The sequence below is a fragment of the Haematobia irritans genome, chromosome 5 (genome assembly GCF_050003625.1).
Source record: "Haematobia irritans isolate KBUSLIRL chromosome 5, ASM5000362v1, whole genome shotgun sequence".
Classification (NCBI taxonomy): domain Eukaryota; kingdom Metazoa; phylum Arthropoda; class Insecta; order Diptera; family Muscidae; genus Haematobia; species Haematobia irritans.
In genome coordinates, this window is record NC_134401.1 from 85,794,764 (window position 1) to 86,036,215 (window position 241,452).

The window sequence follows — 241,452 nt, forward strand, 5'->3', positions numbered from 1 at the left end:
GGGCTATAAATGATTATGGACTGATATGGACCAATTTTTGCATGGTTGTTAGATACCATATACTACCACCACGTACCAAATTTCAACCAGATCGGATGAATTTTGCTTCTCCAAAAGGCACCGGGGGTCAAATCTGGCGATCGGTTTATATGGGAGCTATATATAATTATGAACTGATAGGAACCAATTCCTGCATGGTTGTTGGATACCATATACTAACATCACGTACCAAATTTCAACCGAATGGGAAGAATTTTGCTCTTCCAAGATGCTCCGGAGGTCAAATCTGGGGATCGGTTTATATGGGGCCTATATATAATTATGGACCGATATGGACCAATTTTTGCATGGGTGTTTGAGGCCATATATTAACATCACGTACCAAATTTCAACTGAATCAGATGAATTTTGGTCTTCCAAGAGGCTCCGGAGGTCAAATCTGGTGATCGGTTTATATGGGGGCTATATATAATTATGGACCGATATGGACCAATTTTTGCATGGTCATTAGATACCATATACTAACATCATGTACCAAATTTCAGCCGGATCGGATGAAATTTGTTTCTCTTAGAGGCTCTGCAAGCCAAATCGGGGGATCGGCTTATATGGGGGCTATATATAATTATGGACCGATGTGGACCAATTTTTGCATGGTTGTTAGAGACCATATACTAACATCATGTACCAAATTTCAGCCGGATCGGATGAAATTTGCTTCTCTTAGAGGCTCCACAAGCCAAATCGGGGGATCGGTTTATATGGGGGCTATATATAATTATGGACCAATGTGGTCCAATTCTTGCATGGTTGTTAGAGATCGTATACTAACACCATGTACCAAATTTAAGCCGGATCGGATGAAATTTGCTTCTCTTAGAGGCCTCGCAAGCCAAATTTGGGGGTCCGTTTATATGGGGGCTATACGTAAAAGTGGACCGATATGGCCCATTTGCAATACCATTCGATCTACATCAATAACAACTACTTGTTTCAAGTTTCAGGTCGATAGCTTGTTTCGTTCGGAAGTTAGCGTGATTTCAACAGACGGACGGACATGCTCAGATCGACTCAGAATTTCACCACGACCCAGAATATATATACTTTATGGGGTCTTAGATCAATATTTCGATGTGTTACAAACGGAATGACAAAGTTAATATACCCCCATCCTATGGTGGAGGGTATAATGAAGAAGGCAATCATTTAGAGGTAGAACCTCATCAAAAAGTGCACGGAAGAGAACATTTGAAATAAAGTTTTTCCCATCATTAATAATGATGATAATGGACTACTGATACTTAACACGCCTTAATTTACTTTTTTCCAATGCTCAATTGATTTGTGACTCCGCTAAGAAAGTATTCATTAAAGTCTCCCACTGCTACTTATTGCTCGAATTTGCATGCAATTGAACTGATCCCGAAGAAAAATTCCAAATGGTTAGTAGTGTATTTCCTTTTGAGTTTCTTTTTGTTGCTTCCATTGCGTTGGTTTCTTTCTAAACTAAGTGGAACAAACGTTATACAACTTGTAAAAACCACCAATTTTAAAATATCTTACTTTTGCCTCTAAACATTCAATGAAAAATTGGTTTTAAATACAAAATATTGCCGGTCTCACAACGCTTTTTTTGTGAGTAATCTTGACAACAGATTTGATATAGCCTAGATTTTAAGTTAATGTCCTTATTTTAAAGAAGCAGCATCTTTGGTTCGAAGTCAATAACGAAATCTTAAGGTCGAAATCTTTGGATCCAAGTAAACTTTTGTTGGGGGTATATTTAAAGTCAGATAGCTCCCTAAAAATTTGTTTGTCCAAATCTTTCAATTAAAATTAGGTCTTTTTAGTGTACTCGAATTATATCAAAAGTTTAAAAGCATCCCTGGTGGGAACGTTAAGGAATATCCTTTGTCCTCATGAAACGTTCCACCCTATTTCACAAACGTGTTTATTCCAGAAATTGTGTCGAAAGTAATTAGAAATGTGCCATAAATGTTAAACTGCGAAAAATATCAATTGCGTGAAGAATTTCATTTTTGTTTTTTTGTTTGGCACATAACTTCCAAAAGACTGCTAACTTTCACAGTGAAAAGATGTTTGTTTGTGGAGTAGGATTAACTCTCATTTTGGGACTTATTTACCTTCCTAAAGGAGACTTCATTGGTAACAAGAAAAAATTGATAATAAAAATGCATGTGAAACAATTCGCGTTATTTTCTATATTTCCTATAGTATTGGATGCGCCTTATCCTCCAATACCACCACTTTATGTCACCGATGACTATCGTGAATGTATTGAAGATGCTGGAGCAGCCTACTGTATGGTTTATGCAGAAATCCAACCAAACAACAGTTCAGAAGTGTGGCAACAAATACAACGTAGTCAAAATCCTACTCAATTCCGATATCGTCATGATATCTTGTATCGTGGAATATGTACCAAGAATATTGGAAAACAAGTATCTCCAATGAAAGAGTGTCCTCAAAGTTTAAATGTTGAAATGGGCCAAATGTATCGGAAATTTTCACAAAGTCAGAAGTCCATCGGTTTGTATGAACACCAATTGCACCGGCACATTAATGCTGATTTTCAAAGGACCTATAATTTAAGTGTGAAAACTTTTGTGAACTATTGTGATAATCCAATGGAACCTTTAGTGAAAGGTGAGTAAAATGCTGAACTGGCCAATGGTGTTGAAATTAGTGTATCAAAGGATTCTACCGTGTTGTATGTTAGACAGAGTTGGCGGTATTTTTCCGGGACTTTTGCCCAAATAGAGATACTTTTGTACTCAAAAATTCCCAATCTATCCATCACAAAAATATTCGTCATAAAGAAAATGAAAATTCTAATTTCAGACAAATCGGCTTATATATGCTTGAGAAATGAAAATGGGAAAATGGGAATCACAGTAATAATCTACGAGAGCGGTTCGGAAACTTCTTAGCCTATCAATGAAAGAGAGTAGTTAGTTTTTCAAGAATATTTTTATTTTTCAATATAATCTCCTGAAACTTCAATACACTTAGTCCAATGCTTTTCTAGCAATTCTATTCCTTGATAAAAATAGTTTTTCTCAAGGTCTTCAAAATAGTGATTTACAACTTCATTTGAGGTAAAACGCTTGCCAGCAAGGAATTTTTTTAGATTTGGGAACAAGTAAAGTCACTGGGAGCTATGTTATATCACGAGAATAAGGTGGGTGGTCAAGCAACTCGTACTTTAATTCGTTGATTTTAGCCATTGTTAAAACACTCTTGTGCGCTGGTGCGTTGTTTTGATGAATTTTTTTTTTGTGTTGTAAGCCAGGACGTTTTTCTCGAATTTGTACACTTAATTGATCCAAAAGGTTGCAATAGTACTCTGAATTTGTTGTTTTACCCTTTTGCAGATAGTCAATCAATAAAATACCTTTGAAGTCCCAAAAAAAACCGTTGCCATAACATTGTTTTTGCCTTCTTTGGGGCACTTCCTCCAGCTTCAGTCCATTGTTCGGATTGTTCTTTTGTCTCTGGAGTATAGTGGTGGACCCATGTCTCATAAAAAGTTATGAAACGACGCTTAAAATCCATTTTATTTCGCTTAAAACGATCCAAACAAGCTTGAGAAATATTCATTCTTATGCGTTTTTAATCGACTGTTAACAAATGCGGCACCCATCTTGCAGAAAGCTTTTTCATCTGTAGTTCTTCATGCAAAATTAAATGGACTCGATCATTTGTGATGCCCATGATATTAGCAATTTCACGCACTTTTATTCGTCGATCATTTAATACCACATCATGCACTTTGGTTACAATTTCTGTTGTTGTTGCTGTTTTTGGACGTCATCTTCAATGCTTTTACGATCACGTTTAAATTCAGCAACCCAATTTTTTACTGTTGCATATGAAGGAGCGCTTTCACCTAACACATTCACCATATCATTATGAATTTCTTGTTCCGATAAACGTTTTTTATGTAAAGATTTAATGACAGCACGCATTTCTAATTTTTCCATTGTAAGAAAATTGCGGATGCGTCTTTTTTGAACACCTGCTTCTATGCGAAGGAGTATAGAAAAAATGTTTTTACCAAATAGAGTCAAGTATGCATTTGCATTGGACCTGCGTAGTTTCTGGTGATATCCCGAATATCCTTCCAAGTTTCAAGCGCATATTTTTATACCCTCTACCATAGGATGGGGTGTCATTCCGTTTGTAACACATTGAAATATTGGTCCCAGACCACATAAATTGTATATATGTGGGGTCGTGGTGAAATTCTGAGTCGATCTAACGATGTCAGTCTGTCTGTTAAAATCACGTTAATTTCCGAACGAAAAAGCTGTCAACTTAAAACTTGGTACAATCAGTTGCTCTAGATGTAAGTCGGATTGCATTGACCACGGGCCATTTCGGACCACTTTTAGATGTAGTCCCCACATAAACCGACCACCGGATTTAACTTTCAAAACCTCTTAGAGGAGCAAATTTGTTTTCGATCCGATTGAAATTTGGTGGCAGATGTTAGTATAAGTCCTCTATAAACCATGTAAAATTGGTCGCTATCGATCCATATAGAAGTCTACTTTTCTTTGGGTGTAATTATATATAGTCCCCACATAAATCGACCCTCGATTTGACTTCCGGATTCGGTTAAAATTTGTTACGTTGTGTCAAGTGTATGCTTTCTATCAAGCCCCCATGTAAAACGATTTCCATATTTAACTTTTGGAACCTCTTGGATAGTTAGTATATGTTAGAGGCAAATTGGTGCATATCGACACCCCAATATTTGTCTTCTGAAGCCTCATTGAGGAACAAATTTCATCCGATCCGGTTTGGTCCGCTAATTACCATGCGAAAGTTATCGGTTCATAATTATTTATAGACTCCTGTATATAAACCGATCAAATCCTGTAAAGAAGAAGGGCGAGGAGATCCACGGTAGGCTGGTACTCGGGGAAAAAATTTGGGTTTTTTTATTTCTAATACAATTTTAACAGTCGTTTTCTTAATTGCCCTTACAAACGCATGTCTCCTCTGTGAGACTGCTAATCTAATCTAACCACAAGGAATATACACATGTGGCCAAAATAATAAGTACAGTAGAGTTTTTTTATGTTCCATGGTAAATTTAAGAAATATATTTATTGAAAAGCAAAATAAAGTCCATAATTCATATTAATGACATACATTTAACTTGAAAGTAAAGTAAATAATTTTCTGGAAAAGACAAGTGAAATGAAAAGCAAATCCAAACAAGGCAAAGTAAGATTCAAAAATTAATGGACAAAATAATAAGTACATTTTCCAAAATCGTGAAATATACAGGTCTACTTGAATTTTTTTGGTTTAAATTGAACATAATTTTGTTACATTATCATTAACCAGTGTATCCAACTTTATTTTGATAACATTTTATACACGCTTTGACATACTGCTTACAAGCTTCCGACTGGTTTCATCTAAGTTTTCGTTACCATGTAATCTTCACAAATTCCAAAGTTGTTGTTTATTTTTAAATATTTCATTCCCAATTCTGTGTTTTAACTCTCCCCAAAGGTTTTCAATGGGTTTAGGTTCTGGTTACTAAGTAGACCAATGTAGAAGGGTTATGTCATTGTCTTGGAACCAATTTTTAATAAAGCGAGAAGTGACTTTAGGATCGGTGTCTTGTTGAAACACCCACCTTAGAGGTATGTTTTCTTATGCGTATGGCAGCATTGTGTTCTCCAATATATTTCTATATTCGAACAGGGTCATTTTATAAGTAACGCGTTAACTTCGACCTAGGCCATACCAAAAACAGCCCCATACCACTATGTTCCCGCTCCCATGCTTGACCGTCATTTTTGTGAAGCGCATATGAAATTCTTTTCCTTGGGGTCGACGAACATTACGACTACTACCATTTCAGAATATTTTTTTTTAGTGTCATCGCTCCACAGGATATTGCGCCGTTTTCTCTCACCTACCGTTCCTCATCTTACGAATTTTTTTCCGTAGCATAGGAACTTTTCTGACTGTTCGGCCGGGTAATTTGGCATGCACTAATCGCTGCCAAATAGATCGTGCAGATTTCACAGCCTATTTCAGCAGAAACTTGTCTGGATGATTTGAAAGGGTCTTTTTTTGGAAGAGTGACAAAAAGATTATATGTTTTTCGAAGTGTCTTGCTTGGTTTTCCACGTGTTTTCGCAGAACTTCTTTTCTGTAGGGCTTTTTGAACACAAAGTAACGATCTCTTAAAATATTTGACGGTCGTCAAATTTGACGGTCGTCAATTCTTAGAGCTAAAATCTTTTCAACTACAATGACTTTTACGGTTTATCTAGTAACTAATTTTTATTATTATACCCTCCATCATAGGATGGGGGTATATTAACTTTGTCATTCCGTTTGTAACACATCGAAATATTGCTCTAAGACCCCATAAAGTATATATATTCTGGGTCGTGGTGAAATTCTGAGTCGATCTAAGCATGTCCGTCCGTCCGTCCGCCCGTCTGTTGAAATCACGCTAACTTCCGAACGAAACAAGCTATCGACTTGAAACTTGGCACAAGTAGTTGTCATCGATGTAGGTCGGATGGTATTGAAAATGGGCCATATCGGTCCACATTTACGTATAGCCCCCATATAAAGGGACCCTCAGATTTGGCTTGTGGAGCCTCTAACAGAAGCATATTTCATCCGATCCGGCTGAAATTTGGTACATGGTGTTGGTATACGGTCTCTAACAATCATGCGAAAATTGGTCCACATCGGTCCATAATTATATATAGCCCCCATATAAACCGATCCCCAGATTTGGCTTGCGGAGCCTAAAACAGAAACAAATTTCATCCGATCCGGCTGAAATTTGGTACATGGTGTTGCTATATGGTCTCTAACAACCATGCAAAAATTGGTCCACATCGGTCCATAATTATATATAGCCCCCATTTAAACCGATCCCCAGATTTGGCTTGCGGAGCCTAAAAGAGAAGCAAATTTCATCCGATCCGGCTGAAATTTAGTACATGGTGTTAGTATATGGTCTCTATCAACCATGCAAAAATTGGTCCACATCGGTCCATAATTATATATAGCCCCCATATAAACCGATCCCCAGATTTGGCTTCCGGAGCCTCTAAGAGAAGCATATTTCATCCGATCCGGCTGAAATTTGGTACATGATGTTGGTATATGGTCTCTAACAACCATGCAAAAATTGGTCCACATCGGTTCATAATTATATATAGCCCCCATATAAACCGATCCCCAGATTTGGCTTGCGAAGTCTCCAAGAGAAGCAAATTTCATCCAAGCCGGTTGTAATTTGGAACATGGTGTTAGTATATGATCTTTAACAACCGTGCCAGAATTGGTCCATATCGGTCCATAATTATATATAGCCCCCATATAAAACATTCTCCAGATTTGACCTCCGGAGCCTCTTGGAGGAGCAAAATTCATCCGATCCGGTTCAAATTAGGAACGTGGTGTTAGTATATGGTCGCTAACAACCATTCCAAAATTGGTCCAATCACACAAAAATTGGTCCATATCGGTTCATAATCATGGTTGCCACTAGAGCCAAAAATAATCTACCAAAATTTTATTTCTATAGAAAATTTTGTCAAAATTTTTATTTCTAGAGAAAATTTTGTTAAAATTTTATTCGGTTCATAATAAAATTTTCATCATTTTCAAAATTTTATTTCTATAGAAAATTTTGTCAAAATTTTATTTCTATAGAAAATTTTGTTCAAATTTTATTCGGTTCATAATCATGGTTGCCACTCGAGCCACAAATAATCTACCAAGATTTTATTTCTATAGAAAATTTTGTCAAAAGTTTATTTCTATAGAAAATTTTGTTAAAATTTTATTTCTGTAGAAAATTTTGTCAAAATTTTCTTTCTATAGAATATTTTGTCAAAATTTTTATTTCTATAGAAAATTTTGTGAAAATTTTATTTCTATAGAAAATTTTGTTAAAATTTTATTTCTGTAGAAAATTTTGTCAAAATTTTATGTCTACTTTGTCAAACTGAATTATATACGTATTGGATCGATCTTTTTTGATTTAATATATACCACGTATGGACTTACAAACAATTTAGAAGATGGTGTTAGGAGGTTTTAAGATACCTTGCCATCGGCAAGCGTTACCGCAACTTAAGTAAATCGATTGTGGATGGCAGTGTTTAGAAGAAGTTTCTACGCAATCCATGATGGAGGGTACATAAGCTTCGGCCTGGCCGAACTTACGGCCGTATACACTTGTTTATTATTTGCATTCAATTCATCACCTCTAAAACACAATAACAAACTTTTTGCAAAATTTAAACATTTTCATATAAAAACGCATAATGTACTTATTTTTATACCCTCCACCATAGGATGGGGGGTATATTAACTTTGTCATTCCGTTTGTAACACATCGAAATATTGCTCTAAGACCCCATAAAGTATATATATTCTGGGTCGTGGTGAAATTCTGAGTCGATCCGTTCCGGCTGAAATTTGGTACATGGTGTTAGTATATGGTCTCTAACAACCATGCAAAAATTGGTCCACTTTTACGTATAGCCCCCATATAAACGGACCCACAAATTTGGCTTGCGAATCCTCTAAGAGAAGCAAATTTCATCCGATCCGGCTGAAATTTGGTACATGGTGTTAGTATATGGTCTCTAACAACCATGAAAACATTGGTCCACATCGGTCAATAATTATATATAGCCCCCATATAAACCGATCACCAGATTTGAGCCTCTTAGAAGATCAAAATTCATCTGATTCAGTTGAAATTTGGTACGTGGTGTTAATATATAGCCTCAAACACCCATACAAAAAATGGTCGAAATCAGTCCATAATTATATATAGGCCCTATATAAACTGATCCCCAGATTTGACCTCCGGAGCCTCTTGGAAGAGCAAACTTCATCCGATTCGGTTGAAATTTGGTACCTGAAGTTAGTATATGGTATCCAACAACAAACCGATCCCGAGATTTGGTTTTGAAGCCTCTTGGAGGAGCAAATTTCATACGAGTCAGTTGAAATTTGATGTATTGTGCTATATGGCCGTTAACAACCATGCCTAACTAGGTCCATATCGGTCTATAGTTATATATAGCCATCAGATAAATCGATCCCCAATCACACAAAAATTGGTCCATATCAAGTTCATAATTGTATATAGCCCACATATAAGCGACCCCCATATTTCAATTCTGGCTCTCTACACTGAAAAAAAAGCATACTCGGTTCCAAAGATTTTGTCTTTACTTTAAAAAATTTGGTATTGATTCCGAGCCATACTTTGATTCCGAGGATACTTTTAAGACACAATTCTCTTTTAAATTTAGGTTTTGTGTACTTGCTTCTAGGAAGCAAAATTTAATTTTTCGCTTTCTCAGCTTTTTTCTTCATATGTTATCAAAGTCCTTTAAGAACGAGTTAACGGCAACTTTATTTTCCAAATTAGGACTCGACTTCCAGTAGAAATTATGCTATGTTTGAAGTAAAAAACTTCTTTAAAATAAAGTGTTGAAAAACATGTCCTATATTTGAACGATTTTTTGCTTTGTAGTCAAGATGCCAAAAGACAACAAATTTAAAGACAACTTCATTAAATTTAAAGAATTTTTCTGAATTATTAAAGTCAAGTTGACCTTAGCCTATAAATTTTTTCTTTCATGTTAAGATACCCATTTTTAAGTCAAATCACTTAATTATAAGGACAATTCGACTTCATTGAAAAGTTTATCGACTTTTGGACAAGGAAAATAACTTTATTTTAGAGAAATGCGTCTTCTATGCTAAGCAAAATTTGTATTCGTATTTTAAAGTCATGAAATCTTTGACCTCATGACAATATTTTTTTCAGTGTACATATTGTCTAATACATACCACGTACGGACTAACTCACAATTTAGAAAACGATGTTAAGAAGTTTTAAGATACCACAACCCAAGTAATTCGATTGTCGATGACAGTCTTTCGTAGAAGTTTCTACGCAATCCATGGTGGAGGGTACATAAGATTCGGCCTGGCCGAACTTACGGCCGTATATACTTGTTTTTGTTTTTACCAACCAAATAAAGCGCTTCATCACAAAGATAACACAGGAAACAAAAATAATGACATTTTTGCGTTTTTTTTTTCTTATTGAATCAGTGCTGCCAACCAATATTGACCTTTAGTTATATGACGTAGTTACAACACCAAATTAAAAAATATGTTAGAGTTAGGACAAAAAAGAAAAAATACCAACGTGTACTTATTATTTTGACCACATGTGTACATACGTTCATCCATCCATCATATAATCTAGAGTACACTCTATTTTCAGATTCATCGTATTATTATGCAATTTGGGCATTAATTATCGTAACAGTGCTGAATATTCTCTCAACCATTATCGACGCCTATCTAAAACCGCATCATTCAAAGGAGGCAAACAATTTCGAGTATTATGATAGTCCACACGAAAATACAGGTAAATTATATTCCAGCAAGATCTATCTGTTTCAAGAAGAATATGGGCGCTAAAATCTCAAATGTATACCAGTTTTCAAAATGTTGAAAAAAGTACTTTTGATTTTTGCAATAATTGAAAACTCGAATTTTAGTTCGCGACTTCCGATTGTTTAATGAATGATCATCATGCAAAAATCTACATAATATATCCCCTCATTGCAAGTAGACAACGATTTTTCATTGATAGTCGAGAGGGACTTTTAAAATTATTTCATTTTTAACTGACTGACAAAGTTGTTGTTCAATTGGGGAAGAAACATTTGGCGATTAAGACTTATTGGGAGCATAAATTAAAAATGCGGGGTTTTGTTTGAGAAAGATTTATTCCGAAAGATTTGTTAGAGACTGATCAATCGAAATATTGTCAATGTCAGCTATGCAGCAAAAAATACTCTTTTTATGAGAAAAATGAACATCCTCGTGCGAAATTAAACTAAATTGTGTTCCACTTTTTTGAGACTCTCGGATTGTTAAATAACAAGGACTTTTCACTTTTGTTTCAGAGGTATTTTTTTTTTTCTTCCAAAAGCAAATTTTTATCAACACGTGAAATTCCTCAAAATCGCGAATCCATGCTTCATGCGTAAGTTTTGAGTTGCTAAAGTATCACAATATATTCCAAGTGCCATCAGGCATTGTCAACTCATCTTATTCTATTTTGTTGATAACTGTAATTATGTATATTCTTCGCATTTTCCATTTCATTGTAGTTCAAAAATATTTGACATCATTTTCCTTGTATCGCAACTATCGACGTTTGATTCTACCAAACAATAGTGCCATGGGTAAAGATTTAAGATTTCTGGATGGTTTACGCAGCATATTGTCTTTTATAATTGTATTCGAGCATATAACCCTAATTCAATTCCTTCCTTTGGAAAATACCGATGCATTCGAAGCATCTAAAATGTCTTCAATATCGATGGCTATGGTCCACTTGTTGTCATGCATAGAGTTATTCTTCGTTATGAGTGGGCTGTTGTTATATCTAAAATGGGATAAATGTGGTTCAATCTCCGAACATTCCAGTTTCAAAGATTGTCTAAAAGTTTATGGGCGCATGATGGTATCGAGATATTTAAGGTAAATGGTTTTTTAACTGTATACTGTAATTAAATATATATTCTTATTGTGTTCTTCTTTAGATATATGCCCTCTGTGTTATTGCTGGTATTATTCTCCTCTAATATTTTATTGTATCTTGGACAAGGACCCATTTGGAGATATATTATGGAACCAAATGTAGTTATGTGCCAAACTAAATGGTGGTCAAATTTACTAATGACCTCGAATTTGGAATTCAATAATTATGTAAGTTTCAATAGAATGTTATATATCTATCCTGGAATATTATGGAATCGAATATTATATATCTCTCTATATCGTATAAGAGAAATCATTCTTAGTGTTGAAGCTGTACAACAAGAATTATGAGGACTCTAAGTTTTAGTCAGACTAGTCAAATAACACTGTGCAATAAATCGAGGGACTTTTTCTGGGGGGTGGGAAATTCCAAGTCAGGGTGATGGTGCTAGGTCAGTATAGTAAAACCCTCAAAGGGTTTGGTTTTTTAATTTTTTCCTTATCTTGATGTTTTTTCGCTTAGTTGTAAAATTTTGGCAAAAACTTAGTTTAACATAACTCGAGAACCACTTGTACGATTTTGATGAAACAAATTTAGAAAAATTTAGAATAACAATTTCTTTAATCCGTTCATATAACGTTTTACTTTATAATCGTACAAGTGGTTCTCGAGTTATGTTAAACTAAGTTTTTGCCAAAATTTTACAACTAAGCGAAAAAACATCAAGACGAGGAAAAAATTAAAAAGGTCATAAAAAAACTGACACATACGAACGCCAAACCCTTTGAGGGTTTTACTATACTGACCTAGTACCATCACCCTGACTTGGAATTTCTTATCCCCCAGATTGGCTGTTGTACTGTGTAATTGATTGAAAGTCATTTAACCAAAACGCCATACTATATCATACATAGTACCATTTTGTAGTCAAACTTTGGAAAACTTGCTAGCTCATCTTTTGTTGCGTTTGATAGCACTCACCAGTGCTGCCGCTACTACTTCAATCGAAGTATTTTGCTTCATTTTCACAAAATTTACTTCGTCACTCCTTCTTCCAAAAATCTGCTTCACTTTTTGTTCTGCTTCAAATTTTTAAATTTGTTCCCCATATTACCTAATTGTTTTTCCTATTCCTTTAATTACGATGAACATAGCGGTTTTAATCTTTGAATTATTAACCGATGTTTTGCATAGTTTTTAGAGAACATATACTTACACCATGTACCAAATTTCAGTATACCATTTATAAGAACTAATATATGGTTGTGTGTACTACCATTTAGTAGCATTGACATTTTGTTGGTTGTACAAACTATTAGATAAAATAAGAAATAGTCCACACAACTATAATCCGTCGCATCTATCTTTCTGGTATCCTGCTCGAATTCCGCTCAACCATTTTACTCGGTGCATACACAGAAAATAAATTAATAAAAATATTAAATTAAAATTAAATTACATAGATTAGCTAGGCGTTGATTACATTAATGTGACATCTTCACATACGACGCATAGAGGAGCTAAATAAAAATCAAAGGGGAAATTTTGAAGTGTTGGTACATTTAGCTGGAAAACACCAACGGGCATTAATCCAATTAAGCAGATCCATCCAGATATCAAACAGCAAGAATAAAGGACTTTGTCTAAAATTGCATGCACATCCCAGCATAAAAATTTGGAAGTTCTTCCAAAGGCACAACTTTAAAAGCACTTCCAGAAGATGCACTCCCAATGATGTTCTTCATTGTAACTACCCAGAAGTTCTTTAATTTAATTTTTTTTTAACTTGGCTTTTCCATACTATTAATGGGTAATTTTAACTTTTTTTCAAATAGGTTAAAAACGGAGTAAGAATTCATAAAATGTTACAAATCATTTAAATTTTATCGAAAAAATGCTAAATCCGACAAGCGTTAGAATCAATTAAAAATTATAAAAAATATACAAATTATTTATTTGACAAAATATTACAGAATTTTTTAATTTACATCCAAAACATTGAATTCGGATCACACTTAAAAAAGTGATGCAAATTCAGTGCAACGGCTGTTGAAATGGAGGACACTTCCGTCCTATGACAAGCCCATGTAAAATTCATCGCTTCTGCGTCAATTTTGCGCCACTTCCGGATCCCAAAAGAGCATTTTCATAACTTTTTTGGCGACGCTTTTTTTGCTGGGATATGGTACTATTAATGGCCCATCGAAATGGCCCTCTAATAAAATAAAAACCCCAAACAGAAAATGAAGGAATACTTGACTAATACTGTCATGACAAAATTAAATATCTCTGCACAGAAAAAAAAGTAAACTACATTATGGGAAAAATGAACTATCTCGTGTGAAAATTGTATTCAAAATTTTGAGATTCATTAAATTAACGAAAATTTTTGGATATTTAACTACCATTTATGAAGTGAAGAAAAAAATCTTAGGCGCCAAACCATTCCCATTTTAACCACGCTGTAGTTCATTCTTACTATTTTTGAGAAGTGTACGAAAAACTGTTTTAGTTAGAATTGACCTAATTTGTATGTCATTGAAATTTTACTGTCATTTAACAGGTTGGCTGATAAGACCCCGGTCTAACAAAGAAAAACACAGTTTTTTGTCAAAATTCGTTTTTATTATTCAACATAGTTCCCTTCAAGAGCGATACAACGATTATAACGACCTTCCAATTTTTTGATACCATTTTGGTAGTACTCCTTCGGTTTTGCCTCAAAATAGGCCTCAGTTTCGGCGATCACCTCTTCATTGCAGCCAAATTCTTTCCCTGCGAGCATCCTTTTGAGGTCTGAGAAGAAGAAAAAGTCGCTGGGGGCCAGATCTGGAGAACACGGTGGGTTGAGAAGCAATTCGAAGCTCAATTCATGAATTTTTGCCATCGTTCTCAATAACTTGTGGCACGGTGCGTTGTCTTGGTGGAACAACACTTTTTTCTTCTTCATATGGGGGCGTTTTGCCGCGATTTCGACCTTCAAACGCTCCAATAACGCCATATAATTGTCACTGTTGATGGTTTTTCCCTTCTCAAGATAATCGATAAAAATTATTCCATGCGCATCCCAAAAAACAGAGGCCACTACTTTGCCAACGGACTTTTGAGTCCTTCCACGCTTCGGAGACGGTTCACCGGTCGCTGTCCATTCAGCCGACTGTCGTTTGGACTCGGGAGTGTAGTGATGGAGCCATGTTTCATCCACTGTCACATATCGACGGAAAAACTCGGGTGTATTACGAATTAACAGCTGCAAACACCGCTCAGAATCATCAACACGTTGTTTTTGGTCAAACGTGAGCTCGCGCGGCACCCATTTTGCACAGAGCTTCCGCATATCCAAATATTGATGAATGATATGACCAACACGTTCCTTTGATATCTTTAAGGCCTCTGCTATCTCGATCAACTTCATTTTACGGTCATTCAAAATCATTTTGTGGATTTTTTTGATGTTTTCGTCGGTAACCACCTCTTTCTGGCGTCCACTGCGTTCACCGTCCTCCGTGCTCATTTCACCACGCTTGAATTTTGCATACCAATCAATTATTGTTGATTTCCCTGGGGCATAGTCCGGAAACTCATTATCAAGCCAAGTTTTTGTTTCCACCGTATTTTTTCCCTTCAGAAAAAATTCGAAATTCCTTTTTTCCATTTTTTTTTCACAATAACAAAAGTTGCTTCAAAAAAGACGCTCTATGTTATCTCACAAACTAATTGACTTACAGACGTCAAATTTTGACACGAATCATTTGAAGGTTGGTACTATATAAAAATAATATGCATTTAATACTAGCGGCGCCATCTATGTGTTAGACCGGGAACTTATCAGCCAACCTGTTATATGTGAGCTATATCTACATCTGCATCGATATCAGCCAAAAGTGGCATGCATGTCCTAACTATAACTATACTACACAAAGTTTCACGTAATTTGGAGTACAATTATGACCTCTGTGGTAAATCGGATCAAAGATACATATGGGAATTGCCATATAAGTGTAAACGGTGCGAAAAATATATATGGAAGCTATATCGAAATCTGAACCGATTGCAGCGAAATTTGGCACACTTTACGATACTATCAGTTGTACTCCTTGGTCAAAATTTAAAGCAAATAAGGGTATAAATCTGACTTCTGGAGCCATATAAGTACATATCAGACGAAAGATATATATGGAATATATACCTAAATATGAACTGATTTCTTTCAAAATCACGCAAAATAGATACTTTTACTAAATTTGAAGTTGGTTAGACCAAAACTGCGACCTAGACTTTTATTACAAAAATGTGTTCACAGACATGGGTAGGTCGACTAAGGGACCTTGCTTGAGCAATATTTCCAAAGATATCATGTGTCTGTCTCGTCTCCTTCAAGGTGTTGAAAACATATGCACTAACTTATAATACCGTGTTCCCCAGAGTGGTTCTGAAGAGATTATTTAACTATATACGTTCTTAATAGAAAGATATTTCAACCGCAATAAATTTAAACTTTCAGTGCTGGCTCCATACTTGGTACATAGCAGCAGACTTTCAATTATATGCCTTAATGCTAGCCATACTTATCATTTCAGCAAAGTGAGTTATAATCTCTCTCTCTCTTTATTTTGTATATAAAATTGCAATAATTTTTTTCTAATATTCCATAGATATCCCCAATGGAAGAAATCCATTTATATTGCAATTGGAATTCTGGGCATATCACTACCAAGTATTTTCAGTTACATCAACAAATTGAATTCGGTGCCAACCATGAGTTTTGAGTAAGTAAGTCGGAAATGCAAACTTCAAGCATTCACACCGTATTTTGTATTTTTGTTTATTTTTTTTTCAGAAATTACCGTCATATGTATGTGAAAAATGCTGACACAGGAAAACACATTTACGTTAGTCCTTACGCTAATCTTAATGCAGTATTTGTGGGAATTATGTGTGGGGAGTTATATACGAACTTCCTACGACATGACAAATATAAACAGTTTGTTGGTGGCTATTTGAAATTCTTACCTCCTTGGGGTTGGCTAAGCATAGCATACATCTGGTATTTGGGTTCAAAACTAGTTCCATTGGAGGCCTCAATTTGGACGGCATTATTTCCATTACTTTACAAACATGTTGCTGTGTATATTGTGACCACAATAGTGATTTTGAAAAACATGAGTCAGACTGGTGGTAAGTTAATAAACAGTCGCTTGAAAAAAGGCAAAAAATGGGGTATTTATTATTATCCCTTCACCCAGTGGCGGTATATAGTCTATATATCTCGTGAAGGCAGGGCTGTGTTACAAATAATTATGCTCACCACGCGCATAACATTTTTTGGGCTTTTTCTATTCGACGTAGATATTCGAATTTGTATAAAATAGTTATTGTTTTGATTTCAGCTTAAAACCATGCATTGACTAAACTACAAGAGTAGCTTAACTAATAGGAAAATTATTATTGTCAAATTGATTTGGGCAAATCCCTTTAGACTTCAAGACGTTCATCCATTTAGAAATTGTAATGTTTGTGTTAATTGATGAAGGCAAACTCGTATATCAAAGAAACCCTTTTTTCGGGGAGGTTCGAGAATAATTCTTTTCTTGTTTATTTATTTATTATTAATTCATTTATCTATACAAAATTCATATCAAAGCCTCAGCGCCTTATATACTTTTTAGGGGAATAAAAGGCAACTTCAATAATAACTACATTTAACTCTATTAATCATATTAACGGCCATTTTCATGTAGCTCCGTTAGGCTTTAACTGCCAGTTAACAGAAAGTAAATTGCAAGTATCTTCTCTCCAGTTAACTTTAACTGAAAAATTTTCGTCAGTTAAGTTCCTAACTGGCATATGGAATATATATGCAAGATGACAGCTTCGTCCATAATACGGGTTAAAAGTTGGTTAGTTAGCGGAACACTAACGGAGCTTTATGAAAATGGGGGTAAATCATATAAAATCAAATAATTACATTAAAAGTGTTTCAACATTTAGCAAAAGGCATTCTTTTATCTTCTTTTTAAACCTTGAAATCGAAGATAAGTTTTTCAAGTACACAGGTAATTTATTATATTCAGTGGGTCCCGAGTAGCCAACGCGTTGTTTTGTGAGTTCTAATCGGCATCTGGAAACAGATATATCGTTTGCATGTCTAGTAATTCTACCAGTTCGATCTATATTTCGATGGAATGTTACAGATCCAGCATCGCCCGAGTTCAAAGATTTAAACATATATATCAAGATATTTTGTTTATATAAACCACGAACCGGTAATATATCCTTTGCAAAATGTTTATATAATTCTACTGTTGAAAAACGTTGAGGCAGATTGAACACCAACTTTAAGGCCTTATTCTGTGCTATTTGTAGACTTCTAAGAGATGCATTTGACGCTGAACCATAAACTATTGGTAAGTACGTTAAATGTGAATGAATAAGCGACTGATACATCATAAGTTTCACTTTCGTACTTATTTTATTCCTGAATTTATACAAAAGCCCAATGGCAGAAGAAATCTTAGTTTTAATCTCAGCTATGTGACTATCCCATAACATGTTATGGCACATTCTAATTCCCAAGTACTTTACTGTATTAGATTCTCTTACCCGAGTCCCATAGACAATAATCGTAAACTCGTCATCCTCAATTCGCAAATGCCGCCTGAATCTAATAAATGTTGTCTTCCCAGCATTGACAACTAGTCCATTTAATCTAGCAAACTCTACCAACATTGACGCGTCATATTCTGCTTGTGCCTGTAGAAACCTTTCGTGGTTATAATTGTATAAAAGTCAAATATCATCCGCAAATAAGAATAATTTTCCATAAAAACCAATGTTGTGAAGATCATTTATATAGATCTTGAAAAGCAAAGGACCCAATACACTACCTTGAAATAGTCCATGAAGAACCGGCAATTTACCACTAGATTCTGAGCCAACTTGAACAAATTGTACCCTATTCTTCAAAAAGTCCTTAAAAACCGAAATTGAATCGTCCGCTATTCCTAGTTATATTCCTTAACCTTTCCAATAAAATATCATGTTGAACTAAGTAAAAGGCCTTCGAAAAATCGAAAAATACCACAGCAACGACCCGATTTGGAATTAAGCCATCAAAATCCGGACTTTTGTCGACTTTCATTGATCTAATTACATTCACAATTTCTTCAGATATAACGAATCGTAAATTAAAGACGGTATTCACACCATTCATTGTCCCAAAAAAATTCAAGTCATCATTAGGATAACGTGTAATATTATCCTTCATGCTATTGATAGACTCGTAAAAGAATCTATTGAAAGTACAGGCCTTCTCATCATCCTCAATAGCATTATGGCCATCCACCGATATAATCAAATTGAACCTTGGCTTACTTCTACCCAACACATCATTGAGAAATCTCCATACTTTTTCGTGTCACCAGAATATCGTTCCAAAATCAACATATAATAGTCCTCCATCAATTTCTTACTACATAGTTTAACAATCTTACTAATCCTTCTAATACGTTCAAGCAAGCAGTTACTTGATTTCCTTTTCCTGTCTCTCAAAAGCCTTTGTTTAAAACATATTAGCCCATATAGACCCTCAGTCATCCACGGTGAAACCTCATATCTAATATCATTAACCCTACACTGTTAGAAAAATATGTTTTTCATATGTTCCGATATAAACAAAATGTGTTTCAGGCACAATTTTTAAACACAATATATTTAAGTGCAAACATGTAATGTTCCTAAACTAACACTAAATGTTTGGGACACATATGTTAATATGTTAGAATATATTATGTTTGGGGCATGAATGTTTTATAAAAATAATATGTGTGAATGTAAACATATATAAATTTACAAATTTTGAGTAAACATATATATGTTGTGATATTTTATTCAGAGAGAGTATAGAGAAAGAAATAGAGATGGAAACCGGGAGGGTTGACGAAAGATATCAACATAACACAGCGAGAGAATGAAAAGAGAGCAATTTCTGTGAAACCGCTTGTATGTTGTTTCGGAAACTGCTTTATGATAAGGCCAAAAACTTGATATGCTTAAGTCTAAATATTATTTAATTTGAATATTAGAATGAGTATTCGGAGTAAAGAGAATAGACATTCGGAACCAAGAGAATAGACATTTGAAAAAAAAATCAGTATGTGTTTTCGCCTTGAGAGCAGCATTTTATGTATGTGTGGACATGTGTTTTGTTTATCATTTTGGCATTATGGACACCATTTTTTTTCTTGGTTCGTTAAAAGAAATCGGAACTTTATCTAACCACTGCTCCACCTGGCCAACAAATGTATGTTTCTGTTAAATAATGTTATGTTTACATGGGCTCGTGGGCGCTGCAAACTATGATATATAAATGTAACTTATAATGATAATTGTCTATTGGTGACTATAACAGCTACGTAGCCCAGTGGTAGTGTGTTGACTTACAAATTGCATGGTTCCCGGTTCGATTCTCCATCCAGGCGAAAGGTAAAATTTAAAAAAAAAATATAAAATTGAATAATTTCTTCAACATTATTTGTATTACAGAAAAAGGTGCCAAGAACTAAAAATTTCGTGGAAGTGAAAATTATGTGAGGGAATGAACACAATCTTCTTGGTGAGAAAATTCTTCCAAGCATATAATATTTTGGGCTCAAAGTGCTTCCAAACATATAATATATTCACATAAAACAAACATAATAATGTTTCGGCAATATCCAATAATATATGTGCTTCCTGCACAATATGTTTGGAACATATGTTAGAGAAGCGATTTTTTTTGAGGGTGTAGTAGTATTCAACTGGCTCTGTGACTTCGCTGTAATCAGAGTCTCTATTAAACTAGCACATAAACGAGAAGGATTTGAGATACTGTCGAGTTGCGGCAGTGTTGAATCAAGGATACTTGTATATTTTACAAAGTCAATTTTCTCATTCCTTCTTATTACGGCCGGATTATAATTAATATCCAAATCAATGCAACAACTTATGGTGTTTTCTTTTCTGAAAAAAGGGCTTTGCCTTCATTTTGTCTGTACAGAATGCGCATTTTTAAAATGTTACCAGCAACCTAAAAAAATGGTATCATTTCAGCGGGCAGAAAAGAATTCAAAGAAGGAAACAGGGCAATCGCAGCACTCCCGTTTGTTGGCAATGCTGAAAATGCGCGTAATTTGCCTCTATGCGTGGCGTTATTTTCACAACAGAATTCGAAGCCTTTTCGCACCTTTGCCTGTTTTTTTTAGAAAAGAACCTAAAAAGTACATTTTCCGGGCAAAATGCAAAAAAGTGCGCATTTTTTACAAGAAAAGAAAACGCCATTAGAATATTGTGGTCAGATAACTCATTCTCTATAGCATAAACTGACAGCTTAGTGTGTAAATATAACCATAGCGATAGGCGGTACACGCTCACAAAAAATCGCTTCTGTAACATATACTCCCAAACATATTTTGCTTCAAGCATATACATTTTTGGGTATTGCCCAAACATTTATATGTTTGATCTCTTCCAATATATAATATGTTTGAAAGCATATTGGTCTAAACAATATATGTTTGGGTAGTTTAAGTTCCAAACATTTTGTATTTTTGCATCCAAATTCAATAATGTTGTCTTCCAAAAAACAATATGTTATTATGTGACCATATAATATGTTTGAAAGCATTTTGCACCCAAAAAAATTATATGCTTAAAAAAATTCTCCCAAACAATATTGTGCTCAAAATTTTATTTATTTATTTATATATTTACAATCATAATGAATTATGAAAATAAACAGGTAATATAGGTGTTAACAACATAGGTTTTCGACCTGAATGCTCAAAATTTATTTTCTGCCCAATTGTATATTCCCCCACTTCTTTCTCACTTCCACGAGATTTTTTAGTTCTTAGCACCTTTTTCTGTAATACAAACATTGTAGAAGAAATTATTCAATTTTTTTTTATTTTAATTTTACCTTTTGCCGGACGGGGATTCGAACAGCGGACCACACAGTTTGTAAGGATCAAAGAAGTAGCTGATCAATTGCCCAAGGAAAAATAAAATGTTAATTTTGTAATAACAAGCAACAACCAACAACTTAATTCAATATCGCTCCCTGTTAAATAGCGCTCCAAGCTACTAAACACATATATGTTTATAGGCTATTTCCAAATTAATATATGTTTGCATCCAAGCATATTATATTTACAAACATTTTATGTCCCAAACATAATATGTTCCAACATATTAACATATATGTCCCAAACATGTTATGCTAGTTTATGAACATTATATGCTTGCACTCAAAAATATTGTGTTTAAAAATTTGTGTTCCAAACATATAATGTTTATAGCCAAACATATGAAAAACAGTCTTTTTCATCCGTGTAGGCGAACACTTATTTACGTGTATTTCTTATTTGAAGCCCAAAATCCGCGACGGAATACCGCGACGGCTAGCGGCGTGTCGCTAAATTAAAACTTATTCTAACTCCTTGGCGAAAACTGGTATAGTGTTGCCATCGCTTATCAATTTTTTTTTAACTCACCACTAGGAATTGCTTTTGCCTGGACACGTGTAGATTATTTTTTCTTGAAATAACTCAACAAATAACAAGCCATTGTATGTTCTAATTCAACTTCATTGTTTAATATTGTCAAAGCATGCTGTATTGACAACAAAAACGCTAGGAAACGTGAAAAAGGGAATTATTCGCCGTCAAGCTTATTGTATTTGCCGTTGCGGCAAAAATGTTTCGCCTACCGCCTATCGCTATGGTTATATTTACACACTTATCCGTATCATTGCTACACAGATAAAAATAAGTTTGAGAACCAATAACTTTTGTTGGAAAACCAATAACAAAATTTGTTAATTTTCCTGCAACAAACTAATTTGTACTTTTAATAACCATTATTACAAAAAAGTTGTTAGCAATCGTTACCATCAGAAGGCAACAAATAATTTGTGTTCTCAATAACATAATTTGTAAGTAATTTGTTGAGCATCCAACAGTTCAAAATATTTGTTGTTGAACGTTACTTTTAATCCTCAACAAATATTTTTGAATTTGAACGAAAAAATTTGTATGTGGTTTGTTGCAGTCTATCAATGACCTGTAACAAATTTATTGGTGTATTGACAACGAATTAAATTGAAATTGACAGAATTATTGCACCAAAATTGCAAAATTGCCGGATCAATTTTGGAGATATTTTGTTAAGTACACACAGAGAATGAATATGACAAAATGCTATTTTTGGACGGGGAACATGTAACATTTTTGTGTCGAAAATCCTATACTCAGTTTTGTAAATGTATGACGATTTTAAATTTGAGTAGTCCAGGGTCTAGCAAGCATTTTGACATCTTTTTGCCCAGTGAAATATATTCTAGTTAATTAGAATTGTAATAACTCTAATCCCGATATTAATACGGTTTTATTAATTATCTCATACAACAAACACATTTAACTACCAAATTTAAAAAATATAAATTTTTTACAGGCATGCTTTTCTGTATTCTCTGATGAATGAGCTCGTTGCTTGCTATCATACACGTGCATGTGCTCATACTCATTTTGTTCTAACGGTATTCTTCGCATACTTCTTTTAGCTTTCGTACATGTTTTCAACGATGTGCGCGTAACCAGTCTTGTATTTTTGTTTTTGTTTTCATATCGATAGCAGTCAACTAATTTCGCAACAAAACAATTTGTTGAAAATTCAGAATGTTTCTATTATTTCCTCTTTCAAGCATCTACAAACACATTTCAACAACAAATGTCTCATATTCAATAGACAAATTTGTTGAGCATCAGCAGATTTTACATACAAATAAAGTTGTTAATATTTATTTGCAGTTATTTTTTTGTGTGTATTAATCCAATCAATACATTTCTAACTCAAAGGTCTGGTAACGTAAGCATGACATGAGTCAAAGACTTTGTAATTATAACAAGATGTCCAAATTGCCTCTTGTTCTTGAATAGATAAAAGTGCACGACTTTAGGTTCACACACGTTCGTTATCTATTTTGCTTGTTGGAAGGTTTCTTTGCAACATTTTCTCCAATTCCTCTTTAAAATTGTATTCGTAGCAATCATGTGTCTAAATAGCTGTGTTCGGGGGACCAATAATGTATAATAATTTGTGACTCTAAAATTTTTCGTTTAGACAAAAACTCGAACAAAAAGAGATAAAAATACATCAATTGACAAATAAAGAAGTTAAGAAGAAGAAAACATTTTGAATTGGCCGCTACTACGGGCGTGTTTCCAAAATTAAAACTGTAAAGTAAAAATTCCTATTTTCTCAGAAAAACTATAGAAAACTTAACGCAGAAAGAACACCAGGGAGCATAATAGACATCTCTTAATGATTTAATGACTTAAGTTCCAGTTTAGCCGTTAAAATTGCCATTTTTATCATCATATAATTATAAATAAACCATATTAATCATTATGTCTTGTATGGCAGTGTAATTTGTAAAGATACGGTACCAATAAAGACACAACAAAATAAAAATAAACACAGTTTACTTGAAGTAATTTCTTTTGGCATAAATTGAATGAAAAGAGAAAATGAAGAATTTTCAATTAAACAAATTGAAAATTCTTCATTTTCTTTTCTTTTTTAGATTCGTAACATCATACCCATATTTTTCCAACTCTCTCATAAATGTGTGGATCTAAACTCATGAGCCTATTGGAAAAAAAGAGGAAGCATATAGACATCTTGTTATTTCAGATAATCTTTGATTTCAACGCTATCTTCGCTATTTGTCAATATTACACGGTGTTTTAAATTTACGTTTACGTACACAGAGGTTCCTCCAAAACCATCTGATCTCTCACAATGAATACCATTAAAACCACCTATAGAATATAAACCAACGTTTTGGCTGCGGAACCATGTTTCCTGCATTGCTATAAGGTCAGGCAATTTCGTAAAATTACTAATTAAGTTTCTAAATCGATTAAATTTACTAATTGAAGATACACTCCTTATATTAACCGAAATTACATTTAAAAAGTTTAAATTATGATTATCAAAAAATGTATTATATGAATTGATTGTTTTAAAATATTTGGAATTCATAGAATATTAGGTAATTAATTTCTGCAAATATACAACAATCTAGTTCGTGGAATAAAAACCAGCATCATCATCATCATCGTCGTCATCATCATTCCCTCGTTCAACATTTACTTTTGAACCACTCCATCGACCATTTGAAATATTAGCAGAGGTTTTAAGTAAGTCGAGAATTCTCATCTTTCTTAGCATAGACATTAGAACCACGAGTATTTAAAACCAACAGTTTTCAACGACTTAGCGCACTTAAACAGCTGCATACATTCCTTTGTAACGTAATCATTAATATAAACGTTATTCAGCTCTGGAATATCTTTTAGTTTCTTTTTCCCATCCATAAAAGTAGATTTGCTTTTTTCTTTGAAAATTTGACAACAATTGACATCTTGTTTGTATTTTCCCTGCCATTCTTTATAATTCTCAAATAGCCGTATAACTCAAGAGAAGGGTGAAGGAGTTTTTACTCTACTCGATGTATGAATATATTAAAAAAACTCAATTTTTTACACGATGAGCACAAGCACGATAATTTGACGTTCGTTCGACCTTAGGGTTGCAAACTTTTTTCACATTGGAATTATCCGAATTTATTCTGATAATTGGTTGAGAGTTTCGCTGCAAGTAGAGTATGTTTATGAGGAATGTGGCTGTTCCGAATCGTTCGTCTTTTCCCAAATCAATTTGACAAACATAATTTTGGAAATTTGGAAGTTGTATTTTATCACGAATTAGTCTGCTTTTCGCTCAACGGCGAAATGAACAAAATAAATTTCTTTATAAAAAAAAAATTTTGTTTTCCGTATTTGGACGGAATTTTGGATTTTTTTAATATTAAAATTTAGATTTTTCAGGATTTGGATGGAAATTTGATTTTTTTAGGGGACGATCACGAAATTAGCTCCTCTTCCCTCTGCGGCAAAAAGCTTAGGAGATATGAGCAAAATAAGAATTTCATAGAAAGATTTCGGTTTTTCTCACGATTTGTATGGAATTTCCATTATTCTACGCACTTTCATCTTTCCAAATCAGTGACGTAAGCTTTTGCATAAGTCAAAAAAAGTTTTTTAGAACTATTAAAAAATTTGAACTTACCCAAAAAACACAATAAATTATTTGAAAATAACTTTAATCCAAAAACTCGAACTTCTATTATAATCCAATATTAAACAAATATATACGGCCGTAAGTTCGGCCAGGCCGAAACTTTGTACCCTACATCATGGATTGCGTAGAAACTTCATCTAAACACTGCCATCCACAATCGAATTACTTAAGTTGCGGTAACGCTTGCCGATGGCAAGGTATCTTAAAACCTCCTAACACCATCTTCTAAATTGTATGTAAGTCCATACGTGGTATATATTAAATCAAAAAAGATCGATCCAATACGTATATAGCTCAGTTTGACAAAGTAGACATAAAATTTTGACAAAATTTTCTACAGAAATAAAATTTTAACAAAAATTTCTATAGAAATAAAATTTTCACAAAATTTTCTATAGAAATAAAAATTTTGACAAAATTTTCTATAGAAAGAAAATTTTGACAAAAATTTCTACAGAAATAAAATTTTAACAAAATGTTCTATAGAAATAAACTTTTGACAAAATTTTCTATAGAAATAAAATCTTGGTAGATTATTTTTGGCTCGAGTGGCAACCATGATTATGAACCGAATAAAATTTGAACAAAATTTTCTATAGAAATAAAATTTTGACAATGATGAAAATTTTATTATGAACCGAATAAAATTTTAACACAATTTTCTCTAGAAATATAATTTTGATAAAATTTTATATAGAAATAAAATTTTGACAAAATTTTCTATAGAAATAAAATTTTGGTAGATTATTTTTGGCTCTAGTGGCAACCATGATTATGAACCGATATGGACCAATTTTTGTGTGATTGGACCAATTTTGGTATGGTTGTTAGCGATCATATACTAACACCACGTGCCTAATTTGAACCGGATCGGATGAATTTTGCTCCTCCAAGAGGCTCCGGAGGTCAAATCTGGAGAATGTTTTATATGGGGGCTATATATAATTATGGACCGATATGGACCAATTCTGGCACGGTTGTTAAAGATCATATACTAACACCATGTTCCAAATTACAACCGGATCGGATGCAATTTGGTCCCCTTTGAGGCTTCGCAAGCCAAATCTGGAGATCGATTTATATGGGGTCTATATATAATTATGGACCGATGTGGACCAATTTTTGCATGATTCTTAGAGACCATATACCAACATCATGTACCAAATTTCAGCCGGATCGGATGAAATTTGCTTCTCTTTGAGGCTCCGCAAGCCAAATCTGGGGATCGGTTTATATGGGGGCTATATATAATTATGGACCGATGTGGACAATTTTTGCATGATTGTTAGAGACCATATACCACCACCATGTACCAAATTTCAGCCGGATCGGATGAAATATGCTTCTCTTAGAGGCTCCACAAGCCAAATCTGGGGATCGGTTTATATGGGGGCTATATATAATTAAGGACCGATATGGACCAATTTTTGCATGGTTGTTAGAGACCATATACCAACATCATGTACCAAATTTCAGCCGGATCGGATGAAATTTTCTTCTCTTTGAGGCTCCGCAAGCCAAATCTGGGGATCGGTTTATATGGGGGCTATATATAATTATGGACCGATGTGAACCAATTTTTGCATGGTTGTTAGAGACCATATACCAACATCATGTAATATGCTTCTGTTAGAGGCTCCACAAGCCAAATCTGAGGGTCCCTTTATATGGGGGCTATACGTAAAAGTGGACCGATATGGTCCATTTTCAATACCATCCGACCTACATCGACAACAACTACTTCTGCCAAGTTTCAAGTCTATAGCTTGTTTCGCTCGGAAGTTACTTTGATTTCAACAGACGGACGGACATGCTTAGATCGACTCAGAATTTCACCACGACCCAGAATATATATACTTTATGGGGTCTTAGAGCAATATTTCGATGTGTTACAAACGGAATGACAAAGTTAATATACCCTCATCCTATGATGGAGGGTATAAAAACGTGATTTGGAGCCACTGTGCGATGGTCATTTTAACTTCACAGTGGACATTCGCATAGCTAAGAACTTAGGTTAGGTATAGTGGCAGCCCAATATTTCATACTCATTTAGTCTATTCAGTCCATTGTGATACCACAGTGATGCGATCTGAGAGCTATCTCTAGGGGTCCTAAGCCTCCCAATCAATGAGTTTTTCAACTCAGAATTTTTAAGGGAACAAATTGTTTTTTTTTGAGGTGACTATGCCCTCCCTCTAGAGGCCTTCCTACGCTTATGATTGCAACCTTAATACTCATTGTCACATATGCGTAGTCTGGATTTATTAAGACTCATTAATAAATGTGCAATGTACCTTTACCGATTAATATTTTGTGGGGAGGGGGTGCTATTTGTATCTGGAGGGGGGCTCTGCCCCACCAGGACCCTACAGCTGCGCTAATAACTGAAGGGGACATTTTTTGCTAGTAAGATTTTTAACTATTTTATAAATGACTCAGTACGAATCTTACGAAAATTACCTACTACCTTAGTGATTTTTACTGTCATTGATTTTAAAATCTACATTTAGTTCATAAAATTTTTAAGAGACATACTTCCAATGGGAAATATTGCAATGCAACATATCGACAAAAAAAATAATAAAACTAAACTAAAACAAATGCATTTTGCCAAAAAAATTTAATTTTGCATAAGTTTAACATTGAGCTTTTTCTCTGTAGGATTTCTAACTTGGCCTATATTTCGTTTGGTCTCACGGATTTCATATCAAATTTATCTTTGGCATGTGCTGATACTCCACATTATATTAGGAATCATTGTAGAACCATTGAACGTAACGCTGGCATTTACGGCAAGTATCAAATGGTATCAAAGTAAAACTGTCAATTTTTATTCAAATATATTTCTCATAACAGAGTAAAGTATTCATCACCACCTACATCGTCTCAGTAATGGTAGCATTTATTCCAGCTTTAATGATCGAGTATCCTTTCGCTGAAATTTTTAGTTTTATCGAATTGACAAGTAAGTTATACATTCATAATATTTACAACTTGGTTTAATACATTTGTTTTTGTTTTTTTTTTTTTTTTAGAAAAGTTAAAGTCTGCAAAAGAATCTAAGCCAGCACTCAAAAAATAGTAAACCCTCCAAAAAGGAAAATTTAGATTAATTTTCGAAAATTTTATCTAAATTGTATTTCAAACGGTGATATCAACCCAATCATAAAAATAAGAAAATATTTTATGAAAAATTTATTAGACATAATTATTTTGTTTCACTTCTTAAAGAAAATTTCGTAGTTTGAAGGAAAAAATTGGAGTTCAAAATTATAAAAATGTCTATAGGGCCACATGAAGCTCAAGATGGGACATTTTAATTAGAATTTACGAAATTCTTCCTTCTCATTAAGGCAACGAGAAACTTAAGGTAACCCTACAACAATAACCAAAACTTGTTACAATTTCAAGCCGATAGGTTGTTTCGTTCGGAAGTTAGCGTTATTTCAACCGACGGACGGACATGGGGGTCTGAGACCAATATTTCGATGTTTTCCAAACGGACTGGCAAAGTTAGTATTCCCCATCCTATGGTGGAGGGTATAAAAAATCATTGGTGTCAAATCATCACCATATTAACCACGCTGGCTCACTATTTTTTTACGAAAACAGCCAAAAGCGCCACATTATGGTCGTTTTAACTACAATATAGGAAACAAATTTCTTTTATAAAATTAAACTGATCGGAATGAAATAACAAAAATTTGTTCCAAGTTTCATGCCGATTGCTTGTTTCGTTCAGAAATTAGCGTGATTTCATCAGTCGGACGGACATGGATTAAACGACTCCGAATTTCTTCACGACCCACAATTATGTACATATTTTAATATTTTCATATGGAATGACAAAGTTAGTATTTCCCCCATCCTATGGTGGAGGGTATAAAAAATCGTTGGCGTCAAATCATCACCATATTAACCACGCCACCGTGGTGCAATAGTTAGCATGCCCGCCTTGCATACACAAGGTCGTGGGTTCGATTCCTGCTTCGACCGAACACCAAAAAGTTTTTCAGCGGTGGATTATCCCACCACAGTAATGCTGGTGACATTTCTGAGAGTTTCAAAGCTTCTCTAAGTGGTTTCACTGCAATGTGGAACGTCGTTCGGACTCGGCTATAAAAAGGAGGTCCCTTGTCATTGAGCTTAACATGGAATCGGGCCGCACTCAGTGATAAGAGAGAAGTTCACCAATGTGGTATCACAATGCACTGAATAGTCTAAGGGCGTTTTCGTTTCGCAAAAAATATGTTGCCCTGGCGTTACACTACTTTTTCCCTCATTGTATTTTCGCTCAAATAATAGTGTCATTCCAAAGTTATTGTTAATTCATAATATTGTGAGGGATACAGGATCCAAAATCTATGACAGTGTCCTTTATATTTGGCAATCAATTTCGAGAATGTTGCACCTTTTTTCCCAATCGAAATCGCCATAAGTGCGCCTGATACATCGGGCTGCCACCTAACCTAATCTAACCACGCTGTAGTTCTACGAAAACTGTAAAAAAGGACATGTGCACGCAGATACATGATTGTCACAATCATATTCGAAGAGCAAAATAATACGATAGGAGCTATTTTTGCGGCGACCATGTAACATTTCCATCTGCAACCAGTGAACATGGTTCTAAGAAAAATAAAATTGTCCTCATCTAAAATGTTATTATATTGATAAAAAGAAACAAGTAAGGAAAGTCTAAAGTCGGGCGGGGCCGACTATATTATACCCTGCACCACTTTGTAGATCTAAATTTTCGATACCATATCACATCCGTCAAATGTGTTGGGTGCTCTATATAAAGGTTTGTCCCAAATACATACATTTAAATATCACTCGATTTGGACAGAATTTGATAGACTTTTACAAAATCTATAGACTCAAAATTTAAGTTGGCTAATGCACTAGGGTGGAACACAATTTTAGTAAAAAAAATATGGGAAATATTTACATCTGAAGCAATTTTAAGGAAACTTCGCAAAAGTTTATTTATGATTTATCGCTCGATATATATGTATTAGAAGTTTAGGAAAATTAGAGTCATTTTTACAACTTTCCGACTAAGCAGTGGCGATTGTACAAGGAAAATGTTGGTATTTTGACCATTTTTGTCGAAATCACAAAAACATATATATGGGAGCTATATCTAAATCTGAACCGATTTCAACACAATTTGGCACGCATAGTTACAATGCTAATTCTACTCCCTATGCAAAATTTCAACTAAATCGGAGCAAAAAATTGGCCTCTGTGGGCAAATGAGTGTAAATCGGGCGAAAGCTATATATGGGAGCTATATCTAAATCTGAACCGATTTCAACCAAATTTTGCACGCATAGCTACAATGCTAATTCTACTCCCTGTGCAAAATTTTAACAAAATCGGAGCAAAAAATTTGCCTCTGTGGTTATATGAGTGTAAATCGGGCGAAAGCTATATATGGGAGATATATCTAAATCTGAACCGATTTGGCTGATATTTTGCTAGTTTTTCGAGAATCATAAAATACACAGATCGGTGAAAAATATATATGGCAGCTATATCTAAATCTGAACCGATTTTTTCCAAAATCAATAGGGATTGTCTTTGAGCCGAAACAGGACCCTATACCAAATTGTAGGACAATCGGACTAAAACTGCGAGCTGTACTTTGCACACAAAAATACATCAACTGAATTAGTAAACATAAGCATTTGTGTGGTAACATTGATATAGTTATGGGAGATTAACCGCAGTTGCATATTTAAGAAAATTAAGGGGTACATGTTTATGGGTGCTTTGTATCAATCTGACTATAGCTCATAGTCAGTGTTGCCAGGGAAAATGTTCGGTTTACCCTACAAGGACAAAATAAAGTTCTCTACTTTCCCATACATTCCCAAACAATTTTCGTTAAATTTAAACAAATTTTACAAAACAAAAATGGTTCTAAATACTTTATTATCTTAACACATGAATATGCAACGTATATAACTTAGAATAATTTGTATTACCATCACGGTTGCCACAGTTGGTAGAATTCTACCCAAAATAGTAATCTTTTTGTTAAATCTCTATAAAAATAAAATTTTGGAAAAAGTTTCTATAAACAAATTTTTGTGAGAAATTTTTCTATAGAAATAAAATTTTGACAATAAATTCTATAGAAATGAAATTTTGAGAAAAAATTCCATTTCCATTTTGAGAAAATTTTGTATAGAAATAATATTTTGAAAAAAAATTCTATAGAAATACAATTTTGACAAAATTTTCTATAGAAATAAAATGTTGACAAAATTTTCTACAGGAATAAAGTTTTGACAAAAATTTCTTCAGAAATATTTGTTCGGTAGATTTGTGGTAATTTGTGGTAATCTTCAAATTTTGTTAGATTTTTTTTTTTTGGCACGAGTGGTAACTGTTGTTACCACACGTTGTTAAAGATCATGCCTTGCCGGCTTCTAATTTCCTCCTCTAGAGGAGGAAATTATTACAAATTGTAAAAATTATTACAAATTGTGTTGAGTGAAAATGTCCCTACATTGTGGCCTACGTCCCTATAAGACGCTAAATATTAGAAAAACCCTACATATAGGGAATTTCCCTTACTTCTAGCAACACTGGCTGTGTTGATATAGCACCTACGGAGTTATTATACCACTAATATTGAGCCCATTATTAAAAAAGAGAAAATCGTTCAATTAGTGTGGGTAATAAATCCAAATTTGTAAAAATCGAGCAATATTCTTATGTAAGAGCTACAAGTACGTATAAATACGATCGGCTAGTACACCAAAATTTGAAATTTGAGTAACATTGGTTAATAAATAAGAGTATTATGACCAAATTTGGGAAAATCGAGCGATGCATATGGAAGCTATATCTAAATCTGAACCAATTTGCATAATATTTGCCGGGGTTGATTAATACCACAAAAGGTTACCTTGTGCAAAATTTGAGCAAGATCAGTTAAGAAATTGGACCTCTCTGGTCAAAAATAAGGTTATTAGGGGCGAATTTTTCAAAATCGGGCGATACATATATGGGAGCTATATCTACATCTGAGCCGATTTCGATGAAATTTTGCACATACCGTTAGTACTATAGAGGACTGGATCTAACCAACTTTAAGTAAGATCGGCTAATAAATAAGGGTTCTATGGCCAAATTAGGGAAAATCGGGCTACACATATATATAAGAGCTATATCTAAATCTGAACCGATTTCGATGATTTTTTGCACATATAGTAAGTGCTATAGAAGATTACATTTAGCCAACTTTAAGTAAGATCGGCTAATAAAAAAGGGTTCAATGCCCAAATTTGGGAAAATCGGGCTACACATATATATGGGAGCTATATCTAAATCTGAACCGATTTCGGTGATTTTTTGCACATATAGTAAGTGCTATACATTTAGCCAACTTTGAGTAAGATCGGTTGATAAATAAGGGTTTTATGGCCAAATTTAGAAAAATCGGGCGGTACATATATATGGGAGCTATAGCTAAATCTGAACCGATTTCGATGATTTTTTGCACATATAGTTAGTGCTATAGAAGATTACATTTAGCCCACATGGAGTAAGATCGGTTGATAAATTAGGGCTTTGTGGCCAAATTTGGGAAAATCGGGCGATACATATATATGAGAGCTATATCTAAATCTGAACCGATTTGGATGAAATTTTGCAGACTTGAAGGGCGGTGAAAAAGATTACCTTTTGCCAAATTTGGTGACGATACGTTTGAAAAAAAAGCGCAACGTGACCCCATTTGCCGAAATCGGGCGATACATATATATGGGAGCTATATCTAAATTTGATCCGATTTCTTCCAAATTCAATAGCGTTCATCCTTGTGCCTAAAACACTCCCTGTACCAAATTTCATCAAAATCGGTTAATAATTGAGACCGGAATCCTGTGAACAACAAATACATGGACAGACACCAAGTGCTAAATCGACTCAGGAGGTGATTCTGAGTCCTACCGGTATATATTTTACGGGGTCTAAATTCAATATTTCTGGTAGGCACATTTTTTTGGCAGATCAAACTTATTATACCCTGACCACTATGTGGTTTAGGGTATAATAAATTATATCATATATCAAATTGCAGAGCAAAAACCAGGTACATTTTTATACCCTCCATCATAGGATGGGGGTATATTAACTTTGTCATTCCGTTTGCAACACATCGAAATATTGCTCTAAGACCCCATAAAGTATATATATTCTGGTTCGTGGTGAAATTCTAAGTCGATCTAAGCATGTCCGTCCGTCCGTCCGTCTGTTGAAATCACGCTAACTTCCGAACGAAACAAGCTATCGACTTGAAACTTGACACAAGTAGTTGTTATCGATATAGGTCGGATGGTATTGAAAATGGGCCATATCGGTCCACTTTTACGTATAGCCCCCATATAAAGGGACCCTCAGATTTGGCTTGTGGAACCTCTAACAGAAGCATATTTCATCCGATCCGGCTGAAATTTGGTATATGGGGATTGGTATATGGTCTCTAACAACCATAATTATATATAGCCCCCATATAAACCAATCCCCAGATTTGGCTTGCGGAGCCTCAAAGAGAAGCAAATTGCATCCGATCCGGCTAAAATTTGGTACATGGTATTGGTATATGGTCTCTAACAACCGTGCAAAAATTGGTTCATAATTATATATAGCGCCCATATAAACCGATCCCCAGATTTGGGTTGCGGAGCCTCAAAGAGAAGCATATTTCATCCGATCCGCCTGAAATTTGGTACATGATATTGGTATATGGTCTCTAACAACCGTGCAAAAATTGGTTCATAATTATATATAGCTCCCATAAACCGATACCCAGATTTGGCTTGCGAAGTCTCCAAGAGAAGCAAATTTCATCCAATCCGGTTGTAATTTGGAACATGGTGTTAGTATATGATCTTTAACAACCGTGCAAAAATTTGTCCATATCGGTCCATAATTATATATAGCCCCCATATAAAACGTTCTCCAGATTTGACCTCCGGAGCCTCTTGGAAGAGCAAAATTCATTCGATCCGGTTCAAATTAGGAACGTGGTGTTAGTATATGGTCGCTAACAACCATACCAAAATTGGTCCAATCACACAAAAATTGGTCCATATCGGATCATAATCATGGTTGCCACTAGAGCCAAAAATAATCTACCAAAATTTTATTTCTATAGAAAATTTTGTCAAAATTTAATTTCTATAGAAAGTTTTGTCAAAATTTTATTTCTATAGAAAATTTTGTCAAAATTTTATTTCTATGGAAAATTTTGTCAAAATTGTATTTCTAGAGAAAATTTTGTTAAAATTTTATTCGGTTCATAATAAAATTTTCATCATTGTCAAAACTTTATTTCTATAGAAAATTTTGTCAAAATTTTATTTCTATAGAAAATTTTGTTCAAATTTTATTCGGTTCATAATCATGGTTGCCACTCGAGCCAAAAATAATCTACCAAGATTTTATTTCTATAGAAAATTTTGTCAAAAGTTTATTTCTATAGAAAATTTTGTTAAAATTTAATTTCTATAGAAAGTTTTGTCAAAATTTTCTTTCTATAGAAAATTTTGTCAAAATTTTTATTTCTATAGAAAATTTTGTGAAAATTTTATTCCTATAGAAAATTTTGTTAAAATTTTATTTCTGTAGAAAATGTTGTCAAAATTTTATGTCTACTTTGTCAAACTGAATTATATACGTATTGGAGCGATCTTTTTTGATTTAATATATACCACGTATGGACTTACATACAATTTAGAAGATGGTGTTAGGAGGTTTTAAGATACCTTGCCATCGGCAAGCGTTACCGCAACTTAAGTAATTCGATTGTGGATGGCAGTGTTTAGAAGAAGTTTCTACGCAATCCATGATGGAGGGTACATAAGCTTCGGCCTGGCCGAACTTACGGCCGTATATACTTGTTTTCAATTACACTTTCCTTTTTTGTGTTCACATACAACCACATGCCACTTCTGAATAAATAAATTAACACAAAACACAGTAATTCCGTATTCTCCGTCCATTCCAAGAAACAATCAACACACGAATGACGCACAAAATGAAAATCGTGTGTACCTGCTCAATGTTTTTATAAAATTCTTTATGGCCATGTAATGGTTCTAGACAGGTCTATACGTAATCTATAAAAATACTTTTTTTTCTGCAAAAAAGTAAAAAAATTGAATGGTCCGGTACAAGATTTTCACGACCATGTAATGGTCTCAAATTCTATCATTTAAATAATAGAACATGTTTGCGGCTTATTGCCAATATATATTTTTCTCCGCTCGAAAATTATTTTTAGAAAGACAAAATACATGCTTTTCGCGATAATTACCTACTCTAGATAAGCATTAAATGGATGCGGCAACCATGTCAAACATGTTTTTTCTGTGCGTGAAATATTGAAAAAGACAAACATTTCGGACACAAACCACGCACATTCCAAAAGGTCACGCGTCAACCAAGAATGTCTTAAAAGGCTTATGTTTGGGCTGGCGAATTGAATATCCCAGCAAAAAAGCGTCGCCGAAAAAGTAGCGCAATTTGTTCTTTTTTAATTCCGAAGTTGTGCAGAATTGGCACAGAAGCGATGAATTTAACATGGGCTTTGTCATAGGACCGATGCCCACCATTTAAACAGCCATTGCACTGAATTTGTACCACTTCTGAAAGTATGACTCGAATTCAGTGTTTTGGATGTGAATTAAAAAAATTTATGATATTTTGGCAAAAAAAAAATATTTTTAATATTTTTTATAACAAATTTCCTATTTTTGAACGCTTCTTAGTTTTGTAGCCACGATGCAAAAATTCAACAAGCAAATACGATTTCAATTATGTTGAAGAATTTTTCAGATGTATTAAAGTCATGTTGACCTTAGTCAAACAAAATATTCTTTCATGTTAAGATACCCAGTTTAAGTCGAATTACTTAACTATAAGGACAAAACGACTTCATTGAAAAGTTCATCGACTTTTGGACCAGGAAACAAAACGTTATATCAGAGAAATGCATCTTCTATGCTAAGAAAAATTCGCATTCACATTTTAAAGGCATAAAATCTTTGGTCTCATGTTGTTTTCAGTGTACGGCCTATTGCCATACCATTATGACAAGAAAGTTGCAGTTCAAAATTACAAAAATGTCTTAAGCGCCAAACAAAGTTCAAGATGGAATCATTTATGCTAAAATTTACGAATTTCAAGAAATCCTAAACTATTTTGTAGGAAACTCGAATTTAGTACATCTTTATGCTTCTTTTGTGTATAATTTTTCCCCTTTTTTAACCCTTTCACTACCGATGTCCACTTAGAAGGACATTCGAAAAAGACACCAAATTCTATTTTCGCACTTGGTGTCGATTTATTTCTCGGTGTTATTTTAAAGTAGAGTCTTTAATCTAAATAAGCTATAAATATTTTCATATTAGTGAACACTAAAATATATTTTTATAAACTTTTTTTAACAATAAACGAAAAATACAAAAATTTGAGACAATTTTTCTTTTGTATGTTTCTAGTAAATGGACATTTATACAAAAACTATAGCTGATACTTTTACGGTTTCTTTTTTGTATTTTTTTCACACTGTGAAAGATATTATAGGCCAGATAGGACTTACTTTCGTTAGGTCATTTGGTCACAATTCAAGAATCAAGTTTTCAGAAAAAGCCCATATAGCTCTTGAAGTAATTGAGGTAGGTTCTCAAAATGACAATTTTTGTTCTACATGCTGTTAGTACAAGTAAAAACAGAAGAAAAATTAAAGTTTTTAATATTAGGTTTATTTCGGTAGTGAAAGGGTTAATTCCCTTAGTATTAAAATCTACGAAATTTCTCAAAACATAATAATTCCAAAAAATCAAATAAAGTTAAATGGGCTTTAGTGCCCTGAAAGTTTCAATTTTTTTTAGTGTAATCATAGTTTTCTATTGCGTTTTCAATTTCAATCAACTTTTTAATTGGAAAATTTTGGTGATGTGTTTCCGTGTAATTCTGTATTTTGGAGTGTACCTGTTATTTTTATTTTTTGAGTAAACCTCTTGAAATTGATAATATTATTTCTTATCTCAAGTACTATTATATATATGATATAGTTATTAAATTGCAATTCTAATGTAACTGCGGTTTTAGTTTCATGCGAAATATTAGAGAAAAAACACAAATACTGATATCGGACATTCGAAGATATATTTGAAGAAAAAAGGGCATGGACAATAATGGAATGGAACAAGAAGTATTCTCCTCAAACGCTGGTCCTAGACCAACAGTCATCACTGTCAGTCCCAATCACGCCACCGCATTTATAACTCAACCTGTGGGACCCAAATCGGTTGAAATGACTTGCCCTTACTGTCGTGCCCACATTCATACTCGTGTTTCTCATGCGGCCACAACCAAAACTCACATAGTTGCATTGCTTCTATGTTGGACAGTGTAAGTTTAGCCATATATATGGAAAAGATTAATCGTTTGAATGAAGTCGAACAAACTAATTTTTTGTAACATATATTTTAATAGTCAAATTTTATATATTGCTCAAAAACGTCGAACAAATCTAATTAAGAGATAATGGTGTAAGAGAATGTGAACCCTTCAGAAAAGAAAAAGTACACGTAAAAAAAACAGTAAACTCACCTTTTTTAATTAACCCTTTCACTACCTAAATAAACCTAATGTTAAAAACTTTAATTGTTCTTCTGTTTTTACTAGTTAGTACTAACATCATGTAAAACAAAAATTGTCATATTGAGATCCTACCTCAATTACTTCAAGAGCTATATGAGCTTGTTCTGAAAACTTGATTCTTGAATTGTGACCAAATGGCCTTACGAAAAGAAGCGCTATTTGGCCTATAATATCTTTCAAAGTGTTAGAAAAATTTAATCTGTGTTTCTTATTATACCCACCACCATAGAATGGTGACGGGGGTATAATAAGTTTGTCATTCCGTTTGTAACACATCGAAATATCGATTTCCGACTATATAAAGTATATATATTCTTGATCAGGGAGAAATTCTAAGACGATATAACGATGTCCGTCTGTCTGTCTGTCTGTCTGTCTGTCTGTTGTAATCACGCTACAGTCTTCAATAATGAAGCAATCGTGCTGAAATTTTGCACAAACTCGTCTTTTGTCTGCAGGCAGGTAAAGTTCGAAGATGGGCTATATCGGTCCAGGTTTTGATATAGTCCCCATATAAACCGACCTCCTGATTTGAGGTCTTGGGCTTATAGAAATCGTAGTTTTTATCCAATTTGCCTAAAATTTGAAATATAGAGGTAGAGGTTATGACCATAAAGAGGTGTGCCAAAAATAGTGAGTATCGGTCCATGTTTTGGTATAGCCCCCATATAGACCGATCTCCCGATTTTTCTTCTTGGGCTTATAGAAACCGCAGTTTTTATTCAATTTACCTGAAATTGGAAATCTAGAGGTATTGTAGGACCACAAATACGTGTGGCAAAAATTGTGAGTATCGGTCCATGTTTTGGTATGGTCCCCATATAAAACGACCTCCCGATTTGGGGTTTGGGCTTATAGAAACCGTAGTTTTTATCCAATTTGTCTGAAATTGGAAATCTAGAGGTATTTTAGGACCATAAAGAGGTGTGCCGAAAATAGTGAGTATCGGTCCATATTTTGGTATAGCCCCCATATAGACCGATTTCCCGATTTTACTTCTTGGGCTTCTAGAATCCGAAGTTTTTATCCTATTTGCCTGAAATTGGAAATCTAGAGGTATTGTAGGACCACAATTATGTGTGCCAAAAATTGTGAGTATCGGTCCATATTTTGGTATAGCCCCCATATAGACCGATCTCCCGATTTTACTCTTGGGCTTATAGAAACCGCAGTTTTTATTCAATTTACCTGAAATTGGAAATCAAGAGGTATTGTAGGACCACAAATACGTGCGCCAAAAATTGTGAGTATCGGTCCATGTTTTGGTATGGTCCCCATATAAAACGACCTCCCGATTTGGGGTCTTGGGTTTATAGAAACCGTAGTTTTTATCCAATTTGTCTGAAATTGGAAATCTAGAGGTATTTTAGGACCATAAAGAGGTGTGCCGAAAATGGTGAGTATCGGTCCATATTTTCGTATAGCCTCCATATAGACCGATTTCCCGATTTTACTTCTTGGGCTTCTAGAATCCGAAGTTTTTATCCTATTTGCCTGAAATTGGAAATCTAGAGGTATTTTCGGGTCATAAAGAGGTATGCCGAAAACGGTGAGTATCGGTCCATATTTTAGTATAGCCCCCATAAGAACGATCTCCCGATTTAACTCCTTGGGTTTCTAGAAACCGTAGTTTTTATCTGATTTGCCTTAAATTGTAAATATTCTGGTATTTTAGGCTCACAAAAACGTGTATCGGATTAAGTTTTGTTCGGTCCATTTGGTAATGCCTCCATATAGACCGACTTCACTTCTTGAGGGTGTAGAAAGCGCACTTATCATGAAAATTGCTTGAAACTCAATGTAAAATTTCCAGATTTTACTTCTACAGATTTAAGATTTCAAATCAAAACGTTATTTTATAATTTTCTTGCACACTTACAAGAGATGTTAATGATTCCTCTAAAACTCAAACAAAAATGGTTCTTATAAATCCAGAATCTGATATAGTCCTCATAGGTGAAATCTTTAAATTTATCTTCGGGAAGTGTCCTCAAGTCCTCAAGCCCTCCTGAAATTTCAAAGGAACCCCTAATATTTGGTTCATGGTGGTGGGTATTTAAGATTCGGCCCGGCCGAACTTACTGCTGTATATACTTGTTTTTAACTCATATGGACTAACTTACAATTTAGAAGACAATGTTAAGAAGCTTAAAGATACCTTGCCATCGGCAAGTGTTACCACAACCCAAGTAATTCGATTGTGGATTACAGCCTTCAGTAAAAGTTCATGTAATGTTTGTATTTCGTGGAATAGTACTTTCTGTATTCACGGAGATATTGGTATGAGAAGAAAAGTTATTGTGTGTACTTTCATGTGGTTCTAAGCCTAAATCCGTCAGCGTCTGGCTTACGATGAAAAATTCAAAATATTAGAAAAATTCAGTGCTTTTAAAAATAAACAATTTTCAACTCGTAATATTTTAACTACAATAAGATCGGAATCCCTTTGATAGCGTAAACTAGATAAGTTCTAAATTTTCGGCAAATGTGAAGTAAGTTTGTATGGCATCGATATTTAAGAAAACTTGTAATATGTATTTGCGCTCAAGTCAATCAAAAATGGAAGAAACACAAATAGCAGATACGTCATATGTACTCATTGGATGTTTGCGGGAAATGAGATTAAAATTGTAATAAAAACCGACTTGATCTTACAAAGAAGAACTCGAGGATGTATACTATAACGGATGTTTTCAATAGAGCCACCTTTGTGCACAAATTAAGCAAATCAAAGGGAATCTCTGGCCTATCAGGTGAAAGATATATATATATATATATATATATATATATATATATATATATATATATATATATATATATATATATATATATATATATATATATATATATATATATATATATATATATATATATATATATATATATATATATATATATATATATATATATATATATATATATATATATCAAAGGAACGTGTTGGTCATATCATTCATCAATATTTGGATATGCTCTGTGCAAAATGGGTGCCGCGCGAGCTCGCATTTGACCAAAAACAACAACGTGTTGATGATTCTAAGCGGTGTTTGCAGCTGTTAACTCGTAATACACCCGAGTTTTTCCGTCGATATGTGACAATGGATGAAACATGGCTCCATCACTACACTCCTGAGTCCAATCGACAGTCGGCTGAGTGGACAGCGACCGGTGAACCGTCGCCGAAGCGTGGAAAGACTCAAAAGTCCGCTGGCAAAGTAATGGCCTCTGTTTTTTGGGATGCGCATGGAATAATTTTTATCGATTTTCTTGAGAAGGGAAAAACCATCAACAGTGACTATTATGTGGCGTTATTGGAGCGTTTGAAGGTCGAAATCGCGGCAAAACGGCCCCATATGAAGAAGAAAAAAGTGTTGTTCCACCAAGACAACGCACCGTGCCACAAGTCATTGAGAACGATGGCAAAAGTTCATGAATTGGGATTTCAATTGCTTTCCCCACCCACCGTATTCTCCAGATCTGGCCCCCAGCGACTTTTTCTTGTTCACAGACCTCAAAAGGATGCTTGCAGGGGAAACATTTGGTTGCAATGAAGAGGTGATCGCCGAAACAGAGGCCTATTTTGAGGCAAAACCGAAGGAGTACTACCAAAATGGTATCAAAAAATTGGAAGGTCGTTATAATCGTTGTATCGCTATTGAATGTTGAATAATAAAAACGAATTTTGACAAAAAAATGTGTTTTTCTTTGTTAGACCGGGGACTTATCAGCCAACCTGTTATGAACGGTTACAGTGGGCGGATCGATCTGAAAATGCCTATGAGCTCTTCTGACGTTATATACAGCATGTGTTCCACATTTGAAACCTATAAGAGCAGTTTTGTAATTGTTGCCTCTGAAACCGGTAATTTGCCCCATGTGCATTGTATGGCATTTTAACTACTTCATGACATGTTTTACAAATGTAAAAACATTCTGAACTATTTGGTAGGAAGTTCAAATTTAGTAAAGTTTTATGCTTCATTTGTGTAACTAAAGTAAGAACAAATTATTAAAATTAAGGAAATCTATGAACTAAAAAAATTTTAAATTACTTTATTATCCCCCTTTTTGATGTATGTCATGCCAAAAATTGCATTCATATTTTAATTTTAAGGACATTAAATCTTTGGGCTTTTGACAATATTTTTTTAAGTGCATATATTTTCCATATTATATCACATTCACCTGCGCAAGACCCAATTAGTTATATTAAAAGCCAATCACAAACCAATTTGCATAATATTTTATAAGTGCTATTGGTGCCATCTATGGTCCAACTTGAATACTACAACAAATCTCAATTACAATTTTCTCTTTGATCGACATTTATCCAAACTGGACTTTATATTCGTTCTGTGTTTGTTCAACCAAATTGGCATTGGGTTCATGTTGTGCTCAATTCCTTGTATATATTCAGTTGCAAAGTAATTATCGCTTAGTAAACACGTGTGCCTCTTGTTTTGCATATCAGTGTTAAAAAATGAGTCAAAAAACAAATAATCCTTATCGCGAAGTGTCCACAAATTTAAATCAACTAAACAGTGAGCACGGAAATGAGCCACTTAAAAATTATACAACTACTTCCATTGCCGGAGAAACACCAATACCGTCGGTAGTAACGGTAAACACCACTCAGGCATTTCCACCAGGCATGCCAATTATACCACAACCAGTGGGCCCAAAATCTACAACACTTACATGTCCCCATTGTCGTTGTCGCATAAGGACTCGGGTTGACCATCGTTCCACATCCAAAACTCACATTGCTTGTTTGTTGCTCAGTTGGACTTTGTAAGTAGACATCTATCACTTCTAAATTCAGAAACACACAGAAAAAAATATCACCACAATTTGATTAAAGCATAGACCAAGGAAGGTATAGACATCTCATGTGAATTCACAATGGTTTTGTTTATTTAGAGTGCGCAGTCATTCCACTCAATTGCGCAGTCAAGTGACTCAATTACTTTTTGGAAAAAGAGAATAACCGTACAAATCAGTCAATTTACATTACAAAAAAGGTGTGGATGGATAGAATTTTATAAGCTTTTACAATATTTGGTGTTTCAACAAGAGAACAAGGGAAAGAAGACAAATTAAAGCCAAATTAAAAAATGACTCAATTGCAGACGAAAAAGAGCCCTCTACGGTGTGCAGACAAACTACAGCGCTGCGAATTCAATTGAGATGTCTTATATTTAATTGGTCTATGATTAAAGTTGATAACATAGACCAAGGAAGGTATAGACATCTCATGTGAATTCACAATGGTTTTGTTTATTTAGAGTGCGCAGTCATTCCACTCAATTGCGCAGTCAAGTGACTCAATTACTTTTTGGAAAAAGAGAATAACCGTACAAATCAGTCAATTTACATTACAAAAAAGGTGTGGATGGATAGAATTTTATAAGCTTTTACAATATTTGGTGTTTCAACAAGAGAACACGGGAAAGAAGACAAATTAAAGCCAAATTAAAAAATGACTCAATTGCAGACGAAAAAGAGCCCTCTACGGTGTGCAGACAAACTACAGCGCTGCGAATTCAATTGAGATGTCTTATATTTAATTGGTCTATGTTGATAACATACGATTTTTTTATGTGAAGCTATCAAAATGGAGTGAAATGTTTAAGTAAGACAAAAAAGAAATACTCTGAAAAAAGTTAATCGGTCCCAAAGTTTTTGTCCTTACACTAATGATTTTGACATAGATTCCGAGCCAAAGAACAAAGAATTGCACTAAGTATGCATTAAAGACGCAGTTCTCTTTTATATTTGAGTTTTTATACTTGAGTTATGTTTTTCTGATTCAATCACGGAATTAATTGATCCAATTAAAAAATTAATAATAACCCTCTAATGTCCAATCCCTCCTTTAGGCGGGCTTCATTAAATCGGCAAGCTTTTAGTAAAACACACCTTAAGACAACAAAAATTGATAAAATAAAAAGAAAACTTAGTTAAAACTATTCAAGAGGCTTTACAGCATGTACTGAATTTTACCGTATAATTTTTATACCTTCCACCATAGAATGGGGAGTATATTAACTTTGTCATTCCGTTTGTAACACATCGAAATATTGCTCTCAGACCCCATAAAGTATATATATTCTGGGTCGTGGTGAAATTCTGAGTCGATCTAAGCACGTCCGTCCGTCTGTTGAAATCACGCTAACTTCCGAACGAAACAAGCTATCGACTTGAAACTTGGTAGTTGTTATTGATGTAGGTCGGATGGTATTACAAATGGGCTATATCGGTCCACTTTTACGTATAGCGACCATATAAATCGATCCCTAGATTTGGCTTGCGGAGCCTCTAAGAGAAACAAATTTCATCCGTTCCGGCTGAAATTTGGAACATGGTGTTGGTATATAGTCTCTAACAACATGCAAAAATTGGTCCACATCGGTTCATAATTATATATAGCCCCCATATAAACGGATCCCCATATTTGGCTTGCGGAGCCTCTAATAGAAGCAACTTTCATCCGTCTCTAACAGCCATGGAAAAATTGATCCACATCGGTCCATAATTATATATAGCCCCCATATATATCGATCCACAAATTTGGCTTGCGGAGCCTCTAAGACAAACAAATTTCATCCATTCCGGCTGAAATTTGGAACATGGTGGTGGTATATAGTAGAGGTCTGCATCGAATAACTTTTCACTACATGTATGCAATTCGCTGTCGGATATAGTACATACACTGTCTTTCTCTCAGAGCGCAAGTAGTGAAGTGAAGAGAACACTTGCTTGTCAAATACCACCAAGTACTTATCCGATAAAATATGTGTTCCGAAAAAAAGGAACAATAAAAATGCAAATACTTGAGAAAAAGTACAACATGGATTCTCTTCACTTCATGTGGTACACAAGTATTTCTCAGTTATGTGGGAAGCAAAACTTTCCATTATTATTAATCATAGATATGTATGTATGTCACATATTTCATATATTTATGTATGTCACACACCTGAACGTTTGCAGTTCTTTATAACAAACCAAAACATATATTATGGAGAGTAACTGTTTTTTGTATTTCTGAAACTGCACGTGGTACATGGAGTACTCTATGAAGTTTTGTTCTCGCAACATACTCGACGTGATCACTCTGAGTACACTTCAATAAGAGAGAACGAGGAATATGTGTTTGTTGGTAGTGAAGACATCAGAGTAGCAACAAGAAGTTACTCGTGGCTTTTGGTGTTCATCAAAATGTGTACCAATTATTTTGCGATTCTCTCAAATAGATGTACTCATGTAGCAAGTACACGTGTACTCTTCATTTACAAATGGAATTGTGCAGACCTCTAGTATATAGTATCTAACAACATGCAAAAATTGATCCACATCGGTTCATAATTATATATAGCCCCCATATAAACCGATCCCCAGATTTGGCTTGCGGCTTATTGCCATAGAAAATTTTGTTAAAATCTTATATTTCTATAGAAAAATTTGTCAAAATTTTAATTCTATTTTGCCAACATTTTATGTCTTTAGGAAATTTTTGTCAAAATATAATTTCTATACTAAATTTTGTCAAAAATTTTTTTCTATAGAAAAAATTTTCAGAATTTTATTTCTGTAGAAACTTTTGTAAAAATGAAAAAAATAGAAAATTTATGAAGCATTTCATAGTTGAAGAGGAATATTTTGCAAAATCTTCCAAAACATCAAGAATTCTGCCATTTTTGGGTAGACTCGTGTTCATAATTGTATATAGCCCCCATATGAAGCGACCCCCATATTTCAATTCTGTCTCTATAATTACCTTTCTTTTGTCTACTAAATATCCCGCATGGAGAAAATGATGTTAAGAAGACTTAAGATGCCTTGCCATCGGCCGCAACCCAAGTAATTTAATTGTGGATGACTGTCTTTAGTAGAAGTTTCTACGCAATCCATGGTAGAGGGTACATAAGATTCGGCCTGGCCGAACTTACGGCCGTAAATACTTGTTTCTTGTTTAGTTTTCTTCTTTTTGTGTCTTTAGCATTGAATATTTAATTCGCTGGCAAAAACATTGGGGTATTAGAGTTGAATCAATTAAATTTTTAATTGAATATTTTTTAAAACTCAATTAAGATTTTAAATGGAAAAATTTTCGTGAATTTTTTTTTTCTCTGTAAATTAAATTTCCAAATTCAGACTCGACTTTACGTATAAATTATGTCTTGTTTCAAGTAAAAAGCGTCTTTAAAATAAAGTATTAAAAGACACCTCCCAGTTTTATATACATTTGAATATAAAGCTATATTCAAGTCAATGTTGCCAGTATTTTTCTGGTTCTTGTCTCCAAATTGGGTGCTTTCTTCCCCAAAATTCCTCAATTTATATTAAAATTCCTCATAAAGTACTTAACAAATTTTTAAGAGAAAAAATATAAAGAAATAATAGCCTCTGCTGTAGAAAATAAGTAAAAATTAAAAAATATATATAAAATAAGATCAAGATTTCGCAAAACACAAAACGAGGAACCCGGAGTACGTCTTCCAAATGCTCGAAAAATTAAAATGGGAATTCGATCACCACACAGAAAAAAATATCACCAAAATATTTCCAATTAAAAAGTTAATTGAAGTTGAAATTTTTTTCAATTAATAAATTAATTGATACAATTAACTTTTTAATCATGATAGAAACATTAAGTTAATTAAGTCAATGATTGAAATTTTTAAAATGTTTAATTAAAAAATTAATTGATACAATTAACTTTTTAATCAAATTCGGAAGACTAATTCATTTAAAAAAAGTGCTGATTTTTTTTTACTTTTTTAATTAAAAATGTATTTCAAACAATCATTTGTTAATCCAAATAAAAACTCTAAGCCAATCTAACTAAGTAATTAAAAATAGTTACCTTTTTTAATTAATAAATTAATTACGTTTTGCAATCAACATCAATTAAATTTTTAATTGAATCAATTAAAAAATTAATTGAATTTTGCTGACAAAATCAATTAATTTTTTAATCAAGAATTTTTTCTATGCCCAATTAAAACTGTGATTGATACTATAATTTTCGTGATTGAAGACATTTCAATTAAAAAATTAATTGGATCAATTAATTTGGTGATTGAATCAGAGAAAAAATTTTTTGTGTGCATATATTTATGAACGAAAATGTAATTTTTAATATTCACGTAATAAAATTGAGTGGTAGATCAATACGAAGGTGAACCATCTTCACCATTTCTACACTGAAAAAATATTTATGTCATATTAAAGATTACGCAACCTAAATTTTAGGATGCGCACTTTACAAAATATATAACCTTTGCTTCAATTTTTTTTTATTAAAATTGGGACACAAATCTTGCGTCCCTCCGTTAAAGTCGTATGCCTTTGAATTAAGGCAAAATTTCCTTACAGTATAGAAAAGCATTTCTGATGTAAAGAAATCGTCTTTAAATTAACTGAAAAATTTAATCTTTAGGTTTAAAATAAAAACGCTTCAAATTTACACTGAAAAAAATATTGACCTAAAATGGAAGATTATGCAACTTAAATTTTAGGACTCAAAATTTACGCAATGCTAAGGACAAAATTCTTTAAAGTTTATAATCCTTGCTTCAACATTTTTTTTCATTTTTTTCAACTAAAATATTGAATTTTTGAATTTAAGATAAAAACGCTTCAAATATAGGCTAAGACTTATTTTATGGATTTGCGTCTTTGGTTTAAAGTTTTTTTTAGCATTAAGAAAACTGTTTTTACTTTGAAGTACCTGGCACAATTTGGATTTTGAAATTGGAATTTTTTTGTACATAAATACCTTTATTAATATATCGCAAAAAGAAAATAAAAACTCGATGAATGAGATCTATATCCAATTTTAATTTTATTGATCATAGATTTAAAGCCAGGGAGGTCCGTAAAAATGTCTTTATTTTAAAGAAGCCGAATCTTTGGCTCCGAATCAAGGCCAAAATCATTTGTTTTACGCGAGTAGGTTTACTAATATACTGCGGAAGGAGAATGAAAATTCGATAAATGAAATTTCTATCCTAATCCTAGATTTAAAGCCACATATGTCGCTAAAACATGTCTTTATTTTAAGGAAACCGGATCTGTGGCTCGGAATGAGTACTAAAATCTTTAAGGGAAGCTCAAAATCTTTGGATCCAAGTCAACTTTTTTTAAGTGTATATTAATGGGCTAGGTTTGGTTAAAGTGGCAGCCCGATTAAGTTTCAGGCTCACTTAGACTATTCAGTCCATTGTGATACCACATTAACTAAAAGTACCTATTATTACATATGGTTACTTCTAGTTTTAACCGATGAACCTTTTTCTTTTTTTTCGATTATTTTCTTCTGTTGAACCAACCAGATTGTTCCAAAAACATTAGCAGACTTCTTAAGTTAAAGTTTTCCAGGTCCGCCAGTAATCTAAAGCTATGAGCCCCTAAAATTTGTTTACGCCTTACACAAAATGCAGGACACTCGCACAAGAGGTGTTTAATTGATTCCTTTTCCTCAGCATAATGACAGCTCATACAGTAGTCATTATACTTCGCGCCAATAGTTTTTGCAAAATCGCCTATCAGGCAGCGACCCGTGATATGTGATGTCTTGAGAACACTAGCATATCTAGTATGCGGTTTAAGTTTAAATGGGGCCATATTTGCTTGGTGTCGTTACGACCCTTGCAATTCTTCCATCGAACATTTGCCATCATAAAAGCCTTTTGACGCAGTAAGAGCTTGCAGGTAGCCAGAGGTATACCAACAGATTCTAATTCCCCTGGATAAAGTGTGATACGGTCAAAATTTGGTTAATATAAACTTGGCGTATTTTTTTCAATTTTGCATTTAAAAAACCTGAACATCCCTCATTTTGAAGGTGTGTGTATGCAGAATGTTGATCCTATTTTGATTTTGGAATTCACTCTTCAGTTGTCAAAATGCCGTCCAGGCAAGAAGAGCAGAGTATCAAAATTTTGCTCGCGCATCGCGAAAATCCGAGCTACTCGCACGCAAAGCTGGCAAAATCGCTAAAAGTTGCCAAATCAACCGTTACAAATGTAATTAAAGTGTTTGGGGAACGTTTGTCGACAGCCAGGAAGTCTGGATCGGGGGGAAATCGAAAACCGGAAGCCGCTGAGACGACAAAGAGAGTTGCCGGTAGTTTCAAGCGAAACCCTAACCTCTCTCTCCGAGATGCCGCTGGGTGTATCGTCTACAACCGTGCATCGAGCCAAAAAACGAGCCGGACTATCGACTTGCAAGAAGGTAGTGACTCCAAATCGCGATGATAAACAAAATACGACGGCCAAAGCGCGATCCAGGAGGCTGTACACGACGATGCTGACGAAGTTTGACTGCGTGGTAATGGACGACGAAACCTACGTTAAAGCCGACTACAAGCAGCTTCCGGGACAGGAGTTTTATACGGCAAAAGGAAGGGGAAAGGTAGCAGATATTTTCAAGCACATAAAACTGTCAAAGTTCGCAAAGAAATATCTGGTTTGGCAAGCCATCTGTACCTGTGGCTTGAAAAGCAGCATTTTCATAGCTTCCGGGACTGTCAACTAAGAAATTTACGTGAAAGAGTGTTTGAATAATCGTCTGCTGCCTTTCGTGAAGAAACGCGGTTGTTCCGTACTGTTTTGGCCGGATTTGGCATCTTGCCATTACGGTAAAAAGGCCATGGAGTGGTACGCCGCCAACAACGTGCAGGTGGTTCCAAAGGACAAGAACCCTCCCAACACGCCAGAGCTCCGCCCAATTGAGAAATACTGGGCTATTGTCAAGCGGAACCTAAAGAAGACCAAAAAACTGCTAAGGACGAGCAGCAGTTCAAGGCTTTCTGCGGCGAAGAAGGTGGACAAGGTGACTGTACAAAATCTGATGGCAGGTGTCAAGCGTGAGGCCCGGCAATTCGGATTTGGAAAAGCGAAAGCCTAACTGAATATTTATCCTGAATTTTATACTAATTTAACTTGAAAAAGAAATTTAATTTTTTAAATAAACGATTTCACCGATTTACACGCGTTTTCCCTTGACCAAATTTTGACCGTATCACCCTTTATGTAAGGTAGTTGCTAGCTTTACTAAGTCATCCGCTTCGCAGTTCCCCGTTATGTTCCTAGGGCCAGGTACCCACATTAGGTGAATATTGTACTGCTTGAGAGATTTGCGGCAGTTGATGACCGTTTTCGAGTTAAGGAACACAGAGCCAAGGTCGACTGTCTGAATATATATTAATGCTAACATTTTTTGGAACATTACTTCTCAGCCAATTCGTCACCTCTCTTATTGCTAATATTTCAGCCTGAAAAACACTACAGTGATTCGGCAATCTTTTCGCTATTCGAAGTTCCAGATCTTTAGAATATACTCCGAAGCCCATTTGTATATTAATGGGATATATTGTCCAAATCAGTGAGGAACACTGATGATGGTGCAACATTTAAGCCCGAGTCCTCATGAAATTATTTCACAACTCCCCCAAAATAAAATCCTGTGTCCGCTTCTAGCCCAAATGATCGATTTGCACCCTATAGTATGCTGTGGCATAAAACGGAGTAAAGTTTTTTTTTTTAAATTTCGACGATTTATTGGAATTTTTTCAATACTGCCGAAATAAAAAGAATTTCATGTAAACACAATTTATTATACTGAACCGATTTTGAAAAAATTTCATTCCCATTCATGAAAAAATATCCCCAATTTGGGGGAAAATTCCCAATACTGGCAACATTGAATCAAGTTACAAAAAATAATAGAATTGCAGAATGATGTCATTATTGACTTTTGGCCAATAAACCAAAAATGAATCCAACATGAAATGAAGGAAAATGTGGGTTTATTTTAAAAAATGTTTAATTAAAATATTTTTCTAAATATCGGGCTGCCACTATACCTAGGTTAGGTTAGGTATAGTGGCAGCCCGATATTTCAGGCTCACTTAGACTATTCAGTCCATTGTGATACCACAGTGGTGAACTTCTCTCTTATCACTGAGTGCTGCCCGATTCTATGTTAAGCTCAATGACAATGGACCTCCTTTTTATAGCCGAGTCCGAACGACATTCCACATTGTAGGGAAACCACTTAGAGAAGCTTTGAAACCCTCAGAAATGTCACCAGCATTACTGAGGTGGGATAATCCACCGCTGAAAAACTTTTTGGTGTTTGGTCGAAACTGGGGTTGAACCCACGACCCTGTGTATGCAAGGCGGGCCTGCTAACCATTGCACCACGGTGGCTCCCATGCAACATGATGGAAATAAGTTAACATTTTTTTAATTCCAGAAACTTTTTTAGTAATAATTTATTTAAATTTCATTAGCGCAATACGAAGTTCAAGGTTGATACAATTTAAGTAAAATTTACACATTTTAGAAAAATATAAACATTTTTGTGCAAATTTCGAATTTAGAACACAAAACAAGTCCGTTGTTAAAATGAACTTACGTTTAGTTAATTTTTAAAATTAAACAAAACAAGTAAGGAAAGTCTAAAGTCGGGCGGGGCCGACTATATTATACCCTGCACCATTTTGTAGATCTAAATTTTCGAAACCATATCACATCCGTCAAATGTGTTGAGGGCTATATATAACGGTTTGTCCCAAATACATTCATTTAAATATCACTCGATCTGGACAGAATTTGATAGACTTCTACAAAATCTATAGACTTAAAATTTAAGTCGGCTAATGCACTAGGGTGGAACACAATTTTAGTAAAAAACAAGTAAGGAAAGTCTAAAGTCGGGCTGGGCCGACTATATTATACCCTGCACCACTTTGTAGATATAAATTTTCGATACCATATCACATCCGTCAAATGTGTTGGGTGCTATATATAAAGGTTTTTCCCAAATACATACATTTTAATATCACTCGAACTGGACAGAATTTGATAGACTTCTACAAAATCTATAGACTCAAAATTTAAGTCGGCTAATGCACTAGGGTGAAACACAATGTTAGTAAAAAAATATGGGAAACATTTAAATCTGAAGCAATTTTAAGGAAACTTCGCAAAAATTTATTTATGATTTATCGCTCGATAAACATGTATTAAAAGTTTAGGAAAATTAGAGTCATTTTTACAACTTTTCGACTAAGCAGTGGCGACTTTACAAGGAAAATGTTGGTATTTTGACCATTTTTGTCGAAATTAGAAACACATATATATGGGAGCTATATCTAAATTTGAACCGATTTCAACCAAATTTGGCACGCATAGCTACAATGCTAATTCTACTCCCTGTGCAAAATTTCAACTAAATCGAAGTAAAAGATTGGCCACTGTGGTCATATGAGTGTAAATCGGGCGAAAGATATATATCGGAGCTATATCTAAATCTGAACCGATTTCAACCAAATTTGGCACGCATAGCTACAATGCTAATTCGACTCCCTGTGCAAAATTTCAACTAAATCGGAGCAAAAAATTGGCGTCTGTGGTCATATGAGTGCAAATCGGGCGAAAGCTATAAGGGAGCTATATCTAAATCTGAACCGATTTCAACCAAATTTGGCACGCATAGCTACAATGCTAATTCTACTCCCTGTGCAAAATTTCGACTAAATCGAAGTAAAAGATTGGCCACTGTGGTCATATGAGTGTAAATCGGGCGAAAGATATATATCGGAGCTATATCTAAATCTGAACCGATTTCAAACAAATTTGGCACGCATAGCTACAATGCTAATTCGACTCTCTGTGCAACATTTCAACTAAATCGGAGTTAAAAAATTGGCCTCTGTGGTCATATGAGTGTAAATCGGGCGAAAGCTATATATGGGAGATATATCCAAATCTGAACCGATTTCAACCAAATTTGGCACGCATAGTTACAATGTTAATTCTACCCCATATGCAAAATTTCAACTAGATCGGAGCAAAAAATTTGCCTCTGTGGGCAAATGAGTATAAATCGGGCGAAAGCTATATATGGGAGCTATATCTAAATTTGAACCGATTTGGCTGATATTTTGCAAGTTTTTCGAGACTCATAAAATATTCGAATGTACGGAATTTGAAGATCGGTTGATATACACGCCAGTTATGACCAGATCGGTGAAAAATATATATGGCTATATCTAAATCTGAACCGATTTTTTCCAAAATCAATAGGAATCGTCTTTGAGCCGAAACAGGACCCTATACCAAATTTTAGGACAATCGGACAAAAACTGCGAGCTGTACTTTGCACACAAAAATACATCAACAGACAGACAGACGGACATCGCTAAATCGACTCAGAATTTAATTCTAAGCCGATCCGTATACTAAAAGGTTGGTCTATGATAACTCCTTCTTGGCGTTACATACAAATGCACAAACTTATTATACCCTGTACCACAGTAGTGGTGAAGGGTATAAATATATGGGAAACATTTAAATCTGAAGCAATTTTAAGGAAACTTCGCAAAAGTTTATTTATGATTTATCGCTCGATATATATGTATTGGAAGTTTAGGAGAATTAGAGTCATTTTTACAACTTTTCGACTTCGATTTTACAAGGAAAATGTTGGTATTTTGACAATTTTTGTCGAAATCGGAAAAACATATATATGGGAGCTATATCTATATCTGAACCGATTTCAACCAAATTTGGCGCGCATAGCAACAATGCTAATTCTACTCCCTGCGCAAAATTTCAACTAAATCGGAGTTAAAAATTGGCCTCTGTGGTCATATGAGTGTAAATCGGGCGAAAGCTATTTATGGGAGATATATCTAAATCTGAACCGATTTCAACCAAATTTTCTACAATGCTAATTCTACTCGCTGTGCAAAATTTCAACTAAATCGGAGCAAAAAATTGGCCTCTGTGGTCATATATGTGTAAATCGGCCGAAAGCTATATATGGGAGCTATATATAAATCTGAACCGATTTCAACCAAATTTGGCACGCATAGCTACAATGCTAATTCTACTCCCTGTGCAAAATTTCAATCAAATCGGAGTAAAAGATTGGCCACTGTGGTCATATGAGTGTAAATCGGGCAAACGATATATATGGGAGCTATATCTAAATCTGAACCGATTTCGATAAAATTTGGCACACATGACTACACTACTAATTGTACTCCTAGTGCAAAATTTCAACCATATTGAGGTAAAACTCTGGGTTCTGGGACCGTATTAGTCCATATCGGGCGAAAGATATATATGGGAGCTATATCTAAATCTGACGCAGGGTATAAAAATTATTTGTTTGAAATAAATTTTTAAATAAAAATTGAAGGAATTTCTATCACTTTTTTAACTGACTTACTGCCTGCTCGTGGAATTTTCATTCGCTTCGAGACGAACGATTCGTCAAAATCACATATTGATATCTCGAAGACCAGAGTCGGTGAAATCCCAATTGTTTCGGTGTTCGATAGTAAATCATAAATAATGAGTTAATGATTTCAGGATTTTCTAGAACTTATATCTAAAGTTATTTTTCTTCCAATCTGGACGAACAATTCGTTTCGAGTCGATTTTGTGTTTCATGAACTGGCAGTTAGTCTTCCGTGTTGGATTAAAATGTTAATTGTATCAATTAATTTTTAATTAAAATTTTAAAAATGTTGAATCAATGACTTTATTAATGTTTCTATCTTCATTAAAAAGTTAATTGTATCAACTAATTTATTAATTGAAAAACTGCAATCAACTTTTTAATTGGAAATATGTTGGTGATAGTTTTTGTGTGCATATTATGGCATAACAGCAAATGATTGTTTATCTTATTTTGAAGCTTTAAACCAAAATTTTTTTTCTGAGTGGTGCATAAATAATCAACTCTCATTCTTCCATTGGCTTTAAATTCCAATTCAAAACACACATAAAAGATTAACAGATTTTTTGCAATATAATTCCTTTTGCGTTAGACTGTTTTCTAAAACCCCTTTACTTTAATTAAATTCATGATCGTTAAAATTTTAAATAATTTTCTTTTGTTTATTTTAATTTTTAGATGCTGTTGTTGTTTACCATATTGCATGGATTCGTGCCGCAACGCCAATCACTTTTGTCCAATGTGTGGTGCCTTCATTGGAACTTATGCCTCATAAGCTGAGCTTATCAGGTTTTTTCCTATGCGATCCGTTTTTACGATTACTCCGTGTTGCTTCAAAACACATGCTTATTTTTCTTATCAAATTTCATATGAACTGAAATACCATAAAACGTTTAAAAAGAAAAATGTATGTAACCGAATACATAAATAAAAAATCTAAATAAACACATTTTTAATGTATGTTACCACTTTGATGAATATGCACTTCAACGAAGGTTTGTAAATATTTGCAAAAGTACACCCTCAAAGAAAAATCTATTCTCTAACGTATGTTCCAAACATACTTTGCAGAAGCACATATATTTTTGGATATTGCCGCAATATTACGATGTTTGTTTTATGTGAATATTTAATATGCGTGAAAGCACTTTGACCCAAAAAAAGTACTATATATTTGCGAGCATTATCTTCCAAACAAGATACTACACTCAAAAAAAGTTTACTTGGATCCAAAGATTTTGACATTCTCTTAAGGGTTTCGGTTGATTGATGCGGCTAAAAATAAAAATAATAGCTTTAAATCTCTTTTCGCGGTATTTTAATAATGATATTCACTTACATACAAATGTCAGTTTAAAAATTCAAATTATAACAGATACTTCAAAGCAAAAACTGTTTTCTTAATTCCAAAAAAAAAAATCGAAACCAATGATGCTAAATCCTCAAAATAAGACTTAGCCTATATTCTAAGCAGGTTTATCTTAAATCTAAAGAACCAATATTTCAGTTAATTTAAGGACGATTTCTTTAAATCCAAAATGTGTCTCTTTGCTTTAAGGAAAATTTGCCTTAGTTCACAAGCATACACCTTTAAGGGAGGGACGCAAATTTCCAAAATTTGTGTCCTAAATTTAATGAAAACATTTTTAAAGCAAATATCATAAACTTTATTTTAATTAAAATGTCATTATTATACCCTCCACCATAGGATGGGGGTATATTAACTTTGTCTAAGACCCCATAAAGTATATAAAGGGTGATTCTTTTGGGGTTAGGATTTTCATGCATTAGTATTTGACAATTCACGTGGGATTTCAGACATGGTGTCAAAGAGAAAGATGCTCAGTATGCTTTGACATTTCATCATGAATAGACTTACGATCTGCCACAACGTCGAATTTTCAGTGAATGGGCCCTAGAAAAGTTGGCAGAAAATCCGCTTTTTTATCGACAAATTTTGTTCAGCGATGAGGCTCATTTCTGGTTGAATGGCTACGTAAATAAGCAAAATTGCCGCATTTGGAGTGAAGAGCAACCAGAAGCCGTTCAAGAACTGCCCATGCATCCCGAAAAATGCACTGTTTGGTGTGGTTTGTACGCTGGTGGAATCATTGGACCGTATTTTTTCAAAGATGCTGTTGGACGCAACGTTACGGTGAATGGCGATCGCTATCGTTCGATGCTAACAAACTTTTTGTTGCCAAAAATGGAAGAACTGAACTTGGTTGACATGTGGTTTCAACAAGATGGCGCTACATGCCACACAGCTCGCGATTCTATGGCCATTTTGAGGGAAAACTTCGGAGAACAATTCATCTCAAGAAATGGACCGGTAAGTTGGCCACCAAGATCATGCGATTTGACGCCTTTAGACTATTTTTTGTGGGGCTACGTCAAGTCTAAAGTCTACAGAAATAAGCCAGCAACTATTCCAGCTTTGGAAGACAACATTTCCGAAGAAATTCGGGCTATTCCGGCCGAAATGCTCGAAAAAGTTGCCCAAAATTGGACTTTCCGAATGGACCACCTAAGACGCAGCCGCGGTCAACATTTAAATGAAATTATCTTCAAAAAGTAAATGTCATGGACCAATCTAACGTTTCAAATAAAGAACCGATGAGATTTTGCAAATTTTATGCGTTTTTTTTTTTAAAAAAAGTTATCAAGCTCTTAACAAATCACCCTTTATATTCTGGGTCGTGGTGAAATTCTGAGTCGATCTGAGCATGTCCGTCCGTCCGTCTGTTGAAATCACGCTAACTTCCGAACGAAACAAGCTATCGACTTGAAACTTGGCACAAGTAGTTATTATTGATGTAGGTCGGATGGTATTGAAAATGGGCCATATCGGTCCACTTTTACGTATAGCCCCAATATAAACGGACCCCCAAATTTGGCTTGCGATTGCTCTAAGAGAAGCAAATTTCATCCGATCCGGCTTAAATTTGGTACATGGTGTTAGTATATGGTCTCTAACAACCATGCAAAAATTGGTCCATATCGGTCCATAATTACATATAGCCCCCATATAAACCGATCCTCCGATTTGGCTTGCGGAGCCTCTAAGAGAACCAAATTTCATCAGATCCGGTTGAAATAGGGTACGTGGTGTTAGTATATGGTATCTAACAACCATGCAAGAATTGGTCCATATCGGTCCATAATTATATATAGCCCCCATATAAATTGATCCCCAGATTTGTCCTCCGGAGCCTCTTGGAGGAGCAAAATTCATCCGATCCGGTTGAAATTTGGAACGTGGTGTTAGAATGTGGTCTCCAACAAACACGCAAGAATTGATCCATATCGGTCCATAATTACATATAGCCCCCATATAAACTGTTCCCCAGATTTGATCTCCGGAGCCTCTTAGAGGAGCAAAATTCATCCGATCCGGTTGAAATTTGCAACATAGTGTTAGTATAAGGCCGCTAATAACCATGCCAAAATTGGTCCATATCGGTCTATAGTTATATATACACTCAAAAAAAAAGTGAACTCTCTATTTCACCAAAGCCAATATAACTTTATTTTAATTCTCGGAATTATTATGTTTGGAGAAAGTTTCGTTTACTTTAATACTTTTTGGATTACGTTAGTTAAATTAACTTAAACTGAGGAAAAATATATACACAAATGAAGCATAAAGATTAACTAAATTCATGTCTTCCAGAAAATAGTTCAGTATTTCTTCAAATTTGCAAATTTTACAACAAATGCGTTCATCGTGAACTTCGCATGTCACTAAAGACATTCTTGCAATTTTGAACTCCAATTTTTTCTTTGAAACTACAAATTTTTCTTTAACAAGTGAAAAAAACTTAATTATGTCCAATAAATTTACTTGAATTTGTCGAAAAATGTTTACTTATTTTAATGACATCGGCGGGTTACCAGCGTTTGTAATACTGTTTAGTTAAAATTTTCTAAAAATGTTCAAAATTTTCTAAAATAAACCGAATGTTTTCTTCCTGGTGAGTTCACTGTTTTTTCAGTGTAGGCGATCCCCAATCACACAAAAATTGGTCCTTATCGGTTCATAATCATAGTTGCCACTGGAGCCAAAAATAATCTACAAAAATTATATTTTTATAGAAAACATTGTCAAAATGTTATTTCTATAGAAAAATTTGTCAAAATTTTATTTCTATAAAAAATTTATTTCTATAGAAAATTTTGTCAAAATTTTATTTCTATAGAAAATTTTGTCAGAATTTTATTTCTATAGAAGTTACCGCAACCCAAGTAATTCGATTGTGGATGACAGTCTTCAGTAGAAGCTTCTACGCAATACATGGTGGAGAGTACATAAGCTTCGGCATGGCCGAACTTACGGCCGTATATACTTGTTATAAATAAATTTGTCCTTAATATTTTGTACATTGGGCATACCAAAATTAAGATTGCATAATCTTTAATATCACGTAAATATTTTAGGGTATAAACATTAATATTTTGCCATCAAATCCAATAGTTAAGTAACTTAACCAACAGAGGAAAAGTGTGTTTATCATGTTTTTTGGAATAAAAAACATTGTTTACTTTGAAGTATCTATAATAATTTGGATTTTTTATTTGTTTGTGAACATTGTTAATATATCACAATGAGAGAATGAACATTTGGTATATGAAATCTGTATTCTAATTCTAATTTTAATTTTTTTTTTTTTAATCTACACTGAAAAAACAGTGAACCCACCAGGCAGAAAACTTTTGATTCATTTTAGAAAATTTTGAATATTTTTAGAAATTTTTAACTAAACAGTATTACAAGCGCTGGCATCGCGCCGATATCACAAAAATAAGTAAATATTTTTCGACAAATTCAAGAAAATTTATTAGGCATAAATAATTTTTTTCACTTTTTAAAGAAAATTTTGTAGTTTGAAGGAAAAAATTGGAGTTCAAAATTGCAAGAATGTCTTTAGTGATATACGAAGTTCACAATGGACGCTTTTGTAGTAAAATTTACAAATTTGAGGAAATAATGAACTATTTTATGACAAATACGAATTTAGTAAATCTCTGTCCTTAACTTGTGTATAACTTTTTCCCCTCTTTTAGTTCATTTAACTAAAGTACGCAAAAAATTATTAGAGTAAATGAAATTTTCACCAAATATAATAAGTTCATGAACTAAAATAAAGTTAATTTGGCTTTAGTGAAATAGTGAGTTCACTTTTTTTTTGAGTGTAGATTTAAATCTAGATGTTCCCTAAAACTGTCTTTATTACAAAACAAGTATATACGGCCGTAAGTTCGTCCAGACCGAATCTTAAATACCCACCACCATGAATCAAATATTAGGGTTTCCTTTGAAATTTCAGGAGGGCTTGAGTATTTGAGGACACTTCCAGAAGATAAATTTAAAGATTTCACCTATGACGACTATATCAGATTCTGGATTTATAAGAACCATTTTTGTTTGAGTTTTACAGGAATCATTAACATCTCTTGTAAGTGTGCACAAAAATTATAAAATAACGTCTTGATTTGAAATATTAAATCTGTAGATTTTCACCCAGAAGTAAAATCTGGAAATTTTACATTGAGTTTCAAGCAATTGAAGTCGGTCTATATGGAGGCATTACCAAATGGACCGATAAAAACTTAATCCGATACACGTTTTTGTGAGCCTAAAATACCAGAATATTTACAATTTCAGGCAAATCGGATAAAAACTACGGTTTCTAGAAACCCAAGGAGTTAAATCGGGAGATCGTTCTTATGAGGGCTATACTAAAATATGGACCGATACTCACCGTTTTCGGCACACCTCTTTATAGCCCGAAAATACCTCTAGATTTCCAATTTCAGGAAAATTGGATAAAAACTTCGGATTCTAGAAGCCCAAGAAGTAAAATCGGGATATCGGTCTATATGGGGACTATACCAAAACATGGACCGATACTCACCATTTGTGGCATACCTCTTTATGGTCCTAAAATAACCATAAATTTCCAATTTCAGGCAAATTGTATATAAACTACGGATTCTATAAACCCAAGATATAAAATCGGGAAATCGGTCTATATGGGGGCTATACCAAAATATGGACCGATACTCACCATTTTCGGCACACCTCTTTATGGTACTAAAATACCTCTAGATTTCCAATTTCAGACAAATTGGATAAAAACTACGGTTTCTATAAGCCCAAGACCCCAAATCGGGAGGTCGTTTTATATGGGGACCATACCAAAACGTGGATCGATATGGATTTTGGCACACGTATTTGTGGTCCTACAATACCTCTAGATTTCCAATTTAAGGTAAATTGAATAAAAACTCCGGTTTCTATAAGCCCAAGAAGTAAAATCGGGAGATCGGTCTATATGGGGGCTATACCAAAATATGGATCGATACTCACAATTTTTGGCACACGTATTTGTGGTCCTACAATACATCTAGATTTCCAATTTCAGGTAAATTCAATAAACACTCCGGTTTCTATAAGCCCAAGAAGTAAAATCGGGAGATCTGTCTATATGGGGGCTATACCAAAATATGGACCGATACTCACAATTTTTGGCACACGTATTTGTGGTCCTACAATTCCTCTAGATTTCCCATTTTAGGTAAATTGAATAGAAATTGCGGTTTCTATAAGCCCAAGAAGTAAAATTGGGGGATCGGTCTATATGGGGGCTATACCAAAACATGGACCGATACTCACCATTTTTGGCACACCTCTTTATGGTCATAAAATACCTCTAGATTTCAAATTTCAGACAAATTGGATAAAACCTACGATTTCTATAAGCCCAAGACCCCAAATCGGGAGGTCGGTTTATATGGGGACTATATCAAAACCTGGACCGATATAGCCCATCTTCGAACTTGACCTGCCTGCAGACAAAATACGAGTTTGTGCAAAATTTCAGCACGATTGCTTCATTATTGAAGACTGTAGCGTGATTACAGACAGACAGACAGACGGACACACGGACATCGTTATATCGTCTTAGAATTTCTTCCTGATCAAGAATATATATACTTTATATAGTCGGAAATCGATATTTCGATGTGTTACAAACGGTATGACAAACTTATTATACCCCCGTCACCATTCTATGGTGGTGGGTATAAAAATAACATTTTTGGCTTTGGAAATCAATACCAAAATCCTTAAGGGAAGGTTAAAATCTTTGAATTCAAGTAATTTTTTTTAATGTGCCTACTCTGAATTTTGGTTTTAAACCCCATAAAATACTTAGAGACCAATCCAGAATCTTCTATCGTATATGTATGTTGGCAACCAAAGCCACTAAATATAAAAAATGTGATGTCCCAAACATAATAGGTTATAAAATAACATACATGTCACGAACATTTTATACCAGTTTATGAACATTGTATGCTTGCACATAATGTGCTAAAAACTTAATTCAAAATATATAATTTTTACACCGAAAAACTAAAATGACACATATCAACTTTATGTCACAAATATGACAAATTTTACGAATTTGTAGTAAAAATTTTATATAGTACCGGCCTGACAAAAGTCATATCTAATAATAACCGGTTGCTTCTTCCTCAACTGCGGCCGTGCTTAGGGAATAGGGAAGGTGATCTTGTCCATCTTGAGAATTTTATCAGAAAAATGCGTCTTCTATGGTAAGCTAACATAGCATTCGTTCTTTAAGAACACGAAATCTTAGGCCTCACGAAAATGTTTTTTTTTTTTCGGTGTATCAACCACTCTGTATATTGAATTCTATAAAGGTTTCGATATCATTTCAATAGATTTTAAAAATTCCATTTGGTGCTTACATAAGAAAGAGTAGATAAGAAAGCAGCTGAGTATATTAAAAGTTGTGTACATTAAGAGTTGAGTATAATAATTTAATTACTGATGAAAAGCCGACGCTTAATCAGAAAAAATAAACGTTGCTATGACTTATCGACTTTTAAAATCAAAATTTTTCCTTAAGCCAATTTTAGATAATTGTGGCTGGATGATGTTATAGACAAAATATAACGTGCTATAATTCCCTCTTATTAGCAAGTACTGAAACCTTTTGCCAACCAAATTACTCCTTTTTAAAGCCAAATAAACCCTTCAGCACTTCAAATGGACCTTTTTCGAAATTTGACACCCAATTTTTTCATTTGTTATTTTTTTAAGGTGGGTACTATAACATACATTGGCGGAGCTATGAAATTTCTCCCAACTACAAGAACAATTAGTAAAATTTTTAGGTTTTAAAAGGATTTTCAAGAAACAAAAATTGCGTTTGGTATTTTTCATCCCTCTAATACAATATTCTAATAAGCTCTGAAATGCTTTCAGCAAACATTAAGTTTGCTGTAATGCTAAAATTAAAATTTGTGATGTAACATATTTTTCATATATTTTCGTTATTGTGTAAATACTACACAGACGGAAAATACTGTTTTTCACATGTTTAGGTGAGTCCTATGTCTGGGGTTTTCACCAAAACACTAAATTAAAAGTGCAAATATATTCATGAAGATGATTATATTTTGATCAAGTCTTGCCAAATAGTGGATGGAAAAGATCCATTAAATTGATTGCAAATAATTCTATATATCTAAATTAATTAATTAAAAAAGTAACCGTGAAAACAAGCTGGTTTTCAGCTTGAAAACTGAACATATTACTCAGCTTTTGGGTGTAAAAATTATGCGTTTGGAACTCAAATTTTGTAACACAATATTTTTAAGTGCAAGCATATAATGTTCATAAACTAGCATAACATGATTGGGACATATATGTTAATATGTTAGAACATATTATGTTTGGGACATAAAAGGTTTGTAAATATAATATGCTTGGATGCAAACATATATTAATTTAGAAATAGCCTATAAACATATATGTGTTGAGAGACCTACAGAGTATGCTGCAAGTAAAAGAATGGAAGTAACCAATTGGCGCCTTCAAAATATATATACACAAAGAAAATTTAATTAAAATTTGTTCTACCAGTGCATGCCTAATGTGAAACATAATATGTTTGAACGATACAAACAATATTTTGTTTCGACCAATCTTGAAAATATATATGATTGAAGCAAAATGTGTTTGGGGCATATGTTACAGAAGCGATTTTTTAGGGTGTAGGAACTATACTTACACAATAACAACATAGGTATCCTAACTTTGTCATTCCTTTTGTAACGCATCGAAATATATGTCTCAAGCCTCATAAAGTACATCCAGCGCTGTTCAAAACATTTGCAACCACATTTCTTGTTGAAAATAAACCCTAATTATAAATGTTGAATTACACACGATTACGTTTCTTTAATAATCCATTTTAAGGAATACAGAGTTTGTGAAAATTTGCTTTGGGCAATTGCCCATCAAGTTATAATAAAATTGGCCTTGCATACACAAGGCCGTGGGTTCGATTCCTGCTTCGACCGAACACCAAAAAGTTTTTCAGCGGTAGATTATCCCACCTCAGTAATGCTGGTGACATTTCTGAGGGTTTCAAAGCTTCTCTAAGTGGTTTCACTGCAATGTGGAACGCCATTCGGACTCGGCTATAAAAAGGAGGTCCCTTATCATTGAGCTTAACATAGAATCGGGCAGCACTCAGTGATAAGAGAGAAGTTCACCAATGTGGTATCACAATGGACTGAATAGTCTAAGTGAGCCTGATACTTCGGGCTGCCACCTAACCTATAATAAAATCCCCAAAAATATGTATAATTTTATGCCTTTTTTACTGATTTAGTTTTCACTTCAGTGAAAAAAAATTACGATTTTAGCGGCTAAACTCAACGCAATGGTTTTAAAGCTGAGATCAAAACAACAAAAAATAAAGATCTAAACAATCGTGTTTTATTTGACCACAATATTTTACAACTATCTTAAAGTGCACTTTTTCTAATAGTTTGAAGGGGCTCTTATTGGCGTCGTATTAAATGTATCTAAAAAGGCACCTAATAATTGTACTCATGCGTATCGTATACGACTGTTTTCGACGTGGTGGGGATTCTCAGAAGCTCCGTAAAATCAAAAAATGTTGGCAGGGAAGCGATCAATTTACTGAACAATAATAAAAACTAGCTCGAGGTCGGAGTGTACAAAAAGAAAAGAAAATATATACACAAACCATTGAAATACGTACAAATTTGATATTGCCCACTATTGAGTAGAACCTAACGACTCGGAGTCTGCTGTCTGTAATGTTTACGCTCAAACGCACTTGAAAAACGCTTATTCTGTGTTTATTAGGAATTGGAAAATTTTGTTCAGTATGATTTCAACAATTTTGTAGAAAAATGTTTGTATACAATCCACAAACGGTTGTTCAAATAATCTTGTAATATAAACAGCGCATATGTCAATATTCGCCCATCGACAGTCGCAACTTATGTGTCCAATCTAAATAATCGTTTTTAAAATAAATTGTTATCGATATCGACTAAAGGGCACCTTATACGGTCGGATAAACCCTGCGACACAACACGTTTCGGCGACAAATCCGATTGTATAAGGTCGTGTTTGGCTGTCGCGGGGACGTGTTGGCATAAAATCAAAACAACTTTAATTTTTTCTGGTTGGGTGGTACAAATCATTGAGTGTAAGGGGATGTTCGACAAACATTATCAAAGACAAATTTATTTTTACATTAAAAACAGGCATTTCTGCAATGAAATTAATGATGGATCGCCAATTCTGGTTGAAAATTAAAGATATATATAAATCTAAACCAGTATTGTGGCAAAAACGTGGAAAATATCCACTTCCAATCAATGGGAAACCAGGCGACAAGTATTTTAAATTCATCAAGTAATTTGTAATATATTAAATGTGGATTACTTCAGGAATCATTGTTTTGACACATATACCAGGATTTTTTTTATTATTTTCTTCCATTTTTTCAGTAAAAAATGGTTTCACCCATAAATCTTCGTACAACTTCATTGTTTGTTTATGCTTCTTCTTATTTTTTCATGTTGTCATCACATTTGTTCGTGCAGTGTAAGGGCAAAACTTGAACGAACACACAACAAATAGACGAACCTCTGTCGGAGTGTTTATCCGACCGTCTAAGGTCCGCTTAAAACTAAATTTGTCCATAAAGGCCGGTATGCACCACTAGCGAAAAATTTCATTCCCATAAGAAATGCATTGCTATTTATGCTAACGAAATTTTCGGTAACGTTCAATTTCGTAAGTTGGTACACAGCTCTAATGATAATAACAGGGTTGTCAAAAGCATATTTTGGCAGCAAACATTTAATTTATTACAATCATTGTGTGCGTAAAAGTTTTAAAAGGTCTGTAAATAATAAACAATTTATTTGAGGAATATTTGGAACATATATTAAAAATTTTTAAAAGCGATTAGCTGGTTTAAAATTTGTGTACACAGCCCTGTTTTTTTGTTGTACACTTAAATAAATTTTTGCTACCGAAAATTTCGCTAGAGGTGCATACCGGCCTTAATAATTCAAGAAGCGAAGCCCTGTAGTGTTGTACATTTTGATTACTTTTGACTACTCGTTACTACTCTATGCTTTTGAATTGAGTACTCGTTACTTTAATAAAAAATTCAATAAAAGACATTTTGTGTAATTTTTAATAATATTTTCTTCTTTAAAGGTAGGTATTAAGTTGGAGTTTAGCCACTAAAATAAAACGATTACTTTTCTTTAATAATCCATTTTAATGTTTTTGAAAAAAAAAAATATCTGTTTTGATTACTTACATGTATTATGTATGTGTATTTATTTTATATGTATGAGTAAAATAAATCCTATTGCTGAAATTTTATTCTATCTCAGAGTATTTATTTCAAATTGCCTGCATATTAATGGACAATTTTAATTTTGTGATCAAAATGTCTTAAATATAAATATCAAATTAAAAATATCTGCCGTGGAACAACTTTTCAGAGCGGAAAGAACATCATTGAATTGAACATCATCAATTTGGTCTTCACGTCTTCCATGTTTTTAAAGCGAATTTTTAAACCTTCCCCTGATTCAATTCTTTAGCCTTCGATTAATTTTGGTTCTTCATTGTGGAATTCATTGGCAGGAATTTATTTTCTTAGAAACTACGGGTAAGTTGTCGTTTATATGAATGAAAAGAAATTGTTTCTAAGTGTTACATTTATTATAGGAAGCCTATAATCCCCGCGGTAAAGAAATCGCTCTCGTCTGGAATCCAAATGTCTTTGAAATTAAATGAAGTCAGTGGTTGTTGTCTAACACCGGACCACAAAAGAATACAGGCAAAAACGAGAATCTTGTAGAGAAGATTTCAAATTTATACTGAAAGATTTCTATTTGCCTTTGGGTACGGTAGAAGCTCTAGGAAAGGCCAATGAAAAGAAAACTTTGGAAACATCAAAAGGAAAAACTTCACAAAAATATTTTACAAAAATAGAAGCGATTAAAAAGTAAATATGTACAAAGGATATCAAATCGCCTTGTGAAGTCGAAAATGTTTGGAAACTATTGGAAATTATATTAATTGGTAAGTGAAAATGAAATGAAAAATTTAAAGAAACCACTAAACGCATATTTATTTGCAGAAAACTAATATCTTTGGATGACACATTTTTGGAAGCATTCAGAAGCTGATCGATGAAAAAATATGGTGTCTTAAGGTGAGTATTAAGTTCGAGTTTAGCCGCTAATTTTCACTAAAGTGAAAACTAAAGGTGAGTACTATGTTCGGTTTTTTCACCAAAACACAAAATTAAAAGTACAAATATATTTATGAAGACGATTATATTTTGATCGAATCTTGCCAAATAATGGATGGAAAAGATCCAAGGAATTGATTGCAAATAATTTTATATTTCTAAATTAGTTAATTAAAAAAAGTAACCGTGAAAACAAGCTGGTTTTCAGTTTGAAAAGTGAACATAGTACTCAGCTTAAATCAGTACAAAAGTCATAAAATTATACATATTTGTTGCATATTTCATTATAACTTGATGAGGAATATCCCAAAGCAAATTTTCACAAAGTTTGTATTCTTTAAAATGGATTATTAAAAAATGACGATTTTACCGGCTAAACTCGAACTTAATACCCACCTTTATCGACAAGTGAAATTTTCCACAAATCTTTCAAAGTGCAACCAATGGATACCCTACCCTGTCAGAATTTCAAAGCTCCATTTCATCCTCATCGCTACCACAGGCTCGTAAGTGACACTGCAACAATCGCCAACTATGATGGGGGGAAGCGCATGAAAAAGTATGAAATGTACATGAAAGTATTTTGCCATCACTATTGTTACGAGAGGCATTTTATATTTTGTGAAACATCAAGCGCAACTAGCTTCTTATAATTTATTTAAATAAAATCCATAATGAAGTGCTGAAAACATAGTTATTTCACTTAAAATTGTAAAAGGTATATTGGTGAACAATTTTTGACTTTCCAAACGGAATAAAATGATTGTTTTTCAGATATTTTACTGACACGCTGCCTCCATCGAGAATAAAAACACTAGCTGATAGACACTGCAACATGTAACTTGCCACTTGTAAATCTACATCACTCTATTATTAATGAAAAAATTATATGGCTGTTTTCTTTTAGCACTGGATACCCTAAGCCGTGAAGGACTAAAAGAAAACAGAGTACTCGTTTATCCAGGACATCTCCAAATATATGCAACACTGTCATCAGCTGTTTAAAAACAATCACAGAAAAGAAGTGAAATCTTGCATTTTTAATGCTCCAATTAGTAATAAATATTTACTGCTGCGATTATTTATGACACTATACAACTTTGAATTACATGTTTTTCCATAAATTAGTCACAATAAAGTGCTATTGTGAATCGATGAAGCGTCACTTTATCAAAACACAATCTGGCAAGATCGGCGCGACTTGCACTGATGAGATGTTCTGGATAGAACACCAGTGCAACGATGTTCTGGATAGCCCATACAAATGTTGTATCCAGTGCAAAAAGAAAACAGCCCTTATGTTAAATGTGTTGTGATAGTGGTATAAATGGTGGGATCACAATTGAACTGACGTTAAATCCATAGTTACCCTGCCAACATTTTTTTGAATTTGACGCTTCTGAGAATCCCCACCACGTCGAAAACAATCATATACGACATCCAAAACTCGTCGGAAAAGCCCCGTCACTATTGAGAAGTTGTACCACGCCAAAAAATTATCGCATGAGTCCAATTATTAGGTATCATTTTCAATAAATAAGAGCCCCTTCAAACAATCAGATAAAGTTCATTTTAAGATAATTGTAAAAGAATCATTGTGGTGAAGTAAAACACGATTGTTTGGATGTTTATTAATTTGATTAAACATATATAAATTCTTATATATATAACATTTATACCACTTTCACAACACATTTAACATAATTTTTTCATTAATAATAGAATGATGTTAATTTAGAAATGGAAAGTTACATGTTGCAGCGTCTATCAGCCAGTGTTTTTATTCTCGATGGAGGCAGCGTATCTGTAAAATATCTGAAAAACGACCACTTTATTCCATTTGGAAAGCCAAAAATTGTTCACCAATATACCTTTTACAATTTTAAGCGAAATAATTATGTTTTCTTCAATATCGATTTTATTTAAAAAAATTATAAGGAGCTAGTTCCCTGCCAGCATTTCAAAGTTCCATTTCATCCTCATCGCTACCACCGACTCGTAAGTGACACTGCAACAATCGCCAACTGTGATAGTATTTTGCCATCACTATTCGCATGAAAGTATTTTGCCATCACTAATGTTACAAGAGCCATTTTATATTTTGTGAAACACCAAGCACAACTACACGCAAAAAAATTATTCTTTCCTCCCAAACGAAATTTTAGACAAACAAAGTTCGTTTCTCATTTGCTTTTCGTTGAAAGGAAGTGTATTTGGAAGAAAAGTATATATTTTTTGTGATAAACGTTTATTCTTTTCCAGGATAAAAAAACAATTTCATAAAGACTAACTCAAAAAAAAATTTTCTAGCTAATTGCATTTTCCCTCACATCTTTCTCACTTCCACGAAGTTTTTTAGTTCTTAAGGCCGGTATGCACCTCTAGCGAAAAATTTCATTCCCATAAGAAATGCATTGCTATTTATGCTAACGAAATTTTTGGTAGCGTTCAATTTCGTAAGCTGGTACGCACCTCTAATGAAAATAACAGGGTTGTCAAAAGCATATTTTGGCAGCAAACATTTAATTTATTACAATCATTGTGTGCGTAAAAGTTTTAAAAGGTCTGTAAATAATAAACAATTTATTTGAGGAATATTTGGAACATATATTAACAATTTTCAAAAGCGATTAGCTGGTTTAAAATTTGTGTACACAGGCCTGCTTTTTTGTTGTAGACTTAAATAAATTTTTGCTTCCGAAAATTTCGCTAGAGGTGCATACCGGCCTTTAGCACCTTTTTCTGTAACACATACAATGTAGAAGAAATTATACGATTTTATAAATTTTTAATTTTTTTTCCTTTCGCCTGGACGGAGAATCGAACCGCGGACCATCCAATTTGTAAGCCAACACACTATCCACTGAGCCATGTAGCCGTTATTGTCATCAATTGACAATTACCCATATAAGTTATATTAGGGCTGTTTTCTTTTTGCACTGATAACCAGTGCTAAAATAAAACGCAAAAAAAATTTCAGTTCAAATTTCGATTTTGATTGGCAACACTTGGTCGTCAAATGTCAAAATCAAAGTTATTGTTTACAAATAAAAATAGGGGGTATACATTTAATAATCAATTTATAGAAATAAGTGTACCAAAAACGAAAGAGTGATTATTAATTTTAAAGGATTTGCTGCTTGCCTTTCAAAAACAAATGACTGCTGGCAACAGCTACGTGCGTGGAAACAGATTCAGTGCGTCATGTTTATCAACCAAACGCGTGGAAATATGGGAATTTGCTCAAGTGATGGATTTACAAGTGGCTAATACCACAAGCATGTGTGGTATAGAAATGGATATGCCAATTGCATCAAAATCACAAAAGCCTAGTTAACGTAGAATTACAGACATCGGCCAGCCATCACAAGAGGGAGAGAATATACAGGAAATATAATTCAACTTAATACCACAAATTATTTAATTAAACACCATGTCATCGCAAAATGTAAAATAATTTACCCACGCCGAAGTTGCCAAAAATATTACAAAAGAAAAGAATTGGTTCATAATCCACAACAACGTGTATGACGTGACCCCTTTTCTCAATGAGCATCCTGGTGGTGAAGAAGTCTTGATCGAACAAGCTGGTAAAGATGCTACAGAAAATTTCGAAGAAGTTGGTCACAGTTCATATGCCCGTGAAATGATGCAACAATAAAAAATCGGTTAACTAGTTGCCGAAGAGCGTACAAATGTTCCAGAAAAATCCGAACCCACATGGAATACTGAGCAAAAGAACGAGTTATCGTAATGAAGTCATGGCTGATGCCTTTTGTCTTGGGTTTAATAGCCACCTTGGTTTATGAGTTTTTCTTTGGAACGAAATACCAATAATTGTAGGCAGAGAAAAACATCACCACCACCAGCCACAAACAAATATCGCAAGTTTATTTGTATATTTAGTTGAGAAAGGGATTTCTTGCTGTTTTAAACCATAAAACAAGTCATACAAAAAACAAAAACAAAACATATACAGTGACTCACAAAAATATTCATTTTAATATCTTGAAATCGCAAACCGCTTAACATTTATATGAAAAAGTTTTATTAAAATGTTTCCATGGATATACATAACAGCAAAACGTAAACAAAAATCGTGAAATTAATTTTATTGTATTATTTTTAATCATTAAATCAAAAAACTACAAAAAAAAGCTCACAAAAGTATTCGTCGTATCAGTAATCACATTGTATGAGAAATTATTTTGGTCCACTTAGTATTTGGAATAGTACCCTTTGTTAGCGCAAATGGCTTCCAGTCGTCTTGGCATCGACACGTTTCTTGAGAGATTTTGCCCCATTCTTCTTGTAACACTTCTTTTAAGGGCTGTCCAAGATGAAATTTGGTTTTGTCCGATCCACGGTTCCAAATGAGATCCTAGTTTTCAATGGGGTTGCTACCTGGGCTTTGTGGTTGCGTTTTGAGATATTTAGTGTTGTGAAGGAGCCATATTTTCACATCCCAGGCCGTGTGTTTGAGGTGTTTGCTTGTTGGAACAAGGAGTCTTTATCACGAAATCCCATTTTAGAGGCGCTGGAGTGAAGATTTTCTTTCAAAATTTTTAAATATGTTAAAAAACATTTAGGCGTTCATGGTTCCATCAATAAAAACTAAGTTTCATTACACTTGTTTTTACATTTTTTATTTTCAAGGTTTCCCTAAGCTTTCGCCGTGAAAATAAAAAATGTCGAAAAGTGTAAGACAAAAGTTTTTATTATTTTAAAATTTATTAAGAAAATGTAACCATTAAAAAAATTAGGTTTATTTTAGTTATCGGAATTATTATTTCTTCAGCAAATTAACTTAACTTTATTCATTTTTGGATTATGTTTGTATAATTAACCCTCTAATGCCCCAATTTTTTGGCCATCTGAATAAATATTTAATGTTAACGACACAAAAGCAAGAAAACTAAACAAGAAAATTTTATAGGTAAAATTCAGTATATGCTGCAAAGCCTCTTGAACAGTTCCAACTGTTTTCTTTTTATTTTACCCATTTTTATTGTGTTAAGGTGTGTTTTACTAAAAGCTTCCTTATTTATTGAAGCCCGCCTAAAGGCGGGATTGGGCATTAGAGGGTTAACTAAAGAATAGAAAAATTATACACAAATGAAGCGTAAATATCTAAAAAATTCATGAAAATTTTAAATTTTACCGCAAAATCCAAACCAAAATCATACTGTCTTGGTGAATATTTTCTAAATAATGATGAAGAAGGCAATTTTATTATTATATACTATTCCAAATGCTATTTTTATACCCTCCACCATAAGATGGTGGTTTTTTAAGTTTGTCATTCCGTTTGTAACAGATCGAAAAATTGCTCTAAGACCCCATAAAGAATAGGGTGGTTAAATTTTCAAGGGCCGATGTTGATTTTGAATAAAACACAAACTATTTAGGACATTATTGTAATTTTATTTTATTATGATATATTCGTATTACTCAATTATGTATGGAACAAACTATAGGCCAAATAGACGCCGCGACCTCGGTGGCACACCTCCATCCGATGGTCCAAATTTTCGATGACGCTGGGGCATAATTGAGGTTCTATGCCGAATTATCTCGTCCTTTAGCTATTGAATTGTTGCTGGCTTATCGACGTACACCTTTTCTTTCAAATAACCACAAAGAAAAAAGTCCAACGGTGTCAAATCACATGATCTTGGCGGTCAATTAACATTGCCATTACGTGAGATAACACGGACATTAAATTTGTTGCGCAAAAGAGCCATTGTTTCGTTAGCTGTGGGGCAAATTCGGGCCATACAAAGTTCGTTATCATCTTACGATAGCGAACACCATTCACAGTAACTGCCTGACCGGCCTCATTTTGGAAAAAATACGACCCGATGGTGGTCGGTCCGTCTGTTGAAATCACGCCAACTTCCGTTCGAAACAAGCTATCGACTTGAAACTTGGCACAAGAAGTTGTTATTGATATAGGTCGTATCTTATTGGAAAAGGGCAATATCGCATTACTTTACGTATAGCCCCCATATAAACCGATCCCCAGATTTGACCTTCGGAGACTCTTGGAGGGGCAAAATTCATCCGATCCGGTTGAAATTTGGTACGTGGTGTTAGTATGTGGTTTCTAACAACCATACAAAAATTGGTCCATATCGGTATTGGGCGGGGCCGACTATATCATACCCTAAACCACCCCATGCGAATTAGTAAACATAAGCAAGGGTATCATTGGTATAGGTTTGGGAGATGAACCGAATTTCCTTATTTATGAAAATTATGCAGTATACACTCAAAAAAAGGCATGTCCTGTTACAAAGATTTTGTCTTTACTTTAAAAATTTACTTTTTCCCTTTCCTTTTTTTCCTTTTTTTTTTAAAATCCGAGCCAAAGAAGCGGAGAATACTAGTAAGGATATTTTTAAGACACATTTTTTTTTAAATTTCGGTTTTGTGTACTTCTTTCTAGGAAGCGAATTTTAAGTTTTCATTTTTTCAGCTTTTGTTCTCTATATGCTATTAAAATCCTTTAAAACGAGTTAACAACTTTATTTTCCAAATTCAGACTCGACTTCCAGTATACTCATAGAAAAGGTCTGCTAAAAACAGCAGTAGATGTCTGCTGTTATATTTTTGTACTTCACGGCCTAATGAACAATAATTTATAAAATTTTTATACCCTGCGCCACACTGTTGAACAGGGTATTATAAGTTAGTGCATATGTTTGCAACACCCAGAAGGAGACGAAATAGACACATGGTGTCTTTGGCAAAAATGCTTAGGGTGGGCTCCTGAGTCGATATAGCCATGTCCGTCTGTCCGTGAACACATTTTTGTAATCAAAGTCTAGGTCGCAATTTAAGCCAATCGACTTCAAATTTGGCACAAGTATGTGTTTTGGGTCAGAATAGAACCCTATTGATTTTGAAAGAAATCGGTTCAGATTTAATATAGCTCCCATATATATCTTTCGTCCACTTATACGGCCCTAGAAGCCAGATTTTAACCCAAATTTGGTAGAAATTTTGCACTAGGAGTACAATTGGTAGTATAGTCAAATGTGCCAAATTTTATTGAAATCGGTTCAGATTTAGATATAGCTTCCATATATATCTTTCGTCCGATATGCACTTATATGGATTCAGCCTGAGTTTTACCCTGATTTGGTTGAAATTTTGCTCAAACATAACGCTTGGCCATATAGTCACGTGTGCAAAATTTGATTGAAATCGGCTCAAATTTAGATATAGCACCGATATATATCTTTCGTCCGATTTAGACTCATATGACAACAGAGGCCAAAGTTTACTACCGATTTTCGTGAAGTTTTGCACAGAGAGTAGAATTAACATTCTAGCAATGCTTGGTAAATTTGATTGAAATCGATTCAGATTTAGGTGTCGTTATGTGTGTTGAATTTGGTTAAAATCTTTAATATTTTAAGTGTGTTAAGTTTGATCTGATTTGGTTCAGATTTAGATAAAACCCCCATATATTCGTGTTTCCAGTTATTACAAATATGACCAAAATTCCCACACTTTAGACAAAACTCTGTGATGATTTCCTCATATCTTAGTCATATCCTGTAGTGCCAGAATTTCCACAGAACAGTTGATTTTTAAATAAGGCTCCAAGTCGCTCGACATGACCAAATAATATGTTACAACCCACACTTGACCACATATCTTGGCGAGATCTACCAATATCCTTTTAAAATCGCCACTGGTGAGTAGCAAAAATTGCAAATATTACTAAAATGTTCCTATATTTGGTATACATATGTATCGCCTGATAAATCATAAATGTCCTTTTGTACACTTGCATTAAAATTTCTCTCGCTTCATATTTCCCATATTTTTTACTAACATTGTGTTTCATCCCATGGTGATAGCCGATTTTAATTCTAGTGTTTTTGTACAAATATTCTCTTCATTATAAGTATTTGTATCTGGAAATGCAAACCTTTGCATAGCTCCCAGCAAATTTGAAGTAGTTAAGGTGGTAACACAAATGTTGGTATACATAGTGGTGAAGGGTATAATATAGTCGGCCCAGCCCGACTTTAGACTTTACTTACTTGTTTTTTACTAACATTGTGTTCCACCCCAGGGCATTAGCCGACATAAATTTTAAGTCAATAGAATTTTGGTCTTAAATATATTGTCGGTTCAGATTTAAATGCATGTATATGGGAACATAAATCTTTATATATACCACTCAAAAAATTTGACAAAGTGGTGCAGGGTATAATATAGTCGGCCCTGTCCGACTATAGACTTTCCTTACTTGTTTTTCTATAAAAAAATTTGTCAAAATTTTATTTCTATAGAAAATTTTCTCAAAATTTAGCATATTTATTGAAAATGTATTTCTATAGTAAATTTTCATATAATGTTATTTCGTGCTGATGGTCACTGATTCTTAAAAAACCTCTAATATAAATCTTTCGACCGATTATAAATTCAATTTTGCGAAATTGCCTAAAAATGTATACCCTGCGTCGCACTCTTTATAGAAGTATTACAATATACATTGTCCAAATCGAGTGAGGTAAATAGCAACATAAACCTTTATACAAAGCACTCAACAAAATTGAAGGATTGAGATTTTATCAAAATGTGGATCTAAATACAAAGTTGTGTATATTATAGTCTGCACCGCCAGACTTCAGATTTTCTTATTATTATTATTTTTTTTTTTTTTGACTAAAATTATGTTTCGTCCCATAAAGTTAGATTCAAATATTAAGTACATAGATTTTGTTGAAGTGTATACAATTTTGTCTAAATCGGTGCAGATTCAAATTCATGCATATGGGAATATCAACCTTTATATAGCTCGCAATAAACTTGAGATGGTATCAATGAATTTGGTCCACAATGAAGGGTATAATACATTATTTTTTTATTAAACATAGGAACGACATTGGCCTAAATTCGAAACATAGAGTACAAGTACACACACTTTTTCATTAGAAATAAGTTGTTTTAGCACACTATACGAGTGCTGGAGATCATGATCGCACTGAATAATCCATGTAGACGGTATTTCCCGTGATTGTTATGGTAATAGTACATGGGACAAACTGTTTTTGAAGATTTCCAAAAGCATAGTGCCCTCTATACTCTATAAATCGGAGCCATAACATGTCCAAAAAACGACCCCCAGACCATAATATTACCCCCACCATTATTGAAGGAACTGTTTTTATTTCTTGGATTAAGACTTTTCTTTGGACCTTCGTACTAAACTTCCACCACCCGAGCCATGCAATTTAAACTTTGATTTGTAGGAAAATAAAACACTCTCATGCCATTTAAGGTGTTTTTGTAAAAATTTAAGGCGCGGTTAAATTTTTTCGAACTCCATAATTATTGTGAGTCTCACGAAATACAGAGAAGGCCTTTGACGAAATGTCCAAATGAAATCGTCACTTCCGTGAGAGTTCCTTTATTGGAAGTTGTTAGAGACGCTACATTTAAAGTTGGGCCACTAGATATTTCTACATAATTCGATACATATTCCTGTTTTTGTTGCAGTGAAACAATATTTAAACAAATACTTCTGTTTTGTTTATTTACATTTGCTTTTGTTTCTTCTTCTTTTCAGTATGTGACATTCACTTGAGATGTGTTCCTCCCCAGTATTTTAGTTAGTTGCCAATTCATATTTTGACATCTACAAAATTCGCATATAATGGTGACTCTGGTGCGACTTGCACTGATAGTTGCACTGGATAGAACACCAGTGCAACGATTGCCATACAAAAGTTCTATCCAGTGCAAAAAGAAAACAGCCCTATTTATATAGCATAGCTGGCGGCGCCCACGAGCCGATTAAACAAAGTTTATTTAACAGAAAAATACATTTAGTTGGGCACCTTGGAGCAGTGGTTGCAACGTCCGACTTGCATGCCAAGGGTCGTGGGTTCGATCCCTGCTTCGACCACAGTTTTTTTTTTTTTTTTACATATATTCCAGATATGGTCGGAAGATTCCGAAAAAATGTTCAACATTACATTCAACTATATTAACTATTTACTATGAACTGTAAAATGTGTCTTATTAAAGACCTAAATTTAGAAAAGAACAGTGTTTAATATAAACGAAATGGACTGTGTTGTTGGTTCAAAAATAGTCTACGTATAGTAGTAAGATATATACTTGGTAATAAGGTGTAATAATGTCAAGTTTTTGCAGTCCTTGATTGTAGTCCTAATTATTTTTATAATTTGTTTTAAGTAAATTTAATGTAATTCTTTATTTTGAGTATTCCTGTAACCGTATATGGCCATTTCGGCTTGGTTGTAAAATGAGTTAAATAAATAAATAAAAAAAATAACTTTTTTTATGGAAAAAATAAATATTTTGTAACAAACGATTTTTTTGGTGATAAAAGTGTATACTTTTCGAAGCAATTCAAAAAACTCTAACAAAAGAAAAACGTTTTCGGTTCACGTTTTCCAAACGTTTTTTTTTTCTTTGCGTGTAGCTTCTTATAATTTATTTAAATAAAAACGATAATGAAGTGCTGAAAACATAGTTATTTCGCTTAAAATTGTGAAAGGTATATTGGTGAACAATTTTTTTACTTTCTATAGGTGAGTACTATGTTCGGTTTTTTCACCAAAACACAAAATTAAAAGTACAATTATATTTATGAAGACGATTATATTTTGATCAAGTCTTGCCAAATAATGGATGGAAAAGATCCAAGGAATTGATTGCAAATAATATTATATTTCTAAATTAATTAATTAAAAAAAGTAACCATGAAAACAAACTGGTTTTCAGCTTGAAAACTGAACATAGTACTCAGCTTATAGGTGAGTACTATGTTCGAGTTTTTCACCAAAACACTAAATTAAAAGTGCAAAAATATATATGAAGACGATAACATTTTTATCAAGTCTCTTCAAATTATGGATGGAAAAGATCCAATGTATTGATTGCGAACCATTTAATATTTCGAAATTAATTGATTAAAAAAAGTAACCGTGAAAATAAGCTGGATTTCAGCTTGAAAACTGAACATAGTACTCAGCTTAAAGGTGAGTATTAAGTTCGAGTTTAGCCGCTAAAATCGCTAAAGTGAAAACTAAATCAGTAAGAAAATGCATGAAATTATACATATTTGTTGTAAATTTTATTATAACTTGATGGGGAAAACCCCAAAGCAAATTTTCACAAAGTTTGTATTCCTTAAAATGGATTATAAAAGAAAAGTAATCGTGAAAAAATTACGTTTTTAGCAGCTAAACTCGAATTTAATACCCACCAGTGCTGCCGCTACTACTTCAATCGAAGTATTTTGCTTCATTTTCACAAAATTTACTTCGTCACTCCTTCTTTCAAAAATTTGCTTCACTTTTTGATCTGCTTCAATTTTTTAAATTTTTCCCCATATTACCTAATTGTTTTTCCTTTTCCTTTAATTACGATGAACATAGCGGTTTTAATCATTGAATTATTAACCGATGTGGACCAATTTTTGCATAGTTGTTAGAGACCATATACTTACACCATGTACCAAATTTCAGCCAGATCGGATGAAATTTGGTTTTCTTAGAGGCTCCGCAAGCCAAATCGGGGGATCAGTTAATATGGGGGCTATATATAATTATGGACCGATGTTGGCCAATTTTTGCATGGTTGTTAGAGATCATATGCTGAAGCCATGTACCAAATTTCAGCTGGATCGGATGAAATTTGCTTCTCTTAGAGTCCCCGCAAGCCAAATTTGGGGGTCCGTTTATATGTGGGCTATACGTAAAAGTGGACCGATATGACCCATTTGCAATACCATCCGACCTACATAAATAACAACTACTTGTGCCAATTTTCAAGTCGATAGCTTCTTTCGTTCGGAAGTTAACGTTTTTCAACAGACGGACGGACGGACATGCTCAGATCGACTCAGAATTTCACCACGACCCAGAATATATATACTTTATGGGGTCTTAGAGCAATATTTCGATGTGTTACAAACGGAATGGCAAAGTTAATATACCCCCCATCCTATGGTGGAGGGTATAATAAAATGAATTCTATTGTTTGTTTTCAAAAATGTATGCTACTTCAATTTTACTCAATCTACTCCACTTTTTTCCAAAATCTACTTCAATCAATTTGTCACTACCCTGCCAACATTTTTTGAATTTGGGGGCGCTTCTGAGAATCCCCAGTACGTTGAAAACAATCATATACGATATCAAAAACTCGTCGGAATAGCGCCGTCACTATTGAGAAGTTGTACCACGCCAAGTTACTACAAAAAGGTTTCGCATGAGTGCAATTATTAGGTGCCTTTATAGATCAATTTAGAACGACGCCAATAAGAGACCCTCCAAACAATCAGAAAAAGCACATTTTAAGATAGTGGTAAAAGAATCATTGTGGTCGAGTAAAACACGTTTGTTTAGATATTTAATAATTTGATTAATTATTTACAAATTCTTAAAAATATAACATTTATACCACTATCACATCACATTTAACATAATTTTTTGCATTAATGATGAGGTAGAGTTACAAGTAGCGAGTTACATGTTGCAGCGTCTATCAGCCAGTGTTTTTATTCGATGGAGGCAGCGTGTCTGTAAAATATTTGAAAAACAATCACTTTATTCCATTTGGAAAATCAAAAATTGTTCACCAATATACCTTTCACAATTTTAAGCGTAAAATCTATGTTTTCAGAACTTTATTTTCGTTTTTATTTAAATAAAATATAACAAGCTGTTTGCGCTTGGCGTTTCACAAAAAATAAAATGGCTTTTGTAAAAGTAGTGATGGCAAAATACATGTATGAAGTACATTTTGTACTTTATGATATGCTGCCCCCCATCACAGTAGGATGGTTGTAGTGACATTTACGAGTCTGTGGTAGCGATGAAGATGAAATGGAACTTTGAAATGCTGGCAGGGTAGCGGCAGCACTGATACCCACCTTAAATGGCGACGACAAAATAAACGGTTAATGTGTTATCGATCCCATAAACATGCAGCAGTATCGATTATGCCTTCGGACTTAACTTAAGCGGACCTTAGACGGTCGGATAAACCTACGACAGAGGTTCGTCTATTTGTTGTGTGTTCGTTCAAGATTTGCCCTTACACTGCTCGAACAAATATGATGACAACGTGGAAAAATAAGATGAAGCCAAAACAAAAACAATGAAGATGTATGAAAAGTTATGGATGAAGGCATTTTTTACTGAACAAATGAAAGAAAATAATAAAAATCCGAATATATATGACAAAACAATGATTCCGGAAGTATTCCACATTTCATAAATTACAAATTACTTGATGTGTTTCAAAATACTTCTCGCCTGGTTTTACACTGAATAGAAGTGGAATTTTTCTACGTTTTTGCCTCAATTCTTGTTTAGAATTACATATTTTTTAAATTTCCCGCCAGAATTGACGATCCCTCGTTAATTTCATTGCAGAAATGCCTGTTTTTATTGTGAAAATAAATATGTTTTTGATGTTTGGCGAACATCCCCTTACACCCAATGATTTGTGCCACCCAACCAGAAAAAATCAAAATTGTTTTGATTTTTTCCCGACACGTCCCCGAAACACGCGAACACGAGCACTGTCGTCCGGAATAACTGATAAAGGGCACCTTATACGGTCGGATAAACCCTGCGACACAACACGTTGCGGCGACAAATCCGATAGTATAAGGTCGTGTTCGGCTGTCGCGGGGACGTGTTGGCATAAAATCAAAACAACTTTTATACTCCATACAAAAAACGTTAGCGCGGAATAAATGCGAAATCTTTGTTTTGAGCATTTTCAAACACATATTTGTTTTGATAATTTTAAAGAACATATTCATACAACCCTGGATTTTTCGCACGAAAAATAGCCAGGTATATTATTTCGCATAAATAAGTTAACATATCTGTTTTGAGACCCTATATACGGAGATATATGAAGATATTCGTGTTTCGCATAAACGAACTTAGTACTAAGCAATAGATGAAGATATTCGTTTTTCGCAGAAACGAACTTAGTACTAAGAAATAGTCTGTAAAGCGCATTACGAGTCTATGGTAGCGATGAGGATGAAATGGAACTTTGGAATGCTGGCAGGGATATATGGACCTAGCGCCGTCAATGCAACATTGGGTATGCGCAAGTCAATTTCCCATCTTCTAAAGTTTATTGTCCAAAGACGATAGGAAAGGAAGATGTGAATTGGGCATATTGTTATTCTTTTTTCTCGAGAAACCAAAGATTAGTCCCATACATGTTCCATGAGAAGTTGCAACTTTCGGTTTCTCTTTTCATTTAGCATTTGTAACAAAACCTAATTCACTTACTTTAGCAATTTTTTTTTTAACTTTTAAGGGTAGGTACTATGTTCGGTTTTCGAGTTGAAAATCACTTTATTTTCGCGATTACTTTTCCTTAAATAACCAAAATTATAAATGAAAACAAACTTATTCCTGTAAAGTCTTGCCGAAATCTAGAGGAACAAGAAACTACGCATCAATTGAGTTAATTTGTCTGCTTTATATTGAACTGTTTTAATAAAGTAACCGAACATAGTACTTACCTTAAGGCCGGTATGCACCTCTAGCGAAATTTTCGGTAGCAAAAATTTATTTAAGTCTACAACAAAAAAACAGGGCTGTGTACACAAATTTTAAACCAGCTAATCGCTTTTAAAAATTGTATATATATGTTCCAAATATTCCTCAAATAAATTGTTTATTATTTACACACCTTTTAAAACTTTTACGCACACAATGATTGTAATAAATTAAATGTTTGCTGCCAAAATATGCTTTTGACAACCCTGTTATTTTCATTAGAGGTACGTACCAGCTTACGAAATTGAACGCTACCGAAAATTTCGTTAGCATAAATAGCAATGCATTTCTTATGGGAATGAAATTTTTCGCTAGAGGTGCATACCGGCCTTTAAAAGAACAAAAACACTTCTTGAAACATTTAATTAATAATATAGTGCAATCGACACAGAAATTTACGGGAACTTTTAAGAAAATAGCTAAATAAAAATTGTCTGCATCAAACCAGTAAGTTTGAAGCGCCTTTCCTACAAGTATGGGACTAATCTCTGGTTTCTGGTATTAACACTATCAAAGCCCAATTCACATCTTCTTTTTCTATGATCTTTGATATCAAAGACAATAAACTCTAGGAAGATAGGAAATTGGCTACTGAGGAGATCAAACCATTTACCGTGTTAGTTTCATACTCGAACCAAACGCGTATACAACAAGTATTGACATAGCATTAAAATGCAAATAAAAAGAAATTAAGTGCACGAAATAAATTTCCTTAAACGGGAAAATTTAATTTTTTTGTTGTCTAAAATTTAACATTGTTTCATTAAGAAAATTAAGTTTTTCATTTAAAGGCCGGTACTCTGTTCGGTTTTCGCGTTGAAACTCCATACAAAACCAAAAAATGCGAAAAACTAGCGAAATTTTTCCATTTGTGATACTTTGTTTTTTTGATGGCTAGTAGACGCTGCAATATGTAACTTGCTACTTAAAACTCAACATCATTATTTTATTAATGCAAAAATTATGTTAAATGTGATGAGATAAACCGAAAAATGTTATATTTATAAGAAATTATAAATGTTTAATCAAATCAATAAACATCCACACAATCGTGTTTTACTTGACCACAATGATTCTTCTACAATTATCTTAAAATTCACTTTTTCTGATAGTTTGCAGGGGTTCTTATTGGCGTCCTTCGAAATTGATCTAAATAGGCACCTAATAATTGGACTGATGAGAAACTTTTTCGTAGTAACTTGGCGTGGTACAACTTCTCAATAGTGACGGCGCTTTTCCGACGAGTTTTTGATGTCGTATATGATTGTTTTCGACGTAGTGGGGATTCTCAGAAGCGCCCCCAAATTCAAAAAATGTTGGCAGGGTATTTGGTGAATTATATTTTACAATCGTTTCATTTGTACTGGGCATCGGGATAATAAACACAAAACAAAATGTTAACAGAAGGAGCACAGCAATTGACTTCAACCAACCAAGCATTAGAACTTTAACCAACATGTATAGTACCGGGGTAGCAATGAATGGAATCACAAGAATTAATTGCTATGTTCCAAAAAATAAAATGCAGCATTGTAAAATTTGATTTTTTAAATCCAAAGTTATTTGTAAAATAACTTCTGCTTCTTCTTCGTTTTCAATTTAATTATTATGTATGCGTGTGTGTGTAAATCGAGCCACTACATGGATGAAAAAGACTGTTTTTGATATGTTTGGCTATAAACATTATATGTTTGGAACACAAATTTTTAAACACAATATTTTTGAGTGCAAGCATATAATGTTCATAAACTAGCATAACATGTTTGGGACATATAACACATACCCTGCCAACATTTTTTGAATTTGGGGACTCTTTTGAGAATCCCCACTACGTCGAAAACAATCATATACGACATCAAAAACTCGTCGGAAAAGCGCCGTAACTATTGAGAAGTTGTACCACGCCAAGTTACTACAAAAATGTTTCGCATGAGTGCAATTATTAGGTGCCTTTATAGATCAATTTAGAACGACGCCAATAAGGGACCCTCCAAACAATCAGAAAAAGTGCATTTTAAGATAGTTGTAAAAGAATCATTGTGGTCGAGTAAAACACGTTTGTTTAGATATTTATTAATTTGATTAAACATTTACAAATTCTTAAAAATATAACATTTATACCACTATCACATTACATTTAACATAATTTTTGGCATTAATGATGATGTTGAGTTACAAGTAGCGAGTTACATGTTGCTGCGTCTATCAACCAGTGTTTTTATTCCATGGAGGCAGCGTGTCTGTAAAATATCTGAAAAACAATCACTTTATTCCATTTGGAAAATCACCAAATTGTTCACCAATATACCTTTCACAATTTTAAGCGTATAATCTATGTTTTCAGAACTTTATTTTCGTTTTTATTTAATTAAAATATAACAAGCTGGTTGCGCTTGGCGTTTCACAAAAAAAACAAATGGCTTTTTTAACAGTAGGGATGGCAAATTACTTGCATGTACTTTTTGATGTACCTTTTCATAATGGTTGAAGTGACATTTACGAGTCTGTGGTAATGCGCTTTACAGACTATCAGTTATTCCGGACGACAGTGCTCGTGTCGCACATATCCCATATATTGTGCATATTATAAGTTAAGTCCGAAGGCATAATCGATACTCCTGCATGTTTATGGGATCGATAACACATTTACCGATTATTTAGTCATCGCCGACAAGTCGTATCGATCCGACACATTGTAAGATTCTTTACAAACACCGACATTCCGTCCGGAATAACTGATAGTCTGTAAAGCGCATAACGATGAGGTTGAAATGGAACTTTGAAATGCTGGCAGGGTATATATTAACATTTTATTTTTCCTTGGGCAATTGATCAGCTACTTCTTTGATCCTTACAAACTGTGTGGTCCGCTGTTCGAATCCCCGTCCGGTAAAAGGTAAAATTAAAATAAAAAAAATATAAAATTGAATAATTTCTTCTACAATGTTTGTATTACAGAAAAAGGTGCTAAGAACTAAAAAATCTCATGGAAGTGAGAAAGATGTGGGAGAATATACAATTAGTCAGAAACAAAATTTTGAGCATTCAGGTCGAAAACCTATGTTGTTAGCACCTATATTACCTGTTTATTTTCATAATTCATTATGATTGTATATATATAAATAAATAAATAAAATTTTGAGCACAATATTGTTTGGGAGAATTTTTTTTAAGCATATAATATTTTTGGGTGCAAAATGCTTCCAAACATATTATATGTTCACATAATAACATATTGTTTTTTGGAAGACAACATTATTGAATTTGGATGCAAAAATACAAAATGTTTGGAACTTAGACTACCCAAACATATATTGTTTAGACCATACATATTCTATATTGGTAGAGATCAAACATATAAATGTTTGGGCAATACGCAAAAATGTATATGCTTAAAGCAAAATATGTTTGGGAGTATATCCCTGCCAGCATTTCAAAGTTCCATTTCAACCTCATCGTTACCACAGACTCGTAAATGTCACTTCAACCATCATGAAAAGGTACATCAAAAAGTACATGCAAGTAATTTGCCATCCCTACTGTTAAAAAAGCCCTTTTTTGTGAAACGCCAAGCGCAACCAGCTTGTTATATTTTAATTAAATAAAAACGAAAATAAAGTTCTGAAAACATAGATTATACGCTTAAAAATGTGAAAGGTATATTGGTGAACAATTTGGTGATTTTCCAAATGGAATAAAGTGATTGTTTTTCAGATATTTTACAGACACTGCCTCCATGGAATAAAAACACTGGTTGATAGACGCAGCAACATGTAACTCAACATCATCATTAATGCCAAAAATTATGTTAAATGTAATGTGATAGTGGTATAAATGTTATATTTTTAAGAATTTGTAAATGTTTAATCAAATTAATAAATATCTAAACAAACGTGTTTTACTCGACCACAATGATTCTTTTACAACTATCTTAAAATGCACTTTTTCTGATTGTTTGGAGGGTCCCTTATTGGCGTCGTTCTAAATTGATCTATAAAGGCACCTAATAATTGCACTCATGCGAAACATTTTTGTAGTAACTTGGCGTGGTACAACTTCTCAATAGTGACGGTGCTTTTCCGACGAGTTTTTGATGTCGTATATGATTATTTTCGACGTAGTGGGGATTCTCAAAAGAGTCCCCAAATTAAAAAAATGTTGGCAGGGATGTTACAGAAGCGATTTTTTGTGAGGGTGTAGTTGCCTATGTATATGTAATCATTTCGTGACATTTTGCGATGTTGTTAATACATTTCGATGAAATAAACGCGAAAAAGTTCCAAAATGGCTGTTTTTTTCCTTCAAAAAATATTGTCAACACTATCATTTTTTCAACGCGAAACAATGATTGAGTGGAACTTTTTTCGCACCAACAAACAGAGTACCGGCCTTAACAAATAATGCTTAGTACTAAGTTCGTTTCTGCGAAAAACGAATATCTTCATATATCTCCGTAAATACCCTGCCAACATTTTTTGAATTTGGGGACTCTTTTGAGAATCCCCACTACGTCGAAAACAATCATATACGACATCAAAAACTCGTCGGAAAAGCGCCGTCACTATTGAGAAGTTGTACCACGCCAAGTTAGTACAAAAGTGTTTCGCATGAGTGCAATTATTAGGTGCCTTTATAGATCAATTTAGAACGACGCCAATAAGGGACCCTCCAAACAATCAGAAAAAGTGCATTTTAAGATAGTTGTAAAAGAATCATTGTGGTCGAGTAAAACACGTTTGTTTAGATATTTATTAATTTGATTAAACATTTACAAATTCTTAAAAATATAACATTTATACCACTATCACATTACATTTAACATAATTTTTGGCATTAATGATGATGTTGAGTTACAAGTAGCGAGTTACATGTTGCTGCGCCTATCAACCAGTGTTTTTATTCCATGGAGGCAGCGTGTCTGTAAAATATCTGAAAAACAATCACTTTATTCCATTTGGAAAATCACCAAATTGTTCACCAATATACCTTTCACAATTTTAAGCGTATAATCTATGTTTTCAGAACTTTATTTTCGTTTTTATTTAATTAAAATATAACAAGCTGGTTGCGCTTGGCTTTTTTAACAGTAGGGATGGCAAATTAATTGCATGTACTTTTTGATGTACCTTTTCATGATGGTTGAAGTGACATTTACGAGTCTGTGGTAACGATGAGGTTGAAATGGAACTTTGAAATGCTGGCAGGGTAGGGTCTCAATCCCAGGAATGTTAACTTATTTATGCGAAATAATATGCCTGCCTATTTTTTCGTGCGAAAAATCCAGGGTTGTATAAATATGTGTCTGAAAATGCTCAAAACAAAGATTTCGCAGTTATTCCGCGCTAACTTTTTTTATATGGAGTATAACAGTTTTTCGTGCGAAAACGTGATCTTAGTACTAGGCTTAAACACGAAAAACAAATAAAAAAGTTACCAACATGTATGGAAATAACGAGGTAAATGCAACATTTTGTATGACGCAAGCCAATTTCCTATCTTCCTCAAGTTTATTATCTTTGTTTGATATTGTTTTGGTGTAATGTCTGTTTTTGTTGTGAACGCGATTATCTTAACATAAATATTCCCTAATTGTTTGAAAACTCGTTGAATTTTAGCATTTTTCAAACGTTTGAGTTTATCGGGATTGTATTGAAGATATTGAGTACTCATTTAATTTTAACGAGTACTCAAAAAATTAGTCAATAACGAGTACTTGTAATCAAATACTCGTTACTTTCTCAACACTAAAGCCCTGTTGAGGGTGTCATATTTGAGTCCGTGGGAATATAAAATAATAAAAAAAAAATTACATTACGTTAATTAAAGTAGAAATACTCAAGATTATTGTTTATTTGTGAGTGGTTCAAATCCTGCAATTTGATTTTCCTGTGCACAATAATCATTAATATTGAATTGCACAATTCCATATCCATACTTGCAACTATTGGGTGGGTGTGCAAGAGTTGCAACATATATATTTTTGTGAAGGGAAAACATATAAAGGGGCATGAATGTGTTTCGCCAGCAGCGTTGTAGAATCGCATAAAAAGCTATTTATAGCGAACGCGAGTGGTGCCAGTGGTAGCAGCCCGCTATCCGAAGGGATTAAAGGGCCAAGGTCCGAAAAGCAAAGGAGTATTACTGCTGTTGGAGGAGGTGGAGTAAGTAACGTCAGCAGCAGCAGTTCAAAGAGCAACAAGATGTCACGCAACAAAACCCGTATACCAAATAAAGTGGAAGTGTGTGGCGATTGCGGGGCATCGGGTAAGAAGACATCTTTTAAGAGTGGATCATGCACATATACCATGTATAGAACTAGAAAAGCTTAATAATAGCCTGTGGTTACTTTTTATGAATTACAATGAGTAATTGATGATATACAAGATTACGATCTCTTAATTTCATACCGAAATAAATCGACAAGGAGTCATTATAGCCAAAATAAAAAAGAAAGAACGCAATCATCCTGGCGTCATTTTAAAGCTTGCTTAGTGTAGTTTGATTCACATAAAAATTAATGGGACAAAAATCAAAAAGTTATACCACAATCGAACGGCTTTTAACATATATTGCCCCCATATTCAGAAAAGTTAAAATGAAATTTAAGCCTACTTTTCCCACACGAACTCCTTCGATAAACTTTTGAATACATTATTTTGAATATGGGCATTATAGTTTGGAATAAAATCGAAGACTTTTCGATATACAACCAAAATATTTATGAACTAGGATAATTTAATTTTGCTATATCATCTAAACTTTATAAGATAATAATTTTCGGGACGAAAATCTTATCTTTTTATAATCAGCACACAAAGCTACACATAACGTACAAAATTCAAACAGTTCGGTGAGGGTTCCATAAACTATGCATTATATGTTCTTCTAGAATGCAAAAGTTACCCTCTCCAAAGTTTTTCTTTGCAATCAATCTACAGCATTTAGCACTATAGCTATCATAATGGAACGTCGCGCAGGTTCTCAACAATCATTTTTAATATAGCCCATGAGGCTGGTGTTTTTTAGATTTCAACAGATTTGTTTCGAAGATTTTTTGAATTGTAGTCGACTGCGTCTTCTTAACACTCTGGCTTACTATTGGAACCATGTAGTTTGGCGTTTCCCACCTAACTTCTAGAACTTTAAAGAGGCGAAATATTATATGGTTTTTCTAATATCTACCTTAAGTGGAATTTGTATTCTTTGGCCCACTTTGATTGATTGACCTCACATAAATGTGTACCCCGATTGTGCTTTCCAAATATGGAGAAAACGTATTATGATTTTGCTTCGATCCTCTAGCTTAATCCATCCAGAAGATATTATAAACATTTTAATCAGAAAACTAATTTAAGCGGCATTTATTGCGATAATTCGGGTTTTTTATTCTATTATTTTATTCTTGTTATTTGCGATTTAGCATATTATGGTTTAAGTATAACGACATGAGGTTAAATGGACTTTATGTACATCATAATGTAGCATCAATTAATTCAATTAGTTTATGGGTAACAAGACACAGTTATAGTTAGAAGGAGGGTATTCGTTTGTTTTATTAGTAGGTCATTTAAGAATACATTTGTTTTCAAAGGGGAACACATAGTTTTTCACTTTTTTGTATTTAGAAAACAATACTTGAGGTGACTTTCTTCCAAATAGAGGATCTAAAATCATTTTCTATCATATGAGATAGGGGAACAAGGCATTATTATTAGTACTACTATCAGATAACAAAATTTGATTTTTCTATTTTTTTTTTTTCATTTACAATGCAATTTGGTAGAAACCCACTTTTTACGATTTAGAAAATAAAGTTTTGAAAATAAAAATTGTACACAATTTTTATATTTTGGGAAATTCTACTTTCATCTTAGTAAAAGGTAAACATTTGAAAAACAATTTATTAGCAGTTTATTGCTGAAATTTATATGAGATAAAATTGATTTGTAACAACAATAAGTTTTTTATTCTAAAATTACCGATTTTTAATTCCCTGTTCAGTAGAACAATAAAATAATTTAGATACAATATTTTAAATGTAACTTTCATCATTTTTGAATGCTAACTCTTTCTATAGATTGCCTAGGTTAGTTTTGAATCCGAGCATAAATAATCTTTTGCAAACAAATTATAAATTTATTTTACAATCACATACGCATTTTTGCAGATCCATCTTGGGCTTCAATTAATCGTGGTATTCTCTTGTGTTCTGATTGCTGTTCAGTACATCGCAGTTTGGGTCGTCATATATCCATAGTGAAATCATTACGGCAAGGTAGCTGGGAACCTTCAGTATTGAATTTTGTCAATTCCCTTAATGCTCATGGTGCTAATTGTGTATGGGAGCATCATTTGCTGGACAGTACCACATCGGGTAATAAAGGCCAGCATCGCATACGTAAACCCTCACCTAAAGATCCTTTGCATCCAAATAAATCGGATTTTATCAAAGCTAAACATGTTCAATTAGCCTTTGTTCTAAAGCCCAATTTGCAAGATGTTGATGATGATATTACAGGTTCGACTGGTTTGGAGCATGAGTTGAGCAAGCAATTACATGCTAGTGTTCGTACCAGTAATCTAGAGACTTCATTGCGTCTCTTGGTACAAGGAGCAGATCCGAATTTCTTCCACGAAGAGAAACGCTCTACACCATTGCATGTGGCTGCGAAATTCGGACAAGCATCTCAAATTGAATTACTAATTGTCCATGGAGCTGAAATCAATGTTGTGGATGGAAATGGTCTAACACCCCTCGAAGTGGCAAAGGCCAATAATCACACTTTAATAGCAGATCGTTTATTGGATGCCATGTATGAAGTTAGCGATCGCATAATCATGTATTTGGGAGGAAAGAAACCTGATCACACGGTAATTGCATCATTTTTTATCTATGATAAATCTTTACATTATCGTTTACTAAATTACTTTCAGTCTGGACGCCATTTGATTATACCGGAAACGCATAGTAGTGAAATCAGCGAACAGTTGAAAATTGCTCGTGGACGTTTGCAATTAGTTCCCAATAAAATGTTTGAAGAATTGGTTATGGATCTTTACGACGAAGTTGACCGTAGGGAAAATGAAGCAAGTAAGTATTTAGATAGAAATATTTACTATTATTATTATTAGCTTTATTTGTAATTTGAAGCCTTAAAGGCCAATTGAGGTAAATTACAATAAATCTACTAAAGAATAACTCCTTGAAGCACAAAGTTTTACTGTAAAGAAAAAAATGTAAAACGATATAATCTTCAATAAAAAAAAGGTTATTATTTTCATTCGCAGCAAAATCGGTTTTCACGTTTCTATTATCGTTTATAATAGTACGCATGCAATTAAAAGTAAGAGTCGAAGTCGTGTTAATTTACTCGCAATCAAGTAAGTATTTAGGAAGAGCAGATAGTTATTTATGCAAAAACTACTAACCCCAAATATGTACCAATTATGGAAATGTAACTCAGAATTTCCAAATTCTGAGGAGATGTTTGATTGTTTAAAAGGGATAAATGGACCAATAACTTATACAGATTTTGTACTGAACATCTAGACTTCCGAAGATGTATTTTTTTACTTATGTTAGGAATGGAAAACTCTTCTTGACGGTATCAAAGAAACAGAAATTAAAATGTGTAGAATTTCCTCCTATTATACGCAGCCTCGAAATTATACAAAAGTTAGTTGAAGGCGTAAGACTATTTCGCCCCAAGATGCGTATGATGAAAGTTTTGGTTTCAAATTTTGTTTCCGTGAAATGTTGTTTCTAATTGCTGCCATAGGAATGCTCAAATACCAAGTATGTACTTTAGCAATATTTAGTTGCCAATATTATTAGGCTTCAGGTTATATCAGACATTATATACTTAGATGCCGATAAGACTATCTAGCTATCCTTTGTAAAAATAATAAGAACATTTATGGGATGTGGTATTTATAGAGGACGGCGAAGTTTGAGTTTTGCAGGTATCAAGCCAATAACTAAAGATGCAAAATTGTTCATAGTCGTCCTAACTTATCTGTTGTATATGTTAGTTCTCTTTGGTATGTCTATATGACCAATGACTCAACGGTTGTCCACATTAATATGCTGATTATCACAATTTATAGATAGATAATAAATATATACTATTTATTTGATCAATTTATATATTTATTTTTTTAATTTTTAATAAACGACAATATTTTTCTATCTTTATAGTTTGGTCTACATCTACACTTAATGCAGAAAATGTAGCAGCTGTGCCATTTTTACCGGCAAATCCATTTCTTAGTGCCACTCGTAATCAAGTAAGTTCACCCATATTTAACTATGTCACCTTCATTATCTACTATTTCGTTTGTTTAATTTTTCCGTTTCATATAATTAGGGTCGACAAAAACTAGCCCGTTTTAGTCGAGCTGAATTCAATGGCTTATTGACGGATGTTTTAATTGATGCACGTCGTCGTCAAAATATGGCAAATTTACGACCACTTGATGGCCCTCAACAACCACCTACAACGTCATCATCAGCTGGTGCATCGACATCGTCATCCATGCCCAATAATAATATGTCAAGTTTCTATGGCGGTTTCAATAATCAAAGCAACAACAATAACACTGGCATTGGCAATGATTATCATGATCCAAATCTGTCCGATGACGAACCGATTTATGATCCCGTTGCCGATGATGATTATGAGCCAATGCCTCCCATGGCCCAGCAGGTAAATCTAATGCGACAGAAAATTTTAAAGCTAAACAATAGTTTTGGCTAGTCATTTAGACTGCAAAGTGTTGCGTTAAATCTGTAGTTGGATTACAAACAATTACTAGAAATCCATTTAAAACAAAGTAACTTTAAAGTTTATCGGTAGAAATGAAAGTATTCGTATGGTGTCGTTTCGCATTAATTTGAAATGGCTTGTAGAAAATATCATTGGAAGAGAAAAACAGTTTGAGCACAACCGTTTGCACGAAAACACAAAAAGATGGAATATCAAAGTGATAATGGACAAAAATTTAACACTTACCATAAAAATAGAGGTAGTGATGGTGTTAATCAAAAATATAGAAGTCTAAAGAGAAATAGGAATCTGTTTAGCCAGTGATTTATAAATATATTCAAGTTTAGCTTTATAGTATTAAAATAAGCTTGGTTATGTAATAGGTTTAAGACCGTTTTGATTTTTTGTGGGGTTTCTTTCTGTTTGATTGGATTTACGATACGGTACAGTGGTTTATTATAAAAATAGGGATATTATAACGAAATGTTAAGCTGAGTCCTAAGTTCAAGCTGGAAACCAGCTTATATTCACGGTTACTTTTTTTAGTCAGTTAATTTCGAAATATTAAATGGTTCGCAATCAATACATTGGATCTTTTCCATCCATAATTTGGAGAGACTTAATAAAAATGTTATCGTCTTCATATATATTTTTGCACTTTTAATTTAGTGTTTTGGTGAAAAACTCGAACATAGTAATCACCTTTATATATAAATTGAATTTTCCATCGGTAATACAAAATAGCATAGCTTTGTATTATGAATGGGAAATGATGTTGATGTACTTTCGCCACAAATTTTCTTTAAATAGTGTGCCATATATTATTTGAATCTTTATTCGTATTACCAAAATTTGTTTATGGCAGTACCAACACGTAAATCAAACAACGTACCTTACAGGTTATGGACTAAGGACATTTTCCAGTGGTTCGTCTGGTCAAAACGCACGCACTTTAACATGGATTACTCATTCCAAAGTACAAGTCCAACAGTCCGATATCTTTAATGCCCAAATTTTTTAAGGCATTGTAAAAAATTGTACTACGCTTGGAAGCCAATAAATATTAAACCAACCTTATATTTGGCAAATAAGAGGATTTATAACGACCTATTCACCACTGTTCAATCAACGAAATCATAATAGTTTACCGCTAGTGTATTTCGAAAAGATATTTCGAATATAAAGATGATATAGAATCGTTTTGGTCAAATATTTACCCAATATTATCGTACATAGAATAATATCCATTGCATGATATATCGCGAAAAATTCAGAAATCTAGTAAACAATTAACTTGAATTGCTATAAAAAAATGGAATATGTTGACAAACGAAAGTAAATTATAAATTAATTGACTGGTCTAATAGAAAAAATCATACTTGTGTTTCATTAGTTTATCACTACCATAAATATATCTATTATGCTTTATAACGAGTAGTAATTATAGTCATAGCTAAGAAATTATTAATTATTTACAATTAAAATTTATATATATATATAATGTACTTCAGATCTTATCTCATTTCCATAACACTTGGTATCACTAGATTTAATGTACTTTGAAAAAGTCTGAAAAATAATAAACTTTTTATACATTAGTAAAATTAAAAAAAGAATAATTGCGGGTATTCTGACAAAAACTTTACAATACTCATTTTAAATTTATCTCCTGTGAACAATCATCAATTTTAATTACTGAGGGGACTAAATTCAAACATTTCCCCATATTTTTTATTTTATTTATTTTCATTTAGTTTTATTTCAAATATTTCATTGTGAAATGCATAGCTGTTGAAGTATACTTTTACTAAAAAGTCGATTATGTGAAAAATAGATCGTCTGTAACCTTAGACTAGGAATACAAAAATCGAAAACCCAGAGTCAACCAATCAACTTTTGTTGTTGAAGAAACGATAAATTAACTTTTTGCGAAAAATCGGCTTTAAAGTACAGAAGAAGATTTAAGCTCACGAAAAAGGGAAAATTGATGTCGCTCTTTTTATGGCGTGCGTTATATTTTATTAGCGGATTTTTATGAAATGATACATATATCACACACTCCTGCGTAAAATAGACTTTTCTCGCAATCTATGTTTATTATGCACCTCAGATTTTCTAAGCATTCTTCGGTTTTATTACATATTCAATGAGTACATTAGCAAAGTTGCACTCGATAGAGAAAATGTGAATTTCAAACAACAATTGTTTTAGAAACATTATTTGAGTATTATTTTAACTTTTTGGTAATTGCAAAAATCGATAGTCGACTTTTAAACAATTTGGAAACTTTTTTTATTAATTTATATTTAATATTTTTATATAATATTGTAATGTCCGTTAGAGAAGTACATTGTAATTCGTTAAATAGGCCCTACAAAGGCCCTGCAAAGGCCCTGCAAAGGCTTTGAATTGCTTAAATAAATGGAAATAAAATAAATAAATAAATAAAAATCAGGGAGCCACCGTGGTGCTATGGTTAGCATACCCGTATGCAAGACGGGTATGCTAACCAATTGAAGTTTCTACCAAAAACCAAAAGAGTGTTTCAAAGCTTCTGTCAGTGATTTTACCGCAATATGGAATGCTGCTCGGACTCGACTTTAAAAAGGACATCCCTTCTCTTTGAGCTAAACATAGAATCGGCCTGCACTCACAGCTAAGAGAAAAGTTGACCACTGTGGTATCAGAAAGAACTGAATAGTTTAAGTGAGCCTGAAATATAGGGCTGCCACCATACCTTTGTAATGTCAAAAGTCGACAAAATAATAAGATTTTCTAAAATTTTAAAAAGTGCACATATTGATTCTGATTATAATCTCCACATGAAGATAGCACTTTTCTAAAGATCTAGTATTGGGTATTTAAATTAAGCCACGTGCAGAAGAGGATTTCTAAAATCCATTTTTAACAGTTTTCAATTTATCCGAAAATCCAAATTTTTTGTAACCGGTTTTGGTTTGTTTTTATTTTGCCCAAAACCGGCAAAAGGTAAAAACAACATTTGAAAATGAACGGAGAAATAATACATACTGTACCTTTAGTGGGATTGTATTTTCTTGTAGTAGTTTTTGTATACCTAGTTGACCTTTTAGTATAATTATTTGTAGAATTTGTAAGGCTTGAGGTCATGTTGTAATAAAACAATTAAAATCGTAGATTTGACAATAAAACACTATAAAAACTACGATTTTATTTGGTTTATTACAACATGACCTCAAGCCTTAAAAACTCAACAAATGATTGTATTTTTATGATATGTTTTTTGCAAGCATAGCGTAAAACTTTAATACAGCTGAGTTGCTCTTTGCAAACGAGTTTTTGTTTATTTTTTATGCAATTTTACGCACATTTATTGATACGGGTTTTGACAAAGTTGGACTTTCGTCGAAAAATAGAAAGAAATTTCATTAAAGCAGAAACCCGGTTAACCGATGCTCAAAACCCTATTTTTGGATCATTAAAATGGCAATTTTTTAATATACGGTTTCGGCTTTAGTAACGGAATCCGGTTAATCGATTTCGGTTTTGGACATCCTTGTGCAGAATTTATATACCGGGTTTTAAGCCTCAAGTTGAGCTAAATACCTTTGAAGTGGTATCAGAATCAAAAAATCTTCTACACATACCCTCGGTGTCAGTACACAGAAAAATATCAACAAAATATTTCCAATTAAAAAGTTGATTAAAGTTGAAGATTTTTTCAATTAATAAATTAATTGATATAATTAACTTTTTAATCAAGATAGAAACATTAAGTTAATGCAATTAAGTGATTGCAATTTTTAAAAATTTTAATTATTGAATCAGAAAACATTTTTTGTGTATTTTTTTTTAAATCTAAATTATATATTTATTTATTTTATTTATTTATTTATTTTCATATGTAACTAAGCCTTACAAAGGCCTATACAGTTACTTAAAACAACATTTTAACACAACGCGACTAAGTTTCCTCTACGACTAAAAAAATTATTTTCACAGCTAATTCCGCGGATCTTTTCTGATGAAGTTTTTAGTTCAGCTTAAGAACTTTTTTAAATTTTTGAGAAATTACAATAATAAAATAAAATCGTGTTTGAAAATCAAAATAGTTTCACATCAAGTGAGAGTCCATATCTCGGCGAAATAATCGGCAGGAAATTTTATTTCTAAGGGATAAGACAGGCTACGTTTTAATGAGTATTTTCAGTTTTTGTTGGAATTTCAGCAAAGAGTTTTATTTGTCAACTTTGAATGATATATACTTATTTAGTTATATTTATTTTTTTATGTTTTTAATTTATTGTAGTATTTATAAACAATATACAATATTTTTATTTGCATTGTCGTTACATTTTTTTTTTATTATTTTCTTTTAATTTATTTGTTTTTCCTTTTGTTCAATTTCCATTTTCTTTTCATAACTCCTGATGTTTACTATGCCCTCCCAAGGCTGTTGTCCATCAGTCAGCCAAACCACCGGAAGAAATGAAAAATTACGAAATGTTACACTTGCGTAAACAAATCAACGAATATGTTAGCGAAATCAATCAACTAAGGAATGTGGTACAAAAATTATCCAATGAAAATTCGGAATTAAAGTCGAAATTTTCAAATGTCGATCAACAGCAGCATCAACATCAACAACAGTCTTCCACAGCCTCCAATAATAGCGTATACGATGAACCCTTGTGAGGATTATGTTCTTTTTTGTAGATATTTTGTGTTTGATTATTTTAATTTTGTGTGTTTTTCTTTATTTTTTTTTCTTTTCGTTTTACAATTACGATTTTTATTTTCATTACTAAATCATCATCATCGTAGACGCATTGACTTCAAAACTGATGATAATGATCATGAACCTCATTCTCTGCCTGAGGGTATAAATTCATCCTTGGCTCAATCGGCTTCGTTTACGGCCACAACACAAAATGCCAATGTTGGCTCCTCTTCGGCATCGACTTCAACTTCATCATCCACCACAAATTCCCAACAATCGACTATTAAACGACCTGCAAGTATGTATGAACGACGTTTGCAAAGCAATGTCAACAAAACTGCAGCCGATTCGCGGAATACGACTTCCATGTATCAGATGGCAGGAGGAGAGAATACTAAAAGTTTTACCGAGGAAGTAAATCAAAAGGCCGACATTGTTACACATCGTCTCAAAGAGTTGATACATTCAATGCAGGATCCCAATAATAAGGAGACTTTAATACCCTGCGCCGAACGTATACGGGCTGCCGTATTGGAATTGATAAATGTCTTTACAACACCGGTGAGTGAAATCTTATAGAAATATTTGGAATTAATAGGAAAATATATGTTCCCCATTTAGGCCAATTGCAATGAAACCATACGTGAGACGCTAATGCAATTAACACGCAATAACATTTTGATACAGCATAGCTGTGAGAATTTACGCAATTCCCTGGAGACAGATGATAAGACAGCTATAACCAAATATTATAAAGATGTGCGCGAATGTGCCTATTATATAGCCAGTGCCACAAAAACTTTAGTTTTACAATTGGATTAAATTTCGAAGAGGCTTGCAAACTGGCCTCTCTCACTCCCTCTCTCGACCCCACCAATGTCCCTTAGTTTTATTTATAAACGTGGAATATATATGCCAATTAGCATTTAAAAATATTATTCCCTTTTTATTATTGGTTATTAACAATATGATTTATCCCATCCCCAAAAAAAGAAAAGAACAAACAAGATATAGTAAATATTTTAACTAACACGTATTAACATGAACACCCAAATATTTTTTCCCCATACCCAGTACAAAACGATGTTGTTATTAAACAAGTTTTATCTTTTAAAGATATGGCGAACTATGTTCAGTTAAAGAATGTCCTTTTTATAGAAATATGTTAAATTTGTATCAAACCAATTTGAATCAGCAATTTGCCATATATTTTGTATGATGGTATTACGAAAGAAATTTTAGTATATACTAATGTTTTGTGGGCTATTATACATGGCCATATATATTTATTTTAAAATATGTTTTATTTATAGTGTGAAGAAGAAAAAAAAAAACAAAGAAACAGTAATAAATGAATATTAACATGTTCTTCCAGATGTAACCAATATATATATATGGAAATGCCTTAATATGATAACAATAAAAGTGAAATCGATAACATAGATTAAAATACAATTTTCATCGTATTTCAATTTGGGAAGGAGATATATTTGGAATAAAAATGTCAATGTTACCTAAATTTTAGATTTTAGGATGAGTATATCGTGAGTGAGTCTCATTATGAGTGGCAGCCCAATGAATCACTAACACATGATTCTATCTGGAGCATCTATTTGATCGAAATATTACATAATTTTTACAGCATTGTCAACAGCAAACAAGAAAATAGAAGCAAAAACATTAGCATAATTAAGTCAGAGCAACTAAAACAAATGTAAAGTGCAATTTTTAGCTACTATCTTTTTGACCACACTGGTTTAAGCAGCTGTCATACATCTTCAGTTTGGTATATACGGATATGTTCTGGATTACCCACAGATTTCACCTTTCACATCGCTTTCCCCCACAAATTTTTGGTTGTTTTTGGTTTCCCGTGAAACAAAATTTTTCGAATTCACCTGCCGAAAAAATTAAAATCGGCAAATCATATAGTTGGCAGAAAAAAAGCAAACAAGTTATTTATATTGGTGTCAGAACGGTGACGGGGGTACAATAAGTTTGTCATTCCGTTTGTAACACATCGAAATATCTATTTCCGACTATATAAAGTATATATATTCTTGATCAGGGAGAAATTCTAAGACGATTTAATCATGTCCGTCTGTCTGTTGTAATCACGCTACAGTCTTCAATAATGAAGCAATCGTGCTGAAATTTTGCACAAACTCGTCTTTTGTCTTTTGATATAGCCCCCATATAAACCGACCTCCCGATTTGGGGTTTTGGGCTTATAGAAACCGTAGTTTTTATCCAATTCGCCTGAAATTGGAAATCTAGAGGTATTATAAGACCATAAAGAGGTGTGCCAAAAATGGGGAGTATCGTTTTGGTATAGCACCCATATAGACCGATCTCCCGATTTTACTTCTTGGGCTTTTAGAAACTGTATTTACTATCCGATATGCCTGAAATTGGAAATCTACACTCATAGAAAAAAGTCTGCTAAAAACAGCAGTCGATGTCTGCTGTTTTATTTTTGTACTTCAGGGCCAAATGAACAATAATTTATAAAATTATATTATTTATAAAAAAAATATATATTTTAAGACCATAACGAGGTGTGCCAAAATTGGTGAGTATCGGTTCATGTTTTGGTATAGCCTCCATATAAACCGACCGAGTTTTTATCCAATTGCCTGAAATTGAAAATCTAGAGATACTTTAGAACCATAAAGAGGTGTTGCAAAAATGTTGAGTGTCGGTTAATGTTTTGGTATAGCACCCATATAGACCGATCTCCCGATTATACTTCTTGGGCTTCTAGAAACTGTATTTGCTATCCGATTTGGTTGAAATTGGAAATCTAGAGGTATTTTAAGACCATAAATAGGTATGCCAAAAATGGACCCATATAGACCGATCTCCCGATTATACTTCTTGGGCTTATAAAAATCATAGTTTTTATCCAATTTGCCTGAAATTGGAAATCTAGAGCTATCTTAGGACTACAAAGAGGTGTGTCAAAAATTATGAGTATCGGTCCATGTTTTGGTATAGCCCCCATATAGACCGATCTCTTGATTTTACTTCTTGGGCTTATAAAAATCGTAGTATTTTTTCCCAATTTGCTTCAAATTGAAAATCTAGAGGTATTTTAGGACCATAAGAAGGTGTGCCGAAAATTGTGAATATAGGTCCATGTTTTGATATAGCCATATAGACCGATCTCTAGATTTTACTTCTTGGGCTTATAGAAACCGTAGCTTTTATCCAATTTGCCTGAAATTGGAAATCTAGAGGTATTATTGGAAATCTAGAGGTATTAGATGCGCGCCGAAAGTTGTAAGTATCGGTCAAATTTTTAGTATAGCCCGATCTACCGATTTTACTTTTTGGGCTTATAGAAACCGTAGTTTTTATCTGATTTGCCTGAAATTGTAAATATACTGGAATTTTCGAATTTAAAAAACGTGTATCGGGGGGCTAATCACGGCATTCGATATCGAATTCATAATCGTATCGAAAAAATTGTCGATACGATTAAAAGTTTGGATCACGGGATTCGATCGAAATTTGATGCAATTTCTTAAGCGTTGCCAACAGCAAAAAACGAAGCAGAACAAAATGAAATAACAAAATTAAGTTAGCGTCACAAAATAGAATGTAGAAAAAAAAACATGTTTTTGGAGGTTTCAAAGTAAAAAGTAAATTGTATTGCATTATATCTTATGGACCCATATTTCTTTTTACATTCCTCCGAATTCCTTCCTAATTGGAGGATGAGATGAATATAAAATAATTCGGCGACAAATAAGGAATAAAAGTGCACATTGTTATTGGTGTAAGTACATGAGTTTGAAATGGTTTGCACTGTTAGAAAGTCACCTTTTGCAAGCTCAATGGACGATTTCGGCTGACGAAGGAGGCGTTCAAATGGAAAATAATTTTTGGTGCCATGTCAACGTCAATTCTATCACTTTACAATCGTCTGCCGTCTTAAAATTTTTGCGAGTGGATGCCTTCGTAATTCACTATTCTCACAAGGCGTTATGATGTAACGGAATGGTACGGTATTTGTTGATCACAATCTCTTGGTTATCGATCTAGCATGTCCACTTTATATATGGTTCTTTGCCAAGCGAGGATGCTCGCTCCCGAACTCGACTATGACCATTCTTTGTTTAACTTTTATTGGAGTTGCATTAGTCCTAAATATTCAAAATGTAATGTAATTTACTACAAATTAGCAACAATTCGAACTAAAATTAATATATTTACTATTCCTATATGGCGAAAACAATGTAAAAAACTAGTGAAAAATGTTTTACGATTGCAACTTACCAATCGAAAATATTGTCGATCAAAAAAACTCGATATCGACTCCCGTGATCCGAAATATTTAAATTTCGATCAAAAATTCTCGATATCGAATGCCGTGATTAGCCCCCTGGTTGAACTGCTCAGCTTGGGAGAATATCTCTCATCAAACCCCACTGAAATTTCAAAGGAAACTATAATATTTGATTCATGGTGGTGGGTATTTAAGATTCGGCCCGGCCGAACTTACTGCTGTACATACATGTTTAATGTAAGCGTAATCGTATTGTTACGTTTTTATATTTAGGCGTTTTTAATTACCCGACAATTAAAACACAGTTCTTTTAAATAACGACAATCTACAATTTATTTACTATGACTTCACACTTTACAATTCGTTCACACTGAAGTTATTCGTTTGACGCTTTAATTAAGACTGACCCGTTAGCAGCATGCGAGCGCTTTTATATATGACGGTGTGGCAATACGAGAACATTCTGGTAGCACTACAATATTCTGGCAACGCCAGAACATTCTTAGACAATGCTAGAAGGATCTACGACTATTAAGTAATTCGTCTGGTGGCTGCCAAACACATACACACTCACATAGATATATGCTCGCATTACTACAACAACAATGACAATAGACAATGAGATGAAATGAGAAAGCAAAATAACAAAGCAAAGGGGTTGTTATTCTATGAGAGAGTAAGAACTAACATTTCGGTAAGCAAACAAAAGAACATAAAAGAAATTCAGGAAAATACTAGAAAATGAGTAGATGATTCCAACAAGTGATAGCGAAATTTTATCGTTACAATTTTAAATTTTAAATTAACGGAAACTAATTTAAATAAACTTATATCTATAATTATCAAATTCGTAACACTGCCTCCCGCTTAAGCCTGTTCGTCCCGAACAGGCACAGAACCTGTTCCGTAAGGAGCCAATCGTTCCAGATGTACAACTTTCATCTTTGATCTAGGGCTGTCGTCCTTCTGAATCCGGTATACAACATCATTGATCTTCTTGATGACTTTGTATGGGCCTTCCCACTGTGTTTGCAGTTTAGGACACAATCCTTTCTTTCGTTGCGGGTTAAATAGCAGAACCAATTCTTCTTCTTGGAAGCCTTCAGTATTTACAGCACGATCGTATCTCGCCTTCATTCTGTTGCTGACCATTTTTATTTTGTTGCGCACTGATTCGTGAACTTCACCGAAAGTGTTTGGGATGTCGTTTCTGTTTTCTTCCATGGCGAGCTCATTAGGTTTAGCACCGAATATCAGATCACCAGGCAACTTCAACTCAGTTCCGAATAGAACATTGGCCGGTGTTCGAGAGGTGGAATCATGAATGGCAGATCTATACGACAGCAAAAACTTTGGTATATGCTCGTCCCAGTCCCTCTGGCCGTTGTCCACCACCTTTCGAAGATGTTCCTCCAGAGTGCGATTAAACCTTTCTACCATGCCATCGGATTGTGGATGTAATGGTGTAGTCCTCGTTTTCTTGATACCAAGGGATTCACACATCTCTTTGAATATGGCCGATTCAAAATTTCTTCCCTGGTCTGAGTGAATCTCGGACGGCACACCGTAGCGACATATCCAGTTTTTGTTGACAACATCCACAATCGTTTTTGCTTCTTGGTTTGGAATTGCATACACCTCCGGCCATTTGCTGAAGTAATCCATGACCACAAGGACATAACGGTTTCCAGAATCACTTACTGGGAAAGGGCCTGCCACGTCCATTGCTATTCTTTCAAACGGGGCTCCTGGTCTATATTCTTGCATAGGACCTCGACTTTTCCTTGTTGGACCTTTCGCCTTCATGCACTTCTCGCAATTGGCTACCCATTCAGCAATTGATTTCTGGCATCCAACCCAGTAGAATCGTTGCTTCACTTTCTCGACGGTTTTGGTTATTCCCAGATGACCTCCACTGGGACCATTATGGAACTCCGCCAAAACATCTCTTATTTTGGAATCTGGAACGATGATCAAATTTCGGCTGCTCTTGCCATCTTCGCTTTCCCATTTACGTTGCAGGGATCCATTAACTAGAACTAAACTATCCCATTGAGCCCAGTATGATTTCATAAGTGGACTTTCTGCTGCGATGTCTTTCTTACTGGGCTTCTTGTTCTCTTCCTTTGCCGAAATAATTTTGATCAAAATGGGATCTTTACGCTGTTCTGTTTGCCAGTCCACTCCAGATTCGACGTGTAACAGCCGAATATCAACAATCTCCTCCTTGTGTTCAGCTTTCGAGCAGTGCTTGCATTCTATACTGCAAGGTCGACGTGACAAGGCGTCAGCGTTACCGTGTTTTCCACCTTTTCTATGCTCGATACTGAAATCATAGCTTTGGAGCCTCTCGATCCAACGTGCCAGTTGAGCTTCCGGATTCTTGAATTGGAGCAACCATCGTAGAGCTGAGTGATCAGTCCTGAGCAAGAAGTGTTGTCCATACAAATATTTATGATAATGTTTTACACTCTCTATGACGGCTAGCAGCTCTCGTCGCGTTACACAGTAGTTCTTTTCGGGCTTGGACAACGTTCGGCTGAAATATCCGATGACCTTCTCCTTGCCGTCTATCTGTTGGGATAGCACACCTCCAATACCATGCGCGCTAGCATCTGTATCCAAAACAAATTTTTCGCCCGGAATAGGATACGCTAGAACAGGAGCTGAACATAAAAGTTCTTTTAAATGTTGGAATGAATCCTCCTGTTCGTCGCTCCACTGGAACTTCTGACCTTTTTGCGTCAATTTATGGAGACTAGCGGCGATGCTGGCGAAGTTTGGGACGAATCGTCGGTAATATGTACATAACCCAAGGAAACTTCTTAATTCGTGGAGATTTCGGGGTCGTGGCCAATCTCTGACAGCTTGGATTTTGTCTTCATCGGTGGATATGCCCTCTGCAGTCACATGATGACCCAGGTATTTAACTTCCCGCTGGAAAAGGGAGCATTTCTTTGCGTTAAGGCGTAGACCAGCGGCTGACAATTGCTGGATAACGTCTTTCAAGTTCTTAAGGTGCTCGTCAAATGTTTTGCCCATCACTATGATGTCGTCCAAGTATATCAAGCACGACTTCCAGTGCAACCCCTTCAGTACCCGCTCCATCAATCTTTCGAAGGTAGCCGGAGCGTTGCAGAGCCCGAACGGCATTACATTGAATTGCCAGAGACCGCCATTAACGCCAAAAGCCGTCTTTTCCTTGTCTTTCTCGGCGATCTCTACTTGCCAATATCCACTCTGCAAATCAAGCGTAGAAAACCATGTTGTTCCGGCTAGTGTGTCCAACGTGTCATCAATGCGTGGAAGCGGATAACTGTCCTTTTTGGTGACATCATTCAGTTTTCTGTAGTCCACGCAGAATCGGGTACTTCCATCTTTCTTTTTGACCAGCACAACTGGGGAACACCAAGGACTTGATGATGGCTCGATCACTCCACTCTCCGCCATTTCCTTTATGAGCTTTTGAACTTCGTCTCTTTTTGCCAGGGGAACACTTCGTGGTGCCTGTTTTATGGGCTTTTCTTCTGCGGTTTTAATTTCATGTTTCACTACAGATGTTCTTCCTTGATTTTCCTTTTCAGAAGCAAAAGCACAGGCGTTTTTCCACAACAATTGCTTGGCTTTATTTCTCTCTGACGGCGATAGATGACGTGTCCAAGCCTCGACATACGCTTCTAGATGTTTTCTCACTGCTCCATGTGTCTTTGATGAGTTGCCTTCCAAATTGACTATTGCCTCGGCTGGTGTACATTTGCCAATGTCAGAAAATTTTACAATTTGCTCGTGATTGTCAGACAAGTTCAAGACACGAACTGGTATTAGTCTCTCTTCGTTCGTTGTTACCAGGGCATTTGCTATCAAGATGTTGTTGCTTTTGTTTTCTGCTGGTTCAACAACCCACAATTGGCCGACTTCACAATCTCCATTCATAGGAACCCATATAATTGCTTCGGCATTCGGTGGTATAGACTCTGACTGGCTCGTTGTCAAACGTCTGACGGGTGTATTCTCACTATAGCCCACGTTTACCGTTATTTCGGCATCGCACCATGTCATTACACGACGCTTCATATCCAGATTGATACCAAAAGCAATCATGAAATCCGCTCCAATTATAACTTCGTCTATTATATCGGCCACAATGAAATCATAAGTAACGGATTTGTTAGCAATAGTTAATTTTACGGCTACCTTTCCATATACGGTTGCGGGTTCCCCTGTAGCCGTGCGTAGCTTGACTCCAATCAGTGGTGTAACTTTTCCTTTTACTAAATCAGATCTAATGATAGACTTTGATGCACCAGTATCCAACGTCAAAGTACGCTTGTCGCCATTAATAACACCCGCAATAGTTAAATTGTTATTTTTCTGTTGAACTATTGCTATGGAGATGGTGGGGCCATCGTCTGTGGGAGCCAGCTCTTGCCCCGCTGAACTAGCTCGATTTAGTTTAAAGGTGACTCACTTGACTGTGGGGTCACCTTCTTATGGTTATTGTTTAATGGAGATGGTGATGTGGATCTTGACCGTTTGCGTCGTGCTTTGCATTCTCGAGCTAGATGTCCCGTCTTATCACAGTTATAGCATTTGATTCGGGATTTAGTTGCATCCTGTTTCAATTCTTGCATTACCTGCTTCATTGCCTCTTTCATCGAGTCAATGATAGATTTCGATTCTTCACACTCGGTCTCTACTCTGCGTACTTTGTGAATTTGAGGCCGTGCCAGCAATCTCGCAGTTTCTTGCGCAAGTGCAAATGTTACTGTTTCTGCGAATGTAGCCTTTTGTGACGCATATGTTGCACATTTTATGTCTGGGTCTCGAATGCCATTCACAAAGGTCTCAATTTTGATGCGGTCCACAAGTGGGTGACTCTCTCCTGGGTATGTCAGTAGCACCAACCGCTCAACTTCTGTTGCAAAGTCTTGTAGAGTCTCGTTTGATTTCTGGACTCTACCTCTTAATTCCATTCTAAAGATGTCTTGCTTGTGCTCTCCACCATACTTGCGTTGAAGCGCCGCTATTACTTCATTATAGTTATTTCTAGAAGCAGCGGGAATGCTTTGTATCACATCAGCAGCATTGCCCTTTAATGCCAATAGAAGTTCAATTGCTTTATCATCGTCATTCCACAAATTTCTAGAAGCAACCATTTCGAATTGGAATTTGAAGACATCAAATGACGTTGAGCCATCGAAAACAGGAGTTTTGATTTTTGAGCCCTCAATGACGCGCACTGGACCACCTTTAATTTCCAGCTCTGACATTTTTTTCTCGATGTGCAGAAACTTCTCATCATGAACCATAATTTTCTCATCCACAGAAAGAACTTTCTTATCCAATTCCACAATTTGATTTTCTATATGGTCCACACGTTTTTCCATGCCTTCAGAAATTTGTTGTAGTTTTTCATTGAGAATTCTAGAATTTTCGTCGAATTTTTCTTCCAATTTTCTTGAACTTGCTTCCATTTGTAGGGCATTTTCTTTCTGCAATCTAGAATTTTCTTCCATTTTTCTAGAATTTTCGTCGAATTTTTCTTCCATTTTTCTAGAATTTGTTTCCATCATTTTGCTCAAAACATTGAGCATTGATGTGTAATCCACAACACTCGAAGCCACAGATGGAGTTTCTACACTGCTTGTATTGACGAGTATTGATTCATCAATGTCCTCCTTATAATCAAACTCATGCGTGGCAATGTCCATATTACGCCGTTCAAACTCTTCCAGTAGACGCTTTTGAAGCTGGGCCTTATTGCCTGTTGTCGGCAGCTCCAGTTTGCTCAATTCCTTTTTTAAGTCTTCCACACGAAGCTCATTAAACTTCATTGTAGATTTTTTTTTCGTTATTTCACTTCCGACACCAATTGTTACGTTTTTATATTTAGGCGTTTTTAATTACCCGACAATTAAAACACAGTTCTTTTAAATAACGACAATCTACAATTTATTTACTATGACTTCACACTTTACAATTCGTTCACACTGAAGTTATTCGTTTGACGCTTTAATTAAGACTGACCCGTTAGCAGCATGCGAGCGCTTTTATATATGACGGTGTGGCAATACGAGAACATTCTGGTAGCACTACAATATTCTGGCAACGCCAGAACATTCTTAGACAATGCTAGAAGGATCTACGACTATTAAGTAATTCGTCTGGTGGCTGCCAAACACATACACACTCACATAGATATATGCTCGCATTACTACAACAACAATGACAATAGACAATGAGATGAAATGAGAAAGCAAAATAACAAAGCAAAGGGGTTGTTATTCTATGAGAGAGTAAGAACTAACATTTCGGTAAGCAAACAAAAGAACATAAAAGAAATTCAGGAAAATACTAGAAAATGAGTAGATGATTCCAACAAGTGATAGCGAAATTTTATCGTTACAATTTTAAATTTTAAATTAACGGAAACTAATTTAAATAAACTTATATCTATAATTATCAAATTCGTAACAGTATTTACACAGAAGTCGTTGATAATTAGCAAACAATAACATAATTACCAAAGTTTCAATGCGCTTTCTCAAAATCTTGCAAAACTGCCGTTTCGAAATTACATAAAATCAACTGCTTTTAAACAACCCCCAATTTTTAGCAACAAGTGAAAGGGAAATTTTGCTGAATTTGTGATATATTTTTTAATCTTGTTTTTAGAGGGTTGGCATACTATTTTATCCCCCAATATTTATGAAGCATATATAGAAAACATATGGAAGATTGATAATAAAGGATTTACTTCGGTTTCAAATCTTTCTTTTTGCAAGTAAGAAAGATTCCACTAAAAAAAAAAATCGTGAAAAGTTTCATGTGACACCCAGAGCATATCCGGTAAGTAAACCATAAAACGTCTTACAAACGAGCAACGCTTGCAAATTATTAGGAGAGAGTATGCCAAAATTGGACTATCGATTCAAATAAGGATTCAATGCATTTTACTGATTTTTTTTTTAATTTTCATATAGCTCATAAAAATCACACATCTTTTAGGACATAAAAAGTGAATTGTATTACACGACTGCTTAAAATTATATTACAAGACCTAGCCTTAATATATTATTTCCTTTTTATACCCACCACCATAAAATGGTGACGGGGGTATAATAAGTTTGTCATTCCGTTTGTAATACATCGAAATATCAATTTCCGACTATATAAACTATATATATTCTTGATCAGGGAGAAATTCTAAGACGATATAAGCATGTCCGTCTGTCCGTCTGTCTGTTGTAATCACGCTACAGCCTTCAATATTGGTGCTATCGTCCCGAAATTTGGCAAAAATTAGTTTTTTGTTTGCAGGCAGGTCAAGTTCGAAGATGGGCTATATCGGTCCAAGTTTTGATATAGTCCCCATATAAACCGACCTCCCGATTTGGGGTCTTGGGCCTATAAAAACCGTAGTTTTTATCAGATTTGCCTGAAATTGGAAATCTAGAGGTATTTTGGGACCATAAAGAGGTGTGTCGAAAATGGTCCGTATCGGTCCATGTTTTAGTATAGCCCCCATATAGACCGATCTCCCGATTTTGCTTCTTAGGCGTCTAGAAACAGTATTTTCTATCCGATTTGTCTGAAATTGAAAATCTAGAGGTATTTTAGGACCATAAGCAGGTGTGTCGAAAATCGTTCGTATCGGTCCATATTTTGATATAGCCCCCATATAGACCGATCTCCCGATTTTGCTTCTTACGCGTCTAGAAACAGTATTTTCTATCCGATTTATATGAAATTGAAAATCTAAAAGTATTTTGGGACCATAAATAGGTGTGTCGAAAATGGTCCGCATCGGTCCATGTTTTGATATAGCCCCCATATAAACCAACCTCCCGATTTGGAGTCTTGGGCCTATAAAAACCGTAGTTTTTATCCAATTGGAAATATAGAGGTATTTGAGGACCATAAAAAGGTGTGCCGAAAATGGTGCTCATCGGTCCATGTTTTGATATAGCCCCCATAGAGACTGATTTCCCTATTTTGCTTCTTGGGCTTCTAGAAACCATATTTTCTATCCGATTTTACTGAAATTGAAAATCTAGAGTTCTTTTGAAAGTCAAAGTTCTAGATTTTACTCATCATATTTAAATAAATGCGGAAAATCCACAGATTGAAATCAAGGCGTAATTCCAACATATACACGATATGTTTATATTTTCTCTAAAACTCTAACAAAATTGGTTCTCATAAATCCAGAATCTTATCTGGTCTTCATAGGTAGAATCTTTAAAGTTTGTCTTCGGGAGCTGGCTCGTTAGGGAGAAGATTTGTCATCAAACTCCCTACAATTCTATATATTATCAAGTAACCCACTATACTTGTTTAATTTAACTTCTTTGCTTTTGTGTAATGGGTGTAAAAAAATAGCAGACAATGTGCCAATGCGCAACACATTCAAAAAGAGTCATGTGTCCGGCAACACTGCAAGAGTCAAATGTTCCAAAAAGCAACAATCAAGCGTACACAGAAAAAAATATCATCAAAATATTTCCAATTAAAAAGTTGAAAATTGTTCAATTAATAAATTAAAAGTAATCGCAGAAATTTCAACGCGAAAAGCGAACATAATACCGCCCTTAAATTGCAAACAAAATATGCAACAAAAAACATCTGCATCTACATCTAAAGGTCAATACTATGTTTCGCGTTGAAATTTTCGCGGTTACTTCATTAAATTAGTTCAATATTAAGCAGATAAATTAATTCAATTGATGAGCAGTTACTTGTTCCACCAGATTTCGGCAAGACTTTACAGGAATATGTTTGTTTTCATTTATAATTCGGATTATTTCAGGAAAAGTAATCGCGAAAATAAAGTGATTTTCAACTCGAAAACCGAACATAGTACCCACATTAATCAGCAACGCCTGCGTAACAAAGCCGGAAAAGGCCCTGTTATATATAATCGAATTTCTTGGGTTGTGGTAACAGTTGTTTGAGAACATATACTAACATCACGTGCAATATTTTAGCTGGATCGGATGAAATATAGGTTTCCAGGAGGCTCCAGAAGTAAAATCTGGGGATCGGTTATACGAAAAACTGTCCCATATATGGCCCATTCGCAATACCATCCGACCTACATCAATCATGACTGTTGTCGTTTAAATCACTCTTAAAGAGTAATCGCCGTGTCATTCTCTTATTTTGACGACGGGTTTCTTTTCATTTTTGTTTCGCAAAAAAAAAAAAAATAATAATATTAGGACATTCAACTTTTTAAATGTTATAAGTGACTTTGCTCAATAAAGTTTGCATATTTATTTGTGTTAAAAATACTTAAATTTGTATACGATAAACTGGGCATACGTGGAAACAATTTTCGGGTGCATTTCTCAGGTGTGTGACGGTGTAAAGTGTTGTCCTTAACACTTCTCAAGTGTGATACCTCACGAAAGCAATACATGCACACAGAGAAGGAATATGATCAGCTCCTAGAACAAAATGTAATTTTTTGACAGTTAAAATGTACCAACCATGTTATTTTCACAGACATTACACTTAACGTGTCACACTTAAGAGGTGTCCTGGACAACTCTACACTATCACAGACCTAAACAAGTATATACGGCCGTAAGTTCGGCCAGGCCGAATCTTATGTACCCTCCACCATGGATTGCCTAGAAACTTCTACGAAAGACTGTCATTCACAATCGAATTACTTGGGTTGTGGTATCTTAAAACTTCTTAACATCGTTTTCTAAATTGTGAGTTAGTTAGTCCATAAGTGGTATATATTAGACAAAAAAGTTATGTATAGTTAAGACTACAAATAATTACGAATCGATATGGACTTTTTGCACGGTACGTAGAGAGCTAGAATTGAAATACGGGGGTCGCTTATATGGGGGCTATATAGAATTATGCACTTGATATGGACCAATTTTTGTGTGATTGGGGATCGATTTATCTGAGGGCTATATATAATTATAGACCGATATGGACCTAGTTAGGCATGGTTGTTAACGGCCATATACTAGCACAATGTACCAAATTTCAACTCACTCGGATGAAATTTGCTCCTCCAAGAGGCTCCAAAACCAAATCTCGGGATCGGTTTATATGGGGGCTATATATGATTATGGACTGATATGGACCACTTTTGGCATGGTTGTTAAAAATCATATACTACCACCACGTACCAAATTTCAACCAGATCGGATGAATTTTGCTTCTCCAAAAGGCACCGGAGGACAAATCTGGGGATCGGTTTATATGGGGGCTATATATAATTATGGACTGATATGAACCAATTCCTGCATGGTTGTTGGATACCATATACTAACATCACGTACCAAATTTCTACCGAATCGGATGAAATTTGCTCTTCCAAGGGGCTCCGGAGGTCAAATCTGGGGATCGGTTTATATAGGGGCTATATATAATTATGGACCGATTTCGACCAATTTTTGCATGGATATTTGAGACCATATACTAACACCACGTGCCAAATTTCTACTGAATCAGATGAATTTTGGTCTCCAAGAGGCTCCGGAGGTCAAATCTGGTGATCGGTTTATATGGGGGCTATGTATAATTATGGACCGATGTGGCCCAATTTTTGCATAGTTATTAGAGACCATATACTAACACCATGTACCAAATTTCAGTCGGATCGGATGAAATTGCTTCTCTTAGAGTCTCCACAAGACAAATCGGGGGATCGGTTTATATGGGGGCTATATATAATTATGGACCGATGTGGACCAATTTTTGCATGGTTGTTAGAGACCATTTACTTGCACCATGTACCAAATTTCAGTCGGATCGGATGAAATTTGCTTCTCTTAGAGGCTCCGCAAGCCAAATCGGGGGATCGGTTTATATGAGGGCTATATATAATTAAGAACCGATGTCGACCAATTTTTGCATGATTGTTAGAGATCATATGCTGACACCATGTACCAAATTTCTGCCGGATCGGATGAAATTTGCTTCTCTTAGAGGCCTCGCAAGCCAAATTTGGGGGTCCGTTTATATGGGGGCTATACGTAAAAGTGGACCGATATGGCCCATTTGCAATACCATCCGACCTACATCAATAACAACTACTTGTGCCAAGTTTCAAGTCGATAGCTTGTTTAGTTCGGAAGTTAGCGTGATTTCAACAGACGGACGGACGGACATGCTCAGATCGACTCAGAATTTCACCACGACCCAGAATATATATACTTTGTGGGGTCTTAGAGCAATATTTCGATGTGTTACAAACGGAATGACAAAGTTAAAGGTGGAGGGTATAAAAATGTTCACGAATATGTTTTCCATGTGGTCCAAGTTTACAGTTATCGTAGGCCAAGTTAGAAGAATTGTAACGCACATAAACAAAAGATTCTGGAACTTTATATATTTGGGACATTTTGTTGAGAAATATTACTTGGACTTGGCACGAAATACGATTTAAAAAACATCTAAAATTTTAACAAAAAATTCTTCTGACTAGTGTATGTGTCTACACGCAGAAAAGGAATATGATCACCTCAAACATGTTTCAAGAGCAAAATGTTATTTTTGTATGGTGACCATGTAACATGTTTGTCGCAAAAATGTTGTTTTCTCGTCAAACATAGCCTGCTTGCCGAAATCAGATACATAATTTCCGAGAAAATAACATGTTGCGACCACCATGTTACATTGTCACCACCCAAAAATAACATTTTGCTCTTATAACATGTTTGAGGTGATCACATTCCTCCTCTGGGTGTAGGCGTTGTTTTTACATTTTACTCCACAGTATACTGTAATTTTATCTGGGAAATAGATTAAGTTTATAGTTTCTGTCCCAAAACGACGCATTTGCAGAATAAACCGGTTGTTTAACAGGTTGGCTGATAAGTCCCCGGTCTAACAAAGAAAAACACATTTTTTTTGTAAAAATCCGTTTTTATTATTCAACATAGTTCTCTTCAAGAGCGATACAACGATTATAACGACCTTCCAATTTTTATACCCTTCACCACTACTGTGGTACAGGGTATAATAAGTTTATGCATTTGTATGTAACGCCAAGAAGGAGTAATCATAGACCAACCTTTTAGTATACGGATCGGCTTAGGAATTCTGAGTCGATTTAGCGATGTCCGTCTGTCTGTATGTCTGTCTGTCTGTTGGTGTATTTTTGTGTGCAAAGTACAGCTCGCAGTTTTAGTCCGATTGTCCTAAAATTTGGTATAGGGTCCTGCTTCGGCTCAAAGACGATCCCTATTGATTTTGGGATCTTCAGATTTAGATATAGCTGCCATATATATTTTTCACCGATCTGGTAATAATTGGCGTGTATATCAACTGATCTTCCTCCGAACATCCGAATATTTTATGAGTCTCGAAAAACTTGCAAAATATCAGCCAAATCGGTTCAGATTTAGATATAGCTCCCATATATAGCTTTCGCCCGATTTACACTCATTTAACCCCAGATGCCAATTTTTTGCTCCGATTTAGTTGAAATTTTACACAGGGAGTAGAATTAGCATTGTAGCGTGCCAAATTTGCTTGAAATCGATTCAGATTTAGATATAGCTCCCATGAATGTTTTTCTGATTTCGACAAAAATTGTCAAAATACCAACATTTTCCTTGTAAAATCGGCACTGCTTTGTCGAAAAGTTGTAAAAATTACTCTAATTTTCCTAAACTTCTAATACATATATATCGAGCTATAAATCATAAATATACTTTTGCGAAGTTTCCTTAAAATAGCTTCAGATTTAAATGTTTCCCATATTTGTTTACGAACATTGTGTTCCACCCTAGTGCATTAGCCGACTTAAATTTTGAGTCTATAGATTTTGTAGAAGTCTATCAAATTCTGTTCAGATCGAGTGATATTGAAATGTACGTATTTGGGACAAACCTTTATATACAGCCCCCAACACATTTGACGGATATGATATGGTATCGAAAAATTAGATCTACAAAGTGGTGCAGGGTATAATAAAGTCGGCCCCGCACGACTTTAGACTTTCTTTACTTGTTTGATACCATTTTGGTATTACTCCTTCGGTTTTGCCTCAAAATAGGTCTCAGTTTCGGCGATCACCTTTTCATTGCAGCCAAATTTTTTCCTTGCGAGCATCCTTTTGAGGTCTGAGAATAAGAAAAAGTCGCTGGGGGCCAGATCTGGAGAATACGGTGGGTGGGGAAGCAATTCAAAGCCCAATTCATGAATTTTTGACATCGTTCTCAATGACTTGTGGCACGGTGCGTTGTCTTGGTGGAACAACACTTGTTTCGTCTTCACATGGGGCCGTTTTGCCGCTATTTCGACCTTCAAACGCTCCAATAATATAATAGTATATAATAGCATATAATAGTCACTGTTGATGGGTTTTCCCTTCTCAAGATAATCGATAAAAATTATTCCATATTCCATATCCCAAAAAACAGAGGCCATTACTTTGCCCGCGGACTTTTGAGTCTTTCCACGCTTCGGAGACGGTTCACCGGTCGCTGTCCACTCATCCGACTGTCGATTGGACTCAGGAGTGTAGTGATGGAGCCATGTTTCATCCATTGCCACATATCGACGGAAAAACTCGGGTGTATTACGAGTTAACAGCTGCAAACACCGCTCAGAATCATCAACACGTTGTTGTTTTTGGTCAAATGTGAGCTCGCGCGGCACCCATTTTGCACAGAGCTTCCGCATATCCAAATATTGATGAATGATATGACCAACACGTTCCTTTGATATCTTTAAGGCTCGATCAACTTCATTTTACGGTCATTCAAAATCATTTTGTGGATTTTTTTGATGTTTTCATCGGTAACCACCTCTTTCGGGCGTCCACTGCGTTCACCGTCCTCCGTGCTCATTGTTGATTTCCCTGGGGCAGAGTGCGGAAACTCATTATCAAGCCAAGTTTTTGCTTCCACCGTATTTTTCCCTTCAGAAAACAGTATTTTATCAAAACACGAAATTCCTTTTTTTCCATTTTTTTCACAATAACAAAAGTTGCTTCACAAAAGACGTTCTATCTCACAAACTAATTGACTTACAGACGTCAAATTTTGACACGAATCATTTGAAAGTTGGTACTATATAAAAATTATATGCATTTAATACTAGCGACGCCATCTATGTGTCAGACCGGGGACTTATCAGCCATCCTGTTAAATTTTTCGATTAGGAGCCCGAAAAAGTGTTCTCACGTGTGAGTCAGAACAACTAACTTTTTGAGAAACGTGTTGTGTGGTGTACAGTGCGGTGAGACCCAGAAGGGGTGATGAATTTTCCCACATACATTTTAAAGCCCAATACAAACCTTTGCGACTTCATAGAAAGTAATAAAAATACAAATTTTCTTTTGAATAATTTTATTTTAGTTCCAATATGATTTTATTTCTGATAGTCTGTCTTTTTCTTTCTATTTCTATGTAATATTTAATGTTTATTTTATTAGTGGTTATGTATTTGTATATTATAATAATATTAAATATCAGTAGTATGTGTGTGTGTGTGTATTGATGTTCGGATGATGATTTAGTAGTTTTAGATTCTATTGTGTATGCAGTTTTACAAACATGTATATAATTCTCATCATATTGACTATATAAAAACAATAAATGATTAAAATAAATTTGGTTTTTTACATGTTCTTTTTTCTCTTTGTGCTAAAAAATTCGAAAATGTGCATTGCGTTTATCATGATGCCAAAAATTAGTTAACTTTTCGTTTTCAACTTCGTCTTCTTCAGTTTTTTTTTGTCATGAAAATAAAGCTATATTTTTGTATTTTAAATATTCCTTTTTTTTTTAAACAATCAACAATTCAATGTATGTATGGGGTATTTTTTACAAATTGGGGGTTTTCTATAAATTATAGTACATAAGTATTTCTAATAGAAAAAGGCAATCATGTAAATATTTTTTTTTTTTAATTATATAAATAGTTTAATATCAATCTAAATGTATAATAAAATAATTTGATTTTAACAGCAATTAATAATTAAAAGGAAATAATAAAATATTTATAAACTAAAAAACCATAAGGAAAGAGTATCGTAAAACAATTCGTTTTCTTGAGTATGGTATTTTGTTTCTTCAAATCGAAGTGAAATCTCAATTGCTCTATTAATAGCACATAGTAAATTCGTCTAAAATCATAATTTTCATAAAGGAGGCAAATGGAAGAACAGAAAGTGATTTCAGTTTTTTTTTTCTCTTCAAAATATATAATGATCAAGGTTTAAAAAAAATATATATATATAAATGATTTTTTTTGTTTAATAAATAATAATTAATAGTCATGTTAAAACATGATAATGGAAATGGTGAAATATCAAGTGTGCTCATTTGTGTATTTATGGACTTAAGTCACTTTCTGTTAACAATGAGGACGTTTTGCTGCGAGTATAGATTATTGTATTAATCCATATTTAAAGTTAATTTATAATATCTGAGTTTGTGTTGTTACTGTTTTTTTTTTTTTTTTTTGATATTTATGAAATCTTCATATATAATAGATAAGAAAATTGAGAATAATTTAGAGAGTTGTCTTTTGTTTTTGTTTTGTCTAAATATCAAGATATAGGAAATTATTCATCTTCCGCCTCGGTGATTGTTGTATTTTTAATCGAAGTCTCTTTTTTCATAAGCAGTTGGTTGTAGTGCTGAAAAGACAAATCGATGAAAGAAAATAGAATTATATAAATTTATTATAATTTGTAATTATAATAAATTAAGTAATAAATAAATAATTTGTTTTAATAAAAGTACAGTTGTTTTCTGTAACTAAATTACAACAGCAATTTTGTAGTAGTGCTGTTTTATGCTGAAACTATGAACATCCCGTATATAAAAAAAAATATCATGAAATTTCAATATTCGACATAATACACCCTCAAAAAAATCGCTTCTCTAACATATGTTCCAAACATATTTTGCAGGAAGCACATATATTATTGGATACTGCCGAAACATTAATATATTTGTTTTACACTGGTAGAAGAAGTTTCGTTAATACGATGAATTTCTACTTTGAATTAACGAAAATCTTCATTAAAAGTCCGCCAACGTAGCATTTCGTTATAACAACGTAATTTTACGTTAGATTTACGAAACCCTTTATGGAATACATTTCATAGTATTAACGAATAATTACGAATATTATTCGTTGTATGAATGAAAATCATTCATTGTATGAACCCAGTTTTTTCATTGTATGAATGAAAGGCGAACGTTATATAAATGAACAGAAACGTTATATTAATGAAATGGGAGCCACCATGGTGCAATGGTTAGCATGCCCGCCTTGCATACACAAGGTCGTGGGTTCGATTCCTGCTTCGACCGAACTCCAAAAAGTTTTTCAGCGGTGGTGACATTTCTGAGGGTTTCAAAGCTTCTCTAAGTGGTTTCACTGCAATGTGGAACGCCGTTCGGACTCGGCTATAAAAAGGAGGTCCCTTGTCATTGAGCTTAACATGGAATCGGGCAGCACTCAGTGATAAGAGAGAAGTTCACCAATGTGGTATCACAATGGACTGAATAGTCTAAGTGAGCCTGATATATCGGGCTGCCACATAACTATATATAACCTAACATATATTAATGAAACCCAACCAATTATTGCATTTGAGTGTAGTCATTGTAGTGTATTATTAAGATCTTTGAAATGTGATTTATATACAGTAGGAAATAATATTCATTGATAAATTAAGTAAATTAATAATCATATATTGTAACTTTCAAGACAAAAAAGCCTCTTATTTCTAAGACCGTATTGATTATCATTTTTTGGATAAATGGCCATATATGGCCGTGTCCAATTTATCCAATTTTTTGCAACCAAGGTTCATTACGGTAATTGTCCCGCCTTCTTCATCTGAAAGTTAACTTCCCCGGGCCATTTTCACTAAAGATTAAAAATGTAAACTAAATTTCTTGCGAATATACAAAAAACACCAATTTAACTCACCCACCATCTATGTTTATTATTCACAACGAAACTGTAATGAGCCTGAGCACTCTTCAGCGAAAAGAACGTAAATGTTGTTAAGGTTTGCCCATCAGACAAGTTTTCTGTTGAACTTTTTACCGTTTGTTTTTCCAAGACGCACACGCAAACATGTGCTTATTGCCATGCTTAGATGTGTATGTACAAATTACATAGACGCTACAGACGTATTAGAGAGAGTATGGAGAGGCAGAAATACTCAAACTCCCATTCGTATTATTAATGAACATATTTCATTAATATGATGAAATATAACAATTTATTTTAACGATCCATTTCATTATATTAACGATCGCTTTCGTTTTATAAATGAAATTTTCAATTCCAGTTTCGGAGTATATAAACCGACTATTTTAAGGGCTAAAAGTTTCCAAAAGTTACTCTCTATGTGCAAATGATTATAACAATTTCATCTTGGAAAACATTTTTATTCTAATTCTTGAAAAAATTACAAAGTTAATATTCGTTATATTAACGTGTTTCATTAATATAACGAAAAACCAAAAAAAAAAAAACAAAATTGTCTTTTAACGATTGATTTCGTTGTATTAACGATCACTTTCGTTCTTATAACGAAAACTTTCGTAATATTAACGAAAAATAATCAACGTAGCCCGTTCGTTAATAGTACGAAACCTTTTTCTACCAGTGTATGTGAACAAATTATATGTGTGGAAGCATTTTGAGCCCAAAAATATTATTAGCCCAATTCTCAATAACAACTCCCTGGGAATTTTTTCCCTCTTCCCTGTTCCCCTATTCTAACAAAATCTCCCTGGGGAATTTTTCTTTATTCCCTTTTCCTTATTCTAAACAAACTTCCAAAATGGGAATTTTTTCCCTTGGGGAAAAATTGGTATTACAAATGACAATAAAAAGGGAAAAACGATGAAATTTTTTGGGAATAATTCCCCCAAAAAAAATCAAGGGAGTTGTAACCGGTCAAAAACCTTAAATTAAAATTGATGATGCGATGCATCCAACTACCGAATGCTCATCTCATGGTCACAGATGTGTACATATTTTAAAAATTCTTTTATATAGAAAATAAAGGTTTTAGATTTAAAATATAATATCCCTTCCTGTTTTAATGTTGGTACTTGTTTCTTAAAGGAGCAATAATGCGAACATGTGTCCCGCGTGGCGTAAAAAGCTGAAGAAATTTACTGGTTTTCTTCTTCCATTTTGATGAAATATATCCAATTCGGGCATAGGTGTTCTTTAAATATATTTATGACTTCTTTATGAACTTAGTTCAGACTACTCTGGGATATGTCTCGATCTTTTCCTACGCCCTTTTTGGTAGCCACCTTCGACAAAGAAGCGTAGCACCTAATCTTACTAATGGAGATAATCCAAAAGACTTCCGTTGAGGTGGAATGTGGGTTGCTAATACATCCAACAGGTATTTGAAGGCTGGATTATTTACCTTTAATATTGTATCACAATGGAGTGAATGGTCCAAGTGAGTCCGAATCAAATCGGGCTCCGCTTTAACCCTATAAATCCCATGAACTAAGTAACAACCTCTTCATGTACAAGTATGTAGTTACAACGTTTCAGGCAACTCAAGTGGGTTAATGGCATCGCGTAGCTTTCTCCTTTAGAACTTGTTACGTTGATACGTCTCTCCTCAGCTACTACCATAAACACGGCACTAAACATTTTTGACGTTTTTCGCGTTTAACTCAACTTTTACATCAATTTAATACAATTTCAATTCAAAATTTTAATATTAAAAATTTATTCAAATAAAACAGTTGAAGTAAAACAGCTGACTTCGAATACTCTGAATTATTTCTCCCTTGTTATTCCCTTCCCCTACTGTTTAGAATAGGAGGATTTTATTCCCGGGGAAAATGAATTCCCAGGGAACACATTCCCTAGGGAATATTCAGAATTGGGCTATATATGCTTGGAAGAATTTTCCCCAAAGAAGATTGTGCTCATTCCCTCGCACAATTTTCACTTCCACGAATTTTTTTAGTTCTTGTCACCTTTTTCGGTAATACAAATAATGTTTCATGCAAGGCAGACATGCTAACCACAGATCCACGTGGCCAACAAATGTATGTTTCTGTTAAATAATGTTATGTTTTCATGGGCTCGTGGGCGCTGCAAACTATACTATATAAATGTAACTTATAACGATAATTGTCTACTGGTGACTATAACAGCTACGTAGCCCAGTGGATAGAGTGTTGGCTTACAAAATGTATGGTCCTCGGTTCGATTCTCCGTCCAGACGAAAGGTAAAATTTAAAAAAAATCATAAAATTGAATCATTTCTTCAACATTATTTGTATTACAGAAAAAGGTGCCAAGAACTAAAAAATTTCGTGGAAGTGAAAATTATGTGAGGGAATGAGAACAATCTTCTTTGGGGAAAATTCTTCCAAACATATAATATTTTTGGGCTGAAAAAACATATAATATGTTCACATAAAACAAACATATTAATGTTTCGGCAGTATCCAATAATATATGTGCTTCCTGCAAAATATGTTTGGAACATATGCTAGAGAACCGATTTTTTTTTTGAGGGTGTGGGATACCACAGTAGTGAACTTCTCTCTTATCACTGAATGCTGCCCGATTCTATATTTAGCTCAATGGCAAGATGTAGAAATTTTTCATTAATTTTGAATTTTGTCTCGCATTTAAATGATTTCATTTATATATAATCCATCTTGAAACAATTGGGCAGATATTTCCAGCAAATTACAGCGTTTTTAGCAATGATAATAGGATTTTGTAAAAAAAATACTAACCTCTTCGTTTTGAATACGTATTATTCTATGTTGAATTTTTGGAGCCAATTGACAACTGGCCTGTTCCAAATCATCTAAGGATGCACGACGCAACATCTAGGATTAATGAAAAAAAAAAAACAAACAACAATTACTACAAAGTTTTTCGTTTCATTACTTGTTGCCCACCTTTGAGCAATTTGTATTCGATAAGTCTATAGATTTTGTTTGATGTCCAGAAAGTTTTCGTATCGGTGATGGACCATCCAATTCCAGATTATCTAACATTTGGACCATACTGTGGCGGCGGGATAATGTGACCAATGATTGTCTGTGTTTTGTGTGATGGCCACCTTTGCCTGTTCGCAGATTGATTGCTTTAAAATGATTTTGCACCGTTAATCCAAGTTCCGGACAAGAGTCATCATCCATCTAAGTAAAAGATTCGAATAGACGATTAGAATTCCTGGATCGTTGATGAAAGTCCATTCGAATGCACTTACCAATACTTTAGCATCTTTAAACATTGTAAACCCATCACAGCCATTGTAGATATAACTTTTAATGCAAATTTTATAGGTCTGTTCCATATTTAAATATTCATCTCCCACTTGCACCAATTGTGGATCGATTCGTTTGCCCGATGGCTTAGATGGATCAAAGGCAAATGCCACACCAGATACCTAAATAAATATGGAAGGCATCATTAATCTGAAGAAGTTTTAAATGAAAGATATAAATATAACCCTAGTAAAAAGTCTTTCCATTTCGTTGCCGTTTCTAGATATTTGCAATTTGAGAACTATATTTTGTTCTCCTATTTTACCTAGGTTAGGTTAAATTAAGTCGAAAAGAGGAGTCGGATCTTTTCCGTTCCATGTCGATGATATACACATAAGCCCATTTTTGACTTCCTATGTACCCTAATATTGTGTTTCCGTTTTACCCTATTCGTCTTCTAGAGTACATAACCCATGTCCCCCAGCGATGGTTTTTCCATCTGACCAGTTTTGGCCAAACAAGAGGTTTCACCGTCGTGTGAAACGCCATGCGGACTCGGCTATAAAAAGGGGGCCGTTGTAAATTGAACTAAGCATTAATTAATTAATTAATAAGTGAAAAGTTCACCACTTGTGGTATCACAATGGACTAGATAGCGTAAGTGAGCCTAAATAGCGGGCGATTTCTATTGGAAACAAGTAAGGAAAGTCTAAAGTCCGGCGGGGCCGACTATATAATACCCTGTACCACTTTGTAGGACCACATTTTCGATACCATATCAAATCCGTCAAATGTGTTGGTTGTTATATATAAACATTATGTTTCAATATACATACATTTAAATCTGACTCGACTTCTGTAGACTTAAAATTTAAATCGGTGGTCCAAAATGTTAGTAAAAATTAGTAAAAATTCCACAGTGTGGAGCAGGGTATAAATATGGGAAACATTTAAAACTGAAGCAATTTTTAGGTAAGTGTATTTATGATTTATCGATCGATAAATACGTATTAGAAATATAGGAAAATTGGAGTAATTTTTACTAGTTTTCGTCTTATAAGTGGCGTTTTTACAAGGAAAATGTGGATATTTTTTGCCAATTTTATCGAAATCACAAATCGGATTACAAATTTGACCTCTGCGGTCATATGAGTGTAAATCGGACGAAAGATATATATGGGAGCTATATCCAAATCTGAACCGATTTCAACCAAAATTGGCATGTATATTAGAGCTCGACCGAAGCGGGTTTTTTTGGCCGAAGGCGAAGCCGATGTTCGGCAAAAAAACAATAATCGGCCGAAGCCAATTATTTTCCTCCAATTTGTAATTAAAGAAATTTGGTTGTGTTTTAATTCAATATTAGAATATTTTTTCAACAAATGCATAAATACAACAATAAAAGGTAATTCAGTCCAGTAGTTTGATACTATAATGACAAAAAATGATTTTTTTGTAATTTTTTTTTTGTACTAGGTGTTTTGACCGAGACAATTTTAACACTTGGACAAATCAATATCAAATAAATTATTCAAAAAGCTTCGGCCTCTTGACGCCGAAGGCCGATTATCGATTTTTGGCCGAATGCCGAAGCCAAAGCCGATGCTACGGTCGAGCTCTAATGTATATCGAGAATAAAAATTCTACTCCCTGTACAAAATTTAAAGCAAATCAGGGCAAAACTTTGACTTCTGAGGCCATATAGGTGCATATCGGGAGAAAGATATATATGGGAGCTATATCTAAATCTGTACCGATTTCAACCAAATTCTGCACAATTTACGACACTATCACCTGCACTCCTTGTGCAAAATTTAAAGCAAATCTGGCTTAAATCCTTGCTTCTATGGGAGCTATATCTAAAACTGGCTTAAATCCTTGCTTCTATGGGAGCTATATCTAAAACTGAACCGATTTATTCCAATTCCAATAGAGTTCTATTCTGACCCAAAGCACATAATTGTGCCAAATTTGAAGTCGATTGGACTTAAATTGCGACCTAGACTTTGATTACAAAAATGTGTGACGGACGGACGGACAGACGAACATGGCTGGATCGACTCGGGGGCCAGCCCTGTGCAATATTGCCAAAGACGCCATATGTCTATCTCGTCTCCTTCTAGGTGTTGCAAACATATGCACTAACTTATAATACCCTGTTCCACAGTGTGGCGCCGGGTATAAAAAGGGGCAACATTCTCGAAGTTTATTGCAAAATATGAAGGACACTGTCATAGATTTTGGATCCTGTATCCCTCACAATATTATGAATTAACAATAACTTTGGAATGACACTATCACTTGGTTAAAAATAACAATGAGGGAAAAAATAGAGTAAAACTAAGGAAACATATTTTTTGTGAATCGGAAACGCTCTAACTTAACCTTCCTTTTGAGTAAATGCTGGTGATATTTCTGAGGTTTCAAAGCAATTTACACTAGTTTTACTGTAATGTGAAACATCAATGGGAGATAAGAGAGAATTTCAGAAATTCACAAGCTCTAGTATCACTTATGTAGTAAGTCCATGTTAAGTGAGTAACAGATGAAATTATAAAAATTTTCGTCGTTCTTGACAAATGCCCTATTCAAAACCTACTGCCTAAAACCTACATCTCAAAGGCGCTATCCATCATCAATGTGTCCGTCTGAATTCTCACGGCCCTACTGACTGTCAATATACTTTCTTTAAGTAGGTAGTTTCCTGGTCCTGGTTTCGTCTCGGTACACTCAAAAAAAGTTTACTTGGATCCAAAGATTTTGACCTTCCCTTAAATATTTTGGTATTGATAGCGACCTTTCTGGCTTTAAATCTAGGACCAATAAAAAATTAGGATACAGATCTCATTTATTAAATTTTCATACTCTTTTCGCGGTTTATTAATAAAGGTACTCACGTACAAACAAATGCCAGTTTAAAAATCCAAATTATAACGGATACTTCAAAGTAAAAAATGTGGTCTTGATTCCAAAAAATTTGTCCTTAATATTTTGTAAATTTCGCATCCTAAAATTTAGGTTGCGTAATCTTTAATATCGCTTAAATATTTTTGCAGTGTATTAGGTTAGTTTAGGTATAATAGCAGGCAAACTTAAGAATATTCATTATGATACTAAAGTGGTGAACTTCTCCCTTGCCACTGAGTACTGCCCGATTGCATGTTTAGTTCCATTGCAAGGGACCTTCTTTTTATAGCCGAGTCCAAACGGTGTTTCACATCACGGTCAAACCACTTAGAGAAACTTTGAAACATTCGGAAATATCACCAGCATTGCTTAGAGGGTATAATCCGCCACTGAAAATGTTTTTGGTGTTCGATAGAAGCTGGGATATAACCCAAAACTCGCTGTTACATATCCCAATATGTGCATTCAACGGCCATTCCGATTGTAGCGCCCTAGCTCGTACCACTAGATTGTTGGTGCTACGTTTCCTCTTATTGAGATATGTCCTAAAACCCAAATTAAGCTAGACCGTCCGTATTCATAGTAATCATTGATTCTTCTCTTGCAACCAAGTACGGTTCATAATCTTTTGATGCTCTGATGGTTAGTCTAAGTTCACTCTCTTATCGTTCTTAATCAGGCGGCCGCCTGTATCTCTTAACGAGCCGAGCACGTCATTACTTACCTGAGGAAATCTTCCTTCTAATTTTGGATAGCCTGACACCGAATTCTCCAGGGCTTCATACAGACATTTGCCAGAGATTTCCAAAAGCATTAATGGATCGCGCATTGGTATAATATTCACCAGATCTCTCATAGTAAACGGTCCCGGCGGATGTATTTGATCAGAACGAAATGTTCCCGAATTAATCAAAGCCACATCGGCGCCAGTTGCAGCTAGCACCACATCACACACCCAATCACCCAAATTTGTCTCCTGGGTTCGTATCGCTGAGAAACGACCATCTAATTCCACACTAAAGTTGCCCAAAACTTCCGTCATTTTAGCCTCTATAACTTCCGAATATTTTGCCAATTCACTTTTCAACTCCTGATTTTCAGCATACTTTGCCGTCACATCTACAGGCTCGATATCACATTTAATTTTTCCATTCTCATCGCGTTCTTTTTGGATGGTGATTTTGGAAAACTGCCGGAAATCGGTACCCGATTTAATGATTTTGATGCCATTCACTTCTTTGATTTCATAGACATGATCGTGGCCTCCCAAAATCAAATCGATGCCGGAACAATGTTGAGCCAAATTAAGATCGTTGGGTGTTCGCATATGCGTTAATGCTATAATCAATTCACAGCCTTCGTTTCGCAATTCAGCAGCCAATTTGTTGCCCGCTTCCACATAGTCGATATAGGTAACTTCTTTTGGATCGATGGTGGGCAGAGTTTCAAGCCATTCTTTTTCCACAAGACCAATTAGACCAATCGATATTTGATTGTGGAATATGTAATGGGAGATTTTGCCACCACCCAGGGGTCTTCCAGTTTCATTGTCCACCACATTCGACATTAGCCAGGGGAAATTTGTTTTCTTGATCAATTCAACTAGAACATCAAGGCCATGATCTGAAAGGGAAACAAGAGGAGTGCATGAGATAAAAATAGAATAAGGAAAGGAGTTTACTTGAGGTTCCATTTAAGTAACATTAGCCATTAGAGATTAGGATACAAAATAAGAAAACCTAGAAATCAGAAATGTCTGGTAAAACAGCAGATAGTAAACATTGTCTGCTATCGTTTAACTCCACTAAACATATTTTAGTTTGGATGAAGCGAACAACAAAAGTTAAACTAAGGGCAAAATTTCTACGACTCCGGCTCCGACTCCAGCAAAAGTTAAACTCGAGCAAAATTTCTACGACTCCGGCTCCGACTCCAGCAAAATCTTCAGACTCCGACTCCACAGCCCTGGAATTAAGAAAACATTTTGCACTTTGAAGTACCCGTTATAATTTGGATTTTTAAACTGGCATTTGTTTGAACGTGAGTACCTTTAGTAATAAACCGCGAAGTGAATGGAAATTTGATAAATGAGATCTGTATCCTAATTTTAATTTTTTTGGTCCTAGATTTAAAGCCAGATAGTTCGCTAAAAAATTTCTTTATTTTAAAGAAGCCGCATCTTTGGCTCGGAATCAATACCAAAATCCTTAAGGGAAGGTCAGTATCTTTGGATCCAAGTAAACTTTTTTTGAGTTTATGACCATTTTTCAAAATGTAAAAAGATGCATTCAAGACATTTTCAGTTCGCGGGCAAGTTTTCTTTTTTCTCTTCTATTTTTATCATGGATGCGATGCAGTACTGCCAGTATCACATTTAAATGCTGCAGGGCTCTAACCATATAAATTTTTGGGTTTCCAGCCAAATAGAAATCTATCACACTTGCATCACGAATAACTTTATTTCTGAATGCAATAAAATGAACTGTCAGACAAGCGGTTTAGAAATGATAGCAACTTGAAGTTGGTTGCAATACATATCAGCCCTCCTGTATATTATTTGAAGTCGGTGTTAGAATATAAAAATAAGAGTTTCCCACACAGTAAATTATTTCCAATTAAAAAGTTGATTGGAGTTGAAAACATAATCAATTAAAAAATAAGTAAGGATAGTCTGAAGTCGGACGGGGTCGACTATAGTATACCCGCTCTGGACAAAATATGTTAGTCTACTACAAAATCTTTATACTTAAATTATAATGTTAATAAAAATATGGGAAATATTTTAATCTAAAGCAATTTTAAGGCTTATGATTTATCAGTCGATAGATAGATGTATTAGAAGTTTAGAAAAAATTTTACAACTTAGAAGTGGTGATTTTGCAAGAAAAATGTGGGTATTTTTGCCCTTTTTTGCCCATATGGGAAAAACATATTTGAGCTATATCTAAATCTGAATCGATTTCAACCTAATTTGGCATGTATAGTAAGATTGTTAATTACACTCCCTGAGCATGTACCTTGCAGAAAAATTCATGTACCTTGCAGAAAAATTTGGTCTAAATCGGGCGAAAGATATATATGGGAGCTATATCTCAATCTGAACCGCTCCAAATTTGATACGATATCATGAAAAAACTCTAGCTCTGGTAAATATCGGGGTAAACATATATATGGGAGCTATATCTTCATCTGAACCGATTTATTCCAAAATCAATAAATACTTGTGCTAAATTTGAAGTTGATTGGACCAAAACTGCGACCTATACTTTGATTACAAAAATGTATTCACAGACAGACGGACAAACGAACAAGGCTATATCGATTCAGGGGCCGGCCCCGAGCAATATTTCCAAAGACACCATGAGTCTATCTCATCTCCTTCTGCACTGAAAAACAAATATTGTCGTGAGGCTAAAGATACGAATGCAAATGTTGCTTTTTCCTTGTCCAAAAGTCGATAAACTTTTCAAAGAAGTCGTTTGTCCTTTTAATTAAGTGATTTTACTTCAAAATGGGTGTCATAACAGGAAAAAAAAAAAATTTTTGTGGTAAAGTCAACTTGACTTCAATACTTCAGAAAATTTGTTGTCTTTTTGCAACTTGCCTACAAAGCAAAAAATCGTTCAAAAATCGGACGTGTTTTTCAACACTTTATTTTAAAGATGTTTTTACTTGAAACATAGCATAATTTCTACTGGAAGTCGAGCCTGAATTTGGAAAATAAAGTTGTCGTTAGCATATGAAGAGCATATGAGGAAAAAAATCTGAAAAAAAATCAAAAGTTGCTTCGTAGAAGTAAGTACACAAAACCCAAATTTAAAAGAGAATTGTGTCTTAAAAGTATCCTTACTTGTATTCTCCGCTTCTTTGGCTCGGAATCAATACCAAAATTGTTAAAGTAAACACAAAATCTTTGGAACCGCGCATGCTTTTTTTCAGTGTGGCTGTTGCAAACATATGCACTAACTTCCTAGCAAAAAAATTAGAATTTCTTCCAATGGCACAACTTTAAAAGCACTTCCAGAAGATGCACTCCCAATGATGTTATTTATTTTAACTACCCAGGAAGTTCTTTTAATTCAATTTTATATAACTTAGGTTAGGTTAGGTGGCAGCCCGATGTATCAGGCTCACTTAGACCATTGTGATACCACATTGGTTAACTTCTCTCTTATCACTGAGTGCTGCCCGATTCCATGTTAAGCTCAATGACAAGGAACCTCCTTTTTATAGCCGAGTCTGAACGGCGTTCCACATTGCAGTGAAACCACTTAACATAGAGAAGCTTTGAAATCTTCAGAAATGCCACCAGCATTACTGAGGTGGGATAATCCACCGCTGAAAAACTTTTTGGTGTTCGGTCGAAGCAGGAATCGAACCCACGACCTTGTGTATGCAAAGCGGGCATGCTAACCATTGCACCACGGTGGCTCCCAATCAATATGGAAGCGTTTAAAAATAGACCGATAACTAAAATAAAACTCTGGGTTTGTTACGACGACTGCTTTTTGACACGGATGCAAAGATTTTGACTTTCAATTAAGGATTTTGGGATTAGCTCCGACTCAAAGATGCGGCTTCTTTAAAATAAGGATAAGATAAAGATATCAATCACAAAAATTAGTTGTATCAATTAATTTATTAATTCGACTAAATATTTATTAATTAGTATTGACTTGGTTTTTCATACTTGGTTTTTTATACTTTAATGGGTAAATTTTATAAATTTTTTTTATAAATAAATAATAATACAAAAAATAATTGATTGTCTCAATTAAAAATTAATTGAGTATATTTTTATTTCTAACTAATTATGTAATAATAAAATTCAATATTCAAAATTAAAATTGATGCAATAATTGTCGCGAATTAAAGAATTTGTGAAAATTTTTTAATTTTAATTTAAGGGATGCCAAAAAATGCTTTATATTGTATTTATTGAAAACTCTACTACTTTTACATCTCTCGTTCGCAACTTTAAACTATTCTTGGTTTGTGTGGTCCATAATGGCCATACAAACTTTAGTTGCATCAGCGAATGAATAGCTACAATTCTGGCAATTTTTAATTATCATGGAAATTGGCTCTAATAGGCCAAAAAGTGATTTTATAAAATTCTCTCTAAACAAAAATTCACTTATGCAAGACTTAAGTAGTTTTCCTTCCTTCCAGTTTCTGCAGAAATTTTGGAAAGAAAGGATGAGCGAATACCGACCGTCACGTTTACTACACCATCAAGTAGTTTATAGTAATTTTGGCTTGGAGTCTCCAATTGAAATAATTCTATACTCAAGTTTTTTAAACTCGTTAATAACTTTATGAACATTCCTGAGAATTGAACTTTCTTCGCACATATCACAATGTTACATATCATTCGATGCCAAGCTGAAGGGATTGAAGTATTTTGAGTTTGCGACGTTTGCTACTTTTTCTACACTTTGCGACAGTCGCAAACCTAAAATAGCTTGATACAGACCATCTCTGTTATTTTCGGCATTAAATTAGAAAATTTGTTTTTTATGGTTAGGAAAATTCAACTAGCTATTCACCTTTTATTTTAATTAATTTAATACATTTTACTCACCAAAATCATGATTTCCAAATACTGCACAATGTGTTCCAATTGCATTTAGGACAGGTACCATTTGTTCACCTTGTGTAAAAGTACTTACTGTAAATATACAAAATATGAAAATAATTAACATTCCAAAACAAAACAAGTACATACGGCCGCAAGTTCGGCCAGGCCGAATCTTATGTACCCACCACCATGGATTGCGTAGAAACTTCTACGAAAGACTATGATTTAGTCCATACATGGTATATATTAGACAATAAAGTTATGTATAGTTAAGTCTACAAATAATTACGAATCGATATGGACTTTTTGTACGTAGAGAGCAAGAATTGAAATATGGGGGTCGCTTATATGGGGGCTATATACAATTATGAACTTGATATGGACCAATTTTTGTGTGATTGGGGATCGATTTATCTGAGGGCCATATATAACTATAGACCGATATGGACCTAGTTAGGCATGGTTGTTAACGACCATATACTAGCACAATGTACCAAATTTCAACTCACTCGGATGAAATTTGCTCCTCCAAGAGGTTCCAAAACCAAATCTCGGGATCGGTTTATATGGGGCTATGTACGATTATGGACTGATATGGACCACTTTTGGCATGGTTGTTAAATATCATATACTACCACCACGTACCAAATTTCAAGCAGATCGGATGAATTTTGCTTCTCCAAAAGGCACCGGAGGTCAAATCTGGGGATCGGTTTATATGGGAGCTATATATAATTATGGACTGATAGGAACCAATTCCTGCATGGTTGTTGGATACCATATACTAACATCACGTACCAAATTTCAACCGAATGGCAAGAATTTTGCTCTTCCAAGTGGATCTGGAGGTCAAATCTGGGGATCGGTTTATATGGGGCCTATATATAATTATGGACCGATATGGACCAATTTTTGCATGGGAGTTTGAGGCCATATATTAACACCACATACCAAATTTCAACTGAATCAGATGAATTTTGGTCTTCCAATAGGTTCCGGAAGTCAAATCTGGTGATCGGTTTATATGGGGGTTATATATAATTATGAACCGATGTGGACCAATTTTTGCATGGTTGTTATAGACCATATACTAATATCACGTACAAAATTTCAGCCGGATCGGATGAAATTTGCTTCTCTTAGCGGCCTCGCAGCCAAATCGGGGGATCGGTTTATATGGGGGCTATATATAATTATGGACCGATGTCGACCAATTTTTGCATGGTTGTTAGAGACCATATACTAACACCATGTACCAAATTTCAGCCGGATCGGATGAAATTTCCTTCTCTTAGAGGCCTCGCAAGCCAAATCGGGGGATCGGTTTATATGGGGGCTATATAATTATGGACCGATGTGGACCAATTTTTGCATGGTTGTTAGAGACCATACACTGACACCATGTACCAAATTTCAGCCGGATCGGATGAAATTTGCTTCTCTTAGGGGCCTCGCAAGCCAAATCGGGGGATCGGTTTATATGGGGGCTATATATAATTATGGACCGATGTGGACCAATTTTTGCATGGTTGTTAGAGACCATATACTAACACCATGTACCGAATTTCAGCCGGATCGGATGAAATTTGCTTCTCTTAGAGGCCTCGCAAGCCACATTTTGGGGTCCGTTTATATGGGGGCTATACGTAAAAGTGGACCGATATGGCCCATTTGCAATACCATCCGACCTACACAATAACAACTACTTGTGCCAAGTTTCAAGTCGATAGCTTGTTTCGTTCGGAAGTTAGCGTGATTTCAACAGACGGACGGACGGACGGACGGACATGCTCAGATCGACTCAGAATTTCACCACGACCCAGAATATATATACTTTATGGGGTCTTAGAGCAATATTTCGATGTGTTACAAACGGAATGACAAAGTTAATATACCCCCATCTTATGGTGGTGGGTATAAAAACAATATATGTATATTGAGTCTACTTACACATGCTGGGAGAAAAGACATCACCACTAAATAAAATTAAAGGATTATCACCCTCAAACGTTCTGATGGCGGTACAGAAACGTGCCGCTCCACCAATGGGTTCAACTTCTGTGGTCACATCCACATTGTAAACATCATTGTAGTGCAAAATGGTTAATGGTTTCTTATCCTGGTCCGACATTTTCAATAGATTTTTTGATTTTTCCAATTGTGTTATAATCGATGTGGAACGATGATAGCCGGCAGTAAAATTATCCACACGTCCCCTAGCCCTGGGACTTTGCGGTTGGCTCAGTGATGGACGTGAGTTACGGGAGAGATCCTGATGTGACAGCGATTTGGTTTCGTATTTTGTATCGTCTGTAATCGTAGAATCGCCAGTTGCAGCTATGGAGGAAGTTGTGGGCAATAATGGATCAGGATCATCCAAATCGAATTCGTTGGATAGAAAATTGGGATTTGAGCTTTGGATTTGTGTGACGGCCCGTTTGCCGGCTTCGCGTACCTCAATGGAAGCCTAAAATCATTAGCAAAAAGAGAAAAATTATTTAATATTTTTTTTGTTTTTAATTCGCAATATTTTAATTTGCACACATGTCAAGCTAGTAGTACAATATAGAGAGCGGACATTTACAGAAGACAGGGTAAATGAAAATGACTGATTTTACAATATCACGTAAAAAGCCAACCAAGACAAAAACACCAATTTCAATGAGGGGACTTTACCAAATTCATTTAAAAATCAATTTCCAAATCTCTATGAAAATGACAACTAATGAAAACTAATTTTTTTACAATACAGAAAATAATGAAACACACAGAATACACACTCAAAAAAAAAGTCATAAAATTGCACAGTAGAAAATAAAATACTTTTTTTTATTATGACCAAATAATTTCCAAGAATAAAAACAATAGTAAATTACAAGTCTCTAATATTTTTAAAGTTTCTTAATATGATCAGCAAATACAGTGAAACCTCTGAAAGGTGGACGCCTAAATTTTGTCCAACTTTAAGAGATGTCCAGATTTGAGAGCTTTATTTTAATGTGTTAATGTAGCAAATGTCTCCCAAGAACTGTCCATGTTTGAGAGGTGTCCAAGTTTGAAAGATTTCACTGTATATTGTTTGCTGTTATGCCTTAATACGGTCGCCTAAATTTTGTCCAACTTTAAGAGGTGTCCAGATTTGAGAGCTTAATTTTAATGTGTTAATGTAGCAAATGTCCCCCAACAACTGTCCATGTTTGAGAGTTTTCAGAGTGTCCAAGTTTGAGAGGTTTCACTGTATATTGTTTGCTGTTATGCCTTAAGTTGAGAAAAATTAAAAGATTCGTGAGTAAATACAAGACATATTCTTAATGTATTTTTTTCAATGTTTAACGATAGCCTCTGGTTTACCTTCTTTTATTTTGTTTCTGCTAAACTAAAACATGTTTTAGTGTAATCGGGGTTTATTTTAGCAGATATTACATTAGCAAAAGTTAACTAAATGCGATTTCGATTATTTGATAAAATGTAACTCTAAGGTTGCACTACTTCTTCCTTAATTGTCGTAAGTATAATTTTATATTGTCATCCTAAAAAGGCTGCTAATTCATAATCCCGTCAAGGATCCCAAACTCAATCCTAAACCTAGATGACATTAGTTTATAGTTTGCATGCAAATTCGGATTTTTTTTTTAATTATTAACAAAAAAAAAAGTAGATTTTCAACTATAGCAAGTTATCTTAAATTCGCACTGTATCTTTTAAGATATAACCAGAAAAAATCGGAAAGTTTGTAGTAATTCTGAGAAATCTACTGTCAAAATTGAAAATCAAATTCAAAAAACCACAAATTGAAAATTAAATCGTAATATTGGTAAAAAAAACGGTGTAATGTAGAAATATCTCTATTCTCTACTATAATCATTTTTTTATTTGTAAATAAAAACCTTGAAAAAACACATAAATTATTTTTAGAAAAAAATGTAGTATGCAGATATTCTTTTTTAACCAATTTGTATATTATATATTTTTTTCGGAGGAATCGACGATCTTGTGCATTTAAGGGTTAATCTTAAGTATGGAATCCCCCATTTAGGATTGCATATAAGACATAGTTATTAAACTAAATTACTCAAGAACCGATAAATCCAACATTAAACGGATGGGAAGATAAATCCAACATATGCAAAAAAATAAAACGGTTGGAAAACGGGTAGGTAATGTTGGTTTTTTTATTGCAGTTTAGTTTGATATTCTTCAAACTTCTACCAAACAATTGTTTAAAAAAAAATTTTCCGTACACTTATTATATTTTGTACTTTGTGGTCTCGCGGACAACAATTCGTTCTACTCAAAACTTGTATGTGGTATATCGTTTATTAGAAATGGATCACCAGATATTTGCAACTAAAGTTATTTGTTTGTTTTAAATGAAGTTCCTTTGAATCTGTTTGCATGTTCACTGCAAACTGTCCTTTAAATAGAATTGCTTGTGTGTGTGTGTTGATGGCTATAAGAGCTACATGGTCCATAGTGTGTTTGCTTACAAAACTTTTTGACCGTGGTTCGATTCTCCGTCAAACAAACGGAAAAATTATAAAAATTGTACCCATTATTTGCATCCACATTATACTACAGAAGAGAAAATGGTGAGAACTAAAGAAATCTTGTGGAAGTAATACAGATATGAGGAAGATCACTAGCTGACACTAATGAGTAACTCACTAGCCGACAGCATTTGGGGTGCAAGTTACCAGGACATCTTGTTAACTATTTATATGGCGATTGGACGGTCATTGGTGAATTATGCGACGCCATTACTCAGTAATCACCAAATCAAAATCTTTTCACTGAGTAGAATGCGAGGTCCTGTAGGATAGTGTAGCGGAAACAATAAACAGTTACAAAATAGAGGTGTGCACGTGACACGAAATTGTCGTGACTCACGAAAATTTTCGTGATTCGTGCGTGAGTCGTGAGTCACGCTCATGACAACAGCGTGAGTGTGCGTGAGCGTGATTAACAAACCAAAATATCGTGCGTGAGCTTGAGTCACGAAAATAATATCTTCGTGAGTGTGTGTGAGTAACGAATTACACTCAGGACAATATTCCTGCTCACCAACATAAAACGCTGAGATGTTAAGAGTTTAATAACACTCTCGATTTTAATAATGCTCATGTTTTCAGACACTTCGGTAAGGTAAATTAATTATAAAATTATTCGTGAGTCACGATATTTTTCGTGATTCACGGTATTTTTCGTGAGTCACGGTAGTCTTTGTGAGTCACGACGTTTTCGTGCGTGAGTGTGCGTGAATACAAATTTTCTTTTCGTGAGTGTGCGTGAGCGTGAGTCCTACCAAAAAATATCGTGCGTGAGTATGATTTTTCTGTCGTGAGTGAGCGTGAGCGTGAGCGTGAGTAAACTATTACTCACGTGCACACCTCTATTACAAAATTAATCATGTTCTAAGAGCTAATACCAACCACGAAAAGAGAGGGCACAGATTTTGTTTTTTTTTTTTGTTTTCATTTTCAGTATCTCGTATATAAATTGGGGGATCTAATTAGATATGAATAGACCCCAAAAATGGTAAGATCTAATCGCATCAAATAATTTCTTTTAATTTTTACTTGGGATGTGTCATATTCCCGGAGTGTTTTTGGCACTCAATGTGTCAAGTTCCATGCCCATTATTGCTGATGAGGATACTACCCCGGTCATGCCTCAAGATCGACGACAAAGCCGAAAATCCTCTGGACTAGTGCCATAGTCAAAAATATTCTTGAAATAATTGTACAACAAATCGTAAATAGCATTTTGGTAATTATCAAAGATTTTATTTATATAAATTTTGTGCATTAAAATTAAAAACAATTTTGCAATTAAAACATCGAAAACAAAAAGGAATGCAACATAAAATGAATTTGTGAATAAATTTAACAGAATGCAATGCAAACACCAAATAATTTGTACAACATTTAGGCTTGTGAAATAAATTTTTAAGTGTGTGTTTTAGTTTTGTTTTGTTTTGTTTTTTTTTTTAATTTGTTTTAAGAAACATCTTCATTTAACCTGTTTTAACCATCCAACCACATTCCGCAATCCTTTTGTAACTTCTGTAGCTTCATTTAACGCCGTCGTTGAACTGTGCTCAACTATATCGCCCAATTTCGTTCTTAATTGTCCCGATTGTGATGAAATATCGGCCATGATAAAACTGCTTTCGTGATTTGTTTTTATTTCAATTTTCAATATATAATATTTTATAAACATTTTTATTGGGGATATTAGGAAAAAAATAAAATTAATTTTTATGTTTTTTTTTTGCGCAATAAAATAGATAATGAAATTTTTCAAACAAAGTGGCGGTATAATAAACAAATACAAACGATACGAATTGGTTGCCAACATATTTATTACTTCTATTTAACTACCATTGTCCCAGTTAACAATTAAATAAAAAAATATCTCCAACCACAATATTCATTGGCTCTTTAAAATTTAATGTCAATCCAATCAAAAGATTTTTTTAGATTTTTAATTGAATCAATAAAAATTTAATTGAAAGGTCCGAAGAAGAAATCAATTAATTTTTTACTAAAGTGTATTTTGTATCCCAATTAAAAAATTAATTCTATCACTTAATATCTTGATTGAATTAAAAAAAAAAACAAGTATATACGGCCGTAAGTTCGGCCAGGCCGAAGCTTATGTACCCTCCATCATGGATTGCGTAGAAACTTCTTCTAAACACTGTCATCCAGAATCGAATTACTTAAGTTGCGGTAACGCTTGCCGATGGCAAGGTATCGTAAAACCTCCTAACACCATCTTCTAAATGGTATGTAAGTCCATACGTGGTAAATCAAAAAAGATCGATCCAATACGTACATAATTCAGTTTGACAAAGTAGACACAAAATTTTGACAAAATTTTCTACAGAAATAAAATTTTAACAAAATTTTCTATAGAAATAAAATTTTCACAACATTTTCTATAGAAATAAAAATTTTGACAAAATTTGCTATAGAAATAAAATTTTGACAAAAATTTCTACAGAAATAAAATTTTAACAAAATTTTCTCTAGAAATAAAATTTTGACAAAATTTTCTATAGAAATAAAATTTTGGTAGATTATTTTTGGCTCTAGTGGCAACCATGATTATGAACCGATATGGACCAATTTTTGTGTGATTGGACCAATTTTGGTATGGTTGCTAGCGACCATATACTAACACCACGTTCCTAATTTGAACCGGATCGGATGAATTTTGCTCCTCCAAGAGGCTCCGGAGGTCAAATCTGGAGAACGTTTTATATGGGGGCTATATATATTTATGGACCGATATGGACGAATTCTCGCACGGTTGTTTAAGATCATATACTAATACCATGTTCCAAATTACAACCGGATTGGATGAAATTTGCTTCTCTTGGAGACTTCGCAAGCCAAATCTGGGGATCGGTTTATATGGGGGCTATATTAATTATGAACCGATGTGGACCAATTTTTGCATGGTTGTTGGAGACCATATACCAATATCATATACCAAATTTCAGGCGGATCGGATGAAATTTTCTTCTCTTTGAGGCTCCGCAACCCAAATCTGGGGATCGGTTTATATGGGGGCTATATATAATTATGGACCGATGTGGACCAATTTTTGCATGATTGTTAGAGACCATATACCAACATCATGTACCAAATTTCAGCCGGATCGGATGAAATTTGCTTCTCTTTGAGGCTCCGCAAGCCAAATCTGGGGATCGGTTTATATGGGGGCTATATATAATTATGGACCGATGTGGACCAATTTTTGCATGATTGTTAGAGACCATATACCAACATCATGTACCAAATTTCAGCCGGATCGGATGAAATTTGCTTCTCTTAGAGTCTCCACAAGCCAAATCGGGGGATCGGTTTATATGGGGGCTTACGGACCGATGTGGACCAATTTTTGCATGGTTGTTAGAGACCATTTACTCGCACCATGTACCAAATTTCAGCCGGATCGGATGAAATATGCTTCTCTTAGAGGCTCCACAAGCCAAATCTGGGGATCGGTTTATATGGGGGCTATATATAATTATGGACCGATGTGAACCAATTCTTGCATGGTTGTTAGAGACCATATACCAACACCATATACCAAATTTCAGCCGGATCGGATGAAATATGCTTCTCTTAGAGGCTCAGTAAGCCAAATCTGAGGGTCCCTTTATATGGGGGCTATACGTAAAAGTGGACCGATATGGCCCATTTTCAATACCATCCGACCTACATCGATAACAACTACTTGTGCCAAGTTTCAAGTCGATAGCTTGTTTCGTTCGGAAGTTAGCGTGATTTCAACAGACGGACGGACGGACGGACATGCTTAGATCGACTCAGAATTTCACCACGACCCAGAATATATATACTTTATGGGGTCTTAGAGCAATATTTCGATGTGTTACAAACGGAATGACAAAGTTAATATACCCCCATCCTATGATGGAGGGTATAATAAAAAAATAAAAAAAAAAACAAGTATATACGGCCGTAAGTTCGGCCGGACCGAATGTACCCTCTCCACCGTAGAAAGTTCTACAAAATACTGTCAGCCACAATCGAATTACCTGAGCAATATCATCTGACCTAAATCAATAAAAACTACTAGTGCCAAGTTTCAAGTCGATAGCTTGTTTCGTTCTAAAATTAGTGTGACGTTCGGGCATCGGTAGATCGACTGAGAAATTCGTCTCGACCCATAATATAAGAACTTTATGGGGTCTAAGACCAATATTTCGATGTGTTACAAACGGAATGACAAAGTTTATATATCATACACAGAAAAAAATATCACCAAAATATTTCCAATTAAAAAGTTAACTGAAGCTGAAAACTTTTCAATGAAAACATTTATTGATACAATTAACTTTAACTAGAAACAATAAGTCAATGATTGAAACATTTTAATTAAAAAATTAATTGATTTTAATAAAAATGAAAGTATATTAATTGAAAATAGTTTCGTCTTTATTTAAATAAAGACGAAATTAATTGATGCAATATTTGTTTTAATCAAACTAAGAACACAAAGTTAGTTAAAACAAGTAAGGAAAGTCTAAAGTCGGGCGGGGCCTACTATATTATACCCTGCACCACTTTGTAGATCCAAATTTTCGATACCATATCACATCCGTCAAATGTGTTGGGGGCTATATATAAAGGTTTGTCCCAAATATATACATTTAAATATCACTCGATCTGGACAGAATTTGATAGACTTCTACAAAATCTATAGACTCAAAATTTAATTGGGCTAATGCACTAGGGTGGAACACAATGTTAGTAAAAAAATATGGGAAACATTTAAATCTGAAGCAAATTAGGAAACTTCGCAAAAGTTTATTTATGATTTATCGCTCGATATATACGTATTAGAAGTTTAGGAAAATTAGAGTCATTTTTACAACTTTTCGACTAAACAGTGGCGATTTTACAAGGAAAATTTTGGTATTTTGACCATTTTTGTCGAAATCAGAAAAACATATATATGGGAGCTATATCTAAATCTGAACCGATTTCAAATTTGGCACGCATAGCAACAATACTAATTCTACTCCCTGTGCAAAATTTCAACTAAATCGGAGTTAAAAATTGGCCTCTGTGGTCATATGAGTGTAAATCGGGCGAAAGCTATATATGGGAGATATATCTAAATCTGAACCGATTTCAACCAAATTTGGCACGCATAGCAACAATGCTAATTCTACTTCCTGTGCAAAATTTCAACTAAATCGGAGTTAAAAATTGGCCTCTGTGGTCATATGAGTGTAAATCGGGCGAAAGCTATATATGGGAGCTATATCTAAATCTGAACCGATTTCAATAAAATTTGGCACACTTGACTACACTACTAATTGTACTCCTAGTGCAAAATTTCAACCAAATTGGGGTAAAACTCTGGCTTCTGAGACCGTATTAGTCCATATCGGGTAATAGATATATATGGGAGCTATATCTAAATCTGAATCGATTTCAATAAAATTTGGCACGCATAGCTACAACGCTAATTCTACTCCCTGCGCAAAATTTCAACCAAATTGGGGTAAAACTCTGGCTTCTGGGACCGTATTAGTCCATATCGGGTGATAGATATATATGGGAGCTATATCTAAATCTGAATCGATTTCAAAAAAATTTGGCACACTTGACTATAGTACTAATTGTTCTTCTTGTGCAAAATTTTAAGCAAATTAGGGTAAAACTCTGGCTTCTGGGGCCATATAAGTCCATATCGGGCGAAATATATATATATATATATATATATATATATATATATATATATATATATATATATATATATATATATATATATATATATATATATATATATATATATATATATATATATATATATATATATATATATATATATATATATATATATATATATATATATATATATATATATATATATATATATATATATATATTTATTTATATATATATATATATATATATATATATATATATATATATATATATATATATATATATATATATATATATATATATATATATATATATATATATATATATATATATATATATGGGAGGGAGCTATATCTAAATCTGAACCGATTTCTTCCAAAATCAATAGGGATCTATTCTGAGCCAAAACACAAACTTGTGCCAAATTTGAAGTCGATTGGACTAAAACTGCGACCTAGACTTTGATTACAAAAATGTGTTCACGGACAGACGGACAATAGGGATCTATTCTGAGCCAAAACACAGACTTGTGCCAAATTTGAAGTCGATTGGACTAAAACTGCGACCTAGACTTTGATTACAAAAATGTGTTCACGGACAGACGGACATCGCTATATCGACTCAGGAGTCCACCCTGAGCATTTTTGTCAAAAACACCATGTATCTATCTCGTCTCCTTCTGGGTGTTGCAAACATATGCACTAACTTATAATACCCTGTTCCACAGCGTGGCGCAGGGTATAAAAAAGCGTGAACATTTTCGCGATGTGTATTAAACAATTAAAGGTGGGTATTAAGTTCGAGTTCAGCCTCTAAAATCGAAAATAATTGTGTAAAACTGAATAAAATCATAACTTTTTTTTGACAAATTGTATTATAACTTGATGAGTAATGATCCAAAGCAACAATTGACAAAGTTTATTTGCTTTAAAATAAATTATTAAAGAAAAGTATCCGTGAAAAATTGCCATTTTGGCGCGATAATGCGAATTTAGTACTGGCCTTAATTGAAAAAATTGATTTTGATAACTAAAAAGTTGATTGGAATTCGGGTTGAAGTTCAAGTAAATAGTTAATTGAATCAATTAAAAATTGATTGGGTTTTCCAATCAACATAAATTCAATTTTCGATTAAATTAATTAAAGAAATGATTGATTTTTGCAATCGACATCAATTAAATTCTGAATTGAATCAGTTTAAAAATAATTGAAATTGTCAAAACAAATCAATTAATTTTTTAATCAAATATTTTTTTCATGCCCAATTATAATTGATACTATCAACATTCACTGGATCAATTAATTTCGTAATTGAATCACAAATTATAAATAATTTTGTGTGTTTGGGGGAGAGAGTATAAAAATTAATAAAAATTATCAATGCAGAACTCATCGGTCATATATAAGATGCTCAAAGTGATGCAAAATTATTGACTAGTTCACCTTAGACAGTAATAAGCTCATTTAAACAGCTGATAACAGGGTTGTAAATTTTTGGTACTTAGTTAAGATAATTTGTACTTAAAACTAGATTAGATAAATCAGTTTCTTAGTCCGACAAGGTTTGACTACCCAGCCCTAAAAAAACTGGTATTTTTGTTCTGTATGATCTTTGCCTGATATGACAGGCGGTCATTATAATCTATCAAATCCTATGATTACCAAAATTTTTAATTTACAAATATTTTTTGACATTTGCAAAGACCCCCAAATATTTGCGAAAGACTAAAATTTTAAGAAACCCAACATAAAATGCCTTTATATAGAAAAATCCCCGAATAATTCGTAAAAATATTGTTTTGCGTATTTGAATCTTAGTCCGCTATTTTATACATACAGAAAACAACTGATAAGATAAGCCATCGTCAAGAGTCCGATTGTCTAGTACGAATGTCAGTATATCTACAAATACTCTGGATCCATGGAAATTTTCATTAGTATAAAACTAAGTCAACAGTTGAACAGAATCAAAAAAGAAGTCTTTTCGTAGAGACAACACTGGAAAGGAATTAAAATCATTACGGTGAGTTCCACCACGACAGGAGAGTTCAATATTATAACGAATTAAGTGAATTCATAGGACCCATAACAATTGAAGACATACAATGAGGTATATTTGTGTCCTTGTGCTATTAGCTTTGGCTCTGGTGACTGTAACAGCCCGTCGTCACTATGGAAATTCGGAAAGTAATGCAGATCACCATCATCGACACTTTGATAAATACAGATATCATGGATATCATTTAAGGCATAGATCACCTTATAGTTATAAAAGAGGATCAAGATATTATGGACGCCACTATGAAACACGTAGAGGTTTGCGAGATCCAATGGCCACATATGGATCAACAGATGAGCTTAGCTATGATCAGAGGAAGGAGGAAAAAATAGATTCAGTTGAAGCTGATCCAACCAAAAAGCTTTCTAAAGATATAAGCGATGAGGAGCGTGATAAGCACAGAACCTACGGTTATGATGGGGACCATCGTGGTCTATGGAATCGTTATCATCATCGTCGTCATCACCGCCACCATCATCGCAATGATAACAATGATGACAATTATGATGATTTCTATTTAAATAAACGTCGATATCATAACAACAGAAAGGATACAAAAGATGTAGAGAATAGTGATGAAAATGATTTCTCTCATCCTGCTACAGATGGCAAAGAAATTCTGAAGGAAAATGAACCGAAATCTACTATTGATATTGAGTAATTTAACAAAAATGTAGACGCATAATACCGAACTCATCTTTTTTTATTATAAATTACAGATGATCACAGAATTGGTCGTAGGTAGATCTTCATATGACTTAAAGAGTTTATATTTAATGTATAATTTGCCATCATATTTTTATGATCTAAGCTATGTAATTAATAAATTTATATACACGGACGAAAAAGATTGTTTTTCATATGTTTGGGTGTAAAAATTATATGTTTGGAACTCAAATTTTTTAACACAATATTTTTAAGTGCTAATATATAATGTTCATAAACTAGCATAACATGTTTGGGACATATATGTTAATATGTTAGAACATATTATTTTTAGGACATAAAATGTTTGTAAATATAATATGCTTAGATGCAAACATATATTAATTTAGAAATAATCTATAAACATATATGTGTTTAGAAAGAGAGACCTAGAGAGTATGCTGCAAGTAACCAATAGGCGCCTTAAAAATATATCCACACAAAGAAAATTTCATTAATTTTTTTTTCTACCAGTGTATGCCCTAAGGTGAAACATAATATGTTTGAATAATACAAACAATATTTTGTTTGGACCAATCCTGAAAGTATATATGCTTGAAGCAAAATGTGTTTGGGTTATATGTTACAGAAGCGATTTTTTTTGAGGGTGTAGTGACCTAATATCATTTATGTTTTCATCATTAACCGTCACAGTGGATTCAATCGAATACTAAAACTATAATCTCTGCTCGCTTATACTGAAGAACATGTTAAATGTTTCATAATGGTAAGTCGGTCGTCTCGTAATCGATCAAATACTAATCGTAGAATTTTCATACACAACCTAACCTTGCTCGAAATAAGATGTTTATTCAAATTTGGATTCCCTTCGGTCGGTCCGCTTTTACGCCTACTCTTCTTCAACATCCATATGATAATTTCTCCGAACCAAGCCGTTGATTTAATTCAGTGCAGTAAATATTCGACAAAAAATCAAAGACAAAAAGGATGTGGGCACTAACGCAAATAAACTGTAACAGTGCATGAAGTCGGCAGTAGTAGAAAAGCCCTCACAAAACAATTCACACTCACGATAAAATTCATGTTCACGATAAAAATTCACATGAATGGAAATGTTCCTTCGGGAGTGTGAATGAAATTTCAATCGCGCGCTCCTCTATTTTCTAGACTTTGAAGGAGCATTTAGTAACCTAATTCTGAGAATAATTGTCTCTTATCTTGTTTATTTGATTTGAAATCAATTTTAAAAATTGCGATAAAATGTAACATAAATAGCGATAAAATGTAAGAGTGCTGCCCGTGAGTGACAATGTGCCCCAATTTCCCGCAGGTTGTTGATCTAAGGCAACAAGGGCTGATATGTAGGGTTTTGTCCTCGGACTTTTTTTAATTCCCAGGAAAGGAGGAATTATTTAAATTTTCCCGGGATCCCACTCAAAGAAACCTTAATATGGTATCAATTTTAGCAGGGCTGAAACTGGCTCGACTCCGACTCCAGCATTTTTCATCAGCTCGACTCCGACTCCGGAGTCGACTCCGGGTAATATAACTAAATCTAATTTTGATACCACTAATTTGTAGTTCTATTGTGGGGGTACCGTAAGTGGATCGATATAAAGTATCGTATTTATTTATGTGTGCAAAAAAAAGGTCTTAATTGCATATTAGATGCCAATTGAACTCTATATTTCAAATTTAGGGCAATGTTTAATAAATAAAATAATGATATAAATACCCATCATAATATGATAAGATACAAACAGTATATGTATTTGTGGACCAAAATTATCGATACTATCTCAAATCCTTTAAATTTGTTGCGAGCTATATAAAGGTTTATATTCCATATGCATGAATTTGAATCTGAATCGATTTAGACAAAATTGTATATACTTCTACAAAATCTATGTACTAACGTTATGGGACGTAATACAATTTTAACAAAAAATGCAAGGAAAGTCTAAAGTCGGGCGGGCCGATTATAATACATTTTGATAAAATCTCAAATCAGACTTCTACAAAATCTCGGGCAATATTTGGGAAATATTTATAATTGTTTAGACAATTTCTCAAAAATGCATTTATGATTCATTCATTGAAAAATTTGAAAATTTGAGTCATTTCTACAAGTTTTCGACTTAGCAGTGAGTATCAGTGAGCATACAATTTTGGAAAAATTTATGTCTAGTAAATAAAATTTTGCAGAATTTTATATAGAAATAAAATTTTGCAAAATTTTCTACAGAAACAAAATTTTGACTAAATTTTCTATAGAAATAAAATTTTGGCAAAATTTTCTAAAGAAATCAAATTTTGACCAAATATATAGAAATACAATTTTGAATAAAATTTTTATAGAAATAAAATTTGGCAAAATTTTTTATAGAAATAAAAGTTTGAAAAAAGTATCAATAGAAATACAATTTAAAAAAAAAATTGTGTAGCAAACAAAATTTTGCAAAATTTTCTATAGAAATAAAATTTTCCATTCGTTTTGTTTTGTTATTGTTGGTTTCGTTCTTTAAGCATTGTTGTTGTTTTTTATTGCAGCTTAAAACCATACATTGACTAAACTACAAGTGTAGCTTAACCAACAGAGGAAAAGAATGTTTGTCAAATTTATTTGGGCAAAGCCCTATTGACTGCAAGATGGTTGGATGGACGCACGTTTCGGAATTACCACATTCCTCATCAGCATCCTCTACTTGCAGCAAAACTATCAACCAATTATCAGAATAAATTCAGGCAGTTTATTAAACCCAACAAAAACCACACTTGAACCCTCCGAAAAAAGGTTTTACATTGATAGCCGGCTTATGCCGAAATACATTCGAAACAAACATATCTCTTTTCCTATGCCACTGTCAAATCATCGATTTGAATTCAGTTGGATGGGTTTATTTTGAGCGTGCCTCTTCTTCTAAAATTTTGCAAAATATTCTATAGAAACAACATTTTGATTAAATTTTCTATAGAAATAAAATTTTGAGAAAAAAATATTTCTATAGTAATAAAATGTTGAATACATTTTTTATAGCAGTATCAGTGAGCATCAGTAAGAAAAAAAAATTTTGAGAAAATTTGCTATAGAAATAAAATTTGACAATTTTTCCTTATAGAAATAAAATTTTGGAAAAATTATCAATACAAATACAATTTTAGAAAAATTTTTGTGTAAATATTAAAAAAAATTCTGCAAAATATTCTACAGAAACAAAATTTTGACTGAAGTTTCTATAGAAATAAAATTTTGACAAAATTTTCTATGGAAATAAAATTTTGACCAAATTTTCTAATAAAAAAAAATCTATTACTATAAAATTTTGGCAAAATTTTCTATAGAAATAAAATTTTGACCAAATTTTCTAATACAAAAATCTATTACTATAAAATTTTGGCAAAATTTTCTATAGGAATAAAATTTTGACTTAAAGTTTTATAGAAATAAAATTATCAATAGAAATACAATTTTGAAAAAATGTTTGTGTAACAAACAAAATTTTGCAAAATTTTCTATAGAAATAAAATTTTGCAAAATATTCTATAGAAACAAAATTTTGATTCAATTTTCTATAGAAATAAAATTTTGACTAAAGTTTCTATAGAAAAAAACAAGTAAGGAAAGTCTAAAGTCGGGCGGGGCCGACTATATTATACCCTGCACCACTTTGTAGATCTAAATTTTCGATACCATATCACATCCGTCAAATGTGTTGGGGCTATATATAAAGGTTTGTCCCAAATACATACATTTAAATATCACTCGATCTGGACAGAATTTGATAGACTTCTACAAAATCTATAGACTCAAAATTTAAGTCGGCTAATGCACTAGGGTGGAACACAATGTTAGTAAAAAAATATGGGAAACATTTAAATCTGGAGCAATTTTAAGAAAACTTCGCAAAAGTTTATTTATGATTTATCGCTCGATATATATGCATTAGAAGTTTAGGAAAATTAGAGTCATTTTTATAACTTTTCGACTAAGCAGTGGCGATTTTACAAGGAAAATTTTGATATTTTGACCATTTTTGTCGAAATCAGAAAAACATATATATGGGAGCTATATCTAAATCTGAACCGATTTCAACCAAATTTGGCACGCATAGCTACAATGCTAATTCTACTTCCTGTGTAAAATTTCAACTAAATCGGAGTTAAAAATTGGCCTCTACGGTCATATGAGTGTAAATCGGGCGAAAGCTATGTATGGGAGATATATCTAAATCTGAACCGATTTCAACCAAATTTGGCACGCATAGCTACAATGCTAATTCTACTCCCTGTGCAAAATTTCAACTAAATCGGAGCAAAAAATTGGCCTCTGTGGTCATATGAGTGTAAATCGGGCGAAAGCTATATATGGGTGCTATATCTAAATCTGAACCGATTTCAACCAAATTTGGCACGCATACCTACAATGCTAATTCTACTTCCTGTGTAAAATTTCAACTAAATCGGAGTTAAAAATTGGCCTCTACGGTCATATGAGTGTAAATCGGGCGAAACCTATATATGGGAGATATATCTAAATCTCAACCGATTTCAACCAAATTTGGCACGCATAGCTACAATGCTAATTCTACTCCCTGTGCAAAATTTCAACTAAATCGGAGCAAAAAATTGGCCTCTGTGGTCATATGAGTGTAAATCGGGCGAAAGCTATATATGGGAGCTATATCTACATCTAAACCGATTTCAACCAAATTTGGCACGCATAGCTATAATGCTAATTCTACTCCCTGTGCAAAATTTCAAATAAATCGGAGCAAAAAATTGGCCTCTGTGGTCATTTGAGTGTAAATCGGGCGAAAGCTATATATGGGAGCTATATCTAAATCTAAACCGATTTCAACCAAATTTGACACGCATAGTTACAATGCTAATTCTACTCCCTGTGCAAAATTTCAACTAAATCGGAGCAAAAAATTGGCCTCTGTGGGCAAATGAGTGCAAATCGGGCGAAAGCTATATATGGGAGCTATATCTAAATCTGAACCGATTTGGCTGATATTTTGCAAGTTTTTCGAGACTCATAAAATATTCGGATGTACGGAATTTGAGGAAGATCGGTTGATATACACGCCAGTTATGACCAGATCGGTGAAAAATATATATGGCAGCTATATCTAAATCTGAACCGATTTTTTCCAAAATCAATAGGGATCGTCTTTGAGGCGAAACAGGACCCTATACCAAATATCAGGACAATCGGACTAAAACTGTGAGCTGTACTTTGCACACAAAAATACATCAACAGACAGACGGACAGACAGACAGACAGACAGACAGACAGACGGACATCGCTAAATCGACTCAGAATTTAATTCTAAGACGATCGGTATACTAAACGATGGGTCTCAGTCTTTTCCTTCTTGGCGTTACATACAAATGCACAAACTTATTATACCCTGTACCACAGTAGTGGTGAAGGGTATAAATATTTCTATAGTAATAAAATTTTCAATAAATTTTTTATAGAAATAAAATTTTGACAAAAAATTTTATAGAAATAACATTTCGATAAAATTTTCTATAAAAAACAACTTTGATAAAATTTTCTGTCAATATTTCACATATGTATATGGCCTTAAAATAAAATAAAAAAAATAATTTCGATTGTTCGAAATATTTCCAATAAATTGATATGGGCATTAAAATGGATCGATACAGCCCATCTGCTAGTCTAACATTCTAGGAAACATAAAAAGATAGCCGTAATTCGAAGTTGATTTTCATTTCCAATCATGCTGTACATTGATCGAATGAATAACGCAATGGAAACTAATTTGCGTAAAAACTTGCTTAGTTACAAAAATGTGAAGTGTTTTAAAAAATTTGGTTTAGCCGGAGTCGGAGTCGAGCAAAATTTTAACGACTCCGACTCCAGCAAAATCTTCAGACTCCGACTCCAAGACTCCGACTCCGACTCCGGCTCCACAGCCCTGAATTTTAGACAGTCTCATACTGTATAGTTTTAATGCATTTCATGAGAGCACTATTTTACCATGGGATTTGTGTACAATAAAAATTGTTTGGATATAAAAAAGTATTTCGGTTATACGCTCGTAAAACGGAGTCAGATATAGTGAAGACATGAAAATTAGTTTTATATAATTATAGTACTCAAAAGATTATAGAAATCATTTAAAATTTAATTTAATAATAGATGTCATCACAAAGGATGTCATTTTTATATTTCATAAAAACTTCTTGGCAACAATTATTAACAAATTGAAAATACGAAATCGTAAATCTGGGTCAAACGAAAATCTCATTTGTTACAAAATATTTTCTTTGAGAACAAATAAATCCGAATTTTTGAAGTGCGTTGCAATCTTTTTTATTTGCTTTAAAAAAATGTATTTGAGTTAAAAGCAAATCTTGCTTGTCTGCTCTAATGCCAACTTAACCTTTTTTGTTAAATTTTACTAAAAAATAAAATAGTTCGTATTTTCATAAAGTCTCCCAAATGAGTAAAGTTTACTAAAATTGTACCTGTCTTGAACTTCGTATAGTGCTAAAACATTTTAACAATTTTTAAATCCAATTTTTTCCTTCAACATACGAAATTTTCTTAAACAACAGAAAATTATTATTATTATTATTAATAAATTTTCTTCAATTTGACAAAAGTTATTAACTTATTTGTAACTTAAATTATTTTAGTTCATGATGTTTTTGTAACCAATGCAACAAAACACTAAAAAAGGGAAAACCGTCTAGTTTTCACGGTTTTCTCTTTGAATAAATTAATTTAGAAATCTGAAGGGATTCGCAATCAATGCCCTGATTGGATAAAAATTTAATCGTCGCTTTACATTACACACAACAAATTTTGAATTCAATCAGAAAATTAATTGATCCAACTAATTTTTTAATTGAAATGTCCTCAACCACCGAAATGATAGTATTAATTAAAAAATTAATTGAAAGTTAGTTAAAAAATTAATTGATACTATTAATTTTTGTTTCAATCAAAAAATTTGTTGAATCAATTAAATGTTTAATTGAATATTTTTTAATACTCAATTAAGACTTTAGTTGGAAAAATTTTCGTAATATTTTTTTCTGCGTACATATCGGAAATAAGAATGTCGAACATAGAGACTCTGTGTATATAAGAAAATGTTGCTTTTGAGCATAAATGTGGATATAAGAAACTTCTTCCTTATAGGAATATATTTTACAAAAATTCTGTTTTAGAATGAAAATTCAATAACCCCGTTTTATAGTTTTAAAATATTTTTATTAATAAAATATTAGATTATATATATTTTTTATTTATTACCAAAAACTAATAGAATTCCATTCTATTGTCGTTAAAAACGAACATAAGCAAATTTTCTTATATATATTTTTTTTTTTTATCAATTTTTTTCCTGCACTACTAATGGAAACTATTTATTCTTTCCATATATTTTGGCACTCACTGTATCTCTAACGGTTAATTGAAAATGCAACTCATATTCAAGTATTTGTTAATGACCACCACTTCCTCTATTTACAAAACCAAAACAAAGCAAATATAGTAGTACTCAATTTGGTTTTCTCTCACATATAAACAATACTCAATGGTCATTTATTTGGTAATTTGAGAGCGTAAAAATATGTAAACAGAGACAACTTACAATAACAATTTTCTCATATTGGCTAATACTCGTAGGTTTGTTGTTCTTTTAGTTCAGTTTCGTGTTTTTTGGCTTTTGTAGAGCAAAGTAAATAAAAACAAACAAAAAACAAATTAATAGAGATCACAGCCGTATTGATAATGTGACATAATAAAATTCTATTTTGTTTTATATTGAACACTCTTTGGTTTATCTACAACATTTATTTTTCGTAGATTTTTTAAGAACACCTTCAGTGAATTCGATTTGTTTTTTGTTATGTTCTTAACATTGACATTGGATTTTGAACACAAATAATTTCTACTATTTTATTTAAATGTATGTGTGTACGTGTCTTATTTTTTTATTTCACTATATTTTTATTCGTTTGCCACATTGACACGCATTTTCTCTATAACCTTGGCCTAAAGACGTTGTTTATACATATATGTTTTTTGTTGTTTTATTTGTTTATTTTGCAAACAAAGCGTCGCCTACACTGAAAAATGTCCACAAAAGGCCCAACCGAATAACCGAATGAATCGAAATAGAAGACCAAGCAAATCGATAGGAAAGGTACTTGATGTGAGATTAAAATCAAAAGCTATTTCATTGTTTGCTTTTGAAAATCGAAAATTTTAAATTGATAAAACAATAATCACTTCGAGGCAATAGGTGCCAGACGACTGGCTGACCATCAGTCTGACTATATCGCGAGTATGTTATGAGTCTTGTATGTAATGCCGTCCCAATTGACCGTAATTGAATAAAAATATTTCCTCAGTTCTGTGTCGTTTTTATATGAGATTTCAAAATCATCTAAAAAACACAACAACAAAACAAAAACGAAATTTGCGCATCTAAATGCGGATAAATAAATGCACCCACTATGTAGAAAATGCTGAAGCAAAAATTTTGTAGAAACATAACAAAACGGAAAAATAAAAAGATAGAGGCATTTGTTTTGATTTGGCTTTGGCTAAAGATGCAATGAAGTACACGCAAAAAATGATTTATATATTATTTATTTGTATCATACTCTGGACAGACAAATTAAATTGGTTTTTATCCTTAATACAAACAAATCAACGAATGCTGTGAAGTCAAATAAACCTTCTATTTTCGAAATAAAAAAATGCGTCGTTAAAAAAAAATAATAATAATATGTTCATAGCATTTGAACTCAATTTAATATTTTTCGGAAATGGACAACGATGTTTGATGTAAGAACAAAAAATGTTTCACATCGTCATGTCCTTAAAGATAATAATATAAAATTCTTGATGATAGTAACACGCAGACAATTATAACGTTTTTTTTTTCAATTGGGAAATTATTTTTCCTCTATAGGCATAAAATGCTAGATTTGAGAAAATAAAGGTTTATTTTAGAAAGTTTTAAAACAAAATATTTTACTCATTGTAACATGATACAAATAAGTGATCATTTTTTGTTAAATTGAAAAAAAAATATATTAAATATTTTTTTCTTTTTGAAGGCAAGGTTAGGTTAGGTTAAAGTGGCAGCCCTATTACGATTCAGGCTCACTTAGACTATTCAGTCTATTGTGATAAACATAGACTATTCAGACATTGTGATTTTGAAGGTAAGTTCTTTCATATTTTGAAGGCAAAAATGAAGTTGCGAATTGTTGAAATTCATCTTGGCTATATGAAGTTAAAGGCAGACACAGTTTGAGTAAAATTTTGCCATTTTAGAATATTATGAATATCATTTAAGTAAAATTTACTCATTTTAAAGATTTAATTTTGTGAGATTTAATAAAATTTTGAACTTAGTTTGTATAAAAGATTTTATGCTCATTTTAATGATATTAGAGCAAGCAAGAAATATTTAAAATAAGGGAATTTTTCTAATATTTGTAAAAATTTAATTAAAAACAAATAATTTTCATGACCTAACATAGATTTAAATCAGCTATAGAAATTTTCGATGACTTTTTTCAAGGATATGTTGTTTTAATTTAGAAAAAATATTACATTCTTTATTAAATTAAATAAAATACTTAATTTAGTTTTCTTTAATTTAGTTTTTTTTTTACTAATTTGTATTAAAATTAATTTTATTTTACTTATATTCATTTAATTTCAAATAAAAAACTAGACACCATTGTTTTTTATTTGAAATTAAATGAATATAAGTAAAATAAAATTAAAATTAATCTATTTGAGTTAAACTAAATTTAAAAAAATGAAATTAATTTATGCTGATAATTTTTTTTACTTTAAGGTGAGTACTAAGTTCGAGTTTAGCCGCTAAAATGAAAACTAAATCAGTAAAAAAGGCATAAAATTATACATCTTTCTTGCAAATTTTATTATAACTTGATGGGGAATAGCCGAAAGCAGACGTTCACAAAGTTTGTATTCCTTAAAATGGATTATAAAAGTAAAGTAATCGTGAAAAATTAAGATTTTAGCGGCTAAACTCGAACTTAATACCCATTGTTTTAGTCTTAATTTAATCCATTTTATTGTAAAATTAAACTAAATTCAAAACTTGTACAGATTCGCATGTTTATGAAAGCTAAATGCTGCTGTCATTAGAGTAAGCAAGAAATATTTAAAGTAAGAGCATTTTTCAACTATTTGTCAAAATTTAACTAAAATCAAGTAAATTTTATGAGCTACTTGACTTTTTTCAAGGGAATGTTTTAATTTAGAAAAAATATTACATTCTTTATTATTTAAAATAAACTAAATTTAAATTGTTTTACTTTTTTAAATTAGTTAATTTTACTAATTTTTATTAAAATTAATTTTATTTAACTTATATTCATTTAATTTCAATTGCAAAAAATGGTATCTACAACTATTTGAGTCAAAATAAATTAAAAAAAATTAATTTATGTTGATATTTTTTTTACTTTAGTCTTAATTTAATGCATTTTATTGTAAAATTAAACAAAAATCAAAACTTCTACAGATCCGAAATTAAGCTTTCATATAAAAAATGCTGCTGCATCGGATCGTAATCAAAATTAAAATTGAAATCTTTTGATTCAACTAAACTTATCATATAAATTTTCATTTTGATTTTTATGCATTTTAATTTGTTGAAACAAATGTGATTAGTTATAATTTGAATTAATTTATATAGCTTTTATTAGGCTTGTTTTCTTTTAGTACTGAATAACCAAGCTGTGAGGAATTAAAAACACAATACTTATTTCTCCAGAACATGTAGAAAATTGCGGAACAACGACATCAGCTGTTTAAATACGACGACAGAAAATAAATGGAATCCTAAATTTTTTATGTATAAATTGTTCAAATACCCAGCAAAACAAAATTGGAAGTACTTCTAAAGACACAAATTTAAAAACACTTCTAAAAATTTCCTCCCAACGATGTTCTTTATTTTAACTACTTAGGAAGTTCTTTTAATTCATTTTTTATAACTCGCTTATTTCATATTTGTAAAGGGTAATTTTAACTTTTGTTTTTTTTATTTCATATAGTAAGAGTAAGGATGAATAAAATGGTACAATTTATTTAAATTTTATCGAGAAAAAAATAATAAATCCAATCTTGAAATATTTGTGAATTTTTGTTCGTTTCAGACAAGCGTTAGGATGCATTAAAAATCATAAAAAATTTTTAAAATTATTTATTTGACAAAATATCATAAAATTTTAGCCCACATCCAAGACACTGTATTCGGATCACACCTTAAGAATTGGTGAAAATTTAGTGCAACGGCTGATGAAATGGTGGACATCCGTCCTATGACAAGTAGCTATTATGAATGGAAGAAACGTCATATTACAAAAATGCAGTCTGGAACTATTGGCGGGATTTGCACTGATAGATCATACAAATGTTGGATCCAGAATTAATAGAAAACAGGCCTTTTGTAAAACTCTATAGGGACACAGTGGCGTATGATATACACCGCTATATACTTACGTATTCGCAACACTCATACGCAACAAGCATCCTTGAGTCAAATTGAAAATATGTACAAGCACGAATACAAGCACGGTTGCCACTAGAGCCAAAAATAATCTTCCAAAATGTACCAACAAAAAAAAATTATTTCTATAGAAAATTTTGTCAAAATTTTATTTCTATAGAAAATTTTGTCAAAATTTTATTTCTATAGAAAATCTTGTCAAAATTTTATTTCTATAGAAAATTTTTACAAAATTTTATTTCTACAGAAAATTTTGACAAAATTTTATTTCTGCAGAAAAATTTGTCTGACACATATATGGCGTCGCTAGTATTAAATGCATATTATTTTTATATAGTACCAACCTTCAAATGATTCGTGTCAAAAATTGACGTCTGTAAGTCAATTAGTTTGTGAGATAGAGCGTCTTTTGTGAAGCAACTTTTGTTATTGTGAAAAAATGGGAAAAAAGGAATTTCGTGTTTTGATAAACTACTGTTTTCTGAAGGGAAAAAATACGGTGGAACCAAAAACTTGGCTTGATAATGAGTTTCCGGACTCTGCCCCAGGGAAATCAACAATCATTGATTGGTATGCAAAATTCAAGTGTGGTGAAATGAGCACGGAGGACGGTAAACGCAGTGGACACCCGAAAGACCCACGACAACATCAAAAAAATCCACGAAATGATTTTGAATGACCGTAAAATGAAGTTGATTGAGATAGCAGAGGCCTTAAAGATATCAAAGAAACATGTTCGTCATATCATTCATCAATATTTGGATATGCGGAAGCTCTGTGCAAAATGGGTGCCGCGCGAGCTCACATTTGACCAAAAACAACAACGTGTTGATGATTCTAAGCGGTGTTTGCAGCTGTTAACTCGTAATACACCCGAGTTTTTCCGTCGATATGTGATAATGGATGAAACATGGCTCCATCACTACACTCCTGAGTCCAATCGACAGTCGGCTGAGTGGACAGCGACCGGTGAACCGTCTCCGAAGCGTGGAAAGACTCAAAAGTCCGCTGGCAAAGTAATGGCCTCTGTTTTTGGGATGCGCATGGAATAATTTTTATCGATTATCTTGAGAAGGGAAAACCCATCAACAGTGACTATTATATGGCGTTATTGGAGCGTTTGAAGGTCAAAAACGTGACAAAACGGCCCCATATGAAGAAGAAAAAAGTGTTGTTCCACCAAGACAACGCACCGTGCCACAAGTCATTGAGAACGATGGCAAAAATTCATGAATTGGGCTTCGAATTGCTTCCCCACCCACCGTATTCTCCAGATCTGGCCCCCAGCGACGTTTTCTTGTTTCTCAGGGAAAAAATTTGGCTGCAATAAAGAGGTGATCGCCGAAACTGAGGCCTATTTTGAGGCAAAACCGAAGGAGTACTACCAAAATGGTATCAAAAAATTGGAAGGTCGTTATAATCGTTGTATCGCTCTTGAAGTGAACTATGTTGAATAATAAAAACGAATTTTGACAAAAAAAAAAACGTTTTTTTCTTTGTTAGACTGGGGACTTATCAGCCAACCTGTTATAGAAATTTTGTAAAAATGTTATGTCTTTGCCAAGTACCTTTTAGTTGGAGAAGAATACTTTGCGAAATATACCAAAACATTAAGAATGCAAATACCAATTTTGGTAGAATTCTACCAAGTGAAGTTGCCATACTTATGGGACTATAGATAAAGTAATTCTTTAATACTTTCTCCATTAGAATTAAGCATATAAGACACAAATTGAACTATCTACTCCAACAGATTTATACTGGATGGTATGGAAATACACCCTCGCTAGTGTTGAAACATATGTAACTGGGCTTGTATAAATGGGTATTCTGGCATTTTCTTTCCAATAATAACAAAACCCATCCAAATTCTTTGTGTAAGAAGTTTGGTGTATAATTATAGTAATATGTTAAGTTAATTCTTAGTTAACTTAACTTCAAATTTTCTTTAAGTGTTATTTTCTATTTGTTATAATCGAAAAATTGCTTTTGATTTGTTTTTATTTTCCCACAAATCATTAGTCCCATTATTAACCTCATTTTGTCTACACACAATTATCTCTTCTAGAAATCAGCGTCAAATGAGGAACGCTAAGCAAACAAATTTAATATTAGCATCTCGCTCAGAGTATTCTCTTTAGGGTTGTCATGTGTGATAATTTTAATTTTGTACTTGTATTTTTGTAAAGAAATTTTGGCAAATAAAATTTGCCCAGAATTTGGTATAATAGGTTAGGTTACCTAACCTAGCCTTGGTATAATAGGCTTAAAGATTTATTTTACTTTTGTTATATACTACGTCGCTACGTCGACTTAGCATGTTCTGATGGAGTTCGCTGTTTTTTATTCGGATTGATGTGAATTGCATCCTGTCAAAAGTTATTGGACATTTCTATCAAAAGTTATGGTTAATATTGAACTTAGCCTGTGACTAAAGTTTTCAAAAATGTCCAATCCAAAAAGGGCAAAAAGCTTTGTTCGGTCTAAAGTGGTCTAAGTCATTTTTGGCCATATTCTATTATCACTATTTTGAGTTCGTACATACTAAAAAAAAATTATAAAAAATATGATTTTAAGACCGAAAATAAGGGAATTTCTTATACGGATTTTGAGAAATTTCAAAAAAAAACTTTGAACTTGTTTCCTGTAAAGTTCACTTTTTAGACTTAGCGTACTTTGGGATAAACACATCGATATTTTGCTTTGTTTTAATTTACTATCTTCATTTCTTATTTTATAAATTAATTTACTTTATATACTTGTAGTAGCTATAAGCTTTTGCAATTTATAGGATATAATTTTGCCTGTACTGTAATTATAAGAATTGTACCTTCTGTTGTTGAGTGTTATTCCCCAGCAAAATAGCGTCGCCAATATTTATTACTTTTTGGATCGGAAAGTGGTACTAAATTGGCGCAGAAGCGATGAATTTAACATGTCTGGTGGATGTCAACCTTTTCAACAGTCCTTACTTTGAATTTGCATCACTTCTTAAGGTGTATTCCGAATTCAGTGTTTTAAATGTGAATTAAAAAATATTATGATATTTTTACAAATAAATAATTTTAATTTTTTATGATTTTTGATGCATTCTAACGCTTGTCTGAAACGTTTGACATCAAAATTTTTCAAAAATTCGCAATTTTAGAATTTAGATTTTTTTCGCCAAAATTTACCATTTTATAAATTCGTATTCCTTTTTTAACCTATTTAAAACAAAAAATATGAAAAAGCGAATTATAAAAATTAAATTAAAAGAACTTCTTCTGAAGTTAAAATAAATAACATCTTTGGAAGGACATTTTTGGAAGTGCTTTTAAAGTTATGCCTTTAGAAGAATTTCCAATTTTTTTTTGCTGGATCAGTAAATAAATATAAATATAAAATTCATTTTAAAGATATTAATTTAGATTAGTTTATGGTGGAAGCCTGAACTTCAAGCTCACTTTATTGTGATCTATTTTTTAGTAAAATTAAAAATTCAAAAATAAGCTAAGAACTTTATACTGAGTGTATCCAATGTTATACTTATAATAGTAGTTTTAAATAATATATTATTTCTCAAAAAAAAAAAAAAAAACAATTCCCCCTTTTCTCGTTTACGGATTCGCAAAACGCAAAATTTTTCTCAATCTTTATATTTCGAACCACTACAATATGTAATACGAAACCGTTCCTACCGATAAGGACTTTAATTTGTAAAAATTTCATGTCTAAAGATGTGTCGGTTGAGGAGTTATTGGCAAAGAAGGAATATGATCACGCAACCATGTTTCGAGAGCAAAATGTTATTTTTGGACGGAGAACATGTAACATGTTTGCGGCAACCATGTTATTTTCTCATAATGCATATGTCTTATTTCGGTAACCATGTATATGTTTGCCGAAAAACAACATTTTTGCGACAAAAATGTTCCATGGTCACCGTCCAAAAATAACATTTTGCTCTTAAAACATGTTTGGGGTGATCATATTCCTTCTCTGCGTGTTCATAAACCAGGACAGGGGGGATTGTTTTTTTTTTCGAGAACCACACAGAAAAAAATATCACCAAAATATTTCCAATTAAAAAGTTAATTGAAGTTGAAAATGTTTTCAATTAATAAATTAATTGATACAATTAACTTTTTAATCATGATAGAAACATTAAGTTAATTAAGCCAATGATTGAAAATTTTAAAATTTTTAATTAAAACATTAATTGATACAATTAACTTTTTAATCAAATTCGGAAGACTAATTCAGTTAAAAAAAGTGCTGATTTTTTTTAATTTTTAATTAAAAATGTATTTCAAACAATCATTTGTTAATCCAAATAAAAACTCTAAGTCAATTCAGAAAGTAATTAAAAATAGTTACCTTTTTTAATTAATAAATTAATTGAGTTTTGCAATTAACATCAATTAAATTTTTAATTGAATCAATTAAAAAATTAATTGAAATTTGCTGAAAAAATCAATTAATTCTTTAATCAAGAATTTTTTCTATGCCAAATTAAAACTGTGATTGATACTATCATTTTCGTGATTGAAGACATTTCAATTAAAAAATTAATTGGATCAATTAATTTGGTGATTGAATCAGAAAAAAAATTTTTTTGTGTGCAGAACAGGGGGGAATATTTCCAAAAAAGCAAGTGACATACCTAATTCCATTTATTTAGGCAATTTGTTTGTTTCTCGTTTTTTCTTCTTCAATGTATTTCGCAAAATTACAACATTAAAGTAGACGGTAATGTACGAGACTATATGCCGCAAATATTTTACCAATATATGTTTGTTTTTTTTTTTTTTTTTGCTTTAAAAAAATTTACATTGAAGCAAAAATTTTGACATTGAATGAATCGCCTGACAAGACATATCGCACATTTCTATGGTTAAGGTCAATGAATAGTGGGGACCTCCAACGAGATGAATTAATCGCTTGGCTCTTCGTCATAGTAGAAACGTGTTGCAAAAAAAATTATATTTAGTAGCAGTTGGTATAGAAAGCGTAATGTTAGGGAAACTTGTTTTAGTATTGTAATAGAACATATTTATCTTTTTTATACCATATAAATCGAGGAATTCGCGCTTATCTTTGAATCGAGTGCCCAATTTGTGAAAATACATATGGGAGCTATTATCAATCCGCTGTTGAAGATATTTGCAGGTTGCGATTGGGAATATAGGAAAATGGTGGTATATTTGATCCATTATGGAGGGTATTTAAGATTCGATTTGAGTCTAAAAAACTCTATAAAATCGCCTGAGAGTTTTGGCTTCATAATACCGACTTAATCGAGGGATCCGTATATATGACGCTATATCAAAAACAAAAATGGTTCCATGTTAACGACCCTCAGCAGATCTCTTAGTAAGGAGATCGCTTTATATGCGACTATATCAAATATAGATCGATATAAAATGTAAAAGCACTTGCAATAAACCGAAAATAACACAAAATTCAGAATTTCAGGGTAATCGAAAGAAAATTCCGGGCTATAAGTCGGTATTAAGTTCGAGTTTAGCAGCTAACTAAAATCTCAATTTTTCATTACTTTCCTCTAAAAATCCTTTAGAAGTTGCTTTGGCATATTCCTCATCAAATTTTAATAAAATTTGCTTCAAAGAGGTATAAATTTATACGGTTTTTACTGATTTATTTTGGATTTTAGCTAAACTCGAACTTAATACCCACCTTATATCTTAAAAAAATGTTCCAAATAACAACAAACATTTCGACAAGTTAGATGATTTACAATCATTTTCTATGTTCTTGCAAAGAATGAAATTATTTCAAGATATGTAAAGGATGAAATTACTTCAAGATTAATTCCGTAATTAGTATAATCAAATTAATAAAATAAATTAAAGAAATGTCCTTTACAGAAATTAAAAAAAAATCGAAACTGAAACTGAACTGTAACTGTACCGTCGAAATGTCGAATATTGCAATGGGAATATGAGGATTTTCTTACTACCCAACTTGGAAAGAAAATACGAGGTTACCTGAATATTTCATTTGGGAATAATGTCCAATTACCATCTGATGATGAAAACGACTTATATTTCAATAAATATTTCTCAGAAGTAGTTAGGAAAGTTAGGGAAGAAATTCCAAGATATAACAACGACGATATACATTTTTTCCAAACTATGAATCAGTTGATTTCTACGTTTGACATTTCTCCAGTAGATATATTAGTTAAGGCATTGACGATTCTTCTAGCGACACCCTCAAAAAAAAAAAAAAAAAAATCGCTTCTGTAACATATACTCCTAAACACATTCTGCCTCAAGCATATATATTTTCAGTATTGGTCCAAACAAAATATTATTTGTATTGTTCAAACATATTATGTTTCATACATTGGTAGAATAAACTTTTAATGGAATTTTCTTTGTGTGTATATATTTTTAAGGCGCCAATTGGTAACTTCCATTTTTTTACTTGCAGCATACTCTCGGTCTCTCTTTCTAAACACCTATATGTATATAGGCAATTTCTAAATTAATAAATGTTTACATCCACATATATTATATTTTAAAAATGTTATGTTATATATTTTAAGAAGTAAGGAAAGTCTAAAGTCGGACGGGGCCGACTATATTATACCCTGCACCACTTTGTATATCTAAATTTTCGATACCATATCACATCCGTCGAATGTGTTGGGGGCTAAAAGGTTTGTCCCAAATACAACATTTAAATATCACTCGATCTGGACAGAATTTGATACACTTCTACAAAATCTATAGACTCAAAATTTAAGTCGGCTAATGCACTAGAGTGGAACACAATGTTAGTAAAAAATATGGGAAACATTTAAATCTGAAGCAATTTTAAGGAAACTTCGCAAAAGTTTATTTATGATTTATCGCTCGATATATATGTATTAGAAGTTTAGGAAAATTAGAGTCATTTTTACAACTTTTCGACTAAGCAGTGGCGATTTAACAAGGAAAATGTTGGTATTTTGACCATTTTTGTTTAAATCAGAAAAACATATAAAGGGTGATTCTTTTGAGGTTAGGATTTTCATGCATTAGTATTTGACAGATCACGTGGGATTTCAGACATGGTGTCAAAGAGAAAGATGCTCAGTATGCTTTGACATTTCATCAAGAATAGACTTACTAACGAGCAACGCTTGCAAATCATTGAATTTTATTACCAAAATCAGTGGCAGAAAATCCGCTTTTTTATCGACAAATTTTGTTCAGCGATGAGGCTCATTTCTGGTTGAATGGCTACGTAAATAAGCAAAATTGCCGCATTTGGAGTGAAGAGCAACCAGAAGCCGTTCAAGAACTGCCCATGCATCCCGAAAAATGCACTGTTTGGTGTGGTTTGTACGCTGGTGGAATCATTGGACCGTATTTTTTCAAAGATGCTGTTGGACGCAACGTTACGGTGAATGGCGATCGCTATCGTTCGATGCTAACAAACTTTTTGTTGCCAAAAATGGAAGAACTGAACTTGGTTGACATGTGGTTTCAACAAGATGGCGCTACATGCCACACAGCTCGCGATTCTATGGCCATTTTGAGGGAAAACTTCGGAGAACAATTCATCTCAAGAAATGGACCGGTAAGTTGGCCACCAAGATCATGCGATTTGACGCCTTTAGACTATTTTTTGTGGGGCTACGTCAAGTCTAAAGTCTACAGAAATAAGCCAGCAACTATTCCAGCTTTGGAAGACAACATTTCCGAAGAAATTCGGGCTATTCCGGCCGAAATGCTCGAAAAAGTTGCCCAAAATTGGACTTTCCGAATGGACCACCTAAGACGCAGCCGCGGTCAACATTTAAATGAAATTATCTTCAAAAAGTAAATGTCATGGACCAATCTAACGTTTCAAATAAAGAACCGATGAGATTTTGCAAATTTTATGCGTTTTTTTAAAAAAAAAAGTTATCAAGCTCTTAACAAATCACCCTTTATATGGGAGCTATATCTAAATATGAACCGATGTCAACCAAATTTGGCACGCATAGCTACAATGCTAATTCTACACCCTGTGCAAAATTTCAACTAAATCGGAGTTAAAAATTGGCCTTTGTGGTCATATGAGTGTACATCGGGCGAAAGCTATATATGGGAGATATATATATACAAATCTGAACCGATTTCAACCAAATTTGGCACGCATAGTTACAATGCTAATTCTACTCCCTATGCAAAATTTCAACTAAATCGGAGCAAAAACTTGGCCTCTGTGGGCACATGAGTGTAAATCGGGCGAAAGCTATATATGGGAGCTATATCTAAATCTGAACCGATTTGGCTGATATTTTGCAAGTTTTTCGAGACTCATAAAATATTCGGATGTACGGAATTTGAGGAAGATCGGTTGATATACACGCCAATTATTACCAGATCGGTGACAAATATATATGGAAGCTATATCTAAATCTGAACCTATTTTGCCAAAATCAATAGGGATCGTCTTTGAGCCGAAACAGGACCCTATACCAAATTTTAGGACAATCGGACTAAAACTGCGAGCTGTACTTTGCACACAAAAATACATCAACAGACAGACAGACAGACGACATCGCTAAATCGACTCAGAATTTAATTCTACACACAAAAAATTATGACCAACATTTTTTCAATTAAACACTTAATTAGAAATTTTGATTTTATTCGATCTTTCTTTTTTCCAATAGAAAATAATTAATCAAGCTTGAGATCGTTTTTTGTATGTATTGGTTTCTTTATTTTTCAATATTTCGCAATTACATTGAATTGCTTCATCAGGAGTCGATGTATGCAAAACATTTAAGTGTAACACAACAACAACACATAAAGCTTAAAACTAGAGTAGTATCACTACGTTCGTCTATTACTTTGAGTGCAATAAAAGTAATAGACGAACGTAGTGATACTACTCTAGTTTTAAGCTTTATGTGTTGTTGTGGTGTTACACTTAAATGTTTTGCATACATCGACTCCTGATGAAGCAATTCAATGTAATTGCGAAATATTGAAAAATAAAGAAACCAATACATACAAAAAACGATCTCAAGCTTGATTAATTATTTTCTATTGGTTAAACACTTAATTGAATTTGGAAACGGATTCAATTAATATGTTAATTAATTCAATTAATTATTTAATCAAATCCGAATAAAAACCAATTAAAAAAATGATTGATATTTGTTACGTTTCCAATTAAAATATTAATTGATTCAATCAATTTGTTAATCAATTCGGAAATAATTTTCAATTACAAACGTGATTGACATTTTTTCCGCTTCCAATTACACATGTGATTGATCCAATCACCTTTGTGATTGAAATTGAATAATTTTGAGCAATGGAAAGAGCGAAAAGAGAACAAGAGAATGGGTATTTATTCAACAAGGTATGATGGAGAGATCAGTCTGTTGAAGTAACTCATAACGAACGGTTGGGTTTTTGTTTTTCGCGTAAATTGAAAAACACGATTGGCGACATTCTGTCTGCGGCATTCAAAATGTGTGTATAAATATTTTGAACGCAACAACAAATCATAGCAAAGGGTTGAAGTGTGCAACAACAAATGGCCACGTGGTAAAGGTTTGAAAAAAATATATGAGAGAACGGATTTGAAATTACCTGTGTTTGTGTTTTGTGGTATTGTAAAAATGGAAAACAATCTACGTTTATTGAAGGTAAGAAATTATGAAATGTGAATACCGTTTTCCATTGAAGCCTGTTTACATTAAACGGACTAAAATAATATATTTTTTTTTCATTTCTTTTAGTGACCAATTTTATTTCGTGAAATTGACCAATCAATCCCATCAACTCCATCATTTTATCAAATATATAAGAATATGTTTGCAATAAAAAAGTGGGTACCATATTGATCTTTAAAAATTATAAATTTTTTTCACTCCTACTTATCTTAAAACCAAGAGCGGTATGGGTTTGTTGGAAGATTCACCTTGAAGTTGCGAAGTGGCGTTGGCATTAAATTGCATTTTTGTTTTACCTGCCTTTTTCAGTTTGAACCCAAGTAGAGAGCAGTATATCTGGTATATAAACTAATGAACTGAATTATGTAATGGTAAAAAAGTTCTTTCTTTTGGATTTAAAAATATGAAAAATATCCGAAAATAAAATATTTATTTTCCATTTATATTTTTTTCTATTTCCAGAATTTGCAAAGTATCATCAATATAATACCAAATATTACATTGCTTTCCCATTATTTTTGTCTTTGATTGGTTCAAATTTTAATAGACGATTTTAATGTGTGGAAATTTTGGAAAGGAATTGTTACTAAAATTAAATTACCGAGCTCCTTAACACACCTTTTTATGTTAAAAGACTACAACTGCAAAAGAAGATTATAAATCTGCAACCTGGAACTAAGAATTGAACTTGATATTCTATGCAGGTAATATTTAACAAAATTAACTTTTAATTGAACAAAATTAAATTCGAATTATTCTGTTTACTTTCAGAAAAACTAATTTAGCTTACAGTCTGCTGATTTATTGGAAATCTAGGCGCATCTACATATTAGAAGGAACATGCTAACATGGTTATTATTATAAGGAAGGTAATGATTTATATAATTTTTTCACCCTATAGTTGTTATTGATAGTAATTGTATTTGTAAGTTATGTTAGAACAAAACACAAATGAAAAGAACCAAATTTATTTGTCTATTGCATAATTAAAAAAATAATAAAATATTAAATATTATAAGAAACACATATTTTCTTTTATTTCAAATAAAACTAAATACGGTTTTGGGGTCGCAATATATAAAATTTTTGATCGAAATTTATAACCAATTTCAATTAATTATTTAATTGAATGAATCAAATAGTTGGTTGATTTTTGTCGCGAAATTAATTAAAATTTTAATTGATTCAATTAAAACTGTGATTGAATTTTATGTTAAAAATCAATCACGTTTTTAATTGATTCAATCACACAATTAATTGATTCCGTTACAAAAGTCAATTAAATTTTTAATTGAAAATCGTGTTGGTTTTCAATCAAAATGGGTGATTGATACTATCATTTTCGTGATTGAAGACATTTCAATTAAAAAAATGATTGAATCCGCGATTTTCGTGATTGAAATCAAAAATTTTTTTTGTGTGTAGGCCGATCCGTATACTAAAAGGTTGGTCTTTGATTACTCCTTCTTGGCGTTACATACAAATGCATAAACTTATTATACCCTGTACCACGTAGTGGTGAAGGGTATAAAAATATATGTCGCAAACATGATATGCTAGCTCATGAACATTATATGCTTGCACTTAAAAATAATGTGCTAAAAATTTGAGTTCCAAACATGAAATTTTTTCAGAATGGGAAACATTGGAAAGAAACATGGCGATTGGTCAATCTAGGTTAGGTTAGGTATCAAGCTCAGCCCGATGTATCAGGCTCACTTAGACTATTTAGTCCATTGTGGTACCACATTGGTGAACTTCTCTCTTATCACTGAGTGCTGCCCGATTCCATGTTAAGCTCAATGATAAGGGACCTCCTTTTTATAGCCGAATCCCAACGGCGTTCCACATTGCAGTTAAACCACTTAGAGAAGCTTTGAAACACTCAGAAATGTCACCAGCATTACCGAGGTGGGATAATCCACCGCTGAAAAACTTTTTGGTGTTCGGTCGAAGCAGGAATCGAACCCACGACCTTGTGTATGCAAGGCGGGCATGCTAACCATTGCACCATGGTGGCTCCCATTGGTCAATCTAACATCCATTTTCTTCCTGTTAAATGCGAAATTCCCCAAGGAAGTGCTCCCGATACGTTAATTTTTAATTGTACATCAATGATTTATGCAACATGGATTTTTATGGGAAGCTATAAATGTATGCAGACGACATTTGTCTCTTATATTATTATGAAAACCCAGTGTTGCCAATTTGGTGCTTTTAGCACCAAATTTAGTGCTTTTTGATTTCTAAAAAGCACCAAATTGCCTTTTTGGTGCCTTTTCAAAAAAAGCACCAACTTGGTGCTTTCTGGCATTTTCATTTAGTGCTTTTGGTGCTTTTTTTATTTTGAACAGTATTAAGTAATTGATACACAAATTTATATTAGACTTTCAAGAGCTGAAGAAACTCAAATTTATTGCCAAATATAGAATTTGATTGTTATGAAGTTGGTATTGATTAATTTTTAATTAATATTGTTATTTAGGGTATTATGTAGGAAAGTCGAACGATGAGTGCCGAATTTTTGAATTTGGTAAAGATTTCATTAAAAACGTTTGTATTAAATTCACAACTGAAATAAGCATATATCCATATATTAATATTTTGAAAGTTGAAAAACATCACTGATCAAAATGAATTGGACGAAAGCATTAAAACTGATCAAGGTGAATACTAGAATTGCGTTTCATAATGGTGAGTACTAAGTTTGAGTTTTGCCGCAAAAGTGAAAACTATATCAGTAAAAAAGGCATAAAATTATGCATATTTGCTGCAAATTTTATTATAAATTGATGGGGAATAGCCAAAAGCAAATTTTCACAAAGTTTGTATTCCTTAAAATTAATTATTAAAGAAAAGTAATTGTGAAAACTGACTCTTTTAGCAGCTAAACTCGATCTTAATACCCACCTTAACTTCTTAAAATTCAATTCACAAAAGTTCTATAATACATCTTCGGAAGTTTTTTTTTTTAGTAGAGCATTTAATTTTCGATTTTGTGGTGGGGAAGGTGGTATGTTAGAATTTATAATTTATTTTTGGTGCTTTTTGGCCTTGGCCGATGCTTCGATTTTATCTGAATTCTTAAGAATTAACAGGTTGAAGCATAATCCTATGAAATCTAATTCTATCAGGATGACGAGAAAATAGCGTGTATATTGATGGCGAGCTAGTAGAGGAATATTTGAACGTACGCTACCTAGGAATGGAATTCAGTCACAATTTGCAATGGGACAATCACACTAGCTGCACGGACGAAAAAGACTGTTTTTCATATGTTTGGGTGTAAAAATTATATGTTTGGAACTCAAAATATGTAACACATTATTTTTAAGTGCAAGCATATAATGTTAAACGAGCATAACATGTTTGGGACATATGTGTTAATATATATAATACAATAAAAGCTACGTAGCCCAGTGCTAGTGTGTTGGCTTACAAATTGCATGGTTCCCGGTTCGATTCTCAGTCCAGGCGAAAGGTAAAATTAAAAAAAATATATAAAATTTAATAATTTCTTCAACATTATTTGTATTACAGAAAAAGGTGCTAAGAACTAAAAAAATTCGTGGATGTGAAAATTATGTGAGGGAATGAACACAATCTTCTTTGGGGAAAATTCTGCATATAATATTTTTGGGCTCAAAATGCTTCCAAACATATAATATGTTCACATAAAACGAACATATTAATGTTTCGGCAGTATCCAATTATATATGTGCTTCCTGCAAACTATGTTTGGAACATATATTAGAGAAGCAATTTTTTCTGAGGGTGTACTTTTCTTCCCAATTAACTTCCTTACAGCGAAAAGCAAATGAGAAACGAACGAATTTCGTTTGGGAGGAAGGAATTATTTTTTTGCGTGCACTACCGATAAGGATCTTCTGTAGGTGTTTTAATCAATGCTACAAAAAACGCACGCACCACCTCGCTTGATTCTATCAAAAGAATAATCTCCGCCATATACCACATAGCGACATGTTATCAGCCTCAGTCTATGACTACCATTTGTGGAATATGAAATTCTTCCTTATTTATGCAGGCATATGGAACCTCAACCAGCATATACCGCTAATCCAATCGCCATTCAATCGATGTAATCAAATAAATGCTATTTGCAAAACGATTTCATTATCATAACTAACTCAACAGAATGGGTACGGCTGGTACACAGAGAATACAGATTGGTTGTGACAATCGAATTTATTGAAAACAAGTAAGGAAAGTCTAAAGTCGGGCGGGGCCGACTATATTATACCCTGCACCACTTTGTAGATCTAAATTTTCGATACCATATCACATCTGTCAAATGTGTTGTCTGAACCGATTTCAATCAAATTTGACAGGCATAGCTACAATGCTAATTCTACTCCCTGTGGAAAATTTCAACTAAATCGGAGTTAAAAATTGGCCTCTGTGGTCATATGAGTGTTAATCGACCGAAAGCTATATGTGGGAGCTATATCTAAATCTGAACCGATTTCAATAAAATTTGGCATACTTGACTACACTACTAATTGTACCCCTAGTGCAAAATTTCAACCTAATTGGGATAAAACTCTAGCTTCTGGGACCGTATTAGTCCATATCGGGCGAAAGATATATATGGGAGCTATATCTAAATCTGAACCGATTTCAATAAAATTTGGCACACTTGACTAAATGTTCTTCTTCTGCAAAATTTTAAGCAACTTAGGGTAAAACTCTGGCTTCTGGGGCCATATAAGTCCATATCGGGCGAAATATATATATGGGAGCTAAAGGGTGATTTGTCAAGAGCTTGATAACTTTTTTAAAAAAAAAAACGCATAAAATTTGCAAAATCTCATCGGTTCTTTATTTGAAACGTTAGATTGGTCCATGACATTTACTTTTTGAAGATAATTTCATTTAAATGTTGACCGCGGCTGCGTCTTAGGTGGTCCATTCGGAAAGTCCAATTTTGGGCAACTTTTTCGAGCATTTCGGCCGGAATAGCCCGAATTTCTTCGGAAATGTTGTCTTCCAAAGCTGGAATAGTTGCTGGCTTATTTCTGTAGACTTTAGACTTGACGTAGCCCCACAAAAAATAGTCTAAAGGCGTCAAATCGCATGATCTTGGTGGCCAACTTACCGGTCCATTTCTTGAGATGAATTGTTCTCCGAAGTTTTCCCTCAAAATGGCCATAGAATCGCGAGCTGTGTGGCATGTAGCGCCATCTTGTTGAAACCACATGTCAACCAAGTTCAGTTCTTCCATTTTTGGCAACAAAAAGTTTGTTAGCATCGAACGATAGCGATCGCCATTCACCGTAACGTTGCGTCCAACAGCATCTTTGAAAAAATACGGTCCAATGATTCCACCAGCGTACAAACCACACCAAACAGTGCATTTTTCGGGATGCATGGGCAGTTCTTGAACGGCTTCTGGTTGCTCTTCACTCCAAATGCGGCAATTTTGCTTATTTACGTAGCCATTCAACCAGAAATGAGCCTCATCGCTGAACAAAATTTGTCGATAAAAAAGCGGATTTTCTGCCAACTTTTCTAGGGCCCATTCACTGAAAATTCGACGTTGTGGGAGATCGTAAGTCTATTCATGATGAAATGTCAAAGCATACTGAGCATCTTTCTCTTTGACACCATGTCTGAAATCCCACGTGATCTGTCAAATACTAATGCATGAAAATCCTAACCTCAAAAGAATCACCCTTTATATCTAAATCTGAACCGATTTCTTCCAAAATCAATAGGGTTCTATTCTGAGCCAAAGCACATACTTGTGTCAAATTTGAAGTCGATTGGACTAAAACTGCGACGTAGACTTTGATTACAAAAATGTGTTCACGGACAGACGGACATCACTATATCGACTCAAGAGCCCACCCTGAGCATTTTTGCCAAAGACACCATGTGTCTATCTCGTCTCCTTCTGGGTGTTGCAAACATATGCACTAACTATAATACCCTGTTCCACAGTGTGGAGCAGGGTATAATAAAACTCAATTGAACAAATAATACAATATTTGTACTATAATTTTCTCGAAGAGGAGCGGAGCGGAGCGATTTTTTTTTCTCGGAGCGGAGCGGTTTTTTTTCTCCGGAGCAGGAGCGGAGCGGAGCGAAAAAAATGGACCGCTCCGGATCCCTGATAGCTCCCATATATATGTTTTTCTGATTTCGACAAAAATGGTCAAAATACCAACATTTTCCTTGTTAAATCGCCACTGCTTAGTCGAAAAGTTGTAAAAATGACTCTAATTTTCCTAAACTTCTAGTACATATAAATCGGGCGATAAATCATAAATAAACTTTTGCGAAGTTTCCTTAAAATTGCTTCAGATTTAAATGTTTCCCTTATTTTTTTTACTAAAATTGTGTTCCACCCTAGTGCATTAGCCAACTTAAATTTTGAGTCTATAGATTTTGTAAAAGTCTATCAAATTCTGTCCAAATCGAGTGATATTTAAATGTATGTATTTGGGACAAACTTTTATATATAGCACCCAACACATTTGACGGATGTGATATGGTATCGAAAATTTAGATCTACAAAGTGGTACAGGGTATAATATAGTCGGCCCGTCCGACTTTAGACTTTCCTTACTTGTTTTGTTTTCCAAATTAGCATTATTCATAAATCCATTATAATTTAACTTTATTTTCAAAATTAACATATTGAGAGCGTCCCTTATAATTTATTTTCACATATATAATGGCATTTTTATTAACGGTGACGAAATGTATTTAAAAATTAAAAAGTTTTTATGGGTGTAACCAGGGATCCGGAGCGGTCCATTTTTTTCGCTCCGCTCCGCTCCCGCTCAGGAGAAAAAAAAACCGCTCCGCTCCTCGCTCCGCTCCGAGAAAAAAAAAATCGCTCCGCTCCGCTCCACGCTCCGCTCCGCTCCTCTTCGAGAAAATTATAGTACAAACATTGTATTATTTGTTCAATTGAGTTTTATTTTATTTAGAAAAATCGGGCGGTACATATATGGGAGCTATAGCTAAATCTGAACCGATTTCGATGATTTTTTGCACATATAGTTAGTGCTATAGAAGATTACATTTCGCCAACTTTGAGTAAGATCGGTTGATAAATAAGGGTTTTATGACCTAATTTGACAAAATCGGGCGATACATATATATGGGACCTATATCTAAATCTGAACCGATTTCGATGAAATTTTCAGACTTAAAGGGTGATACAGAAGATTATTTTGTGCTAAATTTGACGACGATCGGTTAGTAAAAAAAGTGCAACGTGACCCCATTCGTCGAAATCGGGCAATACATATATATGGGAGCTATATCTAAATTTGATCCGATTTCTTCCAAATTCAATAACGTTCGTCCTTGTGCCCAAAAAAACTCCCTGTACCAAATTTCATCAAAATCGGTTAATAATTGCGACCGAAATCCTGTGAACAACAAATACATGGACAGGCGGACGGGTGGACGGACGGACGCCAAGCGCTAGATCGACTCAGGAGGTGATTCTGAGTCGATCGGTATATATTTTATGGGGTCTAAAATCAATATTTCTTGTAGGCACATTTTTTGGCAGATCAAACTTATTATACCCTAACCACTATGTGGTTTAGGGTATAATGACTTTAAAACAATGTGTTGAAATATTTTATTAATTTTGAAGATTTTTTCAGAAATATTAAATCCATTTTGACTTCATTAAAACGAAATTTGCATTCATGTTAGGATACACATTTTTATGTCGAATCACTTAGCTATAAGGACAAACAGACTTCATTGAAAAGTTTAGAGACTTTTAGACAAGGAAAAACTTTTTTTCAGAGAAATACGTCTTCTATTCTAAGCAAAATTCGTATTCGTATTTTAAGCATGTGAAATATTTGGCCTCCCGACAATATTCTTTGCGGTGCACCATCTACTATTTAATATGTGATAGAAACCAAATTTATGAAAATTGACCAAAATTGACCAAATTCTGTTTGGTCTGACCATCGGACCAAATTTAATTTCGCTTTTTTCCCCTTTATTGTATAATAAATGTATATGCGCACATTTTTCAACCAAAATTGAAACTATCCATAATTTTAATTAAATTTTCGAGAACTAATATCAGAAATAAGAGAATGCTAGGATATAGTACAATAGTAAAGCAAATGTGAATGAAAACAAGTAAGTAAAGTAGAAAGTCGGGCGGGGCCGACTATATCATACCCTAAACCACCATTACAGAATTAGTAATCATAAGCATTTGTGGGGTAACATATAGATCTGGGAGATAAACCGCAGTTGCATATTTAAGAAAATTAAGGGTCGTGTCTATGGGTGCTTTGTGTCAATCTGACTATAGCTCATAGTCAATGTTGCCAGGGAAAATGTTCGGTTTACCCTACAAGGACAAAAAAAGTTCCCTACTTTCCCATACATTCCCAAACAATTTTCCCTACTATATTTTTCGTTAAATTTAAAAAATTTTACAAAACAAAAATGGTTCTAAGTACTTTATTATCTTAAAACATGAACATGCAACGTATATAACTTAGAATATAAATTTGTATTACCACCACGGTTGCCACAGTTGGTAGAATTCTACCCAAATTAGTAACCTTTTTTGTTAAATCTCTATAAAAATAAAATTTTGGAAAAAGTTTCTATAAACATTTTTGTGAGAAATTTTGCTATAGAAATAAAATTTTGACAATAAATTCTATAGAAATAAAATTTTGAGAAAAACTTCCACAGAAATAAAATTTTGAGAACATTTTTTTATAGAAATACTATTTTCACAAAAATTTCTATAGAAATACAATTTTGACAAAATGTTCTATAGAAATAAAATGTTGACAAAATTTTCTACAGGAATAAAGTTTACCACACATTATTAAAGATCAAGCCTTGCCGGCTTCTAATTTCCTCCTCTAGAGCCACCAAAATGTAAAAATTATTACAAATTATGTTGAGTGAAAATGTCCTACATTGTGGCCCTACGTCCCTACAAGACGCTAAATATTAGAAAAACCCAACATATAGGGAATTTCTCCTATTTCTAGCAACACTGGCTGTGTTGATATTGCGCCTACGGAGTTAGTATGCCACTAATATTGAGTCCATTATTAAAAAAGAAAAAATCGTTAAATTTGTGTGGGTAATAAATACAAATTTGTAAAAATCGAGCAATATTCTTATGTAAGAGCTACAAGTACGTATAAGTACGATCGGCTAGTACATCAAAATTTGAAATTTGAGTAACATTGGTTAATAAATAAGGGTACTATGGCCAAATTTGGGAAAATCGAGCGATGTATTTATATGGAAGCTATATCTAAATCTGAACCAAATTGCATAATATTTTGCGGGTTTGATTAATACCACAAAAGGTTATCTTGTGCAAGATTTGAGTAAGATCAGTTAAGAAATGAGGCCTGTATGGTCAAACGTAAGGTTATTAGGGGCGAATTTTTCAAAATCGGGTGATACATATATGGGAGCTATATCTAAATTTGATCCGATTTCTTCCAAATTCAATAGCGTTCGTCCTTGTGCCCAAAAAACTCACTGTACCAAATTTCATCAAAATCGGTTAATAATTGCGACCGGAATCCTGTGAACAACAAATACATGGACAGACGGACGGACGGACGGACAACAAGCGCTAGATCGACTCAGGAGGTGATTCTGAGTCGATCGGGGGTCCAAAATCAATATTTCTGGTAGGCACATTTTTTGGCCGATCAAACTTATTATACCCAAACCACTATGTGGTTTAGGGTATAAAAAGCATGCCCGGTTCCAAAGATTTTGTCTTTACTTTAACAGTTTGGGTATTAATTCCGAGCCAAAGAAGCGGAGAATACAAGTAAGGATACTTTAAAGACGTAATTCTCTTTTAAATTTGGGGGTTATGTACTTGCTTCTAGGAAGCAAATGTTAATTTTTCATTTTTTTAGATTTTTTTCGTCAGTTGTTATCAAAATCCTTTAAAAACGAGTTAACGAGTTATTTTTTTTCCATATTAAGACTCGACTTCCAGTAGAAATTATGCTATGTTTCAAGTAAAAAGCGTCTTTAAAATAAAGTGTTGAAAAACATGTCTTATTTTTAAACGATTTTTTGCTTTGTAGGCAAGATGCAAAAAGGAAACAAATTTAAAGACAATTTTATTAATTTTAAAGAATTTTTCTTAATTATTAAAGTCACGTTGACCTTACCTCAAAAATTTTATCTTTCATGTTATGATACACATTTTTAAGTAAAATCACTTAATTATAAGGACATTACAACTTCATTCAAAAGTTTATTGCCTTTTGGACAAGAAAAAAAACTTTATTTTAGAGAAATGCGTCTTCCATGTTAAGCAAAATTTGCATTCTTATTCTAAGGACATGGAATCTTTGACTTCACGACAATATTTTTTTCAGTGTAGAAAACTAAAAAATTAAATAAAGGGTGATTTATTAAGAGCTTGATAACTTTTAAAAAAAAAAAAACGCATAAAATTTGCAAAATCTCATCGGTTCTTTATTTGAAACGTTAGATTGGTCCATGACATTTACTTTTTGAAGATAATTTCATTTAAATGTTGACCGCGGCTGCGTCTTAGGTGGTCCATTCGGAAAGTCCAATTTTGGGCAACTTTTTCGAGCATTTCGGCCGGAATAGCCCGAATTTCTTCGGAAACGTTGTCTTCCAAAGCTGGAATAGTTGCTGGCTTATTTCTGTAGACTTTAGACTTGACGTAGCCCCACAAAAAAATAGTCTAAAGGCGTCAAATCGCATGATCTTGGTGGCCAACTTACCGGTCCATTTCTTGAGATGAATTGTTCTCCGAAGTTTTCCCTCAAAATGGCCATAGAATCGCGAGCTGTGTGGCATGTAGCGCCATCTTGTTGAAACCACATGTCAACCAAGTTCAGTTCTTCCATTTTTGGCAACAAAAAGTTTGTTAGCATCGAACGATAGCGATCGCCATTCACCGTAACGTTGCGTCCAACAGCATCTTTGAAAAAATACGGTCCAATGATTCCACCAGCGTACAAACCACACCAAACAGTGCATTTTTCGGGATGCATGGGCAGTTCTTGAACGGCTTCTGGTTGCTCTTCACTCCAAATGCGGCAATTTTGCTTATTTACGTAGCCATTCAACCAGAAATGAGCCTCATCGCTGAACAAAATTTGTCGATAAAAAAGCGGATTTTCTGCCAACTTTTCTAGGGCCCATTCACTGAAAATTCGACGTTGTGGCTCGTTAGTAAGTCTATTCATGATGAAATGTCAAAGCATAATGAGCATCTTTCTCTTTGACACCATGTCTGAAATCCCACGTGATCTGTCAAATACTAATGCATGAAAATCCTAACCTCAAAAGAATCACCCTTTATAAATAAGATCGTTTAATTGCATTTATTTGACGTTCATTACAAACATCTTTGTAGTAATACGGGATGAAATTGATCGAAAGTACTGTTGTTACTTTTACAACACATACTAGATATATATTTTGACATTTGCCGTTTTTGAAAACAATTACTAAAAACACGTTGTGTTTTCCCCAATGTACGTACGTACAAAAATACATATCGTACATTTTAAACGTTTACTCACACTACGCTAAGTACTAGCTAAATTTGAAATTACCTACACAGTGTAATTTCAAAGTTACACATTTCATTCAAGTAATATTTTATTCGGAGCGGAGCGGTTTTTCATTTGGAAACCGCTCCGCTCCCGCTCCGCTCCGGATTTTAGAAATGCCGCTCCCGCTCCGCTCCCGCTCCGGCAAAAAAAGGGCTTGCTCCGCTCCGCTCCACGCTCCGCTCCGGATCCCTGGGTGTAACATTTGGTTGCTACAACTAATTGTTTTGTGTCTATAGGTCAATATATTGAAATTATCAGCAGTTGGCAATAAGTAAGAACAAATACTTATAAATATAGAAAATAACCGATATATATATAAACCCTCAAAAATCGTTTCTGTAACATATACTCCCCCAAACACATTCTGCTTCAAGCATATACATATATTTTCAGGATTGGCTCAAACAAAATATTGTTTATGTTGTTCAAACATATTATGTTTCACCTTAGACATATTCTGGAAGAAAAACTTTTAATGAAATTTTCTTTGTATGTATATATTTTTAAGGCGCCAATTGGTTACTTCCATTATGTTCTAACCTATTAACATATATGTCGCAAAAATTTTATGTTATTCTATGAACATTATAAGCTTGCACTTAAAAACAATGTGCTCAAAATTTAAGTCCAAACATATCATTTTTACACCCAAACATATGAAAAACAGTCTTTTACGTCCGTGTAGTTGTTCATTACCACAATCGATTTCCAACCAATCTCTTCTCTGTGTGTAGAATTTAATTAAATTTAATTTATTTTTCTTCGAATCACAGTACAGCATTCAACCATATCGTCATTGGTTTTCTCATTCGCTGAAACAATCGATGCAATAATAAATAATGGTCGACACATCTCTTTATGGTCCCAAATTACCCGTAGATTTCCAATTTTAGGCAAATCGGATAGTAAATACAGTTTCTAGAAGCCCAAGAAGTAAAATCGGGAGATTGGTCTATATGGAGGCTATACTAAAACATGGACCGATACACCCCATTTTCGACACACCTCTTTAAGGTCCAAAAATACTTCCAGATTTTCAATTTCAGGCAAATTGGATAAAAACTACGGTTTTTATAAGCCCAAGACCCCAAATCGGGAAATCGGTTTATATGGGGACTATTTCAAAACATGGACCGATATAGCCCATCTTCGAACTTGACCTGCCTGCAAACAAAAAACGAATATGTGCCAAATTTCAGGACGATAGCGCCATTATTGAAGGCTTTAGCGTGATTACAACAGACAGACAGACAGACGGACATGCTTACATCGTCTTCGAATTTCTCCCTGATCAAGAATATATATACTTTATATAGCCGGAAGTAGGGGTTTTCAGGCTGAAATATTAGCAATAAGAGAGGTGGCGAATTGGCTTAGAAGTAATGTTCCAAAAAATGTGGGCATTAATATATACTCAGACAGTCAACCTGCAATAAAATCCTTGGACTCTGTGTTCCTCAACTCGAAAACGGCCATCGACTGCCGCAAATCTCTCAATGAGATGGCTGAGCAGTACAATATTCACCTAATATGGGTGTCTGACCATAGGAACATAAATACCGGGGAACTCGATGGGAGAATTGCAAGGGCCCCATTTAAACTTAAACCGCACACTAGATATGCTAGTGTTCTCGAGACGTCAGATATCACTCCTGATATCTGCTAAAGGGTGATTTGTTAAGAGCTTGATAACTTTTTTTTTTAAAAAAACGCATAAAATTTGCAAAATCTCATCGGTTCTTTATTTGAAACGTTAGATTGGTCCATGACATTTACTTTTTGAAGATAATTTCATTTAAATGTTGACCGCGGCTGCGTCTTAGGTGGTCCATTCGGAAAGTCCAATTTTGGGCAACTTTTTCGAGCATTTCGGCCGGAATAGCCCGAATTTCTTCGGAAATGTTGTCTTCCAAAGCTGGAATAGTTGCTGCCTTATTTCTGTAGACTTTAGACTTGACGTAGCCCCACAAAAAATAGTCTAAAGGCGTCAAATCGCATGATCTTGGTGGCCAACTTACCGGTCCATTTCTTGAGATGAATTGTTCTCCGAAGTTTTCCCTCAAAATGGCCATAGAATCGCGAGCTGTGTGGCATGTAGCGCCATCTTGTTGAAACCACATGTCAACCAAGTTCAGTTCTTCCATTTTTGGCAACAAAAAGTTTGTTAGCATCGAACGATAGCGATCGCCATTCACCGTAACGTTGCGTCCAACAGCATCTTTGAAAAAATACGGTCCAATGATTCCACCAGCGTACAAACCACACCAAACAGTGCATTTTTCGGGATGCATGGGCAGTTCTTGAACGGCTTCTGGTTGCTCTTCACTCCAAATGCGGCAATTTTGCTTATTTACGTAGCCATTCAACCAGAAATGAGCCTCATCGCTGAACAAAATTTGTCGATAAAAAAGCGGATTTTCTGCCAACTTTTCTAGGGCCCATTCACTGAAAATTCGACGTTGTGGCTCGTTAGTAAGTCTATTCATGATGAAATGTCAAAGCATACTGAGCATCTTTCTCTTTGACACCATGTCTGAAATCCCACGTGATCTGTCAAATACTAATGCATGAAAATCCTAACCTCAAAAGAATCACCCTTTATAACGGGTCGCTGCCTGATAGGCGATTTTGCAAAAACTATAGGCGCGAAGTATAATGACTATTGTATGAGCTGTCATGATGCGGAGGAAAAGGAATCAATTAAACGCCTCTTGTGTGAGTGTCCTACATTTTGTGTAAAGCGCAAGCAACTTTTAGGAGCATATAGCTTCATATTACTGGCGGATCTGGAAAACGTTAACTTAAGCAGTCTGCTAATGTTTTTGGAACAATCTGGTTGGTTCAACAAAGAAAAATAATCAAGAAGGTTCAGCGGTTAAAACTAGAAGTGCCCATATGTAATAGATACTTTTAGTTAATGTGGTATCACAATGGACTGAATAGTCTAAGTGAGTCTGAATCTTAATCGGGCTGCCACATTAACCTAACCTAACCTACACCCATCACCATTCTATGGTGGTGGGTATAAAAAAGAACATCTTTGGGAGGATATTTATGAAGCGCTTTTAAGGTTGTGGAATAACTTCCAATTTTTTGCTGGGTTGTTCAACTTTTATCACCAATATTTTATCTGCCAAGAAATGGATCTGTACACTTTTGAACCATTTTTTGAAAATTTTTATCATTTTCTTTATCCTTGCTGTGTTTTATGCACATTAAAATTCAGAAAATTTATTGGTAAATTCGCGTAAAACAAAGGATTTTTTGTGAATTTAAAATTAAGTCCCAGTTTTGGATGCACTTTAAGAGTAATGAGTTAAGAAGAACTTATTTTGGGGTTTGCATTTTTTTATACCCTGCGCCACACTGTGGAACAGGGTATTATAAGTTAGTGCATATGTTTGTAACACCCAGAAGGAGACGAGATAGACACATGGTGTATTTGGCAATAATGCTCAGGGTGGGTCCCTGAGGCGATATAACCATGTCCGTCTGTCCGTCTGTCCGTCCGTCCGTCCGTCCGTCTGTCTGTGAACACATTTTTGTGATCAAAGTCTACGTCGCAATTTAAGTCCAATCGCCTTCAAATTTGGCACATGTTCCTAATTTGGGTCAGAATAGAACCCTATTGATTTTGGAAGAAATCTTTTCAGATTTAGATATAGCTCCCATATATATCTTTCGCCCGATATGCACTAATATGGACCCAGCAGCCAGAGTTTTATCCCTATTAGCTTGAAATTTTGCACAAGGAGTACAATTGGTAGTATAGTCATGTGTGCCAAATTTTATTGAAATCGGTTCAGACTTAGATATAGCTTCCATATATATTTTTCGCCTGATATGGACTTATATGGCCCCAGAAGCCAGAGTTTTGGCCCAATTTGGTTGAAATTTCGCACTAGGAGTACAATTAGTAATATAGTCATGTGTGCCAAATTTGAATGAAATCGGTTCAGATTTAGATATAGCTCCCATATATATGTTTTTCTGATTTCGACAAAAATGGTCAAAATACCAACATTTTCCTTGTTAAATCGCCACTGCTTAGTCGAAAAGTTGTAAAAATGACTCTAATTTTCCTAAACTTCTAATACATATATATCGGGCGATAAATCATAAATAAACTTTTGCGAAGTTTCCTTAAAATTGCTTCAGATTTAAATTTTTCCCTTATTTTTTTTTACTAAAATTGTGTTCCACCCTAGTGCATTAGCCAACTTAAATTTTGAGTCTATAGATTTTGTAAAAGTCTATCAAATTCTGTCCAAATCGAGTGATATTTAAATGTATGTATTTGGGACAAACTTTTATATATAGCACCCAACACATTTGACGGATGTGATATGGTATCGAAAATTTAGATCTACAAAGTGGTGCAGGGTATAATATAGTCGGCCCCGCCCGACTTTAGACTTTCCTTACTTGTTTTGTTTTCCAAATTAGCATTATTCATAAATCCTTTATAATTTAACTTTATTTTCAAAATTAACATATAGAGAGCGTCCCTTATAATTTATTTTCACATATATAATGGCATTTTTATTAACGGTGACGAAATGTATTTAAAAATTAAAAAGTTTTTATGGGTGTAACATTTGGTTGCTACAACTAATTGTTTTGTGTCTATAGGTCAATATATTGAAATTATCAGCAGTTGGCAATAAGTAAGAACAAATACTTATAAATATAGAAAATAACCGATATATATATAAACCCTCAAAAATCGTTTCTGTAACATATACTCCCCCAAACACATTCTGCTTCAAGCATATACATATATTTTCAGGATTGGCTCAAAAAAAATTGTTTATGTTGTTCAAACATATTATGTTTCACCTTAGACATATTCTGGAAGAAAAACTTTTAATGAAATTTTCTTTGTATGTATATATTTTTAAGGCGCCAATTGGTTACTTCCATTATGTTCTAACCTATTAACATATATGTCGCAAAAATGTTATCTTATTCTATGAACATTATAAGCTTGCACTTAAAAATAATGTACTCAAAATTTAAGTCCAAACATATCATTTTTACACCCAAACATATGAAAAACAGTCTTTTACGTCCGTGTATTTGTTCATTACCACAATCGATTTCCAACCAATCTCTTCTCTGTGTGTAGAATTTAATTAAATTTAATTTATTTTTCTTCGAATCACAGTACAGCATTCAACCATATCGCCATTGGTTTTCTCATTCGCTGAAACAATCGATGCAATAATAAATAATGGTCATTGATGTGATTGTTGTCATAACAATTGATCGGGAGCTAGCTATGATTTTCTACACTGGAGAAATGCCCTCATTTCTACTTTAATTATTTCGCATTGTGTGAACTCTTATTGATGGGAGCAAAAATGGCAATAACAAAATTAAAATAAAATTGCAAACAAATAAATTCATTTATAAATAAACACTATGGATTTGACTACACATTGTTTGTATAGAAAGAAGCCAATGTACTAATCAGAAATCCAATGATGAACTGTGGGATGGCATTATGAGACCATATGTGAGATTTTGAAACAGTGGTCTTCCAAAAAAATCAAAAAGATTATAAAATGTATTTTGTAAAATTGTATACCTATAAGTTTGATTCTGTGAAAAACTCATCGGTATGTTGTGCTCTCTTTAAAGGCTGTTCCCAGAAAAATAAATTGAAAGAAAATCCTCTTCTAGAGACGGACTTAATTTTTACTTCACAAGAAGTTCTTTTGCGGTGATATATAAAAATCCCTTATATAGAAGATACTCTGCAGGTGGACAGATAGTGTCCTAAGGGTGACATATGACGGGGCAAGACCCAGGGGCCTGAATGTAAACTCAGAGAAGACAGAATTATGCCTATACACCGGAATGACTATAATTACTCAATATATCGAACCGAGTTTGTTGGGTTAGACGATATGAGTATCTGATCAAATAAAGTACTTTGGAGTAGCCTTGGACAGGAAGTTGAATTGGAAGAACCACATCAGAGAGACGATTGAGAAAGCCTGCAGATGTTGGGTTCTATGCAGATGGTCTATTTGCTAGAGCATGGGTACCAACATAACCTACATTTCAAACTGATATGAAATTAAACTTCTGGCCGCCTAGTAACGAATCGATATGGTCCCTTTACCATCTATAATCTACTCCGATAAGAAGTGACCGCGTTCGGAAGTGCAGTGATGCATCATATCGGCATTGAGTTCATGTTCAATAATGCCGTTGAAGCTGAAAAATGTGCAAAGAATCCTCAATTGCTAATCACGAAAATTACTGATGCAATGCAAGAGTAAGTAAAAATTTTATATGTTATTCTTTATTTTTGGGATTTTTCTTTGGCCGGAGGTCATAAACTTTATTATTTTATTCTTGAAACAAAAAAATAATTTTTTTCTTGGATAATTCGTTACACCTTCGGTGATCATCGAGATATTATCTATAAAGTTTCATAAACATTTAACAAAATTAACTTTCACAAACTAAATCAAACAAAAATTCCAAAATTGTAAAAATTCGAAAAGTCAACTAAGAAAATTTAACAATTTTCTTTAATTTTTTAATTTATTTAATCATTATTATTTCAACTATAATTTCTTCAATTTATTTCTATTTATGTAATTTTTACAGTCGAAGTTGATGCTAAATTTTCGAAATTATTAATAAGAGTGAGATTGAACATGAAATGCGATTTTGAGTCCGAAAGAAAATCGCAGTCAATATTGTGGAGCAGAGTTCAGCAAAAAATGAAGGAGGGTATACCAAAAAAAAAATAAATTTATTTCATTCGGTAGAACGCCAGTTTTCTTTTAGTACTGGATGCAACATTTGTATGAGATCCAGAACATTGTTACACCAGAGAGAATAAAAACACAAGAGGACGAAAATTTCTCTTCTACAAAACGACAAATGTCAACTGTATGTCGCACAATGCCTGCAGCTTTGGTATTACCGACGTTGCGGTCGATGCGCTGTTTTGATAAATTGTTTATATAGGCAAAATGTCTGCCATACAAATTAATGGAATGAAAATATTTATAAACAAGTATATACGGCCGTAAGTTCGGCCAGGCCGAATCTTATGTACCCTCCACCATGGATTGCATAGAAACTTGTACTAAAGACTGTCATCCACAATCGAATTAATTGGGTTGCGGTAACACTTGCTGATGGCAAGGTATCTTAAAACTTCATAACATTGTCTTCTCAATTGTAACATAAGTTAGTATATACGGGGTATAATTAAACAAAAAAAGCCAATTAAATACGTATATAATTCAGTTTGACTAAATTTTCTATAGCAATAAAATTTTGACAAATGTTTCTATAGAAATAAAATTTTGACAAAATTTTCTATAGAAATAAAATGTTGACAAAATTTTGTATAGTAGTAATAGAATTTTGATAAAATTTTCTATAGTAAATGTTCTAATAGTAATAAAATTTTGACAAAATTTTCTATAGAAATAAAATTTTGGTAGATTATTTTTGGGGATCGGCTATATATAACTATAGACCGATACGGACCAATTTTGGCATGGTTGTTAGCGGTCATATTCTAGCGCAATGTACCAAATTTCACCACGTACCAAATTTCAACGGGATCGGATGAATTTTACTCCTCCAAGAGCTCCGGAGGTCAAATCTAGGGATCGGTTTAAATGGGGGTTATATATAATTAAGACCGGTATGGACCAATTTTTGCAAGGTTGTTAGAGACCATATACTAACTCCACGTACCAAATTTCAACCGGATCGGATGAATTTTGCTCTTCCAAGGGGCTCCGGAGGACAAATCTAGGGATCGGTTTATATGGGGGCTACATATAATTATTTACCGATATGGACCAATTCCTGCATGGTTGTTACAGATCATATACTAACACCACGTACTAAATTTTAAGCGAATCGGATGAATTTTGCTCATCCATGAGGTTCCGGAGGTCAAATCTGAGGATCGGTTTATATGGGGGCTATATATATTTATGGACCGATGTGGATCAATTTTGGCATGGTTTTTAGAGACCATATACTAACACCATGTACCAAATTTCAGCCGGATCGGATGAAATTTGCTTCTCTTAAAGGCTCCGCAAGCCAAATCGGGGGATCGATTTATATGGGGGCTATATATAATTATGGACCGATGTGGACCAATTTTTGCGTAGTTGTTAGAGACCATATACTAACACCATGTACCAAATTTCAGCCGGATCGAATGAAATTTGCTTCTCTTAGGGGCTCCGCAAGCCAAAACTGGGGATCGGTTTATATGGGTGCTATATATAATTATGAACCGATGTGAACCAATTTTTGCATGGATCGGACGAATTTTGCTCCTCCAAAAGGCTTTGTAAGCCAAATCTGAGCGTCGGTTTATATGGGGGCTATACGTAAAAGTGCTCCGATATGACCCATTTGCAATACCATCCGACCTACATCAATAACAACTACTTGTGCCAAGTTTCAAGTCGATAGCTTGTTTCGTTCGGAAGTTAGCGTGATTTTAAAAGACGGACGGACATGCTTAGATCGACTCAGAATTTCACCACGACTCAGAATATATATATACTTTAGAGCAATATTTCGATGTGTTACAAACGGAAAGACAAAGTTAATATACCCCCCATCCTATGGTGAAGGGCACACTGTATGATATTTGAGAGAAGCGCCGACAAAAACTGCATGATATTAGAGAAATTTTCCTCATGGCTGCCACCTACTGACGCGGTTTCGCTTCACAGTTTCGTTCTCTTGTGTTTTTATTCTCTATGGTTATACTGGCGTCGGTGTTGCTAGTTTGTATTTTGACAAAAATCAGTTTTTTTGATTCACAAAAGCAATTTATTGTGACTAATCATCTCTACACCCACTGTGCATCATCCCTTCATATAACTGCAAATCCCTTAATCTTATATTTATTTAGTTTTTTTTTCTGCATTAATGCAACAACAATGTTATTTAGTACAATAACTCAAGTTAATAGTTAATTACAAAATAAAATCATACATTTGGACGTTAATCGCATGTTTCGATATCAGGCTAACATGAAAAATATTATTATTGTAAATTCTATACTCTCTTGATATTAAAATTTTATTTGAACTACACATTTACTCAAATAAAATCATTCGAATGGTCTACTGTTTAACATATTATTAAAATTTTTTTCTTTCTGGTGACGGCAAATTATTTTGATATCATTGTGAATGGGTCCCTATGTTCTATGATAAACACATCTGCAACATGTTCAATTGACACTAAAATTGAAAATATCTCGAATTCTGGCAATGAACTTTATGAAATTATTTCGGATTTAGATTCTACACATCGTGCCCTAAAATTTGGTATATGGGTGTATACTGCCCCCTCTTTAGTTTTTCACAATGATCGTTTTTTTTATTTTAACTATTTGTTCTTTTTAAAGTTAACTTTATTTTTTCTCTGTTAAGCACTTAGCAGAGCTCTATTAACGCTCTGTTAACGTTAAGACAATGTTATTATAAATTTTAAAGTTAACTTTATTTTCACGGACATCCATAAGTTTTGACTATAACTGGGATAGGTCCATATACACTAATTCGATTGAAGTTGAAATATTTTGCAATTAATAAATTAATTGATACATTTAACTTTTTAATCAAGATAGAAGCATTATGTTAATTAAGTCAATGATTGAACATTTTTAATTAAAAAATTAATACAATTAACAATTAACTGTTTAACCAAACTCTAAGTCAGTTAAAAAAGAGATATAATTTTTTTTAAATTTTTAAATAAAAATTTATTTCAAACAATTAATTTTTTAATCAAACTAAAAACGCAATGTCAGACAAGAAAGTAATTGAAAATTGAGTTTTGCAATCAACATCAATTAAATTTTTAATTGAATCAATTAAAAAATTAATTGAAATTTTCAAATCAAATCAATTTATTTTTTAATCAAATATTTTTTATAATTAATTAAAACTGTGTTTGATACTATCATTTTCGTGATTGAAGGCATTGCAATTAAAAATTAATTGGATGAATTAATTTCGTGATTGATTTAGAAAAACATTTGTTTGAATTCTATATCACTCATGAGAAATGTTTATTTGTAATATATAAAAATAAATCGGTTTTTTCTTCCTGACGCTTTAACTCCAGAACGCACGAACCGATTTCCACGATTTTACATTCGTTGGAAAGGTCCCGGGCTCTGTGAGGTATGTAGCAAAGAAAATTCAAGAAAAGTTTCAGCGAAAAAGCGGTATAATCTTTTTTTACATACAGCGCACATTTAAAAAAAATATAATTTGAATTCATCGCAGTTGCTTTTGTTATAATTTTTATTATTCACATGAAAAATGTTCAGAGAACGTAGTGGGTAATCATGTGGTGAAAATAGGGTACCTTAATTTTTGATATGTGGTGGGGGGGACCTTCCCCTTGCACGACTTTTTGAAAATTGGAGCACAATTATCCGATTTGCTTGAAATTTTCAGGGAAGGTTGAAGGGGGCGTCTAGGCAAAGAACAGCTACTGTATTTTTCGATATTTGGTTGAAGAGGAGACCTCCTCTTTGTCCGAGGTTTTTTTTTTGTAAAGTACAGTGAAAAAATCAAAATTTGTCGACTTACTAAAATTTTACGGAGAATTTGGCGGAGATTATGAAATTTATATGAGGTATATGACTTTTTGGTCGGAGAAAAATAATAGGGCACAGGGAGACCTCAAGTACAATTAAATTTTTCCAATTCCCCCTTGCTCTGCTGGGCTTATAATTTACTAGAGATTTTCTGGGACATCTGCACAATACACGCTATATAATTTTTTGATATTGGGACGGGGAGAGAGACCACGTCTAAAACTTGAAAAAAACTAGAATTCTCAAGTTTACTTGAAATTTACAAAGGCCGTAGAGGGGGGGTTATGAAATCAATACGTGTACTTGATTTTTGGGTATTTGGACGAGAAACTTCTCCTTACCCCACACTATGAAACATGAAGATAAGTTTACAGATTTTCTTGGAATTTGCAGAAAAAGTGACGTCCCTTTACAAAAAATAGAGCAAAATCTAACCTTCTCTGATTTACTTAAAGTTGGGAGAGATGATTAAATTTATACAGGGTACATGATTTTTTTTGAGTATTTTGTGAAATGAACATGAATTTATGATATGTGGTCGGCGAGGAGCGAAGGAGGGGGGTTCCCTTTTGCCCGATTTTTTGAAAATAGAAAGTAGAATATTGTCGATAAATGGGAAGTCGGTACATAATTTTATGATTTTTCCACAGGCTTCTGCCAGACTTTTTTAAGTAAAAAACTTAAATTTACATGAAGTTGACTGGCAACGTAGACGGTGCTTCATTTTCCGGTATATGTTTGGGAAAAGCATGTTCTCCGTGTCCAACAAATGTTAAGTACTTTTACTTTTTTCGATTTATTGGACGGTATGTTGAGGAGAAGAATACCTCCCCTTGACAAACCACGCTTGAAATTCACAGGAAATGTAGAAGATTGTCCAAAGATTTGAATACATAACAATTAAAACAAGTATATACGGCCGCAAGTTCGGCCAGGCCGAATCTTATGTACCCACCACCATGGATTGCGTAGAAACTTCTACGAAAGACTGTGATTTAGTCCATACATGGTATATATTAGACAAAAAAGTTATGTATAGTTAAGTCTACAAATAATTACGAATCGATATGGACTTTTTGTACGTAGAAAGCCAGAATTGAAATATGGGGGTCGCTTATATGGGGGCTATATACAATTATGAACTTGATATCGACCAATTTTTGTGTGATTGGGTATCGATTTATCTGAGGGCCATATATAACTATAGACCGATATGGACCTAGTTAGGCATGGTTGTTAACGACCATATACTAGCACAATGTACCAAATTTCAACTCACTAGGATGAAATTTGCTCCTCCAAGAGGTTCCAAAACCAAATCTCGGGATCGGTTTATATGGGGCCATGTACGATTATGGACTGATATGAACCATTTTTGGCATGGTTGTTAAATATCATATACTACCACCACGTACCAAATTTCAAGCAGATCGGATGAATTTTGCTTCTCCAAAAGGCACCGGAGGTCTAATCTGGGGATCGGTTTATATGGGAGCTATATATAATTATGAACTGATAGGAACCAATTCCTGCATGGTTGTTGGATACCATATACTAACATCACGTACCAAATTTCAACCGAATGGCAAGAATTTTGCTATTCCAAGGGGCTCTGGAGGTCAAATCTGGGGATCGGTTTATATGGGGCCTATATATAATTATGGACCGATATCGACCAATTTTTGCATGGGAGTTTGAGGCCATATATTAACACCACGTACCAAATTTCTACAGAATCAGATGAATTTTGGTCTTCCAAGAGGTTCCGGAGGTCAAATCTGGTGATCGGTTTATATGGGGGCTATATATAAATATGAACCGATGTGGCCAATTTTTGCATGGTTGTTACAGACCATATACTAACATCACGTACAAAATTTCAGCCGGATCGGATGAAATTTGCTTCTCTTAGCGGCCTCGCAAGCCAAATCGGGGGATCGGTTTATATGGGGGCTATATATAATTATGGACCGATGTGGACCAATTTTTGCATGGTTGTTAGAGACCATATACTAACACCATGTACCAAATTTCAGCCGGATCGGATGAAATTTGCTTCTCTTAGAGGCCTCGCAAGCCAAATCGGGGGATCGGTTTATATGGGAGCTATATATAATTATGGACCGATGTGGACCAATTTTTTCATGGTTGTTAGAGACCGTATACTGACACCATGTACCAAATTTCAGCCGGATCGGATGAAATTTGCTTCTCTTAGGGGCCTCGCAAGTCAAATCGGGGGATCGGTTTATATGGGGGCTATATATAATTATGGACCGATGTGGACCAATTTTTGCATGGTTGTTAGAGACCATATACTAACACCATGTACCAAATTTCAGCCGGATCGGATGAAATTTGCTTCTCTTAGAGGCCTCGCAAGCCAAATCGGGGGATCGGTTTATATGGGAGCTATATATAATTATGGACCGATGTGGACCAATTTTTGCATGGTTGTTAGAGACCATATACTGACACCATGTACCAAATTTCAGCCGGATCGGATGAAATTTGCTTCTCTTAGATGCCTCGCAAGCCAAATTTGGGGGTCCGTTTATATGGGGGCTATACGTAAAAGTGGACCGATATGGCTCATTTGCAATACCATCCGACCTACATCAATAACAACTACTTGTGCCAAGTTTCAAGTCGATAGCTTGTTTCGTTCGGAAGTTAGCGTGATTTCAACAGACGGACGGACGGACGGACGGACGGACATGCTCAGATCGACTCAGAATTTCATCACGACCCAGAATATATATACTTTATGGGGTCTTAGAGCAATATTTCGATGTGTTACAAACGGAATGACAAAGTTAATATACCCCCCATCCTATGGTGGTGGGTATTAAAACGAAAAATTGGTTGAAAAGAAACAACCCCTACATCTGCATAACCGCCCTATTTCTGTATATAAACGTAAAAGGTAGTCAGATTTTTTTTTGAAATGTACGGGACACGTGTGTGGAAACCATGGAATAGCCATCATTTTCTTCACTTTTGTGGTCATAAAATACATCTAGATTTCAAGTTTAAGGCAAATCGGATAGAAAGTACGGTTTCTAGAAGCCGAAGAATTAAAATCGGGATATCGGTCTATATGGAGGCTATACCAACACCAGGACCAATAGCCACCATTTTCTTAACAACTATTTGTGGATCTAAAATACCTCTAGATTTCAAGTTTAAAGCAAATCAGAGAGAAAATACGATTTCTAGAAGTCCAAGAAGTAAAATCGGGATATCGGTCCATATGGGGGCTATATAAATACATGGGCCTATAGGCACCATTTTCGGCACACCTATTTGTGGTCCTAAAATACCTCTAGATTTCAATTTGCAGCCAAATCGGATAGAAACTACAGTTTTTAGAAGCCCAAAAAGTAAAATCTGGAGATCGGTCTATATAGGGGACTATACCAAAACGTCATCAATCAATTCCATTTTATCATTAAATAGTTCTAACATAATTATAAAGCCGTGACCGAAGTTTCACGATGATACCTATACTGGAAGTATTTTTGGCCGCTAACTCCATACCGCACCGACCACCGTGGGGTAGAGGCATGAAATTTGATTAGCTCTGCCATCAAACGAAAGTGCTTCAATTGTCCTGAAAAGCAAAGTTGCATTTTACTATTGATGGTGACTTGAATAAATGCATGTGGACAAATTTCAATGTAGGCAAAATGAAAGCATTTCATCAGAAAAGAAAACACCATTAGTTTTCACCTTCACAGCAAATGATAATAAATTAATTGATTTGTGTACACAATAAATTAATTAAATGATTTATATCAACTAAATTAATTAAATACGTGACTTAACCTATAGTCAATTTGAAAAATATATCCGACATGTAGAGGTTGACATATTATATGAATGACTGGCTAGGCTGCCATATTATAGATATATGTGAGGAAAAGCTAGGATAGTATGTGATATTGCCCCTTTTGTGACCACTTATATACAACCATGCCGTGACACAACAGACAATTGTCACAACAACAATTTTGTTTTCGGTGATACCACCACCCTTTGCGATTCATGCCATAGTTTTTTTTTTGTCTTGTTGCTCTGGTAGTGTACTGAGAGGTGTGACCAATGGATCTTGTTATGTGTCATGAACATAAATAACATTTTTACTGTAGAATCACCACTGAGAGGTGAGAGTTGTGACCAATGGATCTTGTTATGTGTCATGAACATAAATAAAAAAATTAGTGTAGAATCACAACCACTTTACCACAAAGAACTGACAGTGATTTCCAGTGATGACGAAGTGCGCACCCGTGTCATATTAAGTTATATTAAATGGTACCATTTTCCGCAAAGGAATTGGAATAGATATTAATTTCGCGACCTGCCGATAGCCGTATCGGTATTTCGTAGTGTATTCTGGGCTTCGCTTAAGAAATGCACACCCATAGAAAGAATATGACCACCTCAAAAATTGATTCAAGAGTAAAATAGTATTTTTGGATGGGGGATGAAAGCAAAATTGCATATGCTGTTAATAGTGACTTGAATTAATGAAAATTGAATAATTTCAATGTTTCTATCCCTATTTTATACTAATGAAATATATTGCATATAAATAATATGAAAAGATAAAATGAGGCGATACACCCATAGAAAAAATCATGAACGGCATGCACGTTTCAAAATGATCCGTTATCAAAGCGAAGCAACACACATGTGGTGTCAAACGGATACCGCCTGTTATCCGTCAATCTGACAACGGTCAAATAACTCCATGCATTGTCAAAACAACAACCAGCGTTCATGATCTGAAAACGTAATGATTGCGAATTGATAAAACAATCCTCTACCGTAACTCGAATCTGGATTGTCGGCTCCATACGCGTTAACAGTCGCCTCAGCACATCGCACCACCGACGAAGTTGCAAAAAAAAACCAAAAAAACGAACGCCAGCCATAAACGCCCGTGGACGAAACCATGAATAATCCGTTTTGGTTTTTCGTGAACGTTTCAATTTTATTTTGTTACCGTCCGTTCACGATTTTGGAACGTAATTTTTTCTATTAGTGTATTATATTATTCAGAAAAGCAAACACCATTAGACTATTCAGTCCATTGTGATACTACAGTAGTGAATTTCTCTCTTATCACTGAGTGTTGCTCAATTCTATGTTTAGCTTCATGACAAGGGACCTCCTTTTTATATTCGATTTCGAACGGCGTTCCACATTGCGGTGACGCCAATAAGAGAAGCTCAGAAATGTCACTAACATACTGAGAGGCGTTAATCCACCCCTGAAAAATCTTTTGGTGTTTGGTCGAAACTGGAATTGAACCCATGACTCTTTGTATGCAAGACGGGTATGCTAAACATTGCACCACGGTGGTTCTCACAATATTTATCATATCCATATTTGTGGGAAATATTGTCCGAATCAGTGATGTACCGAGATGAGGGAGCAACATTTCGACCCTTGATCTCACGAAATAATTTCACAATAGTAAAAAAAGACCTTAGCAAAGTTAGGTATAATCATAAATGTTTTTGACAAGGCTTTAATAATTCTGAAAAATTCTTAACAGACTCTACGTGAAGTCGAGTCTGAATTAGGAAATTTAAGTTGCCGTTAACATGTTTTAAAAGCACTTTTATAGAAGAAAAAATCTGAAAAAAGGAATTTATTAAAATTTGTTTCCTTGAATCAAGTACGCAAAACTCAAATTTAGAAGAGAATTGTGTCTTAAAAGTATTCTTACTTCAATTCTCCGCTTCTTTGACTCGGAATCAATAACAAAATTATTAGTGTAAAGACAAATTCTTTGGAACCGACCGGAGAGATTTCGATCCTCAATCCTCAAATTTCTGGAAATTCCCCCATCAAATCCCCAAGTCCTCGAATCAAAAAGTCGTCGTTAACTTAATTTTTAAAGGACTTTGATAGCATATGAAGAAAAAAATCTGAAAAAATCAAAAGTTGCTTCCGAGAAGTAAGTACACAAAACCCAAATTTAAAAGAGAATTGTGTCTTAAAAGTATTCTTACTTCAATTCTCCGCTTCTTTGACTCGGAATCAAAATTATTAGTGTAAAGACAAATTCTTTGGAACCGACCATACGTTTTTTTGTGTATACCGGAGAGGTTTCGATCCTCAATCCTCAAATTTCTGGAAATTACCCCATCAAATCCCCAAGTCCTCAAATCAAAAACTTCGTCGCCATTCACGAAAATATATCCCCATATTGGGGGAAAATCCCTAATACAGGCAACACTGATCTGCAATCTTATCGATGTAATCGATATGTCCGATAGAGTTTGGAGTGCACATGTATGGCAGTGTGTATTAAAAATACACTCTCAAAAAATTCTACTTGAATTTAAAAATTTTTACATATCCTTAAGGATTTTGGTATTGATTCCGAATCAAAGATACCCTTCTTTAAAATAAAGACATTTTTAGGGACCTTTATAGCTTTAAATCAGGGATAAATAAAATGTTCACTTTTATTAATAAAGCTATTCACGTATAAACAAATACCAATTGAAAAATCAAAATTATAACAGATACATCAAAATAAAAAATGCTTTCTTAACCCTAGACAGATTATCTACATCTGAGAGACGTATGCGTTTTTTAGTTTTTCGCAACATTAAACGCAGGATGCAAATCCTCAAAATAAGTTCTAGCCCATATTTGAAGCGTTTATCATAAATCATAAAGTTTCAATATATCAGCTAACTTAAAGACGAGTTTTTGTATATATTTGTTTTTACTTTGAGGAAAATTGTCCTTAGTTCGACTTTAAAGGGGTGCAAATTTCCAAGAATCGTTCCTAAAATTAATAAAAAAAAATATTTTGAAGCAAAGATTATAAACTTTCTTTTAATTAAAATTTCATTTGTTTAAAGAAATTTGTCTTTAATATTGTGTAAAGTGTGAAATGAGTATGAGATTTTTTTTTTGAAAATCATGCTCACGAACCACGTTTAAGAAACAATTTAAAATTCACAGGCAAAATTTTAATAAAAATTTTCATTAATTTTCTCAATAATATTTTTTTTTCATGAGGGTGAGAGTGCGTGTGTTGGTAGAACCATTCAAGCATGAATGTGAGTCACAAATTTTACTCACGCACCCATCTCTATCTTCTACCTTCGTTAACAATACTGTTCGAATAGTCGACATCCTGTTGATGAAGCTGTTGCTTTGATTTGACGTATTTACGACACCCTCCCTGCATGACATGACTTTTGACTAATAGCTAGCACAATGGGAGCTAAGTTACATTATTGTTGCCAGTTTTGCCATTATCTCTTATCCGTAATTGACTTAAAATCCTAAACGCTATAATGGACTGTTGAATTGCCACAGTTACCGCAAAACAATTCTGATGTTGGTCGATGAAGGATACCATTCATGGCAAGGGCTTTGTAAAAGACCACCAAGACTCAAAGAGATTTTGCAAACTCGCTTAATTGAATTAGCAAATGGAAGCTCCTCCAAAGGAACGGAAAATAAAATGAATACAAGGAGATGGGGTTGCAATGAAAGCATTTTCATAATAACTGGAATGCTGACTCCAATAGGCAGATTATAATCAGATTTTAAAGAAATATGGGAGTACATCATTAAATTCTATAGAAAAGCGTATCAATGGAAATTTAATTATGATAGATAAAAATACTTTCGAGTCTATTGAAATGAAAAACATGTTGTCGTGAGGCAAAAGAAGAAGTCCTTAAAATAGGAATGTAAATTTTGTTTAGCATAGAAAACTCATTTCTCCGATATTAAGTTTGTTTCCTTGCCCAAAAGACGATAAACTTTGCAAACTTTGTCCTTATAATTAACTGACTTGACTTAAAAATTGGTATCTTATCTGTACCGAATAGGAGCAGCCGAGAGTGATGCCTGTAGGACTTGTTTTAAGGATGATGAGACCTTGGAACACTATATTTATCACTGCCCGGAAGGAGATAACTATAAGGTTGGCTGATAAGTCCCCGGTCTAACAAAGAAAAACACATTTTTTGTCAAAATTCGTTTTCATTATTCAACATAGTTCCCTTCAAGAGCGATACAACGATTATAACGACCTTCCAATTTTTTGATACCATTTTGGTAGTACTCCTTCGGTTTTGTCTCAAAATAGGTCCCAATTTCGGCGATCACCTCTTCATTGCAGCCAAATTTTTTCCCTGCACGCAAAAAAATAATTCTTTCCTCCCAAACGAAATTTTAGACAAACAAAGTTCGTTTCTCATTTGCTTTTCGCTGTAAGGAAGTGTATTTGGAAGAAAAGTATATACTTTTTGTGATAAACGTTTATTCTTTTCCAGGATGTAAAAACAATTTCAAAAGACTAGCTCAAAAAAAAAACATTATTTTCTTGCTAATTGCATTGTCCCTCACATCTTTCTCACATCCACGAGGATTTTTAGTTCTTAACACCTTTTCCTGTAATACCAACAATGTAGAAGAAATTATACGATTTTATAAATTTTTAAAATTTTTTTTACCTTTCGCCTGGACGGAGAATCGAACCGCGGACCATGCACTTTGTAAGCCAACACACTAACCACTGAGCTATGTACCTGTTATGGTCATCAATAGATAATTATCCATATAAGTTATATTTATATAGCATATCTTGCGGCGCCCACGAACCGAATAAACAAAGTTTATTTAACAGAAACAAACATTTAGTTTGGCACCGTGGAGTAGTGGTAGCTACGTCCGACTCTCATGCCAAGGGTCGTGGGTTCGATCCCTGCTTCGACCAAAGTTTTTTTTTTTGCTTTTGTTTTTTTTTTTTACATATATTCCAGATATATTCGGAAGATTCCGAAAAAATGTTCAACTTTACATTGTACTATATTAAATTTTGAACTGTAAAATGTGTCTTATTAAAGACCTAAAGTCAGAAAAGAACAGTGTTTGATATAAACGAAATGGACTGTGTTGTTGTTTCAAAAATAATTTTTTTTGTTGAAAAAATAAAAATTTTGTAACAAACGAATTTTTTTGGTGATAAAAGTTTAAAATTTTCGAAGCAATTCAAAAAACTCTAACAAAAGAAAAACGTTTTCGCTACACGTTTTCCAAACGTTTTTTTTCTTTGCGTGTGCGACCATCCTTTTGAGGTCTGAGAACAAGAAAAAGTCGCTGGGGGCCAGATCTGGAGAATACGGTGGGTGGGGAAGCAATTCGAAGCCCAATTCATGAATTTTTGCCATCGTTCTCAATGACTTGTGGCACGGTGCGTTGTCTTGGTGGAACAACACTTTTTTCGTCTTCATATGGGGCCGTTTTGCCGCGATTTCGACCTTCAAACGCTCCAATAACGCCATATAATAGTCACTGTTGATGGTTTTTCCATTCTCAAGATAATCGATAAAAATTATTCCATGCGCATCCCAAAACACAGAGGCCATTACTTAGCCAGCGGACTTTCGGAGACGGTTCACCGGTCGCTGTCCACTCAGCCGACTGTCGATTGGACTCAGGAGTGTAGTGATGGAGCCATGTTTCATCCATTGTCACATATCGACGGAAAAACTCGGGTGTATTACGAGTTAACAGCTGCAAACAACGCTCAGAATCATCAACACGTTGTTGTTTTTGGTCAAATGTGAGCTCGCGCGGCACCCATTTTGCACAGAGCTTCCGCATATCCAAATATTGATGAATGATATGACCAACACGTTCCTTTGATATATTTAAGGCCTCTGCTATCTCGATCAACTTCATTTTACGGTCATTCAAAATCATTTTGTGGATTTCGTCGGTAACCACCATTTTCGGACGTCCACTGCGTTTACCGTCCTCCGTGCTCATTTCACCACGCTTGAATTTTGCATACCAATCAATTATTGTTGATTTCCCTGGGGCAGAGTCCGGAAACTCATTATCAAGCCAAGTTTTTGCTTCCACCGTATTTTTTTTTTTCCTTCAGAAAACAGTATTTTATCAAAACACGAAATTCCTTTTTTCCATTTTTTCACAATAACAAAAGTTGCTTCACAAAAGACGCTCTATCTCACAAACTAATTGACTTACAGACGTTTTGACACGATTCATTTGAAGGTTGGTACTATATAAAAATAATATGCATTTAATACTAGCGACGCCATCTATGTGTCAGAGCGGTGACTTATCAGCCAACCTGTTATCAGTAAAGCGGAGATTCCCGACATGGCCCAGCTTGGAAACAGGGATTGGAAGTAAATTAGGGAATTCGTTAAGAGTGCCTGGAATAAACGCACAACAAACCGAATTCTGTCGTATGTGTATGTCAACCGACATGTGGATCCACTTTTCAACATAACCTAACCTCGAAACAAAATGGCCTGTTTTCATATTTACCAAGCTAAAGAGGTTGGTGGGAAAATCCACCTTCAGGCTGATAGTTTCCCACTTTTATACATTTTCACAGTTTTATACATTTAGATGTTTGTACGATGAACCACAAGTGCAGTGAATTGTGTATTTCAGGTTCATTCTGCAGGAAAAGTCGTTAGCCTAATAGGTAAAGGTACTAAGTCAACTTAAAAAAAAAAAATGCAGATTAAAATGCAGTTCGACAGATAAATCAAGAATACGCAGTTCACCAAAAAAGATATATTAAATATTTGTCTTTATCTTTGTTTGGTAATTAAAAAAATATTATTAGGTTTCCATGAATTCCGATGACAATAATAATGTTGGAGCACAATCACTTGACTACAGCGATTTGGAATAGAATCTGATGATGGTGTTGTTGGATTGGTTCCTTATGGTTTCAATAGTGATTCCGACAATTCATTTGAATTATCTGTAAGAAGCAAAAAGCGAAAGAAGAGGATGCTGGCGGAAAAAGATGAAAGCAACGAAGTTAGACTGTATTTATGTAGTTAACATACACTAAAAAAAATATTGACTTAATATGGAAGATTATGCCACAAACATTTTAGTACACGCAATTGACGCAATATTAAGGACTAAATCCTTTAAATAAATGATATTTTAATTAAAAGAAAGTTTATAATCTTCAAAAAAAAAATAGCTTCAATTTTTTTTTCCTTAAATTTAGGATAAGACTTATTGAAAAAAATTGGATCTTTAGTTTAATGTTTTTTTTTAAGAATTAAGAAATACCTTTTTACTCTTAAGTATATCTTATAATTTGGATTTTTACACTGAAAAAAATATTTGCGTGATATTAAAGATTACGCAACCTCAATTTTAGGATGCGAAATTTACACACTATTAAGGAAAAATTTTTGGGAGCCACCGTGGTGCAATGGTTAGCATGCCCGCCTTGCATACACAAGGTCGTGGGTTCGATTCCTGCTACGACCGAACACCAAAAAGTTTTTCAGCGGTGGATTATCCCACCTCAGGAATTCTGGTGACTTTTCTCAGGGTTTCAAAAGCTTCTCTAAGTGGTTTCACTGGAATGTGGAACGCCGTTCGGACTCGGCTATAAAAAGGAGGTCCCTTGTCATTGAGCTTAACATGGAATCGGGCAGCACTCAGGGATAAGAGAGAAGTTCACCACTGTGGTAATGGACTGAATAGTCTAAGTGAGCCTGATACATCGGGCTGCCACCTAACCTAAACTAAGGACAAATTTCTTTAAAATAATGACATTTTAATTAAAAGAAAGTTTATACTCTTTGCTTCAAAATTTTTTTTCATTAAATTTAGGACACACATTTTGAAAATTTGCGTCCCTTCATTAAAGTTGCATGTCTTTAAACTAAGGCAAATTTTCTTTAATGTAAAGAAACACATTTTTGATTTAAAGAAATCGTCCTTAAATCAACTGAAATATTTAATCTTTAGATTTATGATAAAAACGCTTCAAATATAGGCTACGAATTATTTTGAGGATGTAGCATGTTTAGTTTAAAGTTTTTTTGGAATTAAGAAAATATTTTTTACTTTGAAGTATCCGCCTATGCCATTAAGCAGATACCGACAATCAAAGTTCTGCTCAAATGAAAAAATTGTAATCATCTGATAGCTTGAAACTACCTTCCTAAGTATACCTTGGTGAATGCCTTTATTAGTATACCGGAAAAAATAGTATGAAAATTCGATAAATGAGATTTGTATCCTAATTTTAATTTTATTGACCCTAGATTTAAAGCAAGATGGGTCGCAAAAAAATTTCCTTATTTTAAAGAACCCGCATCGGAATCAATACCAAAATCCTTAAATCTTTTGATCCAAGTAAACTTTTGTTTGAGTGCATATACTGCATTGCAACAATAAATAAGATCGTATCCATTATTTCCTTTATTTGTTTTGCGACAACGGTAGTACAGCTAGGCGAACTATCGGTGTCGTGGGAAATAAAACCTGGACATGGTGGCAATCCCAAAATAGTGCCATATGTGATTGCCATGGACCCTGAGAACTACACGGATGAAAAAGACTGTTTTTCATATGTTTGGCTATAAACATTATATGTTTGGAACACAAATTTTTAAACACAATATTTTTGAGTGCAAGCATATAATGTTCATAAACTAGCATAACATGTTTGGGACATGTATGTTAATATGTTAGAACATATTATGTTTGGGACATAAAATGTTTGTAAATGTAATATGCTTGGATGCAAACATATATTAATTTAGAAATAGCCTATAAACATATATGTGTTTAGTAGCTTGGAGCGCTTTTTAACAGGGAGCGATATTGAATTAAGTTGGTGATTGTTGCTTGTTATTACAAAATTAACATTTTATTTTTCCTTGGGCAATTGATCTGCTACTTCTTTGATCCTTACAAACTGTGTGGTCCGCTGTTCGAATCCCCGTCCGGCAAAAGGTAAAATTAAAATAAAAACAAGTATATACAGCCGCAAGTTCGGCCAGGCCGAATCTTATGTACCCACCACCATGGATTGCGTAGAAACTTCTACGAAAGACTGTCATCCACAATCGAATTACTTGGGTTGTGGTATCTTAAAACTTCTTATTCCTGCATGGTTGTTGGATACCATATACTAACATCACGTACCAAATTTCAACCGAATGGGAAGTATTTTGCTCTTCCAAGGGGCTCTGGAGGTCAAATCTGGGGATAGGTTTATATGGGGCCTATATATAATTATGGACCGATATCGACCAATTTTTGCATGGGAGTTTAAGGCCATATATTAACACCACGTACCAAATTTCAACTGAATCAGATGAATTTTGGTCTTCCAAGAGGTTCCGGAGGTCAAATCTGGTGATCGGTTTATATGGGGGCTATATATAATTATGAGCCGATGTGGACCAATTTTTGCATGGTTGTTAGAGACCATATACTAACATCACGTACCAAATTTCAGCCATATCGGATGAAATTTGCTTCTCTTAGAGGCCTCGCAAGCCAAATCGGGGGATCGGTTTATATGGGGGCTATATATAATTATGGACCGATGTGGACCAATTTTTGCATGGTTGTTCGAGACCATATACTAACACCATGTACCAAATTTCAGCCGGATCGGATGAAATTTGCTTCTATTAGAGGCCTCGCAAGCCAAATCGGGGGATCGGTTTATATGGGGGCTATATATAATTATGGACCGATGTGGACCAATTTTTGCATGGTTGTTAGAGACCATATACTGACACCATGTACCAAATTTCAGCCGGATCGGATGAAATTTGCTTCTCTTAGGGGCCTCGCAAGCCAAATCGGGGGATCGGTTTATATGGGGGCTATATATAATTATGGACCGATGTGGACCAATTTTTGCATGGTTGTTAGAGACCATATACTGACACCATGTACCAAATTTCAGCCGGATCGGATGAAATTTGCTTCTCTTAGGGGCCTCGCAAGCCAAATCGGGGGATCGGTTTATATGGGGGCTATATATAATTATGGACCGATGTGGACCAATTTTTGCATGGTTGTTAGAGACCATATACCAACACCATGTACCAAATTTCAGCCGGATCGGATGAAATTTGCTTCTCTTAGGGGCCTCGCAAGCCAAATCGGGGGATCGGTTTATATGGGGGCTATATATAATTATGGACCGATGTGGACCAATTTTTGCATGGTTGTTAGAGACCATATACTACCACCATGTACCAAATTTCAGCCGGATCGGATGAAATTTGCTTCTCTTAGAGGCCTCGCAAGCCAAATTTTGGGGTCCGTTTATATGGGGGCTATACGTAAAAGTGGACCGATATGGCCCATTTGCAATACCATCCGACCTACATCAATAACAACTACTTGTGCCAAGTTTCAAGTCGATAGCTTGTTTCGTTCGGAAGTTAGCGTGATTTCAACAGACGGACGGACGGACGGACGGACGGACATGCTCAGATCGACTCAGAATTTCACCACGACCCAGAATATATATACTTTATGGGGTCTTAGAGCAATATTTCGATGTGTTACAAACGGAATGACAAAGTTAATATACCCCCCATCCTATGGTGGTGGGTATGAAAATCATACAATTGAATAATTTCTTCTACAATGTTTGTACTACAGAAAAAGGTGCTAAGAACTAAAAAATCTCGTGGAAGTGAGAAAGATGTGGGGGAATATACAATTGGGCAGAAACAAAATTTTGAGCATTCAGGTCGAAAACCTATGTTGTTAGCACCTATATTACCTGTTTATTTTCATAATTCATTATGATTGTAAATATATAAATAAATAAATAAAATTTTGACCACAATATTGTTTGGGAGAATTTTTTTTAAGCATATAATATTTTTGGGTGCAAAACGCTTCCAAACATATTATATGTTCACATAATAACATATTGTTTTTTGGAAGACAACATTATTGAATTTGGATGCAAAAATACAAAATGTTTGGAACTTAGACTACCCAAACATATATTGTTTAGACCAATATGCCTTCAAACATATTATATATTGGAAGAGATCAAACATATAAATGTTTGGGCAATACCCAAAAATCTATATATGCTTGAAGCAAAATATGTTTGGGAGTATATGTTACAGAAGCGATTTTTTGTGAGCGTGTAGAAAGCTGACTTAAATTATTAGATCGCATCGTACTGGTAACAAATTGTAAATTTCAAAAATAACCAAATATAGTGTGTAAATATAACCATAGCGATAGGCGGTAGGCGAAACATTTTTGCCGCAACGGCAAATACAATAAGCTTGACGGCGAATAATTCCCTTTTTCACGTTTCCTAGCGTTTTTGTTGTCAATACAGCATGCTTTGACAATATTAAACAATGAAGTTGAATAAAAACATACAATGGCTTGTTATTTGTTGAGTTATTTCAAGAAAAAATAATCTACACGTGTCCAGGCAACAGCAATTCCTAGTGGTGAGTTAAAAAAATTGATAAGCGATGGCAACACTATACCAGTTTTCGCCAAGGAGTTAGAATAAGTTTTCATTTAGCGACACGCCGCTAGCCGTCACGGTATTCCGTCGCGGATTTTGGGCTTCCCATAAGAAATACACGTAAATAAGTGTTCGCCTACCGCCTATCGCTATGGTTATATTTACACACATAGGCATAAGCAAGAGCCCTTCAAAATCATTAAAATGTCACCATTATATCGATAAACAATATTTAACGATTGTTTATCAACGTGACAACAATTTAATGATGTGTCAATATTTTACAAAATTCCACAGAAACATAATACTGAAATAACCACTTGAGTTAAGGATACATACCAAACCTCCCTCCCCCATACTATCGACATTATTAGCATAAAGAATGGCACCGATTAAGTGATTCCCGAAGGCAAAAAACAGAAAACAAATGCCAAATTCCATATATTGAATATCCTTTAATATATTCGAAATTAAAGGTTTTCTTAAATGACTATTGAAAAGGAGGAGTAGTAGATGGATGACGTCTTTAAGGAATAAGGGTGACTATGTCACCATTGGCGTTTTGTATTTCGCGAATTTGTTTACCCTTCCTAAACACCAAGTCTATAAAATATTTATGAGACACAATCGCATAAAATATGGTAAGTAAACCTAGAATAGAATTGTCTACAAGGATAAAACTCTGTGGGGCCCAGCCATCAATGTCATGACATTGTTTTCCTAATAAAGGAGGTCATCTTTCGTCTTTATGACTTTACTATGAAATTGTCAGACTATGAACATTTTGTTGGTAGATTCACGTACACACACCGATATATTTATGTCCGTTGTGTAATAGAAGGACTGGCAGGCGCTTCGTGGCTTTAAGTAGCAAAGGATATAAAAGTGAAAAATTACTTTGATTTCTAGAAACAGCAAAAGAAGGGGAAAATATGAGGCTGATCCGACATGTACTTAGCCTAAAAAGCCACCGTGGTTTAATGGTTAGCATGCCCGCCTTGCATACACAGTTTCGTGGGTTCTAGCCCAGTTTCGACCAAAGACCAAAAAGTTTTTCAGCGGTGGATTATCTCACCTCAGTAATGCTGGTGACATTTCTGAGCGTTTCAAAGCTTCTCTACGTGGTTTCACTGCAATGTGGAACACCGTTCGGACTCGGCTATAAAAAGGAAGTCCCTTGTCATTGTGCTTAACATAAAATCGGGCAGTACTCAGTGATAAGAGAGAAGTTCACTACTGTGGTATCATAATGGATTGAATAGCCTAAGTGAGCCCGAAATATCGGGCTTAACGTAACCTAGCCTAAAAACCGCACTAACTGAACTACCTATTACACAACAAATATGAATTTGTACATTTTTATAAGTGTATGGACTTTTTCATACAAGAGATTAATTTTTGCATAATATATTGTTGTAAATACTTTATTTTTAATTTATATGTTTTTTAATATGTGGGCAAAGATAATTGAGAAGAAGATGCAGTCTTGTCATAGCAAAACTGAAGCACCAGAGGACTCTGCCAACAAAATATCATAAAGTTTGCGTCGACGTGTCTCTCAAATGTACTGCCGTTTGCGTCGGAAAATATCATAACATTTGTGTTTTTCATAAATTTCCGACTAAAAACCCACAAAAGCAATACCAAAACGGTTGTAGAAAATTAAAATAAAACGTATGTGTTTTTTAAAGCGAATATTCATTATGGTTTTATGTGAATATTGCCGTTTTGAATTTATTACCTGGGCAGAGCTGCTTTGGAAAAAATTGACAAATAAAACAATTTTTTTCTCATAGCCCTCTACACCTTGACATTTGTTTTCTCTTTATAAGAGCACAATGCTTCATCTTGGGAGCCACCGTGGTGCAATGGTTAGCATGCCCGCCTTGCATACACAAGGTCGTGGGTTCGATTCCTGCTACGACCGAACACCAAAAAGTTTTTCAGCGGTGGATTATCCTACCTCAGTAATGCTGGTGACATTTCTGAAGGTTTCAAAGCTTCTCTAAGTGGTTTCACAGGAATGTGGAACGCCGTTCGGACTCGGCTATAAAAAGGAGGTCCCTTGTCATTGAGCTTAACATGGAATCGGGCAGCACTCAGTGATAAGAGAGAAGTTCACCACTGTGGTATCACAATGGACTGAATAGTCTAAGTGAGCCTGATACATCGGGCTGTCACATAACCTAACCTAACCTAACCTTCATCTTGTTATACTCAATTATCTTTCATGTGGGCCCTTTTCAGCGTTGCCAGAATTGTTTCACAAAAAACCGCTAGATTTTTTACTCGTAGAATTTTTTATTCTCGTTGGTAAAATTAAAATTTTTATTTTTCATCCCTGCTAAAAGGTTGATAAAGTTGGCACATTTTCATTTTTTTTATAAAAGGTTGGCGGATAAGTCCCCGGTCTGACACATAGAAGGCGTCGCTAGTATTAAATGCATATTATTTTTATATAGTACCAACCTTCAAATGGAAAAAAAGGAATTTCGTGTTTTGATAAAATACTGTTTTCTGAAGGGAAAAAATACGGTGGAAGCAAAAACTTGGCTTGATAATGACTTTCCGGATTCTGCCCTTGGGAAATCAACAATAATTGATTGGTATGCAAAATTCAAGCATGGTGAAATGAGCACGGAGGACGGTGAACGCAGTGGACGCCGAAAGAGGTGGTTACCGACGAAAACATCAAAAAAATCCACAAAATGATTTTGAATGACCGTAAAATGAAATTGATTGAGATAGCAGAGGCCTTAAAGATATCAAAGGAACGTGTTGGTCATATCATTCATCAATATTTGGATATGCGGAAAGCTCTGTGCAAAATTGGTGCCGCGTGAGCTCACATTTGACCAAAAACAACAATGTGTTGATGATTCTGAGCGGTGTTTGCAGCTGTTAACTCGTAATACACCCGAGTTTTTCCGTCGATATGTGACAATGGATGAAACATGGCTCTATCACTACACTCCTGAGTCCAATCGACAGTCGGCTGAGTGGACAGCGACCGGTGAACCGTCTCCGAAGCGTGGAATGACTCAAAAGTCCGCTGGCAAAGTGATGGCCTCTGGTTTTGGGATGCGCATGGAATAATTTTTATCGATTATCTTGAGAAAGGAAAAACCATCAACAGTGACTATTATATGGCGTTATTGGAGCGTTTGAAGGTCGAAATCGCGGCAAAACGGCCCCATATGAAGAAGAAAAAAGTGTTGTTCCACCAAGACAACGCACCGTGCCACAATTCATTAAGAACGATGGCAAAAATTCATGAATTGGGCTTCGAATTGCTTCCCCACCCAACGTATTCTCCAGATCTGACCCCAGCGACTTTTTCTTGTTCTCAGACCTCAAAAGGATGGTCGCAGGGAAAAAATTTGGCTGCAATGAAGAGGTGATCGCAGAAACTGAGGCCTATTTTGAGGCAAAACCGAAGGAGTACTACCAAAATGGTATCAAAAAATTGGAAGGTCGTTATAATCGTTGTATCGCTCTTGAAGGGAACTATGTTGAATAATAAAAACGAATTTTGACAAAAAAATGTGTTTTTCTTTGTTAGACCGGGGACTTATCAGCCCACCTGTTATACATATATGAGTAAAATAAATACCGTGGTACCCCCGCGATGCACTTGATACACTCAAAAAAAGTTTACTTGAATCCACAGATTTTGACCTTCCCATAAGGATTTTGGTATTGATTCCGAGCCAAAGAAGTGGAGAATTGAAGTAAGGATACATTTAAGACACGATTCTGTTTTGAAGTTGAGTTTTGCGTACTGGATTGCAGGATTTTTTTTTTTTAAATTATTCGTTTTGTCAGCTTTATTCTTCATGTGCCACCAAAGTCCTTTTAAATCGTGTTAGCGACAATTTGAATTGCCAAATTCAGATTCGACTTCATGTAGAAATTTCCCAGCAAAAAAATTTGGAAGTTCTTCCATAGGCACAACTTTAAAAGCACTTCCAGAAGATGTACTCCCAATGATGTTCTTTATTTTAACTACACACACGGATGAAAAAGACTGTTTTTCATATGTTTGGCTATAAACATTATATGTTTGGAACACAAATTTTTAAACACAATATTTTTGAGTGCAAGCATATAATGTTAATAAACTACCATAACATGTTTGGGACATATATGTTAATATGTTAGAACATATTATGTTTGGGACATAAAATGTTTGTAAATATAATAAGCTTGGATGCAAACATATATTAATTTAGAAATAGCCTATAAACATATATGTGTTTAGAAGCTGGAGCGCTTTTTAACAGGGAGCGATATTGAATTAAGTTGGTGGTTGTTGCTTGTTATTACAAAATTAACATTTTATTTTTCCTTGGGCAATTGATCAGCTACTTCTTTGATCCTTACAAACTGTGTGGTCCGCTGTTCGAATCCCCGTCCGGCAAAAGGTAAAATTAAAATAAAAAAAATCATACAATTGAATAATTTCTTCTACAATGTTTGTATTACAGAAAAAGGGGCTAAGAACTAAAAAATCTCTTGGAAGGGAGAAAGATGTGGGGGAATATACAATTGGGCAGAAACAAAATTTTGAGCATTCAGGTCGAAAACCTATGTTGTTAGCACCTATATTACCTGTTTATTTTCATAATTCATTATGATTGTAAATATATAAATAAATAAATAAAATTTTGAGCACAATATTGTTTGGGAGAATTTTTTTTAAGCATATAATATTTTTGGGTGCAAAATGCTTCCAAACATATTATATGTTCACATAATAACATATTGTTTTTTGGAAGACAACATTATTGAATTTGGATTCAAAAATACAAAATGTTTGGAACTTAGACTACCCAAACATATATTGTTTAGACCAATATGCTTTCAAACATATTATATATTGGAAGAGATCAAACATATAAATGTTTGGGCAATACCCAAAAATATATATGCTTGAAGCAAAATATGTTTGGGAGTATATGTTACAGAAGCGATTTTTTGTGAGCGTGCAGGAAGTTCTTTTCATTAAATTTTTTATAATATGCATTTTCCATATTTTTAATGGGTAATTGTAATTTTTTTGTTTCAAATTGGTTAAAAACAGTTTAAGAATGCATAAAATGGTGCAAATTATTTAAATTTTTGTCGAAAAAAATGCTAAATACAATCTGAAAAAATTGTGAATTTTTGAAAATGTTTGAATTCGAATCACACCTAAAGAAGTGATGCAAATTCAGTGCATCGGCTGTTGGAATGGAGGACTTCCGTCCTATGACAAGCCCATGTTAAATTCATCGCTTCTGCGTCAATTTTGCACAACTTCCGGATCCAAAAAGAACATTTTCATTACTTTTTTGGCGACGCTTTTTTTGCTAGGTAGCTATGCTTCAAGTAAAAACCGTCTTTAAAATATTGAAAAACATCTCCTATTTCAATAGGCTTTTTTGCTTTGTAATCAAGATTTTTCATATTAAGATACCCATTTTTAAGTCCAATCGCCTACCAAAAAAGATGAAAGGACTTCATTGAAAGTTTATCGTCTTTTGGACAAGGAAAAAATCAGAGAAAAGCGCCTTCTATGCTAAGAAAAATTCGCATTCGTATTTTAAGGACATGAAATCTTTTGTCTCATGACAATATTTTTTTTAGTGTATGAAAAGAATATACAATATAACAGTGATAAATACGTCCGATTGCGATGAGAAAGATCCTATTTGACGCTTTGCTAGACATGGTCATCGCCAGTAGAGTCGCCCTAGCCTTCACAGAAAAAAATATTTTTTTCTTCAATCACGAAATTATTGATCCAATTGATTTTTAATTGAAATGTCTTCAATCACAAAAATGATAGCATCAATCACCAATGTCAATTAAAAAGATAATTGTTCCAATTAAAAAAAAATAATTGATACAATTAATTTCTGTGATTGATTTTTGTTTCAATTAAAAAAAATGTTAAATCAATTAAATTTTTAATTGAATATTATTTAAAATTCTATTAAAATTTTAATGGGAACAATTTTGGTGATATATTTTTTCCGTTTAATTATCGTTTTCAAGATATCGATAAGACTTTGCTTCCATTCTTCATGAAATTTGATATTACTAAGTTTTTGGTACAATGGAAAATATCAAACACTAATTCGTCCGAATTTTGGGTCTTTTTCACAATAGGTCAAATTTCACATGTCAGGAAATACCCCAATAAAACCATGACAATCCGTATGACAAGTGGGCATGCTAACCATTTTATCCTGGCGAATGTCTTTCATAAGCATAAAGGAAAAGCTCTTCCACAAAATAAAATTTGAAGCTGATTCAGTACAATTTCAAGAGTGATATTTATTATCCCTGATACACTACAAATATAGAATAAGCACGCAAAGAAAAAAGCGGGTACTGCAAAAGTCGTTCTTTTGTTTCTTGAATTTCTTCGAAAAGTTCAAACCCTTATCACAAAAAAAATTGTTATTAAATTTTTATTTTTGCAATAAAAAAAATTAAAATTTTTATTCTAAAATTACGGTCCACTTCGTTTCTAACTTTGTCTTAACTTAGACAAATTTTTGAGGTTTCGTACACTCAAAACAAGGTTTATGTGGATCCAAAGATTTTGACATTCCCTTAAGGATTTTGGTATTGATTCCGAGCCAAAGTTGTGGCTTCTTTAAAATGAAGACATTTTTAGGGACATATCTTGCTTTAAATCTGGGTTCAATAAAATTAGGATACAAATCTCTTTTATCGAATTTTCATTCTCTTTTCGCGGTACTTTAATAAAGTTATTCACATACAAACAAATGCCAGTTTAAATATCGAAATTATAACAGATTTTTCAAAGTAAAAATTGTTTTTTTAATACCGTGGATTGTAGCGTTTTTATCTTAGGTCTAAGGGTTTAATATTTCAGTCAATTTAAAGACGATTTCTTTGGCCTTAGTTCAAAGACATACGAGGGACGGAAATTTGCAAAAAATTGTGTCCTAAATTCAATAAAAAAATTGAAGCAACGATTATAATTTTTATTTTAATTAAAATTTTATTATTTAAAAAAATTATGCAATTTAGGTTGCGTAATGTTTAATATCATATCATATTTCTTTCAGTGTAGTAAACATTTAATACAGTGGTATAGAATGCCGAATAACCCTTCGAAATGTTGCGAAAAATTTTGGAAATCATAATATTTCTGTTTGTAAAAATCGCATTTGGTACATTGTTTGTAAAAAAGGGCCCGACTAAAATGGTTTGTGTCCTTTAAACATGGTTTGTGTCTATTTAACTAGGCTTTTATATCCCCCATAATGTGGTCCATAAATAGAACTGATTCCCTGGGTTTCTTGTTTGCGCCTAAGGGCTATGACGATCATTATCAGTTGATGACAATAACAGTGGTTAGTGTGTTGGCTTACAAACAGTGATGCCAGCTCCCGAAGGGCAAAATGCCCAAAAATAAATTATAAATTCTAACATACCAGTTCCCATCACAAAAACTATTCCAGCCAGCTAAAAATCAATGTACTACTAAAAAACAAAAAAACCCAAAGAATCATTATAGAACTTTTGGGTGTTGATTTGATTTAAAGCATTTTTACTTTTATGAAATTATGAACCTCTATCCAAGTGTATAGCTTTATATTTTTTAATGCTTATTTTAAAATTTAAAAATATGTTTTTTCAGAGGAGAAAATAAGTGTTTCAACATTAAATTTGGAAATGATAATATTGCACTTAAAAAATATTGTCGTGAGACCAAAGATTTCATGTCCTTAAAATACGAATGCGTTTTTTGCTTAGCATAGAAGACGCATTTCTCTGATATAAAGTTTTTTTCCTTGTCCGAAAGACGATGAACTTTTCTATAAAGTCGTTTTTTCTTTGTAATTAAGTGATTCAAATTGAAAATGGGTATCTTAAAATAAAAGAAAATTTTGTTTGACTAAGGTCAACTTGTCTTTAATAATTATGAACAATTCTTCAAAATTAAAGAAATTGTCTTTAAATTTGTTGTCTTTTTGCATCTTGACAACAAAGCAAAAAAGCGTTTAAAAATAGGAGACTTTCTTCAACACTTTATTTTAAAGACGATTTTTACTTGAGACATAGCCAAATTTCTACTTAAAGTCGAAACTGAATTTGAAAATTTAGGTTGTCGTTAACACGCTTTTAAACGGCTTTAATTGCACATGAAGAAAAAAATAGAAAAACGAATAAATTATAATTTGCTGCCTAGAATCAAGTACGCAAAACTTAAATTTAAAAGATAATTTTGTCTTAAAAGTATCCTTACTTCAATTGTCCGCTTCTTTGGCTCGGAATCAATACCAAAACCATTAATGTAAAGACAAAATCTTTGGAACCGCGCATGCTTCTTTTCAGTGTAGGAGGAGGTCTGATTCTTATTTCAATTATGAGTCATTTTGTGAGTTTAATACAAATGTTTTTAATGACATCTTTATCAAGTTCAGAAATTCTGCACTCGTCTCCAGACTTTTAAAAAGAATAGCCTAAATAAAAATCAAATTCTATATTTGGCAATATAGTTGAGTTTCTTAAGATTTTGACAGTCTAATCAGAATTTTTGTATGAAAAGATTTCGCCACTTAAACTCAATACTGCTCAAATTAAAAAAAGCACTAAATGAAAACGTCAGAAGGCACCATGTTGATGCTTTTTTGAAAATCAAAAAGCACTAAATTTGGTGCTAAAGGTACCAAATTGGCATCACTGCTTACAATTTGTATGGTCCGCGGTTCGATTTTCAGTTTGGACGAAAGACAAAATATAAACAATGTACAAAATCGAATAATTTCTTCTAAAAAGTGCTGAGAAATCAAACATCTATAAATAAAACAAGTGGAAGTGAGAAATATATGAGGGAGATTCCAAAGAGACAAAGTTCTTTTCTGACTGTAATTTTGGAAAAATATATTTTTTTTAATGTTTTCAAAAATTAACATTTTGAAACAAAGGTTTGATCTTTACGAAGTAATTAGAAAAACGATTAGAAAAGAACATCGTTTGTGATACCCGTTTTCCAAACTTTTTTCTTTGCCTTAACTTCCCAAAAACTGTATTTGTTTTAAAAAAGCCGCATCTTTGGCTCGGAATCAACACCAAAATAATTAGTGTAACCGGGCAATTTTTTTCTTTCAGTGTAGATACCGGGGAGATTGATAAGTCTCTACAAGAGGACCCGGCATCTTCTTTGCCCATATCGTGTTCAATGGATCACTATTTATTTAATTTTCCCTGAAGAAGAATAAAGTACACATTCCCATCTAAGCCGTAAGCTAACATTTACTCATTAAGAACATACGGGTTCGTTTTATCATGCTCCACACACATGCATAATTGATTAATTAATTTGTTAAGGAATTTATTTGCTTTCCTTTTCAATAGAAGAAAGTTCATACATCAGTGTCTCTATATCCGTTTCATCTATCCATTTGTAATCTATGTTACAAGTATGTATGTCTGTTAATTTATTTACGAGGGAATTTTCTCCAAAGACTTTTTTTAACATGAACAACTTTGAAAATGGTAAGTCCTCAAATCGGGTTATCCTGAAGGATACACTTTTTATTCCAATATTGGAAATGAAAACGGTAACAAAATATTCCTCGACGGTGGCTCTTTAATATAAATTATTATGGCTTTGATCCTTTGGGTCTTATACTTCCAAGTTCTAGAGGGAAGGAAAAGACTATATTACGTTATGTTTTTCATTTCTAATCTATATTTTTAATGTGACACTCATAATATTGCACACCACGTGAAAAAAAATATTCGGAATTTGCTTACTAAGTTCTTATGACTATAACCCTTTAATTAAAATTTCAACAGCTACGTACCAGGATACCCACGCGCCTGTCGTCCTCTTTCCCGTCCATAAGAAAACCGACAACATTAAAACGAACTGGAAGTGAATGAAAGTGCTATCTGTGCTTGGGGACTGAGTTCACCAGCATTGCTGCCTTGCTAATACAGTTTTTCATTAAATTTGGAGTCATACGAACAAAATAGCTGCTTACAATTTTCATAAAATGATTTTCCACTAGAAAATATTAACGGAAACCAGGAAAATTGTTATGGTTCTATTTCCTATTTCACAGTCCTTACTTTGCTGAAGGTTAAACATTTGCTCAAAATGAATTCTACGTTATGGTTTATGGTTATACACACAAGGATATTTAATTTCCCTAGTCCACCAATGGTATAAGGTTTTGCATAAAATATTCCAAACTATTCCAAGGAGTTTTTTGAAATTGTTATACTATGCAAAATTAAAATTTCAAACTACTTTGACCTTATTCTGTGCAATAGTCAATAAGATATGTTACATTTTTTAGGGTACGACAACAGGGCAGCCAGATGAAACTTCTAATCGGTGATTCTACTTACACTCAAAAAATAGTTAAGGGAAAATTTTGACCTTACCTTAAAGATTTTGGTATTGATTTCGAGGTGCGGATTCTTTAAAATAAGAATATTTTTTAGGAAGCTACCTATCTTTAAATCTAGATTCTAAAAATTAGAATACCGATCTCATTTATCGAATTTTTATTTCAAATTCATTTTAAAATCCACATTATGACATATACTTCAAAGTAAAAATATATTCTTAATTCCAAATAAAATTTAAACCGAAGATGCAAAATCCTCATAACAACTATTAGCCTATTTTTGAACCTTTTTTATTTTTAATCCATTTGATTCTATATATCACTTTATTTCTTTAAATCAAATATTTTGTTCATTACTTTATGGGAAAACTGGCCTTACTTCGAAGACAATGCGACTTTAACGAAGGTATGCAAATTTTAAAGATTGGTTTGTGTCCTAAATTTAGAGAAGGAAATGAAGCTTCTTTTAATTAAAATTTCTTTAGTTTAAAGAAATTTGTCCTTAATATTGTATAAATTTAGGTTGCATAATCTTTAATATTAGGTCAATACTTTTTACAGTGTACACTGAAAAAAATATCTACGTGATATTAAACATTACGCAACCTAAATTTTAGGATGCGAAATTTACAAACTATCAAGGACAAATTTCAAATTTTGAAATTAATTCAAAATTTCTTTTTCTTTAATTTGTTTCTTTACTTTAGGGCCTTAGTTTATAAAATTTGTGTACCTCCGTTAAAGTCGCATGTGTTTGAACTAAGGCCTTAAAGTAAAGAAACTACTTTTTGATTTAAAGAAATTGTCCTTAAATTAACTAAAATATTGAAACTTTAGATTTAAGATAAAAACGCTTCAAATATAGGCTAAGAGGATTATTTTGAGGATTTAGCGTCTTTGATTTAAATTTTTTTTTGAATTAAGAAAACATTCTTTTACTTTGAAGTATTCGTTATAATTTGGATTTTTAAACTGGCATTTGTTTGTACACTCAAAAAAAGTGAACTCTCTATTTCACTAAAGCCCATTTAACTTTATTTTAGTTCATGGAATTATTATGTTTCGAGAAAGTTTCCTTTAATCTAATAATTTTTTGCGTACGTGTTAAATGAACTAAAAAACGGGGAAAAATTATACACAAATTAAGCAAAGAGATTTACTAAATTCGTACTTCTCACAAAATAGTTTATTAATTCTTTAAATTTGTAAATTTCACCAAATATGCTTCCATCATGAACTTCGTATGTCACTAAAGACATTCTTGTATTTTTTAACTCCTCTTTTTTCCTTCAAACTACAAGTGAAAAAAATAATTATGTGTAATAAATTTTTTTCAATTTGTCAAAAAATATTTGCTTATTTTTGTGATATCGGCATGATCTTAGCGATTACAATGTTGTTTAGTTAACATTTTCTGAAAATATTCAAAATTTTCTAAAATTAACAAAAAGTTTTCTTCCTGGTGGGTTCACTGTTTTTTCAGTGTACGTAAGTACCTTTATTAATAAGCCGCGAAAAGACAATGAAAATTTTATAAAATTTAATTTTAATTTTATTGGTCCTAGATTTAAAGTCACATGGATCGCTAAAAAATTTCAGTATTTTGAAGAAGCCGCATGTTTGGCTCGGAATCAATACCAAAATCCTTAAGGGAAGGTCAGAATCTTTGGATCCAAGTAAACTTTTTTTTAGTGTAGGTACGAAAAAAACTAATTTATTAAATTAAAAAATAAACCGAAGTAAACATCCTGGGTGTTTTTAAAACGGATCGATATTTATTAGGAATGTATTTAGACCATGGAATTCCCTTGGGCATACAGCGCTATTACACCCAGAGAAGGAATATGATCACCTCAGTAGCATTTTTGTTGCAAAAATATTCTTTTCTCGTCAATAATAACATGCTTTCCGCAATCAGATACATAATCTCCCAGTAAAGAACATGGTTTTGACAAACATGCTACATGTTTTCCGTGAAAATGTAACATTTTGCTCTTGGAACATGGTTGGGGTGATCACATTCCTTCAGTGAATTTAAGGACGGTTTCTTTAAATCAAAAATGAGTTTCTTTACTTTAAGGAAAATTTGCCTTATTTGCCGACTTTGCCGGAGGGACGCAAAATTTCCAAAGTTCGTGTCCTACATTTAGTAAAAAAAAATTAATCAAAGAATATAAACTTTATTTTAATTAAAATTTCTTTATTTTAAAGAAATTTGTCCTTGATGTTTTGTAAATTGCGCATCCTAAAATGTAGGTTACGTAATCTTTAATATCACGTAAATATTATTTTTCAGTGCACTGCTCAGTGATCTCGTAAAGAGATGTACAACAGCATATAGCCGTTTTCGACTTAAGGAACACAGAGTCCAAGGATTTTATTGCAAATTGCGTAAAACAAATGGAAAAATATAATCTAAAAAAGGGAATAAATAAGTGAATTGTGTCTCAATTTTATCCTTAGAGCTCCGCTCCGCTTCTTTAATATCAGAGTTATTAATGTAAAGAACGTTTTTTTCCGTGATGGCAAAAATACCCTAGTATAACAGGTTGGCTGATAAGTCCCCGGTCTAACAAAGAAAAACACATTTTTTTGTCAAAATTCGATTTTATTATTTAACATAGTTCCCTTCAAGAGCAATACAACGATTATAACGACCTTCCAATTTTCGGCGATCACCTCTTCATTGCAGCCAAATTTTTTCCCTGCGAGCGTCCTTTTGAGGTCTGAGAACAAGAAAAAGTCGCTGGGGGAGAATTTTTGCGATCGTTCTCAATGACTTGTGGCACGGTGCATTGTCTTGGTGGAACAACATTTTTTTCTTCTTCATATGGGGCCGTTTTGCCGCGATTTCGACCTTCAAACGCTCCAATAACGCCATATAAAGGGTGATACGGTCAAAATTTGGTCAATATAAACTTGACGTATTTCTTTCAATTTTGCATTTAAAAAACCTCATTTTGAAGGTGTGTGTGTGTAGAATGTTGCTCCTATTTTGATTTTGGAATTCACTCTTCAGTTGTCAAAATGCCGTCCAAGCAAGAGGAGCAGCGTATCAAAATTTTGCTCGCGAATCGCGAAAATCCGAGCTACTCGCAAGCAAAGCTGGCAAAATCGTTAAAAGTTGCCAAATCAAACGTTACAAATGTAATTAAGGTGTTGGGGAACGTTTGTCGACAGCCAGGAAGTCTGGATAGGGGGGAAATCGAAAACCGGAAGCCGCTGAGACGATAAAGAGAGTTGCCGGTAGTTTCAAGCGAAACCCTAACCTCTCTCTCCGAGATGCCGCAAATAAGCTGGGTGTATCGTCTACAACCGTGCATCGAGCCAAAAAACGAGCCGGACTATCGACTTACAAGAAGGTAGTGACTCCAAATCGCGATGATAAACAAAATACGACGGCCAAAGCGCGATCCCGGAGGCTGTACACAACGATGCTGACGAAGTTTGACTGCGTGGTAATGGACGACGAAACCTACCTCAAAGCCGACTACAAGCAGCTTCCGGGACAGGAGTTTTATACGGCAAAAGGAAGGGGAAAGGTAGCAGATATTTTCAAGCGCATAAATCTGTCAAAGTTCGCAAAGAAATATCTGCTTTGGCAAGCCATCTGTACCTGTGGCTTGAAAATCAGCATTTTCATAGCTTCCGGGACTTTCAACCAAGAAATTTACGTGAAAGAGTGTTTGAATAAACGTCTGCTGCCTTTCCTGAAGAAAAACACGGTTGTTCCGTACTGTTTTGGCCGGATTTGGCATCTTGCCATTACGGTAAAAAGGCCATTGAGTGGTACGCCGCCAACAACGTGCAGGTGGTTCCCAAGGACAAGAACCCTCCCAACACGCCAGAGCTCCGCCCAATTGAGAAATACTGGGCTATTGTCAAGCGGAACCTAAAGAAGACCAAAAAAACTGCTAAGGACGAGCAACAAACAACAAGGCAAACTGGCTTTCTGCGGCGAAGAAGGTGGACAAGGTGGCTGTACAAAATCTGATGGCAGGTGTCAAGCGTGAGGCCCGGCAATTCGGATTTGGAAAAGCGAAAGCCTAACTGAATATTTTTCCTGAATTTTATACTAATTGAACTTGAAAAAAAAATATAATTTGATTTTTTAAATAAACGATTTCACCGATTTACACGCGTTTTCCCTTGACCAAGTTTTGACCGTATCACCCTTTACATAGTCACTGTTGATGGTTTTTCCCTTCTCAAGATAATCGACAAAAAAATTATTATATGCGCATCCCAAAAAACAGAGGTCATTACTTTACCAGCGGACTTTTGAGTCTTTCCACGCTTCGGAGACGGTTCACCGGTCGCTGTCCACTCAGCCGACTGTCGATTGGGCTCAGGAGTGTAGTGATGGAGCCATGTTTCATCCATTGTCACATATCGACGGAAAAACTCGGGTGTATTACGAGTTAACAGCTGTTTTGGTCAAATGTGAGCTCGCGCGACACCCATTTTGCACAGAGTTTCCGCATATCCAAATATTGATGAATGATATGACCAACACGTTCCTTTGATATCTTTAAGGCCTCTGCTATCTCGATCAACTTCATTTTACGGTCATTCAAAATCATTTTGTGGATTTTTTGATGTTTTCGTCGGTAACCACCTCTTTCGGGCGTTAACCGTCCTCCGTGCTCATTTCATTTCACCACGCTTGAATTTTGCATACCAATCAATTATTGTTGATTTCCCTGGGGCAGAGTATTGTTTCCCTTTAGAAAACACGAAATTCCTTTTTTTCCATTTGTTTTCACAATAACAAAATTTGCTTCACAAAAGACGCTCTATCTCACAAACTAATCGACTTACAGACGTCAAAATTTGACACGATTCATTTGAAGGTTGGTACTATATAAAAATAATATGCATTTAATTCTAGCGACGCCATCTATGTGTCAGACCGGGGACTTATCAGCCAACCTGTTAAATGCCAAATCTAGCATTTACGCTCTAGTGAGCCCCATCTTTAATACGAATTTTTAAGTTCGCTATCGCAGTGCAATATTAGAAATGGCAAACTATGAGAGCTGTAATATTGCAACAAATGAAACTCAAGCTGCCAAACAATTCCTTGGGCGGTGTCTCTCTGAAAGGGCTAAGTAATTCAATACTCACACATTGTCTTCCACAAGAGAGGTACTGATGAAAAGTTGGTTCTCAGAAATCGCGATCTAACATCTGGTTTAAAGATTCATACCCCTCCGATTTGAAGATTTATTGCGATTTCAGATTGCGAATATCGGAACAGGGAAGATTTTAGTTATATTAACTAAACAAGGAGAAAACAATTGTACACAAAAGAAGAATTTCGATTTTCGTAAATTTTACGGTGCTAAATAGATTATTGCAATTTTTAACTGTTTTTTTTTCTTTCCTTCAAAATGCGAAATTTTCTTTAACGAGAGAAATCGGCTTGATATTTTAGCCAGTTTATACAGTTTAGTTACAATTTTCTGAAATTAAGCTAAATTTTCCTTCCTTCCTGGTGGGTTCACTGTTTTTTGAGTGCATCATATTCTAGATGTTAAATAATAAAAGTCCTAAGTTTCTTTCGAGTCGCCCCCCATTAACATGTACACAGTATTACAAGCGCCCATATGTATGCTATAGATAATGTTGATGATGTACAAAACCAATGAAGGATAAATGTGGCGCGGCAAAAAAGTATACCAAGTACAAAGAAAACAAAAATATTTATGCAAAGGTATGTGTGCCGACAATGTCCTTGAAAACCTTACCTATAGGTTAAATGCAACCATTCACCAGCCGTCGTCACTTCATGTTGTAAAGACAATCAAACGGCAAGGATACCATACAACGCACTTTTTCAGCTTTTTTGATTTAAGGGGCATTTTGCTCTCTTTCTCTGTCTCTCGTGAACTCTCTTGGGTTAACTAAAATTTACTTTATTACTGTTAGTACTAACACATGTTGAGGAAACAGAGAGAGAGAGAATGTGTTTATGTACTTTGAGAATAGAGAATATAATTTGGCAACCATAGAAAAAATTATATTAAAACGAATAAAACAAAAGTTTTTATGATGCATTTGGAGTAAATACACTTACCTTAATTTAATAGCAATGTAGTTTCAAATATTTGTTCTAGACAATCAAAGTTGAGACGGTTATTCAAAGATGTTTCACTTTGCTCGTTGGTTTCTTAGAACGGAAGGACTCAATATAAGGATGTTTCTTGTACAAACTAAGCACATATACCACAAACACAAATATGGACACAAATTATTTTCATAAAAACTTTTACATAGAAACCCAAAAATTAATGCCTAATTTATATTAGCAAGTGTAGTACTAATAATAATTTGAATACGATTCTAGCTTCATTAGACAAAAAACACTTTAAATTCCATTAACTAGGATACTGTTGGCATAGGATTTCCTTTGGAAGTGTTTTTGTTTTTATTGCATTTTGTGGTATACACAGTAAAAGGGATAGGCAACGATAATACAGTATGCGAACAAAAATTAGGAACACAAAAACATTTAAAAACGAAAACAAAAACAAAAAACAACTGATTGCTACTTTTAAAGTAGCCCTGATTTGAGGAAAAGAATTACAAAAATACTTGCAATAGAAGTATATATTGCCTAAACGGACGAAACCAAATGGATGAAAACGGTTTAAATAAGATCCGAATGTATTGGACATCCTCAAGAAATTTGGATCGTAATAATGTGAGATGCTTATCCACTTCCGATTCGTTATCACATCGAATTGTTGTTTACTAAAAACAAGGCATTGTGCATTTTATGGAAAATGTTAACTGAAGCAGTTTGCTAATGTTTTTGCAATAATCAACTTGGTTCTACCAAAGAAAATAATCCAGTGAGTTCAGCGGTAAGAACTAGAAGTACCTACATGTAGTAGATATTTTAGTTAATGTGGTATCGCAATGGACTGAATTCTAAGTGAAACTGAAAAAAGAGGGTTACCGGTAAATCTTTGTCTGAAATGTGACATGATTGTTGTAGTGATATCGGCATGTAATCAACGTTTGTTATACAGTTTAGTTAAAATTTCCTAAAATTTATTTAAAAACGACTTCATTGAAAGGTTTATCTTTTAGTTTTAATTGCTTTTAGACAATTAAACTAACTTTATGTCGGATATAAGCAAAATTCACATTCGTATTTTCAGGACATGAAATCTTTAGCCTCACGACAATATATTTTAAGTGTAACCAAATTGTTCCTTCCTGGTGGGTTCACTGGTTTTGAGTGTATGGATATGGCTATCATCATGTCTATATATTCACATAGCAGTTACGGCCATTTTCATGTAGCTCCGTTAGGCTTTAACTGCCAGTTAACAGAAAGTACATTTCAAATAACTTTGTTTTCCGGTTAACTTTAACTGAAAAATTTTCAGCAGTTAAATTTCTAACTGGTATGTGCAATATATAGGCAAGATGACAGACATGTCCATAGTATGGTTTAAAAGTTCGTTAGCTAACGGAGCACTAACGGAGCTTCATGAAAATGGGGGTTGGGAATTTAACTGCTCAAAAATGGAGAGAAAATATCTTCAAATTACTGATTGTTAACTACATGAAAATGGCCGGAAAAGTGTTGTCTTAGTTTTGTCATTTCACCGTCTGAGTTGAGTGCATTTAATTTAAAAATTAAATTAAAAATATGTTTTTTTAATTAAGAAAAATAGGCTTTACTTTAAATGTATGCACTTTATCGGAGGATCGAATCTTAAAGATAAGTAAACTAAATTTTAAAAAACTATAATTAAAAAAACTTTAAATTAACTTTAAACTTTTAAACTTTAAATTAACTTTAAATTAACTTTAAACTTTAAATTAATTTAGTTTAATGAAATTAACTTTAAGTGTTGTGTAAATTTATTATCCTAAAATTTAAGATGCTGGATCTTTCATATTAGATTTTTTTTTAGTACTTTATTGGGAGGAAATATGCCTTCAAATTCACATCGAAATTGATAAAGGAATGCCACCATCTTTATTAGAAGGAAATGAACCCTCGAATTCATACCAAAATCCTCACATTCCTCTCTCCATAAAAATATCTTTAGTATATAGGAAAATTTTAGCTACATCATCCTTATTTCTATGTAGATGGCTTTGCTCTATCATTTGTTCGCATACTGTTGCCTTCAGGCACAAATCTAAAGTGAAGAAAATAGCCTTAAAACGAAAAGTGAGCTTACACAAGAATTTCAACACCTTTCTATTGTCACTTTTGTCCACTTATTTTTGTCGGTATCTATATATTTTTTCGACAATTTTTTTTTTGTTTAATTAAAACTTTTGAAATGGTGTGAACTCGAAGTAAATTTTAAAATTTTATTTCATCACTATATTTTTCTTTTTCCCGGATGGAGCCTGATTATATTTGGTACACAATTAAAATTTTATCGCTTGGTTAGAACTTCAATTTCTTCAGAGCACAAGGCTACTATATCCGATGGCGTTTGAAAGTGAACTGGAGATTGGCCTAACAGTTAGTTATACTCTGACGTTGGTTGGTTGTGGCAACGGCGGCATCCGTCTCCCGTTACTCCATGTATTCTCATACGTCATCGTTTGTGTTCTCATATATACGGCAGAATATATGTGGAACAAAACAAAAAGGAAAAATGAAAATCTGGATAAACCTCCTCGACTACCTCACATGCGCACTGAAGCTGAATTATTTAGTGTATGGACCACCGCAGCCACAGTAATGTGGTTTCGTTTCATTTTTGCAAATAAAAATATTCCAAACTACTACAGACTCAAGTTCATGGATCAGTCTCGGCGGTGTCTAACTAAAATAAATTAATCTTGATTAAGAGTAATAAAATTAGACTAAATGAACGATAAATGCTAAACGAGACATAAGGTAATTACTTTGCTCCATTGTGACAAACTCTTGACATTCACATTATCCAAACTGATTCTAACTCTTCACTCTGGATGAGGAATTCCAAAAACCAAAATACCTAATCAAATTCATTTGAATTTTCAAAACGACTATCAAACATGATATTCCATGATTTATCATGAGCGCTATCCCATAGCTTATCATGAGAATCGCCATGGAAAATGTCATGTTAATTTGATAATCTCAAATATTCACTAGTCAATGGAGTGACTGTAGCTGAAGAAAAAATTTTATAATGGCTTTGGAAAGGAAAGTCAAACAAACAGGTGTTAAAGTACTAGTACGAGGGTTGCCTTTTATATTTCGGGATTGGGCAACCCTAGTGTTATATAAACAGACAGCTCTATCGTAAAGCTTGATATTTTTCAGGTTATACGTACTCGATGAAGCTTCCTCACGGACCAATGTTTAGCTATGGTGAATTCAAAATTCGTAAGGATCGTGTAGATTGGTTGAAAGAAATGCTCCAAAAATCGCAAATCGCAAACATTAGTAAAATATTTTAGTTAAAATTGTATAAAATAAACCTACATTTTCTTTCATGGTGGTTTTTTGTGGGTTTGCCATACAAACATTGGTCCGTATCGTATTTATAAATATATACATATTCCCCCTAACGCTAGATTGCTCTTGTTGACCCTTCATCTGATCCTGTTTAAGTATATCATTATCTCCGTTCGCGTATTTATAATAAGTATGTCTCAAACATTTTATCAAAGATCAATGACCGTACACGTAACAGGTTGGCTGATAAGTCCCCGGTCTGACACATAGATGGCGTCGCTACTATTAAATGCATATTATTTTTATATAGTACCAACCTTCAAATGATTCGTGTCAAAATTTGACGTCTGTAAGTCAATTAGTTTGTGAGATAGAGCGTCTTTAGTGAAGCAACTTTTGTTATTGTGAAAAAAATGGAAAACAGGAATTTCTTGTTTTGATAAAATACTGTTTTCTGAAGGGAAAAATACGGTGGAAGCAAAAACTTGGCTTGATAATGAGTTTCCGAACTCTGCCCCAGGGAAATCAACAGTAATTGATTGGTATGCAAAATTCAAGCGTGGTGAAATGAGCACGGAGGACGGTGAACGCAGTGGACGCCCGAAAGAGGTGGTTATCGACGAAAACATCAAAAAATCCACAAAATGATTTTGAATGACCGTAAAATGAAGTTGATCGAGATAGCAGAGGCCTTAAAGATATCAAAGGAACGTGTCGGTCATATCATTCATCAATATTTGGATATGCGGAAGCTCTGTGCAAAATTGGTGCCGCGCGAGCTCACATTTGACCAAAAACAACAACGTGTTGATAATTCTGAGCAGTGTTTGCAGCTGTTAACTCGTAATACACCCGAGTTTTTCCGTCGATATGTGACAATGGATGAAACATGGATCCATCACTACACTCCTGAGTCCAATCGACAGTCGGCTGAGTGGACAGCGACCGGCGAACCTCTGTTTTTTGGGATGCGCATGGAATAATTTTTATCGATTATCTTAAGAAGGGAAAAACCATCAACAGTGACTATTATATGGCGTTATTGGAGCTTTTTAAGGTCGAAATCGCGGCATATGAAGAAGAAAAAAGTGTTGTTCCACCAAGACAACGCACCGTGCCACAAGTCATTTAGAACGATTGCAAAAATTCATGAATTGGGCTTCGAATTGCTTCCCCACCCACCGTATTCTCCAGATCTGCCCTCCAGCGACTTTTTCTTGTTTTTAGACCTCAAAAGGATGCTCGCAGGGATAAAATTTGGCTGCAATGTAGAGGTGATCGCCGAAACTGAGGCCTATTTTGAGGCAAAACCGTAGGAGTACTACCAAAATGGTATCAAAAAATTGGAAGGTCGTTATAAAGGGTTATACGGTAAAAATTTGGTCAATATAAACTTGACGTATTTCTTTCAATTTTGCATTTAAAAACCTGAACACCCCTCATTTTGAAGGTGTGTGTGTGTATGTAGAATGTTGCTCCTATTTTGATTTTGGAATTCACTCTTCAGTTGTCAAAATGCCGTCCAAGCAAGAAGAGCAGCGTATCAAAATTTTGCTCGCGCATCGTGAAAATCCGAGCTACTCGCACGCAAAGCTGGCAAAATCGCTAAAAGTTACCAAATCAACCGCTACAAATGTAATTAAAGTGTTTGGGGAACGTTTGTCGACAGCCAGGAAGTCTGGATCGGGGGGAAATCGAAAACCGGAAGCCGCTGAGACGACAAAGAGAGTTGCCGGTAGTTTCAAGCGAAACCCTAACCTCTCTCTCCGAGATGCCGCAAATAAGCTGGGTGTATCGTCTACAACCGTGCATCGAGCCAAAAAACGAGCCGGACTATCGACTTACAAGAAGGTAGTGACTCCAAATCGCGATGATAAACAAAATACGACGGCCAAAGCGCGATCCCGGAGGCTGTACACGACGATGCTGACGAAGTTTGACTGCGTGGTAATGGACGACGAAACCTACGTCAAAGCCGACTACAAGCAGCTTCCGGGACAGGAGTTTTATACGGCAAAAGGAAGGGGAAAGGTAGCAGATATTTTCAAGCACATAAAACTGTCAAAGTTCGCAAAGAAATATCTGGTTTGGCAAGCCATCTGTACCTGTGGCTTGAAAAGCAGAATTTTCATAGCTTCCGGGACTGTCAACCAAGAAATTTACGTGAAAGAGTGTTTGAATAAACGTCTGCTGCCTTTCCTGAAGAAACACGGTTGTTCCGTACTGTTTTGGCCGGATTTGGCATCTTGCCATTACGGTAAAAAGGCCATGGAGTGGTACGGCGCCAACAACTTGCAGGTGGTTCCCAAGGACAAGAACCCTCCCAACACGCCAGAGCTCCGCCCAATTGAGAAATACTGGGCTATTGTCAAGCGGAACATAAAGAAGACCAACAAAACTGCTAAGGACGAGCAGCAGTTCAAGGCAAACTGGCTTTCTGCGGCGAAGAAGGTGGACAAGGTGGCGAAAGCCTAACTGAATATTTTTCCTGAATTTTATACTAATTGAACTTGAAAAAGAAATTTAATTTGATTTTTTAAATAAACGATTTCACCGATTTACACGCGTTTTCCCTAGACCAAATTTTGACCGTATCACCCTTTAATCATTGTATTGCTCTTGAAGGGAACTATGTTGAATAATAAAAACGAATATTGACAAAAAAATGTGTTTTTCTTTGTTAGACCGGGGACTTATCAGCCAACCTGTCAAGTTCATTATGAACTAAAGCAAACGAAAATTTTCGTACAATTCCCAAAAATAGTAAGAATGAAATCTTGGGGAAATCTCAAAGTGTGGGCTACAATTTAGATCATTTTTCGCACGGGGTAGTTCATTCCTCCTATAAAACAGTTTACTTTTTTTCGGTGTAGAGACATTCAATTGTAATATGTATATATCTTAAAGTTTAGTAAGAAAATTTATTTAAAATTTTGTTTCTTTCTTTTTGTCGTAAAGATATTTAAATTTAATATACATATTGATTAAATTTTGTAAGTGTATACTAACCATAGCCATTTATTGATACTAATACTAAACTATACATATATTTTTTTAGTTTTTATTCCCAGGCCCAGCTGATTCTCACGCATATATGTAAATTACCCAAACGCAATACAAAAGCAACCATACTGATTATGTCTCTTCTTTCTCAATAATTACGTTGGGCTCTTTTGATACAAAATTCTGATGCTCTCTTAATTAGCCCAATTTATACGAAGAAAAAGTGTATGGCAAACTTAGAGCTGTATTCTATTCACACGTGTGAGAGTCAAAAACAAAAATCTCTTGAACTCACCCACTACCGCATGAATTTTGTTTTCATCTTTATTTTTTGCACACAACAGATACATTGTTGTTGTTGTTGTTGTTGGATGTCTAATGGGGCCTTTGTACATGTTGTTTTATTATTTTTGTTTTCTCATAAATCCCAAACGTATCAAATGCACTCCATGCTTCCCACATTACAAAATAAAACTCCTTTGGCGGCTTTTAGTGACACTACATTGGGGAGCTGTTATTTTCTTTACCTGTGTATTCAAATGTGTTATTGTTCATTATGACAATTTGTATTCAAATACGGCTTTCATAGTCAGTGGATTTTAGTGGATTTTATTGAGAAATGAATTGCATAGATTTTTCTTATCAGTCAGTCGGTCGTATTGTCCAGAAAGTGCAAAGAGGAACGTTCGATGAAATTGTTACATGGAATATTCACAATTTTTTAAACAATGAAAACAGAAACAAAAATTACGCAAATGCGAAAGCAATATATATGGAGTAATCGACTATATAAACCATGCAATAACCCCCATTAAATTGCTAGATTTTTATATGTTTAAAAGGTGTTTAGAACAAAAATAAGTCTACAGAAAAAAGCAAACTGTTTTATAAATTTTCCACATTCAAAAAGAACTAGCTCGTACAAAAAATCGAACTAAATTGTATTTCACACTTTGAGGTGTTCACCTTTTCAGTGCAAAAAAAAAAGATAATTATCAAAACTTATCGGGTATGAGAATGGAGAAATATGACAAAAGTGCGCAATTAAATCAGTATTTAAACTAAAATATATTTATTTGTAGTTAAATTTTTTTAATTAAACTTGGGTATAAAGTTCAATGACCGTACACATAAGTTTCATATGATTTTTTCTCTTACTTTCTTGATATTTCAAGAAGTACATATAACCTAGGCCAAGTTTTATTTTATTTTATTTGATAAATATAAACCTTTATTGTTATTAAGTTTAAGATTTGATAATAATGACATACTAATTGTTACATTGCAATTAAAAATAATTACTTTCTTTATGATATATACATTGAACTAAAAAAGAAATACCTTCTTATTGTTCTCATGTAATAAATAAATAAAATATCAATAGAGCGGGTTTTGATGAAACAATTCTGACAAAGCTGCAATTATGCCACCAGCCCATAAGCCGCACCAAACTATGACATTTTCTGAATGCATTGGTTGCATTTGCAATTCTTCTGGCAGATCTTCACTGCAAAATTCTGCTTATTTGCGTACCCACTGAGCCAAAAATGAGATTCGTCGCTGAACTCATTTTTCGATAAGAAGCGCGCAATGAACTGTCTTAACAGATCACCGATTTTGATAATAAAATTCAATAATTTGCAAGCGTTTGTAAGACGATTCATGGTTAAATAATTCACTAAACTGACAACGTTTTACAGTGAAACAAGCTAGGAAACGTGCGTCAGCTATTTAAACCAGTGTTGCCAAAAAGATAAAACTAAAAAATCGCCCTTTAGTATAAAAGTCCTTCATAAAGGTGCACAAATAAAATTTCCACATTCAAACCGGATTTCAAGTATAAATTACTCCATGTTTCAAGTAAATAGGATCCTTTAAATAATGTCTTCAAAGACTTCTCTCTTATCGATTCTAGTTTAATAATAAGCAAATCAAGTCCGAGCGATGTGTCACACTGCCCAGAAAAAATCACGAAATTAATCCAATTAAATGTTTAATTGAAATGTCTCCAATCAATTTCATTAGCCAATTTCAATTAATTTTTTTGAATGATTCAATTAAAAAGGTAATTAATGTTGACTGCAAAACCCAATTTATGATTAAAAACGTAACTATGGTATTTTCAATTACTTTCTCAACTTAGTATTTCTAGTTTCATTAACAAATTGATTGTTTCAATTAATTTTTTAATTAAATATTCACCCTTATTCCTGAAGTCGCCCTCGCTCTCGCCGTCGATTTTTGTCGTCCGTCGCTTTTAAGTCGTCTCGTCATTCATTTGGTATTCCTGCGAAGTGGCGACGACGACGATTACTTTTTGTACCAATTACAATACTCGGTAATACAAGGCCGATATCATTAGAAAATAATCAGCTGATGTGCAACAAAAAGAATTTTAATTTTTTCGGTTTAAAATATTTTTATTTCTGACGCAATTCTAAGTCGGAAAATCAAGAAAAAATATTTAATTTGACGCGGAAAAAGTGTGGATATATATTCGAGGATAGTTAAAGCTTCCAAAACTACAAAAATGGCGACGACGCTGACATCAATGGCACAAGGATCATCGTGAAAGAAAACAATCACCTGATGTGCAAAACTGTAATCCAATGTTGACTTGGAAAATCAAAATAAATGATAAATTTGACTCGGGAAATGATTTAGATATCTACATTAGGACAATAACAATATCCGGCATATACAATTAGAACGACGTTGACATTATGTGTCCAATGATCATTCAAAGTTCGACACAATTGTTACCTACACACCAAAAATTTTTTTTCTGATTCAATCACGAAGTTAATTGATCCAAATAATTTTTTAACTGAAATGTCTTCAATCACAGAAATGATAGTATCAATTAAAAAATTAATTGATCCAATTAAACAATTAATTGATACTATTAATTTTTGTTTCAATTAAAAAATTTGTTGATTCAATTAAATTTTTAATTGAATATTTTTTAAAAATCAATTATAATTTTAATTGGAAAAATTTTCGTGAAATTTTTTTCTGTGTAAGTTTGGTGCTAAATAAAATACATTGGCCTTGAAGGATTTCTATTAAAAATGGAATTGAAAATCAACACATTTACTTTTATTGTACACTGAAAAAACAGTGAACCCACCAGGAAGAAAAATTTCGGTTAATTTTAGAAAATTTTGAATATTTTTAGAAAATTTTAACTAAACAGTATAACAAACGCTGGCATCACGCGGATGTCATAAAAATAAGTAAATATTTTTCGACAAATTCAAGAAAATTTATTATACTTAATTAGTTTTTTTCACTTGTTAAAGAAAATTTTCTAGTTTGAAGGAAAAAATTGGAGTTCAAAATTGCAAGAATGTCTTTAGTGACATACGAAGTTCGTGATGAACGCATTTGTAGTAAAATTTACAAATTTAAAGAAATATTGAACTATTTTGTGGAATACACGAATTTAGTTAATCTTTATCCTTCATTTGTGTACATTGTTTTCCTCGGTTTTAGTTAATTTAACTAACGTACACAAAAAATTATTAGAGTAGAAGAAACTTTCTCCAAACATAATAATTCCATGAACTAAAATAAAGTTAAATTGGCTTTAGTGAAATAGAGAGTTCACTTTTTTTTTGAGTGTACAGTGTTCTTTTCTATGATTTGAATGTGATGACCATAACTGCTATATATACTGATTTTTTCCAATTTTTTTGTAATTGTTGTGGATTAGTCACTTTACCTCTTACCAATATCCATTTTTTACATTTCTTTTTCAATTGTTCTATTAATAAAGTCTAAAAAACTTCTTCAACAATTAAACACTAAACTCGTCTCTGGTAAATTTAAAGGCGACAAAAAGCGACGATGTTGGCGACAAAAAGCGACACCAGGAATACCGAATTTCTTTGATAGCAGAATATATCGACGAACGGAATACCAATTAGTGGCGACTGAAGAAAAGCGACAAAAAGCGACGGCGAGGGCGACTTCAGGAATAAGGGTAATTAAAAATTTTCCAATCATTCTTTTAACAAACTTAGTCCTTCCAGTGTGATTAAAAAATTAATTGTATTAACTAATTTTCAAATATAAAATTATTTCAGATTCAATAAACTTTTTAATTGGAAATATTTTGGTGATATTTTTCCTGTTTGTGGGTGAAACCACTTAGCCCTTAAATGTGCACTGTATCTTTTAAGATACAACCACAAACAATTTCTTAGGTCTTAACATTTTAACCGTATTCTACGAAATCAAATTTGTTGCATTTAAAACATGATATCGCAATTTTAAAAAATATGGTTTTCCAGAAGTTTCCAAAGTTGAAAATCAAATTTTGCCGAAAATTCAAAAACAAATTGGAGATTAATTAATATTTACCAGAGATAAAAGTAATGTTGGTAAAAAAAACTGTGTAGTGTAAAAATACCTATTCTCTACAATCAAATTATTTATTTGTAAACAAAAACTTAATTTAACGTGCACTGCATTAAAAGATGCACTACAAGCACTATTTTTGCATAAAACACAAAAAAATGCGATATGCACATGTTCTTTTTTACCATTTTGCATATTATATATTTTTTCGGAGAATCGGCGTCCATTGTGCATTTAAGAAATTCTTTGAAACATTCAGAGATGGTGAAGGATATTAAAAAAACCGCATACAAAGGCCTCTCTAACTGAAGAAAGTACTTTTTTTGTACTGCATTGCACTGCACTGCATCTTTTTACCGAACTTCATATCATCTCTGTTCACCACTGATTCTCAAACACACATTAAAGTGTTCTTCCAACCATAACAAACGACGCACATTGTTCTGTAATTCTTTCTTTCTTTCTCACCTTGTTCACCTTGTTCGATTACAAATGCACATCAACAATTTTTGTTTTTGGAATAAGGTTTAGTTGCTGTTGTTGGTTTTGTTGTTTTGTTTTTTTTCAATTAAAAAAGGAAGATACAAAAACAATTCATAAAGCCCAACTTTCACATGAACGAAGATTGCAGAAAATTAACAAACAGAGGAGGGACAGCATTTTTGGGTCATGTCATTCCAAATAAAAAACCAATTTGGAATGGATACAATTTTACCAATTTGTTTATTAAGCCAATTTTTATGCTTTATGATATAATGACAGAAATGATTCACTGCACTCACTAATGACATGATCAAGCTTCAAGTCGTTTACTCAATGAAAGCCGAAACGTTTGTGGATTTTAATGTCATTTGTTTTTTTTTACCAAATATTTGTATACATTTTTTTACTTGCCTTTATAAATAATTTTTCAGTGAATTGATTGTGTTGCTGTTTCTAGTAAGAAATTTTCACAATTTTTTTAATTTATATTTTTTAACACATAATTATGTATATACGCATTCATTTAAATATTTAGATATATATCAAAAATTTCCTTTTTTTCAGCTGTAGGTTAATAAATTTTTCTGATTTATTTTTTTGTTTTTTTTCTCCTTTTTATTTTCAAAACAGATTTTCTTCACTTTAGAGATATACACAACGAAACACCAAACATCGAACGCACGCTTTTCTTTTGAAATCGGAGGAAGAAGCACGTTCTCTCTAATACTTGGTTAAAGAATAACTAAATTATTTTGTTTTATGTTGGCTTATTCTATGGGTCGAGAGACAATAGTTTGCTGCTTTGCCTCTGTTTCGTGTTTTTTAATCGTCACATTGTCTATGAGCTAATCACGCACACATATACATCAGCCCCCATTCTTAATGCACAGAAAATAAATATGACTGGCCCTACGGAATATGGGCTTCTTTCAGACCTTCCCTTTGAAAAAAGTCAACAAAAATTTCAATAGCCGATTTAACTTTATGTTATTTAGTTCATGAAAATTAGTTGATTGAATGTAAGAAGAGTTTCTTTATTTTAATTATTTTTTGATTACTTTAATGATATGAACAAAAATTGAGAAAAAGTTTTATATAAAAAAGAAGTACACAATTTTATTAAATGCAGAAATAATTCATATTTTTTCAAATGAGTAAATTTTATTTAAATTGTACCTGTCTAGAACTCTGTATAGCGTTAAAGACATTTTACCAATTTTTACCTCCAATTTTTTCCCACAAAATATGAACTTTGCTTAAATAAAGGCCGGTACTCTGTTCGGTTTTCGCGTTAAAACTCCATACAAAACCAAAAAATTCGGAAAACTAGCGAAATTTTTTCCATTTGTGGTACTTTGTTTTTTTTTCGAGTTGAAAAACTGACGCTTATAGCATGGCGCCAATTGCAATGTGAATTGAGAAATAACTTATTTATTAAAACTATTTGTGTGGGTTTATAACGCAAACACGGATCATATTTTTGTTCCGAAAATATACAAAGGATCAAAGGAGTAGCAGATTAATTGCCCAAAGAAAAATAAAATGTTAATTTTGTAATAGCAAGCAGCAAGCACCAACTTAATTCAATAGCGCTCCCAATGTGCGAAATAATGGTAAATTTTTCGCAAGAACCCTGCCAGCATTTCAAAGTTCCATTTCAACCTCATCGTTACCACAGACTCGTAAATGTCACTTCAACCATCATGAAAAGGTACATCAAAAAGTACATGCAAGTAATTTGCCATCCCTACTGTTAAGAAAGCCATTTTTTTTTGTGAAACGCCAAGCGCAACCAGCTTGTTACATTTTAATTAAATCAAAACGAAAATAAAGTTCTGAAAACATAGATTATACGCTTAAAATTGTGAAAGGTATATTGGTGAACAATTTGGTGAGTTTCCAAATGGAATAAAGTGATTGTTTTTCAGATATTTTAGACACGCTGCCTCCATGGAATAAAAACACTGGTTGATAGACGCAGCAACATGTAACTCGCTACTTGTAACTCAACATCATCATTAATGCCAAAAATTATGTTAAATGTAATGTGATAGTGCTATAAATGTTATATTTTTAACAACTATCTTAAAATGCACTTTTTCTGATTGTTTGGAGGGTCCCTTATTGGCGTCGTTCTAAATTGATCTATAAAGGCACCTAATAATTGCACTCATGCGAAACATTTTTGTAGTAACTTGGCGTGGTACAACTTCTCAATAGTGACGGCGCTTTTCCGACGAGTTTTTGATGTCGTATATGATTGTTTTCGACGTAGTGGGGATTCTCAAAAGAGTCCCCAAATTCAAAAAATGTTGGCAGGGAATGAACATAGTACCGGCCTTTAACAGAAAAAAATATTGTTTTAGTAAATTTTCTTCAATTTGACAAAAAGAAACTAAATTATTTGTACTATATTGTAATTAATAAAAAAGTTTAATTTAAATTTTCTAAAATAAATCTACATTTACTTCATAACCACCTTCATACAAAGCGGCATGGGTTAAATCCCAGTGTCGACTAAAACATTTTCAGATCCCCTCTCAGTAATGCTGATGACATCTCCGAGTATTTTAAAGCTTCTCAAAGTGGTTTCACCGTAATGTGACTCGCCGTTCGGACTCGGCTACAAACTGGAGGCTCCTTGTCATTGAGCTAAACACAAATTCGGACAGAACTCATTGATAAGAGAGAAGTTTGCCACCTGTGGTACTTCAGTGGACTACCTATCTAACCTTTATTACGCAACAGCCTTCAATAATTGCGCTATCGTCTTGAAATTTGCACTCATTCGTTGTTCGTCTGCACAAAAGCCAAGTTCGAAGAAGGGCTGTATCGGTCAAGGTTTTAATATAGCCCCCAAATAAACCGATTTCCCTATTTGACTTCATGAGCTTATACACACCGCAATTTTATCTGATTTGCTTGAAATTAGAAATCTAGTGGTATTTTAGGTCTACAAACAGATGTTTATCGGTCCACGTTTTGGCATAACCCCCATATAGACCGATCTCCCGATTAAACTTGTTGGACTGCTATAAACCTCAATACTTATTTGATTTACTTGAAATTGAAAATCTGAAGGTCTTCTAATACCACAAATAGATGTGTTAAATATGGTGTGTATCGGCCAATGTTTTGACATAGCCCCCATATAGACCTAACTCCCGATTTAGCTTCTTGGGCTTCTGGACACCGCAATTTTTTATGCGATTTGCGTGATATTAGAAGTCTGGATGTATTTTAGGTGTCAAATGTGGTGTGTATCGGTCTACGAGTATGTTTTGGTATAGCCCTCATATAGAGCGTTATATTTGATTTCTTGGGTGTCTGTACACCCCAATTTTTGTCACAAAGGACTGAATAGTATAAGTGAGCCTGAAATAAATCGCGCTGCCACTTTGACCTAACCTATCCTACCCGATTTGACTAAAATTCGATATCTAGAGGTATTTTAGTTCCACAAATTGCACGAAACTAGAAAGAAAATTTTCCGATTATAGTTTTCGTTCTCATTGAAAATTCCTCTACTCAAATCAAACAAAAATGTGATACAGTCTCATTGTAGAAACTTTAAATTTGTCTTCGGGAAACATACCGTTTAAACCGATCTGCTTGGGAGAGTATCTATCATCAAATCCCCTATACTTTTCCAAGTAACCGCTACGACGAATAGTTTACAAAGGAACCACCATGAAGGTTTATTTGTTTTAAACTCGTTTACATGTTCTCGCTTTAGTTTTGAAACCTAAAAATTTTACGAATTATTATACTGTAGACAGACCGATGGACTCATTTATTCTCCACTTTATAGAAGTTAAACTTGGACACTCCGAAAACCGGACACTTCTCAAAAGTGAGCATCTCCCAAAGGTGGACACAATTTAGGCGACAGTAGATGTCCACTTCTGAGATGTTTCACTGTAGTTCCATGCAATTACAATGTTAGTATGCCCCCACCCTATGGTTGAAAGTATTATTCACCCTTATCCCTGAAGTCGCCCTCGCTTTCGCCGTGGCTTTTTGTCGTCTGTCGCTTTTAAGTCGTCTCGTCATTAATTTGGTATTCCTGTAGAGTGGCGACGACGACTACTTTTTGTACCAATTACAATACTCGGTAATAAAATGCTGATATCACTAGAAAACAATCAGCTGATGAATGAATTTTAATTTTTTCGGTTTAAAATACTTTTCGGAAAATTAAGAAAAAATATTAAATTTGACGCAGGAAAAATATGGATAGTAAACGCTTCCAAAACTATAAAAATTGAGATGATGCTGAGATCAATGGCACAAGGATCGTCGTGAAAGAAAATAATCAGCTGATGTACAAAACAGAATTTTAATTATTTGCGTTTAAAATTCTGTTTGTTTGTAATCCAATTTTGACTTGGAAAATCAAAATAAATGATAAATTTGACTAGGGAAATGATTTAGATATCTACATCAGGACAATAACAACACCCGTCTTATACAATTGGAACGACGTTGACATAATGTGTCCAAGGATCATTCCTAGTTTGTGAAGGACACAATTGTTATCTAAGTTTGGTGCTAAATAAATTATATTGGCCCATTTTTTGGGTAATTGTTGAAGATTAGCCACATTACCTTTTACTAATTTCCATTTTTTAAATTTATTTTTCAATTGTTTGAATTATAAAGTTTAAAAATGTTCAACATTTAATCACTAAACTCGTCGCTGATAAATAACGGCGACAAAAAGCGACGAAATTGGCGGCACCAGGAATGCCGAGCCACCGTGGTGCAATGGTTAGCATGCCCGCCGTGCATACACAAGGTCGTGGGTTCGATTCCTGCTTGGACCGAATACAAAACAGTTTTTCAGCGGTGGGTTATCCCACCTCAGGAATGCTGGTGACATTTCTGAGGGTTTCAAAGCTTCTCTAAGTGGTTTCACTGCAATGTGGAACGCCGTTCGGACTCGGCTATAAAAAGGAGGTCCCTTGTCATTGAGCTTAACATGGAATCGGGCAGCACTCAGCGATAAGAGAGAAGTTCACCAATGTGGTATCACAATGGACTGAATAATCTAAGTGAGCCTGATACACCGGGCTGCCACCTAACCTAACCTAACCTAACTTAACCTAATACCGATTTTCGTCGATAGCAGATTATATCGACGAACGGAATACCAATTAGTGGCGACAGACCAAAAGCGACGGCGAGGGCGACTTCAGGAATAAGGGTGATTATAGCAAACAATAGTATTCCAATTTTCAATCGTATGTTTTTTTTTGTTTGTTTGTTTTTTTTTTTTTGTCTGAAAGGCACAACGAATAACAACATCAACCGTTACTACCCCGCTGGGTGTTATTTTAAAGGCAGAGAATGCATATTGAAATACCCACATGCATGGATAATTTATATCGCTCTTAAATTTGGACAGTAAATAAGCTTAACAAATTTGTTAAAACAAAAGAGTGAGAATGGATTCTCTTAATGAGTTAGCTACTCTTAAAATGCGGAAGTTTTATGGATATTCGTCTTATAAACTCAATCAGAATTTGCATAGATTTTCGCGAAATATCGAGTACTGTGATACTATATTAATGGGTTTGAAAACCAATGCTTAACCCAAAAATCTATTCTTTTTAATTTTTCGTTATTATTTCGTAGTTTCCTTCCAATTCTATAGCGTAAGGGTATGTTCACACTAGGCAAATATTTGCCCCAAATGAGTGTCAAACATTTTTTCAGAACCATTTTCGAAATACTGGTATCTGGATACAGTTTTTAGAAAATGCTGCTGGCGTTGTTATATCCAAATATGAGCTAAAAGTATTTGCTAGTTTGACTGTGACGACGAATTCTTTTTTGATTTCTGTCAAATATTTGCGTAGTGTAACCGTACCGTAAAATTTTTATATTCCCCATATATATAAACTGATTTAACTTCAAGTGCTACAGCCCACAACACAATATATCTTTGTAGGCCTAAACATGTAATTTCTCGGTGACGAGTATCACCTTTAACGTCAAGCCGTCAAGCTTTGTGGGTAACTTGACACCTACAGCCCATACCAATGCTGCAAGAAATTACAGCCATTCACAAAGTGATCATAAAAACATATTTTTTTATTTCACTCACGAAGTTAATTGACCCAATTAAAACTGTTTCAATCAGAGAAATGATAGCATCTATCACGAACGTCAAATACAAAATTAATTGATCCGATTAAAACTAGTGCAATTTTAATTTTTTTACTAGTTTAATTTTTTAATTGAATATTTTTTCAACTTCAATTAAAAATTTAATTGAGAATTTTTTATTGAACATGTTTTCTGTGATTGGAGTGGAGTGGACGAAGTTAAGTCTTTCCGCTCCAAGAAATTATAAAGGATGCAGATACGAACGGCAAAAAGGACGAAGCACAGTTCTTCGATCCTATACATAGAAAAAAATTTATGATCCTATTAATTTTGAAATTGATAGTATCAATCTCAGACTTAATTAGAAATATAATATATACTTGATTAAAAAAATAATTGATTTCCGACTCTTTTAATTAATTTTTTAATTGGTTCAATTAATAACGAAATAACTTTCTTGTATTTTTGTAGGACATTATTCTTCCATATTAACCCTCTAATGCCCCAATTTTTTGCCAGCTGATTAAATTGCTGCAAAGCCTCTTGAACAGTTTAAACTAAATTTTCTTTTTATTTTACCCATTTTTGTTGTCTTAAGGTGTGTTTTACTAAAAGCTTAAATGAAGCTCGCCTAAAGGCGGGATTGGGCATCAGAGGGTTAATTTTCCAATCGTAACTATACAGAAACTAATTATTTCCGACCAAATTTTCAATTATGTTTTAATTGGAAGTATTTTATAGTTAATTAATATACTATTTGGGATAATTAATATTTTAATTGAAAAAGAGTCCTTAAAAAAAAGTCCTTAAAAGCTCTTGAAAACTATCAACAACCATTTTGTTCACGGTTATGCCATAATTTGAGAAATATTCACTTTAGTGGGTAAATACATACCGATGTTCACAAATCCACTTCCAGGTGGATGTGAATCAATTCCACGATTTTGGTGTCCTACAATCCACTTTCACCGGAATTTTCATGAAATCAATTCACTTGCAAAAGTCTTTGTGAAATTTGAATTATGGCCAAGATGGATGTATTTCCGGTTAAAAAGTACTCACGTAAAAAATTTGAAATGTTTTATATTTAATACATGAGTTCTATTAAAAATGTGTCATTTTTAATTAAAACAAATAATGAATTGATATAAGTCTATTGATTCCTCTTATTTTCATGTCCGCCTTAGTGATTTTTTGGGTGATTTGTGCATCCAGCTGGTTACAGAAAAGTTAAAAAAAAGAACGTCGAATTGAGGACACCAAATATTCATGTTCGTGGATTTGACGAGAATAGTGGAAGTGTAATTGTGAAGTGGATATCCACCATGCAGCGAAATTCAAAGTCATCCACTGGGTTGCTAACTTCAGGGCCCAGTGGACGGGTATCGACTGGAGTCATAAATTTGGACAATGACCAAGAGTTAGGCCCAATTATTCGACCAGTAGACGGGTCGACAGGTGTCGACACTTTGACAAGTCGAACCTTTTCTTTTTCACGAAATAGAGAGAACGTAGAAAATCTTTGTTTATCCTAAAGAAATTAGGATCAGTCGACCCAAGCACGTTGTCGGCTAATCAAAGCGATTCCTTAAAATGGGCTCAAGGAATTCTTTAAGCTGGAAAAAGGGAACGATCACCGGATGAGCTGCCATCCTCCAAAAGGAATCAAAGATCGTTTGCCTCAGTTGCTAAAGACAGCCTTGTGATGGATATCATTAATAAACGAGCATTGGAAGGTATGGTTCCACAGCAAAAATGGGGGGGAAATTGAGAATGCTTTGTCTGGCGTCTACTTACAGGTGCTGGAAAAGTTTCCCGGCCCAGATCCTCGACACCAAGAGGCTGGTTGGTATCAAAGACGATTTAAGCTAGTCGAATTTGAGGACCAGAGGTCTATAGAATGTTTTAAAGCTGCCTTGATAATAATTGGTGAAGTTTGGGAAGAGGAAACGAAGAGACGTATTTCAGCCACACTAGGACAAGCAAACATACAAAGGTATGTGAACAGAGGCACTCCCCAAGGAGGAGTTCTATCACCTCTTCTTTGGAAAGTTGCTATAAACAACCTTCTGGTTTCCCTAGAAAAAGAAATAAAAAAAAGTGGTGGCATACGCAGATGATGTGGTGCTAGCAGTCAGGGGAAAATTCCCATCCACAATCATAGATATTATACAGAGAGCCCTCCGACTGAGAAATGGGCGAATGATAATGGTCTTGGGGTAAATCCTGCAAAGACAGAAATAGTCATGTACTGCAAAGATCGCAAAACTCCCACGGTTAGGCCCATTTCCTTAGGTATTGAAATTCCCTTTGGTGAGTTTGCAAAATACCTTGGCGTTATTTAGGACAGGAAGCTGAACTTTAAGCTTAATATTGAAGAAAGGGCGAGGAAAGCAACGGTAGCTTTATACTCGTGCAAAAAAGCAATAGGGAAAAAGTGGGGACAGAAACCAAAAATTGTGCATTGGCTTTACACGGCAGTAGTTAGACCTATAATGCTATATGGTGTTGTAGTCTGGTGGCCGGCACATCACCAGCCAACAAGTTAAGACAAAGTTCAGCGTATGGCGTGTTTGTGTATCCCAGGCGCATTCAGCAAGACAGGAACAAATTCCCTTAATGTCATGCTGCATCTATTGCCTTTAGACATTTTGGCCAAACAATCAGCTGCAACAACGGCTGTGCGGTTGCGCGAGCTATCGCTGTGGTCGGAAAAAATGTACGGTCACAGTTCGGTGCTCAAAATAATGCCAGATGTGCCTAACGTAGTGGATTATACTCTGGCGAAACCACTTTTCGACAAAAAGTTTGAAACTCTAATTCCCAACAGTGAGCCGTGGTGTACACAGACCCCGGGGAATAAAAGATATATAGATTTCTACACTGATGGCTCCAAATTGGATGGACAAGTGGGTTTCGGAGTATATTCTAAAGATCTGGAACTTCGAATATCGAAAAGATTACCTAATCACTGTAGTGTTTTTCAGGCTGAAATATTAGCAATAAGAGAGGTGACGATAATATATACTCAGACAGTCAACCTGCAATAAAATCCTTGGACTCTGTGTTCCTTAACTCGAAAACGGCCATCGACTGCCGCATATCTCTCAATGAGATGGCTGAGCAGCACAATATTCACCTAATATGGGTGCCTGGCCATAGGAACATACCGGGGAACTGCGAAGCGGATGAGTTGGCAAGGCTAGGGACTACCTTACATATTCCAGGGGAACTAGAATCTGTTGGTATGCCCCTGGATACCTGCAAGCTCATACTGCGTGAGAAGGCAAATGTTCGATGGAAGAATTGCAAGGGTTGTAACGGCACCAAGCAAATATGGTCCCATTTAAACTTGAGCCGCACACTAGATATGCTAGAGTTCTCGAGACGTCAGATATCACTCCTATAACGGGTCGCTGCCTGATAGGCAATTTTGTAAAAACTATTGGCGCGAAGTATAATGACTATTGTATGAGCTGTCACGATGCGGGGGAAAAGGAATCAAGTGGACACCTCTTGTGTGAATGTCCTGTATTTTGTGTAAGGCGTAAGCAAATTTTAGGGACATATAGCTTTAGATTACTGGCGGACCTGGAAAACGTTAACATAAGCAGTCTGCTAATGTTTTTGGAACAATCTGGTTGCTTCAACAGAAGAAAATAATCGAGAATGTTCAGCGGTTAAAACTAGAAGTACCCATATGTAATAGGTACTTTTGTAACAGGTAACTTTTTTGCTTCTTTGGTTTCGCAGGATTTTTCTGCAAATGGGATACAAAAGTTGAAATTTGAATTAGTAATCGACTTTGTTTAATTTTTTTTTTAATTATTATTTATTAATGCTATTTATCTTATCTAGATATTTACATTATTTAAGGCATTATTCTAAATAATTAATGGCATTTACCCATTGGCGAATCCATATTCAAACAAATCCCATTGACAAATCCATATTGTAAACAATTTTCAAGCATTTAATGACTTAGTGGAGTTTATGTAATATTGTTTATGTAAATATTGGATGGAGCAGTGGCGATTTGTCGCAATGTTTTTGATTGAAATTGTTGCAAAACTTTTATATTTATGTTTGATGCAGCCCCCCATAACTGAATTCCATACATCCATAGAGGCTTTATAATACATTTGTAGATTAGAAGCTTATTCTCTAGAGAAAGTTTCGAGTGGCGGCCAATTAGAAATTTCATTCTGTTTGACTGGATGCTTAGTACTTTTCTTTTAGTCTCAATATGTTTTTTCCAAGTCAACTTTCTGTCAAGATAAATTCCTAGATACTTTGCTTCATTTTGCTGAGGAATTTGGATTTGATTCATGTACACCGGCGGACATGTACCTTTCTTGAGACTGAAAGTCACTTGAATTGATTTTGTTTCGTTAGATCTTATACGCCATTTCAAAAGCCATGATGATAACGAATTTAAATAGTTTCGAAGGATATCACTAGCTCCATTTGCAGTTTTATTTACATGCATTACCGCTGTATCATCAGCGAAAGTACCTATCAAAATTGTTTGAGATACTGGGAGGTCTGCAGTAAAAAGAACATATAATAAAGGGCCAAGTACGCTTCCTTGAGGTACACCTGCACGTATGTTTTTCAATTGGCTCATTTCACCATTTTCTTGGACGAAGAAATTTCGTCCTGATATATATGACTTAATGAACAAGTAAAAGTTTATTGGTAAAAGTTTTTTGATTTTGTAAAGAAGTCCATCATGCCAAACTTTATCAAAGGCTTGGGTTATATCCAAAAAATGCTGCAGTACAGTACTGCTTTGACTCAAATGCTGTGTTTATTGTTTCAACAAGACGATGTATTTGTTCTATTGTGCCATGACGTTTTCTAAATCCAAACTGATGATGTGGAATAATTTCGTTTTGGTCAATGAGCTGCATTAATCGTTGCAGAAATAATCGTTCAAGAACTTTTGAAAGTACAGGTAAGAGACTAATTGGTCTGTAAGATTTTGCTTGGTCCGCTGGCTTACCAGGTTTAAGAATCATTGTAATTTGTGCTATTTTCCATTGAGGGGGGACAAAGCAATGTACCAAACACGCATTGAATATAAATGTAATGAGGTCAATTCCTTCTTTAGGCAATTCTTTTAGCATCTTCGGAGTAATAAGGTCATAACCAGGTGACTTCTTTAAGTTTAAGTCTTTATAACTTGTCGATTTTTGTCTCTATAAAATATCGATTAGTAGAAAATTTCTAATTGAGGGAGGAATGTGGTTTAGCCCATTTCATGCAAAAAGTCCATTAAAAAGTCGAACCTAAAGTCAACTTTTTCAAATTTGTTAAAAATTCGTCTTTTGCAAAAGTCGAATAGTTTAAAGTGGACTTTCATATTTTGAAAAAGAACGAACGACCTGCTCTGGTCTTTTCAAAATTAGAATAGATCCCCTATATAACCATAACACTTTTATGATCGATAATTACAAGAAAAAATAAGAAAAGCGACATTTTGTATATGACTCCCACTTAGAATGAGTTTTCACTAATTCTAAGGCATTACACTAATGCTA

The 241,452-nt window shown here is 33.9% G+C and overlaps 5 protein-coding genes and 3 long non-coding RNA genes across 16 annotated transcripts in view; 5 read left to right on the top strand and 3 right to left on the bottom strand.

Moving 5' to 3' along the window:
- The window catches only part of LOC142239899 (uncharacterized), a 42,372-nt gene extending 13,410 nt beyond the window's left edge, over nt 1-28,962 (top strand). Inside the window, exons 3-12 of the mRNA XM_075311643.1 lie at nt 2,236-2,667; nt 10,334-10,480; nt 11,232-11,604; nt 11,667-11,832; nt 16,110-16,189; nt 16,261-16,374; nt 16,446-16,783; nt 28,454-28,584; nt 28,649-28,757; nt 28,828-28,962. Coding sequence (XP_075167758.1) covers nt 2,236-2,667; nt 10,334-10,480; nt 11,232-11,604; nt 11,667-11,832; nt 16,110-16,189; nt 16,261-16,374; nt 16,446-16,783; nt 28,454-28,584; nt 28,649-28,757; nt 28,828-28,874 — 1,937 coding nt within the window. The 3' untranslated portion in view covers nt 28,875-28,962. The remainder of the gene's footprint in view (nt 1-2,235; nt 2,668-10,333; nt 10,481-11,231; nt 11,605-11,666; nt 11,833-16,109; nt 16,190-16,260; nt 16,375-16,445; nt 16,784-28,453; nt 28,585-28,648; nt 28,758-28,827) is intronic.
- An 8,944-nt stretch (nt 28,963-37,906) lies between these two features.
- On the top strand, nt 37,907-55,694 carry LOC142239404 (lipopolysaccharide-induced tumor necrosis factor-alpha factor homolog). 2 transcript variants are annotated; one of them, XM_075311195.1, is made up of 2 exons: nt 37,907-38,230; nt 55,424-55,694. In XM_075311195.1, exons 1-2 carry the CDS (start codon nt 38,004-38,006, stop codon nt 55,518-55,520), a joined length of 324 nt encoding a protein of 107 aa, XP_075167310.1. In that variant the 5' UTR covers nt 37,907-38,003; the 3' UTR covers nt 55,521-55,694. The 2 variants fall into 2 exon arrangements, with proteins under 2 accessions (XP_075167310.1, XP_075167309.1); XM_075311194.1 differs by lacking the exon at nt 37,907-38,230 and adding an exon at nt 42,862-43,273.
- A 10,833-nt stretch (nt 55,695-66,527) lies between these two features.
- Nucleotides 66,528-68,072, top strand: LOC142240652 (uncharacterized). Its single transcript, XR_012723343.1, has 3 exons — nt 66,528-66,795; nt 66,855-67,211; nt 67,270-68,072. It is a non-coding gene; the product is annotated as an uncharacterized LOC142240652 (long non-coding RNA).
- A 14,919-nt stretch (nt 68,073-82,991) lies between these two features.
- On the bottom strand, nt 82,992-84,388 carry LOC142240770 (uncharacterized). The gene is made up of 2 exons (XR_012723382.1): nt 84,280-84,388; nt 82,992-84,222 (listed from the first exon to the last, which is right to left on the bottom strand). It is a non-coding gene; the product is annotated as an uncharacterized LOC142240770 (long non-coding RNA).
- A 2,318-nt stretch (nt 84,389-86,706) lies between these two features.
- LOC142241552 (uncharacterized) lies at nt 86,707-87,114 on the bottom strand. Its single transcript, XR_012723686.1, has 2 exons — nt 86,958-87,114; nt 86,707-86,900 (listed from the first exon to the last, which is right to left on the bottom strand). It is a non-coding gene; the product is annotated as an uncharacterized LOC142241552 (long non-coding RNA).
- A 605-nt stretch (nt 87,115-87,719) lies between these two features.
- On the top strand, nt 87,720-98,891 carry Git (ARF GTPase-activating protein GIT1). The gene is made up of 8 exons (XM_075312380.1): nt 87,720-88,235; nt 90,139-90,842; nt 90,906-91,062; nt 92,170-92,258; nt 92,339-92,677; nt 97,169-97,407; nt 97,541-97,997; nt 98,058-98,891. The coding sequence occupies exons 1-8, from the start codon at nt 87,983-87,985 to the stop codon at nt 98,256-98,258; spliced, it is 2,439 nt and encodes an 812-aa protein (XP_075168495.1). The 5' UTR covers nt 87,720-87,982; the 3' UTR covers nt 98,259-98,891.
- A 17,149-nt stretch (nt 98,892-116,040) lies between these two features.
- LOC142240679 (snake venom 5'-nucleotidase) lies at nt 116,041-218,732 on the bottom strand. Of its 8 annotated transcripts, none has more exons than XM_075312384.1 (10): nt 151,649-151,748; nt 151,008-151,079; nt 136,456-136,600; nt 132,388-132,904; nt 130,441-130,527; nt 125,581-126,479; nt 121,952-122,131; nt 121,638-121,880; nt 121,470-121,565; nt 116,041-117,352 (listed from the first exon to the last, which is right to left on the bottom strand). In XM_075312384.1, the coding sequence occupies exons 2-10, from the start codon at nt 151,022-151,024 to the stop codon at nt 117,278-117,280; spliced, it is 2,259 nt and encodes a 752-aa protein (XP_075168499.1). In that variant the 5' UTR covers nt 151,025-151,079; nt 151,649-151,748; the 3' UTR covers nt 116,041-117,277. The 8 variants fall into 8 exon arrangements, with proteins under 8 accessions (XP_075168499.1, XP_075168497.1, XP_075168498.1 ...); XM_075312382.1 differs by having other exon boundaries at nt 136,456-136,603; XM_075312383.1 differs by lacking the exon at nt 151,649-151,748 and adding an exon at nt 151,406-151,638.
- Nucleotides 142,516-143,555, top strand: LOC142240680 (uncharacterized). Its single transcript, XM_075312389.1, has 3 exons — nt 142,516-142,671; nt 142,729-143,364; nt 143,427-143,555. Exons 2-3 carry the CDS (start codon nt 142,754-142,756, stop codon nt 143,428-143,430), a joined length of 615 nt encoding a protein of 204 aa, XP_075168504.1. The 5' UTR covers nt 142,516-142,671; nt 142,729-142,753; the 3' UTR covers nt 143,431-143,555.
- Nucleotides 218,733-241,452: the final 22,720 nt, after the last annotated feature.

Excerpts from the sequence above, each read along its gene's own strand:
- LOC142240680 (XM_075312389.1), top strand. The coding sequence starts at position 142,754 with ATGAGGTATATTTGTGTCCTTGTGCTATTAGCTTTGGCTCTGGTGACT.
- LOC142239404 (XM_075311194.1), top strand. The coding sequence starts at position 42,963 with ATGAGTCAAAAAACAAATAATCCTTATCGCGAAGTGTCCACAAATTTA. Across the intron at positions 43,274-55,423 it reads TTGTTGCTCAGTTGGACTTT|ATGCTGTTGTTGTTTACCAT; the intron begins GTAAGTAGACAT and ends TTTAATTTTTAG.
- LOC142240679 (XM_075312382.1), bottom strand. Across the intron at positions 132,905-136,455 it reads TGGTTGGATGGTTAAAACAG|GCTTCCATTGAGGTACGCGA; the intron begins GTTAAATGAAGA and ends TAATGATTTTAG. Across the intron at positions 117,353-121,469 it reads TACGTATTCAAAACGAAGAG|CACTACAACCAACTGCTTAT; the intron begins GTTAGTATTTTT and ends TTGTCTTTTCAG.
- Git (XM_075312380.1), top strand. The coding sequence starts at position 87,983 with ATGTGTTTCGCCAGCAGCGTTGTAGAATCGCATAAAAAGCTATTTATA. Across the intron at positions 90,843-90,905 it reads GAAAGAAACCTGATCACACG|TCTGGACGCCATTTGATTAT; the intron begins GTAATTGCATCA and ends AATTACTTTCAG. Across the intron at positions 92,259-92,338 it reads TTAGTGCCACTCGTAATCAA|GGTCGACAAAAACTAGCCCG; the intron begins GTAAGTTCACCC and ends TCATATAATTAG.